General features: G+C 37.0%; 3 protein-coding genes and 1 long non-coding RNA gene across 4 annotated transcripts; 3 read left to right on the top strand and 1 right to left on the bottom strand.

The window, feature by feature from the left end:
- The first annotated feature begins 261 nt into the window (after window positions 1–261).
- igsf21a (immunoglobin superfamily, member 21a) lies at window positions 262–192990 on the top strand. The gene is made up of 10 exons (XM_008409119.3): window positions 262–719; window positions 55071–55183; window positions 96193–96314; window positions 119461–119579; window positions 151328–151443; window positions 168687–169167; window positions 179019–179104; window positions 181954–182146; window positions 185760–185798; window positions 191661–192990. Exons 1-10 carry the CDS (start codon window positions 581–583, stop codon window positions 191735–191737), a joined length of 1485 nt encoding a protein of 494 aa, XP_008407341.1. The 5' UTR covers window positions 262–580; the 3' UTR covers window positions 191738–192990.
- On the bottom strand, window positions 110678–117950 carry LOC108166414 (uncharacterized). Its single transcript, XR_014087522.1, has 3 exons — window positions 117749–117950; window positions 117097–117616; window positions 110678–114343 (listed from the first exon to the last, which is right to left on the bottom strand). It is a non-coding gene; the product is annotated as an uncharacterized LOC108166414 (long non-coding RNA).
- An 86-nt stretch (window positions 192991–193076) lies between the features above and the next one.
- On the top strand, window positions 193077–198829 carry klhdc7a (kelch domain containing 7A). The gene has a single exon (XM_008409117.3). It carries the CDS (start codon window positions 195756–195758, stop codon window positions 197997–197999), a length of 2244 nt encoding a protein of 747 aa, XP_008407339.1. The 5' UTR covers window positions 193077–195755; the 3' UTR covers window positions 198000–198829.
- An 8650-nt stretch (window positions 198830–207479) lies between these two features.
- On the top strand, window positions 207480–221892 carry dhrs3b (dehydrogenase/reductase (SDR family) member 3b). The gene is made up of 6 exons (XM_008409116.2): window positions 207480–208246; window positions 211921–212064; window positions 212195–212314; window positions 212725–212963; window positions 213072–213197; window positions 213323–221892. The coding sequence occupies exons 1-6, from the start codon at window positions 208052–208054 to the stop codon at window positions 213405–213407; spliced, it is 909 nt and encodes a 302-aa protein (XP_008407338.1). The 5' UTR covers window positions 207480–208051; the 3' UTR covers window positions 213408–221892.
- The last annotated feature ends 21901 nt before the right edge of the window (window positions 221893–243793 follow it).

Here is a 243793-nt window from a genome sequence, read left to right as displayed (position 1 = left end):
GGGATGACAAGAGCACAGCTGGGGACTTCCTTACGTGTGCAATTGTGTCATTATAATTTCAGCTGTAGGGCTGCGGTATGCCGGTATGTAAGGATAGTATTTGTTGTTTTTATCGGGGAAAAAAAAACTCCAACGGAAATAAATCGGCTTAATGGGCAGAATTAGAAGGGTCTGAATCCAGGGGAGGATTAAGGAAAATTGTGTGAAATAAAAGAGCGAGTGATCAGGAATGACTGTGCGCCTGTGTGGAGGGCGGGAGGAGAGGAGAGAAAGTGAGCGAGGGAGAGAAGGAGAGAGGCACACGTTTTCATCCAAACCTCTGTTTTTCCACAGCCTATCGCTTTGTGGCTCAGCTCAGTTCCCTATTGTTTAATCTCTTAGAACAGGACAGGGGGAAAAAAAACCCCCAGCTCCGCTTGTTTATAAACGGATGCAGTGAGACATTTTTTTTTTTAAATCTGATGCGCGGTGTTCTTGGCTCTGAATGCTGCATCCTTTGTCAACTTCTCCGATTTCCCCACTTAGACTTGAGCTGCATCATGAATAGTTTGGGGACATCTTTCCATCGTATACCTCTGGAATGCTCGGGATTACACGGCCGAAACCAGGAGAGCATGTAAACGCAGATGGAGTTTGGGATTTATTGCAAAATAAGGGAAAGATGACCGTCTTCTCGTTGTGCTTGCTCCTGTGCGCAGATCTGCTGGATTTAGCCGTCGGTAAGTCTGACCCTGTCATATCTTCTTCTCTCTCTCTCTCTCACAGCGGGAGCCTCTCGCGTCCCTCCTATCTGTGCCTGGGCTGTTAACAATAGCAAAACTGTGAAAAGAGTTGAGGGTTTTTCATATGTGCAAGTGGAACATGGCTCCTAACTGGCTATGAACCGGACAGCCGGATGGAGGCGATCGGTGCCACGCTTTCCTCATGCCAACTTTCCCCGCCATCAGCGCCAAGCGAGTGTTGAAAGAGCGAAATCAATGAATAATGGTCGGATTCAGCTCAGGCTGTAGATGAGCGAGGTCGATGAGCCTTGAAGGAAACGCAAGTAAAGCGGCGGCGGCAGGCCTGATTATATGTTCCAAGACTTGATACATCTGCGCTCACCATCACAACCACGCATGACAGCACCTACTTTTGAAAATGGTGCAACTATAGAAACACATGCAGAAGAGCACACGGCGATGTGCCCTGTAAGCACCAGGTTAAAGCTCAACAGATCTGAAAGTTGTTGTATTGAAAGGCATTTAAAAGCGCTGCATTATGAGCATCTATCTGCCTTCAGCTCGACGTGCGCTGAGTTGTGGTGCTTCTGTGTCGCGCGCGTCTTAACCTCCGACGGTATGTTTTTATCAGAGGAGGGGAAAGCGACGTTTATGTTTTAATTGGTATAAAGTAGTAGAATAATAGCCTTAGTTTACAGAGTAATAAAAACGGACTCATTTTGACAGGAGAATGAAACGCTCCAAGCTTCTTCCTGTGCGGTCAGAAATTTAAACATGTCCCTTAAATCGCTTGCTCTGTTTCGGCTTTTGACAGCAGCGTCTTGCCCCTTGCATTCTCTCTGCAAGCATTCAGAAGCACTTTATCCTATTTCAACAAAAAAAAGAAAGAAAAAAAAGTTAGGGTTCCTCTAATTCAAGTGAGGTTCAGATACAGTGTGCTGTGTAAATGCAGTGTGTTCTTTGAAGGACTTCAGAGGAGAGTTCACTCCTGTCTACAAAAAAAAAAAAAAAGCACCACTAGAGCAGCCAGGCTCATTTGTTAATCTGTTGTTGGTGTGCATTTGTTTTGAAGTTTTTATGATGCCTCTGATCCATATTGAAAATCGTTCAGTTGATCTTTCTACGATGTTGAAAATCACACATATCAGACCCTTTGCTGAGAGAATAATGAAGTGCACACAGGTGCTGTGTTCTGCCTGTACTTAGGATTAGTGCACCTCAGCAATGCAATCACAGTGATTTCAAACGGCTTAAACTGTTAAGTGACTGTGACATTTAAATGCAGTTGTAACTGTAAGACAACAATGAGAGGCAGTATTATAATGTCTGGTATAACAACATATTGTTTAACAACAGAAGCACCCTAATATTTCACCTAGGATTTTCCCCCTTTTTATCCTGTTTTGTTCCTAATATGATATGTGATTTAAAGCAGTTTTTACACAAAGTTTTCTTCTATGGGTTTTGTTTTATGGACATTAAGATCAGTATCTATTAGTGAATTAATATTTCACCTCGGGACAATATTCAAACTAAGGTCAATGTCTTCACCCTTATCTTTATCTAAACTGCCACACATGTTTAATTAATCCCATGAATCTATCAAAAAACCCCAAAAAAAACAATTATTCATAATTCACTGATACTTATTTTATAATCTTACTTGCAGTCCACAAGGTGTTGCCGTTTTTCAACTTTGGGCTTTTTTCCTTCTATCCATTTATTGTTTCTACATGATACGTGCTTGTTTCCAGCAGTCATTGGGAGGGAGTCAGGGAACACCCTGGACAGTTTGCCAGTCTGACCCAGGGCAACACAAATACATACAGGACCAACAACCACACACCCACACAAAGTTCCCTAAGTGTGTGTTTTTAGAGAAAAATAAGTATCAGTCATTAAAGTTACTTTAACTTAGGGAACTTAGGTAACTGACTTCCCTAAGTTATTTTAGGGAACGTTAAAGAGACCAATGAATAGTCATAGTTTTGTACTATGGGAGTAGGTTGGAGTACCCTGAGGGAGAACATGAAACTGGGAGAGCCCTACAGTCAGAATAGAGCTCAAATACTCTGAGCCCTACTTTGTGTGCCCCCAAGTCCCGAGCGGACATGTGGAATTACTCATTGAGTGAATAGTATGAGGATTAATAATGAAGAGTATGGTCTGGAACAGCTTTTTAGGAAATGTGGCCTTGGATACTTGATGATTCAGCTGACCCTAACCCATCACAATTGACCTGAATTGATCAGAGAACTTTGTAAAAACTGAAAATTGGTTCTAAGAGTCCTGACCTTTTTTTACAATGAGATCTAGTGTCTGAAGCAGATCCTGAACCTGAGAAAGAAATTCTCATGTCATTTGGCAATGATTCTGTAATAAAGTCGCAGAGACCAGTCTACTGCTCAGGCATTTATTTATGTTTTATGGGTTTTTCTTAAAAATCTACTCTTAAGCAGAAGGCAGAAGAAAAAGAAGTAACTGTCTTTAGAAAGTTATATCATAATATGGATAATAAACTTGGAAAAAATAGTGCAATATATATTTTTTTATTTTTTTCGTCATAAGGTTCAGATATCCAAGAACACAAATTTGCTTGATATTTAATGTCACGCAAAATTTAATTGTGGTGTTGTAAAAAATACTGTTGGAGATTAGCTCTAGGTCATGTTCTCTGCAGAGGAAAAATAAATAATAGTGCTTTAAGAAAGTTAAACACTTTTTCTGATTTTATATTTAAAACATTTATTAACTTGTTTCATCTTGAAGGTCCATTTAAACAAAATGTAGATTCTGATTTGTTAAACAAAATGTGTTGTAAAGAATGTTGTTTGATGTACACTCATTGAAATAAATCATTGTAAAGCAGCTTTCAGGGAAAAAATCAAAACAATAAAATGGTAATTTTCTATATTGAGAAAGAAAAGAAACTTGAGTTGTTTCTATCCTCTGTGCAAACTCCAGCAACTTTCAAAGACAAAACTTAAATAAATAAAATAGACATTATGTTTGCTTAAAAAAATATCCAATTAGGAGAGTGCTGTCTCAGCGCTGCCAATCTGTGCTTTGACCTGGGTCAGATATTATGCTGTACAGGCGTTGTTTTCGGCGTGGGGGGCTTAGCACTTGCTCTCATCTCAGATTGTAAAGCTTTACATTGTGCGTGATCTAGCAGGTGCGACTGGTTCAGGTGGTAAAACAGATGGAACTTATTTTGAACATGTGCTCAACACAATTTGCAGTGCATGCTACTTTTTATGTGTGACTTTAAATAGCCAAAATTTGGTACTTAACAACAATGTCCGCTGTGTTGTCTTGTCTACCTGTTACCTAAAGTAAGAGGCAACAGTTGCACAGTCATTATCCATTTGCGCGCCTGCCTGCTGCTGCTGTGCTGTATGTGTCAACCTAACTCTGCGTCACCCAATTTCACCCACATGATTGGCCAGCAACTTTTGATTTTGTGTAAATCAAAAGTCTGTATTAACTCTTTCTCATATGTCTATTGAGAAAAACTTATTTTGTGGTATATATTGTTAGCTAACGTCTCAGTCTTTGGTTTCTTAGGGTAAATCTCTGTCATCACATAATGCAGTCTTTACACTGCATTTTTAAATGGCTACAGTTATAGCATATAATAAAGAACCTTAAATATTATTTAATACTTTCCATAACTTATTTTTGTCACTTATATTTTCTGATTTGTTGAGTTTATCTGTAACTTTGTACTGATACATTCTTTTTCTTCTCTTGCACACTTGCAACAGTCTTTCCGTACATAGCCAGTCATATTGCTTAACATGTTCTTCCATGTCTCTTGCAGTATATATTTCTTGTATATATACTAAACAAGATACTGCAAGAAGTGCATTTCTTGCAGTATCTTGTTTAGTATGTTACATATTTGTAGCAGTCCAGTGTCATGTTGTATTTCAAAATTGGGATAAGACAGCTTGCCTGGCTCTCACAGAAGACAACAAAATCATGTTGATGTCTGTAGTTGCCTGGCAACTTCACACTCATACAAAGCCTTTAGAAAATAATTTACTGGTTTTGGCCCAAAAAAATGCAGCTATACTACGTTAATATGTTGGATGTAACATCGGAATAGAAAGCAGTAAAATACTGTGTTTTTGTTTACAAAAGGGATATTACTAGAGTCAAAACAAGTGGTTAAGTAGAATTTTTGCAGCGTGTCAAAAAATTCACACAAGTTTAAACCTTAAGGTGTTTTCACTTGTTGGCTGTCACATGGAAGAAGACTTATTTCAAGAAGATTTTTTTCAGAGTGAAAATAGCATACATTTTGGAAACCCGTAGGTTTTACCATTGCCATTTAGCATTTTCATGTTCAGTACGTATTCCAAGGAAGCTTCCATTAAAAATCCATGTGACCACTTGTAACCCGACCTCAAATTCAGTGGGAATACAGACTGGGCCTTTTCCCTCCAAAGTTTAATGTGACAAGCAGGTTTTTAATACACTAAATTAAATCCAAAGTTATTGTTTGTTATTCTTATGTACCAAAGTAATTTGTCTGAACAAAAGATATTTTAACCCATAAAAAACATTTGAAAAACGCCATGTGCGGTGTATGTTGGATTTGTAAATAATATCTGTGGCAGAATGTTTTTATGGTCTAATGAAACCAAATGTAAACTTTATGGACATAATTGTAAAAATATTTCTGGCACAAAACAACAACACAGGGCATCACTGAAAAAAGAAAAAAAGTATTTCCTCCATCATGACAAAACCACTTATTCCAAACAAAGAAACCTCCGGTTTATGAAATTGCCACCATCCTGTTTGACTGTAGTTTCACAACTGGATGTCTCTTTACTTGGATGACGGTAGGAGTTTTGTCATGATGGAGGGAATAATGAACTGTTCCTTATAGCATTCACTTTGACCTCTCGACCTTGATTTGAACGGTAGAAGACTAACGATTAAGAGGGATTCCATTTTTCAGAGTGAGCCAAGCATACATTCAAATTGGAAAGGTCTAGCTGGAGTCCACAACTTAATCTGGCAGAAAATCTTTAGGGTCAGTTTAAGAGGACTGTGGACGAAATAATTAAAATCTGATGTATTTAGAAACCATTGCAAATTAAAGCGAGCACATTTTGCCAATTCAAGATGTTCAAAGTCTCTTACCATTGAAAACGGAATTAAATTGAATTCCAATCTGTTTTAACAAAGTTCCAGTTCATGTGTACTCTTATATATCTCATTTACTTAAAACATCAAAATTGTCTCTCATTGGTGTAGTTGTGGGACAAAAATAATTTCTCCTGAACACCAGGCCTGAGTGAAACTATTTTGCACAAAGCTATGTGTAAGGTGGATGCTGGGTCAGAAGTTTGTGGGTGTATTTTAAGCAAAAAATGTGCTTAGGCAGCAATACTGTTATTTTGCCTCAACTAGTCTGCTTCCTTAATCCTGGTTCGGCTGCACTAATACTTTTGAGGGACATTTGTCATACACGATGAGGAATTATGTACACTTGTATGATCCTTCACAAAATATTTACAAAGATTGTGAGATGGCTAAAAACTCCTGGATGGAACTTTAAAGTTTCAAAGTTGTTGTCCACAGTGGAGGCTGTCTGCAGAAAGGTGTGACGTTTTCTCCTTGACCGTTTTGTTACCAGCATGATGTATGCCACGACGTCCTTAAACCATGTGACACCAGGTCACATGGTTTTCAACCAGATTTTTCTAACATTTTTATTTATTAAGCATTTCTATTAAAGACTATAATTGTAGTATGAACGTTTCATAAAAGACATCTTTTTAATCAGTCAGCATGTTCATCATCGAAGTTACCCCTGTGCTGAAATTTATGACACATTTAAAGATCTGTGTGATCTACATGCATCTTAAGCATATCGATGCTTACGATGAGTTTGTCTAAAATAGAAATATTTGTGTACAGTTGAGAAACTGATATTTTGAGAAATATTGAGAGAGAAGCTCAATTTTTGGGTGCCCCTAATAGCTTTGTGTTCTAGAAGCCAGAATAACAATGGGGCTCTTTGACTATTTTGATTCTTTGGGCAAGATTTGTCCTCAGCCAAATTCCGATCCTGTACTGAAATGGTAAACAATATCCCCCCAAAAAACATGCTGTCAGTATTTTGTGAGGGGGTTGGTATTGTCATCATTATCGCCACCTACCTCCGCAGAATGGTTTTTTTTGCCCGAGTTTTTGCTTCTTTTTAGACAGATATTTTCTGCACAGAGGAAAAATATGTCTAAAAATATATTTGAAGTAGTATGGTCAGGATAAACTTCTTTATTGCAAAGTATTCAAGATGAATGCAGTTTTCAATTGTTGTGAAATTACTATATTCATATGAAATTATTTTGTATTCCAGTGAAAAAGGTTATGTTAATGACATCTCATATCTGAGTGAGTGCAAAAAATCATTAGCGTCCCAGATTTTATTATTATTTATAAAAGATCAAAACATACATGACTTATCTTAATGCAATAGATTGTACAACTTAGATTTGGCAAAGGGGGTTTCAGTGTTTTTAAAATATTTAAACTATTTCTGAAAGTGCAGCCAATTAGTTGTGAAAGCAGACCATGTAAAATCTGATCATCCTCTCCATGTTTATTAATGCCTTTGTACAATCAATAACATTCAAGGTCATGATTTTTTAAATATATATATATATACAGGTTTTATGTTGCTACGATGTTACCGGCATACAAGATTTTCTATTTAGTAAAATTGCTGCACAGAGCCTTAGAGATTTCTCCAAGAGACAAAAATGTAATTTGCAGGGTTCAAAAAATGAAATGAAATTATATAAAATTGCTGCTTTTTGAAACTGTTTTCCTCTTTACAAATGCAGCCGGCTTTCTATTTAACTAACATCTATCTCAGGCGTAGATTTTGGTTAAGTATTTTTCTTTCATTGGCCATGTCTTTTTTTACTTACATTTTTTTATTATCAGTAAGCAGCGCTTTAAAAATGCCTGGAAATAGACTAAAAACTATTTTTGAGATGATCAAAATAGAAAACATTCGACCCAAAAACTTAGGAAACTATAACTTTCTTTCATAAAGACAAACATTTGAAACTCTTTTCTACTTTGTTTTTATTAAAAATACAGAATGATTAATTTGTTATTCAGCAGGCAATCTGTGCACCACAAATAAAATGTTAAATAAATCTGAATGAATAATTTCATTTTAAGTTTTTGGTTGTTGCGTTTAGACAAGATTGCATGTGATCTACACTTAAGCTGCTTTCTCTTTTTTGTACATTGTGTATCTTTGTGAGCAAGTTTATTTAAAGCCCATCTGTTAAGGGATGCAGGAAAAGGTCTTGCTTCACATGGCAGCACTGTAGGTTGGTTTGCAGATGGTGTATCATGACGATGTTGATAGATTAAAGAAGCCCTGGATCTAGGTTAGACTTCCGGTGGAGTGTGGCAATCTGCTATTGACGACTGGTCCTGACTCACCGGATGTTGGAAGAGACACTCGCTGTGGTGTGGGTTGTAGTTAGGCCACGATCTAACAATAATCAAGCTTTGCATTACACTGCAGCTTTCAGGAGTTACATAAAGTGATTATCCACAGATTTAGAACCCATTTTTTTTCAGGTCTTCTATTGTGTCTTTGGTCAGACGTTGTGGCTGCATAAATAGTCTTATACATCCTTGTATATTGCTCTGATACGACAAGCAAGTGGTCGACTCTGCTAAAGTATACTAAAACCCCCAAGTGCAATATAACTGATTTATTTATCGATTTCTCCTCATTCTTTTTCACTTGTGCATTTTCTCACATTTGGGGAATGCTTTGCAGCAGGAAGTACCAATTGCACCTAAACCTTGTGATTTATCCAGACAATTCTGCATTTACAGAAAAAGAGCTAAAAGAGGATAGTGAAGGTCACTATTTCAGATTGATGTCCCACACATGTTGAATGTACTGTGACAGAAATTAGAATATTTATTCAATTAAAAGATCACTTGTATGCATCCTAATGCCTAAAAAGGAAAAACAAAATGTTTTAAATCTTGAGCTAGTCTAAATATTATCTGCATGTGTCTTCTGCTACAATCACCTTCAATTGAAGCGTGACTTCTGTTTTTATCACCTTTTGTCTGGATCCTTTTTACCTTAAAATCCCATTTAATGTAATAAAAGACCCAGATTAAAACTTGAGCAAGTCAGTGACCCAGAAATGACGGCTTTTGTAATTGTACTTCAGCCAGGGTAGTGCAGGCAAAATGAAAATCATGATAAAAATGAAATAGCCTTGACAAGAAAAAAATCTGAATAACCTGAAATTGTCTTTGCGGTTTCATTCAACTCATTCAGTAAATTTTCTGACCATCACTATGAGTGTGACTATATGTAAACATGATTTTTTTTGTTTACGTTAAATGACATGACAGGACACAAAGATCTGATATTTAAATTCTATTTGATCATTACTCTAACATGGCCTCCACTTTTTGCATCGTGGAGCAGAGAATATTGCTATCTTGTGTTTTATCTCTCTCTCTCTCTCCATCATATTCAATAAATTTTGAGTTCTGATGAGACTTATGGATTTGAAGTACCTTTTAAAAATAACAGCCTTTAAGCAGGTATTAAAAATACTCATTGAGCCTACATTTCTGTATTAAAAAAAAATATATATATATATATATATATATATATATATATATATATATATATATATATATATATATATATATATATATTTTTTTATTATTTTAGTTTTATTGATGTGATGTTGGTCAAATCTAAAGTGCTGTGTTTTAATTAGCTGTAAGTGCAAAAGTGTGTTTTATATATTTATTTTTGTTGTTGTCTGTGCCCTGACTGATGAGGTCATTTTTTTAAAACTGCATCAACATATGATTTTTACAGTGACCCTCATACATTTTTCTTCAATAAAAGTTGGCCTTTAATAAAATTAAAGGTATTTGTCCCAATACCACAACACTCAAGAATTGTAACATCAGAAAGCATTCCTCATATTATGTAGAGAATTTGCATGCTTGACAGTTATTTGGTTTCCATATGAGGCGGTAAAAATTCATATTCCTGACATTTTGGATCAGCCAAACTAGTTTTTCTTGTGGCACAATTGCCAGAAAGCCATTGCCATAATTGTGGTAGTTAGTATGCTAAGCTATGCAGTTTGCATGGGAAAAACCTTATTACCTTGTAGCTTCAGGGCTTAGTGGTTATTATATACTGCAATACAAATAATGGCGCTGAAGTAGAGCCACCATGACAGACATGTACTTTCATACTTTCATGTTGTCACATTAAAGCCCTAAATATTACCCCCTAAATATTTAAGGCATTTGGGGGGGGAGGATATTTTTTTTCCCCATGAAACTGAAAATAATTCACTTTCTCAAGTATTGAGTCTATGAATTCATCAAATTATGAAATGTGTGATTTCTTCCTCCAAGTATTTATTGAGGACAATAAATATTTGGAGGAAGAAGTATAAACAGCAAACGTAACTCTACTGGTACACCTTAATATACTTTTCTGATATATTTGTATTCCGTGGGAGGTTGAAGTAACTAACCAGCAGCAGCTGGTGATTTTGAAAAATAGGGGCAAGAAAATCTGTGCTCATCCCTCAAGACATCTGCACAGAAGAAGCATAACCGTCACTTTTGTAAGCTTCTGTAACCGATGGTTTTGACAAGTAGTGCAAAATGTTCCCCTACCAAAAGTATTTTTTTGAGAACCTCTTTGGTAAATTTGAATTTAGGAAGCAATAAAACCAGCGAGTTCATGGGATTTTATTCTTATTCTTATTTTTCAATATTTTGAACCCTTTTTTAAATGACATGTCATTCTTATCCCGACATATAGGGTTCAGTACATAAAAACAAACTGCTTTTTATCCTACTTATATTTAGAGCCCTATTTTATTAATATATGGGTGTATTCTGTTTTATGCGTAAATATCCCCAAATTGCTCATTTACTTGTTTCTTTTGTTAAACCAAGAGCAAAGCACGCTTTCAGTCAGTGAATGCAACATCATGAAAAGTCTTGATCAGGCGTGAAAAAGGAAAGAGATGGTTGAGGGGGTGGGGGCGCACACTCTAATCTGCTCATTGACGTCACTATTGGTGGGCTGATGCTATGCAGATGGGAGTAAGGATGGATTGTGTGGGCTATGTGTCTTATAACAACAGATTATTTCCTTTTATGCATCTTGAATTCCTCTGCATGAGCCTCAGAGAGACTTTTTCCCTCGAGGACAGTATCCTACATTTTCTCTTGCCAAAAAAAGAGGAAAGATATATGAAGACATCTGTCTGAAATTACTGAAGCAGGTATTAGTAACATTTCACAGTGGGTAAATGACAGTAGGAGTCAGTATTTTCCTCCTCATAAAACATCTGTCGTTTTTTGATAACATTTATCAGCCTTTGATCCACCGCTATAATTTATCATGAAAGTTCAGAGAATTAATCTCTTGAACATGACACAAACTACACAATGATAGCAAGTTTGTGCCATAGCCAGATTTACATGTTTATTTATCCAGCCTTTTCCCCAAGATGCAGCTTAATATGGTCAGGCCACTTCATCTTTAAGGATGATTACACTCATGTTTTGGCTGCTTGCTCCTTCGTTGAGATTTTTTATATATAGAATGAATTGTGATGATCTAATTTATTTTCGCTTTATAAAACTGTCAGCATTAATTTAACTCTGGTTTTAACTGTGGCGTTTAGCTGCTACCTGGTAACTCGCTTGTGCTCTCAGGGAAGGTGGAGTAAAATGCAGTCTGGGGGCAGCTGTAATGACTAGTCAGTTTCAGTTTCTTGGGGTGCTGTTATTCTTGGAGGTGTTAATGTGTATAAAAGTGCATAATGTGAGGCCAAAGTGTGAGTCTTTCCATTTCTGATTGCAGTCTTTTGAAGCATGTAAGCATGAAATTCCAAGCTGTTCCCATTTACAAAATACTTACCTTTATCCAGTTATCGCATAGCTTTCATTGTTCAGCTTTTCATGGTCAATAGCTGGTGACATGCTTAAGACCCAACTCTCCTTTATCTTTACCGGTACAAAGTTGAGTAGATATAATAGTTTGCTAAACTGGAAGACCTCCTGTTAAAATTATATGTAGTTCTAATGTTTACCAATTTCTATTTTATTTCTGTTCATCACTTTAAGTGTTTTGTCCAAACCAAACATTTTGTGCAGAATTTGTGTTGTGTGATGCTATATGTCAATATTGATTAATGTTGCGTTACGTATGCATTCCAGATCTCACACTGGCAGGCCTTTAACTTGAGGTTGGCACTTCTGTCTCCTCTCATTTATCACACCTAGATGGATTTTTCTATTTCTTGTTTTCGGGTTTTGTTATGATCTCATTTTTATTTGGATATCCGAGCTGGCATACACAGGTCTTTTTTCTTAATTCTAAGCCAAATCAAGTACTCTATTTTGTTTTTAACCGTCACTTTATAAAATCTGAACGTTGTCAATTTATGAATTACAAACCGGCTATGCACATCTGCAACTACTATCAAGCTACAGTAGAGATAGAGGGTCAGTGTACACAATATTTATGAATCAACTAATGTCATCTATTGACTTCAATTACTGCTCACCAAGTTTAACTCATCTTCTTTTAATAATAAAATTATGCTATTTTGGCCTAAAATGCACCTCCTGTTCAGGCTTTGCAGTCTTTTACAGCCCATACAACATTTTTTTTAGAAGTGTGATGTGGCTTTTTTGACTTGAAGGTTCCCATTATGCATATGGTTGTATTTATGTTTTCCCGGTTTCCAGAAATGGCTGAAGCGAGCAAGAAAGTCGTCACACTTTCTTGCAGATTCAATGTGACCTTCATTGTCTGCAGAACAAGTTGAAAAGGCTCACATTTGCTGTGAACAGAGTCCTCTCGCTGAAGGAAACTGCAGTATAAGAGAAAAGTGTTTCATCAGTGTCAAGCTTTACTGCTAAAATGGCATACCATTAGCCCAACTGCTGCTCTTGATGCCAGGGCAGTTACAGTGATGCAACATAATGCTGACTGTAACCTAGTCGGTATACTTTTTCCTACAAATGGCATATATGTTAAATTTGCTATTTTATTTATATACAATATTTAACAACAGATTAATAATCTGACTTATTTTATTGTTTATATACTGCTTACAGTAGTTCTTAGTGTTTTAATTATTGATTATAGTGGAAATGATTTCCACTTGTACTGACATTTTATACCTTGGTGGTTATTTGCCTCGGTAGTAAAAAGTGAGAATATATTTCTCTTTTGACATCTTCTAGAAAAATGTATTAAATCCTATTGCTCTCTTTCCTCCGGATAAAGGTTGTTTTGATGAAATCCTTTTAGCAGTGATGACTTGGGATGATTAACTTCAGGCAATATTTAGAAAAGCTCAGAAGACTTAGAAACTAATTTATCTCCTCTCTTATTATGTCTGCCATTATACTGGGAATCTGTGTATCTGGCATGTAATGAAAGTTAAAAATATCCAGGGAAAGAGATTGTGGAAAATAATTATTTTCTGACATGCAAAAGTCAAGGCAGCACTCAGCTAAGTTTGTGCTGCAATATTCACATTGAATTGTGCTTAATCAAACCTGTGTAGCAGAATCGGCCAGTGATAGAAAAGGAAACTACATTGCTTCCTTATACATTTTCTGACTTACATAACATTATAATTTCACAGCATGCAATTTATTTAGATACCTCCTTTTCAAAATAGGAAACATTAAATTAAATCCCATTAGCATTATTTCAGCAGATAGATTTAGGTACCTTCTCGTATGCTCAGTTTTTATATGTTGCGATTTCTTCCTGTGAGAGTTGAATGTAAGAAATGTTAAGATTAGTCGTCACAGCTTACTGAACACAGGGCCACAGTGTACAAGATAGTGAAAGTTTCATCATACCATAGTAACACTCAGAGATTGGAAATGTCATTGTCCGGAAGCTCTGCGACTATACAATGTCAGTTTATTTTGCAGTTGCAGGAAAAGATGTGTGTATTGCTGAGGACATTATCCTCGATTTGCAATTTTGTAAAAATGTCTGTAATCAGATGAGAAATATTTGATGTCAGAAAGAACTGTAATTATAATAAGTCCTGTATTTAATTTATTACAATCTTCATATTCACATATTCATAGAAGAACTCAAAGTTTTAGACAAGCTCGAAGGGTTTAATGTTAAAATGCTTTTGATTCCTCTTCCAACATCATCACAGCTAGGAAAGAAACATCCGCTGGCAGTTCTATGCATAATTGTTCTCTTTTATTATAGATTCTGGGCAATGAAAAGATTAATTCTTTCCTTTAGAATTAAAATGTATTCTTAGCTCAACATCTGTCATTCCTCTCCGACTTCTGGCTATTATTTTTTGCATTCCTTTTCTACTCTTACTTTTCATTCTGATGGGACTTTATGCGAAACTACTTGTGTTCAGAGTAATAATCCTAAAATAAAATGCAACATAATTCACATCAATAGGGGGTATTGGGTCCTCATAATGCATATTCCTTAATAATGCCATCTAAGGCTGCACAGCGGTGGTGGTGGCACAGCGGTTAATATTAATCCTGTTGTTTAAGCTCCACCCATCAGTGAAGGCACCAGCTGACAAAAAGATTAAAATATACTGTGCCAAAAAAAGATCTGCCTGAAGCAACAAATGCATTGTTTTGCATACAGCAGTCATTGGATGGAGGGTTAAAATAATATTAGTTAATAAGGGCACTCAAACAGAGCGAAAGGCAATGAAATAAGCCCTACTATTGAAGCAAAAAGCAGAAAATAGTGTGTAAACTTAACATAAAGCATAATTTGTAGACAAAATCCCTTATTTACATATTATTCACACGATAATCTGGTTATAAATGTATAAATGAATGAAGCCTATGAATTGAAATATAATAAAAAGTAATGTGTTACTCTATTAAGATCAGATAAATCTTATTTTTCACTATTGTCATAATAAAAAGAACTACCCCTTCTGTAAAAGGGGTAGTACAAAGTTTGTATTAATTAGGCATATTCCAAAAAAGAACCAAAGTAAATAAAGATTGTGTTCTGTAGTTATTTGTTCACCTTTATGTTTCAGTAAAAATAATAATTTTTTTTACTGAAACATAAAGTAAAAAAAGTTCACATAACTGAACTTTTCTGTTCAGTTATGTAACACATTCAGATAGAATGAAGAAACATTTCCAGCTAATGTGTGAATTAATAAATTGCGGGAAATTAATTAGAACACTTACCATTTGTAATATATGAATGTGAAAAAAGCAGAGAGTTATACTTTCTGAGAAGAGGACCACTCTGTAATACACAGATGAGTACAAATAGGAATGAATGTGTAATTTCTCCAAAGCACTAAACTAAGCTTGTCATGTTATGTAACTTTACTTGCAATTAGTGCAGTGTGCACCTCCCATACTCACATGTATTAAGGTTGAATGAGACTTGATGAATGTGCTTTATTATGCAAATGTAGCCTCCATAGGTCAGTTTGGTGTATTATTTTTTTTTTTACTGTCAAGAGAGTTTATTTAAATATTCCTATTTCAAAGAACTAAATTATTTTTTAAAATCAGAATTACTATTAATAGGTCATAAGACGAGTTCTAATAAAATAAATGTATTTTTCTCCTGCTTTCTAAATGATCTGTTTAACAGCAGCCATACTCCCTCGTCCACATTCTTCAGAGTGGGTGGAGCGAATATTGATGCAACCTTTTTTTTTTACCCTTGATCATTTTTTTTTTCTTCAAGCTTTTCTTCTGGTTATTTTTTGTGTTCCTGTAGCACACGTGGAAAAAAACTTTTCCAACTAAATTGCAAATTTTCAATTCTCATGTGGAGTTTAATTATTATAGTGTCCTTACTTAATGAAAGTTAAATACCATTAAGTACCGAAGTACCATTGTCTGAAAGGAAATGTTTGTTAAATGTATAAAGATTCACTGCACTACTGGAACTTCCTAATCTCCAAAAGATCTTGCAGAATTACGAGTCAGATTTGTTTCTCCAAACATTTGAGCTTAACATCAAAAGATAAAAAACTTAAAGCAACACTAAGTATTTATTGACATTTGGATCTGATACACAACTCTGAGAATAGCAGTATTTGTGAAGGGAAACCACATTTTTGGTAGAGTATTGGAAGAAGTGGAGTTGAAATAAACCCTCTGGAGCATCAGGATGCCTTCAGACACAAACACATTTTTGGCCTGTCACATCTCCACAATGGATCCTTTGAATGATGCAATACTGCTACACTTGGAAATAAGAAAGGAAGACCACAAGGCACCAATAACTGCTTAGGTTTGTCACAGCAAATCCAGTAAGCCGTTTTGAAACCTGTTTTGTAAACTTTTTCAAAAGAAACCACTTTGCTCAAAAAAAGTGTAAAAAAAATCCTATAAAACACTTAATGGACTTTTTTGCTAAGTAAATAATGGAGGCTTGCAAAAATACAACTTTTGTGATGACTTTTGGAAGAATAAATCACCATTAAACAGTGGAGAGCTGACTGAAAAAAGGCACAGAGTTTAATGTGGTTTTTCTTCACCAGTACCATCACCAACTGTGTCTAGATAACATTGAACATTGGCTTATTTGGATGGACAAATAGGGTCACTACAAAAATCCTTGATATAAAAGTTTATTGAAACTACAGCGCTTGTCACTTACCTGGGCTCAGTGCTTAAGAAAAACTGCATCATACAGTTCCAACAGCATGAAGTGGCAACACCGCAGATTAAGGCAGAGTATGACAGGAATGATACTTGACTGGAAGGATGAGGTAAAATGAAGAAGTCATAATATAAAGCTATAATTAGACAGTGTTTTGCTAATGGCTATGAAGCATGCTTTTTTTTTTTCTTTTACATATGCACCCTTATGACACAATGTTGACCATGCCTAGGAACCAGGAACATCACTTAACTTTTGAAATATTTTTTGGAGATACTTTTTCAGACTTTTACCACACAATCTTTCAGTTGTTGATTGTTTTTTATGGCTTAGTCCTGTCAGTCTTATTTTCAGCAGGTAAATCCATGTTTGATTGATTTTAGTCTGTAAACTCAGTCGGCCTTATTATCTCTTACTTAGTACTCCAGTTTTTTTCTTTTCCTTTTCAGGACATTTCACATGGTTGTACTGGCTGGGGGCAGTGTTTGTACAGCACTTCTATTTAATTGTCCATCTTCTTTCTCTCAGCTTCATAATTGATTGTTTTTAACCAAAAACACAGCTCACAGTTTACAATTCTAACTGTAACTGCAGTCTGCACAGGTAAAATCCAACTGGTAGTAAACATCCACCAGCAGTTATTGTAATAAGACATTGCTGGAAAACAACACATGTTCCAATAGTTTAATTTGTTTCATAGTATATTATGAGCTGTGCATCAGCTTTAGACTAAAACATCTGGAAATTAAAACTGAAATGTTAATCTAATGTTGATCTAATGTTAATCTTTTGATGTCAAATCCAAATAATTAAAATCTATGTCAAAAATACAGAAATTAGCCAAAATTAGACTGTTAAAATATTTTTGTAGGGAGTATGTAATTACATCATAATTAAGTGTTTTTTCTGAGATCTGAGGTTGTTTCAGCAGAACATAAGACACAAGTTACATCACTGTCAAGCGTACAAAAAATTACATGAACAGTCACAGGCTCTGAAATCTTTCATTCAGGCATAATTGACATCCATCCATCCATCCATCCATTGTTTCAGGGGTTATGGTATCTATTTGTCTCCAGCAGTCATTGACTAAGAGTGAGCGTGCACCGAAGACAGGTCAGTCCATCACAGGACACAACAAAGACAACTAGGAAAAGCAACCAGGCAAACACACATTCATGCCAAAGTGCAATTTAAAAAGACCAAATAATCTAACATGCATGGTTTGGACTGTGAAGAGAAGTTGGAGTACTAGGAGAGAATACAGGCATGCACACAGAAATAACATGCAAACTCCATGCAAAAAGACTCCTAAGTAAGATTTGAACCAGAACCTTCTGCTTCACAGTAGCAATGCTAACTCCAATTTATATTTTTCAGAAATTTTTTTTTGAAGCTGCAGAAATTCATCTTAACTTCTGGACTATACAACAATTTACAAGATGTCACACTGCAAAACACTATTTTCTCCCAGTTTAAAGGTGTCTCTGGTGTCAGAGTTAGGGAGTAAAAAAACTGCATTTTTTTACTGAATAAAAATGCATTAATCATAAATTACATTTTTATATTTATTTGTACATTTAAGTGAAAGTCTTACATTTACATTTCATTAAGCATTCCAGTATTTTAATAGCAGATTTTTATGCTGTAATCCAATGGACTGAAAAAAACCCATAATGTAGGCGTTTGGTTTTAATTGCATGCTTAAGCAGGAGAATAGTATTTTTAATAGTGCGCTGTCCTGACAGTACAGTTAGAGACTGTAAAACTGTGGTCACATAAGATGCATGTCCTAAGAGCTCTGCCGAGACAACACTGTGATGTATGAAGTCACTGACAAAGTAAAGGGCATGTGACAAAGAGGCAGACTATTTGATATTCAGAAGAGTGGTCTTCTTCAGAGTGACCTGAGCAAGTAGTAGACGCCCTTGCAGTTCAGTCGCTGAGGGACAGTATAAAGAGAAAACAGAACTTAGAGTTTGAATTAACTGAATATTATCGAAATTATTGATCGAAGTGTACTGAACGGGATGCCTGCACTTCCATATGGCTATGTTAATTGGATTTTAATGTTAACAAGATCTCTTGTCAAACAGTTGTGAATACCAAGCACATTTTAAGCCTAAATCTTTCAAGTTTAACAATAATTGCGCTATCTAATAAAGAACTACCTTTATTTTTTTTATTTTTCACATTGTTGAAAGCGTTAAAAGACCCGAGTGCTATTTGGAATTATGTGGGCTGAACTGTGTGCTGTCTTGCCAAAACACTCCTGTTTGGATTTGTAGTCTGTCCTCACGGCAAATTGCCATTTTAGATTTGCCCCAGCTGAAACTCTCTTCCATCACAAGATGTATTTCTGCTTTGAACAGCACCCAGACAAACTCAACCTCTTGCCAAGTGCTCTGCAGCCAACAGTGAGAAATGGATAATCAATAGAGATTTACAGGACTTTTCCAAAGCATCTTTGCATAACATCTTTACTGTCCCTTAACTGTACAAATATCAAAGCCTAGTTATTGAACTCTCATGAGGTTAAACACATCAATACCTCTTCCCATATCTAATTATTTAACACATTTGTACATAAAAGGATCATAAGAAACTCTTTTATTTATCAGGGCCATAGAACTAATTTATGTTCTATGGTCAAAGGGCAAATAATTTCCATTTGTGTTTTGTTTCATGGTCTTAACTAGAATGATGGTTAATACCATCATTCTAGTCTTAACCTTTTGACTTTTCCTTGCTTTTGAAACAACAAAGTTTGAATTAAATTGCTGTATGGTGATTTAGTATTGTGCTTTGCTAATAAAACACGAAGTAAAGGAAGTAGGTTGCTAAATTAAACATCAGATGTTTAAAGGACATGTATATTGAAACATGTATAATTAGTGGTCATGAACACATAATTGTAATTAAATGTTTAACTCCATTGTACATATATGTACAGTAGACATTAGGCAGTACAATGCATAAAATGGAAACAAATGGATGCAACATTTGACATCAGTGCCTTTGGAAAATTATCTACTGATCGCCGTCTATTGTGCTGACATTTTCATCAGAACTGATGTATGCTCCACCTACTGAATGAAAATCAATTGGTGGGTCCTCCCCATCTCTGTTGCCAAGATGGTATTCATTAAAGGTGAGAAGAGCACACTATAGCATAATGAGCACATAATAAAGGTACTTATAGTCCACCACAGTGCTTTCATGCTCTCAAAAAAGCAAGCACATGCTAGAAATTGCTTTGATATTCCTGAATACAGGTGTCACTTTAACCCTTTTAAGACATTTTGCATAATACCTCACACACCAGACAGAACTGTTTTAAGGGGGCAGGCGTTGTAGAGAATGTCTTAAACAGCTATCAAAGGTCAGATCTTATTTGTTTGGTCTATACATTTATAAAAGCATTTTGGTAAAGTAACAGCACTATCTTTTCCAGTACATTTTAGCAGAGATCTCCTGTGACCAGGAAACCATCTCAAAACTTGAAAGTGAAAGATGTGCTGCCTCTCACCTCAGCTCTGCAGCATGTGCATTACTAAGAACAGTTTTGCTTGTTACTTAATTGCAACTTTTCTTTACTAAGGAGATTTTGGCCTGTAATCAACTCTGAAGCACAGCAGCTTTGATAATTTTTTTAGCTCGTGATTTCAAATTATATGTCAAGTTTGCATTAACTAAGTATCATTATCCAAGCATGAGAACATTTTGACAACCCCTCTTTGATATGCAGTGTATGAGTACGAACCACAGAGTCTGTTTGATTTCCTCCCTTTATTCGTTTTCCTGGTGGTTCACTCATACTGCCGGATGTTCTTTTCTTCTTTTTGCTCACAGCTATGAAGATGGGGACCATCATAATGCAATACTCTTTAGCTGTCATTGCTGTCTTAAACAACAGTATGATAAATATGAAAGTTCCAACAAACCAGTTGACTGAGCAAGTAATGTGATGTGCAAAGAGACCAATACAGCCATTAGCCAGGCATGGACAGGAGCTGATTGGTATGATATAACATACAAATGCACTTTCCTGGTAATGTTTGTGAACAACAGGATAGATTATTTGCAGTCCAATTACAATCACAATATGTACAAACACGTGTCTTTTTTTTCTTGCTTCCATTTGAATTTTGCTGTAAATAAAGGAAAAATTAAAATCAGGACATCATCAGCCTTTTTCTGACCATTTCTTGGTTTACTATCATAATAATAGCGAGCATCCTTCAGCATTCAGTTTCTATGCTCTTCTAATCTTCCAGAAAACTGCAAAGCCTTGATTTCAAGGTTTTAAATCAAGGGTTGATGTATAGACTTCATTTAGTAAGTATTAAATGGAACATTGATCAACATTTAATGTGTATTTGCTTGATGATTTCAGTGATGGCAGTTGACAAAATGTAAAGTTTATTGCTTGTTTTATAATTGGTGGCTGTGTGAGACGTTTTTATGATATAAAGCATTTTGAACTGACTTGGATGCATTTGCTAATAGTAGTGAATTGGCACCACCCTTTATGAGGTTTGGAAACTGGTTTCTACGGAAACTCTTGATACATGCTTATGGAGAGATATGACTTTCCCAGGAGTCCTGTTGATTGTTTTGGCAATTTGTCCTGCTACTTGGCTGTGACAGATACTGATCATCGCCCAAGAACTGTGTGGTAACCTACATCTAAAGGAGTACTGCTTCAGTAAATTTGACCTACAAATACATATTTGTATATTAGACATCAAAGGAATTACACAATAACACAAAATACAGAATGACAGCAATTAAAATTTTAACCAACACCAAAAGCATCAAATAAAACAAAATAAGCTGAAAACATGGTCATATTTATCAAACTAGAAAGTGTGCTTTGATGAGGCTCATTCTTCAGATTAAAAGTAATGAATATTTTGTACCTTTTCTGTTTTTGCTTTGTCCTGGTTAAAATTACTTGACTAGTTTTCCATTGACGTTGCTTTTGCTTGACATATTGATTGCCGGTTTTCCGCTTGAATGAAATAAAATTATGCAGTTTAAGATTGAACATAATATAAATAAAACTGTAAGGCATATTGTTAACCATCAAAACATGTAAACAATTCTGCTTTGTGACATTTTTTCTTCAGCATTAGATGAAACATGCAATGCATGTAAACAATTTCTAGTTTTATTAAAAAATTGTCAACTTTTGCATGGAACAAAGAAATGAACTTAAGAGTGCGTGGCTTGTTACAGTCAAGGTCAAATATTGGTTTCAAAACTGCAAAAAACCTCATTCCAAACCATCCACTCTGGCATACTGACCACTTTTCTTCATCTGGATGAATCAAGGAATAACACAATAATGAACTTTCCCCAGCTGTTGTTTCACACTGCCCAATGTAAATGTAATAATATTCAAATTATAACTCTAAAAACACAGTCTTACTGTGTAAAAACACAGGATGGAGACTAAGTAAATAGCCCCACATCACCATAGCTGTTTTTAAACTTCTATAAAAAATAATTTTAACACTTTGCACAATAAGTAACCATGTTTACTTTAAAACCACAACTAAATTTGGCAGATGTTTATTTTATAATTCAGATACCTTAAATATGACTGCAATAACTAGATGTAGAATTATTTTCACAGTAATAGGAATAATTTCTTTTTGAAAACAAAAATGCAAACACGTTATTTTACATTTTTATATAAAACTTGTGCTTTCGCAGTATTATTTCTCATGGCTTCCTTGCTGCTAGAATCTTTCACAGTCTCATACATTATTTATTTGATTTTCACGTAACTTAATTTCATGTTGAAAACCGATGCCATGGTACAACTACAGTTTCAGAAAATTATAGGAGACCCAGTGAAAATGTGAAAAGAAATCACTCGTTATATCTAGGTCATGAAGCAGTAACGTAAGGGTTAAGGAAAAATGTTTACAAAAACTGTATATGTGAAACCAACCCATGTGCCTGCGGCATTCTTTTCATATAAACACATCATCCGTTGAACCAGATGTCTAAAAATATAATTAAATATAACAAAGTTTAAAATAGAGACAGTGCATGACTTGATACAGTATAAATACCCAAGAGAATACAATTAGTATGGAGATAGAGTACAAGGCCTTACCTCCAGATTAACCTTTTAAAACATGTTTTTCATTTGTTTAATCTTTCTCCATCTTTCTTGGCAGATGTCTTCAAAATTGCATCTGATTCTGCACTATGTTGGAGAACAAAAGATAATAAGAATGATCTCAGAATGTCTTTGGGCCAAGATGGAGATGAATTTTTCTGAAACACGTTGTTTAATGAGTCATTATTGCGGTCAGCCACTGAAAATAGATGAGATAGACATTTTTATCCTGATTAACGTGCCTAATGGGTTTGCCCATAAAACCAAACTGCTCCTTCAGTGAAGCATGCTGAGACTGTCTCTCTCTCATATTTTCAGGTCGATAATGCATACACTAATCCATCAAAATTGACAGTGATCATTAGAATAATAAGGAGAGCACATATTTGATATGAAGTGTCTTGCTAGCTGTTGCCAATTGAATAAAACTGTCTGAGACAAACCAGCAACCTTAACTGCTGAGGCCAGTAACCAGAAGCCAAATGTATAAGTCAAAACCTAAAAGTTCTTTCCCATGATGAACTTCTCAGTTTTAAATAAATATATGCCTAAATCTGGCATAGAAATAGACATGGCTTGCGGTCCCGACCTTTGCCTCAGTAGACAAACACACACAGTTAGGTGTCTGCAATATACTCTACGAACAATCTCTATTTACGGAAGTGTTATAAACCCATTGCTAAAGGCATAAACATAATTTATAATGCAAGCTGTAGAGTTAAGGTGTGTGCCTGAACTTGGGCATGTGCTGCGCATTTGGGTGAAATTTAGTTTTCTTGATAGACATTTTTCTAAACAAATATGTTGGAATCTTGTGCCAAAGAGAGCTAGAAAATGTTTGTCTTGAAGCAAGATAACAAAATTTTTACCCTATTAAAAATCAGTTGTGTTTGAAACTTGCCTTTAACTCCCAACAAGTGTGACTTTTAAAAAATTACCATAGACATCCATGAACTCAAGCTGACATTAACAGTAGAGTTAGAAAATGCAGGCTGAGGTGGTAGTCGATGTTGCACGTAGGATAATGAAGACCAGTGGCCAGCCATGTCGAAAGGTGTCTTCATTTTATGAGCTAGAAGTCTACAACCTAAGTGCAGAGTGTAATTTAACTAATCCAATCAGAAGCCATTCGTGTTAAGTACTTGTAGCAAAAGTATAAGCACCGGTGAAAAAATTAAGCTTACAGTATGAAAATACACATTTAACACAGAGCCCTTTACATTGGATGTAAGCTGTCCTGCTTAATGTTGTTATTTCTAAAGGTACTTTAAATCTGACAAAATAAGCCTCATTAGAAGTCATATTCTAAATTTCTGAGATATACCCTTATATTATTTACACGATACAACACAATACTGTGACAGAGCTATTTAGAAACATGGTTTGTCTTGAGTACAAGCAACACAGATTAATGTAAAAATGAATTTTAAATAATCAACATGCACCATTGAGGTGGAAAAAGGCCATCATTATTGTCATCTACAGGAAAGATGAAAATGGAGAGCCTAAGAAATTCAACAGCTTTAGCCTGCTTCCCTTCATCAAAATCATGTTTTGAAAGATTATTCAATCAGGGCTCTAAAAACACAAAGAGAAACCCAGCAAGGAGGAAGAAGATGGTTTTTGAACTTAACAGGGTAGCTGAAATTAAATTCCTTTGTCAGCTGATGAGAGAACAGGTCCTTGCATTTAAGGACTCCATGCATGCATTTGATTGTGTTGACCAGACCACCATGTGGAGAAACAGAACATGTGCCACAAAAGATAAATGTGCTTTTCAAATCAGCCTTTGAAGGTTTAACCAGTCCGGTTCATATTTGGCATAACTCTTCTGAATAATTCTCTATAAAGGCAGGTGCCAATAAGATGAAATATCTCTACTCTTCCTCAATGATGTCTTCAATCCCATAATGCAGGTGACTTTTGAACGCTAACAAATGTGTAAAATTTGATGGCAACCTGTTTGAGAGCAATCTCATTTACAGATGACAGCATAATTTGTGCTCTTGATTACGCTGAGGCTACAGTTATATTATAACCTACAGCATTTTTCACTCCCTACAACCTTATGATCTTAAAATCAGAGTTGACAAGAAAGGTGGTCGTCTTCATGGTGTTCAGATTAAATTGGTGCAGGACTTGACATATTCCGGCTCACTCATAAAATGAGAACAAGAGGAACAAGAGCGGAAACACTCTGTCGAACTAAGTCTGAGGCTTCAGTGTTCCTGTTCCTCGTGTAATGCAAGAAGACAAATGTTTCTCCAAGAACACCTTTTCTGTACTTTGATTTTCTAAGCCAGTGCTTCCCAACCCTGGACCTCAAGGTAGATTGTCCTGCACAGGCATTTCCCTGCTTCAGCCCAGCTGATTTCAATTGATTGCTGATTAGCAGGTGTTTGTTGGACTGTAATCAACTGAATGAGGTGTGTTAAGGTATGGAAACATCTAAAACAGGCTGGATGGTGTGCCTTAAGGACCAGGGTTAGGAAACATTGGAGGATCTTGGACCTTGAGAATTTTTAAAAGTGGTGTCTCCAAAGGTTTCTTGACGTTTCTCAACATAATAGCATATGTAACAGTGGTAGGAGAAGCAGTGCTGTGATGATATGCTGAAGGGTGAGTGTCAGAAAGGTACATAAAGAGACAGAGGCCAAATTCAAGGCGTCAGAAAAAGCTATGATGTGAAGTTAAATTTAAAGGTAAGTTGTTTTAGATATATATGTCATTTTCATTGCAACTGAAGGTAACATAGTTACTTGATTGTGGTATAAAATGGCACTATGTGTCTGGAAAATACCACAATACCACGCCCCCGCCTTCCCTCTTAAAATGGACAGATTGAAGAAAAGGGGCTTTCTCAGAAACACCTTTGAAAAAGATTTCCTTCATTCTCAAGGCATTTGCCCTATGGAAATACACCCCAAGTGAGGATTCATATATTCATAGTATTTTACTGTTGTCTACCGAAGACCTATGCATTTTTCATGCTTGTACTGTTTATACTGTAAAAAGCAGACAGTAAAATTGGAAAAAAAATAAAAATCTTTAAAGGCATCCCTCCTTATTTAAAGTAGTTTGCTCTAAGTAAGAATGTTTATTTTCTTGTAACAAATTTGCTGTTTAATGTGTTGGTACTAATGTTATGCTATTTTTTGAGAAATGTGTTAGCAGATGCTACAATTAGAATGAGTAGAACCAAAATGGCTGCCTGTTGGGAGGGGGCTAATCTGTCAGGAAACACGATTGTCACTGTGTGCATTTTATCTTTCACTGTAGGAATTCACATTACTAAGAAGCAAAATAAGACAAAAGGTTATAAACAATAACCTTTTGTTTATAACCTTTATTTAATAACTGTTGTTATTCAATAACAACAGTTTCAGTTGTTTGTTGAAAATACCTACCTAGTCTTAATTGATTATGTTTATCTATTGTTGTCTTTGTCTTATCCATGTGTCTCACACAAAAATATTGTCTAGCAATCCTCAAAAACATCTTTTTTTTTTTTTTTTTGACATGTCACCTTCAAAAACTCACTTTCAAAACTGGAAAAATGTGAAGTTTTCAAAGAAATAAGTCAGAAAAGGCCATGCATTTCACTGTTCTCACTTTTTCTAGCATGTGTGACACGTTGGTGTTGAGGCTCCTCATTAGAGGAAATACGTGGAGTGGCTGTCACGGCTGACATAGGTATGAAGTGCACACAAGGGCAGAATTTGTGCTTGTGTTGGCATCCTGTCTTCACTGTGACTGCCACCCAATCTAGATTGTCGCTGAGTGTGGTTGCAAGGCATATGACCACTGTGCTGACCCATAGGAATTATCACATCTACTCTGAGGTCCGTCTGTCACAACGGAACGCATCGGGGTCTATGTATTTTGAACTGAGCCAATACTGACAAAGGATACAGTCTGATTGATTCGCTTACATTTACGTGTGGTCTCCCATCACTAACTTCCAGTGTTCCAGCCTATTAACTTTACTTAAGAGTGATTTCCTTGGAGACACAACGAAAAAGCAGTTTTTTGGCAAGTGAGCAGGCATGTCAAATGACTCAATTAATCAGTTTTAGTGGCAAATTGACAGCATTTAAAGTATGTAGTTTTATCATAGCTGCCCTGCTGTTTCTCATTACATTCATATTCGCACCTTGAAATGCAGCTTGAATTGAAAATATAGGAAAAGCTTTGCATGCACTGAGGGCACATAAGGCTTTGCCAGCAGTATTCCGGAATTACAGATTGCTCACTTTATGTTCTGTGCCATCAGAAACAGGTTATCGTAATAGACCTCTGGATATGTGTTGAAAAAGCCATTGGTTTTTCAATGAATCCTGACTGGCTGGATAATTGTTTCCAACTGACTGGTCTGCAAACATGGGATCTGCATATGCTATTTTGGATAGTAGCTGTTGGTGAGCTGCAATGATCTGTTATCCCTTCATTACATTCATTTGTTCATTTAATGTAAACTTTGTGCACACCAGGGCAGGCTTGATAGCATTTCGAATGTAGGGAAAAGGAAACTGGTAGTTTTCACCCGTTCCAAATGGTCTTTCTATGAACTCAGCCAAACACTTTGAACAAGAGACAAGTAGCATAAAATACACATTACTGCTTTGACTATTATGGATATAATGTCAACCTGGTCTCTATCAGTACATCTGTAATATGAGATGGTAATACTGAGATGTTTGATAAATCTTTGTTTGACTACAGCTATTTGCTGTATTGGTAATTTTTCAGCTTCCAATTGTTATATGCTATGGACTGTTGCTCTAAATGATGATTACTCTATATGAGTCATGAGCAGCACCAGACAGCTTAATCCATCACAGGGTTCAAGCAACCTCTGTTCCCCTGGTTTCTGTAGGCCTTGGTGAATCTACAATATTTATTCTGGGTGCAGTCACAGTTCACAATCAGCTGAGTTTCCAAGGTCTTCCAAACAATCTCATGCAAACAATCAATTTAAAATGATTAGATATATTAGTATAATTGTGTAATTATTATTAGACGGTGTTCCTTTAAAACCTTCTTTCAACAGACAGTGAAATAAAATGCAGGGTTACCAAGCAAACTATCCATTATCAGTATTGTGATATTTATTCATTCAATAAACTAGAAGGTACAACTATGAAACATTTTATTGAGATTTTAAAAATATATGTTTACATTTTAAGTTAGCCAAATTATGCCATAAAATGTGTTTGAAAACTTTCTTGCTCTCATCCCGACATATACCATACCATACCAACTTTATTTATAAAGCACTTTAAAAACAACCACAGCTGATACAAAGTGCTGTACATTAAAACACAACATAACAATAATAAAAAAATAAAAACTCTTACAGTTTAAAAACAAAACACAATTTAAAACTAGATCCCGCTGGTGTTGAAAGCCAAGTAAAATAAATGGGTTTTAAGACAAACTTTAAAAGTGGACAGTGAAGGGGCCTCTCTGACCTGCAAAGGCAAGTCGTTCCATAACTTAGGGCTCATGACAGAGGAAGCCCTGTCCCCTCTTCTTGATCTCGGTACCTCCAAGAGCAGCTGATCTGCTGACCTGAGTGACCAATAGGGTATGTAGGGGTGAAGAAGCTCGGAGAGGTAAGCTGGGGCAAGATTATGTAGTGATTTAAAAACAAACATAAGAATTTTAAAATGAATCCTAAAATATACAGGCAGCCAGTGAAGTGAGGCCGGGACAGGGGTCACATGTTCCCTCTTTCGAGTTCCTGTTAAAAGTCGTGCAGCGGCATTCTGAACCAGCTGCAGACGTGAGAGCAGCGACTGACTGACATATGCAACATAAAACATTATAGCTCAGTATTTAATTTACCTGCTTTACAATAAACAATAAATTGGAACTAATTGATAAATTATTGACTTACATAAGTAGTAATCTGTGTAGTGCATGGTTCTTTAACAAACTGCACTCAAATCCTTGTGAAAAAGTCAATTCTTATTTATAAATCTTTTTTGAAGTACAGTTTCAGTTATTTGACATATGCAAGTGGCAGGTCACTTAAATGGTACTGTAAGTTGCTTGTTTACTTTTCTTTAGCTGTGACAAAAATACAAAGAGTGTTCAACGTTGCTATTTTGATAGCTGTGGTTATCTTGCCATCAGCTGCTCCTGACATTGTGCGAGGTGTCGTCAGTTCAGTCGCTGCCAGAATGCAAGATCAAAACTTGAATGCATTCATGGCGGTGAGTTCTGGAGGTTTGAGGCTAAATAAAAAGGCTGGACAAATATAAATTCTTCTCTTTACAAGACATTACTATTTTTATTGAGTTCATCACAGATTGAACTCAATATTTATGTATTTATTTCTTTGAAATAGCTAAGCACTCAACCTTTTATCAGGTTGCCAGCGCACTGACAGAAAAGTGTCAACAGAAAAGTTGGCACTGAATTGGTGTTTCAGCTGCAATTGACTGGTAGCTCTAAAGAGAGGTTTTGGAGAGAAGATAATGACATCAAAACATGTCTGAAACGGTAACACGGAACAAAGAGAAAAGCTGTACTTCTGCAAAATTTTAAAAGCAAACTTGGACTGAACTATATGTTTCTTGTACAAGAGCTTGACACCTGCTGTAGATTGTGCAGAGCTTGTCATGCCCTCAGTTTTTATTCTGTCAGCTTGGTCAAAGAAAAATGTTGGGAAATCTAAATAACATAAGCTTCCAAGACTACAATATTTTATTCGATTTTCACTATGCTATTGTTCACTATGCCCAGCAAGGAATCCCCAGAATATTAACCAAATCTACAAAAGTTTCTTAGATACAGATATTGTAGGAAATGTAACCAGTTTATAGTTTTGCCATACTGGAATATAAATATCTAACTCGCCATACTTTTTCTTCATGATTCTCTATTGAGGCTTCCATCCAAACAAAATGGCTAGCTCATGACAACATCTTTATAACTAATTGCTTGAATGATATAATTAGGGTCTCTTGGGGTCCACTGGTCCTGAAGGACTTACCACAATGCTCTTTTTAGAGGATCACAAAGATGGAGACGGTGCCTCTGCATTGAGTATAGGGATGCAAAGTGGCCTCTTGCGTCTATTCATCAAGCCCACTACTCAGAGGCTTTTTCCTGCTCATTAGAGCTTCACTTACAGGCTAATGAGGAAGCAAGAGGGGTGTTAGCCATGGGGTGGGGACACACTGCGGTCATTTTATTTTACTTTGAAGGTGACCAGTGTTTTTAATGAAGGTGTACCCCTCACTACATGTAACCTTTCTCCTCTGAGTTGTTAAACTCTTCATCACTTTGTCTCTTTAATTGAGTGTTTTTTATGTCTTTGACTGTGTCTTTGATTTCTTTATACCTCTCTGTTTTCCACCGTCTGTTTGTCATTCACTCACTGACGCTCTTTTTACCTCTTCCGTCTCCTTCACCGGGGTGGAGGCTCTTCCTGTCATGAATAACGTGCATCAACTGCAGAGGTCAAATGAAATGGGTTTTGCAAGATAATGACTGGAGTGATGGTACCTGGGCGCCACCAGATTGTGGCGTGTCTAAGCTTGTCATAAAACGACAGGGGAGGAGGACACTGGTTGCTCCTGTGTCCTTTAGGCATTCTGAATGTCAGAAAAAGCAATGGCAATGCGCTCCTGTTTTTTTAATACCATATCTGCACCTCTATGCACTTTTCTATTTAACACAAATACTGATTTGACCATTTTCCTCCTCATTCAAGCAGAAAAAAACATCAGTTCATCCACAAGTCACAAATCTATATTGCAACATGTACATTTATGAACTACATCTATAGCTGACTGACGTACATATCTGCCAGTTCTGTCATCATGTGCTGAAAGCTCATATTTAATGCAACTGTCTCCTTGGTATTGAATGACTTTGATGCCTCTCTCCTCCTTTACAAAGTCAAGTTCCTACTTTTTTTATGTTGCCCCCCTTCTTGTCCTCATGAGATTTACAGCTCTATTGAGCGTTTCCGTTCTTTACCTCTGACCGCCATATTTAAAACCCAAGGAAACATATCAAGCTAACAGAATTGGGGGCATCACTCTGCTGTCTTCTTCCACTTTGCTGCTCTAAACACTGAGTTTCAGCTTAAATTACATCCCATTAAAAGTCAATGAGCTGTTGTCACATTATAACAGGCCTTGGACTTGATAGCTCACAAAATAATCTATTAAACCTCACAAGTGTTTGTACCCAGTGAGCAACAAAAAAAATATATATATATATATATATATATATATTTGGGACAAATGACTACCTGTCATTGGAAGAGTGGACTTGCAGTGAATAAGAACGTTAATAATTTTTGAAAAAAAAGATAAATTCAATAAAATGTACTTTACAAATGCTGCGCAGTGACTTCTTAAGATTCATTTTTGAAACGTTAGATATTTCAGACAAAAGAAGAAGAGAAAATCAATATGTAACAGGGTTAGAAAACTTTACATTGAAATGGAGTAATCAGCAGTTTCTAACAGCTGCTTAGTTTTCAACGACCTTGTATTTCTGGAATGATTTATGGATCAAGGCTCAAGGATGACAAAAAATTCAAGCTGCAATCTTTGAATGGATATTTTTCTGAAATGTGCCAATGCTGGAAAACAACTTAAGTGTTTACTTGCAGAAAAAAAGCTGTATGTTTGACATACTGATTATACTACCACTATGGTACCCATCTATCTAAATGAATACCCTATTTTATCCTTGACATGTTTACAATTTCTAGTCTAAGATAATAATTAACACGTCACATTTTCTTTCAGTTTTAATGTGTTTTGTTAGGACTACTGGTAAGTCAATAACTTGGATAACCTCATTATGGAAAAGGTTGAAAAGACTCCTTCTATGCAATATCTAAAGATGGTGGACAAATAAAAGGTAAACATACACATACATAAAGATATATAGATGTTCAAATGTGGCTGGAGAAAAGAATCATCTCCATCATGATTTTGAACTACATGTTTTAGGAGAAATTTGTAAAAACAAAAAATTTTTTATTACATTTAAATTAAACTGTATTGATGAAACCATAACAATATGTTTGTGTATAATACTGGGGTAAATACGTACAATTACAGATGTGCAGTGGTTGAGCAGAAATTTCTCAGCATCTTTGCTTTGATGAAAATTAGATTTCTTTTGGCTGACATGTAAATACATAATACTAACACATTTATTAACTATTTAAGTTGCGTTTTAGATGGTAATTTACATAAAAACATAATTTGAAAATCATTATTCACCATGGAGATTGTGATGGGTTTCTGATTGTAGCTGTGAAAGTAACAGCCATTTCTAACACATATACGTGTTAGAAACGGCAAAACATCATGTGTTTATACTACATGACCAGAACAAGTCAGACTAAACAAAGGCAACATTAAGTCATTCAAACAGGTTTGCATGAATCTTTAATTTTGTACTTTGGTATCTCAGTAGATACTCACAGAGTCTTAAATGCCTTGTTTCACATTCTGTCAATTCATAAAAGTTTAATAAAAGGGAATAATTTGGACAAGTAATTCAAAATTAGTTCTGGGTAGAAAGATTGTGGCAATACCAAAAACTTTTTTGTAGATTTGCTCTAGATTTTATAGTAGCTGACTCCATATATGTTTACACAAAACACAGTAACAATCATGTTTACTACATGTTGGAAGTAAAAATATGGATTGCAAGCCTGTAATCTACAGGAAATGATGGGATGTTCAGATGTATAAAAATCCCACCTTTTTCAGGTTTTTGTTGTATTTTTCAGTGCTTACAGGTTTGTTTTCGCTGTGGCAGCCAATGAAACATGGACTTGTGTTTGGGTTTCTTTGTAATACATTTGCTTTCTCATCGGTGTGGCCCAGCTCTTGTAATTGTTTGAAGCGTGATGGTGGGTGCCCCAGGAGTATAGGCTTTCTAGGTGCAGATGCTCACAGCTGATTGCGCCAGGCCCCCATGATGATAACCCTGGGTGGAGGTGAGATAGCTGACCTTGTGAGCCAGTTCAGGGTTTTGCCAAGGATGTCCCTGATGTTCCTTATTTAGAACGCTTTGCTAAAGCGGGAAACTGAGACAGATGCGCAGTGCAGGGATAATGGTTGACAGCAGGGATTTCCATCATTCTTCCCACAACCACTGGCTTCTGATTAAACAGCCACATTTACTATGAGTACCTGTATGAGATTTACAGCATGGATGCTTCTACAATGAATACACGCAACATAGATGCACCGTATGATGCAGACATGAACTGATCCCTCAATCGTGTGCTCTGCAAGGCATAAGCCATAAAATTGTTAGAACAAGAATAAACACGCAAGGGAAAAAGTAGGGGAAATGGAGCTACTGTTTCAGTCATGTTTAGAGAGTATTTTTGGAAATTCATTCATATAAAAAAACGAGCTAAGGATATCTGTATTGTAGCAATGAGGGACAGACACAAGAACACAGAAATCCCAAATAAAAAACTGCCACCCTGATCTTCTTATTAATTAACATGGTTGCTTGTGTGCATGTCAATGCTTCTTTTTATCTTCCCTGAGCTGACATACAATCAATTTGCAACCAATTCAATTATTTTTGACACAGAAAAAATGATACATAATTGCATGCACAAACAGAAGTCAAATAAAATAATGAGACTAAGACGAAGAAGTATTCAAGCGTTTAGCATCTACTGTCTGTGTGACACATTTACCTGTCGTTTGTGGTTGAATTTCTCTTATCGCACTCACTACACACAATTATTGCCTTCTCAGAGGCGTGAAAAGAGCTGTCAAAAATAATATTTTCTGTGGAAGATGTTGTTTAGAAACTTTTAAGCAATTTTGATATGAACCACTTTACCGCTATATTCAACCAGCTATAGAGCAGTTGTGTCTGAGCTTGTCAGACTGTCTTTCATTTTTTTATCACATCGTTGCACAATTATTGTGTCTAAAACAGCTAAGTTTTGCTGCCATTAATATGTCTTTCTTTTTCATATTTTCTGCTTTAATATTTCAAAAGGAGTCTCCTACTAAGGACTGCTATTATTGTTGGTTGCTAAACCAAATAACAACCAGCATGTGCTTTAAAGTGTGTGTCTTTTTTTTAATGGACATATGCTATGATAAAAGATTTATTTTAATCTTTACAAATTCAAAATCCTTATCTTCATCAAAGATCCTGCAGCTTTTTATTCTTCTTTTATATGTTAATAGTTCTTAGTAAAATAAATCAGAATCAGTAGGTCAAACATCAGGAAAACATATCTAAATAAAACACAATTCAGTATCTGCAAGAACAAAAAAAAAATGATTAGTGCATGAGTGTGTGATGACATTTCTTTCCTTTAAAGAGGTTACGCATTTTATTTCACACCTCTCTATATTTTGTCTCTAGGGAAAGCAAAATTTTCTTCTGAAATCTGTCCAATCCCAAGGGATGCCTTGTTACATCTTGGGTAATATAGTGCATTTGCACTGCAAGGCTAAATTTCAACAGCAGTGGCTCTTCATCTTCTTTATGTAAGTGAGTGGGGATGTTTTTTGTTATGCTTGTTTTTAGTGCAAAGGTGCTGCTCCATGTCAAAAGAAAATTTATGGAGTTTAATAAAGAAAATGAATTGAAAAATCATTTTGATGGTACATAGTTTAATATTTATTGCAACATATTGCTGAACATGTTTGGGAGACTTTTGGGGGTTTATGGACTGATTATGTCACTGGGTGAACAGCAACAAACAAAAATGAATATAATGTCCTGCTACTATCATTTCCACAGGGAAGTGTATTAATCACAGGTTACTAAAAATGAAGTTATCAAATGTATGAAATATGTAAATTCCTGACATTTTAGCCATTGATTTCATGAAAATAGGCATGTTTTTGTTTGTTCACGGTTGCCCAGATCCTCAGATTTCACTAAATGGAGCATGTTACCCAGTTCAGCTTATGTACACAGGAATTAAAATGACCCAGATAGATGCACTCCTCATCTTCTTTGATCGCTTAAACCTGACAGATGTGATTCATCTATCCCTGTATACAGCCTTGCATTAATATCCCCTTCCTTCTCAAACACAGCTACATGCAATTAACACAGTATCTCTTTTACAACATAGCGAGGGGGGAATGTGCATGTGCCAGAGCTGCAGTTGGCTGCAGCAAAGTAACAAATTCAACCCAAAATGGAGGGACAACTATGAATACCAATTCCTTGTGCTTCCGCTTGTTCAAGACAAGTGATATCGATCTTTCTTGTATTTCACTCACTTTCTTATATAAAAGCAAATATATTTTTGTTTGTGGTTTTTTATTTCTGTATAATGCATTATTTTCAAGTTGGAGATGGGAAACGAAAGAAACAAGTACATGTAATGCAGGACAACACATAAATAATTCATAAATGAGATAGTGAGATTAGATAAACTGTTATATTCTGGAAAATAACTTGTTCTTTATTGTGCTCTTTCAGAGAAACTTTGTGTCCAGTTAGTTATTCTCTCCTTGCGTTGTTTTTTTTTTTGCTTTAGCAATAGAACAGGAAGGGTTGACTTTTGAAAACGTAATCATTCCAGTTCATTTCTGCACCTTAAGTGTGCAATACCTTTCATCAAGTGTACTGTAAAAAAAAGTTACCTAAAGTGCTTTTGAAGAATAGGATATTCTTTGTTTTATAGCGAGATCTTTGTTGATGGGTCTCGCTATAAAACAGCCCTGCCTGTCATTGATCTACTTTTACTTTTATCATTTTACTCAATAAAAATGTATAATGTTTCTATAATGAGAGGATCCTGAAATTCATCTCACAGTTCCTGCCCTGACAGCTGACTTTATGGCTCGGTTTTGTCTAAAAGACAAGAAAGTGACGGAAAGAAAATAGCTGCAGGTTGAAAAAAGGAAATCATTTGATTGTCCTTGCAGTCAGTAGTCAGAAGCGCAAGGAAACATAGGTACCTAAAATGACAGCATTATGAATTACATATATGCATGTTGCTGTAAAGAAAAGAGAAAGAAAATAAAACAGCTTACAAATGTGAGTGGAGTGGAGCCAGTCTTTGTAAAATCATTTAATTGTACAGACAGCCTTTGCTGTCTGTACAAGGTATTTCAGCAAGAAGACTTCCAAACATGCTGGCTCAGTCAGTCTATTGCACCAGAAATGAATCAGGATAACAACATGCTAGTTTGGATGGGCAGCCATTTTTCCTAAATGGAAACATAACGATGTTGGTAGTTTAGACTCGAATCATTGGCTGAAATCAATAGTTCCAAAAATAGATTTGATAATAGAAAACTCTAAATGGCTTGTTTGACTGCTGGCAACAGTGTTTATTGAAACTGAACAAATAAATGGTGCATGCTGTACTAACAGCTGGATTTATAATATATAGTATTTATATGTCTGAGGTTGATTATATTAATTAAAGCTTAAGTCTTTCAGAACAGCAGCTTGTTTGCATGTTTATTTATAAAGTGCTTTTTTCATAAACACAAAACAATCAGCTATACAGAAATTAAAAATAAGAGCATACATGAACATCTCCCATGCATAATAATGGCTGTCTAGATACTGATACATGCTAACCTGCAGCCTGACGCGTATATAGCTGAGATCATAAAAAAAAAAAAAGAAAATACAATTGTGCTGATTACATCTTTACAACTTTACATCTTTATTATTAGTAAAGTATGAAGAGGGCCACTGCACATCTGACAGCATATCAAGCAAGGCCATACTTTTCATGTAATCAATCTTGATGTCTCATTATTCTTGTATAAGGACTACTCTCTGACCTATCAGTGCTTAAAATTATACTTTAATGTGATCAGAAAAAAAATGCTTTATTGCCAGATATTTATTTAGCTGAGCATTTAAGGAGCTAAACCCTTTTGTGTTGGTATTTTTACTGATGCAATAGCCATTACTTCAGTGTTTGCTGAGGTTTACCTATATGTGTAACAGGAAGTCAATGTGAAGGTCATTATTTTGGCCAGGATGGCACTATATTCCCCAGAACAGAGAGGAGAGGAGCTGCAGTGGCAGCCTCTAATCCTCTTTAATTTGTTTTCAGATGAGGCTTTGGAATAGCAGCCTGCTCCCTAAGCAGAGATCACATAAGAACGTGGGCTGGGACAGCTGGCTCCTCTTCTGGCAGTTTATAGCACAGGTCTGGTCATCCTCCCCACCCTGCAATAAATGATTCTGATGATGGCAGGAGAAGTTACTTTAAAGAGTTACTTTATTTGTTATTTTTACCCAACAATTGGGCTCTATATACACACAAAGGCCAACTTGCTCTGTTTCAGCTGTGCGGCACATACATTGTTTAACCAGGTTAGTCAGGTTGCCTCAGTCTTTTCCTTCGCTCGCTATAGAAATCCAGCACGTCCCGTCCATTTCTCTCTTGCTTGACTTTAAAGGTTGATTTGTTGCCAACAGAATAAGAAAAAAAAATCTATCCTAATGAATTACTTATTGTGTGTATTTTAAAGCAATTTTGGTCAGCTAAATATTATACATAATTCTACTGAAATGATGAAGTACATCTTGAGTGACAGAAGGGGTTTAAAATCTGCTGAGACAAAGCACACCAGCAGTAGGTTGTGGTGCAGGCAGGGGGTGGGCAGGCAGTCCTCTAATCCTTACCATAGCACAGATAAAGCTTCATGTAAGTTCCGTTTTTATCCCCCTTACCAGTTTTCTATGCGCTGGAGTCATAAACAAACCACACTTTGCCTTTGAGGGCTTCTGATGTAACGCAAAGCCCTGGATTGCACCTTCTCCTCTTGCCAGATTAATACTGAGACATGGCGGTAACAGAAATATCAACAAATGGGGCCTTAAAACCTTTAGTTTATTTTGTACTGTTTGAGTAAGGCATGACTTTATTACACACCAAAGTCATTTCACTGACTATTTTATTTGGTGATGTACAGTCATCATCAATCACACATAATTATATTTTTATTTATCCATATTTATGTCAGTCAACCAGTTGCAAGGCATTTATCTGCATGTTTACTATTTAAATTTGTAAACAGGCAAATTCAGAAATTTGCCTGTTTACAGGCAGCGACTGTAAAAACTGGTTACTTGTATGACATCAGGGAAAAATAAAAAGAAATCAGGCTAGATATCAGGAAACAAAGATTGGACCTCCACAAGTCTGATTAATCGCTCGGTTGTTTGCTGCCGTCATAAAAAAAGCCCACGGCCCTGAAATCAGAACATCTTAAACCGCTGGAGTAGCAGTTGAGACCTTCTCATTTTGTTATTGTGTCCATGTAATTGTTTCCAGTGTAAAAATATATAACTGGAAAAGACAGAAAAACTATGTAGTGAGTGTCACTCTTTCACACAATAAGGTTCTCTTCACTATTTAATTACTTTTGTTTTACTTTATCAGAAGTCATACAAACACTGTCGCCATGAGAACCAATATGTCACACTGGATTTTAACCATTCATGAAAAAAAATGGGTCAATCCACACCTTATGTAACAACCTGACCTAGAATGCTTCTTTTGATTTCACTGTTGTGTCTACCATCAAGATACTCCAGATTTAAAGGCCCAAGTCACACTTCTGTTCCTCAAAATATAATTTACTACATTCTGGTGTAGCACTTTGGGTAATACAGACCATGGCTGATGATGCAATTTTGCTCGATGAGTGTTATTATTTTCTGTAACCAAGGCAAATAATTTGCCTAAGGCCAGTAATGGCTTAGAAATTGACTGGATGAACTTGTTCTAAAATCTTCTTATCATGTCTTCACACATTTTCACCACCTCATTGAGTATCGTTCACATGCTTTTAAGATGCATGGCCATGTGACTGCAGTCATGAAAAATAAAAAGAAGCAAAAGATAGATGCAGCAGTCTGTTGGCAAAGGCTGGTTATTTTGTCCACGTATTACTGAGACTGGCAGTCATAGAATGATGAATAATCTTCACAGCTGCAATATTATCGATATACTTTAAGGCAGATACATGTATTTTTAGCATTCTGGAAAAAGGCAGATTTGTTATGTCCTCTTTAAAATATTATCCTTATTCTTTTCAAGTGAAATGCCAAAACAGGAATTGTAATGAATAGAAAATATTGTGTATCATACATTTCATTATAAAAACCAGCTTTAAAGCCAATGAATGTTAGAGTTGAATTTTCTTTGCTTCACAGCAAATTACTTGACTTTGTTTGCACATTGATTTAGAATGTCCACCTCAAGCACACAAGCTAATGACACATTTGTCCCTGCACATACAAGTTCCCAGCTGGATAATATGCACCAGACCTTCTTGTATGTATCATTTTTCCAGATGTCATCGCCATATAAAACTTGGTGCTCAAACTACTATCCAGGGACCACTTGCAGGCTTCAGCAATGGTCGTCTTCTTTCTTTATCATGCAAGCCTTATGTGCCTCAGCTAATAACAACTGAATCCCAAGAGATCGCTTTTATGTTGTTTTTGTTTTGTTTTTTTTCCTGTGAAAAGAAACTGCTTTCTTGTTGCTGTTTATTTCCTAAAATACCAAAATGGTCCTGAGAATCACTAAACCTGTGCAACAATATATATGAAAAAGAAAAAGCTGCGAGTTTTATGTTGCATTTGTACATTCCTGTGCTAATTTAGGCCATATAAAGGCAAAAAAGAAAAGGAGATTTTAAAGAACTGAATATCCGTCATAGTTGGCCAGCTAGAAATCCAAGATATAACACTGTCTGACTAAGCTGTGTAGGAGGATTGGCTGCATTTCCTTTCTGGGTCCAACTCTCTTCACCATTGACATTATAATTCCAGATGCCTAAGGCCCTCTAAAATGAGGACCCACTGATAAGGTTCCTTGTGATTGCTATCCACCACAGCAGCACTGGAATGTGGGAGGGCGGTGGATTACAAAGGACGGCTGCTGACACTCTTGAAGCTGAAGCATGTCATTAAACAGTAAATCACTCTGATTGAAAAACACACCAGCTTCCATCTTTCTGTTTACAAAGAAGGACATTCTCTACAGGCACAGATTGTGTTCTTGGCCAGAATAAATTATCAGCAGGTCATCTAGATGCTCCTGCCATGTTACTCTTCCTGAGCCCTGCTTATATTTACAAATTACCACCCAAGATGTGTTTGACTGTGTTGAAGAGTTTTTCCTTGTCTGCAATTACCGTCAAAGCTGCTAGCCTGACACAGGTTACATTTGAAACCCAATATGACTTTACACTGCATAAGTACTTTTAAAATAAACCTTTGTTTTCCTCAATGTCTGACTAAATGTTCCAGAGGATGATCTCAAGGGAGTTCAAGCTTGTGATTCACAACATCTGAGTCAAATGGATGCATACATACCTGTGGATGTATTTCAACACGTGCCTCAAACACACTGCTTCCTTGTATGACATCAGGAAAAAAAATCAAAAGAAATCAGGGAACAAAGATTGGTCCTCCACAAGTCTGCTTAATCCCTCGGTTCAATTTCCAGGAGCCTGAAGGTGTGAGGTTAATCTGTTCAAACAATTGCACATCAATATAATCAGCACTGAAACATCCAGCCCCCATCTCGTTTAGAAGGAAGTGGAGTTTTGTGTCCCAGGGATAAATGTGTTTTGATGTGTGGTTTCAAACAAAACCAAAAACATCTTCTGAAGATGCATGCTGAAGCTAGACAGAGAGTGTCATTATACACAGTGAAATGAGTCCTGCCAGTATGGACTGAAAGGCTACTCTGTAAAGAAGAAGCCATTACTTCAAAAGGAACATAAAATGCCAGATAAGATTTCATCTTTGAAGAGATTTCCTGTGCCTTGATAAAACGAATAAAGGTAGATCATAAGACAAGATGAATGAAACGAAGGACGGATCTTAACCTGAAAACATCGAATGAAAAGAACAGGATGGGTATCACTGCAGGGGACTGCTGTACTTCTAAGATAAGACTATGAAGAAGAGGAATCAACTGAGATGAAGCAACATCTCAAGATATCAACCAGGAAGTTGAAGCTTGGACACAAATTAGTCTTTCGATTAGACCGTGATCTAAGGCACACTGCCAAACTATTATCAAAGTGGCTAAGGATAAGAAAGTCAGGGTTTTGGAATCTCCACATAACATTCATTCTTCATGGTTTTATCTCATGAAATACAGCTGCAGTAAAACACACAAACCCTTGTCCTTCAGGAGAGTGTCACAAAGCCCCAAAGTCAGTTCTGTATAAAATTTGTGGGCAGAGGTGAAAAGAAAGGTGAGCAACATTACATTACTGTATATCAGTAGACCACAATTGGGTCTACTCCCCCTGACTTGGAGAACAATATTCAAAACAGTCAACCCAAGTTTAAAAGACTTTAAGTAAACACACATACACATATATATATAATATATAGTATATATTATAGTATTGATTTAACAACTGAAGCAAAAGTTCAGTTTGATTTAATGTAAGACTTTGATAATAATGGCTATGCATTTTTCTATAAGGTATGCAAATATCTGGTTTGAACTGCATATGGAGTAGAGATACTTTGTGTTTATCACGTTTAATGTAGTTTGACATAAAAGCGCTTTAGACATAGACAGATGACAAACCTAAAAACAACAGTGTACAGCAGTCAGTGTGTCTATGCTGGGTATTATGCTGCCATGTGCTCCAGAACAGCTTGAACATGCCTAGTCGGTGTTTGCTCAAGTCTTCCAAACTCTGCTAAGAAAACATGAAGCCATTCTTCCAAAGCAATTCCCACATTTGGAGTTTTGGATTTGTTGGTAGAGAGCACTGTCTAACAAACCAACCACAAAATCTCCCACAGGTGTTCAAGTCTGTTGAAATCTTGTAAATGTGAAGCTCATATCAAAAGATTCATTTTCATCCATTTTCATATTATTTTAAGCATTTTGTGACACCACATACTGTAGATGAGGGTATTCTCATTTTAAGTTTGTCTGAGGGTGCATTAACCCATGGCTTGGTGTAATCAGTATTCTTTTTATTTTTATTTTATGCAAGATCAGACTAATACACAGAGAAATACTGATTATGTCTTCCTCAGAGAGCATGTTAACTACTAATCGAGTAGTTATATCTTCCGACTAAAAGCTTTCAGTTAAGTTAGCTTATATGGATTTGCTTTTTTTAATTACATGTATTGACAAAAATGTTTCTTTACACGTTTGGTGTGTGGTATGTGCTTTCTGATGTTATTGTTTTGGGATCCAGGGGCAAAGGCTCAATGCTGGCACTAAATGTTATTAGTGAATGATTCCAATTTTAAAATGGGACACACAGAAAATAGCAACACATTTTGCCAACAGAGTATGTCCACATTTAAAAATGGCTAGAGAAGACATGCTCAGAAAATGTTGGCTACTATGCAGATTGAAACAAGAAAATAGGTGCTTAATAAATGTATCAATTTATGCACAACAAAATCCTGGTCAGTGAACTAATATTACTCTCTATTCATGTATGCCTGATATCTTTCACATATATTTATTCTTCTATCAAATAAATTAATTTCAATGTATTGATACGTCATGATTATAGAGCATTCCATAACATTGCAAAAATCAATCCTTATTGTTAAAGTTTGGTTTGGCCCTTTTAGCTATCGCTGCCCCTTTATGCTGTGGTGCAGAGGGTGAATTGATAGACCACAATGGGGAGTGAGGGATGGGGGGGCTTTGTGGTCATGGAGGAGGTCGTCTGCTGGTTTTGGGTCCTGGAGATGGTCAGATGGAAATAAAAGTCCCCTGGCATGTAGAAGGTATTATGCTGGATTTGACATGAGCCTTTGTGTCTGCAGGTATTTAATGCAATCTGCTTTGTGACAAGTAGAAAAGTAGCAAATGGCAATGGAGTATTGAATTCCTGGTAATAACAAAACAATAAAACAGAAACACGCTTTCTTGTCCCTCATCCTAAAACCCCCAAAGTGATAGGCAAATGAAAACACACAAATACATAATTATCAACAAAAAGGAAAAAAAAAATAAGACTGTATAATAAGGTCAAATGTAAAAAGTATTAAAAAAAGCATACGCAGATCCTAAAACATGAGATAATTATTTTTCTTAAACTGTGCTCTCTATATTTGTGCTAAAATAGTAAAAAATATAAAAAGAAATTACAAAAATATGCAAAGGGGCCAAACAATAGCAGCAATGTAAATGACATTTTGAATTTGTGAGGGGCATTACTGGTTATATAGGCTGGGAGGAAGGATCTATAACTGTTTTGTGCATCTACGATGCAGCAGTCTGTCACTCAATGAGCTCTCCAGTTATGCAACATGCATGGCAGGAGGGGGGGCACTGCCGGAAAGTTTCACTGGTGTTTTTCTGTCTCCCTGCACCTGCGCTGGTCTGAGGGGACATCCTAGGACAGAGCTGGTCTTCCTGATGAGCTTATCGAGTCGCTTCTTCCCAGCTGTAGATAAGCTGCTGCTCCAGCAGACAACAAGATGGCTGATGCCGCCACAGAGTTAAAAAAAAACAACAAAAATTTCAGCCTATTTTGGCCTTTTCTGTAAAGAGCACCAGTGTTTTAGTTTTTCTTTTAGGTGAACTCCCATTTATTTACATGAGTCCAAGTGTGTCAGAGTCAGTTCCTGGGATGTTTAGTCATAGTGGGGGAATGATGGAGAAGTCCACTGTGCGTGAAGAAGAACAGTTTCGATCCCCTGAATTGCTAACACTGCCTCTTGTTCTAGCATATTATGGGAGACCAGTGATGTACTCCAGAATCCACTGTGGTAGATGGTGGTCCACCCCTGACAGCTCCACCCTGTCCCCTTAGAAGTCCCGATTGGATGGTGTTAAAAGCACTGGAGAAATCAAAGAGAACAGATCTCAGAACAGAGAGGCTTCCAGGCTCCATCTAAATCACAGCCCTGTGAAGGAGGTGGTCAAAGATGCCATCATCTATTCTGACGCCATGCTGGTAGGAGAACTGCAGCAGATCTAATAAAGAGCTCAAAAGGAGGTGAAAATAGTTAAAGACCAGCCTCCCCATCACATGGGTTTCATGGAGCGGGAATACATCAGCTGTGAGTTCACTGCCACCAGTTGGTGGTTGCTGAGGTCCTTTGGGTGTGCACTCTTTGGTATCACAAAGGAGGTCTTCTACAGCTGTGGTACCTTCCCCAGCTTCAGGCTCATGCTGGACATGAATCCAACAAAATGCCACAGGGTTGATCTGTGCGGCACCTCAGGAGCCGGGGTCTGATGCCATCCCGACCTGCAGCGTTTCGCACAGTGATCTTACGCAGCTTGTTTCTCACCTGGAGTATTGAGAGTGACATGGTTGTGGAATTAGAGAGAGGCTGTGTGTTTGGAGGTGTAAATGATGGGAAGGAGTCTTCTGATGCAGAGAAAGTGGGGGTGACAGAGAGCTGAGAGGTGTGAAGCTGTTGAATGAAAAGCAGGCGGGGGTTGAAGATAAGATGGGTTGAAGCAGTGATAACTGGGTTGGGTTAGGGGGAGGGCACGGAAGGGGTCCAATGGTGAAGAACTGGTTTAACTCATTTACCCACCCTATGTCGCCTCAAACATGGGAGTTTGGTTGGTTGGTGGCAGAAAATCGTTTTTAGACTTTTCCAAATCCCAGAGATGAATTCTTTTGTGTGCAGCTGATTCCATCATCTTTTTTCTGTTGATTTATTTCCACTGATCATAATTCTCAGTTTATTCTGCACCTGTCTGAGCTCTTTTGTGTTTTCCTGATCAAAAAGCTCTTTAGCACAATAAACAATGAAACACACCATAAAAAAACCTCTTGACTGATGAAAATGGTCAGGCTCCACAATAAACTTGCAAAAGTGCTGCAACTTTATGTTGGACAAGACTGAAGACCTTTATCACCTGAGTGTTGGGCAAACAAAAAAGAGGTGAAAAGATATTTATTATGAAATCTGCAAAAAATATTCTATCATGTCCTACCTCAATAACCTATTCTACCACTTGCCTTTGACTTTGGCCTTACTCTTTTTTCAGGAGGGATCAACAGCATTGACTCAATTTTCATGCTATGAATAGAGAATTTTCCAATATCAAAGCATTTTAAGTTTCAGGATGTCTGACGCTACTAGGATCAAAGCATGATTTTACATGTTAAGCCTTTGTCTCACATTGAATACTGAATAATAATTGTTTTTTAATTCAGTAGCTTCATGTAGTGAAACACATTCACCTAATGGACTTGAAATTTCATTTAAAAATAACAATTCCATCTTTGTTTTCTTTCAATTCTTTAAATGAAAAAAAATCCCTCCAATCTTTTATGTTTTTGAATCTGATAGTGTTCAGATTTGTGTTAGACTGCTAAAATTGGCTTTGTTTGTTTACATTGCTTAGAGGCATTGTTGAGAAGGAGAGCTGAGAAACACAGAGCACAGTTTTCTCATACCCCAAGTCGCACCAACACCTTAGCCAAGGTAGACCTTTAACATAAATCACAAAGCACAATAACATGTGCAATTTTGAGCCAGTCCATCATTGAGTATGTTTTGTTTTTCTCATTGCATTTTGGCAAATTGCTGTTATTAATGGCAGAAAGTGTAGTTTGCAGCCCTCATTAGATGTTGTTCCAGCAGAGCCTCTGATGGATTAAGACAAGCTGGAGGCTTTGTTTGCTTCCACAACTAGCTAATATGAGCCAATTAAATGCCCTACAATCTCAGGTCATTTCAAACTAGCATGAGTACTTAGTGATGTTCAAGAATTCAGCATCATGAAGAAAAGTACTTATTAACAATATAAATGTGAAACATTTGTCAGAATGTGAATTTCATATGCCTTGATAGAACAAAAGACATATTCTCTTAAAATAGTTTCTGAGGAAGCTAACACAGATCAAGGATGCAACACCTTCTTAAACATTTTCCTCAACTCATCCGCCTTGCCTTAGAAACTGTTACACAAAATGGTTGGTTCAACTTGCTCTGCAAGAGTCATGCTGTGCTTTGTGAGATGTAGACGGCAAGCTAATATACTTGTTGAGCAGATTGTTTGATTCACACAGGGAAGGCTTATGCCCAGGCGCTTACTTACAGGGTTTATGTTTGAGTATTTCCATTCCTGGCTAAATAATGCATGTAAGTATAATGTAAGTATTATGGCACATTTCTTAAAAAAAAAAATCAACAACAAAAAAACAAATAAAACTTTCTGTTTTGTTAACAAGCTGAACCACAACTATTTCCTCTCTTTACCGCTTTTATTTTTGACAGTTAATGAAAATATCTAGAACAAGGGTGGGCAATCCTGGTCCTCGAGGGCCGGTGTCCTGCAACTCTTAGATTTCTCCCTGGTCCAACACACAACAGCTGACTCACCTCCTCAGTGCAGTCAGGCTCTTCAGAGTCCTGCTAACGACCTCATTATTTGACTCAGGTGTGTTGAAGTAGAGGCACATCTAAAAGTTGGAGGAGACCGGCCCTCAAGGCCTGGAGTTGCCACCCCTGATCTAGAATCACATCTTAAATTTTTAACGTTTAAATGTTAAGTTGTTGAAAAATGTAGATAAACTGGACCGTAATTTAAAAAATATATTTCGGTGTACTAATTTAGATAGTATTATTTTTCCGTATCTGTTGTGTTCTGTGTTTAGTCCTGTCCTGTCCCTGTCCTGTCTTCCCTGTTGATTGCTTCCCAGGTGTGTCTCATTCCCTGATTACCCTCCCTATGTATTTAAGTCCATCTGTTGTCTTTGTCTCTTGTCGGATCCTAGTCGTTGTTGCATGCTGTGCGTCAGTCTGCGTCTCAGTCTTTCCAGTAGAACTGTTAAGTCCTGGTCGGCTTGGCTCTCTTTGTCAGTCTTTTAGTTTCAGTCGCTACCGGTTTAAGCTTATGCTTAAGTTCTATGCCGTGCCGCCTGTACTGGACAGTCTGAGCTTCTCATTAAATCGTACTTCATCTTCATCTTAAATCTGGGTCTCTGTGTTCATTCTCACCACTACAATCTCACCACTTCATGATGGTATCGCCTTGATAGGTTTTAATACAGATTGTAATTTGATAAAAAATGGTTTGTGAAAGCAAATTCATTCTATTTTCTCCTACTACTTTTCTCCTGTGCATCATCTGCAGTTATGACTGTCATTAACTTTAAGTCCTTACTTTATTTTCCATTCTTTGTAGACGTGAAGCCTGGCCCAGTATTTCTGTTAACCTGTGATATCTTCCTGAAGGAGCCATTGGCTCTGCTACTGCTTCCAATAATTTCACATTCTCTCTCTACAGATGACACTCAGGCCATGTCTTTCTTTGTTTATCCCTGTATTTTTCTTTTTAAAAAAGCAGTTGAAGGAGCAATCATTGCAAATATATGCTCTTCATTTTTCTGCTGGCTCCCAGATTGCCGTTAAATATATATATTTAATATTTCTATATTTATTGTTTTTTCCTCTTGAGATTAATCAATTGAAACAGCCATTACTCCCAAAGACTAATTGTTTCAGTAAGATAGAAAATAAATGGAGTAAATGGTCTTTACTTGGATAACTTTATTTTATGAAGTCTGGAGGACCCCGAAGTGTTTCATACTACAGTGATTCACACATTCACATTCAACCACACACTGAGTACATCTCCCCTTGAATGACCACGTGAGCCAGACAGGTTCTACTGAGGGTTTACTCCTCATAAAATTTACTTTTAGTTTCTACTGTTTCCACATGCATTCTTCATATTAAGGATTCCAGTAAAGTTGAGGCATAAAGCTTCCAAAAATTCATTTTCCCCATATACGTTTTCTAGGGAACGAGATTACTGCAGCAATTGTCCCTGGTTTTCCTTGGATAGAAAAAGTTTGACAGACCCTAACCCCAGTTTGACCCCAACTCTTTTTTGAAACACAGTAAACCAGTAAAAAAATCTTTTTGAAGTACAGGTAACAAATAATAATACATTTTAAAACAAAACTATGAACAAAAAAATAGCAATAATAGTTTCAAAGAACAAACAATTTTGAAAAACCACCACCAAAAAAATTAACAAGTTCAACACACAAAAAAGCACAACCTACAAGTTTTGTGGTAGTCCTCAAAACAATTTCTGTCTGACTGAAGACAGAGGGCCACTTCACATTTGGGATAATACAGCAGCGTTTTCTTGATACTGCCATTCTGTTTGCACCACACACAAATCCTGTGTGTGGTGCAAACAGGATTGCACCACGCACACACCCTGCTGTTCCTCCAAAGTATCTGGGCATGGTGCATTCTATGAATGGCCTGGGTTGAGCAGAAGCTGATGTGCTTGGTTGAGGAAAAGCTGCAGCTGCTTTAGACTCCTATATCAGCTCCTTCGTAAGTTTCTCCCGGAATTTTCCCTGGGAAATGGGTATTTCCCCTCTTTTGATGGCCAGCATTTTGAAAAGGATGAAACTATTTACAACAGAAATTTCAATGAAATGGTAAAATAAAGTCTTATACCACTTCATGGTCTTGCTTCTGACTAAATAGTACTGGATCAGGGCATCGGACAAGTCGACTCCTCCCATTAATTTATTGTAGTATTTCACAGAGTCAGGCATGGTAACATCTTTCACTACCCCTCGCCCTGCCCCTTTGACTCTCCTCCATACAATTTCTTCACTGTAAACTCTGTGAAAGGTACTGCAGATTGTCACCTCCTTGGTGTCCTTCCACTTGATAAATAGTAGTCCGTCTTTGCGTATCCACCTCATCTCTCCCCTCTGTGTAGATCTTGGAAGGTTGTTATGAGTTGTTTTGGGGAATCCCACGGAATTTTGGCAGATGGTGCCACATACAGCAGTGTTGTTGGAAACCAGTTTTTGAAATAAGTAAGGACTACTATAGAAATTGTCCACATATAAATGATAGCCTTTCCTAAAAGTCCAAAATCCATGAAGTCCATGACACATGTGGTGCTGAGCCTTCTTCTCAAACAATGCTGGACTTTCCCTTGTAGATGAAAAAATTCCAAGTATACCCAGTCCTGGAATCGGCCAAAACATATAGTTTATATCCAAACCTGGTAGGCTTGTCCTTCATAAATTGTTTGAAGTCAGTTCGAGCTTTACTGGCCACCATCCGTTTGTCAATGTATATTTCTCTGCTTGGTTGAAACACAGACTTGCAGGCAAGTCTGATCTCATCATATAGCTGTCTAACTTTGAATAGCCAATCATACTGAGGTGTTCCCTTTTTTTTTTTCTCATTTTCTGCATCGTCTTTTATGTTGGACAGGTGAAGGGACCAAAAGATGGAGTCGAATCTGTCACGGGTCATGCATTGGCATGGAAAGGGGAAATTATACGGCCCCTTTGTTCTCCAAAAGTCTGGTTTTGAAGGGACTTGTACCAATCCTGTGAAAATAATGATGGCTAAAAATTGGTAGGAATCTTCCACTGTCAAAGGTGACCATTTGAATTTTTTCTCAGCTGCACCTAAACTTTCAGCATTTTTGTTTGTGTTGTACATGATCTGCCGAATGGTGACTGCACTAAAGAAAAGCTTGAACAAGCTCAGGGGTGACCAGGTTTGTGTGGTGTCAATCTGTGGTCCTGGAGGTCTCTTTGGTGAAAATGTTGGACATTTTGGCTCCATATCAGGTTCATCTGCATTGTGCCAAATATCCTGGTGTTCATGTTGGTGGGTTGAGGTGCTTACTTTCTGTCGTTTTCTTGCTGTTTTGGGCGTGCTTGTCTTTCTTTTTGTGATTGGGGCTCTTCCACCCCTTGAAGACGGCTGACAAACAAGTGGTACATACTCTTCATAATCTCCAGCTGCACCATCGTCACTGTAGAAACAGAATGAAATACAGTGAAAACTAAATCTGACTTAATAAAAAGGACATTCTGAAAATGAAGCTGCATCACACAGTTTTATAAAATAGAGACACCATTGTTGCACTGTGATAACACATTGCTTATTTTGTAACCAATTTTTTTTACAGATTGGACATCTCACTTCAAAGAAGATGAAGTCTCATCAGAGGTGGTGGGAGGTTGTGTTCTGTAGGAGCTGGATGGTTCTGCTTCCACTTGGCTGTAAATAGAAATAAAGTATTAGAAAAAATATGAGTTTTACTACAAAGTAATGAACCAAAATAAATATAATACCCTTACTAGTAAAAACATAAATTTTCAGTACAAAATAAATAAATAAAACTTACAACATTGAAAACAAAAGAAACGAAGGAGGAAGGGGGGGAAGAGTTATGAGCTTGATGTTGGAATGGTCTTCCGAAGAGAAACTCCAGCGTTAGCATCCACAAAAAGGAAAAAGGTGCTGCTGCTGCCACTAGAGCACGTGCAGAGCGCATGCATAGCGCATGGGAGGGGGTCATATTACGCAGTTAAAATTCAGATCCAGAAGTGGATTTACAAAAACGGTCACGTGATGTCTTGAAAGGTCAGTCTCTTCTGTGTCAAGTCATACCGAACATGTCTGGTCGGCGCAACTATATTGGTTGTTTACGAAGTGTGTTTTATAAAATTGCAACATATCCTAAGGACCTTTAAATCACATCAGCTGTTTTTAATTAGCTGTAGAGAGACTCTTACAGACTCCCCATTATAGTCTTCCTTCACCCCCACAAGGCCTCTCCCACACAGCATTCATCTTTTTTTTTTTTTCATTCATCCATCCCTCGCCCCCCTGCAATGGCACGGTGCCCCCTCTAGGGGCCGCGCCCCACATTTTGGGAACCTCTGCTCTCAACAATCCTGACTCATGTGACTTACTACTTATATAAAGCATTTGCTCTCTGCTGTTTCCTATGCTTGGCATAAATGTATGTTTACTTTTGAACTACCTGATTATTGCCTATATTAACCAATGTTTTAATAGGGGTATCCAGCATATAAGACTTATTGCTCGTTGGAGTACCTTCAACAGAGAACTGGCAAACAAAATGTGTCTAATTTATGTAGTCGTTTGGATGGCACTCGATGGATACTAGATGTGTGCGAATTATATCCTCATGTCTGTGTATGTGCAAACTGTATCTGTCCAGTTCATCATAGGGATTCTTTTAGGTTTGAAGTACCCTGGCACAAGTGTACAACCCATGTAATTCACAAAAAATCCTCATCTTTTACCACAGGCTCTGAAGCATTTTTCTGTCATTGTGTATACATAATTTTACACTGAGCTACATCGTCAACAAATTGCCCAAAATTAATTCCTGCAACCACAGAAGAAAACCACCATCTGGAATGTGCAATGAATGCTTTACCACTTACCCAGACACTTGTGTCCATCTCTGGAGGCAAAAACAGAGTTTTGCACTGATGAGTAATCATGTTCCAGGAGGGTAGTTGGCATTTCCTTTTTTTTCCTCTTTTTTGTCATAGGCTTGCTAATGCATCTTCTGACAGTATAGTTCCCAAAGAGAGATTCATCGAACCGACTGCTCCTTTTTTGGGTTCATAAAAGTGGTGAGGATTTCACTGAGATAATCAGCTCCGTGTTAATGACATGCATTTTCTGAAAAGGTTTATCCGTTCAATTTGACTCTGGAGAGAGGAACTCTTCAGCTGACTGATTAAATTAAGATTTTATAATAAGCATATCTAGGTGTGTGGACATGAGAGACAGGCTGATTTGTGGCTTGGCTATTAGTGCTGATACCCCAAACCTGTTTAAGATGCTGCTCATATTTTAAAAAAATTCCAGCTTCCAGCCAGTCTCCTGATTACTTACTAGAATTGTACTAAAATTGAAAGTGTTATTCTTACTGAAAATTACATAATTATCTTCTCAAACGGGGTTTAGATAGCTGACATTACATTGTTTAAGCACATTGAGTTTAAGCATGCATTTATTCATTTTAATCTGGATTTGCAACAAAGTTAATTTCTACAATTATGTTAATTAATGTAAAGCTCATATAATTATGTAAATAAATCTATTGTTTAAATGATTAAGAATTGATCTGTGCAACAAAACGATGACTGTGAAAAATGAAAACGGCGTGAAGTGTGGACAGAAGTGAGGTTGGTTGTTGAGACTAGTACTTTTCAAAAGTGGATGTTTGTCAAAGGTCACTTCATGGGAAAGTCAGAACAAGAGAAAAAAGAGAAAATGGTTTGAAAGAAACAGTCACTAGTGAGGGTTTGTTGTGTTCTGGTGCATTCAGAGGAGTGAACAGCCGTTTAATTTGGTGCAGCGTTTAAGCTCCAGCGTCATTTTTATGGTGTAGAAACAGCACAGTGGATATCTTACAAGACACAAGATTAACGGTGGTTTCTTCAAACATCATAAATGTGTTTTTTTTTTTTGTTTTTGCCTTTTATGTACATGGATAAATCAATGTGAATGTTACTGCGTAGCTATAAGGGTTTTATTTGTTTTTTGTTTCTATTAACCACAAAGTGGATCTAGCTTTTCATGAGTTTACTGACACTAAATGCTAGGTTAGAGCGACCAGATTTGCTTGTTTTAAACAATTAATGTCAAAAATAAATTTTCTTATATTTAAAAATTTCTGATGTATTCACCTTTGGCCATACTGACACAGATTCACAAGACGTTTTGTTCAAATTGCAGTGTGTGCAACTTGTGTGTAATTTTGAGAATGACGCATTGTCTTGTGTTTTCCATACAGTGCCAATTAAGGGAATAGCAACACTAATGAAGTGGATGTAGTGGTCTTGGATTCTGTGGCATGCTTTTGGTTTCACTTGAGTCACAGAAAATTACAGCGTTCAGTGGAAATCGCTTTTCTCTGCTTATGGAAGTGGTCACTTCTGACATAATGTTTCCTCTATCAATGGAGCATGAGAGGTCAGAAGATGTTTTCTCAAAAGTGAAATTGTTAATTGTTTTGTTACATAAAATATTATCTAATAGTGAAATTGTATCAAGCTGTTATCATGTCGTGAAGGATTGCTTTTCTTTAGAAAGATGTTAGCTCAGATGCTCGCTCACTCGGATGTGACTGGGTACACGGAACAATGTTTTAGGAAATTTCTGAACCAGGTTTTTGCTCAGACAGCATTCTGTTTAGGACATGTTTGTTTTCTCTCGGGTCTATCCATTATCCCAAGTTAATTGCCTTTGTACTCCCCTGCTGCAGTTTGCAAGATCTAATCTTCTCTTTCTTCAGATATAGTAACTGTATATATTTAGGGTTACGACACCGTATCTGCAGGTTTCAGGCAACGTGTAAGCTATTTTGCAAATTGCTGATGATCAAACAGTAAAGTATCCTTCATGAAGAGTTGGCCATTATATTTTTTTCAGTTTTTTTTCTGCTTGGTTCTTAAATAATTGATTATACAAAGAGCTGAACAGTGGCATAGTGGTTAGAACTGTTGCCCCTCAGCCAACACACCCATTCTAACATTAAGCAGATACATAGAACAAGCCAGTGTGTGGATATGCTACTATTTTCTTAAGCTGAACAAAAACAAAACTGAAGTAACTATTTTTTAACCTAAAACTGAATAATCAATATTTGTTGCACAGCTTTAGTTGGTAAAGCTAAAAACATCCAGAGAACTACAAAACTGTTGAAACACTGAGTTTCTTTAAATCAAGGCTAAAACCCACCTGTTTAGAGTTTCCTTTGATTAATAATTATTGATTTTTTTCACTGCTCTTTATTTTGCCGCTATAGCAATGTTTCTTTTTGGTGTGTCTATTGTGTTTTGTTGCTAAAATGTACTTTACAAATAAACTTGACAGCAAAAGGTTGTGTTTCTATTTAAGCTGATCTGTTTTTATGTGGATTTTTTTGTTAGATGTGTGTGCATGTGTACAACCACACATACACACATTCACCTAACAAAAAAACAAACTGTGATTGCATGTAGAGGGTGAACTCCTCCTTTTTCCCTCTGAATATTACCAGGCACCCAGCTCTCACAGTCCTGCGGGGAATAAAATATATTTAGAGATAATCATACATGTGGTTCGTTAATATGCAATTGCTTCTTGTGTACTTCAAAACAGTTTCTGCATAAAACCATAATCACACTAGTTTAGTTTAGCACCAGAGTAAACTATAACAGCCCATTTTTCTCTCAACAATATTTGAGTTAAACATTAGATTTTTTTATATCATTTCCATTACTTAACTTTTCAGTTGTAATTTGGATATTGACGAAAACCTTTTGTTTTTCTTTCCCTACTTTTCGCACAATAAAATCAACGGTGACCCCCAACTGTCTGCATGACAGATGAGATATACCCAAATGAGAACATGCGGTTAAACTTTTCCAATTTTCAAGTTGGTTAATATGTATTGCTGGTAAGTAATGAATTACTGACGACCAGGAAGTGCTTTCCAGCGTTCATGGAACTAACTCGTAGCAGTTTTTTGCCAGTTACTTTTTAGTGGTAATTCTCAGCAACATTTAAAAAGAGCTGCCTTTTTTACAAAGTCAGTGAAACTGTTAGCTTTATTTTTGTTTCGGTAATAGGAAAGCTGGTATGAAAACATTTGGGACAGTATTAAAATCTTGTGTTTCACAGTGGAAAAATGCTCATATATTTTCCAAAGATTGTGTTGGCAAACTGACCAGATGCTCTTAGATCATACGATGGAAAGTATCCTGCTGGTCAAAAAGTGTTGCTATAAAGAGTAAACAGATGGTTTGTTGCTAAGTGCCAATTTATGATGAGCTATGGGTGAAATAAGTGGTTAGTGACCATTCCAACATGCAATTCAAAGAAAAACACATAAGGATAGAAAGTTTAAGGAATTTAAAATCTTAGTGCAAAAATAATGTGGGATTTTCTGTAACTCCAGTCTTTATGTACTAAACGTTTCTGCAACATTTTCATGGAAACTAGACAAATTTTTCAGTGTAAAATATAAATAATTTAAGTAAGATCCGAAAACATTATTATATTTATTTGGTACCCATTTTCCAATCAATGGGTACCAACAGCACTTGGGCAAACAAGATCAGAGTGGGAGATTTTTTTTCCTTACATTTTGCATTTGTTAAACTAATCAATAACATTTTCATGAAAATGTTTTACATTGCACAACAATGCAATGTATTCCATGGTAAAAAACTAAAAATTAAACAGAAATATGGCTTTAAAGCAAATAATATTTCACACAACTATTTTTATTCAGATGAACATGATATTTGTGTAAGAAAACAGAAATACACTGCATCGGAGTGGTGAATATGTGTAAAGCTTTGGAGCACATTTTATGAGATATACTTGTGTTTCTTTGCATGATGATGATGATGATGATGATGGAATCATGCAAGGTCATCATAAAAACAACCTTTGTTTCTGCGTTAATGTCTCTTAGGTGCTATTTACTAAGCAATTGGAGATTCATGTGTGTTGATTACATGTACAATTCACTCAAGGATGAAGGATGTAATTTTTCCATAGAAAAATAAGGCAGAATAAATTTTATCTTTGAAAGTAATTTGACAATTTTTTCAATTATACTTTTTTCTTAGTCAAATATAAACTTTTGAATTTAAAAAATGATATCTTTTAGCAGCCTTATTTTATTAATATATTTTTTTCATTCTTTTTGTGTATTTTTCAGGATATTTGACAGTTACCATAGAGCCACTGCCTCCTGTTGTTGTCGGTGAGACTGTAACCCTCAAATGTAACTTCAAAACCGATGGAAGGCTGCGAGAGATCGTTTGGTACAGGGTGAGTATGCTTTCAAAGCCATTAAGCGCTAGATGGTCTTTACAACATCCATATCTGTTATTCCATCCATGCAGTCAATACCAAAAGCTATTTCACATGCTTATTGTGACATTAGGAAACCAGCCATGCGTGATCATTCAGTCAATAACAAGCCACATCACGTGTTCATGGTTGTTTTAAGGGAGCAGCCATGTCCTGTCATGCTACAGTTTTTAGGAGACAAGCTGTTATTTGGGCCAGCTGTAAGAGATGCATAGCAAAATGATCCTTGGGAATTTGATTTCACCATCTGATGGTCATCATCGTCATTTCCTAATTGTTCACAGCTGGTGATTCAACCGTCATTTAAATCCCAATTGTGCAAGTGCCACTAATAATTAAAATTGGGTTGATTGAGGAAACCAAACTTTATGAGCATATAAGTTTATTAAAAACAAGCATGCTTTGAAGTTGTGCCAAAACACATATTTCCTAAATATCTGCTGGACATTACACTTCTGGAAAAGGACATTTGTTCAACTTCAAGACAGTGAAAAGCACTTGAATATGAAAGTCGAGAATGCGTCTGCTGCCACATTCTTCTACAACCGTTTGTTTTGGCTCAAAAAGAAAACTTTCAAATCATTTTTGAAAACTATGCAGATTTGCACCAGACTTTGTCAGTGAAACTGATGAATGGTGATTGTGGGAGGTTGCAGATGAATTGTAGACGCTGAAATGTCATTGATGCGGTCTGTTTTTATGAAACGCAATCTTGCTTTCTATTGAATCACACACGAATGATTAATGAGTTTCCCAAACAAGCAAGTGCTCAGTCACATGTATTGCTAAGGTGACTTTGCTGATCCCTCTTGAACTATTGTGTCCCTGCTGCTCTAAATGCACCGGGTGGTTCAGACTTCCTCCAGATGCTGCTTTTATGAGAGCTGACTGAATGTAAAAGCTCAGTTAGCTCAAAGTGATTTGCTAAAAATTCTAATTAATACATGAACAATTCTTTAAAAAAATATGATGCATAAGACATATTTTTGCAACCTTTGTAACATGTATGTTTGCTTTGGCCCACTTGGTGGTTTCACTGTATTGTATAGTTTAAAAAAATATGCATCTTAAAAAAGCTGTAAATTTGATTTATTTACATCGATTTTGCACAAAAAGTCAGACACTTTACTGCATTTTCAAATTTATTATCTGTCCACTGCAAATGCACAGATGTCCATGCTTCTGCAAAATGTTAAAATATCCAGGGCAAGCAAATGTTAGTGACATACACAAATCTAAAATAAAGTAATGACACAGATTTCTTTTCTTTTAAATTTAATTTGCCAAAGCTACACAGTTGAAATCCATACTCGTATATATAATTTGTTTTGTTAGAATCAATACTCATACTATATAATTTGTTTTGTGGTGTAGCTTGTCAGGGATACAATCTATTATACATTTCATTGGAATATTACCTTCTATAAACTGGCTATTTGAATACATAAATTTACTTTTGACAGTTGAAACATTTACTGCTTCCATGTTTCCATCCCTCAAACAGTCAGTTGGCCTACATAAACTTTCCCATAGTATAATTATTGACATTCTTTCATGCAATCATTACAGCTTACATTTCTGCACTTTACCCAGTAATTATTTCACACCAGGTTTGATAGCCAGAACAGTACAGCATCAGACTACAGTGACATTTACCATGGTTTCACTACTGCAACCTCAACAGAAAACTATTCACTAATGGGTAGAACGTTATTGCTTAGCCAGGAATTTTGTCTTTGGACTTGCCTCTGCTTTCTCTATTTTATGATTGTGATATAAAACAGTGTATCTGTACTTATCTTTCCAAATGCTGACCTTTCAAGGTAGGACATAAAGAGATTTATGGCAGTTTGTCACAGCAGCGAAAGTGATCTATGATGTTAAGGGGGGATGCGCAATTTCATTTAATCAAGCTGGGTCTGCATCATAGTGCATTGTTTTGCTTAAATTGTGTCAGCTTGCTGCAGTGTCCATGAATATTTGTGCTTTAAGCAACCACTTTGAGAATTGAGCTTCCTGTATTAAGTATTCTCATGAGGAAAGTAAGGAGGTTGTAAGAGAGATTTGCCCCATGTCTCTGGAGTCTGCTGCTCAGCACAACTGCTGATGAATTATAAATCAATTACCCACACTTGGCTGCCAAAGTTTCTTTAATCTCTGCCTTTTATTTGACTAAACACTGTTGACTCCTCATTTTATATCCTGTTCAAATGGACTGTGGAGTGATCTTACCTGGGGAATCTTTGCTTTTTGAAAATTCAACCAAATCGCATTAAAGGCTGAATAAGCTAAATATTTCAACATGATCATTTGTCGTGCAAGAGTGTGACATATTCTCTTTGAGGATAGAGCTTTCAGACTTAATGTGTCAGAAGATGTACTAAAGTTAAGACGATAATTATTGCTGAAAAACTTTCAAACAAAACCTGCTCAAATTTCTGTAGGTATATCTAAAACTTCACACATGAAAATTTTTTTTCTTTGAATCCCTTTAATGAAGAATATTTTTATTTTAATGTTACTTCCCTCCATCCTAGTGAGGGTCTATAGGAAAAAATTACACTTTTGGTTAGTCAGTAGCTCAACAGTTTCTCATCGTTCAAGTTTTAGGTTCAGATGTTTTACTTACTTTGCTATGTCTTCAGACTCCACTTCTGTCTTATCTAAAAATATTGAAGACTATTGATTTATGTTTTTCTCTTGAGCTGCTGAGGTGAATCCCAGGTCAATAGCCCTTGTGCATTTTACATCAGAGAATCTTGTTATCTTTACCCATCATACTGAATGGCGAGGTTCGTTTGTTCTTAGTTCATCTTCATGTTTTATTTTTTCTAAAAATATTCTCTCTTAAACCAGCAACATGCTAACTTGGGACAATCAACAACCCAAATCTTTGATTTCCAAATGATCTTGAATTGAGGTCTGAATACGTGCTGTTTTGTTATGATGTGTGAAACAATTACATTTAGAAAATTCACAGCTTTATAGCTCATTGCAGATTAAACATTTCGTAGGTAGTTTGAATCTTTTAAATACTTTTTTGTACAAAGAGTAACTCCTGGATTTCTGACTATGTGCCGTTTCCTCAAAAGTAAAGTAGAAAAAATAAACTGTTGATGACAGAAAAGTTGAAGAAAAACAAAATTATATGATTTGCTTGTGTTCTGTGAAACCAGAGTGTGTATGTTGGTTTTATTGTTTATTTCAAGCAAGAAAAAGTGTTCTAGTAAAAAAAAAAAAAAAAAAAAAAACAAGAAGGAAAAGAAAAAAGAACTGATCTTTTTTCTTTAAAGGTAAGAATTTCTGCCAGAATATTTTCTGTGTTTAACTGAACACTCATAGTTCTGGGGCTATAAAAAGCAGCATATCCCTTAGAAATCTTGTTGTTTTGACAGGATTACATTATGTTTATGGAATTATTATTTCAATATTAATTTCATTGAGGAATTCAGCTGCCCTAAAGCCGCATGCAAGGGGGATATAAAATGCAATATTTCAAAAGAAAAAGCTCAGTAAAACACAGAATCCGAACACTTGTAAATGTAGAGGTGAAAACTTCTCCCACAACCTCTTTTACTCTCTCCTGACGTCCTCACAGCTCTCTTTGCACACATCTTGCAAGTGATTTCCTCAAGTTTTTCAGGTTTGTAACTGATCTGTCATCTGTCATTCTTTGTCAAACGTGCTCACAGAGAAATGCACGTTTGACAAAGAATGACAGATGAGGCCTAATAGGAGATTTTTTTCCCCCACTAAAACAGTTGCAGAGTTCTTTGTGTGGTACGTCTGATAAAATTTTCATCCTCTGTGACCCAAGAGTAATCAATTTAATGTATTTTAAATGCTTTGATGGGAGATTTACTGTGTTTAAAAGTTTTTGTTAAAATATCTGTTAGCTGCATATAGATGTTATTCTAACATTGCAGCAGCCTTTTACCAGCTGGAATAGCAGTGTAAATAGTCTTGCTCTGTGGCTCCCAGCCTTGCTGGTCAGCACCCACTACTCTGCTTTAGGTTTGTCCATGCTGACACATATCTGGTTTAAATGGCTGAAGATTAAAAAGCTTCTATGTCACTTGATTGTATGTTGAGGACGAAATGTGGCCATTTGAAATAGGGTATCCTTGAATACGGACATAACTAAAACATGAAAAATAGTGTATGTTGAGGGCCAGAGTTTTCAACAGTAGTCCTGATGTCACTTCGCTGGCTTTATTGAAGTCCAAACAGAACAGTAGTTAGTGGACATTGTGCTGTGACATCTTTCAATAAGTTGAAAATTAGCATCATTTTAAAAGTACTAAAACTGCCAAATTAAAATCACTGTTTAGTTGTTTCCCAATGATCTACTTTCATATGGAATTTGATTGATGAAAGGTACAGATATATTTATAAAAATCCAAAAATGTGGTGGTCCCTACCTCGAAGACAAAAGAAAATCTGTTTTGCCATTAGGCTCACTTTAGGTGACACATCAAATATCAAACAGGACAACTTTGATTTAAGTTAATATATTGAAATGTTTTTTTGTACCACATGTAATGACTTTATTTTTCATGTTGCCAGTGTGAACACATACCATCACTTGCAAAAATCTACTTTTTATTAATGTAGGTAGGATTATATAATGTGTGTAAAAGCATCATTACTTTGATTTTTGTTGCAAAGATGAGTCAGCCTGTAACCGACACAAAAAAACAAAGCAGATTCTTATCTTTTTATGCCTTCTACAAGCTTTTCTGATCATAATCGTATATGAATAGAACCTCTTTTGATGCTCTTATTTTGTTTCACTCAAGATAACAAATGGAGACGAAAAGTACAAGCGAGGGAGAATGAGAGCAGCCCACAGTAATGGATGTGGTATAACTCAGTAGCTAATGTTTCAAGAGCAAATAAATGAGAACCTTTCAACTCTATATGATATTGCACTACAGGCCACATGACTGTTTTAGCGAGTGTTGAGCTGGCGGACTGCGGATCAAGCACCAAAGATATGTAATGCCAACAAGCTGTCTTCTATGCTTAACATCATCGCAAATAGTGATGATGCATATTTGATAGTGGGGTACTAATGTGATGGCTCTTTGGAACAAGAGTTTTGGAAAGGCAGTGCATGGTTAGATGCAGCCTCTAAAAGACAAGCACAATCATCTCATGCTTGTTTTAATTTGTGTCATTTTAATTAATACGCGCATATGAAACTTCTCCCAGTGGGCACCCAGGTGTGCTAAGCTGACAGCACAGGAGCAAGTGGTGTCTTGCTTGTTGAGTGCTCCTATGTGCTGTGTTTAATTTTAATCACTGGCTTACCCAGCTCTTCCCTCCTGCTCACCCAACCCACCCTCAACTCTGTCCACCATAGGATCTCTCTCATCTGTGACTTTACCCCTCTGGGATCCTTTTCACACCAATATAAGTATCTTCCCTAAAACATTTTCTAATTAAACAAATGCCTGCCTGCTAGTTGAGCCATTTTCTGCAAGCAATTGCATGAGGTAGCTTTGTCCATTTATCCAATTTATTTAATTTATTTTGACATGCTTGTATTTTTATCCTGCTCTCTTGAGACACGTCTCTCATTATTTCATGAGGTCAGGTCTAATAATTGACTTTACATGGTGGCATTTAATATCAGCAACACTAAAAACCAAAATATGTACTATCACTTACAAGCATTTTGTTCTATTCAAGCAAAAAGATTATGTAGCAGTTTATATATGAGAGTTGAATTTGCAAATGTTTAACTTTTGTTCCATACATATTTTTTTGTTTTCATATAAAATAAATGGAGTCGACACGTATCAGATGCTAGTAGTGAAACTTGCTATTCACACCCTCAGCGAGTCATCAGTGTTTTGGAACTAGGCGGATGCCATAGAAATGTTCCAGTTGTGTCAGTCTTTACAGTGTCTGTTTGAATTATAAATGTGTACATTCTCTACTTATCCACTTGTTTACCTAAATTGTTTACTTCTACATTTCAGTCCTTCATTTTTTAACTGCAGAGGAACTGTTTATCTTTGTTTTGAAGGATAACTGTTTTTGCGGCATCAATGCACCGAGACGTGAATCAGAGCATGTTTAGAATGTTTCCTACTGTCAGTTTCAATGTCTTGATTGGTCATAAATATTTGAAGTTGTAGCAGAAAAAACACAGTGGCTTCAAGCACAAGCTGAATGTGAGACACAAGGAACAGTGACTCTTTACCTGCTGCTGAAAATCTCTCCAACCATTTCATGCTAATGAGAGTTGGCATGTTAGACTCTGTGCTGCTATTATGTTTTACGTTCTCAGTTCTTGTAATAGAGAACGAATATTTGATGTTGGTTTACATCTTTTCACATATGTCGAGGCTGACATTTATGTTCAGCCTTTTACAAAAATCAATTGCTTATAATATCCAGAAAGGGCAATAAGAAAAGACAGCCATAAATTGTAATTGTCAGCCTATGTAATCTCTGGATGCTTTTCAAGGTTTAATGAAGCCATCTGCCTCCACAAATTGATAGCTTTGACAGCTCTGCCAGAGTTGTATTATGGGAGTATCGCAACTGAATATATAGATTTGCTGGTAAAACCCCCCCCAAAAAAACAATTTGTAATCTATCTTTGTTAAAATATATTATTTTTTCTAAATTATTTGAGTAAGTCATATGCGTTTTCTTTGAATTTCACAGCTTATTTGAATTATTAAATATGTTGCTGCATTTTTTATAGAGAGGTGTACTCAGGTCATCAGTGAGTCTAGTTTCCTGTCTTCACCATGGGTTCAACAATGTTTCTTAGACCTTCTAATAACTTTTTAACTACATTCAGTTACCCTTTATTTTTTATTCTTTATTATTATTATTATTATTTTAATTAGTTGGTGAGTTTTCCCGTTGCATGCACATTTCCTAAGCACTGACATATTGCTTACTCTGGCCGACATTTGTTTTCAGCCTTATTCAGTCTGATAGACTTAAGAATATTTGCAAACTGCCTGCAAAAGTGAGCTCTCAATTCCAATATCGTTTCCTATGGAGCACATCTAAAAGCTCAAAAAATGGCACTAGAATGTTTCATATTCATGAGGTAGAATCGCTGTCAAAGTTGAGATGTAAATCCAATTCAGAATCTGTGGCAAAACGTAAACTTCACTTTTTCCAGTGACCATTATCCAATATGACTGAGCTTGAACTTTTTTAGTAGGTCTCTAGATGTTCAAACCTGATAAAAACACGCCTCAAAAATACATGCATTCTAACTCTAAATGCAGTTAGAGTGAAAGTGTTCACTCAGAGTAGCTGAATGCAAATTCAAGTCACATGTTTTAGATTATTATTATTATGATGTAGCATTATATTTTTAATAATACTATGAAAACATTCATCATCTTCCTTCTTTGCAATAACCCATTACTTTGTGTCAATATACCATATAAAATATCACATAAAATTGCAATAAAATAAATTTAAACTTGTGCTTTTGATTTCAAATAATTTTCAAAATTTCAACAGGTATGGATACTTTGCAAGACACTCCAGTAAACTGTTCTCTAATTGTTACACCCCTATTTTTCACAAAAAGAAATTTTTTTCAGATTTACTTGTGGCCCACATTTGATATATCCAATTGAAGATGCTGACAGTGTCTAAGCATGATATAACAGCTATGCAAATGACTTATCTCACGTCGTCGTCAGCCAAGGAATGAAGAAATGCATTACCTGAGGGCAACGTGTCACTAGATTTAAGCTTCTTCCTGTCATGTGCTGCTGCCAAATTCAATGGCAAAGATATGTAGCTGGATACTTGCCTGAAAAGTGGAGTGTTTTTCTAGCCAGTAATCCTGTTGCTTGACTGCAGAGAAACACAGGAGGCGTCATATGTTAAATCCTAGTTCAAATTCTTCAAGACAGGGTTGCCTGGGCAACTGGAATCCCCGACTTCACAGGAGAGCTCACAGAGCGAGTTCGCACAACACACTCCTCTGGGGGTTTTGGGTGTCTAACTTCCTGCTGTTTAGTCCCCAGGTGTGAAAGTCTAGTTTCAAAAATTTGCTCTCTTAGGTGTCATCTACTGTTTTATTGTCACATACGAACAATTCATCTACCTATCTGCCTCCCTGTATGTTTTTCAGCCTGGTTAAAAGTGCCATTTATTGCCGTAAAGAGTAGCACAGATCAGTATCTGCACGACTCAGTGTGATCCTGCTTTATAGTCTGTGCCACAAAAAGGCTTCAATGGTCGCTGTCCAAAGTGCTGATCAGGCTCTGAATGTCAGGAAAAGAAACATCACTTACATCACTTGCCGTAGAAAAAAACACTCTTGGATTTATTTTTTGCTCTGTTTTTAGTGTAATATTTTCGTCTTGATGCTGTATGTAATCAACATTAATGGTTCTGATTCTTACCTTTTTTATCCAAGTTTTCCTGCTGCTGTTAGGCAATTAAGACGACAGTTTGGCTTAGTTTTGTCTGTAAAAAAGTGCTAACTGAGTCATTTATTTTGTGTACTCTGCTGTATCATGTTTTGCCTTCCTCTTTAAACTGCTTGTTTGACCATATAATATTATTAAAGTGAGGAAATAAGCATCACACTGCCCTCATGTTGCCTCTCTGTATGAGAAGAGTCAACTTTATATTTATATATTTTTATCATAACAAGCAAATGTTGCATTTTATCTACATTAGTTGGGGAAAACATCTGGTCTGATAACCAAAGAACTTAATGTAAGGCCTAAATGTTTTCCTGCAAAAAGGCAGGTAAGTTCTGCCTTTTCGCAGTAGCTTTGTGGCATTTTACACAAGATGTTCTTTCAATACAGTCTAATTTTACTGACTGAAAATCCTCAAGTGCAGATGTTTTTGCTTGTTCTATGAATGCAACTCTGGCAGAATTTCAAGAAATACATGCATAATCATGATGTCTAAACATTTGCATATGGGAAAAACACTAAGATTCCTATTTCCATACAAACAAACCTACATAAAAAGAACATGTATTGCTTCATATTGCTTTTACAGTAATATTTTTTGAACTTCTGATTTGGTGGAGAAATAAGTAATGTAATTCCCCTTGAAACTGAGGTATAGACCTCTGCCATCTTTATTAGCCTGCTGCTCTGTGCCGAATGCGGTACCCCCAGGGGAATAGGAGATAAGGTGATATGGATCACTGCACTGCAACCTTCCCCTTTTAAGGATGTCACTGGGGCAAATAAGCAGCCTGTTATACAAGGAATGATAATTACACACTTCATGTCGCCAAAGTACAGGATGAGTCCCTTTTGTTATCCACAAATGCTAATGGAAACAAAGGGACAGATCATTGCTATTCCTGTCTGAGAGCTTTTGCTTCTAGTGACTGGGATGACAATGGGATATTTTGTCTCCATGCTGCCTAGAGTGTATAATACCTCCCCATTGTCAGCATCTCCCAGAGCTCCTGAGGCATCTATCAAAAGCATACTCTGGATCTAATTAATGAGGTAAATGAACAAATGATTGTGAGAGGGAAAAAAAAAAAAACGCTATGAGGTCACTTGATTTTTCTTCCCCTACTGACTCATTCTACCTCATCACTGTATAATTAAGACATGCTATAGTTCAATTGCTATTTCATACTTATTTACATTGGAGAATAAGTGGATGTGAAGCATGGTTTATTAATTTCTCTATAGTAGACTGCTAAAGTTCGGTTTATAATTCACCACGCCAAGGAGGAAGAGGATAACTGATGAAATGATGACATATAATGACAAATGCCAGGCAGGGAATCATTTATTTTAGATTGCAAAACCCTTGCTTCTGCTTGTGTCTTTTCTAGGCTTACTGTCTGTTTTTTTTATACATTTTCAACAAATCTTGAAAAATTATAATCCCCCACGCAGAATCACCAATACCAGATTTTTAAAAATCTATTCTTACCATCACAGAATGATTAAACAAGAAAGTGATTACTTAGCGATTAGGAGTGGATCAGAGCCTCTTTGTGACATTTGCATTGGAGGAGGAAGTCATTCTCATGCCAGAGGAGTCTTAGCTGTGGGCTCTTCTTTGGCTCAACAACACACTCTGGGGTCCTACAGGGGCATAAATGGAGAAAAACAATTACTTTTTTTAGTTTATGTACTTTCTAGCCTCCTTTTTTTGATACTTTTGAAGAACTGTGTTTAGATGCACTTTCGCATGCTTAACAAATCAATAAACACAGAAAACTGATGTGGTTTTCCACTTGTTATAAGATTCATTTGTGTTTGCTGATTCTTTTTTTTTCCTATTTCTGTTTAATATTTTATAGAGTGTTTATGTGTTACTGTTTCATCATGTGGACAAATTGCGGAGTGATTCTTGTTTATATATTGCCCAGCATTTATGTGACTTATAGGGACTCTAACCTCACACACTAACACATGACCATCACAAAGAGAGGCTTTTGAACACTCTGCTGATGAGATGGCAGACTGCACTTCACCTCTTTCTCCCACAGGACACCGTGTTCATGATTTTCTGAAAGATTTTCAAATTTCAATTTGTCAGACCGACCACAGGTGAGTTTTTCATTTTGCCATCTTAAGCAATTTCAGGCCCAGAAAAGGTGCTCACATTTCTGAATCTTGTTTGTTGCATCACTGCATTTTAACTCACTTTTGTTGATGCAGCAGCAAACTGTTTTCACTGGCTCTCATTTTCAGAAGTGCCCATGCAGAGATTTACACTACACAATCATGTCTGCTTTCAATGCAGTGCCGCCTCAGGGTTTCTTATTCATTTTGTCCTAGAATTTTAAAGGGGTTATAAATAGTTGTCATATTTTTCACAGCATCCAAAGCTTTTTACAAAGATGGGGAAAAAAGTACTTTAAAGAATTCAGGCAATGCTTTGCCTTCCTCAGCAAGTCATTTGTCTTTTCTAGTGACACATTATCCCACTGGTATAGGGATACAGAAATGACCTATAAACTTTTTCACATGCTGACATTGTCATTTGGATTTAGACATTACTAAACATGTCAATATGTCATGATTTGTTTATGTTTGCAGCTTCTAATCTGCTCTAAAGTCACACGGCAACAAAATGACAACAATTACATTATAATTTTGCTTTGTAATAAACTAAAAACAATCTGCTGTTTACAATTCAATTAATTTTTTTTTATATGGCACCTCATTGTGACACTCGAAGCACTTTACAAAAAAGTAATTTCTCTTTAATCCAACACACACTCCAACTGATTCTAGTTATCAAAAATGTATTAAGTTTAAATCATAATTAAAATTAGTTAAAAAAATGTCTATCTAAGGAAACCAGGCTAACTGCATGGAGTCATTGGCTTGCAGCATTCACTTATACTGACGAGCACAAAGCGACAGTGCTTGGATTGTGTATGCATGCATGTAGGGGAGAGGAAAATCTCCCCTCTGAGAGAAAGAAACCAGGCAAGAGGTCACCTGCCAACACCAGCAGCCTACATGTAAATGTTAGTTTTTGTTCAAGTAATGTTAATGTAACATTAGTTAAGGTAATATAAATGCATTATCGGTTTTAGTAAGAATCACCATGATTGTGTCTTCACCACATTCTGATTACTTGCCAATACTCAAATTTGCCCTGATAGCTGGCATAAAACTTCAGGGTAGTACATTTATCCACAAACGCAATGGATATTAGATGGTAATTATTTCTATGTGAAAAAGTTGTTTTCGAGCATATCTCACATTAGCAGCTAGCAACTCCTCTAACACTTCCGTTTAGAGGATATTTGTTTGGTAACATTTAAGCAATGCAGGATTCCACACTTCTAAATTATTATAGCATGTGATACAAAGGTGAGATATGCTCAAACCCAACAGAATTTCCAAAGGGACTTCGTCACAACAGATAATTTTTATGTTGTAATTTGGTTGATTTGTTTGGTTTTAATTACCATTACAATTTATTATAACTCAATGTTTTGCCACCCCAGACAGCAGTTGTCTTGGGATATATTAGTATGAGATTTCACATGGTCTCTCTGTGTGTGTGCATGTTTGTTTTAATTAGAAGTAGAGATTGCAAATAGAGCTTTCATGTTGTAATATACAACATATTAAGCTATCATATGAAGAGCATGTTTGACTTGTTTTTTTTCCACACTTGTAACCCTCAACCAACTTTTTAGGTCTAACATTTTTATCTGTTGGTATTTTCTACAACAAAAACAAGCAAATGTAGTTTTTTTTTTTTTAACCCTTATATTTAATAAAGGCAAACCCATACTTGACAAAACTGTTGTTAAGCAGCTAAGATTGTTTATATACGACAGGGCACAGGTTTGTGCAAAAGGTGTTCTGTTTCACTTGGGAAGTCATAATACAAACGATTAGAGAATACAATACACCTGACATTAGGGTTGGGTAATACTGACTTAAAGTTTTAAAATAATATCTCGTGGTACTATTGTAATAACAAAAAGTGACGATAAGAACTATTTATTACTTTAGATAAATGTACGACTAGGATTGTGTGTCACATCAATCATTGCCCCACAAACACAAATACTGCTCTTGAAAAACATTCCTATTTGTAATATTCTTCTGTCACATACAGAAGTGTGATTTATATAGACATATATTTTCAAATCTATGTCTACATTTGGAAATATAGACATATTTTCAAATGTATTTATATTTATTGATGGTTTCAATGATCAAACTGTGGAGAAAGGAGTAAAACTAACAATCCTCTGCAAAACGGACAGCTCTGGGAGTTTTGCTTTTGCTTTTGAAAGCCGCCTTAGAAATGTGCATGTGCTGGGCTACTCTTCTGCAGCATTCATAGTATATATAGTTAAAAAAAGGAGGCTTATGGGTTCAGGATACGCTAATGTGTTTGTAAAATTAAAATGGTTTCATTAATGCGCACTTCATTATTACAACCAGTGACACACTGTTCTGTGAATGTGAAAAGGACACTATGAATTTTTAAATGATGGATTTAAATGACCCAGTCACCGATCAGAGCAATAATATAGACTTGGCCCTGTCATAACCAGACCAACTCTGCAGCCAAGGAGAAACAATTAGAGTAAAGCTTCTCTTCCCCAGTGGGTTAAATGCAAGTGGAAAGAGATAGGTTTTGTAATAGATTTTTATCCGTGTAAAATGAGATGCTGACCTCTAGGTTCAAGACACTCAAAGGCAACAGAGGAGTGGTACAGCACAGTCCCACTGGGGCTAAACGATATTCATCCAGGACATCATTCTTGTGCTGGGTCTGAGTCACACTATCAGCCGTGACAGCTGCTCATCATGGCACTTATCGCCAGAGAGCCTCTAAGGGTTTTGAAAGACGAGATTGCATCCGAGCAATCAAGTTCTTTTTTTAAATGCCATCTCGTAGCTGTCGAGTTGGTCTGGTTATCATGTCATCTTCATGCATGAATGAAAGGGCAGCACTTTAAAATTGTATACCTTGTTTTTAAAGCAAACTTTTTTTTTATCTTTGTATTCCCTAATATGCCCGAGAACTTGTCCTTGTCTTTTGCGGCATTGTTTTTAATCCAACACTCCAACATGTATTTAAATCAACCATAGACGGATTTTTTTCACTCATTACCTATCCGGCATTTTTGGATATACTTTTATATATACTGACTTAAAACTATTTCATGTAATTCATGCAGATTGTAATTTTATGCTGATCTAATGCCTTGCAAACAGGACCAGCAGTGACACGATAAGCTAGAAAAGACTGAATTTGCAAGGTAAGATCATCCTATAGACCAGGGGTCCCCAAACTTTTTCCTGTGAGGGCCACGTAACTTTTCTCTTCTCTGGTCGGGGGCCGGAGTCAGTTTGTAACAGAAAAAGTGAGACGATTGCAGGAGTGCCTAAATGTAAAAATGTTTTCCAGAAAGCATAATCAAATAACCCTCTCTGGGTTCTTAGCAGAACAAAAGTCAGGAAATAAATAATAACACTATTAATGAAATAATAACCAAATAACCCTCTCTGGGTTCTTCACAGAAAAAAATCCAGGAAGTATTATAGTCCGTATTTTCCTAACTATGAGCCGCACCAGACTATAAACCACAACCCCAAAGTTTTTTTTTTCCTTTTAAACCTGTAAACATACACATATAAGCCTCAGATATCTCTGCCGCTCCAGGTTTTCCACAGCGATGCAGCAGCAGCAGAGGGGGGCGGACACCCAAAATTTTAGTCATGACAGGTCAATTGAATATCACATTTATTATCTTGAAAAAGAAAAGTTGCCAAGTTTAGATTGAACTGAACTGATTACGGTAGTTTCCGAACGGTAACTGTAACAGTAAAAGTGCTGATCCTTTGTGTTGCTACTAGCATGTGCTAAATGAAAATGGGCGCTTTTTTCTTCTTCTTCTTCAGATTTCAACAGCAGCTTGCATCCATTATTGTTGCATTACTGCCATCTACTGGATCCTAATATCTATACCTCAAATTCTCATAATGATCCCAGTATTATTTAAAAAACTGTTAAATAGCATTTCCCCTCAATGCTATTTAACTGATCAACATTCTCAAATTTCAATTCCCTATTAAAACCTAATTCCGTTTTAATGGGCGCGTCCTTCTTTTATTTCCAATTTTGACTTCCCAAAGAGTCATTCATGGTCTCGCTATGGTGTCTTGTACCAAAACTAACTATCAGCCAAACTCCTTTCACACGAGTCAGGATTAATTAGTTCTTCCTTTATTTCCATGTAGAATGGAGTGAAACTGTCAAAACACAAACAACTCAGGATGAGCTCAGAGCAGCTTACAGAAGTGTTTTACATTCAGTTACATACATTAGAAGTACAACTGATACAACAGCTACCTCAGAATGCTATGAGGTGCAATGCTACGTAACGACCTGAGAAATCTTAGCAGCCTGCTAGTTAGCAATGAAGTAGCACATAATCAAATCGCCCGCAGGTATTTCCAAAACTAATTCAATAAACAAGTTACTTATTTTATCATATGTTAACATAAAGGCTCATTTTGAAGTATAAGCTGCTACTTGCAGGCATTGCTTCGAAGAACTCGACCGGAATGCGGCGTTCACAACAGACACGTGTGTTCATCTGCTCTACCGCTAGCAAACCGTACTGATTACATAACATAAAAGTCGAACAGTTCCCTAAAAGACCAACAGATGGCAGCAATGCGCCATGCAAAACAAAACACCCTCAGTTTACAGGACACACTTCCTGCTAAAGAGCCCCCTGGTGGTTGAACAAATATCTACATATAAACCGGAAAATACAATATATGAAAAAAAAATCTGAATGCTTTCTGGTATTGTTCAGGGGGCCGGACCAAATGTGGAGGCGGGCCGGATCCGGCTATAGACCATAACAAGTACAAGAAACAATTACAGCATTTTGACACTATGTGTTTCAGTTACCTTAAAATTTGTTATGCTATGTTCTACAAAATTATTAGAATTGATTAAACAAATTCTATTTCATTCCAAACCACTTCTAGGCATTTATATATTTATTTATTTATTTTACACTGGATTAAATTAAAACAAAGATTCTGTCAATTAAAACTGTTAAAACTATGACAACCTTTTTTAAACATTAATGGCTTGTCTACAATGGTTTTATGAGTGTCATTTCCTGTAATGCATTCTGTAAATATTGAGCAATGTTTACAGACAGTTTTGAGTGCAAACAGTTTTCTCATTTACATCTTACATGTTTACATAGCCCCTGTGACATTAATCAAGAGCAGCTCATTTTCTGCAGCCACCCACAAACGCATTGTAATTAATTTCAGAATCTAAGTCTGCTGTCTCTTGTCAAACATTTTGCTTTGCAAAAAAAAAAAAGATCTGCAATCCAGTTGAAGTCTTTGAGACAGAGCAAATCAGAGGAATTTTATGTCTTAGACCACTCATCCCCAAGGTAATTTTGAGTTCACACAGGTAAATAAATACATAAAAAAGTTAGTGTTTATTGAAATGTGTGTAAATGCATGCAATTTCTGAATTTATGTACCTGATTTATACTGAAATGCGTTCCAGTCTTGGTGAAACTGAATAAGAGTATGTGTTTATTTTACTTATTGGTTTCATCTCAGTTTCCCTCCAAATGCATAAGAAGCAAATCATTTTGTTGGGTGGAGGTTGAAACAAACAAAAACAAATAAAAAGCACTTTTAGTAAAACAAAAAATCAGGAGATGTGCATTTTTAAATTCTTCTTGTTGGATTTGGAGCACAGATCTGTGTCCTTGGTCATCTGAGTTCATTTCTAATTATTGCATCAAACAACAGTATATGCAACTAAACCAAACATATTTCTTTTTTTTAAGATATTGGGCCCAGTTAATTACCCAATCTCTAATGTGTAACTAGATCACATATTCTTCCATGTAAACATTAAAACAAGTCTGTCTGATCTATTACCTTTTTTAGAGCAGAGAAAAGGAAAACTCCAGTTCATTTCAGATGGTCTGGAGGAAGACACACAACCATTTGTATTCACAGAAACTTAGTATACGTTTGTCTAATGACAGCACAATTTTCATTTTGAAATTTTGTATTAGCTGTGTCATGCATTTTGCCTCTGCTCCAGGATAGTAATGTAAAAAGTGTTAGGTCAGCATTGTGGAGTCTTTATTTAATACATAGTGAGCAGCACTTTAGGCCTTTATCAGCTGAGGCACACTCAAGTAACTTTGAGCCTGGCTGGATCATCCAACCCTTTTTACACACTTTCTGCTCCAGTTCCTTCTGATTTACAAATTGCACACTTTGTTTAGCAACCCACCACCCCCATATTCTGATGCGAAGCAGCTTTTCACAATCAAAGTCCCGCAGAGAAACATTCGTAATTTAGCTTTTTATGATCTCTGTCTCCCTTGATGATGAGTCACATGTGCTGTGTATTCTGATCGATCACCACACAGACAAATGTTATGCCAGAGGTCTCCAAATGAAGTATTGACAGAAGCATGCACACATTTTCTCTTTGAATGCCAGATATGCCGTTTGTTCATACAAGACGGATAAATAGACCTGAATATCTCCCTGCCCTTTTTCTATTTGTTAGCAGGTCAAAGAGATTTTATTGTAAATAAAAGAAACAAAATAACAGATCAAAACGGTGATCTATAAAAAGCTAACATGGAGATGCAGCCTCACCATCCCTCCACCGTCTACAGTACTGTTTAAATGCCAAATATTTAAACATTCATACCTAGTTTTGCACGAGGATTGAATCTCTGCCCATGAACAGCTGAAAAGAGTATTTTTACTAGCACTTTATAAAAGGACACATAACTTAGTTTTCTGTACTGTTTAACATTTAATCAGATTAAACCTTCCATGTTTAGGTCAGTTAGAATTATCAAAATTATTCCCATTTGCCTGAATATTCTGAAATTCAGAATTTTTCAATACACTAAGCAAGGAAAATGTAAAATTATATATATATATATATATATAATATATATAGTGGTTTTGAGTGGTTTGGGAATGGCCATTATAAATCACTGATCTCAGGAAGTGTGTGAGCATAGATGAAAAGGTGTGCGTGAAAGAGGCAACCTACAAATGTGACTCAATTATGCATGGCGTTCCTTTTTTGTTCTACCTCTCTTACGAACTGCAACAAATATCATATTACAAGATTACAAGAAATTAATTTTCTCATACTAAGTTTGACTCTCTGACTTGATGCATTGTATCTCTCAATTGTTTTAGTAATCTCTTATAATCGTGTTTGCTTTATTGAATTGAAAGAATGCAGTTATTGGATTTATTTTTGGGACATGATTTTAGTTTATTTTTGTTAATTTCAAAATAAAGTGGATTACCCTGTTTATGGGCACTGACATAAAAGTAAGCCCATAAACAGGGTAATCAAAAAGGAAAAGAAAAGGCACTACAGTAATATATTTTTGCTTTTGCATGGTGCTTACAGCTATTCTTTTGCCCATAGTAAATTATATGACATTACTTATGGTTAAAATAGCTGCACAAAAACTATAGCCCTGATTAGTAGTTGAGAACACTGGGTTTGTGGGACAAAAATTGCCTATAAAGGATAGATATGTTTTCCAGACAGAAAATAAAGAGAATTTTCTCAGCATTTAGAAAATTTGAAAAGCTCTCATCACCGCTGCCACTTAAATACTTCTAGTTCATTTTACTCAGTTAAGGATCGCTCCAAAGCAGAAAAGACTATTCACCCATATCCACGGTCTGCTCAGTCAGCCTAGTTGGTATAAACCAAATAGATAGAAAAAAACGGGACTTCATTGGTAATAAAAAATGTTGAGTTATTGCTATGGCTTAGTTTGATTTAAAATGTTGGATCTATTTATGTGTGGTCTTGTGGTAAAACGGTGCAACAGTGAGCTCACTCCGCCATTGCAGTTATTTACATTCTAAATAACATTTGGAAGGATGGAAGGATGTATATTTGTCTAATATTGGATGTATATTTGTCTAATATTGAACTATGTAGTATTCCAGATACTTCTATGCTAAACAGAAAAAGTCAGTAAAAGACGGAGCTCTGCCAACAAATGGCATCGTTTGCTTTTTTCTGATGGTTTTACATCTTTGCAGTCTCTGTTAGTGTCATTAAATAAGCTCTTATATTTTTTAAATGACTTTGAAATAGTTTAGCTTGGATTAAATCTCGTGTGATCTCTCACTAACTGCATCTCTCACACTGAGTGAACATGTCTGCCAGCTTGATTTAACCAATGGAGTTAAGTTTACATTTCAAGCACCAGCCCGAATTTAGCATAACACATCTCTTGAGTCTTGGCATTCAGGAATGCTGAGACAGTTGCCTTTTTTGGAGTTTACTAATTCATCACGGCAATCAACTGTAAAATACACTCACGTTAAATGCCAGTAAATCCTTTGAGCTTTGCTTTCTTTCATTTTTAAATATTTAGAACATTGCCAACTGATGCATTTTATCATGTTAATGAACTTGTCAGAGTCTGGATGACACACATTGAAGAAGGGTTCTCATTTATTTTTCTGTCATGTTCTGAAAACACTTAGATTTTAGCATTTTCCTATAACTATCGTCTCAAAAGGAAACATATAAAATAACAGCTGGTATCAGTTTAGTTTATTTTCACTACTATTTGAAATGAGTTGTCCAAGTTTTTAGTTTTTTTCCCCTCTTTTATTATCTCCATTTCAGGCATTATGCCACTCAGGAGTTTATCCTGAGCACCAGCCAACTGCTTCATCGTCATATCTTATTTTCTTCTAAATTTCAAAGTAATCACCTTAGAAAATGCTAAAAGTCCAAGAACTCACTTTCATCTTTAGGCTCCCTTATAATTATTCCGAAAGCCATGATAAAGTGCTGCATTTAAAGGCCTCCATCTCAACTGGGAATTTATTTGGTCAGGGTAAACCCTTTTCTTCACCACGCTTATATCTGTGGCCTTCTAAATAAAGTAATTATGCAAAATTTTATTCTTGCAAACCAAAGTTAAAAAAGTGCAGAAATGCCTGTAGATTATAGTTCCACTCTAGCAGTCTATAGATGATTTACATGCAGTTTCTTTAGAGCAGCTATTTAAAATTCATTAATGTCATCTGATATATTTTAAGAAACCAACGTGTAGCCATTTTTGTTGCGCCAATGAACATTCCTGATCACCCCGTGGTCCTGTACAGGGTTTATCAACTATTTCTTTACCTCACTAAAATAATCAATGAAAAAGCAGAAAAGTTTAAATAAGGCTCATCAAGGAAAATGATCAGGCGTGGATTAGAATAACACCACTCAAGGAGTCTCAATTAAGAGCTGGATGTTCTAATCTTGTTTGATGAAACCATGATGTTGCCATGCTGACACATACACTCAAGTGGAAAATCACTAAAATATAAACTTTCATAGATGGCTGGCTCCAAGGGGTGTGCTCCTAATTGCTGTCAGTTCTGTAAGACAGAAACTGTGAGTAATATACAGTAAGCTGCAAAAAACAGTTTACCACAGCTGTGTATTGTAGTTACGCAGCATCATTTACTGTGAAATAGTGAATTTTCTGAATGTTTCTTTTATGGTTTTCTTTTCATGCAAGCAAGTTCATTGTCTTATACACTGGAAAGAAAAAAAGTGAATAAAAATACACACAATAGCCACTTTATTTAGTTATTTTTTCCAGTGTTTGGGACCTCATTTCCTTCATGACTGTGCTAATTCTTCATGGAAAGATTAAATAGTGTGGAAAAAAAATAATTTCTCACATCATTACTCTGCCAGAACTGGTCAGGTCAAGAAGAATTCATACATTTTGTGCGTTTAACATCAACATTTTAACGAAAAATGAAATACGAAAGTATTGGACCAGGATCCATTTTTTAAATCTCCTGTTCAATTTTATTGAGCCTGTTCAAACTGGAGACGCAGTATCATTTTCGTAGGTAGCAGGAATGGTACTTCCTCTGTTATTATAGTTCCTCTGTTATTATAGTTAAATGTTCAACAAGTTGGGCAATCAGGGACAGTATTCTGAATATCGTTGTTCTAACTGGGGCTGTAGAACTAACCTCACGATTAGGGCTGTTGTAAACGAATATTTTAGTAGTCAAGTAATATATCTATTATTCTTACGATTAATCGAGTAATCGGTTAAAAAAAAATTATAAAATAAAATATTGGTAAATCTGGCATAACACTAGTGTTGCTATCGGATATCAGTCCAATTTTTCATATTTGAGCTTCCCCAACAATTAAGTTTTTGTAGTTTAGAAAATTAACTTGTAACAATAATAGTTCACTTTAACCTGAAGGAAAGTTAAACAAAGAGCTCAAATTATATTAAATTTAATAATAAAGTGGTAGGCTCACAAATACACTTATAAAAATATCTATACTCCAGCTTTTAGTTTATGTATTCATCTTCAGTGAGTTTAATAGATGAACTCTCACCTTGCCCCATACCTGTCTAGCTTTGGGTTTGAGAATACGGGAGATGACGCCTGGAGTGGGGGTCTTGGAGTGGTGGGGGGGGAAAGCGAGCGAACGAACGTAAGACGAGGGTGGAGGGGAGGAAATAGACCAAGGGACAGATGAAGGCAAGTCCAAGTGGGAAAGACGAACGAACAAACCTAATGTGGGGGGGACACGACCGGTAGACCAGGAGACAAACGTAAGAACAGGGGGGAGAAACTGAATATTTACGGCACCTTCGTTCGTCACACTCAGAAACTCATCTACAAGCCACGTACCGCGGGTGCGCTCCGTCACCTGTTTATTCAGACATGGATGACATGAAATTTATTGTGCGGTTCGTCCGTAAAGCTACACTTATACTGAAAGCATCAACAACTCAGCCGGCCGCCGTGCTCAGTCTATCCGTTTACCTACTCCTGCAGCGCTCTTCCCGCCGTTCGGTCTGAACCAGCAGGTCCTGGAAGAGAAAGGCTGCCGTACTCCAGGCATAGCGCCAATCTTTTCGGTCCCCAAAAACGATGAAAACCCGGGCATTATCATCAATCAATAAAATCCCCACAGGCTGAACTTGAAGATTGGACGTTATGCCGCTAAAACTTAGCTTTGGTAAACAACTCAGAGGCGGAAGTGAGAGCTCCGCGCACCGCAAATAATGTTACGGCTGCAACACGGTATGCTAGCATAAATTAACGAAGCTTCGAGGCAGGTAAACTTTCCTCGAAGAATTTTAATAATTGAGGTACTTGAATTACTCGAGGAATCATTTCAGCCCTACTCACGATACACAATATTCTGCTCATAATACAATGCATGTCACGATATTCCACAAACAATACAATTTGTTACATTTTTAAGATTTTCTGAAATATTTTAGAGGGACAGAGTGATTTTGGTGACATTTTGTGACTATTCCATAGACTTGGATTGAGTTAATTGAACTGGTGACATAACACTGGCGTAATAAATGTTTTTGTTATACATTTGCTTTGTTTAAATGTTAATTGTGTGGCTTTGTGTATTTGGTTATGCAGAAAATTAACTTTTTTGTCTTATTCATTTATATTAGATAATGTAATTTATCTATTTTATTAAATAATTGTAACTGTGTTTCATTACATGTTATTTTTATTGTACATGTGCAACTTCGTTAAAAAATGCCATGTGTGATAAATGTCATTTAATTCATGTGGATTTGACATAAAACTCAAAGTAGAATTTAATGTATCGATACTCACCGTAAAAAAAATCGATAAATGGCATATAATCGATACAATTACACAGCCCTAGTTCTAATAAGTGTTGTTTGCGCTACTTTTACTTTTCTAATGCCTTAAACTATCTGTTTTGGCAAATTATCTGATTTGCCAAATGGTTTCAATTATCATGAAAATCCCAATAGATCAGCATTTTCTGTAATACCAAAAATCATGATTTGGTCAAAGGAGCTTAAATCTTTTCTTTTACACTTTCTGATGCCCAAACATCAGAGGTCATCCTCATTACATTTTGATACCTAAATGCATTGTGTTGTTCCTGTCTGATATGTTGACTTGCTATTGGTGTTAACAAGAAAATGAAAAGGTTAACCTAATAAAATTGCTTTTAAGTGTACGTCTAATCAGCATTTGTTACGTGTTTTAGACTTTTGCACGTGTGAATGATGTTGCACATTTGAAATATTTTCACATTGTTCATTTGAAGCTCCTTTGTGTTGTTTAGCATTCATTTAGGAAAACAAAGAACTGAGCAGCAAAACTTGTTTTCTTAATTTGCATATGGCCATAAATTAGTTTTCATTAATTTGTTGATTTTTTCCACCTTCATGAGCCATGTTCGACTCTATGAAGGATATATTTTATTCCTTCACTTAGTACAATTAAATTGAAAATTCTACCTGGTAACAACGTGACTAAATATGAATACCTTGTATTTAGTAAAGTTGACATTGCGGATCAGATATTTAAAACGTCATTCTGTTTACTCGTTCAATTACACCATTCAAATGAGAACATATAAGGCAGGAGTACATAAAACCAGTAAAAATTTATTGCATTAGATAAATCTGTTCCCATGTTTCTTTATGTGGCTCTCAGAAGAAATTATCACTTAAGTTATTTTTTCACACTATCAAGTGTCGGGCACAAAACATTCAACTCAAACAAACTACTGATAAATTGAGTCTAGAATGGTGACGGAAGATAAACTGAATCATAATGTAGTTCTGATGTTCTAATAGCATGCTTTGATGACAGCAGTCTCATGCAACCATGTCTATGGTGACATTTTTAAAGATAAAAAAAGCATCTGATTGGACCATCAGTTGGACTTAATTGCATATGCAATCCCCCTCTGCTTTTCCTTGCAACAAATGCTTTTTGAAAATATCCCAAAGTGCAACTCAATGACTGTGGAATGTTTTGCTTACAAAACTTACCTCCACTAAATCCAATGTCTTAAATACAGGTATCAAATAACTCTGCCTTTGCATCAGATCTACTCAACAGCAATATATAGTGAAAGAATGGACAATAAAAGATAGGGATAAACAAGTATTAAGTTAATCATTACAAAGACAAAAAAAAAGCATTAGCAATTCAACATAAGTTTGGATCTCATTTTATCATTTTACTTAGAACCTAAATAGCTGAAGGACAAATAATACAGAATCCTAACCTTCAACAATGTTGAAGGTTAGAGATGCATGTTATGGATTTGATTATTTTAGATGGATTTGATTATTTTTGATTTTAGAAATTTGAGTCTCTGAAATGTAAGACAACTTAGACTTGAAAAATTGACTTGTGAACATCCCTGGATGTTTGTTCACTAATGTTCTCAAACAAGCCTCTGAGGTCTTCACAGCTGCTTTTATACTGTGATTAAATTACACACAGGTGTGCTTGCAGATAAAGTGGCATCTTAAGGCCAATGAATGCACTGGATTTTGTTTAAGTCCCATGAATTTTGTGGTTGTGACAAGCCAAAATTTCTCAAAACAAGTTACTGTATGTACCAGCTGAAAAAGGCTGAATTAGACTGTAATTTCCTATACCTTTTGCTGTTTTTTAACACAAAAGGTTAATGTTCCACTCAAGTCACCGCATTGAAAAGTGACTGTTAAGTTTGCGATCAAAAAGAAACCTGACTGGAACCAGCAGTTTTAGAGCTATCAATATTTTTTTCTTTTATCTTCAGCTTCACACACTTCAGTTTACAGCATATCATGTCAGTCAAAACAAGAAGAAGGAGAATCTCCATTTCATCTGAACCACCTGGCTTTTAAGGGATTGGCTAATTAGAGGGGTGGAGACATTCATATTTCTAGAAAGAAAGAACAAACATCTGTACTAAACTATATTCCTAAAAAAATGTCTACACAGTTGCAATTAATTAAAAAAAACTAGAAACAAAAACAATCTGGATCCAATCAAAATAAAAATACATCTCTCCTCCCTCTCAGAATATGGATTTTCCCAATGAGGCTGATTGGAAACACCAGGTCATTGTCAGCATGGCAACACATGACCAGGTGACCTCAAAGAGATGAGAATATGATTAAAACAAGTAAATAAATCAAGTTACTTCCCCAAACAATACATTTACCCAAATCATTCAGAATATATAAAGTACACAAAAAACAGCACCTGTTAGGGAGGGGGTAAATCCCTCACAGTGACATTAAAGAGTTCTACATTGTAAGTTATTTTTTTCTTCCAATCTTTCAGAAATGACAAAATAGCCTGAGGTATTTTTAATCCTATGCTTAGTTCACAAGCATTCTTGTACTAACAGATATGTGGACAGGCATACATTACTACTCCAGAATGGTGAGACATTTAAAAGCTTTTTTTTCCCCCTTTGGTTTTTACACTGCTTAGCTGTGTCTCAGACCACAGAATGCATTTCAAATTCTGATTACAAGAACACTGCAGAGACAAACCTTGAAATGCATTGTCATGTAAAACCTTGGTACTTTACTCAAAAGACTCTCAATCGCACATTTACTGACCTCCACAAACAGATTACCTGCTTACCTTTATTTTTTCCTACAAGCATGTTTGTTAGGGCTTTATAGAAGCATTGTGTACTGTACTCAAATATATCCCTGAGGCCTGTCTGTGTGGAAACAGCTTTTTTTACTCATGCATGTTGACAGCCTATGCTTGGAGCAAACTTGAAGAAATGCATTGAACACAAGAAAGAGAGCTAATGAGAGGAGATTTGTATAAACAGGACACATTCTACTCTCCTGAACTAAGCTCTCGTTTTGTCTTCTTTTTGTGCTTTGCTTCATTAGCCAGTGTTGCTTCTTCACACTGCTGTAAAATCTCAAAGTCCTCACTGGATGACTAAAACCTTCTTGAGACATGTGTTACATTATGTTGTTTCCCAGATAGGAACAAGGTCTCACTTGCACTGATACCATTCCCTTTTGTCCAGTTTTCCTGTTGTTTCTCTTTTTATTGTCACAAGCAAGTAAACACGCATGCCTTCACATGCTCGCATTGTTGTTTTGTTGCTCAGTTTCTGTACTCTAATTGGGAACCATTGTGCTTGGTGTATCTAAATACCAACGTCCTTACTGATGAACTGTGCTTACAAATGCTTTTCCCTACGCTGCACCTCTGTACGCAGCAAGTATAAACACTTGCTGGGAATTACATTGAGAAGTACTCACTATCTTACAAAATGCTTTGTGCAGCACTACTTGGCAGAGTTGTGTCTTGAGCTCGTCATTAGAGCAGCTGATGGCTCTTCTCAGGAAGAATGTGCCCAGGAGGAAAAGGACAGAGATCAAATGAGTGGCTAGTCTCTCAAGTCATATCTGATTAGTTGCTGTGTCCAGACACCTCACGCTGTGGGGTGCTCTGGTTCTCACTTTCTTGTCCATTTGAGCATCCATAGCGAAGTAAAGCAAAGCATTCTTGCTGGAGGACCTTTTTGTTGTTAATGAGAAAAAGATGTATTTGAAAAACAAAGGATTGATGCGGGTAATTTCCTGACCGATTCGGTGTGTGCACAGAGACATGAATGTACTCACTCTGTTCAGCAGATTTGAAAATAAATTCTCTTGTTTGCCTTTAATTATCGTTGCAATTTTAAAATAATTTGTGACCTAGGTCACTTCTGTAATTTGTGTCTTGAATATGTTCAAGAACCCAACACAAATTTTATGAATATACAGATTTAAAAAAAAGAAAAAGAAAAATGCAAATTCACTGAGATAAAGTCAAAACAGACAAAACAGATGTGCTTTTAACTCTAAAAAATCACAAACAGAACAGATTCTGCTAAATGTTGAAAAGTAGAAGTGAGACATCAGCTCTGTAATTTCAAAGTAAAGGCCTTGGTTGTGAACAGCATGGTTAGATTATAAAAGAGTTGTGGGAAAAAAAGAACACAGTTTTTCCTTTAAATCAATGTTTCTGTATATCTGCTTATAGGCAGCACTCTGTCAACAGCCAGCTTCTTTAACGGTGACATTTTACAGCTCTCCTTTCTTGTGGAGGGTGTCACAATGGTGTCACATAACACGGGCATAAAGCAACATATATAAACGATTTGTCCTTGTTACTATGTATTTCTCTAATTTTCTAAGACATTTTGGGGAGTTCTTTGCTTACTAGGTCATGTTAGTAAAAGTTAATTTGAAACAACAAAAAAAAATTTATTTGTCACTCTGCATTATAAGCCTTATTCATAAGTTTTAGTCTTTCAACTGAAATGCTGAATCAAATAATCTTTCCACGATGAAAAAAATTATTGTGATATGTATATCACTCTCTGGCCTTAAACCATTTTCTTGTTGATACAAGAGAAAACCATTTTTAAACTGTGTAAACATAGGGATATAATACAAATGGTATTGAGTCAAAAGGAATTGCTTAGTTGTTTGACTACTTAACTTTGCGGCAAGACATTTGTCTGGTTTAATGTTGCGCAGGAGTGAAACCTTGACTATCAAGCTGAATCGTGCAAGCAGCCAGTAAACCAGGTGAGAGACGTTTTTTTTTTTCTGCCTCATTTTTTGAGGGTCAGTTATCTCACCCCAGAAGTATTTCTGCTGTTTGACACCACACCAGGGAAATGCGGAACCAATGTGCTGCACCGGAAAATTAACTGAGACCGTTTCATGACAACAGTGCTGGTGTCAACATTCCCACAGGACAGTCATTTTATATTATAATTATTACTGCTAATATTACTTTTTATGAGCGATAATATTTTATTCAAATGCCTTGAGGCAAATTTATCTCAGGCTTGCAAGAGTCTGTGTATGCTGGTATAAATACTAGACTTTGTGTTGGGTTATATATTGATGTAACACAGATTCATTAACACAAACAACTTAAGCAAATAATTTGATTGCTGTGTACACACAATATCCTGTTGATGGACACATTATGTTTTATTTCCCATATTTCTCTCCCATTTGTTCAGATTTCTTCTACTCTTGTCTTGCATTGTAGAAAATATATTAGGGGTGCACCGATTGCAGTTTTCTGGCCGATTACTGATCTTTTAAACAGCTTAATCTGCCTATTCCGATTTTTACTGATACCAATTTTTTTGTCTGAAATGTTGCTCAATATAGCAAGAAAGTTGCAACAGTGAGGTCACTATTGTTAATTGTAAACATGCAGACATAACCTGGAGGGCTGATCTGTCAGTCAAACCGTTCTCACCGGAGAGTAAAAGAGGACAGTGTTTGATTTTTACACATTTGCCAAGCTGGATAAGATCGGTGGATAAGATCGGCTTCATATGTAAAAATCGTCTGATCACCGATCTCCCATAATTAAGGAAATCGGCATCGATAAATCAGCTGGCTGAGAAATCGGTGCACCCTTAGAAAATATACTTCTCCATCAGACATCCACATCACAGCTGCATAATATATAAACAAGCTAAAAAAAAAAAAACTTCTAGGAGTGGTATGATGTAATAGGCAAATTTTGGCATTGGTAAAGGGTTCATAGTACTCTGTTAATTAGATGATTACCTACTGCTTATTGCTGCAGTATCTGATTAGAACCTGGTTTGAATCTGTTGAGGCAAAACTTACAGTGAGATCACAAATCTTTACAGTGATTTTCACATCTTTATTGTAAGCATCGAGACAATGATCTGTCTAATAGTTTAAAAATGTGTGATTTTTTTTTTTTTTGCAAATTGAAAAACATTCTTTACCATGAGAATTAGACAGTCACTCTGCTCAGAAAACTGAACAAAACCAACTCAGATTATGTCACCCCACTCCCCCCTTATTCTTCCTTCCTGAGTTTTTTTTTTTTTTTTTTTGATGAAACCCCAAGAGAATCACTGGCCCCCAATTAGCCCTCTATAAAACTTCCTGGATACACCACTGTTCAGCAGTCTTAAGGTGGAATTTAATATAAACATTAAGATTAACATATATGACATATTTTTAGTTTGATGCATCAAATTAAAACTTAGGAGTTAAACACAGCAGGTCTGATCCATATTACTAAATATCCTTATTCATTCAAACTCTTTCTTTTGTTCTACTTTACTTCAATCTCTGCACCAAAATCCTCTCAAGTTCAATATGGCGCAAAATGCACAATGATGCAAAATTATGCAGCCGAAAGAAGCCGAAGAAATCTGTTGAGGAAAGCTGAACCATGCAAACAGATTTAAATCCTAAATGATTAATATCTCATCTGTCACCTAAAGTCACTGCTGCAAGTCCGCCAGAACTTCTGCGGACTTTGGTCTTATGTATTTGTATTATTAGAGAAGAAGCACATCAGCCAAGATGTTTGACAATTTTAAGGGTTTCACAGCATTTACATCAGTTTCACAAACACTAATATTGTAACATTAAAACTAAAGATACCTTTATTTCTGTGCAATCGCTCATAATTTTGTGTTAAATGAGAGATTAATTAAATACATTGCACTCTTACCTCTCCCAAGTCTTTTTCTGTGCCGCAGTCATGTAAAGGCAAAAAGATAGGTGAGTGGAACAGAAGGTTAGCACTAAAGAGAATATGAAAATTTCTTTAAAAGGGAGGCTTTTAGTATTTTTTTGTTCTTTAGTTCTTAACTTGAAAGAAAAGAAAAAGTCACCCTGGAAACAAGCATTAGGAGTAAATAATTTGAAAGAGTGTCTGCTGTGGTTGTTTAAATCCAAGCATGTCTTATTAAAAATGGAAAAAAAAAGGGTCCATGCCACATTAAGGATTAGCTTTTTTTATTTGAGCATGAAATGAGCCCTATGCTGTTCATTGTAAAGACAAATGAATGTTTTATTCCCACATCAGACCCACGCTCCATGGATTTCAACAAAACGTAGGATCATTTGTTTTACACAAATGACCACATTCCCATAACATGTCTAACATTTTATTATCAAGATCCATAAAAAAAATCTAAATGAAATTTGCTCAGTGCAGAACCATACAGGGATGCAGTGACATCAGCTATTTGAATTTTTTATTAGAAATAAAATGAGCCACCTATCATGCACTGTATGTGTGTGTGTGTGTGTGTGTGTGTGCTTAATATTGTATGTGTTAAATATACACTTTAATGTTGTTTTTATATATGCATTTCTATTTAATAAAACTCAACCAATACTTGCTGCAAGACTCAGGATGATAAAAGTTACTGACCTCATAAAACAGCCTAGGAGAACCTGGTTAGAAAGATTTGGCACAGTCCTCAGCTGCATGCTATCACTTGAGCTGCTCATGAGCAACGAGAAGTCCAGTAATTATTATGTGATACACAGCTGCGAGTTAGTCTAAGTGAGTAAGACAGTGTTAGACGGGGTAGCCAGCAACACACAAGCATAGATTCAACTCACATCTTCAGCAGTCAAATTGCATGCTTCCATCCAGCCTACATTTCAATCTTAAAAAGATGGACTTTGACGCTGTAGATTCTGAGAGCTAAGAGCAGTCATCCTCATTGGTTGGAATTATGTAATTTGCATATTGAGCAACGAGAAAGTGCAGCAACCGACAAAGTTGCTCGGGGTAATTTGAGCCTGGGGTATTTATATAAATATATTCATTTTAGCCAACTTTTTCTGTAATGCCAGTGTAATAATATATATATATATATATATATATATATATTTTTTTTTTACCAAGACTAATTTGTTTTTTGATTTGTGACTTTGTTATACTTCTGCCAAAAGCACAAAAACCGCTGGTGGTTTTTGTGCAGTTATTTTTCCATCCTCAGAAAAGAATATGCAAAATATGTTTCTATATTGGGACCTCATAAAGTGTCCTATGTCGGTACCAGATAACGAGATGTTATTTCACATTCAGCATACCAAATTATGTAGACAGGACCAGAAAATCTGTTTTTGGGATTTAGGGAGGTGGTAATACAGAGGACATACAAAAGCTGTACCATAGAGATTCTGAGTAAATTTTACAGTCTGACTTTTTGTTTTACTTTTCTTATTTGTTGAATAGTTAGGTCTCACCTTAGTAACAACCCAGGCCAGTTGGGCAGATCAACAACAACAAAAAAAAAAAAAGCTATTAAATATTCTTGAGCCAGTTTTGTTTTGACTCATTTATTTATGAACAGACTGTCTAATTAATTTGCTTCATACAGAAGATCTGGACCTCCGGCTATTGAGAAAGGAATGTTTGCTCAAGTCGTGGATTGGCTCTGATTTCACCCCATCGCTAATATATGGCTGTGACGTAATATGCCACCCTAATCGTGAAGTAAGCTGTACTAACTGGTTAACCAGATATTGCATGCACTTTAAACAACCATCCACCACTACGAAGAGTTGTGGGTAGTTATCTGGATATCTTTTCCAACGATAAAATGCCTTAAACATTCCTCTTGCTCCACATTTTATTGCTCAACATTTCAAAGCTTGGCCAATGCCGACTGAAAGGCTTTGCTCATTTCCTCCGCTGTTACATTGCTATTGTTTTTCGGCACCTTTGTATTAATTGTTTAGGTTTGATACATGAGTTTAAAATGTAGAATCTTTACACAAACGTTTATAATTTCTGTTTGCTTTAAATTTTTTTGAAATACCTTGTTTTGCATACATTAGCTTTAGAATAAGCCGTATAGTTTAGAACCCTTGTCTCTTACAAGTGTGAACTGGTGTGATCTCAAAACCTAGTAGGTCAGCCCACAGACAGCCTGTCTCCCAAGAAATGACAGCCATAATAACTGTCTTTGTAAGACTACATCTTAGATGCTTTCAGATAACATGCTTGCATGACACTTAACTGTCTGAATTTCAGCCTGCCAGTGCATGACCCTCAACCTGCAACCTTCTGGGTACAGCTGAGTGCAGATGGTCTATTCCTGTTAGTGCCACAGTTTTCATGAAGCTCGGCTTTAATCCCTGTATGTAATCTGTCAGATCGGGCAACAGCCAATCACATGCTGTTTGTGCTCTAAAATGTTGGAATCAAAATGCCTGACAGCAGAGAAATGCTGATAACACTGCTGAAAATATCTGTTATGATGGTGCTGACATTCTTTTCTTGTGTGGGCACACAAACAATAGCATTAATTGAAAACTTGTAAATTGAAAACTGCAGACATACAAGACATCTCCTATAGAATTGTAAAAACTCCTGGTTAAAAAAGAATGTGTACACTACTGTATGCACTGAGTATACTGGGGAAAATGTTCTGTCATTGCCATGCTCTACATCTGAAATAAGCAAAACAGACATTCAACATCACAGTTTAGTTTTTGAAATGTTTTTCCCAGTAACTACCTAATTCAGCCTGCAACAAGAAACTGAATATTTTAGATGACCTGGTGAGGTTGTGTTTCTGCTATATCTGTTTATCAAAAAATAATTATAATTTTATGGTCCAGCTATTCCTTAAATTGGTATTGATATTATGCCATTTAAAATGTTATCTTACCCCAAATGCATTTTACACCAATAACATTTTCCCATTAGAACCACTTGCTCCCATAAGTAGGTCAAAAATGGGCCACACTAATTTTTCCTTGAAATTTCATTGGAATATATTTCAAAGTAATTCATTTGGTCCTGATCACCTGTGACTTAAAGCGATGTATTTGCATCGAGGCAGAGCTGCCTGGGGTAGGAAGTGGGCGCACTGTATCTAACCGTACTCAAAATTAAAAGCAAATCAGTTTTTTTTTATATGCTTAGTTTGTAATGTTCACATATGCACAAATGTGGTCAACATGATAATTAGGTGCAGCTGTCCAAGATGGGCATGCACCCAATGTGCATATACCAGCTCATCAGTGTTTGGGAAAAAGATGTCAGACTAAACTTTGTGCAACTTTTGGGACCTCAGGGGCAGAAGATCAGCGCTTTGCTTAAGACATCAGAGATAATGTTTTGTTTCCTTTTCTTTTTATTTTGCACAATAGACTTCTGTCTAAGCTGTATTTTGTCAGTGTTTGCTGTGAACAAAGCTAATAAAGCCTGTTAAGTTGCTGTGAAACCACCTCTCATGCGTCCCTGTGACGTCACAGCAGCTAGTCAAAGTTAACACAACTTTTAACATGTTGATTTTGACTTTAAAAACTATGAAGTCGTGGAACCTCTAATTTTTACTGTGTGAAAGAGTTAGTGAAAGATTAGCACTAGGTAGCTAACTACTTTAGCTAATTTTATTAAATTCAATTAGGTGTATTTATATAGTTTCACAACATGTCATCTCAAGGCACTTAAAAAGAAAAGACATTTCAATCCAATCATATATACATTCCAATTAATCCTAGTTTTCAGCAATGCATCAATAGTTCACTACTTTATTCAAATTGGTTAAAATGTTTTCTAGGGGATACGGTGACTCATCAAATAGGAGTTTGCCCTGGCTGCTAGCGCTAAACCCTGCTTCGTCTGTCTTTGCCGTGTCCTTGGCAAGACACTTCCCCCTCCTGGCCTGTATTAACTGGAGTTAATGAAAACATGACATTTACAATTATAATATTACATCAGACCTATAAAAAAATATTTTTATTACAGTATTATTGTAACTCTTATTAAAAGTATGTTTGCTACCTTCTTAAAGGTTGTCGATTTTCAACATGAGAAATGAGCCTCTTCTAAATGCATATTGCGATTTACTGAATATGTATTATGTATTATAAACAATAATCTTTAATTAAAATGACCAAAATAGCACAAAACTTTTTAATTCTAATACAGGTAATTTTTGTCCTTCTTATGGAAGAGCGTAGGGTTCTGTCACTCATGCATCCAACCCCCAATTTACACTGATGTGTCTCCGCTCCATGGAACGGATTCCACAGCAATTGGACACCCATTATAGTCAATGAGAGCATTTACACTGCCTCCAAGGCGCATTTTGTCGCACTGCCATCTGGCATCATTAGAGCAGAGCCTATTTTTGCCGGACACCAAGGCAAATGTGGAGTCAATCTACAAAGATCACACCACACCTACCACACCGCACCAATCTACAAAGACTGAAACCTATTAGGTCATTTCTTGGTGCTGACGTCATAGTAGGAGTGTTGGGTAAGGTAGACTAATAGGTGAAGAAAAAATATTTTTGGAAGTTGATAACTACAATATTTTACATGACACCTTTCATCCTTTTCATCACTGGTTTTATCTTGTGATCTTGCATTTCCCAAACATTCTTCTCTGAGGACCTCTAGATTTCGCAGTGAATAATTTTTTATAAACATTTTAGCCAGCATTTGCTGTAAGCACCAACATTCATTTCTCTCCATACAAATATATACTGATAAACATATATTGATGTAAACAAATTAACTGTAAACAGCACTATCAAAATGGAGTGAATCTTTAATTTAGGTATTTTTCAGAACCAAAAATCTGTAGGTTATCATAACTGTTTTGGTACCAATCTGTATGCTGAATGCTCTGAGTTCCTATAAAACATGCGAGTTTAGCAAAATTCCATGGTCAACGTTGCAAAATTACTATAAATCTTAAGTTGCAGACCTAATTAATGTTGTCACCTTTTTTCTTTAAACGGATTGCTAAATATGCCTTTAATGTATATTTATGTATTTAAATAAACATGGCATTGCATGATGAGCTAGACAAAGAATCAAAGGTATTGTACATGTTTGCATCATCAGTTATGGCCTAGCCTGAATTAGCTGTGCTTCAACACAAACAGCAGTGTGAGACAGATAGTGGAAGGGAACCTGTCATTCGAAGCATGAAATCCCTTTAACCATGTCCTCTGTCACTCAGCAGTCGGTAGGGAAGCACAACGTGCAGAGCTGTAAACTCACAGGTTAAGAGCCAGGACCACCAATGTTGCATGGTGAATCTGCTTTCATAAAGGTAGCAATCATTTGTGGACCATCTCAGTTAGCAGACATACCGTATCTATACCTAAGCATCCCTCCTACTTACATTTGACAACTGTAAGTGCTGCAGACTAATAAACCTAATACACGGTGCACTCTTATCCCATTGCATATTACATTGGTTAGTTTATTACACTTTCTTTACATATACTGCCTTGCCCCTAGTATATTTTGCTTTGTACTCTATAAAAGCAGTAGGAGGAAATTTCAGCTCTTATACTTCACACAGGCATTGCACATTATCTTTAGCACTCTTGTCTCTCATACGCTAGATACTTCTCCTATTCCTACTGTGCAGTAGCTTAAAGGCATAAAGATTTCTAAATATGAAAAGGCACTGTGCCTCTCACCAAATGCCCTTTGTCTTTTTGTATGACGTTGTAGTATAAGGATGTTATTTTTTTCATTGTTTACTTGTGATTTGCTACCATCTGGATGACAACATCTAAAAGTTGTTTTTTTTACTGTTTTCACCCATTCAATTAACTGTGCAATTGCATTTAGTCACCCCACTGCCTCACTGTTCAAGTAATAAAACTAAATGCAGATTATCATAATATAATAGACATTTTTCTGTTAAAAAATGTATATTGCATTTCTTCTCCATGTAAGTTGGAGAAACATTTTATCATACTTTTGGTATTTTGAGCGCTATAGCTTTTCAAAGGATCTACATGCATACAATTATAATTGAATCTCTGGAAAATAAGGAAAGAAAACAGGATCAACACCAGGATGTTTTTTACTTGGATTTTCCAAATAAATAAGTAATACAGGAAGGATCTTTTAGATGTATTTTAAAAAAGGTAACTAACCAAAGACATGAAGAAACTTGCTGAATCTGTTGTTGTATGTTGCTGCATGGTTAAGTCTTTAAATGAGTTCTGAGGTAGAATAAAAGTCTAGATTTATGATTAAAAACTAATTCTAATAACACACATTTTATATAAGGCATCATGTGAAGGACATTGCTGTCATATTTATTTAGGCATATGCTTGATTTCTATTGATAATTGTTTGTGTTGTTTTACTATACTTAGCTATTTTTAAATTATCATTTTAAATGACCAAAAAAAAGCTGTGTAAAAAAGAGCATGGAATTTTTAACTATTAATTTTATGTACTATAGACAACGGAAACATATACATGCCAAATTGGCCTTATGTGTAAAAGTAACTTTTTTTATGCCTCAATGAAGATCACTGCTGATGATTCAACAGTTTGAAAAGAATCATCCAAACACCACTGCTAACCCAAAAAGCTTAAACCACTGTCTCACATCATCCCAAAAATATTGTCGCAGTTTAAAAAAGAATTTTGGGAAAACTTGCAGCAAGCTAAAGTTAAAGTCAGAATCAATGCAAAAGTCATGCAAAACTCTTGATATTGCCATGGAAATGACCATGTTAAAAGCAGTTCATACTTGTAGTGCTTCCAAAAAACAAAAGACAAAACTTCCACAACGTTTGATTGATGGTTACTTTAAAACTGACAGGGCCAAAAATGATTATCCTTCATGACATTTAATGGTCAATAGAGTGGCCTCTCTGTCTTGCAAGTGACAACAGCCTCCCTCTGTAGTTCTTTACTAGATTGGAAAATCTCTTGAGGTATACAAGCTACCTCTTCCATGGCAAATTGTTCGCGCTCATCTAGATTGTATGAACATTGACCTTATCACCCACTACACATTGTCAATGGGATTGAAAACTAGGCTTCTTGAGAGATACTCCAGGACACATATGTTTGTGTCCTTCCACAGGTTTATGACCAACTAGCAGGTATACTTTAGGCCATTATCTTGTCGAAAGATTCAATGGCAGTCTAAAGAATCACTTGCAACTGATTTCTTTAAGTTAACTATTGTTCTGTACTTATCTGGCAAATGGTCTATGGTGTTTTTGACTCTTACTGATTACTCAAAGCACTTTACACTGGAGCCACATTCTCTCCCTAACATACAGATACACAATGTTTAAATGCACAAAGTTCCTTGATGCCATTGAAATGTATTCAGATTAAATAATCCAAAGTTATTGTCTATATGGGCACAAAATTGATTAATCCCACTAATGGATCAGACTTTATTCAGAATAAAACCACCAGCATTCAGAGGTGCAAAACTTTACCTAAAACACATCATCAAAAAAGAAAGTGCACTTCAGTCTGTGCTGAATGTAAAAACAAATGAAGTTGTATGATCATTCTGTCTTCTGAGTGCCCAGAATGAACCCATGCAGACTCTAATAACAGCTGAGATGTTACTCACTCCCTAATTAAGCTACAGACCAAGTAACGCATGCTGTTGGTCTTCCAGCATTTCAGGATGAGAGACCAACAGACTGGTTTTGCTTCCCTCAAATAACATCTAGCCACTGAAGACAGAGATATGTCATGTTGACGTTGGGCTCACGTGTGCAGTCAGGTTAATTTGCCAGTCAGACTGACATGATCATTACAAGTGTTTACATAAGCATAAACCAACCCTCTCATTCGGATTATGGGGTCTGCAGCGATGTCGGCTACCCACCCGACCCGTCTTGTAACACGGACCAAGGAGTCTAACACTCCTTGTTAGGAGTGTTAGACTCCTAACAAGGAGTTTCCAATTCAGTTCAATTGGAATTTCATTCCAATTGAACTGAATCTGATCAGAATATATTGACTGGTGTGTTTACATAACATATTTTTATTTCGATTGGCAATTTATTCTGATTACTTGTGTCCATTTAAACATGCCTACTGATACACAGATTGGTAAGCACCTTGGGGTTTAGAACCTTGATAAGGGGCAGATTAGCATTTGGCAGGAAGAAGCTGGATATAGGGTCAAACTGGTTTGAAATGTTTTTTTCTCCCTCAAATAAATTCAACTTTTGAAAACTGCATTTTGTTTTTACCCAGGTTATCCTTGTCTTCAGACACAAACGTATTTTTAGAAAAAGCATAAATATTACATTCAATATCTTCTTAACTTCTCTGAAAATTGTGTGAAAAGCTGTGTTATTTTCTTGGCTTTGTTTAAAACCATGGAGTAGGATTCATATCAAATCTGTTCCAGCATGCTTGCAGTGTGTAAGCTGCATTTCCTCCACTGGCTGCTGATGCAGCTGCAGCCTATAAATAGGCCTGGCCCAGACAAACAGAGAGAGGAGGGCTTCGTTCAACCCCTGAGTCCCGGTCCTAATCTGACCCCAATAATAGGAGCTATCATTATAATAGCAGTTTTGCTGGAATGCCAGGAAGGTTGCAAGTTACCTGCTGAGAGAACCATCCATCTTTAAAGACCTGGAGAAGCATGGCATCCTGTTTTGAGTACCTTTAAAGCCACCCCATTGTCAGCTACCTGTCATGGTCCTTTCTTTTGCCTCACGACTATTCCCTTTGCCAACATCCACTCTCTGCCACAAAGCCGACAAGGAAGGGGTGGCTAATTCTCTGCCATTCACGCCTGCCTTTTGATATCTCCAGATGGCCAAGCACAGGGTAGGATTGGTGCCTGTATTCCTCATATGCATTACATGGGTTGAATTCAACAATGCAGTTGTAGCTAAGCTTTGCTTTCCTAACGGTGCTTTTCTGCAATCAAAGAGCTTTCATCTCCCACTTGTACAGCCATTTTGGCACTGTTTCGGTCTCTTTTTTTCACTGCCTCTTTTTCTCCTTTCCTGTGTTTTATTTTTCTTACTCAGAGCTTTTTACCGCAACCAGGTTCTCTTGGGGAGACATTCAGTTATGTGCAGATTCTTTCAGATTTATTACACATAGGTTTATAGGTCAATCTTCATTAAGAGGTAAAATCATTAAAAGATTAAAGGGGTATAGATGATGAGAAGATACTTTGCAGAAATGTCTGAGGCTGTCTAAATACATACATGCACACACACAAGGTTTCTAGATGCTTTAGAAAACCAATGTTTATATATTGTATGTGAGCTACTTAACAAAATATGCTCCACAATGCTGCTTGAATGATTACTGGTTATTTTGAGAAGGTTTCCTAAAGGATCACTGTGGTAAATGGAGTAATTGCACAAGTTTGGGCGGTTATCAAACAAAATGTTTCAAATACTTTCTTGGATTTTACATTGCTGATATATATCAAAACTGAAGAACATATTCACAAAAGTAGTTGCGGGCCCTATATATAAACACATCTAAGATTTTTGTATACATATACTTACGAAACCCGACTCAAAGGTAGAACTGCACTTGAAATAGCTACACCACGCATAGGGCAGATTTGTGCATTTATGCAGCTTACTCATATTGTAATTAGGTTATATGCATGCACTTAAGGAAAGCTCACCTGAGTGTGTATGCGCGTGTGTGTGGTTTTAATTTATGTGACTTACAGCTAGACCAAATGTTTGCCATTTTTGAAGATGAGAGCGAGTTGTGTGATGCAGATTCTACAAAAATAAATATCTCTGCAAACTGGCAGTAAATTTTGAAAAAAAAAAAAAAAAGCTGCCCGGTTAGATTTATATAAAAAAAACATACAGGGATGTTGCAGAAAGTACAATTCATTATCTACTCTTATGAGATCTGTTTGTTATTTTTGCAAGTAATTATTCTAATCAAATAAATTATCTTAATTGTGCTTAAAATTATGTCTCCCCATTTTAATTACAGAGTCAAAACCTTAAGACTTTGGAAGTGATGCTTCACATGTAGATGTTAATAAACAGAGCACAAATAATTTAGCTGTGTGAAGAAGATTTATGTGTACCAAACAGCAGAGGTGCACAGAGGAATTTCTGCTCAGTTTAGCGAGGCTTATACAGTAGAATGTGTTTTGGTGCTCAGAAGAACCGTATTTTTCAGACTATATGCCGCTACTTTTTTCCCACACTTTGAACCAGGCGGCCTATAGCCCGGTAGGCTTTTCTGTGGATTTTTCTTCAACCACCAGGGGGCTCTTTAGGAGGAAGTGAATCAGTGGTAGTCAAAATTGAAAATCAAAGAAGAAAGTAGAACAAGCACATGCTAGCAGCAGGCACGATGGAGAAATGTTTTTTAAACTCATAACCTCTCATCATGGAAACAACACGAAGAAGTTCATATGATGCAGCTTTTAAGTTGACCAACCCCCAAACCCCTGATTTTGTATGCACTTATTGTATATTGTACTGTACATTTTCACCTAAATCTGCTTTCTGAATCCAGCATAGAATAAAAAACAACTAGCAGGGGCAAAACAGACAAAGAAATGTCACAAAAAACTGCTTTGTGAGCACCTTTGCTCCATGAGAATTCACTGTGGTTTTGACAAGATTTAAATTTACAGTTTAAATACAGTTTCGTGTATCTCATGGACAATGCCAAAGAAGCAGGTTTGTTTCTCTATGAGGGGCCATTTAGGACAAAATCTATGTTTTGTCTCTCACACACTACAAAAGACTCACCCACACTCAAAAAATACACAAATTACTCATTATTTTGTATGTGAGAGACGCAGTTTTGTATGTGTAAGGGTCATTTTTTTTATATGTGTGAGAGGGACTCAAGTTTTGTATGTGTGAGAGGTGTCACGGAAGAGGCGGGGCATAATTTGGAGATCAGATCGCCCATGCGTTATACCACAGTGATGTGCAATCTTAGTCTTGTGACTAAGACAAAAAAAATTGTTTGCGTTTGTGATATTTTAGTAGTGTATGTGCGCAATTGTAGTATTTTGTGTGTGCGTGTGCGAGATGTTGGTACAGTGTATGTGTGCGAGAAAGATAAAATGTGTGTGCGTGTGCGACATGTTAGTGGTGTGTGTGCAATTTTTGGATTTTGTGTATGTATGTGGGAGAAAATTTGTGGGTGTGTGTGACATTTTAGTAGTTTGTATGCGCAATTTGTGCATTTTTTAGTGTGCGTGAGTCTTTCGTAATGTGTGAGAGACAAAACATAGATTTTGTCCTAAACGGCTCCTCATATATTATATATATATTTCAGAGGCCAGCAGTTATAATAGATACCCTACTTTCAAAGAGAACAATCACTCACTCAAATAAATACAATTTAGCTTTAACGCTTCATGTGGCAATGTATAGAAGGACTAATCCTGAAATGCTTTGACGTTGTTTACCTGCTTGGGGGATTTGATTGGATCAGAACGACAGCATCAAATAAGGAATCCCTGGCCCACCAACAATTTTCATCTTCAAAGCAGTGTTAGTGGCTCCATTAAAATCCTGTCACTAGTTTTCCTTTATGGATGTTGAAGCTTCCGAGGAGAGGAGAAATCATATTCATTCAAATGCTAAGTGACTTAAGCACTCCTTTGAATATTAGAAAGGGAAGAAAAACTTCTCTCATCAGATACAATGCTTAAAAAAGGAAGAGATGAGACCAGTGTTTTGAACATCCACCTCTGTAGAATCTCGTTACATGCCATTACATCTGCAGAACACGGACTGCTTCAAGGTTTGACACATACAGAACACTGCACTGTGTCAGTCCTCATTATATTTTAGCCATGTCTCTGGACAAACACTGGTGGGGGGATGAGAGACCTTCTCTGTGATGTTACCATATCAGCAGGGTTTCGATGTTTTACCTTAGTTACTATTAGAATATGTGATATCAACGTGTCTGCTTCTAATATACAAAAGAAAGCAGAGTGCCAACGGGTCTGCAGGCTAAGGAATAAAAGTATTCATATGGCTTTTATGGATACCTACAGCTCTGATAATGGGTTTTCTATTCTTTACAGGTCACAGATGGAGGTACAATCAAGCAGAAAATCTTCACCTATGATGCCATGTTTAATACAAATTACTCTCACATGGAGGACTACCGCAGGCGCGAAGATCTTGTGTATCAATCAACCGTCCGGTGAGTCTCGCTTTTAACTTAAAGCAAAGAGTGTTTTTACTCAATTTCATCATTGTTTCTTACTACATATATATGTGATACAGGGATTACAAATGCACAGCTTCCCTTATCGTCTGCAGTCTGCCAGTCTACAATGACATGACAATGGAGTTGGTGTATTACTGTAAAGACCAGAAACATTGTGTTATTTCTCATGTTTCGAGAAATAACAGTTCTAAAAGGTTTTGTTAAAATCTAATCTGAATAGTACTTTTTTCAACCAAAGTAGAGAATCTTACTCATCTTTAGCACATTAGTATTAAGATAAACACCTGCAACAAACATTTCAACTCTATTAAGTATTTGTGGTTTAATAGATAGCATAAACTGTGACTGCAAGAAGAGAAGTAGAAAAACAGAGAGCAGTAGGAGGAGTCATCTGTTGCTTTTTGGCTTGATTACGTGTTCAGTGCATCCCGAGGACTGCCTCCTTTTACCCAAGGGCTCAAAAATATGGCTGGCAATCCATCTCCCCTCACACATAATTCTGGCTCTACTGTTGCTTTGGCTGTTGTGATCGGAACCCGCAGTAAGAGCAAGGAAAATTTGGCCTTTCATTTTAGCTACAACATTCAAACCTAGAATATGTTGCAGTTTGCATTCTTCTATAATGATTCCACTTTAATCATTTCAACTTCATTAAACTTTTTTTCCACTTTGATTCATCTTGTGTTCATTGCCTGCATTTCCCCCCCCCCTATCTTCTGTGTGGTTTGGCTGCCCGGCTGAAGATGATTTATCTGGACAATCCTACTGTCCCTTTGGGAGAGTAAGCAGCATTGAAACGGAATGGTGTACACACTTAGAAACATGGAAACATGACTGCACACACAAACAAATGACATCACCCCCCACACCACAGCACATGGGTAGTAAAGTGAGGGAAAAATCTCAAAATATCAGCTGGATGCTATCTGCACCTGCATATTTATGGGGACACGGGGTTTGAGTTACACACCAACAGAGAAAAAAAAAAACAAACAGATTCACTCACAACAGGTATTTACTACAGAAAATAAAGAATGTATCTGTGTTTATTTGTACTACTATGTTTTGTTTTTTTAAACAGCCTCAAAGGTCTTGAGGGGATGGAATTAAATCAATTAATAAACACATCATTAAATCATTAAATGTACCATGAAGTAAATAAATGTTTAATTAAATGTTTTAATAATTTATTCAATAGACATTTATTTATTAAATATGTTGTTAACTCAATAAAATGAAAACTTATAATAGCCGATGCAGATAATTAAATAAATGTGTATTTAATTATTTAATGGTTCCCGTTATTGCATCGGATTGATTTTTTTCGATCAAACTCACCCACCAAATTGATGGGCTATGGGGCAGAGCTAACACTGATGTGTTGTACTGCAATATATTCGACAGCCTGAAGCCAATTTGAGCTTTGTGGTATTCAGTCAAGTCTTTGACTTTTTACCACATTTACCACATTTTTACCGACACTTCTGTGTTGTCTGCTAATTGTAGAATCTCTCCAACAAACTCACAGGAAAGTTCATTAAATCCTCCATTACAAGGGCTGCCATGAATTTCAACGAATCAGGCCAAACTAGTGGAATAGAATAATGGAATACTCATATCCTTTATTGTTTCACAGTAGGCAAATCCATGTCATGAAAGTGTCAGGGCATCGAGGCAGGTGGGTTCATACAGAGAACCGACACAGATCGGTGTTATCCCTCCCCATGGTTTGACAGATAAAATAATTTCATGCCGACACTGCAGGAATAGAAAGCAAGAAAAAATTAAATGCACATTTAATTATTCATCTGTATCAGCTATTAAAAGTTTTCATTTTAACTTTTTAATGGCATACTTAATAAATGAATTGTCTATTTAATAAATCATGTATGCATTGAATTAAAAATTTATTTATTTCATGGTATATTTAAGTAATCATTTAATGATACAGTTATTAATATAATTGTGTCCCTTTTGGCGCTCCATACATGCTGGCTTTCACTTTGACATCAATCTCACATCTTTTTAGCATTGTTTAACATAACTTGAAGCAGCTGTGACTCAAGAGTAAATGCATAGATTAGTCCTTGTGAGATAAAAAAGAGGGAAAAAACATTTCTTGCACGTAACTGTCTGAATTCTAAAAGATGTCTGGTGTTCAAGTTCAAACAAGCAAGGGCTGCATTTTCTTCGTTTTAAAGATATTTGAAATTGTCATAAAATGTGAATATGGCACATGCAGGGCAAGTGTCAGATTGATATTTACACATGATATAAATGTTTTTAAAAGCACATGGGTACATGTTTGTATGTGGGTGAGATGGTTAGTTTATTTAATGCAAATAGCATCCTTTTCCCTGTCTCTAATAGTAATGAAACGTGTCCATGTCCCTTTAATTGTATACACATTTTATTCTCCTCATCTCCATAAAATCCCCCAGTACTTGGACAATAATGTTTTTCTTCCCCTTTTTTCCACAACAAATCAATTTTATAGCACACATTTAACTTTTGTTTTAATTTAACACCCATATTCAATGCAGATACATTTTTTGCTGTATCTGTTCCATTTTTTTCCCAATATTTTGCTTAAGGACATTTATTATTCTACTTCATTACTATTGGAAGTTATTTAATTGTGTATTACATTTTGGTTACAGTTCCAAAACGAAAATATTCTCACTCACTTTTACACTGGAATGGTCTATTCTGCTGAGATTTATATAGTTCTTTTTTAGTGCAGAACTTTTCTGATATGATTATTGCAGAGCTGAGAAGCAAACAAACTGTATCAATTCAAAGCTGATTATGCAATAGAGGGTGTTGTGTTTGACAATAGAGACAAGTTAATACCCTTTCTTGTTGAATAGAACAAAATGTAATAAAAATGGTAATATTCTCAAAAGTTAATTATATACAGACTTTGCTGTTTCATCTTTTAGAAAAAAGAAAAGCCGTATTTTTTTTGACAGGTATCATAGTTTTGGTTGCAGTGGATGTTTGTGCAGTTGGTGGTTTATAGATTTACAATGATTAAAAAACAAATGTTATGTTAACATGGAAAACATCCACAATGACACCTCCAAATTCCTAGTATGCATCTTTTTTTTTTTTTTTAGCTTAACCAGACTTGTCTTGGTCTTTCATTAGTAGAAAGATTAAATATATTTGCATAATTATGTCTAAAAATTGTGTTTATTTTAGCATTTCTTGTTTAGATGTTATACAAACACGTGTAGTTTTAAAATTGATAAAGGGGTTGGATTTCCTAGTCTTTGAACCTTATTTGGAATTTATAATAAATTTGAGTTATCCAGTTCAAATGTTGACCACTTTTATTTTAAATAGAATGAAGTGACAATCAAGAGGACAGGTACTGTAAAAAAATCAAAGTATAGTAAAAAGTAATTCTTAGTTTAGGGAAGTAAATTGACAGAAGGAGCTCTTGACACTGGAGACCATTTTACAGGAGGAAATTTTGGTCAGAGTGGTAAAACTGGGAGGCAGGGCAGGGTCTCCCTGAAGAACAGAGTGGTGATGAAGAGGTGGCACTTGAGTTGAGCAAAGTGTTTGGCAGCAAAAAGGAACCCTGAGCACCTAAGAAACAATGAAAGAGAGAGAGGAGAAAAATGGAACCTGAAAGAACAGGTTGGCCTGACAGTCTTACTGCTTGCCTGTGTGCCAGATGCTCTGGCAGAGTGTGGTAAGAATGCCAGAGCTGATAAGCTGCTGACATTGATAAGTTAATGCGGAGCAGGTTTTCCAGCCACAGGAATCCCACGATACCTCACTCTGATTCAAGAATGCGGCTGAGTTAGACCTTAAGAGCACAAATGGGCAAGGACAACTTTGACCCACTCGGGACTAGTGTTTAAGTGAAAGCAATTTAATATGATGGAAAAAGAAGGTCTGCTCTTAATTTGACTACTAAATCCAGTCAGGTAAGAGTAGGCATTTATTGTACTGTTTATCATGTATTGTGATACATTTCTTATCATAAGAATTTAGATTTAGCATTGTCACAATAAATTTCCATTAATGATGTTTAAGAAACAGAATTTTCTGTATAGTTTGTGTGTTGTTAGTTTTACTATTTTCAGCTCTCTTTGTTCACTGAGAGTATCAATACATATCAATACATTTGAAAATATGATTAATTGCAGTTTCTGTTTGCAGTTCAATGATACAAATCAAATTTCTTTATAACTGGTGTCCTAAAAAAATGCATATTCCAAAAATATTTGTGATTGTGACTGTATGGCTGTGACTTCCATGCAAAAAGAAGTAATACATAGTTCTTATTGTCACTTTTATTGTTATCACAATAGTACCACAAAAAATAGTGACAAAACTTTAAGTCCATATCATCCATCCCTACAGTCAGGTTCTATATAAACTAAGGAAAACTTCAACTTTGTTATTTATGGGTTGTGAAAGTCGTTGAGTACGTAATGCTAGAAATCCAAGTACTGTGATAAGTCTATAAACTCTAATTTGGTGGTGTATACTTAGCATATTTAGAGGAAACAAACTGAGCCCTTAGAGATACTGTAAACACTGAGAAGCCTTTATTGTGCATCATTTCCTTGTTACCTTTACCTGATTCTGTAATTCCTCAATCTTTTCTGCATTTATCAGTAAGCTATCCTTTTTTGGATTTGAATTTAGAAATGCAACAAATATACAAATGCATAACAAATATATACCCAAAGCTTTGTTAAGGAACAAAACCCAGAAAGATGAGCTTCATCAGCACATTATAAGCAGTCAGCACTAAGCCAATCACACTTATTTTGGCATGCACCGAATCACAGTATTATCCTCGTCATTCTGTTTCATGCTCATTCCTTGAGGAAACATGGCTGATTACACACCTCCCTCTGCATCTGGTCCACTAGGTAATTTGTCTCTGCTTTTCATCGAGTGCAGAGCGACTTGCCATCGCCATCAAAATGCTTGAGGCTAGCAACATTATCTGACAATGTGCTTGTTAATTTGATGCAAAGTTTGACTGCATGAGGTATCAGAAGCTTCTTTGTCAAAACAGTTTTTTTTCTGGCTCTCCATCAAGACTGTGATTTGTTTGCATTTGTAGGCAAGAGGAGTTCTTGAGGAAGGCCGCCATAACAGGAAAGGGCTCTTAGATGCATCTCCTTGAGGACAATCGATCTCTTTTTGCTTTTTTTTTTTTCCCCCACCACACCTTCTTGTGGGCCCATTACCATTGATCACAACTGTGGATGGCTGTTTTTTAGTGTACACCTGAAGTGTGCTGTGTTTAATCTTGTTTGAGGAACATAATCTTTTTTACACTATTTCATTTTTTTAATTACTTTATTATATTTAATTTGTGTTGACATGAGAGGTTTTTTTTATAATACTCTGGAGTGATTCGATTTGTTTATGTTTTGTTCATTTTAAAACATCCATCAATTATTTATTTCTAACATTTTGTAAGAACCACTGTTTAAGCATAAACTAACCATTCAAGCTTATATATTCAATTCTGTTGAAACATTATACCCAGAAAATATGTAACAAAATAAAATGAGGTCACTGAAGGTGGTAAATTTAGGGATAAAAGATCAGAAGGAATTGGGTGTTTCCAGCAGTTTTTCCTTGTTATATTGCAAAGGTGATGCTTCAGGGGAAATAACTGCCATTATGATGGAAAATCTACTTCAGATAAAATGGTGTTGCCATTCTAATTGAGATTTCAAACATTAGCTCACCCATTAACTAACTAGCCATATTGACTAACTAACTGCAGCAACAGTTTTAATACATTCAAAGTCGTGTGCTGTGTTTCTCTGAACAGATTCTCAGTGGACTGGCACCTCTGAAAACCTTGACATCAAAGATTAGAGCAGTGCTGAAAAATTAATTTCACCAGTCTTAATATTTAACAGAAGCCTCAATGTTACTAGTGCAACTTCTCCTCTTTTCCGACTCCTAATTCTGATGGACATGAGTTTCTGTCAAACAGGAAGGGACTACACGAGCATGCAACAACTAAAAAACACTGGTTCTGGCTTACTGGCTCAAATCTTCATGCGTTTTCAGGATTTTCTTCCACACCTCAAATGATCTTATCTCTCTTTTTCCTGCGTTGAGCTTAGTTTGTTGCTGTTTTTGTGTGTTTTGATCTGAATCCACAAATGCAGCAATCATTGTGGATCACTAAACCACAGCTTTGTTTGTAAAAACAAAGCAACGGGCTACATCAGCATTTCCCAAGACAAAGCCAATTACCCTATCCCCAGCCACCAGCCCAGAGTCAGATTTACAGTGCTATTCTCATCCCTTTAGCTCTGTGGTAAAAGAAAATGCTTATTTTATCTTACCCTTATCCCTGAAGGAAGTGCCAGTAGAGAAAAGTATTCTCTTTATCTTGAGATTTTGACCGCTCTTTCTTCTATATTTAGCTTACTCAAACATTTACTTGTTATTTCAGTATTTATCTATTTGTTCCTTTGTGCTTTGGAGCTAGATAATTTAGTTTGTTTATATGATCTGTTCCCTTTTATTTAGACATTTTCCCTTTTTTTTAAAAGTTCCATTAAATTCTAAAACATACAAAAACAAACTGACCATGTGCCAGTATGGTGTTTGGACTAAGTAACCAAGCACAAATCCATCTCAGCTAAAACATATAGGTGTGCATCCAAATAACTATTTATCTCCAAGGGTTTTGTAAATAGTAGTGGCTGGGTAAATTGTTTCTTTTCTGGTTTAACACAGTAATTGTGATGGACTACAGTCAACACTAAAACATGTGCCTTTTACTGAAATTGCTCTGATGGCTGTAGATACTGGAGAATCAGTGGTCCCAGTTTTGTCAGATTTTAACTGCAGTTGATATTAGGGCTGTATAATTATATCAATTCTACGATAAATATCGATATTTTCCACCTTCGGAATGTATCGATTTTTCATCCGCGAGTATCGATACGTCAGACCATAGTGGTCCATAGCCTTATAGCGTCTTTTTAACATGTATGGTTTGTTACAGCATAGTAGCAAGACTCTGCCTCTCCCAGTCTCACTTTCAATTTGTGCTTAAAGTGCACATTATAAACTACACACCAAAATTTTAAATTGTGTTAATAGGCCAAGTATAGCCGGATTTATGCTAAAATTAGTAAACCATATTTTTCCGAATGTAAGAAACGTAAAAAGCGCCGCCATTCCTCGGCTTTTCCGGTTTTGTGAAAGGGAATCAGCTTCTAAATGTAAAAAAGCGAAATGCAACATTAGATTCCTGTGTTTTTGGAAATCTCAAATTTTCAATAAATAACGATGGGCTGTATTTTGTTCCTGAGAGACGAAGTAAAGTTGCGCAACCGTGAAAGAGAAGCGGAAAGGAGTAGCGGCGCGAACGAGGCAGCTGCAATAGCAGTGAGATCACAAAATAAATGCAAAGTTCGACTGGTGGCATCCACTTCGTAATTTGTTTTTAGCTTAGTGGTTTCTGTTCTGTGTATAAAGGATTACCTGAAGAATGAACACGCAGCACATGGACACCCGAAGCGGGTGCGCAGCATGCAGCGGTGCTGTGTTTTGAGCAGGAAGAACAGGGGAAACCCGCAGCCGGAATCCGCAGCGCAGTGAGGATTTCCATGATAACAATGACTGATCGATCATTCTTATTAGCAGCAGACAAAGAGTATCAGAGACTGAGAGTACGATGAGATCCTGGCAGTCTGAGAGGCAGCTACTCAGAGATCCAAGCAAGGGAATGGCGGCGCTGCACAGCTGCCAGGAGTCGATCACTATCGGGTGAGGTGGAGCTACTCCCCCAGCAGCTAGTAGTAAACGGCTTACAGCCACGGCTAACTCTGGGAGCCAAGGTAGAAAAGCCTTTTCCCTATAGTCCAAAAGACTTTTTTTACTTCAAAATGCAGCCACAGTATGTTAAGAAGAAAACATTTGCATATTGATTGTCTACAGAGGCTGATAATCTCCTCACACAGCTCCTGGATCACTGTTGAAACTGAGTTTTATGTCAAATCCACATGAATTAAATGACAAACTAACTTTCTCATTGCATCTTTGATTCATTTTTTTATCCAGCTGTAGATTCTACATCTCTGTCCAATCAGTCAGGTATTGTGTAGTTGGTGCTTTTAATCAGTTTTCAGTTAATTAAATTCAAGTCTATGGAACACAAAATGTCACTAAAATCACTCTGTCCTAAAATTTTTCAGAAAATCGTAAAAATGCATTAAATCGTATTAAATTAAATCGTTTGCCAAATACTGTGATGCATATCGTATGGTGATCAGAATATCATATATTGTATCGTATCGTGAGATTATTGTATCACTACACCCCTAGTTGATATGGACAACATCAGCACCTTAAATGCTGCAAGATCTGGTGCTTTTTTAGAATGATTTCATTTTAACGTATCTTTTGTTTTAACTTTTTCTCCTCGTGCAAGTAGAATATTTGGTGAGAAACAAGCAACATTGTCAAAGAAGAGATATTAAAAACTCAGCAGTGAATACATGTCGGCGGCATATATAAACTTAATTAAAAATGAGGATGCAGAGTCTCACTTTACTCCTTCCCACTATCACTTTCTGTGCTTGACAGCACAGGAATCATGGAGCTATTTTCTATATATCTCCCTTTGTCTTAATGTTGGTTCCATAAACTTCAAATATGAGCTAAATACTTTTTTTTAACTCCTCTTAACAAAAAGACTGTTCAAATTCTCCAGAAATAAACTCTGCAGCGAGACTTGAAGACACAAATATAACTCCTTTATTAAGGTCTGTACACTTGTTACCAATTAGGTACAGAGTTCACTTTTAAATCATTGCATGGACCTCAAGGAATTTGCATGATCAAGCTTATGATTAATTCTCTGACCTGTTAAAGCCTTACTCATCAACTAGAAACCTCAGGTCAGCCATTTAAACATGATTTACAAATCCTTAGCACTGAAAAGGAGTGGCGATCACTCCTTTCAAGGAGTCATGCACAACGTGTAGTATGCCCTTCACTATTTTTTGACTGCTGAAGATTGTGATTCAGATAAGCTTTTAGTTTAGTTTATTTACCTCATGCAGGACTTTTATGCTGCATGTCCTTCTTAAATGTAATATTTGTTTTAATGTTGATATTTTAATGATAGTTTCTGTTCTTTTATTGCATTATTCATATTTTGTTGTAAAGCACTTTGCCATTTCATATAGGTGCTGTACAGTGGTGGAGAAAGTACTCAAAAAATGTACTTAAGTAAAAGTACAAATACACAGACAAAAATGTACTCAAGTAAAAGTAAAAGTAAAACATTAACATTTGTACTTAAGTAAAAGTAAAAAAGTACTGGCTTTTAAAAATACTTAAGTATTAAAAGTAAAAGTACTTGATGAATCCCTAATACAATATCACTAAGTGAACCGATTGTATTTAATTTTAATACATTAGAACTGTGCCAGTTTAATGAACAATTCCACAGATAAAGCATGTTTTTATTGTGTTTACTCTGTAACATAGTTTAGACTTAGATATGTGATTCTCCATCCATCCATCCATTTACTTCCGCTTATCCGGGGTCGGGTTGCGGGGGCAGCAGCTTCAGAAGGGAGGCCCAGACTTCCCTCTCCCCAGTCACTTCTTCCAGCTCCTCCGGGGGAATCCCAAGGCGTTCCCAGGCCAGCCGAGAGACGTAATCCCTCCAGCGTGTCCTGGGTCTTCCCCGAGGCCTCCTCCCGGTGGGACGTGCCCGGAACACCTCACCAGGGAGGCGTCCAGGAGGCATCCTTACCAGATGCCCGAGCCACCTCAACTGGCTCCTCTCGACGTGGAGGAGCAGCGGCTCTACTCTGAGTCCCTCCCGGATGACCGAGCTTCTCACCCTATCTCTAAGGGAGAGCCCAGCCACCCTGCGGAGGAAACCCATTTCGGCCGCTTGTACCCGTGATCTCGTTCTTTCGGTCATGACCCAAAGCTCATGACCATAGATGAGGGTGGGAACGTAGATCGACCGGTAAATCGAGAGCTTCACTTTTTGGCTCAGCTCTCTCTTCACCACAACGGACCGGTACAGCGCCCGCTTCACAGTAGACGCTGCCCCAATCCGCCTGTCGATCTCCCGCTCCCTTCTTCCCTCATTCGTGAACAAGATCCCCAGATACTTAAACTCCTCCACTTGAGAAGGCACTCTACCCTTTTCCGGCTCAAGACCATGGCCTCGGATTTGGAGGCACTGAGCCTCATCCCGGCCGCTTCACACTCGGCTGTGAACCGCTCCAGTGAGAGCTGCAGATCACGTTCCGATGAAGCCAACAGGACCACATCATCCGCAAAAAGCAGAGATGCGATCCTAAGGCCACCAAAACGGATCCCCTCAACACCTCGGCTGCGCCTAGAAATTCTGTCCATAAAAGTAATGAACAGAATCGGTGACAAAGGACAGCCTTGGCGGAGTCCAACTCTCACCGGAAACGAGCCCGACTTACTGCCGGCAATGCGGACCAGACTCTGACACCGGTCATACAGGGACCTGACAGCCCGTATCAAAGGGCCCGGTACCCCATACTCCCGGAGTACCCGCCACAGGGCCCCATGAGGGACACGGTCGAACGCCTTCTCCAAGTCCACAAAACACATGTAGACTGGTTGGGCGAACTCCCATGCACCCTGCTGAGGGTGTAGAGCTGGTCCAGTGTTCCACGACCAGGATGAAAACCACACTGCTCTTCCTGAATCCGAGGTTCGACTGTCCGACGAACCCTCCTCTCCAGGACCCCTGAATAGACCTTACCAGGGAGGCTTAAGAGTGTGATCCCCCTGTAATTGGAGCACACCCTCCGGTCCCCCTTTTTAAACAGGGGGACCACCACCCCAGTCTGCCAGTCCAGGGGAACTGCCCCCGATGTCCATGCGATATTGCAGAGTCGCGTTAGCCAACACAACCCCGCAACATCCAGAGCCTTAAGGAACTCCGGGCGGATCTCATCCACCCCCGGGGCCCTGCCACCGAGGAGCTTTTTGACCACCTCGGCAACCTCGTCCCCAGAGATTGGAGAGCCCAACCCAGAGTCCCCATGCTCAGCTTCCTCAACAGAAGGCATGTTGGTGGGATTGAGGAGGTCTTTGAAGTATTCCGCCCACCGGCCCACAACGTCCCGAGTTGAGGTCAGCAGCGCACCATCCCCACTATAAACAGTGTTGGTGCTGCACTGCTTCCCCCTCCTGAGACGCCGGATGGTGGACCAGAATCGCCTCGAAGCCGTACGGAAGTCTGTCTCCATGGCCTCTCCAAACTCCTCCCACGGCCGAGTTTTTGCCTCAGCGACAAACCCATAAATGTGAGACCTTAGCCAACACCTCCACACAATAATTCAGCGCATGAGTGACAAAAATTTTTTCATCGCAGATGCAACACGTCCACAGATCTTACTTTTCGTTAAGCTTTCCTTCCAAGTGACGCTAAAAGTTGGACGAAGTCCCCACCGTCTGTGAAAGCGAAGCGCTGCTTATTTTACATGTCGCCATATCTTATGATTTATGCAGCGCTATTATATTAAAGACAATTAGAAACACATCTTCTCCCACTCAAAGGAAACCACTGCACATTTCTTGGAGCTCAGCGTGCGAGTAAAGGGGGAGGCGATGGGTGACAACAGACACGTAAGTCACGTTATTGCTCGGATTTTACGGCGCCACCTTAAGTCCCTGAACTTCACATTTTAACGGACAAAAAGCATAATGCGACTTGGATGTAACGAGTAACGCGACACTTTTGTGGAAATGTAGTGAAGTAGAAAGTACAGATACTTACTGTAAAATGTAGTGGAGTAAAAGTAGAAAGTACCTATTATTAAATCTACTTAAGTGAAATACAGATATACGAAAATTGTACTTAAGTACAGTAACAAAGTACTTGTACTTCAGTAACAATGAAGTACTTGTACTTTGTTACTTCCCACCACTGGTGCTGTATAACTAAAGTTTTCTTACTTACTTACAATGGGACCCTGAGGAATATTGTAAGGATTTTGTTATGGCCATAAAAACAGTCTTCGTACACCATAATTCCCTCTGTTTACATGCCTGATGTATGTAAATTTCATCTTCTACACCAGTAAACTGAAAAAAGACTCTACTTGCAGGCATTTAAAGGTGCTGGGAAATATGCAGCCATAAAGTGTTCTTAAAGGAAGAAAATGGTGTGGATAATAAAGCATGGAGTGACTTTAAAGTAAAGGTATATAAAAAAACAACAACCAAATGTTTAAAAGTTTCCAAGCGAACAAAAAGGCGTGTTACTGATTAGCTATGGAAAATAAAGAGAAGATAATGAGCTGGTAATTATTTTGAAAAATCTGATTGTCCATGTGTTCTCACACTTATCATCAAATAACTATTCAAACGGTTTTCTCCAAATGACATTTGAAAAAGCAGAACAAGAAAGGCCTTCAAAGAAATTCAAAATGTTAGCTATGTTTTCAGTAAATTAATCCTTTCATTTAAGGTTTTTATAGCTTCAGAAGGGTAAATTATCTAATGGCCTTTGCAAAGTGACAATGACCACACAACTTCTGATAAGGCTACGAATGCTTAGAGAGAAGAAACTGACAATATTTATGGTAATATGAGTTTAGGTATTTTAATAGAAACTAAATACACATAATTTCCCATTTGATTTCATAAAATCTACATGTTTAATTATTTCTAATTTTACTGTTTTGTTTAAAGGAGTCAACAGAAGCTACTTTAATCAAATTAAAACTTCTACCTCAGAGCTTTACACAATTGACAAGGTGCAAGATCTTTGTAACGTCCAAGAGTTCATTGTGCTTCTTCATTTATTTTTATTTATTTATTTCGAACAGACATTAAAAACAGTCAAAAAAGAACAAGAAAACAAAATAGAATGAGACAAACTCAAGAAATAAAATGTAAAACAAATCATTCTGCCCATGTGACATGCAATTCCACATTCTCTGTTCGAAAAGGAGCAGGTAGAAGATACATCTTATAATATCCTGCCCCCCTCATACTTGTCGATGTATTATCAATTGACTTTCAGAACATCAACAAGAGACAACTTGTTTCCACTTTTCACTATGTTTAACTATGTACAATTATTTTAAGTACTATCTATATAATCATCTACACCATAAACCATCAAACATGTTATATAGCATATTTTGAAATGAGTTCTGCTTTAATCAAATTTTTAAACTGGTTTACATTTGTAATTTTTTTAATCTCATTATTCAATCCATTCCAAACATTTACTCCACACACAGATAAACAAAAACTCTTCCTGGTTGTACTAATATGTTGTTTTTTAAAATACCCTTCACCTCTTAAATCATAACCACCCTCTCTGTCACCAAACATTTTCTGTATATTGTGTGGAAGTTTTTTATTTCGGACCTTAAACATGAATTGTGTAGTTTTAAATTTGACCAGGTCCCAGAATTTCAGTGTATTTGATTTGATAAATAACTGGTTTGTGTTCCCACTATCCCACTTTATGTAGTATACGGATTGATTTTTTTTGTAAGACGTATAATGGCTGTAAATTTGTTTTGTATGTATTCCCCCAAACTTCCACACAATATGTTAACTGTGGTACAATGAGTGTGTTATATAGAATAAACAAAGATTTATAGTCCAGGACGAAACTAATTTTTCTTATAACAGCTACACTTTTGGCTATTTTAGATTTTACTAGGCTGATCTGTGGTTTCCAGTTGATTTTTATCGTCTAACATGACACCCAAGAATTTTATTTCATGTACTTGTTCTAAATCAACACTTTCAATTGATATTTTAATTGGATTATTTTCCTGTTTTTTATTGTTTCCGAAACAATCTTCTCTCATAAATACGTATACAGTAGGGAAAATAAAAATTATGTTTGGGGCAGTGTTATGATTTTGGGCTGTTCTTTTGCTTTTTTCTTTGGTCTTTTGACTCTTCACTACATTGAAGAGACTACAGTATACATATAACATTATATGTACCTATTTCATTAAACCTTTGGTTAGGACCTTTTTTCTCTGCCAGAAAATAGAAGATAGGTAATGCATTAGTTTCCCAGCATAAAAAGGAAGAAAGACACAGCAAATGAATGGCTAAAGTAGAAGTACAACAACTCATGAAGTGCTCTTGCTCATCTCAAAATCTGAATCAGAAAATCTGTGCTGAGAGTTTTAATTTAGCAAGCAGCTGTGGCAAAGTATTAGAGCAATTGCAGGTCAAAGAAATAAATAATGTCAAGTTTTCTGGTCTGCCCAAGCCTCCTCAGCTTCTGCCCAAACTTGAAAAGGCTTGCTCCCATCAAAGAGACGCCGGAACAACTCATCTCAGTGACATGTTTTTTATTTCTCTTCTCTTTTGTCTTTAGATCACATACAGGACCACCATGATTTTATATTAAGTGGTCACAGTAGACAGAGTCACCAAGCAGGTTGAAAACCTACAAACAAATGACAAAATTAATTACAAATTCCAATCTACTTTTTTAAGTTGATGAACAAACAAACTTTCCTCTACACGTTCGAATAATTCTTCTGAAAGCAAGTTCAATGATTTAATATACAACTCATACCAGTGGTGTCTCTGCAGGAGCTTGAAGCTGAGTTCTTTGTTTGAAGGGTACATACTGAACACAGGTGTGCCCGGTTACTTTATAAGCTCCTGAAGGCCTGAATGAGAGAGATGGGTGCGCTTGATTTTCTGTGAGGCGTGTGCCAGTTGGGTGGAGGTGGTAATGCACTCAAATACATCAATCGCTGTTTTAACTTAACACCTCCCACTTGAGCTCCTGGTTTTGAACCCAAGGAGGTCACACCTCTTTTCCTTCACCAGGTCCTGTCCCTGCAGGGTTTTCTTGTTCTTCTACAGGCAATAATACAACAATGCGCCTGACATCTCTATGAAGTATTGTCGAGGGAATCTTCATTTGAAGTTTTCTTCTCATCCTCCTTGTTTGTCCTCCTGCTTTCACAAGTGGTACAGGGTAACTTGGATAAGTTCGTACATGCACATCTCTTACAGTCCCCGTTCCATCACTGTTTACACTGATCACTCTGCCAAGTTTATATTGACTTCTCAGAGCATTTTGGTCTGCAAGCCAAATGATGTCTCCGACAGCGACATTTCGCTTCTTTGAATGCCATTTGCTTCTGACAAACAAATTTGGTCCAGCTAGTTGACTCCATTTTTTCCAGAATCTGTCCACTTCTGTTTGGATGAACATTAATCTCTTCAGTGGATAACTTTTAAAGTCAAATCCACAGTTATCACTTTTTGGACTAGCTCTTCCAAGCAGCAGAGAGTTTGGTGTGATGTAGCTTATGCAGTCTTCTCTACTTTGAGTTCTTGCCTCTATTGGCCTTTCATTAGCTAGATTAGCTGCCATATACAGGAATGTTTGAAATTCACTCCATGTGAAAACTCCATCTGATCCTAGATTATGCAATGCTTGCTTGACTATCTTTACAGCTGCTTCTGCTGCCCCATTCCTATGGGGGGAGTCTGCGGGATGCATTTTCCAGCTCCACTCAGTTCCATGTTTTAAAGCTTCCTGTTGAATTTTCTCTTTGTTTAGTTGATCCAAAAACAGATAAAGATCAGCCAGGACAGGTTTGGCTCCAATAAAGTTTCTTCCACCATCTGACCATAATTTCCTGGGATGTCCTCTTAAGGCTGTAAATCTTTGGTATGCTAACAAGAATCCTTCACTCGACTGATCACTCACAAGATCTGTGTGAATAGCTCTAGATGACATGCAACAGAAGATGATACCCCACACTTTCAGTTTAACTCTTTTCCGGGTCTCATCCCTCACTTCATAGGGACCAAATAGATCAATGGTAGTAAACTCAAATGGTCTGGCAGGCTGTGTTCGTTCTGGTGGAAGATCACCCATTATCTGCTCACATCTTTTTGCTCTGTTTTTCCTACATGTTACACAATTATCCACAACTTTCTGGGCCAATCTTCTGCCTCTCACCACCCATGCTTTTTTTCTCATCTGGAGTAATGTTCCAGCAATGTCTTCGTGATTTACTTCATGAGCTTCAAGAGCAACCAATGTGGATACCCATGAGTCAAAGGGCAAAATGGGGACAACTTTTTTGTCTTCATTAAAGGATTGAATACGACCCCCACAAACCTGAAGTCCAGAATCTTGTTCTTTAAACACAACTAATCTGTTTAAAGTTGTGTCATGGAACGAAGTACTCTCTTGAGCAGCCAGGAAAACATCTTTCATTGCATTCTCACACTCTTTAACACTAAGCCTGGGATGGATGGTTGGCTGTTTGACATCTGTTGAAATTTTTACTTTCACTTTTTTGCCACTTTGCTGGCTTTCCAAAGTGAGTTTCCAGTTTCCAATAGCTCTTCTCACCCATGCAATAACTCTGACTAGTTTAGAAAGACTACTGTATCTTCTCTCTTGAATTAGTTGCTTGGCAATGAATGTAAGAGGAGAGATTTTGAGCTGACCACCCCTTTCTTTACACTCTGTAGCTTCTAAAGGATTCTTTGTCACACCTTCACACATTTTTTCTTTAATTTGCTTAGACTGTGCTCTGGTCGTCACTGCTGAGAAAGCTTTTCTTTGGAGCTTTGCAACACTTTCTTTTGCACATATAGCAATGTCTTTGGCTGATCTCATCGGCCATTGATCAATAGGTTGCAACAGGAACTTTGGTCCATTTTGCCACTGTGAGTCCTCTTGGAGGTGCTCAGGACATGTTCCTCTTGATGTAATGTCTGCGACATTGAGATCACCTGGGATCCACCACCAATCTGCAACTGGCCCAGCTTTCTGTATTTCACCAACTCTGTTGGCAAAGAAAGTTTGGTACCCATAGCTGTTGCGCTGAATGGCTCCTAGCACAGTTTGGCTATCCAGAAAATGGAACCAGCCTCCAATTTCCATTCTGCTGTGTTTTTCAACATACTTTCTCAGACGAGCTGCAAACACTGCACCACAAATCTCTGCTTTTACAGGTTCTCCCTTCTGGTCAAGTGGAGTGAGTTTTGCTTTGGATTCTACAAGTCTCACTTGGATCCCTTGCTCTGTTTCCCATCTGAAGTATAGAATTGCACCATAACTTTTGTCACTCCCATCAGAAAAAGTTATCCCTAGGGGCTTTCCAATCCAACTGATTGGTGTTAAACTCCTGTGAAATTTAATCTGGCCCAGGCGCACATACTCCTGGAACAATTCAATGGCTTCATTTCTAAGCTCATCAGAAAGTGCTTGATCCCACGTGTCACCTGCTTTGCCTGCAGTTCTGGTTTCTTGGAAAGCCTTTCTAACAAGAATGGCTCCTTTCTGTTTGGTGGGTGTGACTAGGCCAATGGGATCAAAAAGGCTAGCTACTTGGCTAAGGAGTTCTCTCCTAGTGAGAGGATTTGGAGTATTTGCTCTCACTTCTCCTTCCTCTAGGTTTTGTCCCACCTTCATTTTTTTCCTTCTTTTTGAGAAGTTGATTGATGTCATCACATACAATTTATCCTCTTCTACCAGATATCCCACTCCCAAAGCCTTATTATCATCCTCTTTCATCTGATTGGGGAGTGTAAGGATTTTGTCTCTGCTAGGTAAGGACATTTTTTGCCTCCCACTTTGACCTGATAGGACCCATGGTTTCAAAAAGAATCCCCCAACTTTTAAGACCTCTTCCACCTTCTCAATGTGTTTGTGCAAAAGTTCTGGGTCATTGTCAGATGTTAAGATGTCATCAACATAACAGTCTTCTTCCAGGATCCTCCGCTCCTCTTTACAGCTGTCAAACATGGGCAGTTTTGCAGTCTCTCGCATTGCTACTTGGGCAATACATCCTGCAGGACGATCCCCAATGTTAACTCTGGTAATGGCAAACTCACCAATCTCCTCCTCTGAGCTGTCTCTCCAGAGGAACCTGTGTAGATGTCTCTCCAGGTCCTCTAGCCACACAGAGTTATACATCTTTTTGATGTCTCCCAAGGCAGCATGCAGACCCCTTCTGAACCTGAGTAGAACAGCACGAATAGGATTTAAAACATCAGGACCTTTCAGCAGAATATCATTCATACTTAGACCTTCAAATCTTTGACTGCTGTTCCATACTAAACGCACAGGAGTGGTTACAGAATGAGGATTTGGTGCCACCTGGTGGTTTACATACCATACTGGTCCTTTCCAGCCATTCAAAGTTTCTTCTGTTAGCTTTATTGCTGCTTTTCTTTGCACCATTTCATGCACCTGGTTTGCATAGACAGTTTTCCATTCAGGCTCTTTATTTAATCGTCTTTCTGTTTTTAAGAAAGTTGACTCAACACTTTTCCTGTTGTTGGGAAGACTAGTGGGTTCTACAATCCACGGATACTTTGCGTCCCAGTGGGGAGTATCACTGTGAGCATCTCCTTGCACATAAGTAAGACCTTGTTTAATTATTTCAAGTTCTTTCTCCTCCATTAATGTCATCTCTTTTCCACCTGGTTGACATGTCCCACAGCGACATCCACCACACTTTGGTTCACAAGCGGCCCCTATGCTCTCCCATTTCCACCAATCAATAAACTCTTTATTGGCAGTTGTATTTTTGCTTTCTGCTTTAACTTCTTTGAGATTGCAGATTTCTTCATACTTTACAGCAGCAGTGCGCATGGAACGAGCAAAGTGTGTTTCTGAACTGTGTGCTGCCACGTCGACGACTTCACAAAGATCTGGATGAGCTCCTCCCACGGTTATGCCGAGTGGACTGTTCCACAGGACCAGGTCTCCAACAACCTTGACTCTTTGAGGGGCCAGTCTGCCTTCTCTGTGGCTGATTAGTAGCTCAATGGTATCTGGTCTTTTGAGGTCCTCCAGGTCAACATCTGGGAAGAACTTTTGTAGCTGCAGTGGTTGAATGACTTTATGCACTTTAGCAATCTCACTGAGTCCATAACAAATGAGTTGGTGAGCTTTCACTGTCCCTTTGGGGGTTTTAACTCTCACTTTTAACAGGTATCTTCTTGTTCTAACTTTGACTGACATTCCCCCAACACCATGAACAACTAATGTTATATTCTCACCTTCTAGGTTCAATTTTTGAGCTGCTTGGTGAGTAATGTAATTAGTATCAGAAGCCAGGTCAATCAAAGTGCCAATTTTCTGGCCTGCATTTGCAGTAACTTCCAACAGCATTAGGATAACAGGTTGCTCTTTTAGTCCATATGACTCCATAAGACCAGGGACTTCACCTTTTATGTTGCTTGTTGATGCAGTCACATTTGAAAAGGCTTTTCTGCATTCCTCTGCTAGCTCTGGTGAAAGTTCAGCTATGAATTTCTCCTGTTCTTCTGTCAGTCTATTTTTCCATTTTGGCTTATCACCCCCAGCCTTTGTAAGTTCACCCTTTGGGCAAAGGAGGAAATGGTGATCTGAAAAGCTCCCTTTCTTACAATCTTTGTTCCTACAAAGGTAAGTGTTTATACATCCAGCATCCTCTTCATGCTTTCTCAAACACCTTTTGCATGTTTTCAATGTCTTCACAATATTGAGCTTTTCAGCTACATTCATTGCTTTGAACTGTTTACAGAAGAATATCTTATTTCCATGTCTTGTGTCTCCACAAACAATACAGGCATGATTGGTTCTTGCGACTCGAGTAAAAGCATGTCGCCTCTCAAACTTCTTTTCAACTTTTTCACTCACTCCAAGTTGCTCTAGTTTTTCTAGAACTTCCTCCTGTGTCTTCAGAAATCTAAGAAGACTATCAAAATGATTAACTGGAGTTACTGCATTAGCAGGGTTAACCATAAAAACTAGCCAGTCTCTCTTTATAACATCAGGAAGTTTGCTCTCTAGAGATTTAATAACCAGAGGGTTTTTCATGGCTCCAATGTTTCCTAGCTCTGTTAAATCAACTAGAGCCTTTTCAATTTTCTGTATAAGATCTATCACCTTCCTTGGCTGGTTTGCTTTAAGGGGTGGGATCTTCTCAAGCTCTTCAATGATTTCTAAAGCAATACTTGACTTATCGCCATACCTATTTTCCATGACTCGGAACATATCCGCCGCAGTATCATACGCAGACAGGTGTAATTCATGACAGATCCTTTCATCTACACTATCCAATAACTGGAACTTTTTCACTTCAATTGAGCCACTTGGTTCTCCCTGCTTCTGCAGGCTTTCCCAGTCTTTCCTCCATCTGTGAAAGTTTCTTTTACAGCCATGAAATTTTGGTAGACAAATAGGTCTGATCTTTACAATGGGTGCAGATTGAGCTAGTAGAGGTAAAGATGCAAGATCTCCCTGAGCTGCATCTGATTTCCTCTTCTCCTCTGAAATTGTTTGTGCTATAGCAAACTGTGATTTTCTTGTTTGAAGTTTATTTTTCATCAATTTAATTTGTTTTATTCTGTCCTCTATACTGCCCCTTTCTTTTACTGGAATCCATATTTCCCAGGTCACAAAACCTTTAACAGATTCCTGGATCATATTCTCTACAAAGGACAGCTGCACTTCATATGCAGTTTTATTCACAGTCAAGACCTCTATGTCAGAAGCAACATTGCAAGCCTTTTCTGCCTCCTGGATTGCAGTATAGAGCCCATCTTGACCATATTTTTCCCACAAATTAGACTGAACTACTTGTTTGACTTCATCAAATTTTGATTCACAGTCATTAATAGTCTTTTCAAAATCAGCTTCTTGCTGTTTATCAAGCTCACCAGCTTCATCTTCCAGCTCTGCTAATAGTCCAGCTTTGTAATCATCATTTGAATCACTTACATGTCTGGCATCAGAGCTTAGCTTTTTGAACTCCTCTCGCAGTTCCATCTCTGTCATGTTGGCAGCTTTTCTGCTTAGGAAGTTTGCTTGCTTGGTGAAGGAAGATTTTGCCATGGTGCGATCCAGCTTCAATTGTTTCAGTGACTTTCCAAACATTTCTTCAGCCATTGTGAATTGTACAGCTGCGACGACCTGATGTCCTCCTTGAGTTAATCCGTCGAAGCCCTCCTTAATCAGGATTTCCTGGTCATCTGGTCAGTTGGTTTCCGACTGGTTTCCAATTGGTTTCCAATTGGTTTTGGACTGGTTTTCAACTGTCAAGTTTTCTGGTCTGCCCTAGCCTCCACAGCTTCTGCCCAAACTTGAAAAGGCTTGCTCCCATCAAAGAGACGCCGGAACAACTCATCTCAGTGACATGTTTTTTATTTCTCTTCTCTTTTGTCTTTAGATCACATACAGGACCACCATGATTTTATATTAAGTGGTCACAGTAGACAGAGTCACCAAGCAGGTTGAAAACCTACAAACAAATGACAAAATTAATTACAAATTCCAATCTACTTTTTTAAGTTGATGAACAAACAAACTTTCCTCTACACGTTCGAATAATTCTTCTGAAAGCAAGTTCAATGATTTAATATACAACTCATACCAGTGGTGTCTCTGCAGGAGCTTGAAGCTGAGTTCTTTGTTTGAAGGGTACATACTGAACACAGGTGTGCCCGGTTACTTTATAAGCTCCTGAAGGCCTGAATGAGAGAGATGGGTGCGCTTGATTTTCTGTGAGGCGTGTGCCAGTTGGGTGGAGGTGGTAATGCACTCAAATACATCAATCGCTGTTTTAACTTAACAAATAATGTGGCCACTATAAGTACATTTTTGCCAAAAAAAAAATCTCTATATTGTGGAATTTCCAGAAAGACGGACCATTTGCAATACAGAATATCAGTACAGAAAAACAGATTTGCAAGGCAGTGAGATAGAGAGAAGCGGTAACATCTCCTCCATCCATCACTCTGGGCAATGTGAGGTCTTTGGCAATTAAATTGGATGATCTTCAAGCACTAACAAGCACCCAGCCAGAGTATTGGGAATGCAATATTGTGTGTTTTGCTGAGACGTGGAAGTAGGATCATATCCCTATTTCTGTCAGGCTTTCTTACTGTGTGAGAAGATAAAGATTTATAGAACAGTGAACCAATCAGAGGAGGTTAGCAGTGCTTTTCCACCGCAAACCAAAACATGCTACCATGAAGTGCTTTCACTGCCGCCCTGATATAGAATTTTTAGCAGTATGTTTTTGTCCATTCTTATTTACCAAGAAATCTCACCAGAGTTTTTTGACAATTGTGTACACTGCATGGCTAGCTGTACCCGATACCGCATGTGATGTCATCAACTCAGTTGTTGCTAGACTACACATCATCAAGCTATTTACAAGAAGCCACAGAGCATACTGTGTTAAGGAAACTTAAGTCTTTCACTGTATGAAGTAAGATGCTGCACATAATCTCCTCTGCCAGCTTCTGTGGGGTAGAAGCATCAGCAGCAGTGACTTAAAAAGAGATAAACAATCAGACACGAAAATGTGTTGTAGGGATTTTTCTGGACACTCTGGAGATTATCTTGCAAAGAACAATTCTTCACAGAATGAATAACAACTCTAAGCATCCTCTTCAAAACATACAACAACCAAGTGTCTTCAGAATCTTTATCAGGTCAACTGTAGTATTGACGGCTGCAGGAGATCCTTCTTGCCCACAGCCATCAATCACATCTACAACTACTCTTTCAGTAAATTTTAGACAGTATGAATTACAATATTTCATTTCTCTTTCTTTGGAATTAATCTAGATTAATCTAGATTAATCCCACATATTCTTATAATGTTTGCCGAAATGCAACTCGATAATGTTTTTGCTTAACTAAAGCTGCATTTTTAGTTGTATAAATGTTTTAGTACTTTGTGTCTAAAGGTATTTTCTTTACAAACAAAATAAACAAAGATATTCTTTGACATTGCTGGACAATACAAAGTTTCCTGAGTCCTTGGTACAACAAAATTACATTCTTATAATAATCACTTTTTTATTTTTTTGCAGTTTTTTTTATGTGTTTTTAAACACATAAATCCTTACCACATAGAAATCTGAAAGTGAAATAAATTAACTCTACTGCGTACTATGCTGTCAGACTAACCTATTTCTTGTTTTCTTTTCTCGTTGTTTTGTGCTATTTTAAAGCATTTTGTTGTTGTGTTGTATTTATGAATATTTATCTGCTTAACCAAACACGCAAATGCTTTTCTTTCTGTTTTATTACTGGATTTGCACCAGTTCATAGAATTTCTCTTGTGTTTTACAGGCTCCCAGAGGTTCGGATCTCAGACAATGGGCCTTATGAATGCCATGTGGGCATATATGACCGGGCAACAAGGGAGAAGGTTGTCCTGGCTTCAGGAAATGTTTTTCTTACAGTTATGTGTGAGTAACATTATTGCATTGAGTACTACATATTTCAGAAATGCTTCTTGCTTCAAGGAGAAATATATACAGTATTTCAAAACAGAATAGTTGGGTGGAACATTGAATTTATGTAGAGGGACTTTTCAAAGCCAGCAGGTTAAACAGTATAACAAAGATGGAAGTGAGAGCCGAAAGGCAGAAAAAAAATGTTTTCACTCGTGTGACATTTAAAATTTTTACATGAGGGTAAAAACTGTTTGGTGTACATGGTGGTACGTATGTCTACCTAGAGTATAGATTTTGATTTAAAAACAAAAATTGTAAATGTTTGCTAACCCAATTTGCATGAATGATTAGCTTAAACATGTCTGAATTCTGTAAAATAGAGCAAGCAGGAGGTGTTTTTTTATTTTAATTTTAGTTTCTTAGGGAAACAGTAGTTTGCCATCATCAATGTGTGAATGTGTGTGTGAATGAGAATGACTGATTTAATTATAAAACATCTTCGAGTGTGCTGAAAAAGCGCTAAGTCTGACGTCTTTTCATTTCAAAAGATGTTCCAAGTAAACTGATGTTTTTTTTTCTTTCAGAAAGGAATTAATGTTCCTACAGCGAGCAGGTGAACAAAAGAAATCACTTTTGCCACATATGTTTTATCCAGTTATCTTTAGAATGATGTTTTATTCTTCCTTCTATAATTTGGCTTCTGTTTGTTTTGCCAGTATTTCCTGCATAACATAGAAAATATGAAGTTATTTTGTTGATAATTTTATATTTCTAAACTAAAACAAAAACTGCTCATGTTGATGGTGATTTTAATATGAAGTTTCAGACAAATAATTGATTTATTTTTAAAATCAGCTCAAAAGTAAAGAAATGGAAAAAAAAAACAGCTGGAACAAGGAAATCAATCCCACTTTGACATTATTTAGCCACGGCTTTTTTTATTTCTGTTCATAATCTCTTGGTCTGCATAGTCAGACACTGAAGACACCTTTGTTGCTCTGCGTTTTACTATTGCCTATTTTTTCCATATCCCCACCATTTTGCTGTTGACATAATTAATTATAATAATTCTATAATTAACTACAATCAAGAGAGGACGTTTTTGCCTGTTGCTCAGTCTTGAATGTAATTGTTGTATTTTAGTCTCCCTAGTGACAGCTTTTTGGTTTGGCTGATGTATCAATTCCAGCTACAAAAAAAAAAAAGGCTAATCTCCATGTGGTCTTTTGGCTCATTAGCATTTTTTTTTTTCAGCTGGAACACAGGAGAGAAACAGCATGTCATAATAACATCTCATTATCACATTTTGTGACCCTGAAAACTGGCTAATACTTCATGGTCTTCTTTTAAATTATGCATACATTTCTCTTTAAATAACTCGTTGCCTCTATACTTGTATTTTTTTATTACCATTCCAGAGTCTTTGTTTTACACTCCCCTATTATCAATAAAAGGAGATTTACTCAGTTGTTTCTTGTTTCAGTTCTGGGTGGGTTGAAGTGAATGATGTGGTCCTGGGTTAGCTGTAGCGCCCTATCTCAGCTGGGTCCTAAATCACCACAGAGAGAAAGAAGAATGGCTTCTGGCATTGTGGCTAATTGCAGTCTAAACTGAAACAGAATTATTCATAACCTATTAGTGTGTCAAGTTCAGTGGGAAGTAAAGAGAAAAGTTGAGCAGTGAAAAAGAGAATATTAGAGGAACAAAGTTAATTAATAGGAAACAGTACACAGAGAGTTTTTTAATTTTTAAAGGGTTTCACAAATAAAAAATTATCATTTTAATGAATCCCCTGCCAAGACATCCAATCAGCCAACATTAAAACATAAAAACACATGAACTTTGGTACATCAGCTGGTGTCCTTCACCTTGAAAAGTTTTAAAAGTCATCTATTGTTTTTCCCCTTCTATTTTTTTTCCTCTTAAACTATATTGGCCAATGCCATTAGGCCTTATGGTACAAAGATACTAAAAGTATCTTTAGTAATACCAGAAATGTATATCAGAGGAAAGACTGATACACTGTGAAAGACAGAATCATTGTTAAATGATTGAATTTAGCTGGACAGGATGAATGGAGTAGAGACATGTCACAATGGGGTTTGTCCATTTGACCTTCTTCCTATTTGCAGTTGCAAGAAAATAAATATTTATGTGTAGCAGAAAACTGACGTTCTACAAGCCATCTTTAAATATTTGTTGTGTGTTTGTGTGCATGTACATGTGTCTTGGTATTCTTAACTGATTTCCAATTGTTTTGACCTTTTCACCTGCTATTTCTAAGAGACTTGCTCATAATTTAAAGTGTAAATTCCTTTCTTCAGCAAGAAGAATAAATGTTTCATAGCTGTTTTTTTAAAAATCATTTTATTAAAAAGGTTAGAATACAAAAATTTAAATAATTAATTTTAAAAAAGAAAAGCAAATATTAATCTGAAAAATATTTCTAATAAACTCAGAGTTTGCCTACAGTTATAACAGAAAAGTCATTTTCAATCCCTATGAAGCCAGGACCATAATTTTAGCCTCTAGCAACAGGAAAAAAAAATCTATTCCCCTTTTGAGTGGTAAAGATCCGGTCATTACTTGATGTGATTCCTTTATGATGCTACAAAGATTAAGATGAAAGGTTATTTATCCCCCCAGAAGTGGCAGTGACCTTGGGAAGCCAGTACCTGCTTGAATTGTGTTCTGTCTGAGGCACCTTAGCCTGTTATTGTCTGTATTAAATGGCTGTTTGCCTGTGACTTGTCAGCTTGATAAAGAATATCTTAATAGCCATGTTTTTAAACATCTTGTCACGTAAGTGTAGAAATTCTTTCATCTAACCTTTTGTGAAGCGTGAGGAGTTAATTTAAAGGATGCCCTTCAGTAGGTGGCAGGGTTGTTACTTTCATCCTCCAGATACAGAGATGAGCACTAAGGTGTAGACAGACTTAATTGCCTTCTTGTCCTGTGTAACTCAGATTTGCTAACATAATGGATCTACATGTTTAATTAAACGCTATGTACATTTAGTTCCATGTTTAGAAATGGATGGGAAGAGTGACAAATGGATGAAGCCCTTGGACAATAGTAGCTGTAAACTGTTTTTTTGTTCACAAAAAGAAAGAATTTATAGAGTGGTAATAAGGAACTACTGTATGTGCCATTTGTGTACAGAGTTGTTTTTTTTAATTTAATTTTAGTTGGCCTACTTTTTGCTTTTGACTTTTTTAGGAAGCGTTATTATACCACACAACAAAGTTTGTCTTCCTCAGTGTGATTGGTATCTCTATTTTTTCCTAGTTAAATGTCCTTTTTTGACTAACTACTTAATATCTTAAAACAGCTATGCACATAATTACTTTACTTGTTCCCTAAATGTGCAGTCAAGCCTGCTGTTCTTTTAACAGTGTTGTTAAGCCATTTCAGAAGTTATTTTAAGTTATCTTCAGCGGCGCCATGTCTGGGTTAAGAATTTTACTTTGTAGGCTTTTACCTGACAAGTGACAGGAAAAACGTGCAAGGTTTTCCATGGTCACTTAAAATTTCCATTCTTTAGCCACATTTGTCTTGATTTCTAATATGTAAGAAATGAAAACTGAATAACTGAGTTGAGAGACAATTTTGTTTCTTTTTGGTGTGCGTTCGACACACTTGTGGCAAACACATACATTTAATCTGATTATAGGTGCGATTAGGAATAGTGTAACAAGTTTTGGAGCTTTTCAAAGATGTAAGTGCGGAATAATAGAAAAAGTAAAAAATATCAAGTTTACATAAAATGAAAAACATTTATTTATACAATATACCTCCCTACATTAGATTAACTACAAAATGTAAGCATTTTGCATCAACTGTAACACCACTGCTAGAGATGAGGTGAACAGAGCATTATGCCATGTTTTGCTTCTTGCCTTCACCAGTGTTAGGCGTTGCTGCTGATTAAGAGCAATTCAGAATTCACCAAAATTATCTTGTCTCTGGATCCACTGAGAGAGGAAAAAGAATGGAATTAATTCACAGAACAGATGAATTATTAAAGGTCTGTCTTGAACTAAACTCTGGGGTAATAACTGAAACAAAAACAAATAACCCATGGGTTTCCTCAAGGATACCCAACATTGACCTGTTAGGAAGTGCATCTCTTATTCCCTGTAAAATAATTTTTTTTACCAGTATGTCATGCAGTTATCATTTTGCCTGCAAATTTCTGTTTCCCCTTTAGTTGGTGTTACTTTTTCTCAAAACCCACTGAAGCACAAGATCTTCTATTAATGTAGCAGCTACATTTTAAACCTTCATCTGTCAAACTGTGAAATCTGTTGGTGCTATCTTACTTCTAATTAGCTTCGACTGGGTTGTGGCATAAACTCGAAAATCGTATTTGGAGTCATACTGTATCTCATTTGAGGCCGCATTAATGACAAGCCATTTTTACCCTGTAGCTCATTCAGTGCCTCATTCAGTTGACATTCACCAGGCGCTTATCAGCAGGGTAGCCAGTGCATGCCAAGGCTGTAGCCTCATGAGTAAGCCTGTTTTCATACCCGGAGATTTAACATTGCAAACAAAAACACACGCATCAGATGGCTGCTGCTCAGATTCTGGCTCCTGAAAAACCTCGAAGGAAAGAAATTGGTCTGATACAGTGTTCATCAGCTGAGATTATTTTACTTGAATTCAAAAAAAAAGAAAAAAGCAATGTTGGCTAATGTGTAACATTAATTTTGATAACTAATTATTTTCATTTTCTTTTTGCGCCACCTTAATTGCGTGGCGTTGGCTTCAAGGTACGTTCAAGAAACATAATTCCAGTAACGGCAGAGCTATGCATAATGACACATAAAGACAGGAGTTTTATCAAACACTGGTCAAGTCAATGTTGATGTTGCCAAATAGTCAGCTAAAATTAGAATAGTGTTTTGACTGAAAATCCAAAGAACTGTAGCATGCATCCTATATCAAAATGTTGCCCAAAAAACAGAGGGTTACATCTTCAAATGGTTCCAAAAGTCTTTATTCCTTTGCTTGGGAATCACCATGATACAGCTCTTTTTGTTTTCTTCAGTTTTGTTCCTACACCAACATATATATTTCATATTTCACATTTCATGCTGAACATGTTGCCCCCCATAGTCTCCTTGTGGTTTATCTGTAAGCTTTGAAGTGTGAGCTTCATTTTCCTCCCTCCTCCTTACTAAAAGATGTCTTCATCACTTCCTGCGCTCTGTTTGCCACTAAGGTCCCTCCTTTTGTGTGTGGATGACAGATGAGGCAACAGAGGAAAAGCAGCTTTGACTCTCTGGAGACAAACCGCTGATTGTACCGAAGGACGAGAAAGTCTTTGTTTTTCTGTGTTTTACTTAACTGTCACCTTGCATGACAATTCTAATTTTCTGACCCAATAATTTTGTTAGGTTACAAAATATTACAAATTTGTCAAATGTTACCTGTCTTATCAGTTTCTTTTGAATTTTCTACAGAAGGCTTAGATTTTTTTAAAACATGAACATCATTAAATTAAAAAGGTCAACTTTTGCAAGAAGCAAGTGGGTGAAATTAATGTATTCTTAGCTATGATATAATTACTAATCAGTATGAGTGTAATTTATTTCTTATCTCGTCCAAATGTGACAGATGTTTTTTAGTTAGATCAAGGTAACAGAATGTTTAGTTTATGATTAATTCAGTTAAAAGCACTAAAAGACATCTGCGATATCTCAGTTTCAGTTCATTCAGAAATATTGACTATTTGTATATACATGCATAAGAGACTATGCCCATGGTATCAATTTGTTTTGTACAAAGTAAACTGGGTGAATATCTAAAGAGCGGTTTCCTCTTAATCCTACTACCTTGAAATCAAAATGTCAGTTATTTAAGCTGCCATGCCCAACTTTGAGTATGTAGAAAATTATGTTATTGGTAAAATTTACCAGTATAAAATATAGTTAAATAAATAATGTCCATCATTTATAACGTTAGGTTTAGACCTGAAGAAAAGACATGTTAATGTAAGTTAGAGTATTCTTCCTGTGATGCTGTGACCCTTTAGTGTGGTGTGTCTGAAAGTTGACAGTCATCTTTGCTCCTGCACAAAGGAATATGAGACAGGCGATAAATTTAAGGGGAAAGAGAAAATTCAGGTTTAGGAGCTCCAGAAAGCAGCTTCTGGGTATGGAACGAATCGATTTTTTCCCCAGTGTACCCATTTTTTGAAACTTGAATTGAAATAAGAGCAGGAGGAGCTGAAGGGAAACTGGAAAGAGGAAATATTATTTTAGGGCTCTCATATCCGCTTTGGTCATTTTTTCCCCATTTATTATATTGTATTATATTACATTATATTGTTGTGAAAAGCTATTTTCCCTCATACAGATTTTTTCTATTTTTGCTTTTTTGACACATAAATGGTCTTAATTTATATAAATTTACTAATCATTTACTAGACAGCTTACTAGATATGCAACCTCTATACACAATAGCCAAGTTCACCCAATTTTCTCAACAAATATGCATGGATTGAGATGCTGATGTGTAACTTAAGTGCCTTGCCCAGGGGCACATTGATGTATGACATGGAGCAGGATGAAGCTGGAATCATGGCTGGGATAAAGTACAGGAATATATGTGCCGAATATTGGCAGGAGGTCCCATGTTTAAAGTGGGAGGCTCTATTTATGGGTTTGATAATGACAAAGCGAAGATCTTGTAAGATTTCCAAACCTAGATGAATAATATGCAAGTTAAGGGACAAAAAAACAACCTTTTATATGCATGTCTGTACAAAGACAGACACAAAGACGAGCTTAGAAAAATTCTCTCAACTGCCTGGCAAGTATTTAGAAGAGAACGTAAATATTGGATTTTGCAGGAAAGAGGAGGGCAAGTAATGAAACGTATGCCTCATTTACAAACAAAAACACTGCAGGAGTGGAAAATCAAATGCAGACAAGGAAAGGATACATTCAAACAGAAATGAAAAAAACAACTATCTCACATAGAAAAGCTAAATTGGTATCCTAAATAGCTGTAGGAGAAGAAAAAACAACAACAAAACAAATGAGGACTTAACAATTAGACAATGGATTAGAAAAGCTGAGAATACTTGTAGGAAACATGAAGATGAACATGAAACTCAAACTAAAACAGATTTATCGAGAACAGGAAACAACAATGATTACCAAGAAACAAAATGTTTCCTACAAGAAATCAACCTCATGTAAACAAAAATACCCTTCACTGAAAGACTTTAATAAATATCTTACTCTCTTTTGACCTCAACATTAAACTGTTACACAACATTCAATAATAAATAAATCTCTTTTGTTCTTGTCTTGGCCAGAGCCTTCTGAGTTTCTTAATTGTGAGTGCAGTTTCTCAAAGGGTATTCTGGCTTCCTCCCATAGTCCATAAAAATTAATGTTTGGTTAATTGGTGACTCTAAGGCATTCTTTGGTGTAAGTGTGCATGACTATGGTCGTTTGTCCTGTTTGTTTGTACCCTGCAACTCACCCAAGGACTGCTGGTTGGTTGTAGTTCCCCACAGGAACCAAATAGAAAATGTAATTCATCCCCTTGGTAATTCTGGATTTGAATGTTTGGAGTTCAGGTATGTCATTGTTGTGTTTTACAGACTTGTGAGCCTTAATGGTTGTCACCATTAATTCGCACATTAGACACTGCTTTAGTATAAGGTGCTTTACATTTCCAAGATTGTTTTTATCATGTTAGGTTTTTTAAAACCTTTTGTACAAATGGAATAAGTATATAAACACCCTTTTGTGTTTCTTACACATTTTTTTTTTTTAGAATTTTATGTAGTCTGGGTGTTGTTGTTTCTATATGATATCCCAGCATGACTTGATTATCTTGAAATCTATGTGGAGACCATCTGTCTATCCATCTATCTCTCAATGATTCCCATTTTATGTTACAAAGTATAATTCCTTGTTGCTGCAAAAGTACTTTTGGGGTAGGATGCTGTGCAGTGAATCTGGGCCTCATCAAAATCCTCGCTGATGAGTGTATGTGATGGAACTCAATCTAACATGGCTAAAATCTTTTTTACGCCACTAGTGTGGCGCTAAGTGTTCACTAAGAAGGTTTCAAAATCCAGGACACCTAACCAAGGTCGATATACTTGCAGCAGCTTTGCTTCAAAGAAAACTATAACACCACACACAACAATTCATCTTCCATCACTCCTGCACAGTTTGTATAGAAGCTGCAGTTTGTCTTTTAAAAAATACATCCACGTAAAAAGAAACAATTAAAGGTAAATTCCTGGTCAATTATGCAAAATAAGCTTACAAATTCACTTTGTGTGTTCAAACACACACACACGCACGCATTCTGATACAAAATGTTCTCACCATAGTGAAGCTTTGTTTGAATAGAGAATAAAAATTAAAAAAGCTCATGTGCCAGCGTGACTGATGGAGCTGATGCAACACCTGCCAATTTCGAGCCCACATTTAGCAGCTTGGTCGGTGTTCATTACAGAACCTGCTGGCAAAATATTTGCTCTGGCATAGGTGGGGGTGGGCAGGTGTTGCCTAGATGGGACATCAAAATGTGTTCTCCTGTTCCAAACGTTAGGTCTCTGCCCACTAAACACGTTCAGAACCGTCATAATTAACATGATGAATAAGACATCTAATTTATGTTTGACCTATGAAAAAAAAAAAAAAAGAAATAGCTTTGAGGGATTTTGTGAGAAAAAATATTAAGTATTAAACGGATGCAAACCAAAGACAAGAAAGGTTAAATCTGACACATGTGGGTTGTGTCAAATTTTGTTAGTCCACAACCAGATCTGGTGTGGACTAACTGATACAGAGCAGCTTATCACACATCATTAAGAGGACAAGGGCACAAGATGCTGAAACGTTTTTTCAACATATATAACATATATAAAAATGCATATAATATATATATATATATATATATATATATATATATATATATATATATATATATATATATATATATATATATATATATGATTTTTTTTGTTTTTTTTTTAAGGTTGTCAACATTAGTACATCTGATTAAACAGAAAATTTTATTGTATGAATATTACATGATGCAGATTAATCAAACTACTAGTTTTAGAAGTAACCCTCTCTCCCACAGGGGGTTACTTAGTTCATAATAGCACGTTATGAGCTGGATGCATAACGTGCTATGAACTACAGGGACACACAGGGTGTGACAAACAACAGCAACTGCTGAAGGTTTCCGTGACAGCAGCAGACAGCAACACAAGTTGAACATTTTTCAACTTTCTTGTGTTGCGTCGCTAACCTAAGTGTGCATGTCTATATGCCGGTCGCTTGGCTGGATGAGTACAAGTGACTGTTGTCTTATGGCACAAGTGTCACAAGAAATTAATGCTTAATTAACGTTTAAAACAAAATAACTTCCTTTAAATTGAATATAAAAATCTAGAAAACTGAGAATTTTCAGACATGCTTGGTGTTAGACAATAAAATATATTATTAAACACATTTGTTTGCACCCTTCTGTGTGTTTTTTTTAATGGGCTATAGGTGCAGTTGGCCATACAGTTGGGCATATAATGATAGGACAGGTGCTTCATGTATTCAAATTTTCACTTTATGCATAATGTTTGGTAGAAGGCAAGACAGGAGGTGGTGAATACAATGTAAAAACAATTTTTGGTTCAAACCCAAAATTCATGCTTTTTAAGTATGCAAGATGTACCGTATTTTCCGCACCATAAGGCGCACCTAAAAACCTTCAATTTCCTCAAAAGCCAACAGTGCGCCTTATAATCTGGTGCGCCTTATAATCTGGTGCGCCTTATGGACCGATATTGAGCCACAACAGGTCTAGCAACTACGGTAAGCAGCCGCCGACTTCATTTTCGCCTGTAGAAGATGAAGAGCGCGGTGCATGCTGGGATAGTTGTCAGAACGCTGGTTTGTTAATAATAAAGTTTGACTGACCTATCTACCTACGGACCTGATAATCAGGTTGTCTGCAGGTCATTTAGCACCACGTTCTCCACGAAAATGCTGTGCACGAACGGAGAAGGGTGACCATCGTCCGGCCACGCCCCGGCCCAGTCGCGGAAGGCTCTCCTCGCCGACCCGAGTTGGACTGTTTTGTTGACATTCTTTATGTCAATAAAGTGGCTTTAGATATTCATCCGGGATGCTTCGACTAGGGCTACCAAGGGACCAGCCCCTATACATTTAAAGCCGGGGGGGAAGAGACAGAGACTGCGGCGGCAGCGTGTCGGTTGGTCTTTATTACCCAGAAAGCAGTTGGGCTCAATATCGCAACACCAACACCGAGAGTGAAACAATGACTGGGACAGCCTACTATACAAAGTACTCGAGGACCACGTCTTTATTATTACACATCCACATTTGTAGAGTACGGAACAAATCGCGTCCCATATAGTTCAATACGGGACTGGTGGCAACCTTAACTGTAGTGTCTATTCTATGCGCCTTATATATAAAAAAAGTTTTAAAATAGGCCATTCATTGAAGGTGCGCCTTATAATCCGGTGTGCCTTATAGTGCGGAAAATACGGTAATCTCTGATATGGTACTGAATATCTTAAGATCTCCTGCAGCCATGATCTTTTCCTGGCAACACAGTGTTCACAGGAGTTTTGAAAGGCCTTAAAGTTAAATATAAGCTTTTCCTTGTTAGGTTTTGAAAATCTATTTATTTCAGAGACCAATTTATTGCTTAAGTTATACTAAAGTGTACATTATAACAAGGATTAGACACTTGAAATACACTGAAGAGAAAATTTTTTTTGAAAACTGAAAAAACAATGACCAGCTTTGATTTGCTCATTAAGTTGTAAAAAATAAATAAATAAATAAAAATTAAAGCCTTTCAGAGCATGGTACATGCCTGCTCCTTATCTCTTTTAGTAACATTTATGAAACTGACTTAACTCAAAGCTATTTAATTTATTACCTAAAGTTATTAAATTATTAATAGAATTATTAATGACAACCTTTAACTGGAGGCCCATATGTGAACAACCGGGAACAAATACCAAATAAACAATGCTGTGGCATCACTTTGGAGTGGCTGTCTTTTCAGTGTTGATCTGTGCAGAATTGGCACCTACAGCTAAGAAAGCTGAGTGTAAATAAACATGGGGAAAATTCACTAAAAAATATCCTGGCAGCTGCAGTTATGAATGGTAGAAAAGGGATAAGGATGTGACAGGTTGGCAACCTAATTGCTTATGTGTTGACACGGAATTCTGAATTGTGTTGGATTTTCATTTACGCTCTAGTATTTTATACCCACTGTAAAACAGAATGAGAACATGTGAGAAGATGAAAATGTTTGATTTGCACTTATTGTCCATTGATGGTTATTAAAACCACAGAACTACAATGTCTGTGTTCATCTGAAAGGCAAGACAGGTCACTTCTTCTCTGTAACAAATTTAGTAAACTCATTTTATTCTAGCTTCACTAAAACCTATTTAAGTCAGTAAGAAGTTATAGATAGTGTTATATATGCTGTTATTACAGTTTAGGAAGTTGAGCAAAAATGTAACAAAAGCTTATAGGAAAGAGGTCGACCCTTCCACTGGAGAGTTTGAGGTTTTGCTAACATAATGTTGTACATGTTTCATATTCAGTGAATTCCTGGGATTGCAGCTGTCTCACAGTGGATATCTACTGCAAATATTTTCAATTATAACAAACACTTGCTTAAAGGAAAAGTTCATGAAATCATATACAAAAAAAAGAAAAACATGCATAAAACATGATGCTTAAAAATTAAACATATATTTTCCCTAATTATTACACCAGATAGTGAATACATATAGATATACAGTTCAACAATTTTTTGTCCTAAACTTTTTGACATCTGAAATGTGACTGTGATGTGACAAACTGGTTTAACTTCATCACATGAAAGCACATTTCCCAAATGCAAGAATTTTCCGAACATGGACTATTTACTTAAATTGCGGGGATGATTATAATTTAATGAAGAAGACCGGGGATGAGTGACATTTAAATGTGGCACTGCAGATGTCAGAGGTTCCAAACACGAGCTTAGGGAGTCAAGTTTATGCCTTATTAATTAGAGTGCCAAGTTAACAAGTTCGTTCCACAGTTTCATGTGCACATTTACTGGAGTCACACGCTGCTTAAAAACTCTGAAGGGCCAATACAGCATATTGGAATTCAGAAGAGATGTGCATGCAATAACAAATGGAATTATAGTTATAGCTATCATGTGTGATTTTGTGCAGAGTGGTACCACATAACATCCTCAACCTCTTTCACCAGTACTGTAACAGTAACTTTTACTTAGATAGCTGTTAATAATGAATTTGCTGCTGTTTACCATTGTCAGAGTTACTCTCTTTCACAACCAGCATTTTCAACAAGCTGACAATGTGTTTGTGTTGTTGGCTGGATGTTCTTGTCATGCGATCTTCAACTATAAAATGTAACGTCTCACTTTGCAGGAAAGAAGGTGACCTACACATTTTCCATTCACAACAAAAGTTTGTAGATTCTACATCCAAGCACGGTTTTAGCACTATTGATGCTTTTCGTTCCAACTCAACTGTCAGTCCATTTGGCCCATTTGGATAACTTTGTTTTAGATAGTGGCTCTGTGGCGAGTGTAGAGGTCTTGCAATTGGAAAATTGTGGGTTTGATTCCAATTTTCTTCTCTGTCACATGTTTGTGTGGTGGTTTGAATGGTGTAAAATCCTAATGTTGGTTTTCTAAGAAGAGTTCAAAGGATAGACAATAACATAAAATCTAGATATGTTTTCCTGTGTGGTTTATTATATTCAGCTTTTGAGATTTCTATTGCCTGCATTACAGTAATGCATTATACTATAATAACAGTCGATAATGCTAAGTCATTAACTGTAGAAAATGTATAGTCCATAACACACTTTAAGGTGCAAAAGCTATTTTAAGAAAACTGACATCTTACACATATCTTACATTATTGAAGCTAAAATCTGTGGCTCCCTGTCAGTTGAACCAGAATGGAAAGTAGCTACAAATATATTGCAACTTTATTTGTGCAACAGTGATTGTGTTAGTCTGATTGCCCCTGAACACACACACACAGAGAGAGAGAGAACTCTATAAATGGTTCCTTGTTCTATGTAATGAAGACTCTTTCAGCTGCCTCTTGCTGCTGGCTTTGACTTTGCCCATGAGCATATTCTCGTGTGTTCTTTGTTATTGGGACTGAATGGGTGTGAAAGAGAAACAGGCTCACAACTTGACTTACAATCATAGTTTTGCTATTTCTGTCAAGCCACAAGGGCCCTCACTCTTGGTGCTGTTTTCTGCCTGTGTTCCTGCTCTGTTCATACGAAGACCAAGATTTGTTAACTTTGTTAAACCAATGATTTTGCTTTGCAGCATTTTGTCATGTTATCTTTATAAATGTGTCTCTGCCAACTCTTTGTCCCTGCTCTTTCATGTTTTACCTCAATAAAAACAGGATATGTTTAGGTACCACTGTAGGTAAAGTGAAATAGCTGGCTGAGGCAGAAAAAGTAAGAATATGATGTTATTTAATAATGTATGGTAGGTACAAATGGCTATTGGATAGATGTCTGTGAACTATTTAGTTGATTTTCTTTTCATACCCTTTAGCTATATTACCAATGGCATTTTCAGCAAGCAGAACAGTAGGTACCATGGGTCATATTTACTAAAGGACAATATATAAGCAAGCACTATTTATCTTTGGATATGTAATTCAAGCTTAGATCTCAGAGCACGCTCCTACAAGAGCCACCAAACATTAAAGCGACTTATGAACCAGAATTTTTATTTAATGTGTGAGAAAGTAGATGATTTTTTTTTTATAGTTTATGGCTATTTGGACCCATTATGCTTTTCTTTAAAAATGGTAAATAGTAAATGGCCTGTACTTGTATAGCAATTTATCTAGTCCAGAGGATTCTAAAGTGCTTTGCGCTCCATTCAGTTATTCATGCACACACTCGCATGCCGATGGTGGTAAATTAAATTGTAGCCACAGCTGCCCTGAGGCCATATGACAGCAGCAAGGCCCCCTTACACCAGCAGCACCAGGCATGCTGACCATCACCAGCAATCAAGTCTGGCAACCAAGGACAGAACAACTCAGACAGACAGCAACCCACCAGTTACACCGTTGCCACATTGATGAGGCAAAAGTTACTTATCAATGTGTCTTCCAAACACAAATATCCTGAAATTACTACATTTTAGCAGCTGTGCTGAAGTTGCATGTAACTAATGTAACTAGTTTTCATAATCACAGTTTTTGTTTTTTAATATATGACTCTTGGATGACCATGGCTTTGTTGCAGATTTATTGCTGTTTTTTCCATGGACCATGTTTGGTAAATTTTGGCCACTGCGTACCAGGAACATCCCACAAGAGTTTGAGTTTTGGGGATGCTCTGATCCTGTCATATAACCATCACAGTGAAGCCCCTGTCAAACTTACAAATCCTTAGAATTTACCATATGTTTTGCAAAATATTCACTTCCTGTCTTTATAGCTTCTAAATTGTGCAATGATGATGAGACAATTAGTGTTATCTACTTCAGTGGTCCTTATGTTTTGCATGATCAATGAAAAACATAAGGAAAGCAGAGTTTTAACGTCATCTTAATTATTCTATTTATTTTTGTACTATTTATTATATTCCCAAACGTTGCTGAAGTGTCCCAACTACTGCGTGCAAACAAGCTTTCACTTTTTAGCTAAGGACATATGCAACTGCAGAGATTTGTACACACCGTCTTGCTTATTATAAACTGCATTATTGTGACGTGCACAAATTTAACAGTGGTCGAAATAAATTCCTAAAATAAAATTTTGTTTGAGGGAATAGTCGAGGAAAAAAATTGCAGTATTGAAGAAAGACACAGTTTTACTGAATGACAGCAGAATAACAAAAACCTGATGAATGGGTGCCCTGCGACAGACTGGCGACCTGTCCAGGGTGTACCCCGCCTCTCGCCCGAAACGTTGGCTGGAGATGGGCACCAGCAACCCTCCCAACCCCACTGAGGGAAAAAGGGTGCAAGAAAATGGATGGATGGATGGATGATGAATGGGTTAAAAGAAAAAAAAACTCAATTAGAGAAGCAAATAAAGAGAACAATTAGAAAGAAATATGAATGCAATGATCATGCATGCCTGTTATCTATGTAATTATTTAACAAAAAATGTAAGTTCCGGTTGTCAGATTTATAGTCATAATGGCCTTGCAATCAAATTAGAGCAGTTGTCAATAAACAGCTTATTCACAGCATTATTTTAAACCAGAGTTGAATTGACACAGTTCTAAAAGGCTGTGTTTTGTTTCCACGCTGAGACGGCATGCTTCAATGCCCTGCTGATTATAGAAGGGTTATTTAAAGTGCTGCGCCCTGGCTGACTGGACCAGAACCATTTCTCTGACCTTATTTTGCCATTTCTGAAATACATTTAACAAAGCCTAAGCGCAGTTAGAGACCGACTTCAAGTTAAGTCTGTCAGCAAAATGAAGCCGCAGTCTTCTGTTACATCAGTCACACAGTCAAAAGGCAATGAAACTGGATTTGCTCAATATTCCTGAAGCCACATGAGATGTATTATATTTCACCCTCTATATGGGAAAATGGTGCCCATATTTTGCTAGCAGGGGTCTAACTATTTCACTGAATTGTGCTAATCCATTTGGATATTTTGGCTTATGTTTTCTTCATGGTGTAACAGTTTGCAAAAAATAAACTCCTATGTTGTCTCTTCCTACAGTATACCTTAACAGCATTTTACATTTTGTACCTTGAAGGATTATTTTAAGCTACAATATGTGACTATCTGAACACAGAAATTTTTTTTTGTAAAGACGAATTATGACCTAAATGTCTCATGCAAAAATGCAAGAGGAAATTGAACTTCAATTTAGAAACAGTTGGAATTATATCTATTTTTTTTAAGATATAGAATTATCATTGAATATGTTAAGATGATATTCAAATAACTGTACTGCCTAATTACTTCTGTATTTATTTCCGGTACGTAAATGCTTTTGGGATCCTGTCTTCAGCATTCAATGGGCCAAAGACATAGCATTACATGGAGAGATAGCAACCACTTGCAACTAAGCACAATTTCGGGGAACCAACTACAGGGCGTTCATGTTTTTACAAGAACTATGGGAGGAAGCTGAAGAACAAAAACATGCAAAGAGAGAACATGAATATTCCTTGCAGAGTGGGCTGGGATATAATGTCAGGATCTTGGTGTTACATCAGTGCTTTAAATACTGCTTCAACATGCAGAAATGTTGAGAATATGATATTGATGATAACACACGAAGAAATGTGGAATCAAAATTAATATCAGAAACTCTTAAAATATTCATGCCAAATGTATGAAAACATAAGCCAGTAGATGTTTATTTAGTTTCATGTTGCTTAAGTTTAAAGTAGAACAAAAGCATGTTGCTCTACCTGAAGGAGAACTAAGTGCAAAGAAATGTAAGGACCAAACAGAAAATAAAGTTGGAAACAATCACACAATTATGTTATCAGGTAGGCCTGAAAACATAAGTGTTGGGAATCTTCATCAGATCAACTGTGGACATTTGAATGTAGAAAAGGGAGAGGATTCCATCTTAACTGATTTAGTTTCTAATAAAATACTTTGGAATGGCTCCGTAGAGTAATTCAATGAAAAAAAAAACATCTACACAGGATGGCAGAGCGGTACAGTTGTTCACGCCTTAAAGCAAAAAGGTCACGAGTTTGCATTATTTTCTGAGTTTGGTTATTCCACCTCTGCATGTGCTGATTCTCTATGGGCAGACAGGTTTCCTCCCAAAATCCAACTGTAGGGTTGTGGTCCAGAAACAAACTGGCGATCTACTCTGGGTGTACCCTTGTCTTTTCCATTGGATGCTGATAATAGACACCTGCTGCCCTGTGAGTACAGAAAATGAAATGACACATTGCTCATTCTTTGAACTTTGACCTTTTGGGTCAAAGTACTACAAAAAAAATGTCATTGTGGTTTTACACATGAACTTTGATTATTAACCAGAGGTAGACTTGCTAGATTACATATGAAACAAATATAATTAATTTGGTCAACTTAAAATTGTGCCCATTATGGGTTGTTGCATGGAGTAATGGTGAAGTGAGAGCCTCATTGTAGGAGTCTATTAGTCCGTAATGCAGCCTCTCCTGCATCTCTTTCTTTCTTCTCTCTCTGCCCATTTACTGTGAAACACTGAATAAAGCCCACCAGTGCTACAGAATCTTTGACAAAGAAATTGCAGTTATTCGCAATGCTTACTGGAAATATATTCGTATATTTCCAGTATTGCATTATAGTCAAAATCTAAAATGCCCAATTAGCCATCGGTGGGATATACATAATTAGTTGGTCCAGCAAGCAAATATGTAGTGGGTAATTTAGTTTGTAAGCTTTTAGTCATTTTAGATATAAATCTGTATCCATCAGTTTTGGAGGTTAATAACTAGGAATGTTTACCTCCTCAATTCTGAGAATTTCTTTCAGTATGAAAAACTCCAGCCTTCCATTCCTTGCTGCAAATCGTAACTGTGTAAAAGCTGTAGTTCCTACACTTCATTTGTCATCGCCTACTGGTACATTATTTATTGCCAAACAAAAATGTTTGAAATTTTGTGCATGGCTCTAGAGAAAGTGAAAAGGTGTTGCATTTCTCAGAGGCAAGAGAGTAGCTTATAGAATGTCTGTGAGACAAAATTATGAATACAACTACTATTCTAGGTGTAATTGAAAATGACCTGGAAGTCTTAACTTAAGGTATTCATTCAATTCAGGGGGCAACAAATGCTCTCTTGTTTAGATTTTTGCTCTTTGATGTTTTATGTTTTCGTGATCAATGTGTTTTTTCAGACATGCCATGTTGGGGTTTTTGTGTTTTGATTCGTACCTGAGATGTTCCAGAGTGGAGATAAATGTCATGTTATCAATGGCAAGAATGCCCATAGATTAAAGTTACTTAATGGACACAATTTCTGTTACCAGGTTATTTTTTTTCTAAAGTAGGCAAGAGACAAAGGCTATATTTTAATGCAGCAATGGCAAACATAAACTGTTCAGTGAGGTAATAATAAAATGAATCAAAATTGACCTCAGAAAATGCTGGGGTTTTTTAGGATATGAAGGAATTAATAAATCTAGGAGCTTTTACAGATGATCATAGTTATGTGTATGCCATCTGTCTTATTGTAGCTTGGCACAAAGTGAGTCTGTCATTTGTAAATTATGAGCCACCAACTTCCCTGTCTCTTCCCTAAATTTGCACAATTTGGGAGTCTCACTAACAGCTGGGGACCTTTTATAAGGAACATTTATGATTTGCAACCAGATGAATAAGTACAAAGGATAGTAAAACTGTCCTTTGCTTGTGAATAAATGCTATTACTTAAGAAATGCAAGCTCTTTGAGTGTTAATATCTTTTTAGACAGCAAGATAGAGCTGGGATTTGTGTTGTGTAGACCACATCATTTATCTAAATTGGAATTTCTCTACTTTAAAATTTTTGTTTAGCTGAAACAAAAATTCCCCAAACTCCTTAAGATACACGTTTTAATATATGAAAGAATTATTTTGTATTTAAGCTTAATTTAAAAAGATCATAATGCTTCCACACAACAATCTTTATTGTGCTATACAATGATTTTTTTTCTTCTGTTAAAGCAGGAGTACTTTGTCAAATCTTTTACCAGTAGGATTCCACAAGAAATGACGAGGCAGGTTTTTCCCCCTGTAGTTCAATGATCCTTTGATACAAAAAGCGAAAAAAAAAAATCACTCCATATCCATATGCAGTTTATGTTTCAAGTATTTTTTTTTCCTTTTGCATGACATTTGGAAATTAGATGTGCAATAAATACTTACCATAGCACTTCAATGGAACTTACTAACGCGTTACCCAAATTCACAGAATTACTTGACTGCAACGTAATTTAACCTCACCCTATGCTTTGCAGACATTCTGAACAGATATGGTATGAGCTCTAAACTATGTACAAAGGATTTTTTCTGGCTATTTAATACAGAAGTCGGAGAGAATGCATATTTTTAGCTTGCACTAAGATACTTATGCATACATGTCTCTGCATATGATCACTCAATATTTTAAATGTGTGAAGCGATGCATTCACTAGACAAACACACACAGATAAAAGACTCGGAATGACCAAACTCCAGGCTGAATCGAGACAATTTCAAGCGTGAATCAGAGGAATCTGGTCATCCTAATTATTCCAAGCCGTATGGGAAACTGGCGAGGCACTTGAGGCAAACTGTAATCAAGACCTCAGGCAGCAGGGTGCAGTGATGAAGAGGCTCTTTACATCTGCAGTTAATATGAAGGCATGAAATTGCAAATTCATGACCCTCAAATGCAGTGTGCTGCAGCCATGAGGTCAGTCTTTTTCTGTCTCCAAGCCCACTCTTGTTGAGAGGAATCATGAGCAATTCTCTCCCATAGGAATATTTGGAACTGAATAATCATTTGAAGAATCCGGAGCGGCAGTTGTATTATAACCTGGCACCATTGTTTAACCTGTCTCTAACAAGGGCCACAACATGTAAATCAAATAAGTGACTGTGGCTCTATACTCGTATCCTTTTCTCCATGTTTTCCTCCATTTCCATAAAGTGTGACCATGCAGGCATAAAACAGAGCACACACAGAGACTTCCAACAAGTAGATTCTATCATTGCCATTGTTTCTTAACCTCTAAATTCAGGTCAATTAAAAATGTCTATCACTCTTTTCAGTCTGGCAATTAAAGGTGTTCTTGAGACAAAACATAACATATCTTGAAGCAAAAGCTTGAGATTTAATTGAGATGGTATGCACTTCCGTTGAGTGTGAAACAACTCAAGTAGAAAATTGAACCGGTGGTTGCTGTTATGTGACAGCATACTGTAGTGGGATGTAAAGACAAATTCAGTGAACTGAAGTTTGTGTTCAAAGATTTAATTGTCAAAAACTAGGTGTTTTCAGACGCTTTATGAAAGGACACATAACCTTCCTTTCATCACCCTCCAATATTAAATCAGACTTAATTTTCCCAGTTAAAGTCAGGTAGAATTCAAAAACTAGTTCCATTTGCTAAAACCTAAAATAATGAGTGGAAACTTTGTAGATTTTTTTCATATACTTTCTTCAAAGTTAGAAGTATACATACATGGACAGTACCATGCTTTTCCCTTCATCAAATTGGAAAAGCTGGAAAGGTCATTCAAATGTTTTGAATGAGTTAATTCATAATATTTTGGTGAATTGGATTTTAAGACACATCTCTAGCACATTGCCTCGTAGTGTATCAAAAACAAAAAAGGAGAACTGTGGTCCTCAACAAATCTGTTTGACCATTGCATGCAGCTTTCAGATGCCTGAATATGCCTGTCCAAAAATGTTCAGTCAGGGGACGGATTCTATTTTTTTTCTTGGGAGACAAGTACGGTACAGCCACAGCCTGAAAGGCCACTCAACAAGGAAGAAGCAATAATTTTAAAGCATCATGAAAAGTCAGAAGGAAATTTATGAATACACTCACGAAGAAAGACCTTAATATTTGGAGACGTGTTGTGGTTTGATGATAAAATAATTTGTTTGGCCAAATGACTATTAAATTAAAGCAGTGGTTCTTAACTCCCGTGCTCTGGGACCACTGCCCTGCATGTTTCAGGTGTTTTCCTTCTGCCACACACCTGTCTTCAATAAGTGGGTGATTAACAGGCTTCTGTGGCACTTGATGGCATATAGATAAGGTCATGCAATCATTTGAATCAGGTGTACTGAAACAGAGACACATCTAAGATATTCAGGGCAGTTGTCCCTGAGGATTGGAATTGAGAAACACTGAGGAAAAAGAGGGAAGTCTGCAAATATGAGAACACTATTCTTACTGAAGTATGCAGGTGGCAGTTTCATGTTGGTGGGTGATGGAGTTTTGCTGCAAGAGGGACTGGTCCTTTTCACAAAATAGTCAGCAACATAAGGAAAAACCAGAAATATTGAAGCAACATCTAAAACTGTGAAGTTAAATCTCTGGACAAATGGGTCTCATAAATGGAGAATGACCCTAAGAATACTGCTAGATGGCTTAAGGATAAAGTTAATATTATACTGTAGCCATCACAAAGCCCTTATCTCAGCAGTGAAACTTTGTGAGCAAAAACAAAGTGTGTGAGAGTAAGGGAGCCCACTTATCTAATCAGTTACACCAGTTTTCCCAGGGGATATGGAACAAAAGTCTCAAGCATATGGAAAGATAATGTTTGTCCCAGGTCATAAAGTGTACATTTTATCAAATACAAACCAAATATATGTAAACTTAAAAAATACATGTTATGTCATTGTGACTGAATTACATCAGGAGAAGTATGTCTGATTTAATGTTAGAGAGGGAGAAAGGCAAAGGTTAGGTGTCTTTTAATATATGTAGGTGATCTTGTTTCAGTTGCATATACATGCAGTTCAAACTACTGAACATTACTAGACATATGGGTAGAAAACATACAAGTTTTTGTAAAATATGTCAAAAGACAAAGACAAGGGGTACATATCCAGCAATGGTCAGTAGACCAGGCTCTTTGAAATGTTACAGTACAATGCTTTTGCAATCAAAAGTTTTGAGGGACGAGGAGAAAACAGGATTTTTTTCGTGGGTCATTGGTAGGTCAGGATCACTGGGATACTAGTCATCAGATCTAGTTTAAAAAGCTACCTTCACCATCTGAGTTCAATTTATTTTGAAAATGAAAGTCCCTTTCAAACCTTACACAAATCTATTACTTTCTCTGATGAGAATCAGAACCAATGCGTCCATGAATAATCAAAGATTGGATATGAAATATTTCAGCATGTAGCCATCAAATAACATTTGATACTAATTATACATCTGCACTTGCATCGCATAGTGGTACATCATGAAATTCAGGATCCATTTATGTCTTCCTTTTAAGGCTAATATTGAAACATTTATATTGAATCATCTTGTGATAGTTTACTATAAAAGAACAAGGACCAAGTCGGTTATGCAAACTGATTTTTCAGCCATTGCTTTATAAAAGCTTGCGTATGAAAATTAATTTTCTTCTACAGTACAGCACAGTAAATAGGTTTTAATTTTATCTTCTGATTTGAACCACCATTATACTGAATGTAATTACCTCTGAAGCAGAAAAAAAATGATAGTATAAATAAAACACATGCCAAGGTATACTGTAAGTAAGGGAAGTTGATCAGCAGGGTTGGCTGAGCCCTCGGAGAAATCAAGTCAAGTCCGCTCTGTAGATTTTAGACTGTTGTGAGGAAGAGTGTTAATGTCATTCATGATTTTTGTTTTACCCAGAAAATATTGGCAGTTGCGTATTGGTTACAATGTTCAGAAAGAATGTGTGTAGTGATACAACCTTTCAGTGGGTATATCCCTCCTTGCTTACCCAAAACACATCATGCCAATCGAAGTTTGGAAGTCATATTTTCAAAAAAAAAAAGGGAGAAAAAGAAAACAAAGAAAAAATATCTACTTTTGTCAATACTTTTAATTCTACCAGATATGACTTGTCATATTTTTTTGCATACAGTGATTTAAAATAATATAAAAATGCACCAACTTTTTTCCCCCTCAGAATCCTCTGGACTAGATAACATATGAAAATGGCATAGAGCATGTCTTTACAACTTTAACACGGTGAGAGCTGTGCTCACCAAACAGGAAGATCAGCAGGGTATAGTCTAAAATTATGTTCATTTTGCAGATGTAAAAATGACTGAATATAACCACAAAAGGAGTAGTCATTGCAAAACTTTACACAAAACTTAAAAGAACATGCAAAATGAAACAATTACAGTCTTAAAAAAATAGAGTGAATATTAGAATTCTTTAGATTCTTCTTCCGCTATCCCATATTAAATATAGACAGAATGTGTTAACTGCAACCCTTGGCTTTTCAAAAAAATTACCATTGATTTGAATCATTAGCTTTTTTTATGCAATATTCATTTTCCTGGCTATGGTATAAATTTACATACATTCTTTTGATTTACACATAAGTAAAGCAAATGTATTTTTATGAAATATTCAAATACTGTCATTCCTCATTCTTTTCAAACATATTTGCCAGTGCTGTTGATACTGTAAAAGTATTTGACCCTTACATATTTATTTTTGCCTTTTTGTCACACTTAAGCATTTCAAATCAAAATTTGTCTTACTAAAATGAGTCCTCTTATGATCGTCTTTCAGCTGCATGTAATGCACAGTGTGTCAATGCAGCACAAGCATCTAAAAGGTTTCAATAAAAACTGGAAATCTATAATGATAAAATATGTTGTTTAAGAACCTCAAACTACAGTACACCTGTACAGATGTCACAGTTCCTTCATAGGAGCAAACTTTGACAATGGTACTTAGTTTATATTCCATGACGAAATATAATTTTTTTTCCCAATGGACTTTGAAATATTCATATGATGATGTATCAGAAGAAACCCTTTATCAAAATCTATTATTTTCTAACATGTCTAGGAAAACATTTACAATAAACAATTTTTAATGCAAGTTTCAAAAATAAGTTTAAACATGTCAAGGTAAAAAAAGTCATCCTGTACTATATTTCGAGTTTCGCAAATGGAAACTGTAATCCATGGACACCCATTTATCTTGGTCATAAATGCCCCATCAAGAGCCCTTACATGTCAGCTTGAAATATGAATTCGACTCCCTGTCCCTGAATGCTGTGTGCAGTATATTGACATTTGTGGTGCTTGCGGCCATCTGGCTGAAGGCTTTTGATGTAGATTTTTTTCAAAGACATCTTTGGGGATTGTTCATATAGTCAAGGGATGAGAAGAATATGATGGATATTTTACTATAACAATAGCCTATCTTTGGCATCATATTATTTTTTTGTTTGTGTCTTTTACCTATTTGGTGAATTGTATCACTGTATCACTAAGCTTCACGGAAATACTGATAAAAAATTTGGGACCGGGGGATCTTATAGGTGACTCCATGTCAATCTCAGGTGAATTATCAGGCTGTTACATGAAGCCTGGGTAAAGCTGCAAAGGGCTAAAGAGGCCAAATTGTAACAGATTGCAAACTTAAACCCTTGCCCTTCACCAGGAACAAAAGGATGGACTTTAGCAATGAGGGTGCCAGTCACAGCGTAGTTGATGCTGGGCTTGGTATAGGGTGAGTCCCATCTGCCTCAGTCTGCTATTTTGGAGAAACAAAGAGAAGCTTGCTTTTTTTTTTTTCATCTCAACCAAGCTTTCAAACCGTGTTGGCAAAATGCTCTTTCCAGTCCCCCTTGTCCTCATTATAAACACAAAGCTGTAAGTCCAAGATTGTTTCTACCCTTAGAGAATGTCAGCCTGGGAGAATCACAAAACCCACAGGCAGCAGTGACATATTATATTTCCAATAATAATGGGACATAAGTGAAATAAAGCGCAATTGTGCCGGTACTCTAGTGTATTTAACATGGGCACATTCTTTACTAACAACTTTGCTCGACCCAGAGATGATTTTATGTGGCTGCTTCTAGACAGCATTCTATATTGATTGCCCACCCATACTGACACTGCACAGTTAGGCATAAGTTAAAGCACAAATGTGCTGAGAAGATTGTGGAATCTTATTCCTCCCTCTTCAACATCCGCTGACCAGTCTAAGCACACGGCGATGTGGCTGCACCTTCAACAACAGTGGCATGATTAATGGGTTCTAGGACTGGGAAACTTGTTCTGTATGACACCAGCTTTTCTCTATGTGTGTCATCCTTTTTCTCCTCCTGACATCTACCAGAGTCTCACTCTCTTTGCAGCCATCTACACCACTAGCTGGTTGGCTGGGCGGGAGGATCTGATATGAGCTGACAGCACAGTAATAACCCATGCAAATTGACTGGGTGGGGTGTGAAGACAAATGCTAAAAGCACAAAAGTAATGTGATTTAAAAAGCATCTTTGAGCTTTAATCCTCACATGCTGTTGCAGTTGGGGAATAGCTGTTTTGAGAGTAGCAGACTCAGGTATAGGGAACTCATACAATGCATTTCAGCTTGACTCCCCCCACCCCCCACCCTCCTGAGAGTAGTAAACTTTGATTGTTTTTCCAGCCTGCTGTCTCTCTTCACCTCAGCCACAGCCTATAGAACTGTGTGACTTGTCAAAATAAGGAATGAGAAGTTAGCAATTCTTTTATGATTCACTAGGCTTTGGAGAATCTGAAATGAATGGGCTTTTCCCCACCTTCACACCTGCATGTACATGAATTTCAAAAGAGCTGTTTCTAATGCATGTACATCTCAGTGCAAATAAAGCAGCATGTGGTCATGTTGAATTGTATATCTGTATTCTGTTCATACATTTTGCATTGCAAATGTCTTGCCTAGGAGCCTGTAACTGTGGTGCTCAGTCTCTAACACACATACACATCTGGTATCTACTCACACTTGCCTCAAATGCATGTTGACACTCCCATAATTAATAATTTGCATAACAAATGTGTTGCAGTACGAATTATTAAACATTGCAATGGTAGCACCACAATTATAAGGCAGGTCTGGAGTCCAAGCAGGAGTGCAATTTAGTACATTGAAAGAGTGATGCATGACTTCCAATGTACTCAATACTCTGTGTACCTTCACATATACATGCTTGTCCTTACGACGGCTGGTGCATATTTCCAGCTGTCATTGAACAAGAGAGTGGGTACATCCTGGACAGATTGCCAGTCCATCACAGGACCACACAGAGACAAGCTGGACACACAACCACCCACTTACATTTAGTAAAGACCAGTTAACCTAACAGTCATGTTTTTTGACTGTGGAAGGAAACCAGAACATCTGGAGAGCATTCTTGCATCCACAAGGATGATATTCAGGCAGAAACACCCAATGGAATATGCAATATACATGCAGAGTAAAATAGTACCTTTTGAAACCATTTGAATTTTATGAATGTTTTGAAATCAAGAGCCATTGAGATTCATTGGAAGCTGTACATGTGTAGTTTCACTTTTATCCTTTCATTTTAATTCTTCTGCGTTTTTTGCCCAAAAGTTTGAAGTGAATCTCTTTTACATTGTAATGACAATGTGCAAAATTAATGCAGTACTTTATTAAAATACAAAGATTGCTGTTGTGTAATGGACATATGAATAAAAGGAGAAAAGGTCAATTATTTATTTGCGTTCAGGAACAATGCTGTGTGCTTTCAGATAAGTCACACACAAAAAGCTAATATGTATGCAATGAATGTTTAAGCAACATCATTCTTACACACCCATTCATTAAATTAGAACATTATTGAAAAGTTAATCTAATTAATTAACTCCATCTGTAAGCAAAACACATTATATAGATTATTATACACAGAATAATGTTTTCAAGCTTTTATTTTTGGTAATTATGATAATTTTCCACTTGTGGCTACTGAAACCCAAATATATAGAAGGAGAATATTAAATCTGACCTATCCTACAACTTTTAGATGCATCCCGTGTGAGCCATTCACCTGAATCAAATGAATGGCTCACAACCAGACATGTGCAGAGCTTAATGGCTGCTGGTGGGGGGATTCAGCCACTTGATTCAGGTTTGTTGGAGAGAGGTTGCATCTTAAAGGTGTGGATGCTCTCCAGACAGAACTGGACCTCAGCATCCCTGCATTAGACAAATTTTAAAAAAATCATTTTCATATATGAATGTGGGCTCACTAAAAAGTGTGTTTAGAACCTGCTAATGGTTATTTTGAAATGTTACTTTTAATCTATTAAGCAAGACTCAACGGAACACATTCTTATTTGTTCAATATAACATTACGTCAAACATATTGATATTAAGAATACTAATTGGCAGTATGTTCAAACTTTCAATTAAAGCTGAAGAATATGTTTTAGGTTTTCTAGCACATGTAGATTAAATTTGAGTTTTATATTTCTTAAAAAGGATAGAGGTTTCTTTGAGGCATTGAACAGGCTGTAGATTTCCTCACTTATCCATTAGCAGGTTTTATATTTTCCTTCTCACATTCTCTTTGAAAATTACCAGCATAATAGTGCTTACAGACTTAGAACAAAAACAGGTGTTGGTAAACAGGAGACAGACCAAGAAAAAAATTGACATGAACATCAGTGTTGCTGCTAGGACTGATGGAAATAACTGATGTTTTCAACACTATTCTGAGATTTTCAAACCAGACTCTCCACTGCACAACTATGCGTTCAAATCCATTAACATCACAAAATGGATCAATGGCCAGGGTGCAGCCCAGTTGGAGTCCTCGCACTGGGAATATATGCTTGGATTTTTGCTGATAATGTGGACACAGCTCTCATTTTGGCCATAAAAAACCCTTCCTTTCCCTCTATAAAACAGTTGTTCATTGTCATTATTGCCCAGGAAGGCTGAGAAGTGTGATTCGTCAATAGTCGGAAAAATCTAACTTTTTTTTTTCTTAAAAATTCAGACCATCACCCCAGACTTCCTCTTTATCTGTGTAAGAATGTTTTCTGACAAACCACACCAAAAAATAGGCAAGTAAACGTAAGTCACCTTTTAAACATGATGTAATTCAATGTTCTTTTTATAAAAGGGAAGGAACTAATAAAAAAAATAGAATAAATACATTAATGGAACACATATATTAAAGGAAAATTTGAGCATTTGAGTAATATGTAAAAAACATGATTAAAACTGAAAAACAGATGGTTGAAAATAAACTGGTAAGGTAATCTTTGATCTTTATAGGAATATTGAAGTTGATGTTCTGTGTTGATTTTAAGCAAATCAATGATTTCTGCTCATCCCAAGCTTTCAGGGAGTTGGATGAAGAACTGAGCAACATATCGGTTAAGGATACATGATCCGGAATAGTTCTGGTCCCTGGAGCTATAGTGAGCAATGGACCAAAGGGGGTCCAGACAGACAGGGGGAGCATTTATTGCCCAGAATGGTGCCTTGAGGAAACTGTGATATTTTATTTGCTCAGATTTGTAACTGCCAAATGGCACAAACAAATCCTGGTCTGACAAATAAGATCCTATTTTCTTGTCTTGGCTTTCGATTAGTATGCAATGGTCAATATTTAACCCTTGTGTTTACAAATGGGGTCCAACTGACCCCACACTCGTATCTCTTGTATCATTTGCCTCGCACGCACAAGGGTTAATACGGCCAACTCAGAAGTACATCAATTTTAAGGCAAATTTAAAACCTATACTTGTACCTCGTATGGAGTGTTGAAAAACCTGATTGTAACAGATATTTATTTATTTAAAAATAAAATACATAATCTAAATCAACTTCTTTGGCCAAGAGTGTGTACAACAACAAGGAATTTGATTCCGGTCACACTCGCTCACAACATTTAAAAATAAAGAGAAGAATATGTACATATTTGTAAAAAACACCCAACATATTTTAAAGGCAGGTTAGAATAGGTCAAATATGCTTGTTTTGTTTCACAGTGAAAACTCTATCTACTCAGGCTTTTGTCCCTTCATCAGAGAGACCATTTTTGTGAAGAATTTGTCTTTGTGGTGGTTGTCAATAGGTCTATGCAGCACTGACCTGAAGGTAAAAATGTTCACAGCTTGTGTTGAGGATGTGTGGGTTTTGCAGTGATCTTAGCTGCCCTTTTCCTGACCATACAGCTGTATAAGTTCTGGACAGAGAAAATCTCAGTGCTAAGGATGGTCTCTACAGACCTGAATGTTTGCTGCAGTTCTGCTTTATTCTGTTTTGTGTATAAGCCAAACCACACAGTGACGGAGGAACGCAGTATACTGCCTGAATAATAAGTGTACACGATGACCAGCTGCTCCCCTGAAAGATTGTATTTCTTGAGTTGCTACTGGAAATATAGTATCCGCTGGTCATTCTTCCAAACATTGTCTATGTATGAGGACCAGCTCAGGTCTGAGAAATGCTGGCTTCTAGGAACCAGAAGTGATCCACCGTAGCCATGTTTATTTACAGACATGTTACAGTCCTGGATCAAACCATTTACAGTAGTTTCAGTAGTTTCCAACTTCAGGAATTTCACTGACGGGCTGAGGAGCAGTAATTTGTCAAATTATTTTGATAAACAGCCTTTTCTAGGATCTTTTGTTCAAAATGTTAGGTTAGATATGAGGTGAAATTACTTCTCATGGATGCAAGTTACTTTAGGCTTCTTAATGAAAGTTATTTTAAAAATTATTATTTATTCACTTATAAAAATATGTAGACTTACAAAGAGTAACCAGAAGAAACTTCAAATCAATTCAAGACAAAGAGCTTAATGAGAAAAACAAAACCAAAAATAAAAATATATATATATAAGTTAGATTTAGCAGTGATCAAACACAGTAGCTGCAACACTTAGAAACAACCTCCAGATTTGTTGGGGTTTGAGGAAGGTGGTGGTGGGGAGGCGGGTAACAGAAAAAAGAATAAATTGATATTTATAAAGATATAGACTGGTGAAAGTAAATCAGTGGAGTGACCCTCTCTCTTTGGTCACTTTCCCCCCTCCTCATACCGACATGAAGATTAGTGTTAGTTTGACTATGGTTTTCTTTCTCCACTCTATATGACGACTAACATATGCTGTTGCATCATACTGCACCCTTCTTAATTGAAAAACTGAAATATTTATGTGTTGTTTTCAAATTAGCCTTAAAGTGTGACCATCTTAGTAAATCCAATTCTATTTGAAAACGGAGCTGAATCTCTAACTAGTGGAGAGGAGAGATCTACTGTCTAATGAAGTATGAAAAGCTTAGAATTCATCGTCACAGCCAACCATCTTAATCCTGTACAGGCCTGTTGTGTATGCAAATAGCATGCTACCCACAGTAGGTCTCAGTATTAATCATGTCAAATGTTATACCAGGGCTTATTGCTGTCTCAGGCTTAGTTTCCCATTAGGTGGCCCCCCCTTCCATGGGCTGAATTCAACACGGCACCCTGATCAATGTGCAGCTTTCCTCAACTAGCTTGACAGGCGAGAACAGTTATTTATCTCAGCGTCTATATTTATCATTAAAGTAGAAGTCATCAGTTTAATAAAAAATAATTAACTTACAATGTTATACAAAATGCTGCATATTTATACAAAACCATGTTTTAAATTCATAAATGTTAACACTGTCTAAATAGCTTACATCACGGTTTCCAATTGGACTAAGGGACAATGTTGAGTGCACATTTGCTCGAGTATCTAGAAAGAAAACTTATCCAATTAGAACTGAGGAAATTGATATTGTTTCACATTGTTTATCACTCTATAATGCATTTTATGTATTGGCCTGACTTGACTGCTAGATGAACTGCAGTATGCATAACCTCACTGTTAAATCCTTAAGCATGACAACTCAGAAGCAGACCACTGACAGCTAATCATATGCCACGATGAAGCAGGCTTGTCAGTAAGCTAATGGAGTGTTCTAAGGTTAATTTACAACCATATGAGTTCTATCAATAAGCAATTAAGAGATGTGGAAACACAGAGGCACCCAGGCCGGCAGCTGAATCCCGTTGTAAACCCCCTACCTTCTTTAAATCAATTAATTGCTTTGGCATGTCTGTTTAAAAGTGTTAGATAGATTTACTCATAAAAACGGACACATTAAAAAGGCACCACTCCCTCTATGACCTTCTTCTGTCAGCATCGCTGCCTTAAAGCGTGACACTTGTATTCATAAATCGTACCTTCAAAAGATATCCTTATCTCACCTCATGACTACCTTACTATACAGTAGGTTACATGAATTCCTACTGTGATCAGAGCTTGGGCCTTTTGTAGTAAGAAAAATCTCACAGCTTAATTTCAAGTGAAATAATATCCCAGAAAAGCACAAAAGTGTTCCGAGCAGAGGATGAAAGCCTGGTGAAAACAATATCTGAGCAGAGTGAAAACTTACATCTCCATTTCTTACTTTGAGATCTTCCTTTACATGATAGTGATCAAAATGAGTAATTTGCATTTAGTCATTAAATGTCAAAATATTTCTGTTTATTATGAAAGTACTTACACATGCTTTAGATCAGGAGTCAACAAATCGAAGACAGAGCCATTTTTATCCTTGATTCTAATGAATAGATATTTCAATTGGAGTTATAAAGGGCTTTATAAATAAAATGTATTGTTATTAAATGAATTCATGTCTTAAAGTTAACCAAAAACTGCCTCAGACCGTTAAAATGCTGAACTGCTTGTTTAAAATTTAATCTATTTTGTGTTGCATGAAACATTGTTGTGATTGTTTTGTTTAACATCAAAATCTCTATCAGCCGATTTAATGGAAACAAAAAACAGGCATTTTATTCTGGATAGCAAATGTTTTGTGTTTAGGGAAAATGAAGAAAAGCATATAGTTTGAAGTCTGATTGTAGAGTTCCTATGCCGATATTGAACCAAGCCTAACAAAAACATAAAGCTGTTTATTAAAATGTATCCTAAAAAAAAAAAAATCAACCCTGCTCAGTTCTGCATAATCCTTTATCAAACTTATTAAGAGCCACCGTGAAGCACTCAGGAAGCCACATGATGCTCCAGAGCTGCAGGTTACAAACTCCTGCTGTAGAAGTTAACTAACTGACCACTGGTAAACTATGATATGATGGAAAGGTTATGTCCATGTTTTTATTTTTTTTATCAATGTGACATACGTTATTAAGTTGTTGTTTCACCAATACTTCCCTCTGTCCTTCACAGCTCCTCCAAATAACATATCAGTGCTGGCTGAGAACACTCCAGCCCCCTTCAGTCGATACCAAGCTCAGAATTTTACTCTTGTCTGCACAGCAAAAGGAGGAAAACCAGCCCCATCGGTGAGTTTAAGATGTGTTTTTTATTTATTTATTTATTTTTTTTTACAGAAAAATAAAACCTTTAATTTACCTGTTATTTTTTTCCCATCGGCAGCATTTTTTTTTTCCCATGGAAAAATGTTTGACTGTCAGCTCAATGGTTTCATGGTGTGTAAGAAAAGAAAGGATCCAAAAGCAAAATTCAAAGACTGAAGTGGACTCAAAGCCTTAGAACTCTTCTATTCATCACACACAGAACAAAACTAAAACCACTTAAGAGCAAGTTATCTGTAAAGGCAAGGCCACCTAAGACCACAGATGATCAAGCAGGAGCAGAACAGATAGTAAACTCACAATGGTAGTGCAGAGAGCAAAGGATTCAGGAGATAATACTTCCTTAAGAGCTGATGACAAATGTGCATCAGGTGACCGGCAATAAATTACAGAGTCTGTGCGTGAGGGGAGGGCAGAAAGAAGGACAATTTAAGGGGATTGACAAAGGGAATAATGACACAAGGCCAAATAGTAGCACAGAAACTTGAAGCCTCAATGAATCCATGCAGTAGAGTACACATTGCCATGGCAAGCTTTTGATCTCAGTACCTCCCACAGATGTTCAAAGAGTTTCTTTTTTTTCCCTAAACAATGCTTAATTTCATTAGTAATGGTCACATTCAGTAGAGTTGATTTAATGTGGTGATGTGGTCGTGACTAAATGTAAAATGATCATAAACAATACTCTTGCACTTAAATTTGAAGGGTCAAACTGTACAGCTTTGTGGTGCTACATGTATGCCGTCATGTGCCAGTTTTTTTCCCCTCAACATTCTGGAGAACAAGAAAAGGCCTTACTTATTTGGTGGTATATGAGCTTATGGACACTGCATGAGAGCATCCATTTGCTGTTCATTCTCAACAGACCATTAATCATTGTCCACGGGTATATGGTAATGGACTGCAGGCCCTGAGCATACCTATCTGTTGCAATTATGAGCCCAGTAAGGGGTGAATACAAGGTGAAAATGATTTCCGGTACTTCCTGTTTGATGCCGTGATGAGTGAGGTTCTCCCCTGTTGTGATTTCATGCAGAGTCTTAAGCCATGTAAGCTTACAACTGCTGGATCTTTTTTTTTCTAAAAGATAATGGAGACAAAGATGTCTGACAGCTTGCAGCTGGTCAGCAAGCAAGAACTGTCACTGTGTCATTGGATAAGTTACACTGTTATTAATTAGCTTTGTCGTTCACACAGCAAGCTAATGAATGAGTTGAGAAAGCATTAAAATAAAGAACCTGGCTGCTCAATCCACAATTAGATTGCAGACAATGTATATATAAAACAATAAAAGTTTTAAGATCCACGTTTCACTACAGCTTTAACTGAAGAAAGAAAACATCATTGCCTCAAGTAACATTGCCTTGTTACTTGAGGATGTGAAAAAATATTTTATTTTGATTTAACCATCATAAGCCAGAAACCAACAATTATGTACTGAAGGTTTTAATAGATTATAAATGTAAAGACTTAGTTTGCTAGCTATAAGTTTAGTTAAAAATATAATAATATATGAATAATGTAAGAAAAAATAGCCTCCAAGTCAAAAAGAAAGAGAAAATAATTTAAAGTGCATTTCACTGAAACAAATCAACTGTTAACCCAGAAAAGCCCCAGGCTTCAATGGACTGTAATTCAGAAAGTGAATCCCAAAATATCTCAGAAAGTCTAGTTAAATATTTTGCCTAATTTCACCATAGCAAAGGATCATACAGCTGGTTGAAATTTTGAAAGCGACGTGACTGTTAATTAGCTATAGAGCCACGAATCCTTCTTGGTCTAAGAAACACCCTTCAGCTTTTCCCTTTTCTTTCCAAACATCCCAGATGACTAAGGGCAAGTGTCAAACTCAAGACTGCACATCAGCAGTCCTCAACCCAGTGGGCAATGTGAGCAATTCAGGTTTTGATATGCATAAGAAGAAACAAGGGGCACCACAAGTAGACTGCTTAAAATGCAGGCATATTTACTCTCACATAGTCAAGAATGTTGAGGCTTGATGGAAATGCATACTGGGTAAGTAAAATTGACTTTAATAAAAAAAAAAAAAAAATGCATGGATATAAACTGAAAGAGATAATTATGTGGGATTTCAAACCATAACAATTATGGGGGCAATGTGTTGTTGTAGAGATGCACCTGCATTTAGGTTGAAGTATAAACAAGAGAAAACATCAAAGCAAGCATCCTTACTGCAGAAAAAAAATCTGAGTTTGAACCTCTCAATGAGTCCTATATCCTAACATTTGTCAAGTTTATTTAAAGGTTTGCTTTTTCAATGCTTTTTTGGTCACTGAAGAATTTTAACCACACTAGCTAAATAAAAAGACAAATTATAATACACTGAAAGACCATACCTTTTACACCCGCATACCACTTTTCAAAAGTGTAAAACTAAAAAGATATGTTTCATTCATACACTAGACAGATTTTTTTCTAATGTGAACATAACAAATCAAGAGAAGACTCAGATGTAACAACAGCCGTTCCTCTCTCACGAAGAGGGTGTAATTAGTTGGGACAAGTGAAAACACCTGTGAGCAAATATCACAAGAGGAAAAACTCCTTGAGTATCTCTAGTGCTCCTTTAGCATAAAAAAAACAGATCAAAGATTTTGAAAAACTGAAAAATCTATGAGAGAAAGAAAATTCTCAATATATCTTCCTGAGTGTTTGGACAAACATTTTTCTGCCTCCTCCTCATAGCTTTAAGTCAGATGATTAGATTTATGTTAGCTTTTAGTAATGTAAGATGCAGTATAGTACTGAAAATACAAAAACATTTTTACAAGGTAGCCTGTGAGGAAGGGAACCCTAATCCTAACAAAATGAGAGCAAAAAACAAAACAAGTATATATATATATATATACAGGGGTGAAAGTAGTTTTAAATTCTTGGGGGTAATATGACAAAATATAGCTTCTTTGTGTGCTCTGGAGTTTCTGTGCTGATTAATTTTTTTGCAAAGCGATAAAAGCTGGGTAGCTCTTGAATTGTTACAAAATAAAGCTGTATTTCTCTCAGCACTGGCTGCAATGTTAACACCTTGAGATGCCATGAGACCTAAATTCTGAACATCATGGCATGGAGTGCATCCCAATTTTCCATGTCTGGCATATAACCATTAATTTTAGCTTTTAAACTGGTTCTATTGATCCTGTGTCCAGACAGGGATAATCAGTAGCCTAGCATCATGACCTCTTTGTTCTGAAGATCCTGCAGCTTCCACTTCGTCTTCCTAACATGGTGCCTCCTCATCCTGACTCTCATACTGACAAGAGGAACCACAGAGCTCTGATAAGTTAAAAGCTCATCTTGTGAAGTTGGGATATTTTTCCTCCAACAGGTTCCAGAGGAATCACCTCAAACCAGATGTTGGGCTAGATTTTATTTCACTGTCATTTGAGTGGAGTGGAGCTATAAAGATTGAAAAAGGTTATCATTAAGTCTCATCAACATCAATATTTCCACTACATAAGAGGCAAAAAATTGTTTGATAGAGGAAAAGCCTCTCAGACTCTGAGCCCGACAGCACCAAACATTTTTTTAATATTAGACAATTAATTTAATTTCACATAATTATCGCGGTAGAAGCCATTTGTTTTTTAAATACTTAATGAAACATATTTACCGTGTTTGATGTTTGCTGTAAATGACGTATATTCACAAAGAACGATATAATTAGTCCTAGTTTGTCGTTTATTCGTTCAGAAATTACAGCGGCTGTGATGAGCCAAGACAAAGGTAAACAAAAGTAAAACAACCTGAACAGGTGATCAACTCTAAACCACTCGCACCTTTTTACGCTCTGTCTCTCTCTGTCATTTAAGCACACCCGTTGCCATGGCAACCGCCTGCGCTCCGCAAGCCGACCAGAGATTACGTTAAAAACATAACATTATGTCAGTTACGATATTATGTGTTCAGGCTTGATATTTATTTTGCGATAATTAATAAGCCTCCCCGAACACAGCGGTGGTTGATTAGTTAATTTTAAACTCCTGCTCTGCTCGTTATTTTGATAATGGAACCGAAACGCACAGAATTGCGCAACACATTGTTGAAACAATAATTACTGAGATTATTATTGCTGTTGGATCATTAATTTGAACACGTTTTGGCGATTTTTGTTGTTGTTGTTCTTTAATGAAGTTACGAACGTTTTAAGCCAGTCAGAGGAGGGCGTGCTGCTCTCAGCCTCCTGGCGACGTTCAGTTTGTCTCCTAATGCCGAGATCGACTCAAAACCTTCCGCGATCGACGTGTTGCGCCCCTGCTCTAGCAAAGCACGAACAGTTCAGAGACCATATGAAATGAGGAAAAAGCTATATATGAACTGATTAAGTCGTGTTTTAGATTGTTCTTGAAAAAACTAATCAGTCACGGCTGATTAGTGGGTTAACTCGCAGCTGCACAGTGAACCCATTGATTTTTTTTTTTTTTTACAGCATACAGCCGCTCACCTCTCTTGCAGGTACTGCATACCCCTGCTGAATATTTTAGGGGTACACAGTACCCCTATATATATATATATATATATATATATATAAACACCAGAGCAATAGAGGCTCAGATCTACTACACCAGACAAGACCCAAGGTGTAGGTTGTGCAAGGAGGCCCCTGAGACAGTCCAGCACATAATAGCAGGGTGCAAGATGCTGGCAGGGAAAGCATACATGGAACGACATAACCAAGTGGCGGGCATAGTGTACAGGAACATCTGTGCAGAATATGGACTGGAAGCCCCGAGATCAAAGTGGGGAACACCCCCAAAGGTGGTGGAGAATGACCGAGCTAAGATCCTGTGGGACTTCCAGATCCAGACAGACAAGATGGTAATGGCGAACCAACCGGACATTGTGGTGGTGGATAAAGAACAGAGGAAAGCCGTTGTGGTGGATGTAGCAATACCAAGTGACTACAACATCAGGAAAAAGGAGCATGAGAAATTGGAGAAGTACCAGGGCCTCAGGGAGGAACTGGAAAAGACCTGGAAGGTGAAGACCACAGTGGTGCCTGTGGTCATCGGGGCCCTCGGGGCAGTCACCCCCAAACTGGAGCAGTGGCTCAAACAGATCCCAGGAACAACATCAGACATCTCAGTCCAGAAATGTGCAGTTCTAGGCACAGCCAAGATACTGCGCAGAATCCCTATATATATATATATATAGGGATGAAATATATATAGGGATGAAAGTAAGGGGTACGGCAGGGTACTGTGTACCCCTAAAATATTTAGCAGGGGTACGCAGTACCTGGAAGAGAGGGGAGCGGCTGTATGCTGTAAAAAAAAAAAAAAATCAATGGGTTTACTGTGCAGCTGCGAGTTAACTCACTAATCAGTGGGTTAATATATATATATATATATATAGATAATCAGTGGGTTAATATATATAGATAGATAGATAGATAGATAGATAGATATATAGTTCTCTTGTTTTGTGTGTGTGATTTCTCCCTTATACTGAAAACTGTCCTTATTTTACCTGCAACTAAACTTTTTCAGATCCTAACTGAAGCCTCGGAAATGCCATAAAAACTTGGTAGGATGTATCAGTGTGAGAAATACTCAAGAGAATGCATGAAAAAATTTCTTCTGGACATTTTCTCAGGTACAGCTCACAAATTTACCTCACAGCAGGAAATTTTCTGCTGGAGATGCAGTCTCACAGGTTGCAATGTAAGTGAAAGGTTCAGGCAGACTGTCTTGAGAGCACAGAAATCAGCAAAAGAAAACCGTGTAGCGAAACTGGTGAATGTTCTTTCTTTGTGTTGATTTTAATACTGTGTTTATTTGAACTTTTTGACAACATCAGGGAGTGAGTGGAAAGTCACTTCAGCAGAAATCAGAATGTATCAGCAAGCTACCACCATTCAGATTAACAGTAAATGCTACAGAACACTGGCTGCTATGTTCAAACAATGCCTTATTATGGATCTTCAAAATGTTTTACTTGTCATTTGGGTTGGAAAATCTATGCAAGACAGTCTGACGTGAATGATGCTGACATACTGTCACACTTCTCTTCCACAGGAGACTAAAAGATCTGCTTTCCATTCTTACTTCTACAAATGATGGAAAGTAACCAGGGAAGCTGCAGTCTGAGAGTGCTCTCTTGTAAACCTATAACACAATCAGAGTTATGATATATCACAGCTTGGTTATGAAGAAAGATAATTTTAAATTTAACCAGCAGCCAATATAGATAAAGTGAAATTTCATGTATTTTTATTTTTTTATTTTAATTTTTACCAGAATACTTTAGATAAGCAGAAGGCTTGTGGCCTTAATTTTTTGTACTATTTAGTTTAGTAAGAGTTTACAATAGTCCAGCCTTGAACTCCCAAATACACTGACTTGTTTTCAGCATCATTCCTGAACATGAATGATGCTGAAAAGTTTGTCAATATTCTGGAAGTGAAATAAATAAATAAATCCTTGAAATTTTTCCCAGTCTAAGATACCACCAAGGTTCTTTCTTTATTACTTGAGGCCAATTTAATGTTGCAATCATTCAAAGTCAATATCTACTTAGCCCAGCCCATCACCAACTGCTGAGAAAAATACAACTGTTTTGGCAGAATTTGCCAAAAGACCTCAGCTGAAGGAAAGATTTATTCCTACTGTTGCAAATCTGCAGACTAAATATGACTAACTATAAAGGACACAGCTTGATGCGTCCTTTATAGTTGTGTAGGATGCTCCCCGTCTTTCGGTCTGTGTCGGGGTCAAAAATGTATGGTTGTACAGTTGCATTTCTGGTTTTGCAGCCACTTTCACATTTATAAAGTCAAAGTATAGTATAAGTTAGGTATGGCCATCAGTAGCTCATTTGCATATTAGTGACGTAGCCGTAAAACAGCTCATGCTGAAAGGAGCTCAAAATAGACAGAATTCAGCATGAGAATTATTTTGTGCAAAAAAAATTATGAACATGTGTGTAGCTCATCGACTTTACCCCACCTTGTTCAAGGAAGCATAATAGGTCCCCTCCAAGTCATCTTGATTGAGAAAAGGGTTTAAGTAATGGTTTTATTACAGCAACCTTAAAAGCCTCTGGTAATTGTCCGTTAACTGGGGATAGATGAATCATATCCAAAATGGAGATGGTAATCAAAGGAAACACTTTCCTAAATAATTTGGTTGGAATTGGGTTTAAGTTGAAGGCAAGATGAAAATAATGTTTTAAAAATTCAGAAAACTCAACTGAAAAAAAAAGGTTTTATGCTTACCTCCTGTGCTCCCTTGTTTTTTTAAGGCCTCTTCAGGGGAGGATGTCAATGATTCTGTTTTTCATAGGATGCATTTTATTTGTAAAGAATCCCATAAAGTCTTGACTCCTGAGAGCTGAGTGGCTCAGTAGAACCAGGACTCTGTGTAAGTCTCACAACTGTACTAAAAGGAAACCTAGAATAAGTCTTGTTCTCCTCTAGCAAATGGGAAAGACACTTTCCTATTTCGTTTTTTTTTTTTTTTTTTTTACAATAGACTGTTTTTCCATATTAAGTGGGGCTAATCTAGATGTGTAAAGTGTCATTTTGCATCTAATGTCCTACCGATGCACTTTTAAAATATGCAGCTTTGACTTAAACCAGCAAGCCAGTCTCCCAGGGTCTAATTCCCTTCTTTTCAACGGGGCTACATTGTCTAATGCAACATGCAGTGAAGTAGTAACGCTGTTAACAAGAACATCAGTTTGTGATGGGGTGTGAATTTTGTTATTGTCCTGTGTGGTAACACTTTATTTGAAGGGGGTGAATAAGACCGACATGACACTGTCATAAACATGACATAACACCTGTTATAAACATGAATAAGCCTTCATGAATATTGTCAATGATTCTTCAAATAAAGTGTTACTGTCCTGTGCTGTGTTGTTCTGTGTTACTGAGGAAAATAAAATGTAACAGATAACTTAAAGGTTGTTACAGAATTCTCTGATAAAATCCATGATAATTCTTTCAGGGCCAGTGCACTTGGTTAGATTAAAAAGTTTTTGTAAATAAACTTAAAAGTTCATTTAAAAAAAATTGTCTTGGAAAAATAGTTAGTTGTTCACACTTAATGACAAATCAACCCAAGGTTAAAAAACAAATGTGGGTAGGTCTGCAGATGTTTTATCTTTGAAGAGAGATTATTTTTACTAAACCACATTTAATTGTGTTATTTTTCTGTTCAGTTGACATTATGTTATATAATATTCTTATTTTATACTTACTTAATACTTATTTATTTATATTTATACATAGGATTTGGGATTTGCTCCTAAATCCTGTTAGGAGCAAATCCTGTTAGGTTATCTTATTTGGATTGTTGACAAAAAAACGCTCAACATTTTACCAGCCCATTGACTCAGTGGTGCAATATGTATGTAACAGTACAGAAGCAGCAGAGAGGTGCATTAAACTATGACTCTGCTTCCCAGTCTGGGCAGGCAGTAGACTTCCGTCTGCCGACAAGATGTTAGAAAATCTGTTTTTCAGCAGGACTTGCCAGCTGCATACTCTATGAAAAGTACTTATGTTTGTTTTAGTGACCATAGTATCATTGCTTGAGTGGTCACCAAACTGCCCTAACCTAAACCCCATAGAGAATGCATAGAGCATTTTCTAAAGGAAGAGGAGCAACACCAGAACGAACAATGGGTTTCTCTTTTTCAATTGAACAAGCTTTACTGAACAATATTAACAGTTTTATGACATTCAGTTTTAGAAAGAATCATGTGATGTAACTGACTGTTCTACATACAACATTGCTCGGGTTATATGTAACCTGAGCAAGTTTATGATAAGGCTATCATAAACTGCTGCCTGTGTTTGTTTTTTTTTTGTTTGTTTTTTATTCCGGAGTAAATTTATAGCTGTTTAAATGTGAACACCATACAGCCACCATTTGTACAATGATAGGGTCTCTGCATCACACACTTATTTCTATCTGATTGTCTTTATGCAACCTTGAATACATATCCATTACATCTTTTCAAAGAACTTTTGCCTGACAATGATGGCCAGAGTGCATATTATAGGTTTTCTTTCATATTCAAAAAGCTTCATTTTTCTTACTTCTCAGCCTTGATCTTATGTGCTGTAGTGGGTTCCTGCTTTGATCTGCACCTTGATATACACATGACCGTGCAGCAGTTTATTTCCGTATATAAATCTTTCTTCTTCAAGGCAAAATTTTTCTTTCAAATGTTACTGCTTCTCTGCACTTTTTGCCAAGTTCCAATGGTATATTTTTGAAAAAGCTGAAACTAAAAGACGTTATTTGTGAAAAGTATCTGGCATTATGTTTTAAGATCTGTCGGCATCTGATGTTACTGAGCAAGCTGGTGACATATCAATCATATCTCCCCAGTGCAACTATTAGAACATCCTTAGAGCACAAGCAAGCACTGATTGAAAAGAGGAAACATAATAACAGTTAATAATAAACGGGAAAACTGATTAACTCGTGGCCAGGATCTCTCTCATTGCCTCTCTCTTATTTTTTTTCTGCTTCTGTACTCTCATTGAAAAATCCTGTCACTATGAAAATTACTGCCTTGTTCCTTTGACACGACCATAATTAATTGCAGCAACATAAAGGTGTACATGGACCAAAGTGTCATTGTTACATTTTGAAAAGAGTTGGAGTTTGAAATATTTTTGAGGTGGGAGCAGCTTGGCAGCGTTCAGAGTGCAGGTGCTTTCATCACCGTCTATTCAGAGAGAAATGCGAAACCCTTTTCATACCATCCCAGCCTAATTTTGCCACTGTCTTGGCATTATGCATGGGCTCCAGCTTAGAATTACATCTCTTTTTTTCAGTTCTAATTCATTTCAGCATCAAATAAATGGTTTTGTCTGCCTTCATTGTGCGCAGATATTGGAGTATGAAGTATTTGGGGATTTATAACAGAGGCGTGATTGATAATCACTTTACTCCATGCAGCAACACTGCTTGTAAGAGAACAATAGAGCTGCCATGCCAAAAACACTCCAAAATCCTCTTTTACATGGTGGTGAGCACCACTTTCCAGGTCCCATGACAGCTAAATGTACCACCTAACAAGCTCGTTTTTCATTTTACTCCCTATTCTACACGTAAAAAGGACACACATTGCCAGACACATTGACTGGCACAACTTGTAACAGCCTATGAAGCTTTAAAACAAATTAAGATTTTAGCCTAATTTGACAGTGAATTATTTGAACACTTGGTATGGGTTAGAGAAAGGCTAACCATAAGAAATATTTTTTTTATATTTTATTTTTGCAGTTATTGGGACCCTCAGTAATCCATATGTACATTTTAACTTTATTTTATTTTATACTGAACTTTTTTCAGAGTTTGGGAGTTTCTTGGTAGTTCTGATTAGTAATATGTGAAATTTTATTTACGCTGGTTTATATATATATATATATATATATATACATATATATATATATATATGGTTTTTATAGCTACTAGACTCAATAAGGACCCATCTTTTTATTGCTACCATACACAGTACATATGATGTAAGGAAGGTAGAACATGTCTTTTTAGAACTTATTGAGGTCACCAAGTCTGCATAGAAACTATCAATGTTACCTACAATCCAGCCGGCTGTTTGGAAGTTTGAAACTCAAACTTTTCTGTTCTACCACAGAAAAAGTAATAATGTTCTTTAAACTAAATGCAACCATTTTCTTTGGTCAGATGAGATTAAGATGTAGTTTTTTTTGGAAAAGAACCCTCCACAAAATACTGGTTGAAAATGTTAAAAATGACCTAATGCTTATTGTTTAGCATGGTAAAGGAGCTGTGTTGCCTTAGTGTTATTAGGGGTGTCAATGATGATTTTACTAAAACCATGTTTTTTTCACCTTAATATTTTTTTCTTGATTGAGAAATATATCAAAATAGGGGTTTGATTGTACTTATTCTTTTAATATGAAATTATGTTGCTGGCATAAATTATACATTTATTCCAGGGCATTTCACATGTTTCGCAAGGGTGCCAATAAACGTGACCTCCACTTTAATAAGCAATTTATTCATATCTTTTTTTTCCACTGTCTTGGCATTATGCATGGGCTCCAGCTTAGAATTACATCTCTTTTTTTCAGTTCTAATTCATTTCAGCATCAAATAAATGGTTTTGTCTGCCTTCATTGTGCGCAGATATTGGAGTATGAAGTATTTGGGGATTTATAACAGAGGCGTGATTGATAATCACTTTACTCCATGCAGCAACACTGCTTGTAAGAGAACAATAGAGCTGCCATGCCAAAAACACTCCAAAATCCTCTTTTACATGGTGGTGAGCACCACTTTCCAGGTCCCATGACAGCTAAATGTACCACCTAACAAGCTCGTTTTTCATTTTACTCCCTATTCTACACGTAAAAAGGACACACATTGCCAGACACATTGACTGGCACAACTTGTAACAGCCTATGAAGCTTTAAAACAAATTAAGATTTTAGCCTAATTTGACAGTGAATTATTTGAACACTTGGTATGGGTTAGAGAAAGGCTAACCATAAGAAATATTTTTTTTATATTTTATTTTTGCAGTTATTGGGACCCTCAGTAATCCATATGTACATTTTAACTTTATTTTTAATTTATACTGAACTTTTTTCAGAGTTTGGGAGTTTCTTGGTAGTTCTGATTAGTAATATGTGAAATTTTATTTACGCTGGTTTATATATATATATATATATATATATATATATATATATATATATATATATATATATATGGTTTTTATAGCTACTAGACTCAATAAGGACCCATCTTTTTATTGCTACCATACACAGTACATATGATGTAAGGAAGGTAGAACATGTCTTTTTAGAACTTATTGAGGTCACCAAGTCTGCATAGAAACTATCAATGTTACCTACAATCCAGCCGGCTGTTTGGAAGTTTGAAACTCAAACTTTTCTGTTCTACCACAGAAAAAGTAATAATGTTCTTTAAACTAAATGCAACCATTTTCTTTGGTCAGATGAGATTAAGATGTAGTTTTTTTTGGAAAAGAACCCTCCACAAAATACTGGTTGAAAATGTTAAAAATGACCTAATGCTTATTGTTTAGCATGGTAAAGGAGCTGTGTTGCCTTAGTGTTATTAGGGGTGTCAATGATGATTTTACTAAAACCATGTTTTTTTCACCTTAATATTTTTTTCTTGATTGAGAAATATATCAAAATAGGGGTTTGATTGTACTTATTCTTTTAATATGAAATTATGTTGCTGGCATAAATTATACATTTATTCCAGGGCATTTCACATGTTTCGCAAGGGTGCCAATAAACGTGACCTCCACTTTAATAAGCAATTTATTCATATCTTTTTTTTTTCAAGTCATCTCAATGAACAAATTCAATTTGAAGCACAATAATTGGTAATATGTTTTTACACATATACATTGTGAAAACCATTCTATGAATGCAAATGAGTTGCAATAAACTGAGTGAAAAGCTTCTTGTTCACAGCGTTGCCCAACAAAAGGGACTGTGTCACTTTGTCGAAAGCAGCAATTTATAGGAGACATGTATCACAGTGAAAAACAGATTAAGTGTTGCTTTGGCAGATTTATAATCAAATGTGGAAAATTAATCAGTGTTTGCTGTCTCATTTGAAAAGAATAAAAGAATGGATATGCTTTCACTTTTCTCTTTGTCAGAGAAACTCGATTTTTTGTAAATTAGTCAGAAGCTCAAAGAAAAACAAATTAGCTTTGCAATAAAGGCTGGTGATGCCATTTTAAGAGTAATATCAATATTGAAAAAATGATGACGGTAAATAATGGTGGGTGGCTTTCTTCACTTGTGTAAATGTTACCACATTTTCAAAAAAACATTTCAGACAAACAGAAACCTTGTCCATTTAGTTTCCAATTTCTTAGAAATGCTAGAACATTCAAAGAGACAATAAACATAAATTCTAGTAGAGCTAAATTCTGTTAAGTTTGTATGTTAGAAAACCTTTATTCTTGTGGTGCTTTCCAAACAAAAAGTTATAATGAATCTGTTTAGTAGTTCTTAGAAATAAATTCAAAAATATTGCATTGATGTGGTTTAAACCTTACATAACTCTTAGAATTGGTGATGCATCAGTTGCAAACACAAAACAAGAATATAACCTATATCAACCAGGCTAAAACTGCATATAATTTTATTGGGTTTTTGCTACATAACATCTTGTGGATGAATAGATTATCTCAGATCAACACATGCACAAGTACTTACCTTAGGCATCGTCACAAATGTGACTGATATCTCTCAGCCCTTATATCAGTCTTATTTTTACATATGTCACCTCATATCCATATCTTCTGCTTTCATATCCATATTGTAGATTTGATCTGCCTGTGATGGAAGAGGAAATGAAACAAGCAGGATAATGACACAGAAATAATGTTTCACATTTTCCCGGGAGCAACATGCTGTTTATTTCGGTCATGTATTTTATGAAACATTAATTTACGTAGACAAATGGAAAAGTCACAGTAGAATTATTATGAAAGACTAAGCAGGTTCTCGATATTTACCTGAAAATAATACATTTGCTATAGTCTTATCTTTGACTTTAATATGCAGAGGACAGAGCTCTCACATGGTAGTAAATCAGGTCCTATTTATTCAATAATTTACCCATAAATCAAGTTGCCTGATAATGGATATGGAAACAAATCAGTCATGCAGATTTACTGACTTAATTCTCTGTTATACAATTCTATAGCAGAAACAGGTGTTATTGCATACCAACACCATTTTGTTCAACAAAAGCTATGAAACAGGTGCATGGATCTGTCTAATCCACACTGTTCCCCTTCCACCTGCTGTGATAATTAATGAGGTGCTTTGGTACACAGTGAAGAGTCAGACTTGCTAGCAGATGCAATGGGGTCATTGTGGATAAGGCTAATGTTTATGCTGCCTATTGCAGCATTTGAATCTCAAGCCATGGTTCAGAGCATAAGGTAAATGCAGAAAACAGGACATGGATACTTGAGAGTCTTTAACAGAATAGGTTCCAAATTAACCTTAGACTTTTTGTTTGTCAATTAACAAGTTGTATTTTGTTGGACTTTTGCTACCTAAAATGCAATATTTAAGATGTAGATTTATTTATTTATTGAGAGATGCTTTTATGTGTCTGTGCCAGAAATCCATGAACATTCAACATAGATGATTTCTGGGACCAATTTAGAAATGCTAGTGCTGACATGCTATATTATTCTAAACCCAGATTTGGAATCATTGTATTTTTACTAACTCAAATTAGGTCTGAGTTTTATCCTATTTTGAGTGAGAAGTTAAAAAATCTGGAGTTAGTTCTTCTTCTGACAACTTCATGCAATGCAGCAGTACCTGTGGTCGCACAGCATGAAGCTACCACCACTGGGCTTAGTTGTCAATATATTGTTTACAAGCCTCCACTTGGTTTTCCCAAAAACGTCATTGAGGTCACATAGTGACGGACAAAACAATAATGCAGAAGGAAACTGTATCTGTGTATGGTCAGCAGTAGCGTTGACACTAGTGACCAGATTGCAATATTCTGACATTGTAACTTACTATGTCCAAATGTTAGTTGCAGATTTTGCATGTACTTAAGCCTGGATGTATAATTGTAACTGTTTTTAAAACCATTTACATGCTTTTTTAAATATTATTTCAAACACTTATGCAACCAAAAATATTCAGAAGTTACCAAAATATTCATATTTGCGTTTATTATCATTTATCACCATTTCAAACATCTAATTGTGCTGTGGAATCAATGAGATCAAGGCTAGGTTTTTAATTGTGTATGTGTTCCTGTTTGAAGATGGCTGGTCTCATTTGTAAAGTAAGCTATAAACTTTACAAACCTGCAAGCACATGCAACTTAATCTGGAGACCTGACAGACCTGACATGACAGTGTTGTGTCAGTTACCGAAAATATTCACTGAACATCATCATCAGGGCTCACAGATAAGGACGTTATTGACCACTTATTTGAAATAGCTAAAATGGAAGTTGAAACAAATGAGGCTGTGCTAGTCATATCCATTTAAAAATAAATATTTCCATTCAGGAATGAAGTCTGAGATGGCTGTTTTAAAACTAGTACAACAAAACCCCAGTGTCAAAACAGATTATACAGTCACTTCAAAGGTTAATGTCTTTTCATAGAGAAGGACACAAAATTTGGTGCTTAAATGCTGTCCAGGTAGTGTATCTTTTGCAAATGTTGGCTTGAGGCACCACAGCTTGAAAGAGAGCATTAGTGCTATGTTTGAACAATCTGCATACCAAAAACCTGCACACAAGGCTGTGAAATGCACATCTTATAATAATATTTCTTTGATCCTCAGAAATTAGAATTTAGATGACCACATGTCCCCCAAAAGAGCTGTGGATTGAACTGTCCTTTTGTTCAACAACACGGAAAAAGGCACATTGTTTCAAAAATAGCGTTACCACAGGCAAAGACTATACAACCTTGTTTCAATGCCAATATCTTCTGGGCATGTACTGGAATGAGATATGAATTCCCTGTCAAGAGATTAGGCAGTCAGAGATTTTTATTAAACTCATAGACTGCGGCTGTAAATTCTCTGATATTAAGGACATCCCTTTGTGTCGAAGAATGAGTTTTTTTTAAAATATATTTCTTACAAACCAGTAGAAATATAATGCTATTCCTTTCCACTAAAAGAAAAACAAACAGATATAGTAAGGAAAGAGTGCTTTTAATCTCTTTTATTCATTTATTTATTTTATCCATTACAATCACTTGTTTTGTTTTTGCCCTTTGAGGTCTAAAGGTATAAAAGGCATTATAAATGAAATGTATTATTATTGTTGTTGTTGTTTTTATTATTGTTGTCAATTTTCTGTCAACCAGTAAATCATTCTAAAATCACATACTTTTTGTCCTTTAAAACTCTCATTGTCATGATCCATGTTTCTGCGTGTTTATTTCTGAGTTTTTCTGTGTGATCCTGTTCCATGTGAGTCCTGTCTCTGCGTCTTCCCCGTTGATTGTCTCCCAAGTGTGTCTCGTTCCCTTGATTCCCCCATGTGTATTTAGTCTCACCTGTTGTCTGTGTTCTTCGTTGGATCCTTGTCTATTGCTGTCCTACATACGTTGAATGTCAATTGTTGCTCTCCAGTAGAACTGATAAGTCCTGGTTAGCTTAGCTCTTGTTTTCAGTCTCTAGTTATCAGTTGCTACCGGTATTAGCTGTGTGCTACTCTCTGCTGTGCTGCCTGTTCCTGGACTGTTTGAGCTTTATTATTCATTAAAATCATCATATTCCTCATCTTATCTGGGTCTCAGCGTCTCTCCTCACCATCACCTACCACCCCATCCTGACACTCATGAATTTAGATATTTAGTCTTTTTTGTGCCATAGGAGCAAAAGAAAAGACTTTTTATACAAATTTCCCAAAGGTACTTAATGATGTGTGGTGTTTCTTTTGATATAATTTTTTATTTCTATGGAAATACTTAGACCCTGAAAATCTTCAATTAATTTGTGATTGAAAACATCTGAGTAACATTTTGTTTCTTGAAGGTCTCCAGATTAAGAAAGATTACGGGACTCTTAATTTTAAACAACTTGTTTGAGTTTTCAGAATGTCTTTCTGTACCTCTAGATTGTTAGTTCTCCATCTGACTAATACAGTCAAATTCTGGTTATTCAGTAGAACCGTGAAGGCGAAATATTCACCACAGTTATTAGCTGCCGAAATGATTCTCTCTATCTGGGCCTTGACATGGTCTCCTCTTGCAGACGAACAAGACAATTATCTGAACTGCATGGCTTTGTTTACACAGACATACGCTGCTAACCGTGAGAGCTTTTCATAAGCAGGTGTGTGCTCTCTTAATTATGTCCAGTGGATTCAATTAGGCAAAAACAGACTACTGACAAGTTATGCAAACATGTTACAGATGTCAAAATAAAATGGGACGCATCAGAGCTCCACTGTTGGGTCTGAAAGTAACCAGGATGCTTTGGGCATCTCAGGACATAAAAGGAAAAGCTAAACACATTTTGGCTTTGGAGAAAAGTTTGTAGAAGTTGCAAGCAACTTTTTAAAAATATGTTTTGGGAAGTGCGTGAACAGTGTATTATTATCAAATGCATTGTTTCAGTTATGCACAATCCTATTTAAAATATGTCTTTTTTCTTGTCATCCCCTCAATATCCCATTTTTCAATACTCTCATCAGGTGTACTTTAAGCGTGATGGCGAGCTGATAGAGGTAATTTCCTACACTGAGCCCTCCACCAGCGAGCGAGCAGCCGGCTCAGCAGGATGGAGAGGAGCCAGGCCACTCATCAGCAGGGACCTTGATGAGACCAAACTGCAGCGTTCCCTCTCTCTTCTCGATCCGGAAGGCCGGTCGGCCCGTCTGTACACAGAGAGCCCTCAGCGTGTGCACACGCAGGGCCAGCAGGCCTATGAACCCAGCCCTGCAACAGAGGTCATTCCAGAGACAGTGGTGAGCCGAGAGTTCCCCCGCTGGGTACACAGCACGGACCCTCTGTACTACTTTAGTCACACTCAGATCCCTCAGAGCGACGGCTCTGTTGTGGTACAGGCTCGACTTACCTGGACCCTCAACCCTCAGCTGGATAACGATGCCCTCTTCAGCTGTGAAGTTAAGCACCCAGCATTATCCATGCCCATGCAGACAGAGATCACTCTGGGTGAGTTAAATGTTGATCTGTGTTGCATGCTGGTTTTAATTTTCTATCATGCTTTTCTTGTCTGTCCTCTACTCTTTTTCAAACACTGAAACCCCTTTCTCATTTCTCCGTTCTTAATGTCATGCTGTCTTTGTGTCACAGTCGGAAACCGACTGGACCTCCTTGTGTCTCCTTGCAAATGCGCACAGAACAACACTGATTTTCATTTGATGCTGCTTAATTGTGTTCCAGCTGAGCAGATTCCGAGTTTAGCGGCAAATGCACAACTCCAAGTGAGTGACAGGGCAATTCATCGAGCTGTCTGTTGCTAGATTGAGTTAACCTCGCACCGTTATTGAAAAAGTCAGGCTGAATTAGAGAAGTTGAATGAGAATTTAGACACTCTGACCAATGTTATATAATTGGAAAGAGAGTTTCAGAGATGCTGCACTTCATCAAACTCCAGTGAACATCTCCTGTAAGCTCCTCAGTCTGCCGACGTGCCACTAAATTTCATAGTTTTAGTTAAGGGAGAAAAAAAGTGGGAACTAAGATTGCAATCTACTCCAACCAAATAAATTGTGACTCATACTTTAACAAGACAGGAATTATACTTTAGGAGAAGTTCAAGTAAACTTTACGGGTCTCTCTCTCTCTGTCAGTCTGTCTGTGTGCTTTGGGTGTGTGTGTGTTAGGGATACAGTCTTCGTAGTGATCCATGAGAGACGCATACACCCATCTTATTTTATCTAAACACAACGATCGCTTCCAGCATACCCAATTAAGACTTCAAAGGCTATCCTTTGGCATAGTCCTTCTGGAAATGAGCCATACAGTCCTCACACTATACACAGAGACAATATCTTTCACACGATGCAAGGAATGGTTGAAGTAAGGAAAAGTCTGAATGAGGAGACCTTGGTTGCTCCATGTCTACGGCTGTGTTGTTTCTCAATGTATTTTATCTCCTCTCACCAGCTTCCATCTAATTAAAAGTTGCTTCTTGTTTTGCTACTGAGAAACCATGCATAAATCTGTGGAAACTCATTATTTTTCTGTAAAGTTCTTAACCTAATTAGATAATGGTGGTTAAAAATCTCACATGACAAAAACATACATTTTTTATTCTTCATGTATAAATCTTTCTAACAGATATCCAGAAAGTATTCGCCCTTGCTACTCACAGACAGTGTGGGGCCTTTTCCATCAAATCAGCACCAGTGCCTAACAGCTACTAAAGCTTACACAGCAACAGTTCTTTATGTTTCCACCAGCACCGAAAACCAGATTTATCCCAGCACCAGTTTGCTACTGGGCCAAAGGAAAGAACCACTTTGTCAGGAACTAGGAGAACAACAGCCAATCAAAAGCGATACATTGTTCGATTGATATCATCACATAACTGAACATTAATTTTCTTTATATGGTTGATTTTGAAATCACATGTCAAGGAGTTTAGACAGGTCAATGTGCTGTTTACAGCTATGCTCACAGCTCATTGACTTCTGTCTGGTTAAGTGTTTGGTCTTTCACTACCAACAAATGGTGTTAATAAATTCTACTCTAAAATGTGTGCAATTCCTGCTGCTGGTTCATTTCTCCAGTTGAGCAAATCAGGATTGTAAAGGTTTTCACTAAAAGTGCAGTAATAAACCAAGGCGTTGAACTCAGGGCATCTATTTGCAGGGCTATTGGGATAAAAAGCTTATCTGTGTTTCTAAATTATCTCCACTACAATACTTCACAAATAAACAAAAAACTCAGGAAGGATTGTACAATAAATAAATGAGACCTTTATAATGACAGAACTGGGCACTGATGTGGCTCTTTTGTGCTGAAAAGCAAACCAGTTATTTTACAGCCAGTTCTTAACTGGCTCCAGCCCCAGCCATAGTTAAAAACTGGAACGTCTTAGCTGGAATAGCCTTACGTGGGTTCTTTCATTCTCTTTGCATCTTTGTGTGTTTCTGTCTTATGCTTCAGTTTTCTCACAAATTCAATTTCCAGAGACATAAGAATATGATTAAACCTGATCTGGCTGTAATCATCCCTGGTTGTGTTTTGAATATTCACTTGTTCACTGTGTTTTGTGATTTAGTATTTTAACACAATTTATTGAATACTTAGATTGAAGCTTTATTTAATTATTTTTCCAGCATATATATTAACAATATGGATCAAATGTGTCCAGTTGTCCATATTTTGTATGTGATGTAGCTACACATAGCTAGTCATTATGAAATAAGTCTGATACCGCAGGCAGAGTCACATATTTATGTTTTTGGCTGAAAGCTGTTTGCATCTGTTGCTTGTTTCTACAAGCTGTACTCATATAGGCTGCACTGACCCCAAACAGTGAATCAGACAGTCACATGGATCCAATTCAGTGCATATGGTAAAATTTCCAGTAAGCGTCAGTCTGTGTGGTTTGTGTGGACAAAATTGTCCTGTCAGTGTCAGAGGTCACAGGAAAAGGTGAAGACTGGTTTGAGATAATACAAAGGCAACTCTAGCTCAAATAACAACTCATCACAACTGATTATGCAGAATACAAACTCTGAATGCCCAATAAGTCTGGATGAAAACAGGCTACCAAAACACAAGGCCACACCAGATGCCATGCCTGTCAAGTTGAGCTTCAATTCCTACAGGCTTGCCAAAAGTGGACAATATCATATTGAAAATTTTTGTCTGGTCCAATGAGTCTCAACTGCAGTATTTATCATTCTTTGAATCAGCTTTGATACACTTTCTAATTATTAAGCATTGTGTAATTGAGCACAACCAGCCTGAGTATTGCAGCTGACCATGTCCATCATTTTATGACAACAGCGGACCATCTTGTAGCAACTTCAGTGGGATATTGGACCATGTCTTAAAGTCGTTGGCTTCTTGAACACAGCATTGAGTTCACTGTACTTAAGTGGCCTCATCAGTTTGCAGATTTTCATCCATCAGAGCATATTTGTGATACAACAGGATGGGAGATTCAAACTGAGGATGAGCAGCCGACAAATCTGTCACAAGTGTATTAAGCTGTCAGGTCAGCATGAATCAAAATCTCTGAGAAAACTTTCCATGCCATGATGAATTACAACAGTTATAAACTGAGAGGAGCTCAAATTCACTATTACCTACATGCCTGTATATATAATCTCTTTCAATATTATTTATATTATAAAATGGGATGAGAAAATAAAAAATATGACTGCAGTGTTAGCATTCTTAACTGATGATGACTTTAAAAGCATTTTGAGTGTTGATGTCTTTTTATATGATTAGTTTTATAAGCATATAGTTCTTGATAAAATAACATTATCTTTTGTTATCTGAGAAATCTTGCATTGTATGTCTCAATTTTTACACAGAAAAATAGAAGAAATAAAAGATAATTCTTTCATATCTTAAATGCAGACTAAACTTAGACTGCAAACAGATTTTGGAAAACTACGGCTGCTCAACACATTTTAACATTTCTTATTTTCCTTTAGCAAATCCAAAGCTTCCTTGTGACACTTGCTGTTACTGCTGGAAAGTTACTTTACTATGCAGACCATGATGCTAAAAATAACTCATCAGGCAGAAAGCTCCAAAGCAACAACTTTATCAGTGCAGAGATATGGATTTTCATTTGATGACAAAGTGTAACAAAATCTGCTTAAAATCCACCCTACTATGGAAAAGTCATACAAACACACAATGCACAGCCGTGTTTTCTCACATAAATGTAAGTCGGTTATACTCACATGAAGCCTCTTCTGACATTTGAGTGTAAACTAATTCTATCCCAAGACAAACACTACCCTGCACATATGCAGCTCACTGATGCTTCTCCTGCTTTTTAGTGACACTGACTAATTGGAAGCTAAGAAGGATGTCCTTGTATCAGGGCAGAGACATTACTTTTGGGGAGCATTACAGGGTTGGACAATGTTTTGTCCTAAAAGTCAGTTGGACAGTCACAGAGTAGGTCCAAACAAATACCTAAATCTAGTGAAAGCAGAGTCATGTTAGGAACAGAGGATGAGAAAGGAAGTGGAAAGTCTAAACAAAGCTGTGCAATCGATTGACAACCTGTTCTAAAAGTAGCAATTTGTCACAGTCAAAGAATTGCCAAAATTCACTTGTGATTAGAAGAGATTGTAGTGTTCCAATTTCAGTCATTACCCACCAGGACTATTTTTCTCATTTATTTCTCTTCAAAGATGTCAAGTTTTTAGATTATGTTGCCAGAAACTTGTTCTTGTACGTGAGGAATAAGATTTAATTTACTAGGTCTCAATTAATAAGAAATGCACACAGTCTTTTCTGCTGTGCCTTTTAATTGTGTGAGTATTTTTCTTAACATCACCTTTAGGTTATAATTTTGTATCACTGTTAAAGTATGTTGGTAAAATACGTATTTAGTCGAATAGTGCTGTAGTCATCTGTCATACATGTTTTGAAAACATTTTTCCAAAACATTCTTACAAAATCACACGTAAATAACAGACTTGACATGGAGCTCTGCTAATTTTCTGAAACATTTGTGTTGATTAGTCACAAAAATCATATTCCAGTTAAAAATTAGTTCTGAAAAAGTGACTTTAATATAATCTAATTAAATGTAATTTACCATTCAAAGTGCTATTCTGTTGGCAAAGAGGGTTGTACTATATTAATAGCAATAGTGCCAACAACTGTGACTGCAGGTATTCATTAATAATATTTGTTATTAATATTAATAAAAACAATTTATTCCTAATTTTATTTGTTTTACACTTACAACTAGAGAGGGTACCATCTGTCTCAAGCACTTGCTGAGTGAGCAGATTGGATAAAGACACAAACAACCATAAAAATGTCCATGCTGCCTGTTATAAGAAAACAAATCTAAGTGTGGCAATCAAAAAGGGTTGATGTCAGAAAAAGAGCTGTGTTAAAATCAAATAACGAGAGACGGATTAGGTGGAGCTTTTTTTAGTCTTTTCCCTAAAGCAGAAGCCCATCCATCCATCCATCCATCCATCCATCCATCCATCCATCCATCCATCCATCCATCCATCCATCCATCCATCCATCCATCCATCCACTTCTTCCAGCTCCTCTGGGGGAACTTCAAGGCGTTCCCAGGCCAGCCGAGAGACATAGTCCCTCCAGCGTGTCCTGGGTCTTCCCCGAGGCCTCCTCCCGGTGGGACGTGCCCGGAACACCTCACCAGGGAGGCGTCCAGGAGGCATCCTTACCAGATGCCCGAGCCTCAACTGGCTCCTCTCGACGTGGAGGAGCAGCAGCTCTACTCTGAGTCCCTCCCGGATGACCGAGCTTCTCACCCTATCTTTAAGGGAGAGCCCAGCCACCCTGCGGAAGAAACCCATTTTGGCCGCTTGTATCTGTGATCTCGTTCTTTCGGTCATGACCATAAGCTCATGACCATAGACGGCTTCGCTTTTTGGCTCAGCTCTCTCTTCACCACGACGGACCGGTACAGCGCCTGCTTCACGGCAGACGCTGCCCCAATCCGCCTGTCGATCTCCCGTTCCCTTCTTCCCTCATTCGTGAACAAGATCCCTAGATACTTACTCCACTTGAGGCAGGACGAACCCCCTGACCCGGAGAAGGCACTCTGCCCTTTTCCGGCTCAAGACCATGGCCCCGGATTTGGAGGCACTGAGCCTCATCCCGGCCGCTTCACACTCAGCCACAAACCGCTCCAGTGAGAGCTGCAGATCACGATCTGATGAAGCCAACAGGACCACATCATCCGCAAAAAGCAGAGATGCAATCCTAAGGCACCAAAACGGATCCCCTCAACACCTCGACTGCGCCTAGAAATTCTGTCCATAAAAGTAATGAACAGAATCGGTGACAATGGGCAGCCTTGGCGGAGTCCAACTCTCACCGGAAACCAGCCCGACTTACTGCTGGCAATGCGGACCAGAATCTGACACCGGTCATACAGGGACCTGACAGCCCGTATCAAAGGGCCCGAGGGACACGGTCCAACGCCTTCTCCAAGTCCACAAAACACATGTAGACTGGTTGGGCGGACTCCCATGCACCCTCCAGGACCCTGCTGAGGATGTAGAGCTGGTCCAGTGTTCCACGACCAGGACGAAAACCACACTGCTCTTCCTATTCTTTTATTACTAAAATTAGTTAAAAATATGACCAAATTTCCATTAAAAAGATAAACAAAAATAAAATGGGGAGATTCTCTCATTGTAGAAACAGCGTCTTACTAGCATAAACATGCTGTAGTTTCTGCCCTCATCCTGTTTTTAGAACATCAGAACTACAACAAAAAGTGTTGAAACTATTTCATGGATAGATTGCCATCATCAATTTGAAATATCACATTCCATAAAAATTGTCCTAAAACTTGCTAGGTACTGTCTGCATATATCAAAGTAATAGAGTATTCTGCTGCCCATGCAAGAGAGAGATAACTGCATTATTTGAAGGTACAATGAAATCAGCTGTCAACTCGAGATGAAATATGGCAGTGTAGATTATAACTGCTTTCTGCCTTTTTCACATGATTCTGATAAAACAGGATGACACAATGAATGAGTTTTGTGAAATTATTACCAAATGTCAAAGGTGCTAATATTTTGAAAAGCGTCTTTTCCAACTGAGGTAATTAATGTGCTACTACCTTTGATCTTTTGAAGAGCTGGAAGCAGAATCACTTGGCATTCCTCTTTTATTCCTAACATCTAAAGAGGAGAAAACACAAAAAGGTGCATTTGTTGATTCTAATTAGAGCTCACTTAAAATTCAAATTGTTAGCCAACCTGCTTTGGACTTGATCCATCTTGAAACTAAGATGTTTTCTTTCCTTTTTTCAGAGGCAGTAACATTTTTAATCACGTTCATTTGTCTTGATTAAAGACAAACTGGATAATTTTTTGACTAGTTTTAATATTTGGTAACAATCATTATTACTGTATGTGGAATTAGTCGCATTAGGATTAGTTTTGCCACCATGTCCCATTAATTTGTATTTCAGTGCTCTAAAAGGATAATTGACCGAAACACACACCCTGTTGTTTCCCTCAGGTGTGTGTAAGAGTGGTCAGGAAATGAATGTGAGATCTTTGCAGAGCTTATAAGTAATAACTCTTTCAGAGATTTAATATTGCCTTAGGAGACTGAGTGACAGGCTGACACTTGACCAATGTTATGTCATGTTCCATGCATATTCATGAACCACTCTCTGCCCTGCATGCAAATGTTACTAGAGCAGGTGGTCGGTTTTGGTAATCTGTAAAGAAAACCTACACATTCATGAACATTGAAGCTTGATAATTAAAAAAAACAACAACAAAAAAAAACACTTTGTTTTTGGATTGAAGAGAGTGAGGGTGTTTATTATTCATTATCAACAGAGATGTGAATGAATCCAGTTTTCCGACTCTGAGCAGTGGCAAAAGGAGATCAGCCACCTTCACACCTCAGTCTAAGCTTTGCCAGAAAGTCAAACAGCAGATGTTCAGTCTTTGTGTGTGTGTGTGCATGTGTATCTGTTAGTGCATGAAAGACAGTGCACTTATCTGCTGAATTTAAATGTTTGCTAAGTTCACTTTGAAGATTTAAATTTAGGTTGTTATACAGATTATCTTTACGTTCACCAGTATGCTTTATATTCCTGCTGGGATTCTAAGAATGGCACATTTGTTGAGTCTGCCACTGAAATAACGTTGAACTTGATTTAATGAGTTATCCAACAGTTGGCCTGGCCTTTTAAATTTCTTTGCGCACCTCCCTGGCTCCTCTTTCTCAACAGATCCAGTCACCCAGCTAACACGACAGGTTTCCCTAAGTCTGTTGTACAGCTGGGCAGACCTGTTGATGTTCTGCCTTGGCGCCACAGCACACCTGATCCAGGGTGCACAGTTGTTTTTCCGGGAGGCATGTTTGTTCTTCGACCTCTCCTGAAGTGAAAACAGTTCTCGTTTGTAAGGGGAGGAATTTGAGCCTTAGGAGGTGGTGTCATTGGACCGTGGCTCATTTCCCTTGTGGTGTCCTCACCCGAGAGAGACTCTGTCCATCATACTCATGCTGCCGTAATCAAAGTCAGTGACGTAGGATACCAACTGTCACTGCTGGAGCAAATCCCAGAAATTGGCCATCATCTACCGGCCATATGCCTTGCAAGCTCTGTGACTGCATGACACCAGTATTTAAAAATACCTTTCTGTTAGTGTGTAGGAGGAGGAAAGATAGTGCTTCCCACCGCCACGGCAATTTTAGCTTGTGAAATCCCATTCATCTTTGGCAAGATATGGAATAATAAGCTAAGTCACAGTAACCACATGATGTCTGTGATTGAATTGCCATATTGTTTGTTTTTGCTTATTTTTTTACATAAATTCTACAACAGCTGGAAGTAAATGTGTTGTAGGTTTTTATTCATATCTATGTTTTTTTCAGTAGGTATGAAAAAAACAAATATTTTTATATCTAAAATAGACATTTTTCCATATCTATTGAAATGAAGAGAATATATTTTTTTCATATATATTTTTAAGTGTTCCAAAACTTGGAGAGACTCATACGAACCAGGAATGAATGAATGTCTAAGACCAGTGTGATGGAAACCAACCAGTTTCAATGAACTCCACTGATCAAATATCCAGTTAAGATTACACCAGGATCTTGTTGTTGGTGAGAAATAGCATTTTGTTTTTTTGTATTTTTTCTGAAATTTCCTAGGTAAAAATTAACCAAATTTAAGTGGAGGTTTATGCACATTATGTTTGAACCTACATGTGCTGATAACAGAAACTCCACTTGTTCACTCAACAAATTGGGTTTCAACATACAACTTTAAAGTGGAATGTTAAATTATCTTTCCACACCCCCCCCCCCCCAAAAAAAAAAAGAATGGTTAAAATAAAAGGCCAAATTATCATGATATCCATACCCATGATGAGTGCATGTAAATTACTGACCAGAATCATTGATAAATTATCTGTGATTATTACAAGAATAACAGAACATTTTTGTTATCTTGTGCATTTTTATTCATCAACCAGCGATGCAGCTCTCATATGCCATGCATCCCATGTGTGCCACTGCTGCAAATATTCCTTTTTTTCTTCACATCTACACCTTCAGAACACGTCTTTAGTATGCCAGACTACATGGCAAGATAGGAAACAGTGTTGCAGCAGCTTGACTGCAGAACTCCAGATGTAGGCTTCCAGGCATTGCTGGTTAGATGTCCTTAGTTTGGTTCTTATTACTTGTGTCCCTTGGTTCACTGATTTAACATACTGGAACCAGAGTGCATGTGACGTAGGTATCTTTAGGGGGATTCTTAATCATTATAAATCATGCAGTACGTATTTATAGCCTGATGCCACATAGCATGCAATTTAGAGGCTCTAAAGTCAAATTTCTATTTTAAAACTTAATGGGAATCATACAGCCAACCTCAAAACCTTTTGCATAAGCAGTAAATCCCCTCATACTTATTAATATAATACTGGAATCTGTTTGTTCCTTTTTCTGCTGCATCCTATTGTTTTAGGAGGTGGCAATGAAAGCCTTGCGCGGTCCGCTGTCCACACCAAGACAAGGGAATTAACTCTCTGAGTGCCTCTTATCTCACTGCCTCCATACTCCACCCATTGCACTCTCATTCTTTTCCAGTAATGAGTATCTACCCAATTTAGTTCCCTTTCTTTCCAAAAGGGAATAAATCCAGCATAGTCCTTTGGATGAAAGAACCTGCAGGTCCCTGGCTTCTCGCTCTGTGACCTTAATTGACAGGAAATTGTATTTGTCGCTCTCCCTCTACGTCAAAACAGGTGTCCAGCAGGATTTGTCCTCCATGCTCAGTACAATAACCTTTGTCTTGTGTGTGTCTCCTTTTTTCCTTTCAGCTTCTCCTAAGGGTCCTAAACTCTTCATGACCCCCACTAGGGCAAAGGTTGGGGACACAGTGCGCATCTCTGTACAAGGATTCCAGGTAGGTTTCCAGGGGTTTTACAGAAATGTATGGATTTAGTGTAGGCAAGTGTTTTTGCACATTCAGAGAAAGGTCTATTGAGATTTCAGATTTGGGAGTCAAAAATCTGAGCATAGACATGGTTTTTCATTCGGATGTTTATGTATGCTCATAAAATATTCACTTTTACAAAATTGGGTTTCAAATTTTAATTTGATCATTTCAGTATTCTTGATTATGGAGACAAACATTGTATTTATATCAAACTGTTTGCATCATCTCTGAAGCCAAACAGAAGTGCCTTAAATCTTTCTGAGCCCCTCAGACAGTGAGACGTGTAATAAATAACAAGCAGTCTGAAAGACTTGGATGGAAAAAAAGGGTTTCAGTTATTCTCTTCCATTTTAATAGTCTAATGGGTTTGATACACAGGATGCGACGTCGCTCCCTCTCCATTCATTCTCTTTGGAACATGCGCTATGGGGCGACGGTCGCTCGCCCTTCTCCAGCCAAGCAAATGCCGAAATTTACACATGCGTAAAAGCGATGATGCACACAAAAGTGGAAAAGTGTTCAAATTTTGTCATCGTCGCTGATGTTGTGTCTTGTGTATTGGGTTAACCAAGAATGGAGGAAAACAGTTGCTTTCACTATCATTCATCGCTTACCAGATCCACCAGCCTGTGGATTCGCCATGAAGAGCAACACTTTTGAGAACCGTGTGTTCAGGAATGTTTGAGATTTCATAGCTACGTGTGTGTACTGCCTGCTGCATTTCCACAGAGAATGGCCGGTGAGGCTGCCTGTCCTTGCGACAGCCTGATTGGTGCAGCACGCTACATCAGCTTGGTGTTGCATAAAACACTGATGTAAAGTTGTCATCATCTTTTTGAGGTTATTGTTGGGTTGGTGTGCATTGCCTCCACCAGTTGGTGAGGAGTTTGGGCCAGAATGGCAATATTGTTCAAATATGCTTAAAATGATGATTAAAAAAATTATATCACTTTCCACAAAGATTATGTTTACATACACTTCAATTGTATTTTAAGTTACTGTTTTATTTGCAGATATGTTGCTGCTCTATAACGTTAATGTATATACAGTTTATATAATGGCTGTTCATATGGGCAGGAAGAAGAAAAAAAAAGGTATGCCAATATGCTGTGTGTTAGTAATTCAAAATTGAAGTATTTGAAGCAGAATTTAATCAAATCACCCAAATAATCAACATTTAATTGAATTGTAAGGTTCTCAACAATACCCAGCTCTAATTCCCATTATGTGTGAATAAAAAAAAAGACGGTGATGATGAAATTGTGAACCTCCATTTGTTTTTGTTGCCTTAAACCAAATACTGACATGTCATTAAATTACTTTATTCACTGTGTTTTGTGATTTGCCCTCTATAGAACCTTATGTAATAAACCTAATCTAAAGAGGAAAACAACCTAATATGAGTTACTATGACCTGTTTAATGTGTTTAAGGATCACAAACAAAGCACCAATGAAAGTCTCCATGATATGTTTGTTACTGCTGCATAATCCTAAATTGACTTTGTCCCTCTATCATAGCCTGCTAAATAGAGCTATGCCCCTGGTGAGACTAGCCTGGGGATAGTGATGGTCTGTTTGACAGTAATGTCACACCAAAACCAGGCACCCAAACCCAGTCAGGTGAAGAAAATAGGACTAATCCTTAAATAGAACACACCAATGACCCAGAGCACAAATCTCCTTCCCAGACACTGCTCAGCAATCACAAGTCAGATGTCATGTTTGATTTATATTCCTTTTTTTTATGAGAAGAAATTAATATTCTATATTGTTGTTGGTTTAGAGCACTGAGCTATTGGCTGCACATGTTTATACATGTGTTTGTGTTTGCTCAGTGACCTTGGGATTCTTTTAAAGCATCTCTTTGAGCAGAGTTAAGATTGGTTATAACAAACAGGCTCGGCCATGAAACGAAGCCAGTCAGGACCTTCAGCAGCCTGGCATTAACGGATGCAAACTGATCAAGAAGAAAATTTCCCTTATCCTTCACTGGATGTGGGTTTTAGAATTTCACAAGTAGATAGAGCTACGTGCCAAGACTGATAAGTTTGGCTTCTGCCTTTCAGATGAGACAAAAGTCTTCCTTACCAGCTTCTTGGTGATGAACCTTGTAAGCTATTTTTCTTCATTTTTGAAAATAAAATTAAATAAAATGGTTAACTTCATGTCTGAAATTCTGTAATCCCTGGAATAGGCCAGCAGGTTGTGTCAATGTTAACATTAACTCAAACTTCAAAAGCGGAAGCGTCAGAGCATTGCCAAGTAGATTGAATGGGTTTAGCCCATACAACCTGCTAGTATGGATGGGTGAATTAAGTTTCTTTGTAGACATGTGCAGAAGTTTATTTGAAATGTTATATTAAATATATATATTTGACTTTGTGACGATTTGAACTTTTGATGCACGCTAATGATGAACACACCAACACAGAATCCACAAATACCGTATGTAAATATATGCTGTGCTGTTGTATTGTGACAGAAAGGTAAATATGCTGATTGTGGGTTTAAATATCTCTGCAGTAAGGCTAAAAAAAAAAAAAAAAACTTCTCCTGCTAACTTTGTAAAATGGTCAACTGTAGCACAAAGAGGATCTTCGTAAAGCTGTTGTAAAGTTAAGTGTTGATTATTAATGCATGTTGTTAACTTGCCATGGCATTAGGGGAAAATTGGAACCTGTATAATTCATGTGCGCTTTGCCTTTAATCGCTCGGATGAGACCCACAGTCTCTATCTGAGCTGCCTTGAACTTTCCTTGTCTTCTTTCTTCTCTTTCCCCTCTTTTCTGTTTCAATCCCCAATGGGTGTTGGTAGAATGAAGTATTTCCTGAGCCACTCTTCACCTGGACACGGGTGGGAGGCCGCCTACTGGATGGCAGTGCCGAGCGTGAGGGGAGAGAGCTGATCCTGGAGAGGGTGCCGGCAGAGCTCAATGGCTCCATGTATCGCTGCACAGCCCAGAATCCTTTGGGTTCTACAGACACACACACTCGTCTCATAGTTTTTGGTAAGTAAATGTATGTCTGCAACACAATTCAGCCGTAGTTTGAAGGATTTGCTGCACTAGCGCTTAAATTGTAATTGCAATTCCATTCCATTTTTTTGTAGCTATTTAACATAATAAAGTATAAACATTTATTTGATTTGCATCCACAAGAATGATCTACAATTGTACAATTATACAGTTAAATTAAACATAAGTTTTTAATTTTCCTATTTCATTTTGCTTTATGTACAGTAATTTTGATAAATACTTAATTAATTTGAGATCCATGTGACCACATTAAGATATAAATCATTGATGCGACTAAGTGTGTGATTAATAAGAGATTGTCTTTTAAATTGGATCAAACATACAGCCATGTTTTGGGAGCACTTCGTTAAAATAGCTATTCTCCAAAGGATTTTCTAACTGTCACTAATGACATGCCTAGATCTGTACTTTATCCAATGCAAAAAACAACCTTGGCATCAAATGCTTGTGACGAAATTCAAAGAACATTTGTTGCTGATAGTGGTGCAAAAACACTTTCTTCAACGCCAAGGCTAAGTTTGTGTATTGCTCTTAATTTAGATGTATTTGACGTACCTGTGCTAACATGGGAGCTCTTTCTTCTTGGGTAATGCTTGCTCTGGGTACTCTTGGAGAGCAGGCTTTTGCTATTCTGTGCCCTTTCCCACACAGAATTTCAATCAAACATGTCCCACCATTACTTGCTGTCATGCCAGTGTTACTTTGACACATTGGTGTTATGTTGAAACATGACACACTTCTCCTTAAAAGTCACCCGATTAGTCACGATCACCTTGATTGCGGTTGATTTAAATTGCTGCACTGCGATATAAAAACCAGAGCTGTGAGTGTTAAGGCAGAGGACATTTTGCATTAGCCAGCAATTTTTTAAATATTTTTATTGCCATTTTGAATGTGAAGGACCTTCCACCTTCACTCTTGGCTTCATAGACAAAATATTGTAAAGTCCATCATCAGTTTAATAATAAAACTTTGCATTTTCTCCTTGAGCTATTACTGTATGTATCATTGATATATTTCAACACTCCCACGGTATCAGCTGCTCTTGTGTTTCTGATGCAACTGCAGTGCAGTTACAGCCCTATCACTTTGAATAGAGCCATCCCAAGCTGTCGCATGATAGAGGGCTTTGAAAGCTCAAACGAATAAAGCTGTCAAGGTTTATACATCAACTAGGTAAATATTTATTTTATGGTTTCACAGTTGTTTTGTCATGCTCAATGAAACTGTGTAATAAAAAAAGTAAAAAAAAAAAAAATCTAATTAAATCTCATTAAATGTAGATTCACAATTACAATTGTCACGTGCTAATATTTGAGAATTTTGATGATGTTGGCTTACTTAATGCAAAAAAAGACAAAACATATCTTTTTTGTTTTATGGGCAGTATCTCATAAGATGGGTAAAAATAGATTTAACATAAAATAGCTGTCATTTCCATGTTATCACACACAATTATGAGAAATAATGCTGACTGTTTGTTGATAGTTGTCCAGCTTATAGACGTTGATATCCTCCATACGGAGAGTGCGCCACAAAAACATCACTACTAAAGAAACAGGCTGTTCACAACCTGCTGTGTCCAAGCAGTAAAAGGTGAATGAGCAACAGGGGTAGCAACAGCCTGGAGAGGATTACAAAACAAGGCATGATCAAGAGGTTGGGACAGACTGACAAGGTAGGAGCTACTGAATCTGTGCTTCAGCAGCCACTACATGTGTCCAGAACAAGGGCCACCACTGTCGTAAATCCTTGTCTTATGCCACTCCTAAACGATGTTGGAAGTGTCTGACTTGGACATAAAAGAAAGAGGAAAAGAGTGGAAAGTTGCTCTGTGGTCAAACGTAATCTTTTCAGTTGAAAGTAAATGTTGCATTTCATTTGGAAATTATCTCAAGAGGTTGAGAGAGACAACCTCTTAAGCTCCCAAACTGCTGAAGATTCAGTGTGGGCTCCCTAAAAAACACCTCAGCTGTGTCACAGTTATGCCCCTCTGCAATGAAGTAATAATTCATCCAGATGTAGCCCTACAGTAGATAGAGATACTTCTCTGTCTACTTAAAATCAATTTTATTGGTTTTATTTAATATTCAATGTTTTTTTCAGGGCTTTCATTCAGTCTTACTCATAATTATTAAAACATGTAATAAATTCTTGTCCTGTGTCAAATCTACCTAATATATGAGTTTTGCTTTTTTTAATTAAAATACTGAAATAAATTAACTTTTCAATGTTTCAAGACTTGTTGGATAACAGAGTGTATCCATTTTCATTCTCTTACAGTGTAAGATACTTATTTGAACAAAATTTGAGGTATCTTGCAAATTCAGAAATTACTGACCAAGTCTAATAAGCACACACTTTAAAAGGTAAAGAGCCACTTTAAGGAGGCATTTTGCTATGAAGAGCACTAAAGTCTATTTAACACTCTGATGCATCATCCAGTGACATTGGCTATGTGCATAGTATGGCCCATCTGTCTGTCTGCTCCTTGTAGATTGCTTCCACTCACGCTTAGGGGAAGTAAATGGTGATTAAGTGACCTTGGCACAATCCCTGAGGTCTTAAAATGAGACATTCCTCTCTCCCCTGGGGTTGAAGAGATGTTTTGGGAATTTGTTTTCTTTGCCAGGTCTTCAAAATATGCAATCAAAAAAAATAAAAAATAAATATATATATATATATATATATATATATATATATATATATATATATATATATATATGAGAGAGAGAGAGAGAGAGACAGCCTGATTATTGGCTCCCTACCTGCAAGCTGAATTAACATATTAAGTCACCACTCAGAGTGGTAATATGGTCTTACATAACTGTAAAATGAGTCAGACAAATATAGTCTGGCAGCAGCAAACAAAAGCTATAAACTGTACTTGGATGAAGAAGCCCACACAGATATGTATACTTAAGCAAATTTGCTGGGTGTGGTAAGCACATGGGTGCACACTGAGAGTGGACACATTAATTTTGTGTTTGTGTGGCTCCAGTGAGACCAGAGCAGTTTCACATTGTGCTTTACATGTACCTTCCATCTACTTATATGCAAAGTTAAACATCCAAAAATAGCTCACAGAAGGGAATTAAAGAGTGGTTACTAACACTCTGCAAACCCTCCCGCTGCCTCCTTTGCAATTACTGTATCCCTGTGAGAACATTGAGAATACATTGTCAGAGTGTTTTGTGCAGGTTAGACGTTGATGCAGTCTATTAAATGTAGAGGCTCCAAATCTCTTACCCATACCTGCTGGCCCTTAGCTGCTGTTCACTGCTCTTACTGCTTCTTGAAAAGTGTTCTGGTTGTTCTGTTGCAGTGCTTTGTGTTCCCAGGTCCATTAACTAGCTTCGGTCTTTCTTATCGGGGACGTGCCATTTAGTGTGCACTTCGATAACTTTGGAATTCTGCTCCATTAGAGAAATGCAAGCTTTGTCAGAGAATGCATTTTTTCCCCTTCTTTCTTTCTTAGTTACACATTTTTTTCTAATAATAATTTCATTCTTCTTTTCTCTAAAGTACTCATCATCTCTATAGCAACTGCAGCATTTCATTGTCTCGTCTTTTTTTTCCCCAACAGAAAATCCGAGCATGATGAAAAACACGCAGAATCCGAACAGTAAGTATTTCAGCTCTTAGGATAACAAACTTGAATATGTGGTGTTAATGTGTGGAGTGCAGCATAGCATAAGTACAATGTATGAAATGATTCGCCATGTGTAAAGTCTTTGTGAGCAGTTCAGACAGAATTAAGCTATGACAATGTTCACAAGTGGCTAAAATACCACTTCAGTGACTAGCTGTGCACATCACTGTTGAAAAAGTGCAAGATTACCGGTGTTTCATATGTGCAGCGGGGGGCTCGTTTCTGGCTTCTCAGATTATCATATGTAAAGTGAAGGATTCTGAGGAGAAGCCACAGCGATGTGACAACAGCCTCTCCATCCCTCTAATTTTGCTGTCTTTCCCTCCGCCTCACACTGCAATCTTTCTGTCTTTCCTTTTCCACTCTAAAATGTGCTCACTTTTGTTCTCCCAGTTTCATTCTACAATATATCTTGCTGCTTCAACCATTCTTTTTGGTTCATTCCCTATTGTCAACATCTCACTTTTTTTTCTCTTATTCTTTATTCCCTTCCATCAGTGTTTTTTTTTTTCTGCTTCTCCTCTTAGCTCAGAGTCTCTGATTTGATGCAGATTTTCACTCACTCAGACCTTAAGAGGAGTGTAGATCATGCTTTAGTGTGAAAAACATTCAGCTTTGGCAAAGTAACCAGAGTTTTGAGCCTTAACAGATGGGCCTCTGAAGCATGAAGTAGTTCACAACTCACCAAGACGGAAATTAAAGTGCGACCCTATAGAGATAGCAATCAGAGCTGTGATACAGTAGTAAGAAAACTGAGTGAACTTTAACAAAAGACTCTTTAATGGCTCATCTAGATTAGTAAAGCTCATTTCCACCCACATCTCAGCTACACTGTAAAACCCACTCAAGGCAAGATTTTTGTCTTCAGTCAGAAAGCATGTAATCTACATTCATTTATTTGTGAAATGACTGTGCAGTCGACACTTGTTAGGCAGCTATGGATTCTGGGCTCCCTCAGCCGCTATGAAAGCAGGATATCCAGGTAGACATTCACATTTTCAAAAAGTGTTGCAAGGCTAATTAGATACTGAAATGAGTTTTGAATGCTTTTCTTCATCATGTCAAATGTGAAACGCTGAAATGAATCACAATGGGTCTATTTTACAAGTCAGCTCTGTGGCTAGCAGGTCACACTCAGTTTCACTGCAAGGAGCTGGCTCACACAATGGTAATCTTGCCCAAAAAGACAATCCAGCCAAATTTTATCAGACTATTAAGCGTGCCATGGATTGTGAGCCACTGCAGTCTGTATGAATATCAAAATGTGTAATTTCTTTTTGAGGGAAGCAGCAATTTGCCCGTAGTGACAGTAACAAAAAAATTTGGCAAGCTTTAGCGATACATCTGTATCACCGTAATATTGTTTTCTTAAAATACTGTTAGATTGAGTTACTACACTAACCTCTAACCTTGGATTTTTATGGAAATATGGTAAAATATGCAAAGTTTTCATTCGGATGTAATTACACACTTCTCTTGTATCACATCTCAGTCTAGGACAAAAATGACTTTATCAATATACTGAAGACATGTTAGCAAGCATATGTATAACTTTCAACCTAATTAAACAGTTATTATAAAATTTAGTAGGATGTGATTTTTGTTGTATAATAGAATTGTTGAACTTCGGTTTCACTACTTGATACACAGCGGCGTACAACCACCTCATCTTCTGCTCATGAATCAATTCTTCATGATAATTATGAGAAACCTATTAATACAAAAAAGGTCATGGACATCCATTTATGAATCCACATGAAAATACAGTTGCTAATTAATGTTAAATATGTTTTTTTGTTAAACAGAATGTGTTCAGTAGAATTCATGACTTCTGGCAATTTACAAGCAACAAAGCATTAATAAAATATTTAGCAATTTTTTGTTTTGTTTTATTTCTTCTGTTTTTATGTAATGAGCTGCTAATGGACTGAAAAATTAATTTTATGCTATAATTATTTCAGTATAAGCTCCAATGCATGCATGTAATGCCCAACTTTGTCCCAGTCTGCAGCAGGAAAAGCATCCCAGGCAGTCGGTAACCAGGGCTGTCTTTGGGCTGATCTGCAGTAGTCAAACAGTTTATTAAAATAAGAGCTTTTTACTCAACCTCTATCTTCAATTTCAGAAACATCACCTTGTTTATTTTATTTTATTTTTTTTTTGGGGGGGGCTTCCCACACCAACTCTGTTGCTCCAAGTTAATCTTCATGTTGCTCTTTCTCTGCGAGCCATGTCTGTGGCATGCAAATTTGAGAATGCAAATGCCATGGAAACCACGGGAACAGGTGTGTCAGAGCAAGGACAGAATTAGGTCAGAATGGGCATACGCAGGTGTCTTGCATGCAAGTCAAATTGATGTACAACATGACGCCAAGAGGTTACAGTACACAAGCCTGAGCAGTAAGGCTGAATGTCCAAATCCTTGTCAGGTTGATGGGAAGAACCACCAACAATGAGTTTGTGAAGGTTGCAGAAAACATTTACCAGCTATTTGTATTGCGGGCTGCGTTTGTTAATCTTTGTCAGTATTTCTCCCTGTGATGCAGCTTATCACACTGCGTTATTTGGCAATGAACTGCACTTATCAGATGAGGGAAACTGAAGACCTGTTCTCTGTCAAATATTACTGTATCAGCCCTGTCTAGCTGGAGTGCCAAATGTGTGAGGTTGTCAGGCCCGATACAGACGTGTAAATGTAAAAAACCTAATTTTTTAACAAACTCTCAGGAGAGAAATATTGCTTTTACTCAGTCAAAAAAAAGAAGCCACATTGCAAGCAGGAGGCTGTCATCATGTGATCTGCATTTAGAGCAGTGGTATGCAAAATTCAAATTCATATCCCGTTTGGAACACTTTAGGAATAGGAAACACAGTGCCGGGGTTACGAGTGTACAGGTCCTTGCCACGGTTAGAAATAATAAGCTTCCTCTGGATTGTTTTTATTTAGCATAGAGAAAGGAAAATATTGCTTTTAGCATTTTAGGTCATGCACATAAAGCAATCGCTCAACATCTTCCTGCAGACATCCGTCCCACTGGTCTGAGAAAAATCAATTTGGCAGAAATGCTGAAAGATCTGAGCCAAACATATGAGGAAAAACAAATGGCTGGGTGACTTCCCCCCATGGCTGTAGTCTGGAAGGGCACCTCAGATGATGATCCCATGCTTGAATGAGCCCATTACCTAATGAGAGAGTGTACTCGTTACAGCGATCCAGTTGTTGTTGAATGTTTCATGACTTGAATTTAAAAAAAAGAGGGCACTCTGATGCTGGAACTTTGATTTTTTTTTTTTTTTTTGTTGCTTCAATCATAATTACAAAGATAATCCAACTTTTTATGTTTAAACTTAAAAGAAAAAATATTTCAACACATTGCTCAGACATACTAATCCGTATTCACCAACAGGTCTAACAGGCACCAGATCATATGAAGTGCAGCCACACCTTTACGTCACCAGCTCTTCAGTGTGCATGTGAATGTTGCTTAGCAATAGACTTTCACTATCTGAATAAACAGTTTATGTCAACAAAGACACACCTACAGTCAGCAATAATCTTTCTCCTGCAGTAACTTTAATTTCAAAGCAGGATATCCTTTAGGGAATAAGAAAGGTCTTTACCAATCATACAGATTTAAATCAATAAAACAAAATCTGGGTAAAAAATATCACCCATTCCACACAGCAAGATATGACGTGAAGTAAATTGCAAAAGCATTTAGTTTGATGCTGCGACAATTGTTATATGAAGCAATATTGACACTTCAGAAGACATTTTCTATATGAGAGTTCTTTGCGCTCAAAAGTGATTGTATCGCGGTCTCTTACAGAGAATGACAATCATAAATTTTGTAAATGTATGCAATCAAAACTATTCATCAGTTTTATTCTCCAGATGTACTCCTAGCAAGGTACATAAAATAAAAATAAATCATGGCAGTTTGTTGACTGGTGTCTCTGTTTTATGGAACAGAATTGTGTGCAAAAACAGTCCTTATGCACAACAAGTAAAATAGTTCTTCTAATGTCTGTGTATTATGGATATCATGATATTATGAAACATCATTCTATGCATCTTTGCATAGAATGATCTATGCATGATCGTTGGTTCACAGTAAAGAATAAGTAATCCACACTAATGCAACTTGACCTCATTTAGATTTTATTAGGTAATTTTCATGCTAGTAATTTTCTACATTTGAATTACTTATTTGTATCATTTTTTTATATAAACAAACTTTACAACATGTTTCAGTATAATCAATCACTGGTGAAGAGTGTTTTTTTGTAGACATTTTAAGTCTTAAACCCCATACTATTAGAAGACTGTTGCCAAATTAACCGTCTGTTTTGTCTGAGATTGCAATTTTAAGAGACACGTTTACATCCCTAGGAAAATAAAGATATGTTTACAGTTGTATTGCCCTTTTACGTTTTCACAAAAGACCATTGTTAAGATACAGCGTTACTGTTCTCAAATTACAAGGATGGAGACTGATGGCTGTATCGATTTGCCTGATAAAATAATCATTATTGCACCAGGGTCAGTTTTAAGCAGTTTGGACACCTGAGCCTCCACCATCATAACCTAGATTTATCACTGATGTTGCTTGGCAGAGAAAACAGGGGCAAAACTTACTATAGTGTCTTGTAATTTAATATTCACCAATATATCTCTGGATCTCATACATATAAACATTTTCAGTTTGAGATTGTTTTTTTAGTTGCTAACCTATGCCAAAAATTGGGGATCCTGTTAGACTGTTAACCTTCCACTATTGCTTTTTCTTCAAACCCACAAACCTTAAGAGCTTCAGAAATCTTAACCTTTTGGTCCTCAGTGTGTCACAGGCTCTCTTTTCCCAGGCAGGGAATCCTCTCTCTCACTAATACTTCTTGGGTTTTCTGTAAACTGTGGTTTCTACAGTAGGTTTCAGACTTTTGTGATGAAAATCACAATGATGTTTAATGATTTTACATTCTTGGACAATTTTATTCAAGGCCCACATTTAAAATTACGGTGCAGGTAGGGGTTGCTAAAGCTGTTTGCGTGTGAATGTGTGATTAGTTCATTTTCTTTTCTATGAACCATAGCTCATGTTCATAGAAAATAACTCTTTGTGCTTTTTTAATTAACCACAAACTGTTTTGTACCAACTGATGAGGTCACAAGCCAAAGCATACTTGTCCACTACTAAAGTTGTTTGTTTTAGTATTTAGTCTTCACTTTATATCTGGAGCTCAGATTAAAATTACTGTGTTTTCTAAGATCTAAACTACATTTTTCTCTAAAAATTGTATCATTAAACAACAGGGCTGAAAAGTGTTGATGGGAAAAAAATTAAAGAGGAAATGCAAATACTATAAGTGTGTCAGCAGTATCAGGATATGATATGCTGTCATTTTAACATGAAAAGTATAGACATCACTTTTAAAACGGCTTGAATTTGCTGCTCTTTGCTGCTGCTGCTGCTGCTGCTGCTGCTGCATACTCCACTGCAGTCAATTAATGGACATGCACTTAATAAAGTGCTGAGCTACTCTGGCTTCTGATAATTATTAAGAGGAATGTGGCAGATCATATTATTATAGACAAAAAAATAATAATTCAAGAACTGCTTTTCAGAGTTTAGCTAAATAGTCAAGGGGAAAATTATGGCAACTCCTATGAAAAAAAAACTATAAAGTTCCAGGATGTCTTAATTAAATTACAGTCTCTTAATTAATATTGTTGCATTTGAATGTTATGAACATGAGCTGTGAGCCGTTATAAACCAAGAGAAAATCAATGTCTGATTTATGTTTGTTTATTTATTTTTTTTATCTTGTTTGCAGATGAAGCCACTCGCACAGAAAAGCGTGGACTGACGTGGCTTGCACTGGTTCTCACAGTTACAGTGGGACTGACGTGAAACTGCTTCTTCAAGACACTCTCCCTCACAAATATAGACACACATTTTGCCCAATCAAAACACAACATCTGAATATGCACACAGAAAAAAAAAACATACATACAGTTCAAAGACCTTCCACAATCCTGCAAGCCTACTCCAGTCATCAACAGACCCTCTTGTCATCTGTCAAACAAGAATCAGTGCCACCACGTGATGGTACTTTGTTTTATAACAAAATTATATTCAAGATAATATAAAAAGAACAACGTGATGAACTTCACAGTTACCACCTCCTATATAGTTCCATTCTATTACTTTTTTTGTTCCTTGTCCTAAGTCTGCCTGTTGATTAAAAAAAAAAAAATCAGATGATTTAAAACAGAAGAAAAAAAAGCATTTGGATTTTATTTTCATGAGTCACAATATTATTGGTGTTTTGTGAAATGTGGACAAATGGAACTGGCTTTGACTGCACCATCCTATCAACCACTCCCATCTGTTACATGTCCTGGAATGGACCAGATTAGCAACAAGCTGAAAAATGATGGGAGAACAGACCTCCAGATGCTCCGAGGGAACTTTCATATATATATATATATATATATATATATATATATATATATATATATATATATATATATATATATATATACACTTTTTCTTTCTGATGGCTTGGAATGTACATGAAGATTTAAATGCATTGAGAAATCTGGAGAAATCTCTTTTTTGAGTGTATTTTGTGTACTACAGTGTAAATACTGAAAAATAATTAAAGAAGTTATATGGGTGACGGTGAGGAATGGGTGCTGAGATTGTTGGAGTTTATGCTTCTCCACCTTTGTTTGTACTTCATTCAACTTTCAGATATAATTCTTGATTGAGAGGAAGGAATGAACATTATTTCTGTTTGTCACTTAGGCTTTTTATAAGAATTTGGCTGTTCTTCTAAGGACAGAGAAAAAAAAACAAAAAAAACATTTGTCTGCTGTTTTGGGGTTGTGGTGCATGTGACTTTTGAAGATTCTTTCTCCTTTTCATGTGTTGCAACTGACAGCACCACAGCTCTTTGTCACTAGCCTGTAACCCAGCTATTTACTTGTGACCTACATTGTGTAAAATGCGTAACTCTTCCCCAGACATTACCAGTACAAGTAGGATCATTTTAGCCGCCATTCCAGGGAGGAGCTCACAAGAGGCAGCTTGTGTAAACAGGGTTGTTGCATTTGTTTCATTTCACCTGTATTAAAATGGAGAGATGATAAAACTCACAAGCCTTGGCTTTACTTACCGTTGAGCAAGAGATTGACATTTTTCTGATACACATGTTGTATTCTATACTTGAAAGGAAATTGCTGATGTCCTGTTGTTAACAATCCTACAAAATTAGACCATGCAAATACATTGTTTTAATTTTTGCTTTCATAGGGGAAACAAAATCTATGAAAAAATGTTTCCATATTTTTAGAACTGATCTGATGTTTTACTGTATGAAATTCTCATATGTTTTCTTTATGCTTTGCAGGTCATAGTTGACTAATGAATCGCTTAGTGAGACAGGTCTTTTTGTTTGTCGTATTTTCAAAGTTCAATTCTGCTGATTTCTGAAGTTTACGGCTGTGTAGCTCAGGTAACAGGCAGTTTTAAATTGGGGGGGTATTATATGAAATAGATGTTTTTTAGCTTTGTATCATGCTACAATGTTATTCCGCCATTGAAAGCATAATTATATACCCTATATTTATGAATCTTTGAATCTCCTGTATTGGCCATTCAGGGATGCTTACTCATACAAAGCGCCTCCTATTTCTACACGACTCCTCTGTGGAGCTGAAATCTCCGGCCAAACTTCCTCCTCAGAGATCACCCCTCCCCCACGCCTTCCCCACAGAGTTCCACCAGACTAGCAGCAGCAATTAGCAAATACCTGGTGGTGAGTCTGCTGAGTTCATCAGACAAACTACGTCTCGGTCCAACTCTCTTAAGGACAGTAGCAAGTGGCGCAGTGAAGGAGAATTTCTGTGAAGACTTACTGAAGGGGGAGGGTCAGAAAGATCAGGGGCTTCAGACACAGAGGCCAAATATCAAGACGTCAAATTTCTTTGAAGTTATTTTTGATATAAACAACATTTTTTTATATATAAATACTGAAGGTAATTTTGGTTCATGCAATAAAATGTGGAAAATAGAAAATGCTGCCCCTTTAGAGCTTTGATTAGTTTTCTTGTTTATTAGTAACGAGTTCACAGTGGATCCTGGTCCATCCACTGTAAACTATTATTGGTTTGTAATTATGTTCAATATGCAATTTTCTGCATTTTTCTTTGCATTTATGACTCACTTTACGTCGAATGAGAGGCGGCTCAATTTCTAAATGCATTAGAATATGCAAATCATCTTGATCCTACTTGGTCATGTTGAATCGCTTTAAAAGTGCATTCTTTTAAAATGAATAATGTGGTTAATCACATTTTTTTATTATGTTTGAAATTTCTTAGTTATATCTAGCATTGATAAACCTAAACTGAGCAGACATTTTTAAATATATGACATATCTTTTCTGAAAAATAGAAAGAAAGATGCTCTATTTAGTCACCTAGCCACTATTTACTGGTGTAGTCAGGGACAGATGGAAACTGTGTGTAAACTTTTAGCTACGGGGTTTTGTCATTATTTGTTTTTCTCAAACTGGTTTGTCAGTAAAGCCATGGCAAAACAACACTCAGTTTAACCACTAACTAGGCCAGGGTACTGCTTCCAAGTTATACTGACCTGCGTAAAAACACCAATTAAAATGCATCTTGTGCTTTCTTTCCTCATGTTGCCATAAACTCATCAACCATAGCAGATGGTGAAAATAAGAAGTGCAAGTGTCTCAACACAAAACGTCTATAGATTTCAATCACATTCTTGTTTTTCTGCTGGGAGCAATAGTGAGGATAAGAAGCTGCTTTCATGGCCTATTTGTGAATTATTCAGAAGTCAACCATGCTCACAGAATCTAGTTTCTTTTTTTGTCATCAGGCTTGACTATCAGATGACCACAGAACCCTTGCAGCTGACAGGACACCTGACACACCCTCTGAAAGAGTCCCTCGTAACGTATCTTTATAATGCTTCACAAAGGGCTGGTGAGATAAAAAACTGTTTTGTTCCTGATTGTAGGCTTGCTCTAGTATGTTATCAGCAACAATAATGGCAGCCTCACAGTGGAGAGTGGCATGTTTCACGTATGACAGAAATACATGTTTGCATCCAGTGGAAATAAATGGCACTGTCAGTTTTCACAATGGAAAATCTTCTGATTGTGTTTCTCATGGCCACCTGACAGCTCTGTTTTTGTATTGCCGTTTATCTTTTTTGTGGCCTACCTTTCTTTCTTTGGGCTTATTTCCAGAAATAGTCATTTAGGAGACTTTGCAGGCACAAGGAAGAACCTTTGCTCTTTGTCATAGCTATGCAAACAGATGTATCCTGGTTATTAACCATTTGCTAGATGCTCCGATCATACCTCTCCACCCCTTATTCAAACTAGACTTTGCTACTGCAGCTCTAAACAAAGTAGGAAGTTAAAGAAATGTTATGCATGATAATGTATTTGATACATTTTTCAGCAAATTATAAGCCAGTCCACTCCTTGACATGTTTGATTTGCTGCAGCATTGCAGCATGGACACAAAAACCTTTTTTTTTAAAGGTATCATTGATCTGAATATGTAAATAGAATTTAAATGGTTTTAAGAAAAACAAGAGTGAGTCAGCAAACCAAATATTTGGATACTCTGTGGATAGTAAAAGAAACAGCATCTACAGGTGGTGTATGAACGTGCCCCGCCTCTCCAGAGCAAGGGATGCAAATAGCTACTCTAAGGCTATCATTTTACACTTGATCCTTTGGGCAAAGAGGCGTAGTCATTGGATCACAGCAGCTCTTTTACAATGGAAACCAGACAGCTTCATACAGCTGAGGCATTTAGACAATAGCTGAAAGGTTCATTCAACCAACGTTTGCTGTCTTATTATTTTTTTTTTTTCAGCTATGCCTATCGCAGACCTTCTCGGAGTCCACTTCGACATGCAGCTGCTGGTGAAACTTAGTTTCTCTGCTGCTGCAGTGCTGCTGGTTTCTTGGGCCTACAGATTCTACAGATCCAGAGACGTGAGGAAAATTAAACCCTGTGGCAAAAAAAACAGAGAGACAGAAAATTCTGCCAGCCACGACTACAAGAGGACACAGCAGCATCTCTGTTTTCAAGACAAGGACGATGATGCCAAGCAAGACTTAGTGACTAATGACTTGGAATTCAACAGCACCAAGGGAATACTTAATAAATCTCATTCACACCAAGTTGAAAAGAGTAAGAGTGTATTTAGTCATTTAAATAATGATCAAAATAAATACACGGGGAAGGAGATGCTTTATCGGGACCAACCAACTGTTTGCCCAAGTAATATTTCAATTGGATCTACTTTGAAGATACATGATCCAACAGATTATGGGATGGCAGCTATTACTGGACGTCGCTCTCCTTGCCGTTTGAAGAAGCTAGATGGTGGCGTGGGTGTGAGCAGAGAGTTGAGACAGGACTTGGAGCACCAGGGGGTCTACTCCAGCTTCCTCTCTAAGGCGGAGATCAAAGTAGAAGATGCCAAAGTAGTACTGGAAGGATCAGGAGACAAGACTGTGAGTGGAAAAATATATGACTATTATGTTGAATCTTCCTCTCACTCAATAACAGATTCAAAATCTTTGCTTGCCCAGTATGAGCGGAACACTGTGTCGAAGAAGAAGTATGGAACAGAGGACACCAGCTTCATTGATGCTCCTGTAAGTCCTATCGTTATGCGTGATTTGGTTCTTCCACAAAGTGATGTTGTGGAAGATTCCTTGCAAGGACGCCTGAGGCACCCTGAAAAGCCTTCACTCCTACGCAAGGAGAGCTATATGTCTGCAGCAGAACAGTCTGAACCTTCCATCCACTTTCAGATTTCAACATACTCAAGCCCAGTGACTCACCATGGGGTCTCAGCAGATAAAGAGACCATCTATCTTCAAAAATCAACAGATAAAGTACGTAATGTGAAGGAGGCGACTGATGTAGAGACTGTCGGAGGTGGTTCATTCTCGGGTCTTCCAGCAGAAATATTCCTCAGCACAGATTTCGAAATTTTGAAAAGTAAACTTAATCTTGGAAACTGTTTAGAGATACTTCATCTTGCCAAGAAAAAGGGGCAAAAATCCATTCAGCAAGCAGCCTTGGAGGTCATGTCAGACAACTACCTACAGGTTCTTCGGGACCCCAACCTTTATGGACGGCTAATGGCTGATGAGCGGGAACGGATTCGGAAGCAGAGAATGAGAGCAAGAAGGTTTGTCATAGTTGCAGATATGGACCCTCAAGACTGTTTCAGAAACACAGCAGCACAGAGAACAACATCAGAACAGAGGAGCACATCCAGTGCAATGTACTTTTATGATGACTACAAAGATGTCTGGCATTCTCTTTGCCCGATCCCTCAGGAGGTCATTTCTAAAGCCTGTGCTATGTGCACAATGGATAACTACTTATTTGTGGCAGTAGGTTGTCAAGGCAGTGACAGAGAAATGACACCCTCAAAGAGAGTGTTTTGCTACAATCCTTTGACATCCATTTGGAAGGAGATCAGTCCTATGAATGAAGCCAGGCCCCGCTGCAAACTGGCAGCACTGGATGGCTACATCTATGCCATCGGAGGGGAGTGTCTCTCCTCTGTGGAGCGCTATGACCCACGACAGGACAGATGGACATTTGTGGCTCCACTGCCTAATGATACCTTTGCTGTTGCACATCATGTGACTGTGGGCAGTGGAGAGCTCTTTGTTTCTGGGGGGACTCTTAGATATATTTTACTTCGCTACAACCCCAAAACCAACACCTGGAGGCCAAGTCTCATAGTAGGCAGCAAAGATAGATCTATAGATATGGTTGCTGTGGGAAGATTTCTCTACAGATTTGACATTAACCCATTGCTGGGAGTCAGTGTGTTCCGCTACCATACGGTGGCACGGCTTTGGTATGAGTGCAGCGCCAAGCGAATGCTGCGCTGCCCGGCCTTCCAGTGTGTCGCAATGGATGGCACAGTTTACTGTCTCAGCCGACACTTCACCATGAGATTTGACGCCGATGAGATCTCTCCTGCTTTTGCAGATGAGGAGTTGAGTGTCCTCTCTGAGGCAAAGGGCTTACTCTTCCCCTTTATCCTTTCACTACCTGATAAGAATCCTCGACAGACAAGTGTGTAAAAAGGACTAAGCTTTTTTTGCTGATAAGATTTGATAGTAACTGAGTACTTGTGCGAGAGAAATTACATTAGCGTAATAACTGACTGGGTGGATTTTATTGTCTTAAAAAAAAAATCACACAAACTGGTAAGCCATTTATTTGAAACATTATTGCTATACTCTCTTCATAAAACTACTGCACATCAGTTTAATAAACAACTTTATTTTGTTTTTTGGACTACAAAGATGTGTTGTTTGCTATGTTCTATCCTTGGCAGTAGATATAAAAGATTAGACTTTTAATGATAGTCAAATTACTATTTGCTTAGATTTACACAGGAATTGCTGCCATGTTAATTGTTTGCTGCTTTGATTTGCCACTTCTTCCTCCCATTCTGGTAGTTTAATGCCATCCCAGATGCCTAACCTCTTTTCAGTAAAAGGTAATTCATAAAAACAATCTAGAGTAAATTAGTTATTCAAATTTGAACACTCAGAGTTTGTGCAATAAACTGATAATTTACCTCTGTGCTCATCTGTGTGAGTCATGAGTATAGCTTATGCAGTGGTCTGGATATAATGCTATTATCTAAAGCTGCTCTTTAAGGAAATGACAGATTGTAAATGGGTATGCCATGAGAATGAATGGTTAGCTTCAAAAACATTTCACATTTTAATCTCTGCAGCATTTACATTTGTGCAGGTATTTGTTAACACTTTAATAATTCTTTCATGACAAAAAATGCTTTATCAACTCATTGAGTGGAATCATTTTCTTGTAACAGTCGGACATATTTACCCTGTAATCTATTTTTATAAACATCAAATAAAAATACAAATGTATCTCTCACTGTTCATGAACCCACTGTTATTGATTGTCAACAAGAAACCTCTTGATTTTTGTTTTTCTTGAAACAGGTGACAGGAAGATAAGTGTAATCTAAACAATGTATTGTAAACATTATTAACGTACTGAAATTTATTTTGCAATGAAGTTTCTCACAATACAAACTGAAGCTGCACACCTGAAAGATTTGGAGTGATATGCCGCTATAGCGCCATCATGTGGTTCAGAAAGCTAACAATAGTGTGCTTTCATGAATGCGGTTGAAGACTTACCATAACACAAGGACGTAAGGCTCTTGGGACACTTATGGAGTGGTGCAGTAGTATGATTAACCAGGTTACACAGGAAGAAACAAACCTGATCAGGAAGGAAGCAGGAAGTGAAAGCACGTCTCCTTAGAGGCTTCTGATTTACCTCATTACCATCAGATCAATTTTGAACAGTTATTTCGTATTTGTCTTTTTTCATAACTTCCATATATCTGGTGTGATTTAGATACCAGAGATATCTTTTATTTATTCAGTTGTCCTTTTTTCTTCCTGCATTGTGAACACTTGTGCACTTAATCGACAAACATCTTCACAGAAATATATATATATATATATATATATATATATATATATATATATATATATATATATATATATATATATATATATATACATTTTTATTGTTTTAAATTCCTAAGCTGTATTTTCAGTTAAGAATGTTTCAATTTTAATAATGAAAATATGACTTAAAACTCCAAAACACTCCAAACATAAAAACAATGGAAAACAATCTTCAACCATAATCTTCTGCCAATTTTGTTTTGTCATCACATCTTGAGTAAAACAATAATCTGAAACCTGTAAATATGGATTCTCGCTCAGATTTAGATCATTGTTGTTATTGACAACGTATTCATTGTCAATAACGGGCACCAAGTGATTTTGGTATCCTGACCTATAAGTGATCACCAATGGAAGTTGTGATTTCTGCTATTTCTAATAGTCATCCATCGACTACATTAGGCCTGAGTTGATTGAAAACATTGTAAAAAGAATAGAAAGAAAACCGTCATGTTACAGCAGTCAGTGATTACACACCTGACTGAATTGGAGCAATAAAATACATCTGGGACACTGGTTTTAAATGTCAATGAACAGAGTTTAATTAATTTTTTCAATGCCATAAAAGACATGGATACCAATATTGGTACTTCACAGCATGCTTCACGCATATAATCTCTACATCACAACCTTATTTACATATTAAATTGTCGTCTTACCAGGAATTGGCTTGTTCAACCTCCCAGACTGAAAGGTGGTGCTGGGATTCTAGGGTTGTAGTGTTGGCAAAGAACTATCGATTTTATGTGCATAGAGCTGTTCATAGTCTGTTGCCAAATAAAGTGAGGGCAATGAAGAGTGGTGGTCAAACACAATCCTTTACGGCAGTCCATGGATAACAATATAAACAAGCGTTGCACACAGCCTCATGCGATTAAGTTATGCAGGGCATGACCTATTCTTTTTCAATGCTCTTCAAAAGGCTTACCATGTGACACAAGCAAATTGCTCTAACTAGCCTCTAAGTGCCTTTTAGGACTGATGATTTTACAGATTTTTCATGACTGCTGAGTCTTAACAGAAACTTGCATTCACAAGGAGTTTTATCACAGGCCTTTATCTTGGCCATCAATATTATGCAAAAGTCTACAATTTATAGAAGAAAGGCCTGACTCACACAGTTGTGACAGGCATTCAATTGATGTTAATACCCTGAATGAGCAGTTAAGGGCTGACCTCAGCTCTCAGCAGGGCAGATCTTCTCTCAAAGACGTCTGGCTTAAAGTCCCAGTGGGGCCTGTAGTCTACACGGCTGGTGCTGTTAGCTATCTTTGGCTCTCGAGTGAACTATGTCAGAAGGAATAAACAGACACAGACAGCAAAGAGGAATGAGGGAAGGGGGATATACAGAGGCTTGAGCAATGAGCCTAGCTCCAAGATCAGCAAAGCTCACATTTCACTATCGACCCACTCTGTTGCACAGTATTCTTTAAGTCATTTTGCCTCCTAAGTTCTGAACCAGGAGTCGATAACTGAACCTCTAGTCGATACAATCAGTCTTCAGTTTGAGCCAGTCCTCTTAAAATGCTGAGCTGATGTTAGATCAACCAAGCCTTAATAACTTTGCAATTTATCTTAATATTAGCTGATGAGGTTCTAAAACAAATAATGCTACAGCAACCAGACCATAGCAATTAGAATTCAGGATTAAACAATAATCTGTATTTTCTGATAAAAGAGAATTTGATAGATTAACATGCAATGTTGAATTACTGCAGTGAATTAAAGTATGTAGGTCAATAATAGCATCACCTTCGCTGAAGTCTTCCTTCAGTCCAGTTACCTGTCAGCACTCTATTTTTATATCTTTGTTCTATTCTCCATGAGATTTGGGTCCATTTCTCCTTTTCCATATCCTTTTGGTCCATACTTCACCCACTGTCAAATATGCAGCATTTTCTGAGCAAGGCTGGCAAATCAAAAAGACAGCATGTAGTCACATGATCCCTTAGTGGAGGAAACAAAGTAAAGCTTGGTTGCCATGGACACAGCAAACACTAAAAATAAGGTAAGCTGGGTTTACTGTTTGCAAATGGGAGACGTCTTACGTGTTAACATTAAAGACATACATACTTTTGTGTTGAGTTATAATATTTCTCTTTCAGCAGTATTTTTTTCCAGTTGTGGTGGACATTCTTCAAGGCAATGTTTTGTGATGGGAAATATTAGATTACAATATTTCCCATTGTGTCATAAAATTTGGAACAAGATAGAAAATATAATAAAATATCAGTAATATTTACACCGGAAAAGAAAAGGTGTGATCGACCCGATTAAAAACATTAACATTTTGGAAACCATTCACTGCATGTTGTCAGATGGTCACAGGAGCAGTGGGTTTTAGAATGATAGCACCATCTGTCTGTAAATAAGCAACGGTAAAATATCATGACTCTAAACAGCTTTCTTTGTGTTACACTCTATAACATCTTCTGGGGCTGCAATGCTTCCAAGGCTCTATGTTGGAAAAGAAGAGACAATTTTCATGGCATGGCCTAAACTCAGTGGGTGTGTGATTCCTTCTGAGCACTTCTCAGCAAACATACAAGTCTCCAGGTTGTGCTGAAAATAGAATGCCATTCAGCCATAAAACAATATGGCCACAGCACGATTTTACTACTATAAGGGCAGTTTGAAATATGCCATCTGTAGGAACTGGGTAGATTAGGAGCTGAGTGCAGGGGAATGACAGATGTCTGCCCTCTCTCCTTGCCAGCTTTTGGCAAAGCACGGCAGCCAGGGTAGCCCCTCTGCTGTCCTCTCTGACTGCAACTCTGTTAGAGTCCAGACTAAACTCTGTCACAGTCACAGACAGGAAATGACATGTTCCAGACCTATAGTCACTCGGCAGGATCCCTGTGATCAGGGGCTAATTGGTGGCTAAGAGGTGTAAAAGAAGAGAGAGAGAGAGAGAGAGAGAGAGAGAGAGAGAGAATTATGGTCTATGAATTATCATAGACCACGCCAGTATTTTTTATTATATTACTTTTATCCTTTTCATATTATGCCTACATTTCAATTCAAGTAGTATTTCAGGGTGATTTTCTATGCAAATTATTGGTGATTTTAAAATAAACTTTTGCATTGTCAACAAAAAAAAATCCTGCTCTTTTTTAAATGAATGATGTGAATTGTTTTTCTGTACGACAGATACATAACTTGAATAGTTAGAGAATCGTAGGTAGGTGGGGAGGTTAGTACAGCCTCCCCATTTCAGTCCAGCTGAGTTTGAATTACTTTAGCTATTGTTATTATTTTTCTGAAGAATCCATTTGAATTAATCTATTAATCTGATTTAGTAGTTTAATTTTGTTTAAAGCTACATACTTTTCATGTAAGAGAACATATGAATGCTTTTGTCCCTGAATAAATTAATTCAAGGATTCTGCCCAATCCCCACAAACTGCCATCGCCGTACATTAGAGGTTTTCTCAAGCTACGATATTTCGTCTGGTGCATTCACACCAGCCCTAGTGAACTGAAAAATCGGCTTATTTGGAGAGGCTTGAATGATTGAACTTGGTTGTGGATCAAAGAAGCTAATTTTGTTCTACCTAAAACTATAGTTCTCAGCTCACTTCACTAGAACATATGCAGAATACAACCATGTGTATTGTCATTAAAAACAACCAAAACCGACGTAGAAAAATAGGTGTTAGTACTGGCTTGCTTTTCGACGTGGCGTGAAGACGAGACAAAAGCTCTGATAGAAATATGGTCAGACGAAAATATGTCACAGTTTCTGGTAACTCACTCACAAGGACAATGAAGTTACAGTGAAGGTGAAAGGCATCACAAACAAAATACATATTTACGTGACATGATTAGAGGATGTGCCAGTTCAGAAGAAATTAATTTTTCATTGATATAAAGAAGTAGTTGCTCTTCTTTACATTCTCAGCAACATCAAAGATGAGAAGCAGAGCATGTCATTCAAAATGTCTGGCTTATTTAATACACTGAATTGTGAAAGAAAAGTGTAGATATCCCAAAAGAACTGAATTGTTAATTGGACCAGGAATAAAGACACAATAGGTGTTAAAATAACTTTACCCTGCAACAGGCACATCAGAAGGTCTTTACTCTGTGGGAATATGTGCCAAACAAGTCAAATACGCACATCTTAAACTATTGTTATAGCTGACTTGATGACCTTTGCCCAAACAATGCTGGATCCAAACATGTCAGCAGAGAAACCACAGATCTACAACAAAAGGGAGAAACAGTAAAAACAAACAAGAAAAAGAGTGTTCTTGATGGGCAAAGTCAAACTGAAGGTTATTCTCTCTGAGAGACCGTGTTTAGTATGACAACATCAAAGAAGGGAAATACACGACTTTGTGTCTCTGAGCAGCTCTGGTAGACGTGATTTCTTATCTAAAATTTCTCTCATCTTGGTTTTATCAGCTGCTGGAGGACAAAGAAAGGACAGCAGCACAGCATAAAAAAGTTGGATTAAAAGAAGTCTTGGATCTAGTTTTAAAAATAAAAACAATATTTGTATTCATGTAAAATAAAAAAAAAACATGACAGAAACACAATGAGCACCGTTCCAATCATGCTGATGCTGACCACAATTGCCATGCCAACAAACAAACCCCGAACCATGTGCAGCTTACCACTATTTGAAGCCCCACGAGGAATGTCTGAATTCATCAGCAGTACACGAGTCCAATTACAAGAGGGATGAGGGCTGCAGCAAGAGCAGCAAAGCCAATTATTAAAATTGTCGAGCCAATGTCCATGGTGTAGCTGGTCTGCTAGGCTGAAGGTAAGTCATTAGGGGAAAATGTTTTATCTACCTGCTTTGAGTCTCTTTTCTCCTTCCCACATCTGCATACAATATATTCTGACCTTTGTTTCAAACAAATCTTTAACTGCCTGATGCACAGCAAAAATTATTTTATCCTTCAATATACTGTATGCCATGGCTGTGTAATAAAACTACATGTGGGTTGTTCAAATAAATCCCTTATATTAAAAGTTGAATATTGCACAGAAACATTTCAGTTATGTCTTGTTTAAGAAAACCAGTATAGTTGAGTTCCAGCAGAAACATTTTCAGACATATCCGGAAAAGTTTTAGCCTGTTTTTTTTTATCCTCTTGATGCCACGACAAACCCATTTATTTCAAACTGCTTTTGCTGCAGGGCGCCTTCTTACTGTGTGTATTTGGAAGAAAACATTCTGAGGCTTCCCCAAGCAGGCTGTCTGGAAACGCTTATATCTGAACTTTCACTGCTAATCTGTAGATGGCAGTGATAGCTTGGGTATAAATGGGCAGCAACTACTGAGATAACTCGTATACTCATCTTTTGCAATATGTCTAAAAAACACATACTGTGGTATGAACAGAATTTTGTTATGTAATGTCCTGTAATTGAAATTGGATCATTTGACAACATACAACCTTAGATGAGAATATTTAATAAAGCAATTACATTTCTGAACATTTCAGAAATTTCCAAAGTAAGGACAGCATCTCATCTGGACATGGGTTGTTCCAGAGTTTGCAGCAAAGCCCTCAGAGCCCCTCTGCTTCCTCTAAGTAGTTCAGTCTAACACAAAGCAACCATTGTGAGGTTGCTCTTTAAAACCAGTTGCTGAAAAAGCCTTCAGTGACTCCTGGTAAAAATCACAGTGTCAAGGCCAAACATCACAGACTGGAATTTTGTCTGAGGTCCATTAATTCATTTTTTTTTAGCTATGCATACATTTTTCTGCAAGTAAGACCGACAGCTGTGTGAGAGTGAGTGTGACCTATATACTAAATTTCACACTTATCAAAAAAGAGTAACCAACTTCCAAAATACTGTTGCAACAAATTAGGCTTACACAGCAAGCTAGCACTATGGTTGCATAAGCAGGTAGGTATATATAGAGAAAAAAATGTCTATTTGTTAATAAAAATCTGAAAAGTGTGGTGTGTAGATTGGTCTCAAAAATATTTCTCCCCATTACAGTATTTTTTTTCCCAATGTTTCAAATGAGTTGAATATTGAACAATGTAAGCTTGTGTAAATACAGTATAATTTTTCAAATGATGATTTCATTTATTAGGGAACAAAACTGTCCAAACTAACCTAATATGTGCAAATACATTAATAATCCAACCTAAATAAAATCAGGAACAAATAAGAAGCAAATTCACTGACATTTATCCATTTGGAAAATGTTACAAGACATTTCTGATTATTTGAGGCTCAAGTGAACCATCAAATTGTCCACAAATGGAGAAAGCATGGAACAGTGGTGAACCTTCCTGGCAGTGGCTGGTACACTAATTTACTCCAATAACACATCAACAGCTCACCCAGGGCAGCCACAAAAATGCACAAGACTTTAAAAACAAGATTTCTAGATTGTGAAACTTTTGTCCGTTTTTCTTCGCAACAACTAAATGTAAAGGCATCCGTGAACAGCTATTTTCATGTCTATTTAAGCCAGATTATAAATTGGACGTAGGTCTGGATTTTAATTAGTCCATTCTCAATCACAAATAGGCATTCATCTAAACCACTTCAGTAAGGTTCTGGCATGTTCGGGGTTGTGGTCCTGCTCAGTGGCGCAACTACACATTATTCAGGTGGATGCAAAAACATAGATCGGCGCCCCCCCCCCCCCCCCCCCCCCCCCGACCGAGGGACGGAACGTCAGGGTGAAGGAGCGACGCTCACTCAGCACCCCCCACCCCCCCCCCCCCCCCCCCGAGGCGACGATACGTGAAGGGTAAAACTCGCTACATTTACCTCGTTATGTGCGGTGAAGGAGCGTAAGGCGCGCATTAGTGTACGGCAAAACATCATCGGCGCGCCGCCCCCTCCAGGCGGGGTTTTGGCGCCCCCTCTGGTGCTGCGCCCCTATGCGTTGCATACCCTGCATACCCACTTTTTGCGCCACTGGTCCTGCTAGAGGGTGAATCTACACGTCAGTGTTAGTCTTTTGTAGTTTCTCAGGTTTTCTTGCAGGGCTGTCCTGTATTTAGCTCCTCTGGTACTGCTATCACCATGTGTCACCACAAGGATGTTGTGTTCAGAGTCATGTGCAATGTTACAAATAGGATTCTGCACATGTGCCTTAGTCTTAGATTGTTTTCTTTTGGCTTTCTGGTGGCCACTTGTCCATGAACGTCAGATTAATGGAGTTAATGACAAATAGTTGAATTTTTCACAGATTCCGTGGGACCATTTCTTACTTCTCAAATTGTTATCCACTTCTGCCTCTCGGTTGGTAAGCCATATCTTTTTTAGGTTAGCAGTTGTGACTGTATACTCCTATTTTTAGATGATGGAATGTGCAGTACTCTGTCAGATGTTCAAAGCTTGGGTAGTAGTTTTAAAACCTAACTCTGATTTACATCTATTCACAATACAATGCTTGATCTTTGCTAATGTTCTCTGTCTATTTTTTTTATGGCCATCACAGAACATGTGTATTTATACTGAGATCAAGTATCACACTGGAGGGTTTTATTCACTCATTAGTAGACTTCTGGAGGGAGTTTGTGGCACAGGAATTCATCATAGGATTTCAAATCAAAAACGAGATGGGGAAATCGGGTTTTATTTCTTGTTATTTATTGATTTATTTGTTTTTAAACAAGTATTTTCCCTCCACTTCACAGATTTACATAAGAGAGCCGTAAAAAAAAAAGCCCTCACTGCTTTCTCGTGGCTATGTTTGTTTGCACGTCACATGCACCATTTGCTTGCATTGTTAAGCGTAATTAATTGTGGGCAGTTGGTTGAGTTATAGTGTAATTGCCCAGCTACTTTTCGGACATTGCCTAAAACTCCCTCAAACCTTTTTACCCAGCAAATCCTAAGTGAGTTTTGTATCGTCTTACTGCTGTTGAGCGATTGCAACACTACTGTTATTCTGTTACTTATGCAATGAGGTTAAATTCAGGTCAACGGGATTACAAAGTTAAATTTTCCCAAAGCAGACTGAGCTCCCACCTGGGACGCGCAGGGGGTTACCGCTGGAGGGGGGAGCTGGACCACAGATTGAGAACCAGCGCTGCTGTAGACACATAAAGGGGGTGGGGAAGATGCAAGTACGCAACCAGTCAGGGCAGACGGGCACTGGAGCAAAATATTCATCCACACTTAACATGTCAATCAGGATTAATACCCTTACAATCCGCCCCTCTAGGTTCACCAGGACTTTCCACTAGTGAAAATAGCGCAAAGTCTAGGAAGAGGGGGTAATATATAAAGCAGGACAGGACAGGAACACAACACCAAAGACCGCGGCGGTTTCAGTAGCGCACAACAACACACTGCGTCGCTTGGATTTGTCTTTCACGCTTCTGCGTCTCACTCGGTGGCTGACAAGCAAAGATGAGTGATTACTCAGACTTTTCAAGAGCCTGATGCCCTTCGAGGATGTCAAAGCGCTCAAAACAAACGCACTTCTGGGTTTCATTATTTAACATCCCGCGTCCGATTTGCTCATGAAAAACTTTCTGAGGCTGTAGATAAAAAAAAAAAAAAAATATATATATATATATATATATATATATATTTGCAGATATCTCCCGCGGCGCACTGTTTGGAGGACATTAGAGCTAGTCAGCGCATTACTTGTCTGCTGTCTGTGGCCACTTTGCGAGATGGAGCTGAAAAGCGCATTTCGTATGCTTTTCTTCCCGATCCAAATGTTTTATCACATAGTCCGGGCAAGTTTGTTGTCGCTGTTGCCAAGCAGCAAGAAGGACTTGAGTAAGGAGGTGGTATTGATCACCGGTGGAGGTCGAGGGATTGGACGTCACCTGGCCAAGGAGTTCGCCAAGCAAGGAGCCAAAAAGGTAAAGTAATTAGACAACATAATGCATACATTTTGTCATACTGTGTTTTTTATTTTTACAAGGTGGAGTTGGGGAATGGTTTGTGCGCAAAAGTTCTGCATAACTCTGTGAGCTATTCACAGCCATAACAGATCAGTGACCTGTCCTACTTTTATTTTTTCTATTTGTGAAATTTCATCTGCTGGAAAATCTACCAGCATATCCACACAAGTTTATTCTGTTTTGAAAGCCACAATAGAGATGTTTTCATGCATTGCATTAGAACGTGGGATGTCTTAGAGTAAATGCAAACTAAGATGAACCTTACAGAGGGAAAAATGCATTATTGAAGCAGTTCCTGCAGATTCGAAAATGGCTTTGTAAGCATTTCTAATTTGTCTCTTGTGAGTTAATACTTAGTACAAGTCTGGAACACAGGGAGACCATGAGAAATGCTTTAGAACAGTCCAATTTCAAATTACAGTAATTTCCTATCCCTGAAAGTTATATTTTACTCTATTATGATTTTCAGTAGTAATGGAGCCCATTTTTGCCATCTCAACCAAAAACTCCTATCCTCTGTCAGTCGTAACCAAGAGCTTCTGCTTGGATCCGAAATGCTTTGCTGACTGCTTTGTGCTAAGGATAACAATCCACCAGTGGTTTGTCTACTAATCTTGAAGATGAACATTGCACAGCCAAGTGCTTGAAAATTACTGTTGTCTCTTTAATAGGGTTGTGTTAATGGAGAAGCTGTTTTTGATCACCTCGTATGGTCGCCTTCGTTACACATGGGTTAAAAATGTTGTAATTTCAACCCACATTGAGCAGACCAATTGAAAGCTGATGACTGCAATCATCTGTATATGTGTGACACAGGCATTGCAGCTCAAATGATCTTTTGAAACACAATTTTGCCAGCTTGAAAACATTGCTGAAAGTTCACTGAAACATGAATTGTTTTCCTGCATCTTTTGATGCCACATCCTAGGGGAATGAGCAAGAAGAAACCAGTTGATTTAAAAAGCATTACTTTGCAGCTGCACAACAAAGGATGTCGCTATGCTTTTCAGCACCTCATTGTTGACTATTATCAAGGCGTGAGGGCTTTGAAAGCAACACCTTTGGTAATGTCTGTAACAATTGCTCTGTGGATAAAGAGATGCTAGAAGGAAATAGGTGGGCAATTATGGAGATGACTGACCTATGTGAACTTTGCACTCACCCCAGTTTCAGCCCCATTGTGACTGGAAGTCAAAATTCCCTGGTTTTCTTTTGGTCAGACCTTTGATTGATGTAGGCTAAGATGTCTATAACTTTAAGAATTTATCAAGGTGAAGAGGGGTAGATTCAACTGTGAGCAAGTTGGCATATGTCACATGTTTTGCAAAGGGAAACTCATGTTTGCAAAGCAAGAATGTAGTAAAAGTTTCAAGATAGTCAAAGTATTGACAAATTTAAAAAGTACATTTCTTCAAATATCCTTTTTGAAACCAACTTTAGAAAGAAAAGTAGCTGTCAACAACACAAGTAAACCTTCACGTGGAAGGTGAACCAAAGCATTACACAGACAACAGGTCTGTGTGGTTGTGCTTGTGTTGTGCTTGAGGCGGGAAGCACACCACTCCCAGCTGGGTATTGCCCTGCAACTGACCTTGCTGTCTCTGCAGTAATTAGACAGCGGCAGGCGACTGCCTCCTGAACTCCTGCTGCCCCCTCTGTGTGCCGCCTCTCTGCTGGCTCATACAATGGGTGTGAAAAGGAGGGTTCATACCCACCCATACATTGAGACTTGGGAGATAAAGTATCAGTGTAATTCAGCTGAAGCAACTCAGTACACAGAGAGTTGTGCCTCAGTCTGTATCGAGTGACGTGCTCTATCTCTGTCAAGAATTTCTTTCAAGCTCTACCACATTCATTTGTTGATTAGAGAGCTTTTACTTGATTCGTGTGTTGACATTATGTCTTGTTAGGCATGCCTTGTTGTAGAAATCACCAAAGAACACTGCTTTTGCAAGAACAATTAAAAACATCCGGATATCAATTTGGCCAATGTGTGCTTGCTCTGATTGTCCTGTGTGCTTTGACGGGTGATAAACTGATAAATTAAATAATGTTTTAACAGGAGAACATGGCTTTAAGTGCAGAGTTTTAATGAGAACTGTCAACTTTATTTGTCTGGCTCAAATCCTATTAAAAGCTTTAAATTATTTATCAAGACCTGTCTTCCTTCAGTGATTACATAAATGGCCTTGCAAATGAAGCAAACAAACAAAACCCCAATCAAACGAGAACTGTTTTCAGAAGGAGGCAAACTCCTGATTGCCAACAGTTCTGAATTGAAGAGCACATTGAAGACTGTAATCTGTGGTGCCCCAAAACTATATTGCTTAAATATTTGTTTATGGTAATCTACCATGTTCACCATTAACCAGAACACTACCAAGGAGAATTATAATGTGAACAGACTGGATCTGAAGATCTTCCATTGTTTTCTGACTATACTATATTTGGTTCCATTCCAATTGAGTTTATTTATTCAGCACTAATTCACACCAAATGCCATCTCAAGGTAATTAGATCCCATCCACATGCAGAACTATATGATCAGTTATCCAATCATATGGAATTATTAAATCTTAATTACATACTTTCTAGTTCAATCATAGTTATATTACAAAGGAGTCCATTTCAAATTATAATGCCAGTTGGCAAAACGTTAACTAAGACACCTTAGTTGACTGTATAGAGTCACTGACTTTGATTCGCCTCTACAAATAGTGGACTTCTAGATTGTGCAGTCATATATCTAGAACACAGACACTGTAAAAAAATATCCAGTTTCTGCAAAATTGTCAGATATAAGTTCTGTAATGACATATTTCAGAATCATATCTCAAAGTCAATGTAAATTCCTGCATACCAACTGACTAAATGGGTGTTTACAAATAAATATTGGCAAAATAATATGAAATTCCAGGCTGGACATTGGGCTAAGAAGCAGCCTTGCTGTCTACACGCTTCCTGACTTAAATATGCAAGATCACTTTACTGTGGATATTTTTGCCCAGTGCTATCCTCACAGTCATGGGCAACCAGCCAAAGCCTGCACTGACATCCTCAGCTCTTCACACACACATTGTCTTCCGACTCCCTTACCAGCAATGACAAGGCTCATCTGCCCAACAAGCTGTGTAATCTCTTTGAGAATTTGTATTTGAGAGATGAGGATGGCTGACCCCGTGATTTCATTACCTTTCCCTGACCCCAAAGACTGACAGATCTAATTGCCCAATCACTGGGTCCCCCTCCTTCCCATCCCCATCCAGCCCCAAGTTCCCTGCTCAAATGACCAGCGTTCATTTAGAGTACGGGTGGATGAAGAGACAGTTCATTCACAGCAACCTCGAAGCCTTTAATCTTGTACGAAGACTATTTGTTTGAGTAAAAATGGCCTCTTTGTTCTGTCAATGAAAAGAGAAACATGTCTTATTGCCAAAACGTTGCATAAAAGATGTCATGTTCAGTCAAAGACTGACTATAGCAAATAAAGAATAAGTAAATCCCCTTTTGACTCTCTCACATAATATACAGTACACATAGGAGTGCATTTAATTAGTTTGTGTTGTGCTCAGTTTCTTTGCAGAACCTCTCTTTATTTGTCTCTAACCTTTAAAAATCTTGCTGCTATTCAGGTGATCCTTTGGGGCAGAACAGAGAAGTGTTTAAAAGAGACAGCTGAAGAAATCTCCCTCTCTGGATCAGAATGCTGTTACTTTGTATGTGATGTGGCCAATCGGGACGAAGTGTACAAACAAGCCAAGGTGGTGAGAGAAAAGGTAAACTGTCCTAAGTGTTGTAAAGCTACAAGCAGAGGGGATTCCATCTACCTTTAAAACATTTTCTTGCTTTCCAGCATTTCATTAAAATTTTAATGTCCATGGTATCTTGTGTTTTTTTTTATCCAAGGTTGGAGATGTTACGATATTAGTGAACAATGCAGCTGTAGTGCATGGTAAAAGTCTGATGGACAGCGATGACGATGCTCTTCTAAAAACTCAACATATCAACACCTTGGGACAGTTTTGGGTAAGCATTTCACAAGTCAAAGCAGAGACTGTTTGCCTGGAGAATTAGGGGAATTCCTTCTGGTGGATTATCCTTACTTTAATGTTTTGATTATAGTATGAAAGTGTATGCAGAAGGCACCCCGGACATGTCAGTCATGACTGCTATTATGGCAGGTTAAGTGAAGAATTTCCAAATTGCCTCTCAGTCTCTGACACATTGGAGGGGTTTTGAAACTCTGCATTTTTTTCTGTATTAAGATAAAAGGACCTTGTCATAAGGAGACATAAATGGAATTATCAGCTAAATGTAATGGGAAATATGATATGTAATGACACTGCAGACAGTTTCTCATGTTGGTTCTGTTCTTCATTCCCCTTCCTGCATTTGTCTTCTTTCCTTCTTTCTCTCTTTTTATGTCAATGCTTTAGACAACAAAAGCTTTCCTGCCTCGAATGCTGGAACTACAACACGGCCATGTAGTGTGCATTAACTCCATCCTGTCCCAGTCCCCAATCCCTGGGGCCATAGACTATTGCACCTCTAAAGCCTCATCACTGGCCTTCATGGAGAGCTTGACACTTGGCCTATTGGACTGTCCCGGTGTCGGCTGCACCACTGTGCTTCCTTTCCACACCAATACAGAGATGTTTCGGGGTATGAGAGTCAGGTTGGTAGACACTCGAAGCTCTGAATCTATATAACCAGATAAAAAAAAGTTATTCATTTAATAAGATTGCTCCATTTGTCTACAAATCTTAAATGTATTATTTTCTAGGTTTCCTCAGCTCTTTCCACCACTTAAACCTGAAGTAGTTGCCCAGAAGACTGTTGATGCTGTCAGAACTGACAAGGTCTTCCTTTACTTACCCTGGACAATGCACGCCCTTGTTATACTTAAAAGGTAAAACAAATTCTCTTTTCATATTTTCTGTTCTTTTCATTTTATCTGGGCTTTTTAAAAACATTTTCACCTTAAGTTATGCCTTTTATTGAACACTTTGTTCCTCGTCTCTCCAAACTCTCCAGCTTCATGCCGCAAGTTGCCCTTGAGGAAATCCATAGGTTCTCTGGGAGTTATACCTGCATGAATACATTCAAAGGAAGGACATAAATCTGGATTGTACGCATCTTGAGAGACTTTGCGTTGACATAAAGGGAATATGGACCTTAAAGCAATCAAAGGTGAAGGATTTCTTTTGAAATCGAAGATGAACATTTAAGGAACATAAAAAGTTGCTGCTTCTGCACGTAGAAGTAAGCGGTAAACTACATGAAGCACCTCCCTGTGTGTACATGTATAAAGCAGAATCCATGCATCTGTACAAGCTGTTATTCTGGGAAGGTTTTTGTGACACATTTACTATTTTTACAATGTTTAAATCCTTTTTAATGGGTCTTAAGGAAAGCAAAGTAATAAAACTGAGTTTTAGAAATAAAATGTCTTTTATGTTTAAAATGAAAATGGCAAAACACCAAGTATCCACACAGTATTATACGACTGGGTTGTGACTCTCAAAGTGTGATAGCAGTTGAATTTATTCTGAGCACAAAGCAGTGTCAAAGATGTCGAAAACATAACACATTCTCTAGGGAGGCGGCTGAGGCGTGCTCTTGTTTGGTCTCAGCTTTCAGAAAACACTGTAGGTGTGCAAGGTAATGTAATTCTCAATGAAAAATAATGAACCCAAATCAGATCAGTTTGGCCCTCCACATGTGGGTAAAATGGTTTTGCACAAAATTCAATTAATATGGACAGGCAGTGAGACCACTGAAGTTATTGCACCCAGCAGTTATCATGAGGCTTTTATTATTCAACAAAAAGAAATTTTATTTATTTAAGGGGAAGATGATAATATATCAAATTCGATTTAACCAGTTTGACTCGTACGCAGACAATGTTAAGATGTCTGGAAATATGGCACATTTGTGTTTGCAGATCAAACAAACCCCCAGAGGCATATATAATAGAAGAATGGAACAATGTGGGTTCGCTTTAGCATACGAATCTGAGCACATTCAAATACTGTAATTCAAAACACGTGGAAAGAAGAATAACACAATAGACGAGATTTGACTAAATTCACAATTACCTTTTTGATCAATGTGTCTTTTTTCACCCTGAAGAATAAAATTCAGAGTTGAGCTTGGTAGATCAATCAACACCCGTTAGTCTTAAAAAAGTTAAACAGATCCTGCATGTTCTATAAATCCGCAAGGATCTTGGAATTAAACATTGCATTGACTCACAAGTGCCTTAAACCACGTTTGAGTAAATGACCATTGATTGTATCTAAGGAGGCTGTGAAATACGGAGCCAGTAAACAAGTTAACTCCAGCCTGTTAGATGAATACTTTGACATTTTGGTAAACGTGCTGATTAACTTCCATGCCTAAGGTTATAAGTGAATATCAATACTGCTCTCATGTTTCTCCCATAACTGAGAAGCTAATTAGCTCACTGTAGCATTGTGGGGGTGGGATCTGTGCTAACCTGGCTTTTTCCACAGGGAAATAATCTGCCTACTGAAAGTGATATTGATTACTTTATCTAAATCTTAGCAAGATAGTGTGAGAAGCCCACTGTATCTTCCTACTTTCTTAATTAATTTGCATTGAGGGCAAAATACCATCTCAAGCACTTCACTGTGTCCTGGCAGACAGGCTTAGGGGAAGGCTCAGAGATAATAAGTTTTATATATTTTCTGTTCATTTTAGTCAGTTTTGCGTTTACTGCAAACTACATTTTAGGCATGACAGCATAAAAGTAGCTATCACCATTTGTTTTTGATTTGTTTGCACTGAAGGTATTTTCACAGTCGATGTAAAATGGAGTTAAGTTTCCTTTCTTTAGTTACACCAACACCCAAACGGGAAAGCTATTTAAATTAATGAGCATCGTTACGTTTTATGCTTTCCATTCTCTTTTACATTGGAACTAAAACAAAGTAAATCTGACTTTGTTAATATTTGATGAGATGATTATAAGATATTCTTTACTAGGGTTTATCACAGAGAAAACAAGCTGTATTAAGAGTAAGCTGCACCTTTTGTAATGAATTTTGTTGAGCTCAGGTTTTTTTTAAAACTGAAAGTCTTTTCCTGCCATCTTCATAACTTATTCTTAAATAAAACACAAACTATCAAAAAGTAAACACCATATGACAATAAATCTGCTAGATGTTATATGAATTACATATGTGTATCATATCTCTAAAAACTGCTGGCATGAGTTTTTTATAACACGTTTATTGAGAAAAACATATTTAAAGACTTTTCACATTTTGTTGCATTGCAACCAGAAACTACAGTATATTTTATGGGAATTATGTGATGAGCCAACACAAAATAATGCATAATTATGTAGCAATTATGCACTATTTTGAAATGTTGGGCAAAGTATTAAGTTTCCTTGGATCAATAGGTTTTACGTCCTCTGTTTGCCATTTACAGCCGGAAGTATTTTCAGATGTTTCTACTTTCTTTGCCCAGGTATAGAGAGACACTTTTTCCATTGGTCTTTGAAAAACAACTCAAGCTTAGTCAAATTGGATGCAATTGTGAAATTTAGTTTGTCTTCCTTCATATTACCAATCAGATTTATATCTGGACTTTGACCAGACCATTATAACATTTTAACTTGCTTTAGTCTAACCATTCCATTGTCACTCTGGAAACATGATTAAAGTCATCCTGTTGGAATGTGAAGCTCTGTCCCAACACTCAGCCTTTTGCAACCTTTGACAAGATTTCTTTTAAGATTGTCCTGTGCTTTTCTCCCTCCTTCTTCATATCAACTCTGATCAGCTTCTCTGTGCCACTGAAAGGAAGCATCTCCACAGCATGTCACTGTCACCATGTTTCATGGTGTTTGTACTTTGTTTGTCCCACACAGGGACTTACATTTAGGGCAAGATGCTTTATCTTGATGTCATTTGTCTGCTAAATGACTTGTGGTTTGTGGCAAACTGAAGATGGAACTTCTTCTGGCTTTTCAACAATTGAGCAATCTAACCTCTCATGAGTCCAGATTGAGTGTATGACTACTACTCATCCTGTCAGTAGGTTCCTCTACAGGAGCTACGGATGCTAACCATTTGCAGTTCAAGTGGTTAGCTTTACTTGGCTGGTTTGGAGCTTTTATATTTTGGGATGCTGGATTAAAGATTGCTCTGTTTACATGATTAAAACTTGAGATATTTATTTAATAACCTAATGCTGCTTTAAACTCACCCTTAACTTTATCCATGTCCAGTTCAGTGTGTTCCTTTGGTCTTCATGATACTGTTTGTTCATTAATATCCTTAACTAACCCCTAAGGACAGCACAGCTGTATTTGTACTGAGATTGAATCACACAAGGATTTATCTGTCGACTAACTAGTTGACGTCTGCAAGTAATGCATTGCACAAGATTTGTATTCATAAAAAAATATGGAATGACATCACTTTCCTTCATCTTCAAAGTTTTGCATTTACAATTTTCTTGGTCTGTTATAGATAGACCCAACACAAACTTATGTAAGCTTGAAGTTGTAATGTGATAAAATGTGAAAAAAAATTCTAAAGATTACTGCAATTATATAAAAAATAGATGGAATTAAAATACTAAGATATTGCTTAGGTTACCATAAAGATTGGAAACAAGTTTTCTTTTCACTAATTAGTATGTTCTAATTTTTGTTCTTCTTAGACTGGCATTCAGGGAAAATTGACCAGAGCACAGCTTAGGGCTAATTCATCAAACATGCCTACTCTATGCAGCGTGGTTAACCATGAAGCAAATAGTCTGTAAATAAAATAGTCAATACACACACATGTGGTATAAAAATGCAGATTCATGTATTCTGCCAGCAGAATTCTTTGGTTCTCTGAAATAAACACAGACAGAGCACACTCTTCAAAACAATTCTCCAATTTCTAGTGCAAGAGGAATGAAAGGGAATGGTGGCCACAGCTTCAATCACAAGAAGAGACACCCCATGTCTGAACTCAAGCCAGAGTGGTTTTAAACACTGGGAGAGTGCTTGGCCTTTGGCTGCCAGACAAGGGTCATAAACAGTCATTTGAATCCCAGCGAACCATAGATGCCCTCCTGTGTGCTCACGATAGGGCCGCTCATAGTGATCAGTAAGTGACCCACATGAGCTCAGATGGAAAGGGAACAGGGGAAAGAAGGCACTGCTGAGAATGAATCCGAGCCTCCTTCTAGGGGCCTGTTTCTCATTCTCTCCATGGGCTGTTGCGAAAGCAGTGGGAGAAGCAGCGTGTTGGGATGGAACTAGGTCGAGGAGGCATGTTGTGCACGTATGCTGGAAAAGGAGGGCTAAAATGGCTGGAAATCTCCCGGGACAGGTTCAGTGCAGGGTTAGCCAAAAAACAGAATAAATCAAAGTGGGGCTTGGAAAGTCTTTTCCCTTTTTGAGCGCTGTCAGCTCAAAGGTTATTGACCAAGTGCAGGTGGAAGCAGTGGGTTTTAGGATGGATCACAAGAGAAGACATATGTGACTCTGGCTGTCCCAGCTGTGACTACATTCCCAGGTGTCTGTTAATTTTCATTGTGGAGTTGTACTCTAGGTGACCTGCATAGGATACATGCTGCCTCTCACCCTGTGATAACTGAGACACACAACCAGCCCCCTGTCCCCCACTTCCCTGAGGAGGATTAAGTGAATTGTAGATTGATGGATGGGTGACATACTCTAGACTTAGAAGATTTTGGACTCATTTGTTTTCTCTTTGAGTGGCAGGATTGAAATGTTGTAAAGTTAACTTCATGCTCACTTTCAATACTGATTTGAAATAATGTAGCCCTCAAATTTTATAAGTAATTATTTTCCCATCCTGAACATTTACTATTAAATTCCATAGACTTTTCCTCTTCTGTACTTTAAAGCAACACAGTTTTTTTTTTGTTTGTTTTTTTATATGCAGGTCAAGCATGTAAAATCCCAATGCTGGGGCTTGGAGAGTCAGTCTTCAATGATCCATTAAATGTAGTTTAGAATCCCAGATCTGCAGACCATTTGAGTTGCTCTGCAGTGATGCTGAACGCATGTGAAACCTCAGCTAGTCCCAGATTCTGTCATTATTCGCATCACATACACTTGCAGATTCAGTGACATTGGTTTTCTTTGGAGACATTTCTCTGTGACTTTGAAGCTATGGCTCTGCTATATGCAATAAATCTACTTCATTACAATTTTTCTTTTTTTCCCTATTGCTAAAACATAGGAACTGTTTATTCTTCTTCAAATTCTACACAACATGTGTCACATTTGCAGTAACATTCCTGAGAAAAATCCTTCCGCTTTGCTCTACTCTAACACACTCAAGACAAGAGCTATCAGATATGTGAGCAGCAGACTATTACCTGCAATAAACCCTATAAGGTCTGTGCGCTTTGTGAACACAACCTTAAGTGGATACATAAATGAGAATGTAGCAAGGGGCAACAAGGAGGTAGCAGAGTTCAGTGAAGTAATATTTGTTACAAGACCTTTTCCGCTTTCTCTGAACAATGCCTTGGTCCTCTCTCCAGTTTGCTGTTGGGGTTCATCCATCACTGAGTAGGTACTATGATAAAAAGCCTCAGCCCTAACCCACAGCAAGGAGCCAGGCGTGACGCCTCAGTTGACCTGTCAAACTGTAAGAGTTATTATACACAGTAGTGTTAAAGGTTAAAGGGAGCAGCAAACTCGGAGGGTGTCAGTCCTCCAAAACACATTCAGGGACTCCATATGAATACACAAAATAGGCTGCAACCCACGAATGAATGATTAGTTGTGTGAAGTAGTTTGTTTAGATGGTCTTTTTGAGCTTCTGATGTATTGTTGGAAGATCTCTGTCCACAGTAGCTGTTTTCAGGGTACACTCTTAAAGATAGCTGCTTATAGCAAATAAACAAAAACAAAAAAAGACTAGTAAAGAATATTGTTCCAGGTAATAACTGCAACAATTTCAAATTACCTCAAGAAATGTCATCTCAAGTGATGTTTTAAAGAATGGAGCTTTTTAAAGCTAGATATAAATCTGAAGCACAATTTCAAGCCATAACTTTATATACGTTTCTATATAAACAGTGCTCTGTTCCCATTTGTGGTCTCCACAAATGTGGGCTCTGGAGCTCAGACTTTTATGAAACCTTGTTCTTTAAACAAAATAGTTCACTGACAATAATATCAGTTTCTCTTTTCACATTGCAAGTTACCTTAACCCCTGGGGTTAAAATATCTATTATATATACCAGTCGATAAATTATCACAATGAACACCTGCTTAATGCTGAGAAAATTTGTTGGAAATGTAAATCACACCAATACAAAAAAATTACAGATACAGTATTTAGTGCTGTTGTGAAATAGCAAAGGAAAGAAGCAAAAAAATGGCTCAACAGGAGCATTCAACCTCTTGCAATGTACTTTTTATAAGACAATTTGCCATTTTAAAGGTGAATGTTCTATAGATTTTGTTATGCGATACACCACAAATCTCAAAAGCAGAGTGAAAGAAAAAGCAGAGAAGGAGCATTTTAATTGCTTGTCTTCCTGGGTGCCTATAGAGCATAAAAATATGCCTGGGGGACATGACTCTCTACTGTGAAACCACGAGTCTCTGTTTCACATGTGGTTTCCAGTGTTCTGCTTTTGAACACTGACAGTTAACAGGGAGAAAGTGGGAGGTAAGAGCTGAGGGACAAACAAAGCAAAGTAAGGCCTCCTTTTCACTGCGAGCAGAAGGCAAACACTCAAAGGGGAAGGGTGTGGGAGGGTGAAACACAGTTCACTTTGCACGGACGGGCTCAAGATATTTATAAAGCCCACCAGGCATCATGTCAGGAGAGCTCTTCTGAAAAATGTTGTTCCCAGATGCACCACTTCAACCAGACTTATTTATTACAGTCCACCTTCTTCACAGATTACACAACATTCACATGTGCGAACTTTTTGGTCTGATGTCTTACCAGCAGGCCGCTTTACTCAAGGTGAATCAGATGTGGGTCAGATAGAGGGCACTAGTTTCTTATCTCTCTAAACTGAACATCAGAGCAGATCTGAAAAGCTTAAACAACCATTTTCCTACAGCTCTGATATCGTCAATACCCAGGGAGTCATGAGGGTTAAAGACTCCAAGTAAGTTTCACTGGTTTAATTTAAATATGAAGAACATTCTCATTGCTTAAATGTAATTGTTGAGGAACTTTTTTTTTTTACTTTCTGAGCTAAGAAGCTCTCAGTCCCTTACATAGCAATATTACACAAAGACCTTCCTTAGCCTGCATACAAGTCATGTGATCAGCGCTTGCGGTCTCTGTGAACTACACCTGAACTTAGCTAAATGGAAACAGACCAAACACACAGTGTGCGTCAGGATGAAAGCATCCCTCTGGAGGGCTGTAACCATAGGTTTGGAAAAGAGGATGTGGCTTGTGAAACAGGACAAGGGAGCTGGAAAGCACTGTTTTCAAAGAGGTGGATCAGCTTGATGTTTGCATGTCTTAGCAAAAAGAAAACAAGAAAAGAAAATCATATTTAAAGTGTAACTCAACTTTTAATTATTAAGAGATAATATTGGTACCCTCCTATTGCAAACCTTTAATCCCCCCACCACTCTTTGTCCTCAAATTTCTCTGGATATCTTACAACAAGTTGTACTTTCTTACTTGATGCACTTTCTTAAAATACATCTACACATGTTATTCCGTTTAACTTAAATGTTGCAAATGAACTAATCAGAAATTTATAAACCAATGACATTCTCATCTTGGCTTTCCAAAACTGAGTAAATGCATTGTAATTGCAATTGCATTTTTCTGGAAAGTAATAAAAAATATGTAAAAAAGCCAACTTTCATATCATTCAAGCGTTTGGCAAAATACGGTGATCTAATCATCCAAAAACAGGATAAAAAACTTGTTTGATTTACATCAGGTGCCAGGCAATGAAAATATTAAAGGCTGTGTGTCTTTTTAAAAAATGTGTGTGTAAAGAAAAGCATCCTACAGTACATATTTAAATATTTAAGAACAAAAACATTCACTAAAAGTCTAAGTAAAAAAGAAATGAAAATCCCAAAGACACAAAACAAAAAGTTTTCCAATATACGACTTTTCACCTAACCAAAGGATTGGTTTTTGAGTTTACGATGCACTTGTACATTTTCTAAGTGCTTGAAAAGCCCAAGAGACTCCAAGACAAAGTAAGAAAAATGAGAAGTGGAAATGTAGGAAACAAGCAGAATGTATTTGTGCCTGTCACACAGAAGCCAAGAAGAGTAATTGCCTTCTCAACACCTCAGGGGTGAAAGGTTAGCTGGGAATGTGGGGGGCAGTTGTGCAGCCTGCTGTAATTAGCCTGCAATTGAACAAATAAGTCTTCCACCAGATCCCGGTGAGCGTGTCTGGTTTAGACCATTGATGACCTTAAATGATGATATAGCAGCCTTTTGGAGAACCATCTTACACAATAGCTAGATTTTTTTTTAAATGGACATATGTAGTGTCTCTTGCTTGAACTATTGTATGAAATTCATTTTGCGTAACATGTTATCTAACTCATCCAGACAGTCACAGTTGGAATTGATTAAATATTTCTTTGAATTATTCTATGAAGTATCATTAATTTTGATAGGAGCATGTGGGGTTAATTTGGTTAAAAGGAAGATATGTAAAATGACTAATGTGCAACAATTAAAAAACTGCCCCCAGGAGACCGGATTAGGTATATTCTGAAGTATTTTATCAACAGAAGGATAGCTGCATCGCAACCTGTTTTCAATTCTCCCAAAGCCTGAAGCAGCAATTTTGCAGCTCTTTCCATTGTTTTTCTTGAACCATATAAGGAGAAAGAACAAGAAGAAACATACGTCTCTTGTTTGATTAGACCAGGTTTTGTATAACAGGATGATCAGAACTACACTCCCCCTTTCCAGCCACTGCTCTGCTGCTGGGCTTGGATGAGCCAGACTGGACTGAGATTGAACTGGGCCGAGGAATTCTCCACATCTGGCTTGTATCTACAGCTTACGGTCATTTGGATGCAGTCAATAGTTTCCAGTAGATCCACAAAGACTGAATTGTTCTGGGTTTGGGTCTCGTCTGCCTTGCTTTAAGAAGGCGTGGTGCTCTGGCGCCTGACTGCCACAGCTGGGGCTGTCTGTCAAACCTTCATGTGACACAAGACACTGTTATCCCCAGCGTTAGAAGTGGAAGACAGATTGGGTCTCGCCAAAGCCTCGCCATATTTCTGGCGAGGCTTTGAGGGAATCTGAGAGTTTGCATTTTAAGTCTCAATCTCAATTGGTGAATGAAAACCAGACTTTGATCAAAAAGTTTGCTTTCCACAGCTTTTAAGTGCATCACTTGAAGGAAAGAAATCAACATGCAGAACTCTTTCAGAGACTACAAACACTTGCCTCAGTCAACTAAACCACACTCTGGTCCCTTTCCTCCCCCACCAAGGTCCCACACTACACTGCAAGTTTGACAATTGGGTTCAACACCAGGTCAAGCTCTTGGTTTGACAATGGGCCAACCAGTCTTCAATGGGAGTAAAGCAGACAGCTTTCCCACAAAGAGCTCAGTAACACAGAAGAGATTCTGGCTTCATGGCCTCTTCTATTTAAACCACACTAACTGGAGTTAAAGAAAAAAATCGTTTTCAGTGTTCTACAACCTGACTGTTGCTGATTTTGCTTTTGCTGGCTTTGGACACGAACAGTTAAAAATTCAACTATTTGCTTCTCTTTGAATGAAAGTTAGAAGTTGTCCTATTGTTTGCACAGTGTATGAACAGAGAGTGTGAAGCCCTCAATATTTATAGAAGTCACTATTTTTGAGATTGTGAGATTTTTATTTAAAATTTTTTGTCCTACAATGGCATCTGTTTGTTGCTTTTTATTCTAATCTTAATCTGTGAACAAGTTTTATAATGCAGGTTTTTCATGTTTCTGTGTGTATGCTGGTGTATGGCAGGCGAGCGCTGACTGAGGGACATGGATCTTGCACACTGAGTGTGTGAACTCTGGCTGAACCCCTGGGTGTACTGTTTCAGGCACGCTCTGACAACCTCGCCCCAATGACCCGGCTCGCGACTGCACAGTTCACAGGGAGGTCTTCTACTCACGCACTGCAACTCCCTCCTCCCACTACCACCCATTCTCCCTCCCGTTCTTCCCTCATCCCCTATCTGCTTCCCCTGCACCCTGCTTCACCTCTCTGTTCTGCCCTCCCTCTTCTCTTAACGTTTTTCAATCTTTTCCTTCGCCATGTGTTTTTTTTCACACAACCTCTCCTACTTTCGATTCTCTATATCTGTTTCTATCACACTGTTGTCAACGAGACAGAAACTGTCTGCTGGCATTTAGGAGAGACAGCCTCAGCAGACCTGCCAAAGTAGACAAAATCTCTTTAAATACTCAAGCACTTTAACATCTTTATCAGCTTGGAGAGCAAGTTTCTATTGTGGATAAACTTTTCTTGACACAGATAGCATAGTTTCCAAGATAGCATTATCAATCTTGACTTGAATCTTTTAAAAAGAAAGAGGAATAAAAAAGCTTTCAATGACAAGAACTTACTTGAAACAGGTTATGGTTGCAAAAAATAATCTAACTGAATTTACAATTGGACCCTCAATTCAGTTCTTATGTCAACATGTTATATCAATCGTTATTCCCAATTACACATGTGTCACAAAATTTATTCCAAAATGTATTAAATTAATTTCTTTTCTTAAAAATCCATACACAAATATCTAACAAAGAAAATGTGGGAGAAAGCTTATTAAAGTTTATGAAATCCCATTTGTGTTAATATACATAGTCAAACTCCAAGCCTGTGTCCTGAGACTGTAGTCTGCTTCCGCACACCTAGCTCCAATATGAGCTCGTTCACAGAGGTCTGTAGGACTTGACTGCATGCTAGTGAGGCAATTTCCCCATTTTATTCAAGTGTGTAGGACACGGACATCTAGAAGTTGTCTGACTGTGGTCCTTGTGAAATATAGTTTGACACCACTGACCTAAAAGCACAGTGGACTCAGGGTTGATAAGTCCAGATTTAAATCATTCTGTTGTAACCCTTGACTGTATGTTTAGTGTTTGTGTCCTTCTGGCAGTTGAATGTCCACCTCAGTTTCAAGTTCGTTTTGCAGCCTCAAACAAGTTTTCTTCCAGGAATTTCACATGCTTAGCTCAAAACATCTTCCCATAAACTCTAACTAGAATCCCTCTGCTGTGTGAGGAAAGAAATTCCTTCAGCATGATGCCACTACAGCCACATTTTACCGTGGGAATGGTGTGTTCAGAGTGGTGTGTTGTGTGAGTAACACAGTGTTTCATATGAAGTCCAAAAAGTTTTATTTTAGTCTCACTCAACCACAGACCCTTAAACTTTTCTTGACACAGATAACAACTAGTGACCAGAGACCAAAGTGCTCCCTACACATTTTATACTAACTACAGAGAGGAATTTTAATTGATTTTTTTTAACGCTGTTTTTCCTGCCACACTTTAGATTTGTGATATGTGACTACTAGATAATGAACAGATTCATCCACCTTAGCTGTAGATCTGTGCAGCACCTCCAGATTTACAATGGAGCTCATGGCTGCTTGGCTGATTAATGTTCAGCTCTCACGATCTGTCAATTTAGTTGGGTGACCTTATCTTGAATGTCTGCCCCTGTATTCAGGTTGTTACTTATGAATTAAAGTCGAAATTCTTCCTTCCACCAATATCTTCCTTCCACCTTTTTGCATGGTTATATGTGGGTTTACCTCTTGTGGTTGTAATATTCCCTAATTTGATTAGGTTTAAGGAGTGTGATTACTTTTGCAGCATACTCTGCAGATGTACTTCACCAGTGTTCCATATTTAATAAAAAATAAATATGTCAGACTTAGCTTTTATTTGACACTGACATCGTGTACTGGCAGGTTAATGAGTGCTAATAAACATGGTCTCTATTTGAGCACCAAATAAAGATGCTTGATGAATGCTTCTTTAACATTTCTGGCTCAGTTTCTTCTTCTGTTTACTCCAGGAAACCCAGAACATGTCAGTCATCTCTTACAAATTTAATCTGACAATATCACCAAATATCACCAGTGGTCTCAAAATCTTTTTTTGTATCACTGTTTTGATCCTGTTTAATTTACTCAAACATCACTGAAATAATTACAGATTTTTATCAATAGTTTTTATAGTTATTGGTCTTGCTTCTATTTAAACTCCCACTTACAGGATCTCCAGTATCCTGTTTCTTGTCTCTGTCTCACCACCTTTTTGTTGTTTTTCACCTGCAGCTTATCACATAATCTCTTGTTCCTGAGTATATAGCCCAGGTGAGTACTTGTCTTGTTTTTTCCATTTTTGTTTGAAAATATTTTTAAGTCTTCCTGAACTCGTCCTCTATGACTGTTTTCGACTCCTGATTACTCAAGACTTAACGATTCCTTTTTTTTCTTTCTGTTTATTGTTGATGATTGTGGAGATTGTGTGTTTCTGTTATGTGTGCAGTCATATGCATCTTCTGCAATACAAGACTACAAATGCTGTAACATACTGAAATGCTAAAAAATGCCTATGGCTTTCTAGAGTATATCTGAGATGAATTATTAACATTCTTAGCATTGCTTGTCAATATTCTTTCAAGTTAGTGCAAAGTGAGGAAGAGTTGGTGCACCACTATGACCGTGTAAAAAAAAAAGTTGCTTTAAATGCTGTTCCTATGTTTTACTTCTATCTTTTGGTGTTAACTTTTTCTGATGTATATTTTTGAAAACTTTCAGATGCTATATTAGTGTGTCTGATCAAACTCTTTCCATTAGGCTGTAATAAGACATGTTCACATAGCAGGGCACCTGATGGAACAAGCACTTTGTAACTCTAAAGGACATTCCATGTTTATCATACTCTCTCTTGTGCCGTGTCACAGATCTTCAAATCTCTCTCTGCCGATCACCCCACCAGTCATGTCATTAACTGCCTGCCAACCTTTCTCTAACCCCTGGTACAAGCTTTACTCTTGACATTATGGGAGGGACCACTTATCCACTCAAAGGGCCCATGCTGTGCTGCCTATGCAAACTGCCTGATTAGTTGGCCACCCCTGACTTGCTGTTTGGTATTTGATAAATTGTCCTTCATTTGTCTTTTTTTTTTTTTAGACCTTTGCATGTTTCCACTTCATCTTCACAGACAGCACACCAAGCAGTTTTCTATTTGTTTAGTCAGCTGTTGATAAAATCAGTCAAGAAGGTAAGAAAATAAAGTCTTCATATGTTGCATTTAGAGAACAACAATCTATTACTGTTTTCTCAAATCTGACTTGACTACATAGTTTGGCTTTTAAATTGCATCGCTGTGTCAGTGTCCTTTTAGGGCAATAATACAAGCCTGTCCAGAGGCACTAAGGGATCAGAGCTTTCAAAAACATGCCTTCATCTGACTGTCAGAAAAATATTTATTGGGAAAGGGGCCTTTTTTCACCCTCCCATCCTCAGAATGACCTCTGTTTACCTAGGGCATGCCCCCGTTACTCACACACCCTGCAGAACTCCTGCTGGAAATGGGTTTGCATTACAGGGCCCCTGGGAGGCTCGCAGCAGGGACTGGAGGCCGTCAAGAGCAGGCCCCTTTAGCCACGGACAGCTCCTCCGCTCTCGTAGAGTCAGCAAGGGAAAGACCTGAACTTGGGATGACCCCATCAAGCAAAGTCCCCAATGGGTTCATCTACAGGCCACAGCTCCGGATCCCCTCACCCCTAAATTTTCCTGCACTTCTATTTTTTTTTTGAGGCATGTTTTTCCAACCAGGCCGATACATTTTCCAGAGAAGTATCAGTGTCTCTATCCTCCCCACGGCCCCCTCCACACCCCTTCCTGCTTATCTTCTCCCTTTATTTTCTACTAGCACCATAACCCCATCAGCCTTCTCCTTTGAAGAGGCATCTAGTTAACAAGTTTTACTCTTCTCACAAAGATAAGCAAAAACTCTAAAGTTTATTGTCCCTTCATATGATTGTTCCTTTTTATGATCACCACTCAAATGTGCTAGGAGTTCTGTCATTTCCAGGTTTCTTTCTTTTTATCAGATCTTTCTTGATAAATTGAATTTTACATGGTTGATTAAACTATCAGAATTTATATAATTACATACAGAAAGCATTAATTTGAACATGATGTGGGATTAAATATTTTTTCTACAAAAATAATGCTGACTTTATTTACTATATTATGTTCACTCAAGTTTTTTGTAATTTTCTTCGAGATGTTTTGAAGAAATAAACTTTTAGTACATTTGCTACAGCAGGAAGCACTTACTCATGTCCTTGCATGGCCTCATAGGACAGTAACTCCATGAAGGGCCTAAAGTACTTTTACCTCAAGCTTTTTCACATTTGTCAAGTCACATCAACAACTTTGGATGTATTTTATCGGGAACCTTTTAGATTTACCAATAAAAAGTTGTATCTAATTTTGATGTGGAAATGAAAGTCTATGTGATTTTATATTTATACATTTATCTATACACAATTATTCGTGAAGGGTTGTGTGAGTGTGTGTATGTGTGTGGGACTGTTGAGGTGCTCTCCCCAGTGGTTATTGAGGGTACATCCTGGATAGTTTGCCAGTTCGTAACAGGTTTTAAATGTAATTTCTTTATTTTTATATTTTTACAGGAATTAATCTAAAAAGTGCAGCATGCAGATATGTTTAGTACCCAAATCCAATACTTTGCATTACCATATTTTACTGCAATACAGCATGCATATCTCTACTAGATTTTTACTCTTTCTTTATGTGTTATTTTGGTCTAGTGACCTTTATTTGAGAGTGGTTAGACAGGAGGTAATGAGAGACTTAAAGGTCATCAGGCCGGGACTCAAACCTGTGGCGTCCGCTTTGAAAAGTAAGGCCTCTATATGTGGTTTGTGCGTTTACCCCAGGGCCATTACAGAACCCATTTTCACTTCTTGCAACAAATTCTTGACAAAATAGCTCAAATTTTGTCTAATTGAAAGTAGAAAGCCTGCAAACATCCTCAACGTTTTAACTACAGCAAATTCTCAAAGGTATTTTGGTCTGAATATTCAATGTGCCATTTGAACACAAGAAAATGCTTTCATCTAAGCCATTCTTTTCTAACTCAGGATGTATATTTTGGCCAGATGCCTTCATTGGTCTATATAGTGGAGTAACTGTGGCTCTTTGGGTAAAATAGTCGTCTTGTGATTTCAGCTTCTTCCTATCATATGTTGATGTGTGTATCATATGTTGATCGGTGTATAAATGTGTGTGTGAATGGGCACAAGAAAAGCATCTTAAATTATGCTGATACCACCATCATGTTTTACCAAAAAACAAAAAAACTGGTGCATACAATGTGATGCTTGCAGCAACTACAAACTAATGGCTTCTGCGTCTGATGACTTAAAAAACCTTAAAATCATTCTTTCTTGTCAATAGGGGTCAAGCGGGGTGATATCTATGGGCTGCATGATTAATAGTTGCCCTCTCAGCTGATTCTCTAACTTTAGCTGTGGATGTCTTCAGCTAGTCCAGAGCTCCTATGGCACTCTTGGCTGCTTTTCTGATTAATGTTCTTCTTGTTGGGAATGTCAGTTTAACAAGACAGCCATATATTCATTGGTTTGCAGCTGTGCAATATCTTTTTCATTTTTGGATGATGAATTATATAGTACTTTGTGAAATGGCCACAGTTCGACATATGTTTCATAATGTATCCCTGCTGTAACCGCTTCCATATCTTCAGCTGCAAAAACGACATCACTGCAAAAAGAAAGTCTAAACCCTGAGGTTTCTAAACCACTTACTCTCCTCTCCATTATTGCATATTGAGATTATGTCTGTAAACACCAGTCGTACTTGTCAGATTCTTGACAAGGAAAAGACCTGGTGGAGTCCAAACTACACTGGGAACAAGCCCAACAAGCCCTGCTACCCCATATTCCTGCAGCACTCCCCACAAAATTCATTGTGGAATAAGGAGATAACCATTCTCCTGATCAACAAATACCTTTAAATCAGAAAAACAAACTCCTATTATTCCCTAAGCAGTGCAGTAAAAGCAAAGATCTGGTCCATAGTTCCACTGCCAGGATGAAAGCTAAATTGTTCCTCCCAAATCGAGTTTCAGTGAGAGTCTTCTCTTCGACACCACAGAGCAAGCTTTACTCAGGAGGTTTAAAAGTGATAAACTTTGGGTTGTTGGAACACACTCTCGTCCCATTTCTTAAAAATTGGAACCATCACACCTGTCTCCCAGGTCACTGGTGCTGTCCTAATCCTCCATGTGACAATGAAGTGTGTCATCCACACTGTCCAAAGCCTTAAGCATCTGAGGCCAAACATCTTTCACACCTAGGTCCCTTTTTTAATTACCTCTGCAATATGCCCTGTTGATGGAATCAGCCTGTCCCCAAAGGAGAACCGAACCCCACAGTCCTTCTTCAGCCTGATTTCTTCCATCACCATGGCCCGTTCAAATCAAATGTACTCATGCTCCCTCAATCATAATATACATATTTTTTTGGAAGTGTTAGTTGACGATTATCTCACTCTTATGCCAAGGTCTACCAGGTCTACCAGGTCTACCAGCATGGCCTGGTAGCCTTCCTTGCTACAGGATCCAACTCACTATGAGGTGATGTCCAAGCCATAATGCATAGGCTCAGTGACAAAATAAAATGTGTCCTTGAAATGTATGCCAAGGTGGCCTGTTATTAACTGTACTTATAAATCACCATTTGCTTAAACATGGTGTTTGTTATGAACATACCAGAAGTCCAAAAGTAAAACACTGCTTAAATTCATCTTTGGGAGGCCATCCTTTACATGTTTTGTTGAATTGCCACCTTAACATGATGAAGGGTTTGTGGATCCCATGACAATGGGGGCTACTTTTTGGAGCTCCAGCTCTCAGTAGAGAGTTGCATGGCAAACAAACCTAAGGAGAAGGATTAGACCAAAAGTGTTTCAATGATATGAAAAGGCAGAGCACAAGAAGATGCAAACCTTGCCCAGATGAAATATACCAGGCTATCCTGCTGGAGCCATACGTCTAGGAGGAAACTATCAGACAATCACTTGATGTTCAACCTTCAGGTTTGGAGAAACTTATCCCAAAGAAGCCATTGGAAGTTCCATCTGTTAGGGCTCTGCTACTTGCAAGTAAAAATGGTAAGATCTAGTTTCATGCAAGCTGGTTGGCAGGCAGAGGCCTTGGCATGGTATTTCCCAGTAGCAATTAACTTGTGGTTAAGGACCAAAGCTAATGTGAGAGGATGAGCGATACCAGCTACATACACCTAAGCACCTTCTCCACAGATATTGGTGTACATATTTTGCAAATAGAAATTTTCCACGTTCCTGCCCATATTCATGTCTACAATAGTGAGAAACATCTGGTAATAGAGACTCACAACTTTGCAAGAACTAAACCAGACATTAATTGGCTAGAGTGAGACTTGACAATGGAGAAGGAGCTTTAGACAGAGGTACCAAAGTCCAGGAGAAGGGCTGGATTCTGTCCTACTTGGAGATACTCAAAAGTCCCCAGCTGATTGCCTCAATTTTGGAGTTCTACCATGTGTGCCAGATGGTCACCTCTATGAGGTTTCAGGTTGCAAGAGTGACTGTTTTCTGTCCTCAAGAATGGAACATCACTTTAGATTATTGGGCTCTCTTGGAGTCTCTGTCCCTTGTTGTGCAAAGAGTGCCCTCTATCAATTCTGCTGTGTTCTTGGGGGACTTTAACGGTCTTGTTGGCAATGATGGTGTCACCTGGAGGATAGATTTTACCAATTGGCAATTTCTAATTGTTATTATACTGTATGTGTTGAGGAAGATTAGATAATCATTGCACTGAACAGGAGTAAAGTGGATTGTAAATTTGATCAAATTAAGATGACGTTTGTTGTGAATGCATGCTATATAACTGCACTGACATAAACATAAACCATTTGACCATGAAACAGATTTCATGGTCAAATGGACTTCAGTTCCGTTACTTATCAGTTTCAATCTGCAAAGGTCAAATGCGGTAATGGGTGTAGAATTGGTCTATTATGCTGTTTGTCCGTTAGACATCTATGTGGATAAGTCACCAAGTCAGTAAGTCAATGTCACAGAGAAATGAAGTCATTTTTTTCTGACCTAACTCTAAACTACTACTCAAGCTCTAACTTCGCTAGACCTTTCCCATTTAGCCTGAGTGCTTCTGTGAGCTCAGAGGAGAGCTGCTGGCAGGCAACCAGACATCAGCAGTGGTAATATAAAGGCTTAAAGACAGACAGGACTCCAGAGGCTCTGGCAAGCCTTCCCTCATGTATTTTGCCTAATAAAGTCCATTACACTCAATATCCTCACCTTAGTTGTCTACCATTTATGACACCATTGAGGGGGCCTGGTGGATTTATGGTTATTAAAATGTCCCCCAGAAAATTGGATTTCTATTAAATGCTAAGGGAAGGAATTTTAACAAGCTAATCTGTTGGCAGGGTCTTCTCAGTTTTCCACTTGAAAGGTGAAAAAGTGAAGGTAAGAAAGTGAATGCTTGTCTATAGCTTACATAACATTTCACATGGTACCTAGTAAGATTAGTTTTAACTCAAATCATAAACTCACAATAAAAATCAGAGTTAAAGACAGTAAACACCCAATCTGCAAACAGCACCACCGAGTACAAGCATATTGAGATTGTCACTGCCACGTAGAAAAATTATGCCTTTGCACCCTCTTGTGGTGCCCATATATAATTACATTTTTTTGTAAGAATAATAAATTGTTTGTTCCTTTATTTTAATTTATGTCTGAAAAATGTATGTACCTTCAATGGATATTAGTTCCCTCAGAAGAATTTATTCAATGTTGTCTAATTTGGAAAGATAAAAATAATAATAATTAAAAAAAACAAAAACCTCATTTTAGAGCTCAATTAAACTGGGTGCTTTTTCATTTATTTGGAAAAAGCAGTAACCTCTATTCAAAGATAAAGTTCAGGAAGCAAAATAAAAAACCCTGTGATTAAGCTGTCTGGAAAATGTTCAGAACCAGTCGCTTAACAATAGCTGGGAGGCTCTTTTTACAGCTGTTTACAGTTTGAGCTTTTATTACAGAGCGAATTTCATTCAACATCTGCTTGCATCAGTGAACAGGAAAATACAGCTTTGTATGCTGTCCTTTTGTTGTCATTGTGCACTCTCACAGAAATCGTTTCTAGAATTTATGGCATGAAAGATCTGACCTTTTTTTTTTCTTAATTTCATAAGTGAATGACATGCGCTTTTTTTTTCTTTTTTTCTTTATTCAAAGTAATGACTAACTTTGAGACCACAAATATGTGGGGAAGGAGGGTGAAATAGCACGTTTTACAGTTCTTGTTACAGTGCCAGTGAAGCTAAGATAAAACTAAAATGCATTTTTGACATAAATTGAATAAATCACCATTACATTTAAAGATATATTCCAACAAATGCATAATAAGCTAAATTTTATTTAGCTTATTATGTTAATAATAAGCTAAATATTATTTGCTTATTAATCATAAGCTTGTATACTACATAATACTTGTGGTCTGTATTAAAAGACTACAAGTAACTGTAGTCTTTTAATACAGTTACTTGTTACACGTGTGACTAACACTGACTGAAGTCACTCTGCTAAACACAAGGTGCCACTGTAGAGAAAATAATACTGCTACACAGCCAGAGTGGCAGCAAGAGTTTATTAGAAGTCCACATTTTGCACACAAAACATATTGACACGAATTGAATGACTCTCCAAGTTGAAATTACTTGTAATGTTTCTTATTCATTATAACACAGCTCTTCATCTATTTGGATCTTGCTACTTTTGACCATGACCTTTACAAATTTGGTTTTCAAAAAATCAATCTAAATGATTATTTTCAGAGGGATAAATAGTATACATTGGCTACTCTGGTTAATAGCATAATCTATCCATCCATTTTCTGCACACCTTTGTCCCAAATAGCATAACGGGTTTGTTCTTTGTTTTTTTTTCTCTGAACATTGAATCCTCCTGGGTGCTTTTGTGAGTAACGCTCTTCTGATTAACGCTTAGTTGGGGGACAACTTATGTGTTGCAATATGCACACCTATTTTAATAAAATATTAAAACAATTTATTTTTGTAACTGTTACACATGAAGAGTTTAAAAGGTTTTTGACACAAAATAGTAACATTTCCAAACTTGTTTATCCCAAATTTGCCTCAGTCATATAGATAGATTTAATCTCAACTGGATTTCAGCAAAGTTAAAAAGCACATTGGAAAAAGAAAGGTTTGGCATAATAAATGTTGTGATAGGATACACAGACAAAAATACACACAATAGTGTCCTCCTCTGGTTCAAGAAGGACTTGCAGTGGACTGAAAACATTCTAGACAAAAATTTGATCCAAAGAAAGTCTTCAAGTGAAGGTAAAGCCCAGTTACATTTCTGCAATCTTTGCTATAGAAAAACTACAGAATCTCCGTAGTATTCAGATATCCCTTTTTTTTTTTCTTCTCAGATTTTAGCCACATTCTTTATTATCCAAGTGTCTTTTAACAGGGGAAGTCTGCCCTTGTTTAGGTCATGCTGTCTCTCTTATTTAACAAGCTGCAGACCAGTCCCAAGATGGCATGGTACATACATAAGGAATCAGCAACTGTAACATTTTGCATCACAGACTCTGTCCAATATTCAGTCAGTGTTACTTTCTGGAATTTAGCTTGCATTGCTTTCCTCTTCTCTTCAGTCTCAGAAAGCTGCTGCAGAAAGTTTACAACAGTTTTAAAACTCAAATAATGTATATTATAAAGTTCAAAAAACAATTTTAGTCTTTTAATTCAGTTACTTGTTACACTTGTGACTAACACTGACTGAAGTCACTCTACTAAACACAAGGTGCCACTGTAGAGAAAATAATACTGCTACACAGCCAAAGTGGCAGCAAGAGTTTATTAGAAGTTCACATTTTGCACACAAAACGTATAACATTTAAACTTATCATCACTGGATGACCAATCACAGATGCAGATAAATCTTTATTGACTGAAAGCACTACTGTCTACATGTTTGCATAGCTATGCATAAGTATACTATTTTACTCTCCTCCGTTAGCATGAAATGCTTCTCCAGTTCAGAACTATAGTCACTTCACAACTCTAACAGCCATAAACACAATAAAACACAATTTCATTTTTAGAATCTTGACAAGAATTCCTTAAAGTTTATTAGAGACAAATAGTCATGAAATGTCAACAAGGTTCTTCATCAACTTTAATTTCTCCAGCTTAAGTACTCTTTTAATAACTACATTTGAATTTTATTATGTTTTAAAGAATTTCTTTAGTTTTAGTTATTGATCATGAGTACACATTAGTCAATTCACTGTACATTTTCTTTTTGGTTATTGGCTTGTGTCAGAATTGAGTTTTACTCTAATATTTTGCAGAAGTGTGATTGTCTTGTATGCAGTGTCAGTACTACTCCAAGAAATTAAGCTATACCTCAGAATGGAGTTAGTCTTACAAGGCCTGAAAGATCTTACAGATTAGTTATTTGGATGTTTTGTTTTATTATTTCTTTCTACATTTCTTTCAGTTCTTTGAAGTGAAGCAGTGATTACAACCTCCACCAGTGTCTTATCATCCTGGGACCTGTAGTGAAGATGCAGCCATCTGCCTGCTTCACAGACCTGTAAAGATCATGTATTTAGATTCTTCAGAGTGATCAATGCAATGTTGCCCTAAGTGAAACTTTAAAAATATGTGCATTGTCAATTGTCTGAATATTCTTTAAGTCTATACAGACTACAGTTTGTACAATTTAAAATCTGAGTCTCACTGGAGCTTAACATTTCTCTTTATTCTGTACATGTCAGAATCCCAGATGGAGTGGGATTTAAAATGCAATATAAAGGCTACAACAAGAGAGAGGCAAACAGATTACAGGGACAGAGCAGATTATACGACTCGAAGAAGCTCGGGTTTCTTTAATGTTTGCAGCCACATTGCGTATGCAGTCTTAAAGTCTGAGGAAGAAGTTTCTTTTTTTAAACCACCTTCTTGTTTTGCAGCAGCGGCTCATTAGCACAGATGTCCGCACAGATATGGCTATGGTTTGACTAGACCTTTTAATTAGCACATGTCCCAGTGCAAGACGTACATGGAGTGAATTTATGTATGCAGAAGGCAGTAATGTGCCCCATTTCAGCTAGTTAAGGGTTTTTTCTGTTTTTCCCCCACAACAAAAGGACTGACAAATTTGGTTACTATCAAATGGGTTCCAAAAGAAATGAATAACTGCTGTATTCAGAATTAAAAGCCATCAGAATACATGACAGTGTAATGTTCTTTATACCCGTAGAAATAACTGAAGCCTCAGTGTATCAGTTTGATTTCAGAAATTTAATTCAGATTGACTAAATGACCATTAAAAACACTTTTTTGTGTGTCATGTGAACCAATGCAGTAATAAAAAATTATAAAGAAGACACACTCCCCCTTCCCCAAACTTTTTGTTGTTTCTATTATGAAAGTCATAAAATTCTACAACCTCTGCTTGGACTTAATAAAGAATCAGTATTATTATTATTATTATTATTATTATTATTATTATTATTATTATTATTATTATTATTATTATTATTATTATTATTATTATTTTATGACAACAGTTTTTTTCAGGTAGGAGTTATCACAAAACTGCATAAGGATACAATGTGCTCCTTTAAAATGCCTATCCTGGTTAGATACATCTTTATTTTAGTATTGATGCTCATCATTATATTCTGCAGATTAGATGCAATGACACTGATTTGTCACCAGATGGCACTCCACGACTATCTTCATTGCATAACTAAATATAATTTACCACCTTTGATTGTGCAATAAAACACATATCTATGTTAAATCAGGGACAAGCTTAGAAGTTTAAAGCTGTACACAGAAATTTAGACAATATTTCTGTTATTCTTTCTGTTGGCTAAAATAAACAAACAAAAAAATTGAATGACTCTCCAAGTTGAAATTACTTGTAATGTTTCTTATTCATTATAACAGAGCTCTTCATCTATTTGGATCTTGCTACTTTTGACCATGACCTTTACAAATTTGGTTTTCAAAAAATCAATCTAAATGATTACTTTCAGAGGGATAAAAAGTATACATTGACAACTCTGGTTAATAGCATATCCATCCATCCATCCATTTTCTGCACACCTTTGTCCCAAATAGCATAATGGGTTTGTTCTTTGTTTTTTTTTCTCTGAACATTGAATCCTCCTGGGCGCTTTTGTGATTAACGCTTAGTTGGGGGACATCGTATGTGTTGCAATATGGCAAAATGAGAATAAAAAATAAGAATTTAAGGGGTATCAATATTTTTGCAAGAAACTGTAAATGTGGGTATCCTTTTCTTGAGTGCTGCAGAAGACTGATGCTTTGGTTTATGTCACAAAAAACAACTGCCAGTGATAAAACTTAAAGTAGTGGAAGAAAACCCTATAAGTCCCAATCAATTTCTGCGATGAGAAACTAATCAGTTTGTCTGTGTGAAGGATGTGTTCTTTGAGAATCCTAAATGGGTCAATTCGTGCTCACAGGTATAGTGAGTGTGCTGATCCATCCAATGTCTCTTTCCTTAGCGTAAATAAATGATACTTTTTAATTTAACTTAAAATATTTGAAATAAGTAAAAGCTAGACAAAACTTTCTGCGAAATATTATTTTTGATGAGTTTATGCTATTGCTTTAGTAGACTCAGCAGGGCAGATTTTTTTGTGCAGTGCAGCACTATTGCTTTAGATGTAATACCTTCTGACAAAGTGTCCTGCCTGACGAAGCACGACTGAAGACCTCTCAAATCTCTCTTTAAGCATTCCATAAAGTCATACTCTAACACAGCTTCGGATCTGTTGTTTGAGTGTCAATGGATTTTTATTACAAGGACATAATATGCATCTAATTAGTAAAGTGAATCCGTGAGCTCAGGCAGGATTCTTTGTCACAGCAAGTAGATTGGTTTCTCTGCTAGATGAAATAATTAAGTGAAATCTCTCAGGTGGCGCTTGTTAATGTTAATACAGCAATCACTAGAAAGCACCTTGCTTTCCTAACCTAACAACTTAATAATGAAGTCGTCATTTGTTTTTGCCTTTGGGAAAAAAAAAAAAACAGTGCCAGGAAAGAGGCTAAATAGTGCAGTAATGTAGAGCTGGGTAAAATTAAACTTTGAAAAATTAAAATGAAAAGTCATGATAAAGTATTTTCATATTTATCCACTATATTTGTTTAAAGAGCAGTTTTATTCAAATTTCTTTTCATTTAGCTTTTTTAGTTCTGAGCCGAGTTAATTTTAGTGTGATTATTATTATTTCTCATCCTATCTGTAGTAGTGATTAGTTAACTTCTTTGAATTAAAAATGTTTAAGAAATGAATAATCTAGTGACAAATATTTGCAACCCAATTCTCCAATGTCTAATTAAGCATTTCTTGAAAGTCTTGAATCAACTGCTCTTTTATGTTAGAGCATTTTAAGACACATGAATTAACTGATGCTTTCCTAAGCCCATATAGCAAATTCAAGAATTTCCTTTCTATAAATATTATTTTTGAACAATTAGCCATATTATTCTCAGTAAAAAATATTTGTTGTTATTCCTGTGTGGTAAGAAAAATAATTAGTAGAATTTTTGCACACTACAGGATCAGGATTATGTGTGGTTAGAGTGATGTGGAATTGAACTTAACTGTGGCTCAATGATAGAGCATTTTAGAAAAAAAAAATCATGGTGAAAAAATACAAATTGAAAAAAATAGTGGGTAAGATGAGCTACAGAGTACATGATATTGAGCTAAAATTAAAATAAAATGTTTGTTTTAAAAAAATATATGCTTCTATTTTTTGGCACATCCATCATTCCATATATTCCAAGTTTGCTGTTAAGTCAGTGAGGTATTTTGATTTAAAGCATGTGCTCAAAAAGGAAAATAGTATTCAGATTTGTTCTCTAATTAGCAGAGATGGGTCAGGATTAAAGGCAGGGAATGCCAAGGGCTGTTGCTTTGCTGTTTATTTATGCATGTATGCCACAAGAGACATGAATAAATGATGAAATAAGCATGTAATACATCATTATCAAAATGGTGGCTAGTAAAACACAAGCCAGAGAGTCATTTGGGGGCAGTTTTGTGTGTTTCACTTAGGGAGAATGTTTTGGGTTTTCAATGTGCTCAGTTATGCACACAAGTGAGAAAAGTGCTTATATCTGTCATGACCTGTGTGAGAATCATAAATAGAGGCCTTTGTTCATGGTGACAACCTGTCTGTTCCTGAAAGGCATCAACTCATCTTTGCTTTAGGATAACTGGCAGTGATTGCTGAGCATGCAAGTACTGTCTCAAAGTAACTGGTCACAATTACCTGAACATTGCCCCAAATTTGAAATTACTCCCCTAAAATAAAAGCATTGACGATCAAAGAATGTGAACTTGACCAAAGTATTTTGTCTTTATTTTAAGCAAATGAGAGCAGCATGAGTCATAGCATTTCTTTATTTTTGTTACAGATTTCCTTCTCAACATTCTTGCGTCCAAAGGGGGAAAAAAATGAGATTATTTAATTAAGATCACATTACCAACCCAATTTAATAATCCTAAATTCCAACCCATTGTAATTTTCTTTCTCTATTTCTTATCCCTCCAATAAAAGTGATGCCTGGTTTCCCCCATGGTCCTTCAATCCCACTCTTTGCTTAGGTAATCTAAACAGATGTGGACTTCCCTCAAAGTCCCCCATCAACTCTGCGCCCCCTCTCACATACACTAATCCGAACCATGACTGTGATAGCAGAGTGCCATCTGCTGTGCTCGAACGCTCTTTGAGATGGGCAGAGCTCCACATCTGGACTACTGCCTGCCCATCCTGTTTTCTACTTATTATCCTCTCTATATACAGTCCCCACCACTCACTCAGAATGCAACAAGGATTTAAAAGCTCATCAGGCTTTATAGTCTTAATAAATCAGCATCACAGTCAGGGATACACCAGATGTTAATATAAGATAATGTGTGCAACTATTTGGAAAGAAAAACAAAATTGAAATCTGATCAAATTAAATACTTTATTGTTTTACATTCACATTTATCATGTTTTTTTCTTTTACCAGCTTCTGATCAGTGGTGAAACTGGAGTTTCGTCCAAGATAAAAACTTGTTTCTACGATTTAGATATAATTACAAGTGCGCAGATATCTTTTTTCTGTACCTATTAACTTGAACACTTCAGTGGCACCAAATATTAACATTGTAACAATTAATGTAAACAATGAATACAGTTCATCAAATGTGTTTTTTAGTGATAAATAATAATGGATGTTGGAAAAGGTTGATACATCATCCAGTTTTATTTTACAACATCAAAGTCAGGTTGCCTCAGTAAAGATCTGAAAACTTACTGATTAAGAACTGGAGATGTTGCAGTTAAACCTCTATTAATTGTCAAAAGATCATTCATTTATATTTTGTCACAGATTCCTGTCAAGACATCTAGAAAGAAATCATCATGTTAATTTTGGATCCTCTGACCACTCACATTTAATGTCCAACAGAAAGAGTTTTGAAAAAAAAAGAAAAACAAAAAGAAGTATTTCCAAAGTGTTCTGCCAGCTGCCACTTAAAGAAACAACTAAGTAATTAGAAATGAAATGAACACTGATTTCCAACACTTTAGATCTGATGAGTTACAGTTATCACCATGTGGTCATCAGAGGGTTAACCACTGATGATCTGCACTCGGTGCTGTAAATGAGATATTCAGTTTGATGCCAGAAATGCCAGTCCAGCAGATTAGCTTTGAAATTTACAATCTGTAACTGCTAAGGGATTCCATGTCCAGAAATAAGAGAGTAATTATTGCCCCCCTGGAGTAATTAGTATATATCCAGACAAGAGTGTATTGAGCGGTAGTAGATGTTTGCATATATTCATGACAGGCATAAGTGTCATGTTACATTAAAGACATTTTTGGACAGCTTTTTTATTTGATTTTTTTTTTATAAAATGATTATAAAACAAACAACTTTAAAATTAGAAAACAACAACAGTGAAAAGAAGATAGATTTAATAATGGATTTAATCTAATCTATACATTCATACAGGCACAGATTTATACACCTAATGTTTGGTGAACCCGTTTGTTTTTTAGGAACTTGAACAGAAACCATATTATTGTTTGAAACCAAAACCAAGTTATTGGCAAATGCTTTACATTTCTTCTATTCAGAATTTGTGAAGCTCTTTCAAATTGGCTGGTTTTGTGGCAAAAAGAAATGGAAATGCACAATCAATGGATTTTCAATAGAATTTATGTCAAGGTTAATCCAGAACCTAAATCTTGTCCTGTTCTTTCGATTTAAAACCTGTTTATGTAATTAGGCTTGTTGTTCAATACCTCACTGCCATCATGTATCAAAATACCAACTCAAACTCAACCATTGACTAGATTAATCAGGAACAATCCAAAAATAAACAAGATGTAGGTCTATCATAAACTGAAAAATGTTGAAACACTTGGCTCTCTAGGTGGAGTGGCCTATTTTTCAAACTTAGGTCAATTTAAAGCCCCCAAAACTTTATTAGGTGATGTTACTAATAAAATGGAGTGATTTATTTATTTGATATACAAAAAGTCAATTGACTCTACTCTATTTTAGTACCATCAAGGATATACTGGAGAAGTCTATTGAGACAGATATTGATTGAGTCATTAATCTGAATTACCACCTCTAGACACACAGAAGATGCATGTCCGACAACCAGATGGATGCTTTAGACGTCACTGCCTGTAGATCTTCCATCTGCATGCATTCTTCTTCGGTACATATTCACTAATATGTACACAGACAATGTAAAGACAAGATTGTAGAAAAAAAGACACACGAGGGAAGGTTGTTTTATCTATGAACAAACAATGATATAATGGAAAAGGTGGCTTAAAAGGCAGGAGGGCCCTGCTGTTTACTACATGGAAAATGCAATAGATGGTAGATTACAATCCCATCAGACCAAAGACTTTGCCTTGACATTTAGGTTGTAGTGAAAGAGGATGTTCCAGTAAGTGCAGCTGTGAGTCTTTCTCACTCTTTGTTTTTAGATGTATTTTTGTACTTACTTTTGTGGCTTTTGTGTTTTTCACTAAGCCCTATCCATCTACAAACTCCAAGTAGGTCACATAGACAAGTGTAAAAATTATAATAAATCACTAGTTAATTTTGCAAATGCTCTTTATTTTTTTCACCTTTACAAAAATTCCTCGCAAAGGTAACAAACGAAAACTAACCACTGAAAACAGATTTCACAGATCCCTGTTTTTAGCATTAAGCATTTCTGAAATTGAAATAATAAATAACGGAATAAATAGGAGTAAACTGAGCAGCACTGCTTTTTCAGGTTTATATCGGACAGGAGTGACCAAGTCCAGTCACTGAGAGCTCGACTGCAGCACACCTGCATTTAAATGACTCCTTAGCATGTCATTCATTTCTGCAGATGCCTGGCAAAGGGCCATTCAATTGACTCTGGTGTGTTGGACAAAATAGATAATAGCTCTGGACTGGACTGGGGATATAAGTAATCTTTATCCACATGTATTTACAGTAAAGCCTCTGATTGATTTCTTAAGCCAAGCAACATAACTGCTTCTGTATTTTCTGCCAAAGCACTTGTCTTTGGCAGAAACTTGTGCAGGTAAAGATGCAAATATGTTTTACTAGACAGTAGAAGTTTGTGATTCTACATATTTAGGTAACAAGCCGATACTAAATAAATACAGGACCCTGATTGCCGAGACTAATATTTTTATTTCAGTTTGATGTGTCATCAAACTTTTTGATTTTCATGTTTTTGTGTTTTTTCCTTTGAATTATTTTGGTCAAACCTAGGAAAGAATTTGGACAAAGTTTACCTACAAATGCAAAAATTTGCATTTGAGAGCAAATCAAAACAAAATCTTTTTGAGATAGAGTTGAAAAACTATAAAGTAAAATTTCAAGAGTGAATCTGAAGCTAAAGTGTTGATCAATACGCTAGTATTGATCCAAAACTGACACCGACATGGTATTTATATTGTCGATATTTTGGATCGATTCGCCCACATCTACTATAATTTAAGTGCAATTCAGATACGTCGCTAGTTGCACCACATATAAATGTAGTTTTTTGCAAAAAACTTTATTTATGTGTCAAATATTGACTTCATTTGCTGAGTGAGTGAGTCAGTATATGAGAGATTCAAACATCTATCCCCTCCTCCCATTTTGTGCTAGCAGCTAACTCGTTCTTCATTCAATTTTAATGTGTTTACCACACCAGATGAATTTCTCCAAACACACATCTGTCAGAGTGATGACAATCACTAACTGATCCCCAGTGGGTGATTGCAGTAACACCCGTTCCCCCTCACCATCCTGTGCATATGGGAAATATGTGATGTCATTTGGCTTTAAAAAATGTTCAGCTTTAGACAGTCAATCATGAGTCATAGAGACATGTAATTTCAGAATGCAAATTCGTCAGAAATTCACTCAGACATAGTTGGTAAAAACAAAATAATACAATCACCAAAAAACTGCACATCATTTTTTAATTAATTCTTCTTTTAACATTAGCTTTACAACAGGCAGTGGGCTGTATTTTCTTGGAGATTACATTCTGAGGATAACTGGCTCTGCCAAACTGCCAGACTGTCTCTTCAGATGCAGTGAATGAACACTTTTACGGGAACACGCACTGATGCTCATGGCTGCCCACAGCTGTACTGTCCCTGATTCACCTCAATCATTCTTTGTTTTAAATGACATTTCAAAGGGACAAAGAACTGTGTTTTTTATGCAAATCTTTACCCCTCTATGTAAAGATCAGAGTATGGGAATGCAGTTTTCTGATTTGAAATGATAAGCATAAAAGCACCAAGATCAATGACATAATAAAATGCTAAAATGGTACACTTTACTGAATAGGTGCCTAAATCTAGTAAATCACAAGGCAAGTGTGATATATAAATTTTTTCCTGGTTCATTACCATACCTCCGTTTAGCTGAATGATATGATGATAAGACAATTCAACCATTTGATTCAGGTGTGTTGGGGCAAGGACACATCCAGAAGTTGCAGAATGCTCTCAAGGACTTTATTTGAGTCTCTCCTCCTTTCACAGAAACTATAAAGCTGTTAACAAGGACAGCACTTGATGTATGACTATTGTTCATTTAGGAAATTGATTTTTTGAAAAAAAAAAAAGTGTCTTCTTTACTTTTGTTTCATTTGGGTTTTTTTAAAAAAAAATCAATCTCAAACTTAAAATAATGAAAACTACAAAAACAATAATACCCTAAAGAGATCAATATACGACTTGTGTATACTCCTGAATTCTTTCTTTCAAAATCTACATTTTGTGCAATTCTTTCCTGA

This window comes from Poecilia reticulata, chromosome 5 (assembly GCF_904066995.2).
Source record: "Poecilia reticulata chromosome 5, P_reticulata-male-v2, whole genome shotgun sequence".
NCBI lineage: Eukaryota > Metazoa > Chordata > Actinopteri > Cyprinodontiformes > Poeciliidae > Poecilia > Poecilia reticulata.
Note: the sequence above shows the minus strand (reverse complement) of the source record. Positions and strands in the feature narration are given on the sequence as shown.

Excerpts from the sequence above, each read along its gene's own strand:
- dhrs3b (XM_008409116.2), top strand. The coding sequence starts at position 208,052 with ATGGAGCTGAAAAGCGCATTTCGTATGCTTTTCTTCCCGATCCAAATG. Across the intron at positions 212,315-212,724 it reads ACACCTTGGGACAGTTTTGG|ACAACAAAAGCTTTCCTGCC; the intron begins GTAAGCATTTCA and ends TCAATGCTTTAG. Across the intron at positions 212,964-213,071 it reads TTTCGGGGTATGAGAGTCAG|GTTTCCTCAGCTCTTTCCAC; the intron begins GTTGGTAGACAC and ends ATTATTTTCTAG.
- igsf21a (XM_008409119.3), top strand. The coding sequence starts at position 581 with ATGCTCGGGATTACACGGCCGAAACCAGGAGAGCATGTAAACGCAGAT. Across the intron at positions 720-55,070 it reads TCTGCTGGATTTAGCCGTCG|GATATTTGACAGTTACCATA; the intron begins GTAAGTCTGACC and ends TGTATTTTTCAG. Across the intron at positions 169,168-179,018 it reads GCAGACAGAGATCACTCTGG|CTTCTCCTAAGGGTCCTAAA; the intron begins GTGAGTTAAATG and ends TTTTCCTTTCAG.
- klhdc7a (XM_008409117.3), top strand. The coding sequence starts at position 195,756 with ATGCCTATCGCAGACCTTCTCGGAGTCCACTTCGACATGCAGCTGCTG.